Source organism: Manihot esculenta, chromosome 14, assembly GCF_001659605.2.
Source record: "Manihot esculenta cultivar AM560-2 chromosome 14, M.esculenta_v8, whole genome shotgun sequence".
NCBI lineage: Eukaryota > Viridiplantae > Streptophyta > Magnoliopsida > Malpighiales > Euphorbiaceae > Manihot > Manihot esculenta.
The window spans coordinates 5,594,508-5,876,226 of NC_035174.2; the positions used below are offsets into that span (position 1 = coordinate 5,594,508).

At 34.5% G+C, this 281,719-nt stretch overlaps 31 protein-coding genes, 2 long non-coding RNA genes and 1 pseudogene across 63 annotated transcripts in view; 17 read left to right on the plus strand and 17 right to left on the minus strand.

Annotated features, from left to right (window-relative positions):
• The first annotated feature begins 16,289 nt into the window (after positions 1–16,289).
• Positions 16,290–17,987, plus strand: LOC110631120 (transcription factor bHLH162). Its single transcript, XM_021778839.2, has 3 exons — positions 16,290–16,722; positions 17,247–17,573; positions 17,648–17,987. The coding sequence occupies exons 1-3, from the start codon at positions 16,591–16,593 to the stop codon at positions 17,726–17,728; spliced, it is 540 nt and encodes a 179-aa protein (XP_021634531.1). The 5' UTR covers positions 16,290–16,590; the 3' UTR covers positions 17,729–17,987.
• Positions 17,988–24,753: 6,766 nt separating this feature from the next.
• LOC110599939 (serine/threonine-protein kinase STY13) lies at positions 24,754–29,325 on the plus strand. Its single transcript, XM_021736578.2, has 6 exons — positions 24,754–25,369; positions 26,472–26,593; positions 27,538–27,734; positions 27,860–28,034; positions 28,494–28,628; positions 28,743–29,325. Exons 1-6 carry the CDS (start codon positions 25,066–25,068, stop codon positions 28,947–28,949), a joined length of 1,140 nt encoding a protein of 379 aa, XP_021592270.1. The 5' UTR covers positions 24,754–25,065; the 3' UTR covers positions 28,950–29,325.
• A 1,666-nt stretch (positions 29,326–30,991) lies between these two features.
• LOC110599850 (NEP1-interacting protein-like 2) lies at positions 30,992–31,438 on the plus strand. The gene has a single exon (XM_021736440.1). It carries the CDS (start codon positions 30,992–30,994, stop codon positions 31,436–31,438), a length of 447 nt encoding a protein of 148 aa, XP_021592132.1.
• Positions 31,439–32,913: 1,475 nt separating this feature from the next.
• Positions 32,914–34,456, minus strand: LOC110630862 (protein DELETION OF SUV3 SUPPRESSOR 1(I)). The gene is made up of 2 exons (XM_021778487.2): positions 34,225–34,456; positions 32,914–33,260 (listed from the first exon to the last, which is right to left on the minus strand). The coding sequence occupies exons 1-2, from the start codon at positions 34,313–34,315 to the stop codon at positions 33,124–33,126; spliced, it is 228 nt and encodes a 75-aa protein (XP_021634179.1). The 5' UTR covers positions 34,316–34,456; the 3' UTR covers positions 32,914–33,123.
• Positions 34,457–37,384: 2,928 nt separating this feature from the next.
• On the minus strand, positions 37,385–41,017 carry LOC110599857 (aldehyde dehydrogenase family 2 member B4, mitochondrial). The gene is made up of 11 exons (XM_021736446.2): positions 40,757–41,017; positions 40,040–40,174; positions 39,808–39,950; positions 39,556–39,709; positions 39,234–39,463; positions 38,948–39,037; positions 38,586–38,759; positions 38,365–38,502; positions 38,143–38,280; positions 37,992–38,053; positions 37,385–37,886 (listed from the first exon to the last, which is right to left on the minus strand). The coding sequence occupies exons 1-11, from the start codon at positions 40,836–40,838 to the stop codon at positions 37,613–37,615; spliced, it is 1,620 nt and encodes a 539-aa protein (XP_021592138.1). The 5' UTR covers positions 40,839–41,017; the 3' UTR covers positions 37,385–37,612.
• A 5,101-nt stretch (positions 41,018–46,118) lies between these two features.
• Positions 46,119–48,524, plus strand: LOC110600381 (spermidine synthase 1). Its single transcript, XM_021737227.2, has 9 exons — positions 46,119–46,457; positions 46,892–46,968; positions 47,071–47,193; positions 47,275–47,379; positions 47,481–47,553; positions 47,627–47,698; positions 47,798–47,996; positions 48,079–48,205; positions 48,312–48,524. Exons 1-9 carry the CDS (start codon positions 46,307–46,309, stop codon positions 48,375–48,377), a joined length of 993 nt encoding a protein of 330 aa, XP_021592919.1. The 5' UTR covers positions 46,119–46,306; the 3' UTR covers positions 48,378–48,524.
• Positions 48,525–53,400: 4,876 nt separating this feature from the next.
• LOC110599614 (probable alpha,alpha-trehalose-phosphate synthase [UDP-forming] 10) lies at positions 53,401–61,595 on the plus strand. Of its 3 annotated transcripts, none has more exons than XM_021736084.2 (5): positions 53,401–53,619; positions 53,841–53,910; positions 56,126–58,156; positions 58,383–58,656; positions 58,738–61,595. In XM_021736084.2, the coding sequence occupies exons 3-5, from the start codon at positions 56,169–56,171 to the stop codon at positions 59,059–59,061; spliced, it is 2,586 nt and encodes an 861-aa protein (XP_021591776.1). In that variant the 5' UTR covers positions 53,401–53,619; positions 53,841–53,910; positions 56,126–56,168; the 3' UTR covers positions 59,062–61,595. The 3 variants fall into 3 exon arrangements, with proteins under 3 accessions (XP_021591776.1, XP_021591773.1, XP_043806222.1); XM_021736081.2 differs by having other exon boundaries at positions 53,402–53,619; positions 56,040–58,156; XM_043950287.1 differs by having other exon boundaries at positions 53,402–53,910; positions 56,040–58,156.
• A 2,706-nt stretch (positions 61,596–64,301) lies between these two features.
• Positions 64,302–75,112, minus strand: LOC110599598 (RNA-dependent RNA polymerase 2). Of its 2 annotated transcripts, none has more exons than XM_021736049.2 (4): positions 74,415–75,112; positions 72,006–73,909; positions 65,398–65,548; positions 64,302–65,300 (listed from the first exon to the last, which is right to left on the minus strand). In XM_021736049.2, the coding sequence occupies exons 1-4, from the start codon at positions 74,952–74,954 to the stop codon at positions 64,533–64,535; spliced, it is 3,363 nt and encodes a 1,120-aa protein (XP_021591741.1). In that variant the 5' UTR covers positions 74,955–75,112; the 3' UTR covers positions 64,302–64,532. The 2 variants fall into 2 exon arrangements, with proteins under 2 accessions (XP_021591741.1, XP_043806719.1); XM_043950784.1 differs by having other exon boundaries at positions 72,006–73,904; positions 74,415–74,548.
• Positions 75,113–76,764: 1,652 nt separating this feature from the next.
• Positions 76,765–79,372, minus strand: LOC110599599 (RING-H2 finger protein ATL46). The gene has a single exon (XM_021736050.2). The coding sequence runs from the start codon at positions 78,554–78,556 to the stop codon at positions 77,453–77,455; it is 1,104 nt and encodes a 367-aa protein (XP_021591742.1). The 5' UTR covers positions 78,557–79,372; the 3' UTR covers positions 76,765–77,452.
• A 431-nt stretch (positions 79,373–79,803) lies between these two features.
• LOC110631128 (probable inactive receptor kinase At2g26730) lies at positions 79,804–82,944 on the minus strand. The gene is made up of 2 exons (XM_021778851.2): positions 81,113–82,944; positions 79,804–81,019 (listed from the first exon to the last, which is right to left on the minus strand). The coding sequence occupies exons 1-2, from the start codon at positions 82,524–82,526 to the stop codon at positions 80,439–80,441; spliced, it is 1,995 nt and encodes a 664-aa protein (XP_021634543.1). The 5' UTR covers positions 82,527–82,944; the 3' UTR covers positions 79,804–80,438.
• Positions 82,945–83,096: 152 nt separating this feature from the next.
• On the minus strand, positions 83,097–87,104 carry LOC110631129 (ubiquitin-conjugating enzyme E2-23 kDa). 5 transcript variants are annotated; one of them, XM_043950786.1, is made up of 9 exons: positions 86,936–87,104; positions 86,600–86,834; positions 86,395–86,494; positions 86,195–86,267; positions 85,221–85,300; positions 84,421–84,535; positions 84,104–84,156; positions 83,817–83,945; positions 83,097–83,499 (listed from the first exon to the last, which is right to left on the minus strand). In XM_043950786.1, the coding sequence occupies exons 4-9, from the start codon at positions 86,236–86,238 to the stop codon at positions 83,366–83,368; spliced, it is 555 nt and encodes a 184-aa protein (XP_043806721.1). In that variant the 5' UTR covers positions 86,239–86,267; positions 86,395–86,494; positions 86,600–86,834; positions 86,936–87,104; the 3' UTR covers positions 83,097–83,365. The 5 variants fall into 5 exon arrangements, with proteins under 5 accessions (XP_043806721.1, XP_043806720.1, XP_021634545.1 ...); XM_043950785.1 differs by having other exon boundaries at positions 86,195–86,270; XM_021778853.2 differs by lacking the exon at positions 86,600–86,834.
• A 3,258-nt stretch (positions 87,105–90,362) lies between these two features.
• On the plus strand, positions 90,363–92,998 carry LOC110600014 (RING-H2 finger protein ATL48). The gene is made up of 2 exons (XM_021736684.2): positions 90,363–90,617; positions 92,643–92,998. Exons 1-2 carry the CDS (start codon positions 90,542–90,544, stop codon positions 92,816–92,818), a joined length of 252 nt encoding a protein of 83 aa, XP_021592376.1. The 5' UTR covers positions 90,363–90,541; the 3' UTR covers positions 92,819–92,998.
• A 1,973-nt stretch (positions 92,999–94,971) lies between these two features.
• On the plus strand, positions 94,972–97,095 carry LOC110600013 (WAT1-related protein At5g40240). Its single transcript, XM_021736683.2, has 7 exons — positions 94,972–95,229; positions 95,337–95,399; positions 95,530–95,646; positions 95,830–96,058; positions 96,150–96,308; positions 96,406–96,557; positions 96,713–97,095. Exons 1-7 carry the CDS (start codon positions 95,039–95,041, stop codon positions 96,849–96,851), a joined length of 1,050 nt encoding a protein of 349 aa, XP_021592375.1. The 5' UTR covers positions 94,972–95,038; the 3' UTR covers positions 96,852–97,095.
• A 254-nt stretch (positions 97,096–97,349) lies between these two features.
• On the minus strand, positions 97,350–103,585 carry LOC110600012 (protease Do-like 9). 2 transcript variants are annotated; one of them, XM_021736681.2, is made up of 10 exons: positions 102,823–103,585; positions 101,155–101,354; positions 100,884–101,064; positions 99,167–99,358; positions 98,792–99,024; positions 98,162–98,263; positions 98,017–98,067; positions 97,839–97,943; positions 97,631–97,746; positions 97,350–97,527 (listed from the first exon to the last, which is right to left on the minus strand). In XM_021736681.2, the coding sequence occupies exons 1-9, from the start codon at positions 103,379–103,381 to the stop codon at positions 97,636–97,638; spliced, it is 1,734 nt and encodes a 577-aa protein (XP_021592373.1). In that variant the 5' UTR covers positions 103,382–103,585; the 3' UTR covers positions 97,350–97,527; positions 97,631–97,635. The 2 variants fall into 2 exon arrangements, with proteins under 2 accessions (XP_021592373.1, XP_021592372.1); XM_021736680.2 differs by having other exon boundaries at positions 97,350–97,746; positions 102,823–103,584.
• A 2,604-nt stretch (positions 103,586–106,189) lies between these two features.
• Positions 106,190–122,494, plus strand: LOC110600268 (rac-like GTP-binding protein 3). Of its 2 annotated transcripts, XM_021737080.2 has the most exons (8): positions 106,198–106,714; positions 107,132–107,219; positions 107,375–107,484; positions 107,561–107,624; positions 109,955–110,019; positions 110,107–110,172; positions 110,631–110,728; positions 122,139–122,494. In XM_021737080.2, the coding sequence occupies exons 1-8, from the start codon at positions 106,610–106,612 to the stop codon at positions 122,176–122,178; spliced, it is 636 nt and encodes a 211-aa protein (XP_021592772.1). In that variant the 5' UTR covers positions 106,198–106,609; the 3' UTR covers positions 122,179–122,494. The 2 variants fall into 2 exon arrangements, with proteins under 2 accessions (XP_021592773.1, XP_021592772.1); XM_021737081.2 differs by lacking the exon at positions 110,631–110,728 and having other exon boundaries at positions 106,190–106,714.
• A 1,162-nt stretch (positions 122,495–123,656) lies between these two features.
• On the minus strand, positions 123,657–130,548 carry LOC110600267. 2 transcript variants are annotated; one of them, XM_021737079.2, is made up of 5 exons: positions 130,084–130,225; positions 129,785–130,002; positions 128,778–129,149; positions 124,290–128,695; positions 123,657–124,080 (listed from the first exon to the last, which is right to left on the minus strand). In XM_021737079.2, the coding sequence occupies exon 4, from the start codon at positions 128,645–128,647 to the stop codon at positions 124,325–124,327; it is 4,323 nt and encodes a 1,440-aa protein (XP_021592771.1). In that variant the 5' UTR covers positions 128,648–128,695; positions 128,778–129,149; positions 129,785–130,002; positions 130,084–130,225; the 3' UTR covers positions 123,657–124,080; positions 124,290–124,324. The 2 variants fall into 2 exon arrangements, with proteins under 2 accessions (XP_021592771.1, XP_021592770.1); XM_021737078.2 differs by lacking the exon at positions 129,785–130,002 and having other exon boundaries at positions 130,084–130,548.
• Positions 130,549–132,042: 1,494 nt separating this feature from the next.
• Positions 132,043–142,118, minus strand: LOC110599722. Of its 4 annotated transcripts, none has more exons than XR_002485600.2 (5): positions 141,601–142,118; positions 138,295–138,666; positions 133,785–138,216; positions 133,254–133,599; positions 132,043–132,958 (listed from the first exon to the last, which is right to left on the minus strand). XR_002485600.2 is itself a non-coding variant. In XM_021736277.2 (5 exons), the coding sequence occupies exons 2-4, from the start codon at positions 140,975–140,977 to the stop codon at positions 133,834–133,836; spliced, it is 4,764 nt and encodes a 1,587-aa protein (XP_021591969.1). In that variant the 5' UTR covers positions 140,978–141,422; positions 141,601–141,742; the 3' UTR covers positions 133,057–133,599; positions 133,785–133,833. The 4 variants fall into 4 exon arrangements, 3 of the variants coding, with proteins under 3 accessions (XP_021591969.1, XP_021591967.1, XP_021591968.1); XM_021736277.2 differs by lacking the exon at positions 132,043–132,958 and adding an exon at positions 140,969–141,422 and having other exon boundaries at positions 133,057–133,599; positions 141,601–141,742; XM_021736275.2 differs by lacking the exon at positions 132,043–132,958 and having other exon boundaries at positions 133,057–133,599.
• Positions 142,119–145,759: 3,641 nt separating this feature from the next.
• Positions 145,760–154,628, minus strand: LOC110599832. The gene is made up of 5 exons (XM_021736414.2): positions 154,609–154,628; positions 154,124–154,526; positions 151,080–151,451; positions 146,562–151,002; positions 145,760–146,372 (listed from the first exon to the last, which is right to left on the minus strand). Exons 2-4 carry the CDS (start codon positions 154,256–154,258, stop codon positions 146,611–146,613), a joined length of 4,899 nt encoding a protein of 1,632 aa, XP_021592106.1. The 5' UTR covers positions 154,259–154,526; positions 154,609–154,628; the 3' UTR covers positions 145,760–146,372; positions 146,562–146,610.
• Positions 154,629–163,537: 8,909 nt separating this feature from the next.
• LOC110631175 lies at positions 163,538–171,794 on the minus strand. Of its 2 annotated transcripts, none has more exons than XM_021778911.2 (6): positions 171,209–171,794; positions 164,910–165,221; positions 164,695–164,821; positions 164,328–164,621; positions 164,115–164,219; positions 163,538–164,035 (listed from the first exon to the last, which is right to left on the minus strand). In XM_021778911.2, exons 1-6 carry the CDS (start codon positions 171,559–171,561, stop codon positions 163,562–163,564), a joined length of 1,665 nt encoding a protein of 554 aa, XP_021634603.2. In that variant the 5' UTR covers positions 171,562–171,794; the 3' UTR covers positions 163,538–163,561. The 2 variants fall into 2 exon arrangements, with proteins under 2 accessions (XP_021634603.2, XP_043806098.1); XM_043950163.1 differs by lacking the exon at positions 171,209–171,794 and adding an exon at positions 165,307–165,865.
• A 4,859-nt stretch (positions 171,795–176,653) lies between these two features.
• LOC122721769 lies at positions 176,654–178,299 on the plus strand. Its single transcript, XR_006348567.1, has 2 exons — positions 176,654–177,205; positions 177,315–178,299. It is a non-coding gene; the product is annotated as an uncharacterized LOC122721769 (long non-coding RNA).
• LOC110599610 lies at positions 177,814–186,649 on the minus strand. Of its 6 annotated transcripts, none has more exons than XR_006348566.1 (6): positions 186,176–186,649; positions 183,413–183,784; positions 178,895–183,335; positions 178,359–178,707; positions 178,184–178,261; positions 177,814–178,084 (listed from the first exon to the last, which is right to left on the minus strand). XR_006348566.1 is itself a non-coding variant. In XM_043950607.1 (5 exons), the coding sequence occupies exons 1-4, from the start codon at positions 186,308–186,310 to the stop codon at positions 178,944–178,946; spliced, it is 4,827 nt and encodes a 1,608-aa protein (XP_043806542.1). In that variant the 5' UTR covers positions 186,311–186,649; the 3' UTR covers positions 178,304–178,707; positions 178,895–178,943. The 6 variants fall into 6 exon arrangements, 2 of the variants coding, with proteins under 2 accessions (XP_043806542.1, XP_021591765.1); XR_006348564.1 differs by having other exon boundaries at positions 178,184–178,264; XR_006348565.1 differs by lacking the exon at positions 177,814–178,084 and having other exon boundaries at positions 178,138–178,261.
• A 3,942-nt stretch (positions 186,650–190,591) lies between these two features.
• LOC110599800 (nucleobase-ascorbate transporter 6) lies at positions 190,592–196,494 on the plus strand. 6 transcript variants are annotated; one of them, XM_021736373.2, is made up of 15 exons: positions 190,592–190,613; positions 191,285–191,442; positions 192,078–192,175; positions 192,276–192,452; positions 192,669–192,769; positions 193,035–193,110; positions 193,224–193,283; positions 193,388–193,572; positions 194,173–194,269; positions 195,047–195,133; positions 195,247–195,305; positions 195,391–195,482; positions 195,591–195,668; positions 195,780–195,940; positions 196,027–196,494. In XM_021736373.2, exons 2-15 carry the CDS (start codon positions 191,328–191,330, stop codon positions 196,243–196,245), a joined length of 1,605 nt encoding a protein of 534 aa, XP_021592065.1. In that variant the 5' UTR covers positions 190,592–190,613; positions 191,285–191,327; the 3' UTR covers positions 196,246–196,494. The 6 variants fall into 6 exon arrangements, with proteins under 6 accessions (XP_021592065.1, XP_021592061.1, XP_021592060.1 ...); XM_021736369.2 differs by lacking the exon at positions 190,592–190,613 and adding an exon at positions 190,625–190,763; XM_021736368.2 differs by lacking the exon at positions 190,592–190,613 and adding an exon at positions 190,784–190,946.
• Positions 196,495–200,637: 4,143 nt separating this feature from the next.
• LOC110599933 lies at positions 200,638–201,817 on the plus strand. The gene is made up of 3 exons (XM_021736559.2): positions 200,638–201,036; positions 201,137–201,231; positions 201,412–201,817. Exons 1-3 carry the CDS (start codon positions 200,745–200,747, stop codon positions 201,529–201,531), a joined length of 507 nt encoding a protein of 168 aa, XP_021592251.1. The 5' UTR covers positions 200,638–200,744; the 3' UTR covers positions 201,532–201,817.
• A 2,221-nt stretch (positions 201,818–204,038) lies between these two features.
• Positions 204,039–207,519, minus strand: LOC110599932 (LIM domain-containing protein WLIM1). Its single transcript, XM_021736558.2, has 5 exons — positions 207,155–207,519; positions 205,472–205,568; positions 205,336–205,376; positions 205,124–205,213; positions 204,039–204,527 (listed from the first exon to the last, which is right to left on the minus strand). Exons 1-5 carry the CDS (start codon positions 207,290–207,292, stop codon positions 204,318–204,320), a joined length of 576 nt encoding a protein of 191 aa, XP_021592250.1. The 5' UTR covers positions 207,293–207,519; the 3' UTR covers positions 204,039–204,317.
• A 2,537-nt stretch (positions 207,520–210,056) lies between these two features.
• On the minus strand, positions 210,057–212,306 carry LOC110599851. The gene is made up of 6 exons (XM_021736441.2): positions 212,294–212,306; positions 212,002–212,255; positions 211,834–211,899; positions 210,943–211,039; positions 210,667–210,723; positions 210,057–210,348 (listed from the first exon to the last, which is right to left on the minus strand). Exons 1-6 carry the CDS (start codon positions 212,304–212,306, stop codon positions 210,239–210,241), a joined length of 597 nt encoding a protein of 198 aa, XP_021592133.1. The 3' UTR covers positions 210,057–210,238.
• On the plus strand, positions 212,179–214,684 carry LOC110630839 (uncharacterized protein At5g50100, chloroplastic). Of its 2 annotated transcripts, XM_021778444.2 has the most exons (8): positions 212,179–212,475; positions 212,742–212,884; positions 212,966–213,073; positions 213,373–213,429; positions 213,821–213,886; positions 213,966–214,026; positions 214,140–214,183; positions 214,371–214,684. In XM_021778444.2, the coding sequence occupies exons 1-8, from the start codon at positions 212,316–212,318 to the stop codon at positions 214,407–214,409; spliced, it is 678 nt and encodes a 225-aa protein (XP_021634136.1). In that variant the 5' UTR covers positions 212,179–212,315; the 3' UTR covers positions 214,410–214,684. The 2 variants fall into 2 exon arrangements, with proteins under 2 accessions (XP_021634136.1, XP_021634137.1); XM_021778445.2 differs by lacking the exon at positions 213,373–213,429.
• Positions 214,685–215,294: 610 nt separating this feature from the next.
• Positions 215,295–220,186, minus strand: LOC110630838 (calmodulin-binding protein 60 A). 4 transcript variants are annotated; one of them, XM_021778438.2, is made up of 8 exons: positions 220,057–220,186; positions 219,584–219,738; positions 218,918–218,996; positions 218,438–218,490; positions 217,778–218,268; positions 217,155–217,315; positions 216,336–216,542; positions 215,295–216,246 (listed from the first exon to the last, which is right to left on the minus strand). In XM_021778438.2, exons 2-8 carry the CDS (start codon positions 219,670–219,672, stop codon positions 215,626–215,628), a joined length of 1,701 nt encoding a protein of 566 aa, XP_021634130.1. In that variant the 5' UTR covers positions 219,673–219,738; positions 220,057–220,186; the 3' UTR covers positions 215,295–215,625. The 4 variants fall into 4 exon arrangements, with proteins under 4 accessions (XP_021634130.1, XP_043806206.1, XP_021634135.1 ...); XM_043950271.1 differs by lacking the exon at positions 220,057–220,186 and adding an exon at positions 219,919–220,041; XM_021778443.2 differs by lacking the exon at positions 219,584–219,738 and having other exon boundaries at positions 220,057–220,101.
• A 5,131-nt stretch (positions 220,187–225,317) lies between these two features.
• On the minus strand, positions 225,318–226,406 carry LOC110600280 (snakin-2). Of its 2 annotated transcripts, none has more exons than XM_021737096.2 (4): positions 226,062–226,406; positions 225,937–225,983; positions 225,788–225,834; positions 225,318–225,717 (listed from the first exon to the last, which is right to left on the minus strand). In XM_021737096.2, exons 1-4 carry the CDS (start codon positions 226,113–226,115, stop codon positions 225,533–225,535), a joined length of 333 nt encoding a protein of 110 aa, XP_021592788.1. In that variant the 5' UTR covers positions 226,116–226,406; the 3' UTR covers positions 225,318–225,532. The 2 variants fall into 2 exon arrangements, with proteins under 2 accessions (XP_021592788.1, XP_021592789.1); XM_021737097.2 differs by having other exon boundaries at positions 225,788–225,830; positions 225,936–225,983; positions 226,062–226,386.
• Positions 226,407–231,956: 5,550 nt separating this feature from the next.
• LOC110630660 (peroxidase 65) lies at positions 231,957–233,223 on the plus strand. Its single transcript, XM_021778178.2, has one exon. The coding sequence runs from the start codon at positions 232,059–232,061 to the stop codon at positions 233,055–233,057; it is 999 nt and encodes a 332-aa protein (XP_021633870.1). The 5' UTR covers positions 231,957–232,058; the 3' UTR covers positions 233,058–233,223.
• Positions 233,224–240,356: 7,133 nt separating this feature from the next.
• LOC110600605 lies at positions 240,357–241,001 on the plus strand. Its single transcript, XR_002485701.2, has 2 exons — positions 240,357–240,400; positions 240,497–241,001. It is a non-coding gene; the product is annotated as an uncharacterized LOC110600605 (long non-coding RNA).
• Positions 241,002–245,557: 4,556 nt separating this feature from the next.
• On the minus strand, positions 245,558–246,929 carry LOC110631319 (protein JINGUBANG). The gene has a single exon (XM_021779094.2). It carries the CDS (start codon positions 246,817–246,819, stop codon positions 245,632–245,634), a length of 1,188 nt encoding a protein of 395 aa, XP_021634786.1. The 5' UTR covers positions 246,820–246,929; the 3' UTR covers positions 245,558–245,631.
• A 4,102-nt stretch (positions 246,930–251,031) lies between these two features.
• LOC110630861 (alpha-N-acetylglucosaminidase) lies at positions 251,032–264,124 on the plus strand. Its single transcript, XM_021778486.2, has 19 exons — positions 251,032–251,473; positions 251,570–251,646; positions 251,824–252,035; positions 252,190–252,311; positions 253,054–253,139; positions 253,434–253,528; positions 253,826–253,907; positions 254,232–254,338; positions 254,446–254,476; positions 254,660–254,777; positions 254,894–254,941; positions 255,743–255,852; positions 256,034–256,136; positions 256,380–256,478; positions 262,267–262,377; positions 262,819–263,051; positions 263,176–263,413; positions 263,494–263,572; positions 263,731–264,124. The coding sequence occupies exons 1-19, from the start codon at positions 251,252–251,254 to the stop codon at positions 263,985–263,987; spliced, it is 2,430 nt and encodes an 809-aa protein (XP_021634178.1). The 5' UTR covers positions 251,032–251,251; the 3' UTR covers positions 263,988–264,124.
• Positions 264,125–267,323: 3,199 nt separating this feature from the next.
• On the plus strand, positions 267,324–280,220 carry LOC110599852 (annotated as a pseudogene).
• A 633-nt stretch (positions 280,221–280,853) lies between these two features.
• The window catches only part of LOC110631414 (mannose-1-phosphate guanyltransferase alpha), a 6,327-nt gene continuing 5,461 nt past the window's right edge, over positions 280,854–281,719 (plus strand). For both annotated transcript variants that reach the window (XR_002490511.2, XM_021779240.2), the window contains exon 1: positions 280,854–281,606. Coding sequence is in view for 1 of the 2 variants with exons in the window: in XM_021779240.2 (XP_021634932.1) it covers positions 281,549–281,606 (58 nt within the window). In the remaining variant the exon portion in view is untranslated. The remainder of the gene's footprint in view (positions 281,607–281,719) is intronic.

The following is a 281,719-nucleotide window of genomic DNA, read 5'->3' on the forward strand; positions in this document are numbered from 1 at the left end:
TCCCCTAACCCTAGGTTTGCAGGGTCAAAGATAGCTCGAGAAAGTCCGCATAGTAGCTGGTATAGTCTAATGTAATGGAATAGTTGTGGACATGTATTGTATGATGGATTAGAATTGTGCTTTACCCTAGTTTTTATCCTTGTAATCCCTGTTAACATGATCCTTATGTAAAAGTTTTAATTATGAGTTATGTTGAACCAAACTTGAGGCATGTGATGTTTACCATACTAGAGCATTTGATGAGAGTTCTAGTGTTGGGTTTTATGTTTCAATTTCTTATACATGTACATGTTGAGTCATGGTTCATGGAATGTTTATGTTTATGTTGTCTTGTGTGATCATGTATGGGATTTTATCAGGTATACAGGATGTATAATAAGCTTGCTACAGGTTTCGGCAACCTTAAGTCGATCTGAACCCTAGCGCCGGTAGCGGTATGGTTTTCGGGTCGTTACATTTGAGATCCAGAGAATAGGGTTTACAGTGGTTGTGTAAGCTTGTCCCGAGTGGAGGATGTCCCGAGTGGAGGATGTCCCTCCCCTTTTATCATTTTTCCCTTTGTCTACTATAGATGCCTAACGACCTCTCTACTACAGTACTGCCTGTCTCTGTCGGACATATCTGTACGTACAAATGGCGTCAAATATCAACTCCATGTCAGGCGGCCATTTAATTTCTCCCGACGTGCATGCGGGTAGAGCTGCGAGGTGACTGGACCTACTGTCCTTCCTCATGTCACGTCATTGGGGCGAGCTCATGGTTTGAGGTACCTGGACTTGTGAGTGACCCGACCTGCTTTCTGAGATCTAGGCCGAAGGGGTCGGTCTGGCCTGATAAGGAAGTTTCATGGGTTTTGGGCCAATACTGTCTTCGTAGGCTTGATCCCTTCTTAAACGTGAAATGTGTGAAACCCGACGATTATCATATATTAAAAAAATACAAGTAAAAGATTATTGACAATCACCCCGAATTGGGGATGAGAGTAAACCTATCATCAGGCAAAGATAAGAAGTGTTATTACTCGAAGGACTAGGAGAGTCACTATTATCAGAAAAAAACAACATATTAAGGATAAGTTTTAAGAGACAAAAATCTAAGAGATTTTTTTTTTAATCCCTCGTATGAATAATTTTATAAAAAAAAATTCAAATAAATTTTTATAAAAGTACTCATAATTTCATTTCTATATATAATAAAAAAAATTTAAATTTTTTTATTTCAAATAAAAATTTTACAATTAAAAAATTTTAATTAAATTAAATTATTAAAAAAAATTATTTCAAACAAAGGGTAAAATATTAGAGAAAGAGATATTCACATTTAGTGCTCATATAAAAAAGATGTTAAAACCATGAGATAAAAAAAGTTTCACAATCAAAAATAACCTAGCGAAAATTTAGTTAATACTCATGCATCAGATAAAATGATAGAACAATTTCCTATCAATATAATTTTATTATCATATTTTCCCTCTCTCATAAATTTTTCATCTTTTTTTTAATTAATTTTATATAATTTTATTTTATTTAAAAAATTTTCTTAAAATATTTCTTAATATTTAATAAAACTTAATATATTTGAAAGGAGTATAATTGAAAAGTTAATAAAAAAATATATTTTTAAATATGTTTAAAAAAATAAAAAAATTAAAACTTATAAAATAAATAAATAAATAAATAAATATATATATATATATATATATATATATATATATATATATATATATATATATATATATATATATATATATATATATATATAAATTAGAGCATATCGCTTTTTTTCAAGGCATGACATATCTAAGTGAATATAATGTAAATTTTTGAATAATTCATTTTTTAATATGTAAAGGAATTTATTTTTAATTTTTTATGAAATTTATTTTGAATTATGTTCATAGCTGAAACTATCACTCCGTAGCGGTTTTTATTTTTAAATTTTAAATAGCTATTCACACTTTATTATTATTATTATTATTATTATACTTCAAGAATTTTTTTTAGCATAATTACCTATTTTTTTATTATTGAATTAATATGTTACTATTATAGTATATTTATTTTAAAAAATTGGGAGCCAGAATCTCATTTTTACTCCTAATATTAGTTACTATAGTGTTTTTTTTATTATTTTAAAAATAAAAAATAATATAAAAAATATAATACAAGTTAAATTACTATCAAATTTCTAATTTTTTAAAATTATTAATTAATTTTTATTTTAAAATCATTGAATTAAAAAGTTAATTTTTTTATCATTCTATTAAAAAAAAATCCATTAGTCACTTTCAATATTTATATTATTCAATTTCTACAATTTTAATTATATATATTATTTAAATATTTATATTATTTAATCTACTTAAATAATAAAATTAAAATAATTTTTTTAAAAAAATTAAAGAGTTAAATGTTATATAATATAAAAATATTTAATTAAATAGATTTTAAATAAAAATAAATTAATAATTTTTAAAAAAATTAAAGTATCGAAAAATAATTCTCCCTATGCAATCTTGCTAAAAAACCAAATTATGCAAGCCGACAAAATTAGGGCCGTAAATGAGCCAAACTATTCGTGAGCTACTCGAGACTCGACTCGATAAAAGCTCGACCGAGTTCGGCTCGTTTTTTAAACGAGTCAAGCTCGAGCTCAATTTTGAGACTCGTCACTTAAACGAGCTGAGCTTGAGCTCCATAGTATTCGGCTCGTTAAGACTCGCGAGCTGGCTCGTTTTTAGGCTCGCGAGCTGGCTCGTTGAGAAGGCTCGTGAGCAGGCTCGTTGAGAAGGCTCACGAGCAGGCTCGTTAAATAGGCTTGTGAGTAATATTGTTTAAATAAATTGGTGAACTAATTCTGTAATACCCGGCTCGTTCAGACATCGGAATTCTTACCGTCCGGTGGAATTCGAGGTTGTCGGAGCCTTCCCTAAGGGTAAAACAAAGGTTTTAAGATGGTTTTAAGTGGTTTAAAGGTTTTATGTTAGAAAGGATATGAGTTTTGAAGAGAAAAGACTAAGGAGGCAAAATGCAGGTTCGGCCGCCGAAGGTAATGTTCGGCCGCCGAAAGTGCCTTAGGTTTGGCTTCCGAACTCCAAGTTAGGCCGCCGAACGTTGCATGGTTTCGCATGCAGGTTAGGCTGCCGAAGGAGGGGCGGTTGACCACCTATAAAGGGCTCCTTGCTCTGGAAAAAGAGGAGGTTTCTCTCTCTTTTTGGGCTAAGGTGAGTTCATGCTTTCCTTGGGTTGATTTCATGGTTTCTCTTCAAATCTTTCAAGGTTTTCATGAGGTTTCTCCTTGAATTCAAGAGTTGTGAGCTTGGAGCAAGGAGGTGGAGCTTGGAGACTTTTGGAGCTCGGATCTCCATATCTTCAAGTTTGGGATCACACCAGCCTTTGTTCTTCAAGAGGTATGTGTTGATCCTTATGTTTTCTGATGTATTAAGCAAGTTTTATGGAGGGAGAAGGGAGTTATGCATGAGTTTTTGCATGAGTTGTGCATGTGAGGGTCTAGGGACCCTTTGTGCCTTTGTATGTTGTTTGAGTTGTTTTTGGGGTTTTGAGCTTGTTCTAAGCCCCTATGTGTTAGTAGAAGTGTTTATGCATGTTGAGTGAGGTTTGGGGGAAGTTGAGTATGAGGTGAGCAAGGTTCTGCCTAACTGGAGAACCCAGCTTCGGCCGCCGAAAGAGGATTCGGCCGCCGAACGTGTTGAGGAGGTGGTTTCGGCTGCCTAATCCTGCCCCCGAAGGATTGGACTTTCGTCTCTGGAGGGAAGGTTCGGCCGCCGAAGGTGCCGCCGAAGGTTAGAGACTTTCGTCTCTGGAGTGTGGTTTGGCCCCCGAACCATGCCCCCGAAAGGGTTTGGCCGCCGAAAGAGGAGATTCGGCCGCCGAAAGTATGTGAGTTTCGTCTCTGGAGAGGACATTCGGCCGCCGAACCTGCCGCCGAAAGTGCCCTGTCCAGCCTTCTTTTGCATGTTTTCTGAGATTGTGTTAAGAGCTTTTAGAGGGGTTTTGGGAAGTTTTCTAGAGTTGGTAAAGAGTATAGTTGACACCTCATTCGAGTCCATTTGTGTAGGATTGGACCCGAGAGATCGAGGAGGTCAGCAGAGTTAGAGGTTGCAGAGTCAGTTCAGTATCTGCCAGAGGAGCAGAGGTGAGTAGAACTAAACTTAATTTTAGTAAAAGATACAGACTGTATGAGCATAGTTCATGCATCATGGATGCTATGATTTATATTAGGGTGATTTGCATTAGAATCACGAAGTTGTTGCATTGCATATTATGTGATCAGAGATTAGGTGGACCCAGGCGACCTCAATAGCCTAAGCTTCGGCTCCTGTCATTGTGTCAGGTCAGTTGGGCAATTACTTGTTGGAATGCCCTGTGTAGCTCCTTTGGGGGGCCAGTGTTGACAGAGGGTATTTTTGGGGTCATGTCTACCTTAGTGGGGATTGGACCAAGGCGACTTCAATAGCCCGTCGAGGGAGTTTTGGGGTCATGTCTAATCCAAGATTTATTGAGATATTTGTGTTGTGATGCATTTTCATATATAGTGCGTATGAATGAACTGTTTTTTCAGTGTTTCTACTCACTGGGCTTTAGAAGCTCATCCCTTTCCCTTAATCCCAGTTTTGCAGGTTCAGAGTAGCTGGGAAGGGTAGAAGCATCAGAGTTGCTAAAGGATTGCATATGTAATAGCATAGTGTGGACATGATGTATATCACATGATGTATGTCACATGATGTATGTCAAATGATGTATGTAAAGAGATGTAATAGATAGTCAGTTGAGTTGTGTATGAGATAGAATGTGCTTTTGCCTATAGTGTATGTTTAATCCTTGGTATATACATGTATCCTGTTTTTAAAGTTTCTTGATGAGAAATGAGTCAGACCAGACTTACTATATGTTGTGTTTCGAAAACCCAGTGACATATAGTAGATACAGAGGAAAGACCAGGTTTGATTCCTGTGATCCACAGAGTAGACCACTAGAGAAGACCAGGTTTGATTCCTGTGACTCTATGGTAACCAAGTTAACTTATGATATGCTGACCCTTACAGAGTGGGTTCTATGCTGCAGTGCGCATAGTGCATGGAGGTTACTTGGTAGAGCGTCGCTGGTTAGCCCCTGAGGGGTAGTTCAGACTAGTATGTCTGAGCTTTTGGTTCATATGATTGGACCTCCAGAGAGTGTTTTACAGGTTAAGTCTGGTTGTGTTACAGACAAGTTGTAACAGTTATAGTCCAGTCGGATCATGTATGGGATTTTAACAGATACACAGAGTTCAGGATAGGCTTACTACGGGTCTAGGCGGCCTTAAGTCGATCTGGATCCTAGTGCCGAGCAGTTTGGGCCGTTACAAAGAGGGTACCGGTTTCCGGGCTGTTACAGATGGTATCAGAGCATAGGGCCTCTAGAGTACGGTGTGCTGAGCTAAGATGCTCAGGGATTAGAGAGATCTCACATCGGAAAGAGGTTGTCTTAGAGGGCAAGCACAATAAGATAAGATCATGTCCACTAGGATAGGATGTTGAGTCCTGTCTATATGATGATGTGTAATGCCATGTGAGATACATGTGCATTGATGATATGAGATATCTGATGTTATGGATGCCTGTTGGGAAGATCCTCTAGCCCTCAGTATGCATGAGATGAGATGTATGAGATAGAACAGACCAGGTGTGGCTTAGTCGCCACTGGCACAGAGTAAGAGCAGTTCAGGCGAGACTGTAGTGCCCCTGGCATAGTTAGACATAACGATGAGATGGATATGTAGAGGGCTATTGGTGACCAGTTCATCCATGAGATGAGATGCTTTGCATGTGTATGGGGTTCATGTGTTATCACATGGATCATATCATGATGATATGCCCATATGATGTTATGTTTATGTGGTGCCATGGTTGAGGTGGACTCGTGTGTAACTGCATGGGCCAGATGCTGCTATGGTTTCTGTGTGTGTGCTCTTTTTCCGCAGGCAGAATGAGAGGTACTCGTTGATCCATGAGATTGACAGGAGTTTCTCTTGAGAGGAAAGGTATAGATACTTTCCCCTTGTTCTGCCAAGAGTGCAATAGTGTAGCATCAGCCGAGAGGGTACATCAAAGGACCTAGGAGGTCTTTGATGCAGTCAGAGGAGGACTGGACCCTAGAGGATGTCAGTTGATGAGCAAGGTTAGCAGAGAGAGATGTTCAGAGAAGAGATAGTAGCTAGAGGTTAGTGTGCCAGAGAGGGTACTGAGAGAGGTGCTAGGAGATGCTATGGTCTCGGGTTTTATAACCCCAGGTATAGTGAGAGTGATCTCTCATCTCTAAGTGCAACCCCTAAGAGAAGAGAAGAGTAAGAGTAAGAGTAAAGTAAGAGCAGGAAAGGAAGAGAAGAAAAAGAAGAGTAAGTTCAGGAGAGGTTAGAGTCCGGTCTGGGATTAGACCAGTAGTCGAGGCAGAGGAAGGGGGTCAGCCTCTTATCCCTCAGGTTTCCATAGAGAAGGTCCGTCAGCTTCGGCTAGGATCTTCACCCAGGCTCAACAGGAGGCAGTCGCATCAAACACAGTGGTGCCAGGTATGCTCACTCTAGAGTGTTTTGATGGGCATGTTTTTGTGAACCCTATTGTTTTTCTACTCCTGTTGCTGTGAGAGCCAGATAGGATGGGTTTGATGACTTCTAGGCTTAGAGTGAGAGTTACCTCTTTGGGTTAGCCGACCCGAGTATGATCCATCAGAGGCGGGGCATGTAGCGAGTGGATGCCTTCCAGCTGACCTTTTGGTTCTAGATTGGACTGGTCGATGTCATTCTAGTGATGGAGTGGCTAGCTACTCGTAGTGCTACCGAGTCAGTAGAGCCAAGGTAGTTAGGCTCACAGTTTAGGATAGACTAGAGGTAGTCCCTAGGAGGGACAGAGTAGATTGCCTAGAGGTTTGATGTCAGCCCTACAGGCTCAGAGTTTGCTCAGGAGAGGTCGTTAGAGGGTTCTAGCTCCTGTGAGAGAGTTTAGTAGTTGGGTTAGGGAACCAGCCTCTGTGTCTGTGGTTGAGAGAGTTCTTAGACGTCTGCCCAGACGAGCTGTCAGGTTTATCATCTGTCAGGGAGATAGAGTTGGGATAGGAATGGTGTCTGGACCCAGAACCATTTCTTTCTTTCCCTACATGATGGCACCTGCAGAGTTGAGCGAGTAGTAGAGAGCAGTTGTGAGACTTGGTAGATAAGGGTTTTATCCGACCTAGTACCTCACTCTGGAATGATCCAGAATAGTTGCGGGAAACGAAGGATGAATCCTTGAGGCTTGTAGCGACTGTAAGCAGTTGGACAAGGTCACTACCAGGGACAGGTATTCCCATTCAGGATTGATGATCTATTGGATCAGCTAGCAGGAGCTGGTCGTGTTTCCTAGATAGATCTGAGATCCGGGTACTACCTGTAGTGAGTTCAAGTTAGTATGAGTTAGTCGTGAGAAGTCAGAAGAGGAGCAGCTAGTTTAGTACAGATGAAGAGAGAAGGGCAAGGATCAGAGTGTGCAGCGAAAGCTGTTGCTGTGTAAGAGACGTTGTGGTAGTACTGGAGGTGTCTCCTAGAGAGGGGGAGATCTCCGGAGATCTCACCTGCTTAGCTCAGTTGTGTTTACTGTGCTAGGAAGACCGAAAGTTTTCACTCCAGTAATACCGAGTCTCTTTTCTGTATGCATGTTTTAGAGCAAGAACATTCGGGGACGAATGTTTTTGTAAGGGGGGTAGATTGTAATACCCGGCTCGTTCAGACATCGGAATTCTTACCGTCCGGTGGAATTCGAGGTTGTCGGAGCCTTCCCTAAGGGTAAAACAAAGGTTTTAAGATGGTTTTAAGTGGTTTAAAGGTTTTATGTTAGAAAGGATATGAGTTTTGAAGAGAAAAGACTAAGGAGGCAAAATGCAGGTTCGGCCGCCGAAGGTAATGTTCGGCCGCCGAAAGTGCCTTAGGTTTGGCTTCCGAACTCCAAGTTAGGCCGCCGAACGTTGCATGGTTTCGCATGCAGGTTAGGCTGCCGAAGGAGGGGCGGTTGACCACCTATAAAGGGCTCCTTGCTCTGGAAAAAGAGGAGGTTTCTCTCTCTTTTTGGGCTAAGGTGAGTTCATGCTTTCCTTGGGTTGATTTCATGGTTTCTCTTCAAATCTTTCAAGGTTTTCATGAGGTTTCTCCTTGAATTCAAGAGTTGTGAGCTTGGAGCAAGGAGGTGGAGCTTGGAGACTTTTGGAGCTCGGATCTCCATATCTTCAAGTTTGGGATCACACCAGCCTTTGTTCTTCAAGAGGTATGTGTTGATCCTTATGTTTTCTGATGTATTAAGCAAGTTTTATGGAGGGAGAAGGGAGTTATGCATGAGTTTTTGCATGAGTTGTGCATGTGAGGGTCTAGGGACCCTTTGTGCCTTTGTATGTTGTTTGAGTTGTTTTTGGGGTTTTGAGCTTGTTCTAAGCCCCTATGTGTTAGTAGAAGTGTTTATGCATGTTGAGTGAGGTTTGGGGGAAGTTGAGTATGAGGTGAGCAAGGTTCTGCCTAACTGGAGAACCCAGCTTCGGCCGCCGAAAGAGGATTCGGCCGCCGAACGTGTTGAGGAGGTGGTTTCGGCTGCCTAATCCTGCCCCCGAAGGATTGGACTTTCGTCTCTGGAGGGAAGGTTCGGCCGCCGAAGGTGCCGCCGAAGGTTAGAGACTTTCGTCTCTGGAGTGTGGTTTGGCCCCCGAACCATGCCCCCGAAAGGGTTCGGCCGCCGAAAGAGGAGATTCGGCCGCCGAAAGTATGTGAGTTTCGTCTCTGGAGAGGACATTCGGCCGCCGAACCTGCCGCCGAAAGTGCCCTGTCCAGCCTTCTTTTGCATGTTTTCTGAGATTGTGTTAAGAGCTTTTAGAGGGGTTTTGGGAAGTTTTCTAGAGTTGGTAAAGAGTATAGTTGACACCTCATTCGAGTCCATTTGTGTAGGATTGGACCCGAGAGATCGAGGAGGTCAGCAGAGTTAGAGGTTGCAGAGTCAGTTCAGTATCTGCCAGAGGAGCAGAGGTGAGTAGAACTAAACTTAATTTTAGTAAAAGATACAGACTGTATGAGCATAGTTCATGCATCATGGATGCTATGATTTATATTAGGGTGATTTGCATTAGAATCACGAAGTTGTTGCATTGCATATTATGTGATCAGAGATTAGGTGGACCCAGGCGACCTCAATAGCCTAAGCTTCGGCTCCTGTCATTGTGTCAGGTCAGTTGGGCAATTACTTGTTGGAATGCCCTGTGTAGCTCCTTTGGGGGGCCAGTGTTGACAGAGGGTATTTTTGGGGTCATGTCTACCTTAGTGGGGATTGGACCAAGGCGACTTCAATAGCCCGTCGAGGGAGTTTTGGGGTCATGTCTAATCCAAGATTTATTGAGATATTTGTGTTGTGATGCATTTTCATATATAGTGCGTATGAATGAACTGTTTTCAGTGTTTCTACTCACTGGGCTTTAGAAGCTCATCCCTTTCCCTTAATCCCAGTTTTGCAGGTTCAGAGTAGCTGGGAAGGGTAGAAGCATCAGAGTTGCTAAAGGATTGCATATGTAATAGCATAGTGTGGACATGATGTATATCACATGATGTATGTCACATGATGTATGTCAAATGATGTATGTAAAGAGATGTAATAGATAGTCAGTTGAGTTGTATATGAGATAGAATGTGCTTTTGCCTATAGTGTATGTTTAATCCTTGGTATATACATGTATCCTGTTTTTAAAGTTTCTTGATGAGAAATGAGTCAGACCAGACTTACTATATGTTGTGTTTCGAAAACCCAGTGACATATAGTAGATACAGAGGAAAGACCAGGTTTGATTCCTGTGATCCACAGAGTAGACCACTAGAGAAGACCAGGTTTGATTCCTGTGACTCTATGGTAACCAAGTTAACTTATGATATGCTGACCCTTACAGAGTGGGTTCTATGCTGCAGTGCGCATAGTGCATGGAGGTTACTTGGTAGAGCGTCGCTGGTTAGCCCCTGAGGGGTAGTTCAGACTAGTATGTCTGAGCTTTTGGTTCATATGATTGGACCTCCAGAGAGTGTTTTACAGGTTAAGTCTGGTTGTGTTACAGACAAGTTGTAACAGTTATAGTCCAGTCGGATCATGTATGGGATTTTAACAGATACACAGAGTTCAGGATAGGCTTACTACGGGTCTAGGCGGCCTTAAGTCGATCTGGATCCTAGTGCCGAGCAGTTTGGGCCGTTACAAAGAGGGTACCGGTTTCCGGGCTGTTACAAATTCGTTAAATAAATTTATGAACAAGTTCATATATTATTAAAAAAATAAAAATAACTATAAAGTTATAAAATTTAAACTATTATAAATACTTGAAAATTATAGTATTGAAAATTATAAATAATTAAGATTAATTATTATAATTAATATTCTTTAAAATTAAATTATAAAAATCTTTTGTATATAATTATTATAATAAGATTTCATAAAATTAATGTATAATCATAAATAATTAATATTAATTATTATAATAATTATTCTTTAAAATTATAGTACTACATGATAAATTGAGTTGTAAAAATTATATACATTTTAAAATTAAAGTATAATTATAAAAATTTTTTTGTATATAATTAAGCATACAATATAAAAGATGATAATAATTATCAAAGTATATTAATAATAATTAATTAAGGTTATATGGATATTGAAGTTGAAATTCAAGTTAACTAATTGAACAAGTATGAAGATGATTATGAAGATAATTAAATTATATTAGCTTGTTTCAACTGTTGGAAGTTGGAATCAACTTTTGGAAGTTGGAATCAACTTTATTCGTTTGATATTAAATTTTGTGTGTAATCTAATTTTATTATGTTGTTGAATTTATATTTATTTGTATTATTTTAGTTATAAATTATGTTACGTAATTTTTTTTTATGTACACTCTTTTTTTTATATTATTTAAATTAATGATGATTAAAAACTGATTAAAGTGTAATTATTAATTCGAGCTCGAGCCTGAACTTGAGCTCAAATCAAACTTTTTAATTTTGAGCTCGGTCTCGAGTTTTTTTAACGAGTTTCTTAATTGAGCTTTTCGAGTTCGAGCTCGAGTTTTATTAACGAGTTTCTTAATCGAGTTTTTCGAATTCGAGCTCGAATTAGGCTCGTTATTAAATCGAACGAGTCTTTCACGAGTCGAGCTCGAATCGAGCTCTATTATAATATTTAATTCTCGAGCCGAGCTCGAATCAAATATTAGAGCTCGAGTCGAGCTCGAGCTCGAGCTCAAACTTTCAAACTTTTTTAATAAACGAGCTTAAACTTTACAAAATTCGACTTGGCTCGACTCGATTATACCCCTAGATAAAATAGCTGCTCGAGAACTTCTTCATGGCATGTGCTCTTCACGCTTAGTCTTCACCGCCAATCCCACAAGTCTATGTTTTTGGGTCATTACTTTTTATTTAAAAAACAGAAAAAAAGAATTCTTAAATTTTAGCTTGAAATCTCACAATCCATTATTATATAATTATTATTTTTACGGTAAAAAAAAATATTTTCCACGTCAACTAAATTAAGGAAAAAATTTTCATAATGCACGTTGTTATTATCAACTAGGAATTTAGATATCCCATTGAATAATTATGGTTGGAAATTGATATAAGAGATTGAAATACTCTTTAGTTTTAATTTGAAATCATAATTAAACGTAAGCATGATCTGATTAACGTGAGCAAGAAACTTTGACTGTCGGAATAAAATTGAGACACATATAGAGTTAAAAGAAGTCAAAACAATCACGTGGAATCTAAATTAAAGCACAAGTTCAATGTGCAATTGCCTCTCCAATTGGGTTTGGGTTTGGATTTGATGCTGACGCCGATTCTTTTTTCCAAGTCGTCTACTAGCTATGACTAGGATTTTTCCATCATATTCATATATAAAGCAATCAATATGCCATGTATATATATTCCATTGTATCCAATAAGGGAAGGAAAAGACAATGGTTCCACTGTCTTGGTGTGTCACTTGGCTTAAAAGCCTCCAGAGACTTAGCTAGGTAGCTAATGTGCATCACACCCAAATAATTTGAACATTGAATTCCACTTCCAGGCCCAGCCACACCGTGATCAAATAATAAATGGTGCTAGAGCTGGGACCATCATCATCATCAGCTCAACTTGACGACCGAGTTTTCCAGTTGCTTGGTGTCATGAAAATGGTAAATAATTATAAAATTAAAAGGAGAGAAGGGCTTAGAAGCAGTGGAATCAATCGCTTTCTTTAGCTTTCCAGCAGTCAGTTGTCAGTATGGAGCTGAATTGTGATGGTCTTCTCCTTATAATAAGAAATTTTAAATAGCAATAGAGGGGCCCTTTTATTTCAGAAAGAAAATAATTGTGCTAATTTGTCAAATACCTAGATGCATGGATCGGTTGTTGGAGAAGGAGTGACCCAGATCAAAGAAACTAAATTAACAACATGTTGGTCAGTCAACTATAGATGCTCTCGGGAGGTGTGTTTTCACAGCTGAGTCAATATAATTGAATTTTTCAGGTTGCGTTTCTCGTTGTGCTCATTTCGGCTTGTATATTTAATTTATGTGTTGCCTTCACGGTCTGTTGTCCCCATAATTAATCATCTCTTTCAATTTGCCCTCACCTCCACCTATTTTCCTGTAATAAACATATTTTTTAAAAAAATTAAATAATTTTAATAAAATTAATAAATAATTTTTATATTTTTAAAATTAAACACTTAAATTTTTTTATTTTATTTAAATGTATAATCCTTTTATTTTTTGCTCGTTGAGTTGCCTATTAAAAAAAATTCTCTTCCTAAAATATGCTTCTACTTAAAAAAATATATATTAAAATACATCAATTCTTAAAAATCAAGTTAGAATTTTTTTTTAAAAGCATTTTCAATTTTCTTTAATATTAAAATTTAACTAATTTTAAACACTAAAATCCTTTAATTTCTTGACGTTAAAAACATATTGATCCATAAAAATAAAATTTAAAATTTTCTCAAATTTATTGTAATAAACATATTTTTAAAAAATTAAATTATTAAGATAAATCAACTAATAAATTTTATTTTAATTTCTAATTTTTAACATAATTAAAAAATTAATTTTTATATTTTTAAAACTGAACACTAAAATAAAAATATTTATTCCATTCAAATATACAATTCTTCATTTTTTATTTTGTGAATTATCTATTAAAAAATTCTCTTCCTAAAATACCCTTTTCTTTTTGAAGAAAAAATTTTATATTTAAAACAAAATTAAAATTTTTTTTCAAAATTTATATCATTTTCAATTTTCTTTGATATTAAAATTTAACTAGTTTGAAACACCAGAGTGTTTTAAAAACCAGAGTCTTTTAATTTCTTCAAGTTAAAAATACATCAGTTTATGAAAATAAAATTTAAAATTTTCTTAAATTTGTTGCAATTTTCATTTTCATTTACTTCAAAATTTAAGTAATTTTAAGCGATCAAACCTTTCTATTTTTATACATTAAAGCACATCAGTCCCTTTTCTTTAGATTTCGTGCTATTTTCAATTTTCTTGGTAGAAAATTCAACTATACAATATTTAATTCCTTCCCATTTTATACACTAAAACATCTATCATTGTCCAAAATAATTTAAAATTTTCTGATTTATTATTATTTTCTGATTTTTTGAGTATAAAATTCAACAAATTATACACACTTAAAACTCATATTTTATATATTAAAACACATCAATTTCTAATAATAAAATTTACATTTTTTTCATACTTTTTGCCCTTTTCAATTTCTCTTATCTTTCACAGGTATAACAACCATTCAAAAATTAACACTTTTATTCATTCAAAATTTTCATATAACTAAATTATTTGTATTACTACTATAAACAATAAAAATATACAAATTAAAAATAAAATTTTTAAATTTCTTAATATAAATTAAAAAATTTTCAATTTTTTTTAAAATAATTTTATAATCTTACGTTACTTTCTTCGCATCATAAAATGCCATATAACCATTTGAAATAGACGTTTTGATAATAAGTATGCTAAATTGTAGTAAGAAAAATATATTTTATTAGATTTAATTAATTATTTAATTTTAAATTTATGAAAAAATAAATAAAATAACTGTGTATTCTGATAAAATTAAAATAAAGAAATTTAAGTATGACCAATACGTTAATTATAATATAATCTAAAAATAAAAGTGTAATTTACCTACATCAATCAATTAGAGAAAAAATATGAGAGATTTCATTTATTGTATTTGTATTATGTCCCGCATTTAATTGGATGGATGGTGATATTGTTTTTGTCATTGAGCTTTGACAATTCAACTGTATTCACTGTGAAATGACAAAGATATGCGAGTGGTTGAAGCAAAAATAAAATTGAATCTAGTAGATTAAACTAAGCAGAGGCTCTAGAAGATGATGAAATTAATAAAATGGATGGTTGGTTGCGTGTGGTCTGTGGAGACTAGATGGGTTTGTGTGCTGTTGGAGGGTGGTCGTTTTCTAGTTAAATACGTTGTCTGTATTTCAGCATAACAGCTAATTATGGTGCACAAGTTCCAGTTAATCACTTGATTGCTGCATCAAGATTATACGTATCTGGTCAACCAAATCATATACTGGTTTCTCAACTGTGGATCCCATTGGCCAATTCCTGTCTTTAGTTACCTTTCCTGCAGGTAATAAGACCCAGAGGAAGACAATCAACACACGCTCTCCCTGATCATTGATTCAAAAATAATCATTTTTCATCGTTTAGTTATAATGTTAAAATAAGCAAATTCTATCATTTTTTTTAATATTAAATTAACCCGTATAATATTTAAATTAATTTTTAATTAATTAATAATTTCATTAAATAGGTAAATTTAATTAATTAACTGTTTAAAAAAAAATTCAAACTTCATTAATAATAGTAAACGAATTATTTAATCTCATAATTTCAAATAAATTTTAAATTGATTAACCTTAAATTAAAAAAGCGTACTTAATTTCTAAGAGTCATAACAAAATTAGAGAAAAATAAAAGAAGGAGAAGAAGGATTCAGCTAAAAGGAATAAAAAAAAATTATAGAGATAATGAGAAGAAATATCATTCTACTCCTTTCTTACAAATAAAACTTTAATTACTAAAAAAATTATTTTTAAAAATAAATTTCTAATTTGCACTCAAATGGTAATTGATTATGGAACAAATAATAGAGTCAATTTTTAACAAATTCACTACTAATATGATTTGTTCATCAGTTATCCTTTGTGCTCTCATACTTGAACAAATAACATAAAAATTTTTCAGATAGCGATATAAATGTTCGTTCTCTAACTCTTGAAATTTTGATAATATATAAATTATACATGTTTACAATTTCAGAAGTCCATTCAACATAGGTATGTGATGCAAAGAGTTTACTTTCGACTGTAGCTTCAGCCATCATTTCTTTTTCGTTGGGCTTAATTATGTGTTCGATAGTCTTGAAGATGTGGAGTCTTCGAATTAACCTGTTTTTGCAATTTAGTTATTTTTTTCAAACTGTTTTGCAGTATTTTTTGAATATTAAACTTAATCAAACCCTAATTTATTTGTGGAAGGGATGCGTTGACTTACCATGTTTGGCAATGTGTAATATGGCTGCAGCCTGGCTTGATATAATATTTAGATATAAAAATCAAAATATTATAATCATTGTATTGTCATTTATCTTTTATGTTCTAACAGAGTACGGAAAGAGAGAGAGTGAGCGAGAAAAGAGAGATACAGAGAAAGAGAGCCTGCGTGGATTGTGTTTCTCTGTAGTTGGGCTGATTAGCTTTTGCAGAGAATGTCTGTTTAATTTTATATTTTTTTTATTCTGTATTTTTTTAACTGTTGGTGTGATTTGTTATGTTTTGTATTGTTTGAGTTTCTCTTGATTTTCTGTCTGCTTTCCATAATCATTATTATTATTTTTAAATAAAAATTATGAAAGTAAAACGTGAGATCTCTTAAATTTATTTATATGTATTTATTATCAGATTATATTTTATGTGTTAAAATCATTATTCTTAAATAGTTTATAATATTTTATTAAAAATTAACTTCAAAATATCCTTTTTATAAAAACAAGTTTTAAAATTTAAATCTTCGTTCGTAATGAAGATTGTAAATTTTCAAATGGTAAATTTTAAATTAAAAGAAAAAAAATCAAATGATTGTTTAAAACTAAAAAGTCCAGAAACAACCTTGTATATATATTTTTGGTCCAACTTCCTCTTCTAATCTTTGACAGTAGACTGTATATGTTTTCTGGGTCATGCTCTATCTTTCTCTCCCTCCCTCTATATAAATATGTCTGCGTAGAAGAACCCACTTTCACTTTGAACTCTTAAAGCAATTCCAAACCTGTTTTGCTCTCCTTTCCTCTCTCTCTCTCTCTCCTTCTAAACTTCTTTTTTTTTGCATGTTTTCTTCTGTTAATTAGTATTTCAAGTCTTTAATTTCTTGCGTTAATCTGGGTGTGAAACATACCGTTGTGTGAAAGGAAGAAAACGAAGAACGTTTCTGACAGCACAGGAAGATGAAGAAAAGCATCAGTGAGTCATCGAGACCTGATCGAAAGACTGTAGAGAGGAATCGAAGAATTCACATGAAGGGTTTATGCTTCAAACTGGCTTCTCTCATCCCTTCTCATCACTTTAAACATTCTAAGGTAATCATTTGATTTAATAATCTGTTTCTGAAGCTACTGCTACAAACAGACATTTGATTTAATCATTTGACTTATCAAAAACTTATTTCATGGAGAGGATCAAAACAAACATTAATTTGACATCACAGATATGTCTGAAATTTAGCAGCAAAGTTTCAGCAACGTGGGGATCACTTCTGAGATAAAATTTTTTTTTTTTCGATTAAAGATCACCATACATCCATTTTCAATTTAATTTCTTCTCTCTCTTTTTTTTTTTAAATAAAAAAACTTGTAGAAAGAAACAGATTGCTTCCAACTGTACCTGTCCATTGAAATTTATTGCTGAACAGGAATAATTTAGTGTTCATCTCTACCTGTCCAATCCAATGCCTAGCTTAATATCCATCTCAATTAGTATAATATTTACTGATAGCAAAGAATCTTGAAAATTATGGAAAAAAAAACATATTCTTAATTTGATCTTAACTTGACATTCAAAAAGAGAAAAAAAAAAGAATTATTGTTAATGATTTTTTATGCAGGACATGCTATCTCAGCAAGGTCAACTAGACCACGCTGCGGCTTACATAAAGCACCTGAAAGAAAGAATAGAGAAATTAAAGAAGATAAAGGAACAGGCAATGGTGATCTCAGGAGCTAATAATAATAAAATAATGATGGGATTGAGATTGCCAATTGTTGAACTTCGAGACTTGGGTTCAAGCATAGAAGTGGTTTTGATTAGTGGGTTGAAGAAGAACTTCATGATGTACGAAGTTATTACCATTATTGAAGAAGAAGGAGCTGAGGTTGTCAGCGTCAGCTTTTCAACAGTGGGTGATAAAGTGTTCCATACAATCCATGCTCAGGTGATTACTCTTGAATGAATCTTCAATAAATTTTAATTAACTTGCTTGATGATTAATTAAGCGGATTTTTTCAGGTCAAAATCTGTAGAGTTGGTGTGGAGACTTCAAGGGTATGTCAGAGATTGCAGGAATTGATTGACTGGAGTTGCATATGAAATCTTTCAGAATACAGAAACATGAACAGCTCCCAAGAATCAAGATCTAATCCAACTGTCCAATACTTTTTTCCTCTCAGAAAACTGAGTATTAATCAGAGAAATTTTATGATACAACCTTTATATATTAAATATGGTGAATCTGTTATACATATAACAGTTGTATTGTAATTTCTCGTTCGCAATATTGTTAGTCTAATGTAGGAATAATTTTCCTTGTTTAGTATATGTAATTGGCACTTCATGTTTTCCCCCTTCAGTTCTTTCTTACCGGTGTTTTTATTCTTACATGTCAATGTCTCTCTTTGCTTGGTTTCTTAACTATGGCGTACTCAAAAGGGGCCACCACCCATGAGCAATCACTCTCAAGTATGCACAAGTCTCCATTGAACCTTTCTCCATAAAATTAATCTTCCGAAAATGACCAAACCTTTCTCAAAGCTAGAAACCAAACATTCCACCATCAGCCATTGCATGCCTATTTTAAAAGCTGGATCAGCATTCAATTTGCACCAATTCGGCCGCCGAAGAATCCAAACCTCTCCTTGATATTGGCTAATATGCCTGTCAGGACCCATAGAAACCAGCTGATTGTAAACTCACATAATTTTTAATATATTGATAATAACATTTAAAACTCTAAACCTCCTCATAAACCAGCTGATAATAATTTTTAATTGATCTAAGTTAGGGATGGCAACGGATCGGGTATTTTCTGGTATTCGATCCGACCTAACCCTAATAGAATGGATTTGAGTAGTTATAATCAGGTTTGGGACGGGTTCGAATTTTAAAAATAATACCCGTTGCGGGTTCGGATCGGATTCGAGTTTTATGTACAGGGTACCCACCACTCAAACCCGTTTATATAAATAATTAATTTAATATAAAAAATATATTTTACAATAATATTTATAAATTTTTTTATATATTTTTATTTAAAAATTTAAATTTAAATATTTTTTAAAAATATTAGATTTTTTAAATAAAAATTATTAATGAGAAATATTTTTTATATAAATTATTAATTAAAATATATAAGATTAAAGGGGTTCGGATTTTATTTGGATAATAATAATCGGGTTTGGTACGGATTCAGATAGTTTAAATTAATTTTTAATCGGGTTCGGAACGGATTCGGATATTACTAATATAGATCGGGTTCGAAACGGATTCGGATATTACTAATATAAATCAGGTTCGGGTTCGGATAGTTTAATTTTCACGGCTACCCTAACTGTTTACGTCCCTAATCTAAGTTAGAACTTGAAAATAATATCATGTTACTAATATAAATCGGGTTCAGGTTTGGATAGTTTAATTTTCGGGGGTACCCTACCCATTTACATCCCTAATCTAAGTTAGAACTTGAAAACAATATTATGTATACTTTTGGATTAAATGATGAATTAATAATAGAAGGTATTATATAATTTTATTGTAAATGTAAAATATATATTTAAAATTATATAATAATTAATAAATATAAATTAAAATCACATGTCACTTGACTTTAAATCTGTCTTGACTCATAATTACTCAAACTATTTGAGTTTGAAATCTATTCAATTAAAATAAAAATAAATTCACATTAAAAAAATTGTTTGAATTAATAACTTGTACTTAAAGTCTGACTTTATTTATTACATAATTTCTTGATTTTAATTTTATTAAAATTAAATCTATTAAATTTCATTTTAACACTCTATCAATCTTATCTTAAATTGATTATTAAATCAAATATTTAACAATTTGTACATTAAAAATATATTTTTTCATAATATTATCCTTGAAAAAATATTTAAAAATGTATTTTTATAAAAAAATTGATAATTTCATTACTGAGTAATAGAAAATAATACCTTATAATTTCTTTTTCAATATAGAGAAACAGTAGAAGTATAGACGCTTTTATTGAGAGTTAGTCTAGGCGAAAAAAAAAAAATTTTTTTAAAGTCAAATTTAATAAATAAATAAATTCGTTTTTTAAAAGAAATTACTTGATCTTTTTAAATTTTATTTTTCTATTTTTAGTATATAAATATTGAAATCTAATTGAATTATCATTCGTGTCTTAAAATTATGAATATACTATATATAAAATCCAGAATCGAAGGGAGTTCAATTAAACTATAGTGGGGACTGAAATTGTTAGAAGTCAAGTGAGAAGAAATTAGGTTAAGAATTAATGAAACGCGTTAGCTAATTAAAGCTCGAACAATTTTGTCAAATAGAAAACTGTTAATTGCATGCAAGTGCATGTTGCACCTGTGACTTGAAATGGTCTCCATCCACGAAGCTGCTGCTGCTGCTGCTTCAGCTTTAATTTCCTCCTACAAAAAAATCCACAAATGTTGTTTTATATGTGCAAATTGATTCGACTTATAAATTTTTATTCTTGTGAATTTTTTTTAATCGCTCATGGCGAACATGTATAATGAATATAGATAATAGGCAAAGCACGTTAATAAAAATCAGAAAGAATAAAAGTATTTAGTATTAATAAGGGAAGTAAATTGAAAATAAAGTGAAGTACATAGAAGTCGAACACAACACGAAAACAGCTCGTTCAGCATAATTAACATGCTAGTCAAATGATGAAAGAATATGGACAGAATAGTGGGTGTCAAAGTCGGAGTTTCCAAAATCATTGCAAGCAGTTGATTACGGTAAGAGACAGAGACTATGTTTTGCTCCATACACACAGCTTCGTACCTCAATTATTCAGTGTGTGGAGCAGTGGCAACGTAAAGCAGGGCAGTCCTCTCTCTCTCTCTCTCTCTGGTTTAGAGGGAGAGTCTTTTCCTCATATTTTTTTTTTCTCTGGAGCTCAATCTCCTTATTTCTGCCATACCATCGGTCCTCTCTGGTTTAGAGTGGATTTCTTTTCATCTCGGAGTGATTTTTTTTCTTCTATTTTACTTTTAATTTTTGTTATTTTATTTATTTTATTTTTGGAGTTGTAGATCTGAAAATTTAGAGTGTGAATTTTCTTAAATTTATTTTTTCTTGATTTTTTTTCTCTTTGGTTAGTGTTTTTGTGTGATTACATGCTGGTGGTTATTCTTCATCCGTTCGCAACGGTTCTCTTCTCCAGCTTGCTTTGAAAGTGAATGTCCTTCTCTTAAGATTGGTTGTTTCTCATCTTAGAGCCGACGATGGATTGTTGGATGGTGGCTCACGGAGCTTAACCTTGGAAGGCGCGATTAAGACGCCAAAGAGCACACCGTCCTCATCTTTGTTGCGACGTTTTCGGTCCCTTCTCCAAATCTAGGCTTTAAGATCTCTTGGTGATGAGGAGGACAATGTCGTTCATGAAGTAGTCTCCCTTTTGCTGGCATTTTTTTTACTAGAGGATGCTATCCGTGACTCTGATGGTGGTAGCTTGACTCGATTGTGGAGGTTGTCCTTCTCTCTTTCTATTAGCATCTGGTTATCATCGTCTATCTCAGATCTAATGATGCATGTGCCTGAATATTGTCTCATCTTCTCCTGGAAGGCTTTAGTTTTCTTCTCTTTGGTTACTTGTTGACCCTTTGTCTGTCAGTTTGTGATTTCATGCTTTGGCTACTGTAGTAGGTATCAACACCTTATAATCCTAATCATGTGGGTAGCAGATACCGGAGTATTGGAGTTTTCTGATAAAGAGAAACGATGGACTTTGAAATTCTTCCGGATCTAGGCATTGGGTCATTTGATTTTTAGATTTTATGTTTATATTTTGTTGATTTCTCCACTTTATTGGATCTAAAAGCCTTATCATGTATCATGGGTCTTGAGCCTTCTACATTAATATTGATATCTTTTACTTCTTAAAAAAAGGTGGGCTGACAAAGTTGCCGCTAATCTTAAATTTTTATTTTTTTTAAAAATGAAAATAAATTAAATGTAATTTTATTTTTAATGTTTTCTTCTATTTAACTCTCTCATTATTAAAAAAAAAATAAAAAAATTATTTTATTTTATTGATTTAATTAAATAAAAATATATAAAATAAGTTTAAATTTAATAAATTACAATTATATTTTTATTACATCTAATTTTAGTTAAATTGTATTAAATTTAAACTTATTAAATATATACTTTATCTCAATTAATAATAAATAATGCATTATTTAATATTTTAACCATCCAAATGTAAATGTTGTGTTATCACTTTTTTAAGTATAAATTATGTCACGTTCGCTTTTTTTTAAATATAAATGTTGCATCTGATATTACTGTGTAATGGTATTTTTTTTTTCCTTTAGTATATTAAGTATGTAAAATTTTATGAAATTGAATATACAATACGATGAAATATTTTACTGTTGAATGATGAAAAAGTAAATATTTTAAATTACTGTGGTATTTGAGAGATTTTCCTTCAGAGGGGCTTAAGCAAGCATTCGAAGCTGAGCTACGTCGAGCCCAATCGGAGTCTATTTTTGTTTTAGAACAAGTGAATTTTGGTGATCAACTGATGGCCCATACTCAATAATCTATAAGATTTGTAGATAGGTTTGTGAAATCGGTCGGTTCAATTTTAAATTGAATCGAATAAAAAAAATTAAAAATTAAATTTTAAAAAAATTAAAAAATAAATAAATAAATTATTAAAATATGATCAAACTGAATCAAATCGATAAAAATCAATTTGGTTTGATTTAATTATATTAAAATCAAAATTTATAAATTTAATATGTTTGAGTTGTTGTCTGGATTGGATAAGAGAGAAAAAAGGTTAGAGTTTAGACTGTTGACTGAATTGAATAAGGATTAATATAATAATATATAGTTTAGTGAATTATTTAATATATTTAAATTAAATTAAATTAAAAATTAAATAATTTAAAAAATATTAATTAAATTAAATAATTTAAAGAAAAACTAATCAAATTAAAATGAACATTTCTATTAATTAAATCACTGAATCCAAATCCATCGCTTCAATTTAATTTTTCAATTGGAACCCGAAATATATGCTCTCTCCTATTTGCGGAGTGCTTGGAGCTTGAGGCTCAGAGAAGAGAGGCCTGCAACGTGGGTCTGCCTGACGTATAGCTCCTATAATCACAACGTAACCCTTCATTTATTGAGATTGCATCAATCACTCGTTTTGGACAATTATTGAGGAAAATGAGCATTTAAATATCAACTTATATTTCTTAATCAGCAATCACCACTTGTGAATCTCAAACACAGATTTCAAAACGACTTTGCTTGTCCTCAAATGAATCTTAGCTAGAGAGAGGGGTGCATTACTTTCTCGTATTTATTATGTAATGAAATTACTTTCAAATTCACAATTTTGATGATTAAATTTGAATGAAATGATAAGTTTCGCAGTATAACACAGAGATATAATTCAATTTAAATTTAATATTTTTTATGGTCTGATCTTTTTAAATTTTTATTTACATAATGATTTAGTCAATGATATATTCTAAGATAGACACATAAATATATTTTAAATTATACAAATATTTTTAAATATATTTATAAAATTAAATTTAAAAATTAAAAATTTTAGACGTTATGTATGGGCTCTCTTCATCCAATGGAGAGAGATTATTCTCTAAAAGTTTCAGTTCACTCCATTATTGTCACTTGGTTGACCTTCCTCTACTCCTTTTTGGCAGGGTAAGGCCTCACTTCCTCTATTTAACTGTAAGTCTCCACCTCCACTGTTAGGCGGAATTACAAATATAAGGTTCTAGTTCTTAACGTAGCGATGCTTGAAGAGGAAAATCTTTAGTTGCAACTTTTCTTTTCTTGATTATTTTTTGGTATTATGCAGTTCTTTTGCTAGTATATACACAAGTTTTCAAATTTTTAAATTTAGTTATACTCTCAATTTCCATCTAATAATAATAAAAAAGAGTGTTTAGATCATTAACAGTGAGATCTCTTAGCATTCTCAATATTATGACTTAAAGGGGATTCGAACCTCTATGCATTCATTCTGTTTCGAAGAGTAACTATAACAAATTCAGCGTTGATTGTCTCAGTGTTGATTTTATGTTGCTTGTGATGTATGACAAATGGTTCTTCAAAAGGTAAACTGCTTGTCTTGTTGTCAGTGTTGGATCATGATTTAGAGATTGAACATCGGAGAACAACACATTTGTGCACCTCTTTATTTTCTTTAGGCTGGCCGTTGGATGGTAGCTCGTGGAGTGACTCTCAAAGATGCGATTGGGATGTGAAAGAGTATACAGCCTTGGACTTTTGCGGGTTGTTGGGTCCATATGCTTATCTTTTCGTGGTTTTTGATGTGTCCTGCTTCAGCTTTTTGTATGTTATTTCTATTTGTATTGTGCTTGTTGCCTTTGCATCTCGACGCTCTTTTACCTCGACGGTGCTTCTACCTATAGGTTAGTGTTTTTTTGTGGGCTGGGGCTCGAGTTTTTGTTGGTCTGAGCTAGCTGCTAGTGGGTTCTTTCAAGACCATGAATATTATGTATATGGACCTTTGAATTCTTTGTCTGTAATGGGCTTAGACTTTTAGGTCAACAAAATTATCTTTGGAATTTTTTTTAAAAAAAAAAAGGTTGGAGCAGGAAATGATGGGTAGATCTAAAAATGGCAGGGATTATATACTGACAAAAGGCAAAATTAACCAGCAATCTGTCAAATCCATTCCTATATTACAATGTAGTTGTTTATTGATTAATCATTCGTCTGATAACAATGTAGGAGATCATACACTTCAAAATCCCTTTTTTTATAAACAAAATTTCAAAGTGATAAAAAAAAAAAAAGCAGTGTTCTCAGCTAATGAGACGTTGCCAAACCAAAGAGATCACAATCTCAGGTTAAACCAAAATCATCATCAACCCATTTTAAAGCATCATTTCAATTTCCAGTTCCACAGATAGAGCGAGGTGACTGAGATTTCATGAACTTCTCGGGGAGCTAAATGGTATAAATAAAAGGACTTAAAAGTAATAATAAACATTAAGAAGCTTTGAAGTGGTAATTTTATTTTAGAAGAAAGCGAGAGTAATAAATAAGGAGGAAGGAGACAGAGGAGAAAGAAAAGTAAAGGGAGGGAAAGGAAAGGAAAGGAAAGGAAAGGAAAGGAAAGGGAGAGGAGACCAGACCAACAAAAGAGTGGGTCAGAGTTCAGAAACAGCTACACGTTGTGAAGAGGAGGCAATTGCATGTGCCCACATGACCAATTGCAGCTGGAGAGATGAGATGAACAATTCCACTCTCGCCCTCCCTAAATACACTAATCAACTTCTCCTCTTCCTTTTGCCTTCGCTGCATCTTCTTCTTCCCTCTCTTTTTCTGCTCCTACAACATCTGGATACTGAATATCTTTCTATGCCCACGAATAATTTTAGCCAATAATGAAGGAAAACAGTGATGGGTTTGTCAGAGCGGATCAGATTGATCTCAAAAGCCTTGATGAGCAACTCGAGAGGCATCTCAATAAGGTATGGACTATGGACAAGAACAAGAGACCCGATGATAGTAATATCGCTCCACTGCCTACTGCTGCTGTCAACGCCACCAAGACTAGTGCAGCTACGTTCAAGAAGGACAGGCAGGAATGGGAGATCGACCCTTCTAAGCTCATCATCAAGAGTGTTATTGCACGTGGTACCTTCGGCACCGTTCACCGTGGCATCTACGATGGTCAGGATGTTGCTGGTCAGTCTCTTTTTATTATTTTAGCTCTTTTCTTTTTCTTAATGAATTTTGTGTTGGGGATTTGGCGTCTAATTATGGATTCACCAATTTCCCTCATTTCTCGCTCCTGGTGTTCTTCCATAATTTCTATAGTTCGAATCTGTCAAATTAATATTTATATTTGTACTGTTTTCAGGTTTGTATTGATGGAGTTTATGACTATCCATTTGCCTTTTTCTGAAAAAAAAAAAGGCCTTTTTATGGATGCTCTGTGCTGTTCGCCATTGAGAACATCTAATGCTATGTTCTTGCAACATTAAGTGTTGTGTGTTTCTCTAATGGAGAAAACAGATTTTAACCTTTAATTTAATTTGGTCGGTTCAAAATTTGATCAGTTGGACCACTTGAGTTTTTTTTTTTTTTTTCTTCTTCTTCTTCTTTCGAAGGACCACTTTGAGATTCATTTTTATTGTTTCGTGCCTTTTGGTAATTCAACTATGCAAGTGATACTGTGTACTCATTTTTGCTAGTTTTGTGCTTGTTTGTTATTCAAAAACTGGAACAATGAAAAGTTGTAGAAAAATTCTGGATTTTTATTGCAATAACTTTTCTGAGGATATTGGTCGTTGAGCATAAGTAAATGTACTCTTATGTAATCCGTGACTCTTACACGGGTTTGGGTTGAAATTGCTGACTGCACCAATAACTTCAACTTGGCTGATGATACTGTTTTTCTAAACTTTCATGTGATACCAGCTGCTACTTAATGTCATGTCAATGAAGATTTAAATAATAATAATAATAATAATAGTAAAATTAGGTCTGGTAGCAGGAAATCAAGATCCCAATGTGTCATTGTTTAATCACTGATTGTAAATCTTTTTTACTAAATCTCAGTCTTTCTCCTTTTAAGGGCCTATTGGGATACATATGCATTTATGATGAATGTGAATTTGGATGTATTTTGGGTAAAAATTGCACACAACACTAAGTCCTGTCAAATTGTATAGACCTTTCAGTTGTTTCGTTTTAAAGAGACAAGAGTAGGTTGGTTCTGAAACAAGTGACGCTTGTATGATTTAATTCCGGTTGGCTAACATCAGTTGTCTTTTTTGATCCTTAGTTAAGCTGCTTGACTGGGGTGAAGAGGGTCACAGGACAGAAGCTGAGATTGCGTCGCTAAGGGCAGCTTTTTCCCAAGAAGTTGCTGTATGGCATAAACTTGATCATCCTAATGTTACTAAGGTCACTTTTCTCACAATTGCAATTTCTCTTCCAATTTTGTAGTGACAAAGTTTGGTGATCATAAATATGTTTACACTCATATTGAGTTATTAGCAATTACCAACTTTGAAATCAGTTAAACTTTGCTCCTTCTCTCATTCTCTCTCTCTCTCTCTCTCTCTCTAAGGTTCTTGCAGTTAGGAGGCCTGTAAGCTAGCCTTATGCTTAGGTTTAGCATGTGATCATTGTGGAATTTTTTTAGTTTGTCTGTATTTTTTCCTTATTGAAGCTGGGGAATTTCCTTATTGATCATTATGGAATCACAGATTACCATTCCACAGAATTTGGTATTTAAGGATATAGGGCAATTCTACTTCTTTGCCCGAATGTTGCTATTTAATTAAGTATTCAGGTGCAAGCCTTTATATGAAGTACTTGCTTCGTGAAGAGTGATAGTGAATTGGTAATTCCTCCTCAAACTATGAAAATCTGTAGGATTCTCAGGTTCTTAAAAATTACAACTACTTCCAGCATTTCAACAGCATCAATAGTTTTGCTTTCATTTGTTAGTTCTACTCATCTCTACAATTGATGCAGGTTCTGGGATTATCCTTTCCTAATTCATGAAGGAGAATTTGAAAAAGAAAAAAATGCCATAATTTTGTCTCCCTTATATTTTTATTTTTGCCATTTTCAATACATTTCATTCCATTATTTGTTGGGCTGCTTTTCTCCCTTGTCTAGGTTCACCTTTATGGCATTGCAAGAATCCAACACTTTAATCAAGATTGAAGAGGGAATGCAAAATAGACGGAATATTGAATACCTATGATGCTGGATGACTGTTGATCCTGGCTTGAGTTTTCCAGATAAAATAGTAGCATACTAGCATATAGCAATTACTTGAAAAGAGTGGCCAGGGTTCTGAATGATTACTTCTGTACTGATTCTTATTTTTCTCTCAGTTTATAGGGGCAACAATGGGCTCGTCAGAGTTGCAGATACAAACTGAAAATGGCCACATTGGCATGCCAAGTAATATATGTTGTGTTGTTGTGGAATATCTTGCTGGAGGTGCTTTAAAATCATACCTTATAAAGAACAGACGAAGGAAGCTAGCTTTTAAAGTTGTTGTGGAGTTGGCACTTGATCTTGCCAGAGGGTATGAAGCACTTCAACCCTTTGTTTAATGTTTTTCATTCTATCTGCATGATATGTAGAATTTGGTAGTTTAGAATTATTTCTTGGCTAACCAAGCATTGAATCCAAATTGACTGTGAATTGCAGATTGAGTTACCTTCACTCTCAGAAGATTGTTCACAGAGATGTAAAGACAGAAAACATGTTATTGGACAAGACACGCACTGTAAAAATTGCTGACTTTGGAGTCGCACGTGTTGAGGCTTCAAATCCTAATGATATGACAGGGGAGACAGGAACACTTGGATACATGGCTCCTGAGGTATAGAATTTTATTTATTTTTCTTGGTTGGATTATGCTGTTTTTTTTATATTTCACTGAAATCAAATCAATATTAGTGTTTTTCATGCATGGAAGGGTGTATATTCTGATTGCAATGCCTATTGCCTCCCATGGTGCAAAGACCCTGTTGCAAATCTCTACTTTTCTGCTGCTGCATTTTTCCTTTCTGTGTTCAATAATAAAGATGGATGGATTTGGCTTTTATGGAATGATGATTACTTTAGCTTGCATTTTTGCCCTTGTCTTCCCCTTCTTTCTTAGGGTGTGGCTGGGCAGGGTGGTACAGGAAGCGGTTGGAGTTGTTTTGAACTTGTGCTTTGTTACTTTACCTCAAAATCATTGAGAATCTCTCTCTTTATAGTACTGAGATACATATTTGGCAAAACCATGCTTGAATTGAGTAAATGATTATTGCCTTGTATTATGCATGGGTTACAGGTTCTCAATGGCAATCCTTATAATAGGAAGTGTGATGTGTACAGTTTTGGTATCTGTTTATGGGAGATATATTGCTGTGACATGCCATATCCTGACCTTAGTTTCTCCGAAGTGACTTCTGCTGTGGTCCGTCAGGTATTTTGATATTCCAATAATTTATTCTGGCATTACCATAGGTTTTACGTAAAAAAAAGCAGCTAGAGTAAATACATGATCAACTTCACAATTTTCTTTTCCCATATAATGCAGAATTTGAGACCAGAGATACCAAGGTGCTGCCCAAGCTCTCTAGCGAATGTAATGAAACGATGTTGGGATGCTAACCCTGACAAGCGCCCTGAAATGGATGAGGTCGTCTCCATGTTGGAGGCAGTTGACATATCCAAAGGTGGAGGTATGATACCTCCTGATCAACAGGGTGGTTGTCTCTGCTTCCGCAGGTATCGAGGACCTTGAAGAATTACTTCCTTTGGTCAGACAAACGACTTGAATGTGATTGTTTTAAGCTATGTCTATCGAGTCTGTGATTAACATTGAAGGTGAAGGAAATTTGAGATATAAAATGGGGAAGAATGGGTGGTGGTGGTGGTGGATATAGGAGGGGAAATCTTGTGTTTCCCATTATTGGATGATGTAAATGTGTTGTTTGTAACTCTTTCTGAAATATTTTTTTTGGGGGGGTTTTCGAGATATGTGTATTTATATGGTCTACCAGTCTCGTCAACTGGCAAGGCCACCTCATATGGGGTCACCCTTTCTATATGCTATTAGTGGAAATATTGTTAACATTATGAAGGTAATTTAATAGTATTACCAACATTCACTTGGTGTATTTCCTGTGTTTATTTTGGCAAAGTACTAGTGATTGGAAGGACTGCTGTGGCAAATGAAATAGGAACATGAAGCAATGTCGTTTTCAGGTGAGAGACAGAGAGAAATGACTGTTGAATTGTGCTTGTAGACTTTTTTCAAAATGTTTTGCACGATGCTGTTAATTTAACAACAGGCTGTAGGCTTGAGAGTATGATTTAAGGGCCATTGGGTCGATCTGGCCCAGGAATTCAAGGCCTATGAAACCGACCATATTTTCATACGTCTTTATCCTTTCAAGCTTCATCTCTTTTACATTTTCTATTTTGGAGCAACTCTAAGAAATTTAAAGAATAAAATATATATTCTCCAGTCTCATAATTTTTTTTTAATAAATATTAAATTTTAAAAAATATTTTAATAATTAATGATTTTGTGTTGGAGATGAGTTGGATAAAAACGCAAAGCAGGAAGAGAAACTTGTTATGGCTTATGGGTTAATCAATCCCATTATATTAATAGATGGTAGCTACACAATCATTTGGTTGACAGTTTAAGATTGGGAGTTGGGTATTGGGATGCCAATTTTTGTCATTTTCTTTTCAATCTTCTGCAGGAATCTAAATTATGGAGATTTTATATTTAACCAAATTGCATGTGCTGTGGATACCAACAAAATTGAACAACCTTCTCCACACTTGAATATAAAACCCCAACCTTGAATATTAGCTGCTAGCTTCCCATGATCTTGGCCGTCCAATATATGAATTGATGGTCCAGATTTTGAGGCTGCTAGGTGAAACTTTGTTAGATTTTCCCTTTTTTAATTTTTCCCTTTATATAATCCCTCTTGATTCTTGCGGTTACAAATTCAGCTGGAAATTGACGTCTTTGTTTAATATAAGAACGAAAACAATGAATGAATGATGTCGAATTGTCATCTTTTCTTTTGTATAATAATAATGACAAATAAACAAAAAAAAAAATTTTAATGCCAAATTTCATAGTGAAATCACATGCTCATCAAACCTATTCAAAATTCACTTGATCAATCTCCTCTCTCTCCCATTCTCAGTCTAATCAAGCAAGATTTTGATATGAGTCTCACACAATTCCAAGTGATTTTATGTATTAAGATAATCGGAACCCACTTCAATTTTTCAGTCTGCTGGATAAGATATTAAAGATAACGCCTGCCAAAACAGGAAAGGTTTTGTTCTCATTCATCCTCTCGTCTGCTGGGAATTGGTACAAGTAACTTTGTAATGAAATGGAGTATTATAAGTCAGCTGATGTAGATTCTCCCTCAAATTAGCAACAGAAGAAAACAAGACCTGCCTACCTGTAACAGAATACCATTTTCAGCTTCTGTTTCCTCACAATATAACACATGTAAGTATCATTCTTCACCGAAGATGGCTTCTGTTTCAACTTTCTCTGGGTGATCTTGAAAGAAGAGAAAAAGAAAATTCATATGAAACCAGTTACTTTGTTCAGTGATAGTGCTATATTGTGAGGAAATATTTTAGTAATCTGCTGCCACATGTGATAGTGCTGTTATTGGAAAGAAGATTAAGAAAGTTCTGGTCTTTGGTTTTGTATGGCATGAAAACACCAAAATTTGAGTGCTGCAAGGAAATCCCTTTCTGGGTTGTTTAGATTTCTAATATCATATGAATATTATGGTAATGGAGATCATCATCTCTGCAATACTACTTTTTGCGGGTATTGCTGTTTTGGTACTGATTCATGTCTGTACAGTCGGAAGAGCTTTCAGAAGATCATATGAGAATGGTCAGGACATAGTTGAAGCAGGTTTTAACACCAGCAGGAATGGAACTAAAAAGATTTCAAATGATGATTTGAAGGATCTTCCATGCTATGATTACAAGGCAGCAGATATGAGAGAGAATGGCCTTGTGGCTTGTGTTGTTTGCTTAGAGAACTTCAATGTGGGTGATAAATGCAGATCACTGCCAAACTGCAATCACAGCTTCCATACCCAGTGCATAGATTCATGGTTAGTGAAGACTCCTGTTTGTCCAATTTGTCGAACCAGCGTTAATCCCCAGGAGATTGGTGGCATTTTGAGCCAAGAAAGTAGTGTTTCGATTACTGTTGGAGTTGAATTGTAGCAGCAATTATTTGGGACTGGCTTAAACTCCAATATGTCTATCCATCAAATCAGCTTCTAGTTCTCGTGGTAAAAATTTCGTATTCTCAGGCTTCATTGTCCTCAGGCATGCAAGTAAAGCAACAAGTACACTCATTTTGCAACAAATTCAGATCAATTTCTGGCTCTGCTAGATGTGATGTGATAATTTTTTTTTGGGGTGGGGGGGTGGGGGGAGATGTTGGTGTGGGTTTGAGTAGCATACTAAAAGAACAGGTTGGTTGAAAACGTGGTTCAATTTTAGGGTTGTGGATGTGTCTTTTCTTTATCAGCAGTTACACTTGTGCATGATATGACCATCTTAGTCTTATTGCAGGTAAAGTTGCAGGGTCAAATAATTTGCAGTTCAAATGCCGGGTGTCAACTGTCAAGTGTCAACTCTTATTGATATCTCATAATTTCTTTTGAACTGTACAAGGGATACATATCTTTACCAGGTCCCTTTACTCTTTTTGCTTATAAAACAGAAAAAGGAAAGTGAACAACTTTTTAATAAAGAAACTTCCCTCTCACATGGTTAGACAATAAAGGAACTGGGGGGGATTGGAGTTGGACAACTCCAATGTTGAGAAACGCGAGTTTTGTACCATCCAGATTCCAGGGCGGATTTTGTTATCTTCTTCCTTTTGGATATTAGTCTGTTTTGTGATGTTATCGTTGTTGGCGGTGCAGTCATTGCTCTTGTTGGCGATTTTTCCTAGAGAAGTCCACCAGCTTTAGTTTAGTTTATTTATGCTGAAGACGAAACTAAGAGACGCATTCTCCTAATTAAGCGGAACAACGGCAGTGAACCACGCATAAACGATTTAGTTGAGGCTTGAGAGAAGGAGAAATCTCAGTTTATGAATTTCCTTATCCACTGAAAATTAATGGAGATGTTAGTCATTGAGACCACATTCGAAGCAATATTTAAGCCGGTAAATTTGGTTCACCTATTGAGAAAGACTCTGGGAAGTGAAAGTGAATAGAACTTACAAGGTAACTAGAAAGAGAAAAGACAACATAATTTCGACATGAATTTAACTCTGTTGTCATCTAGGGGTAGCTCCTGTGTTTCAATCATTAACAAAAGGGGATACGAGTATTAAAATGAGACCTAGTTGCAATACAAGATAATTGAAAACATATGATACAATCACAGCTACTCAAATTTAACTAATATATATGTCATCCAATTAGAATGACTTCTAAACTATGTTTTGCTATCTCAGAAACTAAATATGAATTGAAAAGTTGAATACACAATCACAAAAACTATGAACAACTTTCAATTGCCGGTTCCAAGTACACATATCATTCCATCCAACGACAAAAAAGAGGCAATGGATCTAGAATCATGATATTGGCTCGAGCAGAATACCGTCAAAATAATAGTTTGTCGTTCACAAACATACTAACAAATGGAGATATATAGCATGGTCCAATGAGGCAAGCTACTTGAGAAAGAAACCTTAGCATTAAATCAAAGTTGTACACAAATAAAAAGGTCTAAATTCCGGATCTTAAAATTTGAACTGAGCTTCTGATTTTAATAGTTCACATATTCTTCTCCATGCTAATCATATGGAAAGACCAACTTGAGTTCAAAAAACTAACTGATACTCCATTACAAATGATGGTACTGAGAGACATCAACATATTAGGAACTTAGTTTTTCTCGGTGTTCTTCTCCAGTTCCCTCCTCAGCTGCAATGAGAAGTCATCATTGACATCATCATCATCCCAATCATCTTCCCACTGTTGTGTTACTGTGACCTCCTTGCCTTCCTCCTTGTCCTCCCACTCTGTCATTGTTATTATCATTAGAAATTATAGTAGTCCATAAAGCACCCACAAAAAGTGCAACACAATATGAAAAACTACAAAAAAGGATGTCCCCAGGCATGAGACTCCCCACTCTGTGAACCAGAAAGGGCCAGAAAACTTCAAATCCTCGTGATGATCAGAAACAGAACCAAGATAAAGTTATAAAATCAAACAAAAAATATAAGAAAAGAACAATAGCTTGTCAAAATACACAGAATTATTTTAAGTCCATGACTCTGCTACATAATTCATATGCTCTGTTATAGAGTTATCTTTTTCTCCACCTAGAATATTTGGTTTTTAACTATTCATATATAAACAGTCGATCTGTATAAATTTCACTAGCGGTATTCACAAAATTATAAATTAAACACATTCACATGCAGGCTAAAGGATTTATCTAGCTTTCAAGATTCAAGAGGTGCAGCAGAAGCTCCCAACCAACTTCTTGTACTATTTATGCAAAAATTAGCAAGAGAACAGCCTTATTTAAGAAAATCATCATCTGTAAATACCCATTGCTAGAGTTCTGACCCATACTGAATTGGTTACAGGATTAAAATTGTTTGCACACCTTCAAAGTTAGCCACATGAATTGATTAACACCTTATTCATCAAGTCCAAGTACTTAGCTAGTTGAAGAAAGAGAACTGTTATGTAAAGAGTAAAATATCTTCTATGAATATTATGTTTCTGTCTCAATACATCATTCCATCAAGAAAGGATAATCAGTTCACTAAGTTACCTCAGTCCTAATCGGATTAACATTTTTAGAACTCAAAATTCAGTAGGTTTTGCCCATCATCCTCTGTATTAATACCGGTATAAATATTTTTCTCAAACTAAAACTGAATCCCGATAAACTGGCAAACCATGCTATTCAAGACATCCTTCTAACAACTATATATATATATATAAGAAGAACTGCAAACACGATTTTACCTTCATTGATCTCAAACTCTTCAAATTCATCGTCATCCTCGAAGAGGTCCATCTTAACGTCTTCGGTTGCAGCTTTCTGTTCAGTCGCCATTTTTCAGTGCTCGAAACAAGATCCTTTTGATCCGAAATTTCAATTTACTAGTCCAAAGGAGATCTGGGCGAAACCCTAACCTCGCAGTATTGGGGATTTTGTGGACTTAAAAAGCCTAAGGGGGGACAATTCTGGAATTGTGTCGTATTTTGATTGTATGATTATACACATACCATAACTTTTGGACGGAAATTTTATTATTTAATTCTATAAAAAAAATTAATTAATTAATTAATTTTAAAAATATATTACAATGATTATAAAATATTAAAAATTTATTAATCAATAATATCATTAATTTTAATTATTAAATATGTTAATATTTAATTTTTTTTAATATAAAAATTTTATTAATTTTTTACTTTTTTTAGAAGCATTAATTTTTTACTTTTATGAAAATATTTATTAGTTACATGTTTTATATCTAAAATATTTTAAAATTTTTTATTATATTTAGCCGTTGAAATTAATAAAAAAATTAATTAATAATTTTTTTAAAATTTTAAAATATTTATTATTTTTTAAAATTATAAAATTAATTAATATGTTTTTTAATAATATAATAATTTTCTCATTAAATTAAAGAAAATATATTCGCACGATCCGCAAACGTGTAATTAATGAATAAAGGGATAATAATCGTCGTTACTTATAATTTATTTTAATTAATTAAAATATTTTAATAATTTTAAAATATTTTTATATTTTTATTTTATTAATTAAAAAATATTTATTAATTTTTATCTATTTTTATTATTAAATTTATTTTAAATAACTAAAATGCTTAATAGTTTTAAAATTACAATAAAATACTTTTATATTTTTATTTTATTAACTAAAAATAATATTTTTTATTTTTTATTATTTTTATTGTTAATTTATTAGTTAAAATTAAAAAAAAAAAAATTTACACTCAGATTACCCTCCAATTGACCTCGTCAAATTAAATTTGTCACTCGCTCGGTTTACACTCAGCTCTACATATTTTTTTAAAAAATAAAATGTTTAACTAGTAAAACTAATGATTAAGAAGAGAGTAATGAATTTATTTAATATAAATTTAATTTAGTCATATAATTTTTTTTTCAATTTTAATCAATCAATTAATAATAAAAATAAATAAAAATTAACCACTATCCTTTTTAATTAATAAAATAAAAATATTATGGCATTTTAATATAATTTTAAAATTAAAAACATTTTAATTAATTAGACTAATATAAATTTCAGGAATATAATATTAATTTTTTTTAATTTTAATTAAATAGACTAATGAAAAAATGAATAAAAATTAATAGATAGCCTCCTTAGTTGAAGAGTATTGTAACATAATTTAAAAAATTTATAGAAATATTTTAATTAATTAAAATAAATTAAAGAAACGTAATTATTTTCATAAATAAATGATATGAAATATTTTTCTAAACCTATTTTTGAATAAGTAATATTGTTGCTTGAAAGATAAGAGGGCTAAATTTTTTTCTAAAAAAATTATAATACATAATATTTTTTTATACAACTCCATAAAATTTTTTTCACACTTTATATTCATAAATTTAATATGGTGGTAAGTATTTTACTTTTTTAATTTTTAATTTCTATTTAAAAAAAAATTTCTCGCTTTATTTAAATACACTCTAAAAGTTTATAATTCAATTCGCATATATAAAAGTAAAACGATGTTTTTTCAAAAAAATATTATTTTAAATTGAAAAATAATTAAGAATTTTACTTATCAAAGTAAATTTTTAATATTTAATTAATATATATATTTATAATAATTTTCAATAATAAGAAGTAAGATTTTTTTGACCCGCATATGAATTACAAAGCCAAGAGGGCAAAGATATGAGCTGGTGAGAAAAGACAGCCAAAAGTTCCAAATTAAACTTAATACGAAATTAAATCATATAACAACATAGGGTAAAAAAATTAAATTTTTCTTTAAATTATATAATAAAAATAAAAAATATTAAAATTTAATTTTCAATTTAAAAGATAAAAAAATGTTCAAACAAAATCAAAGTAAAGTATTACTCGAGTTTTTAAATTTTAATAAATGATAATTTTATCCATTTCAAACAAAAATAAATGATGATTTTATTTATTTTTTTAATAATAATTTAAAAATAAATTTAAATAAATAAAATAAAATTTAATATTTTCACCTCTCTTTAGTTGGAAGGCAAATTTGACATTTCAGCCTCTAGGAAACCTAAATAGAAGACGAGGCAAAGCTTCATTGTTGCTCCACCAACCAACGCTGTCCCATCGCTCTGTAACAGGCATGACTGCCAAAAGGGATTCAGCTCTCTCCTTGACAATGCTCAATATGGGTCAACTCAAGTGGCTCCAAAAAACTTCAAACTTTAACCCTCTTCTATCAAGCTCCGGGAGTGATGGTGCAGGCCTCCACGGCCTATCATTGTCGTATAATATATCCTTGGACAAACTATTCGACATGGGAAATGGCTGTAAATTTGTAGGAGGTGCCGCCACCAAACATGCAAGCAATAGGCTCTACACCCACAGTATCAGCAATGGAGAGCACCAACAAGAGAAAAGCTCTTTTCTGAAATCAGAAATAGATACCTCACCATGCAAAACCAAATCTAAGGCCAAATTACACAAAGACAAATTTCTATAACCTGCCTAGGATGGTAATAGAAGACCAAACCTAGGCAGCTGCAAAAACAGAATAGAAAAGTAGCAGCTAAAACCCTCATCTATCCAGAGAGCAACGGAAACCACTGAAGAAACTAGTTTGGCTTGATCGAGAGAAAAGCGAAGCCACTGAAAGATAGGAGACTTGAGAGAAACTTCTCTCTCTAGAAAGAAGAGGGAGATCGCAAAGCATATTATGTGACATTTACAAAACAGTTAAAAATATGTTAATTGTAAAAAAGATGAAATCTACACTCTGATCTTTAATCTTTATCTAACTTATTGAACTTTAAGGCCTATTGGCATACTGAGGCGGTGTTGGATAGCTCATGATTTGAGAGTCCTCTGCTGATGAGGCTGAAACTCATATATGGTCTTCTGGACCCATCTCATTAAACACACATATACCCCAAAATATTGAATTGGAAAATTTAAAGTAATCAGCTTCTCCAGACCCCAAATACAGCAACACAAGGCACCACTTGTTTCTCAAAGAGAGAGCAATTTGTAAGTCACACAAATGTTTTACAAGATCTTTTTTAAGCTCTGATGCACGATCTCACAGCAAATGTTTTACGCTTGTACTTCTTTTTAAAAGGAAAGATAAGGCTGGAGATGGAAACGTATCGTAGCTTATAACCAGGCTGGATTCTTTAATGGAGTAACCACTGCTTTCACTTGTAAGTAGTTGTTAAGGCTGTAGATTCCCTTCTCCCTCCCTATACCACTCATCTTGTAGCCACCAAAAGGAATTGCCGCATCAAACACATCAAAGCAGTTCACCCACACTGTTCCTGCCCTCAGTGCTCTAGACAAGGTGTTGGCAGTGTCAATGTTCTTGGTGAAAACTCCTGCAGCCAGACCGTATCTTGTAGTATTTGCCCTTTGTATTACTTCATCAAGATTCCTGGCAGACACGAAGGAAATTGTTATTCTCACCAATATCATAGTTTTCTCAGTCACTATGGTGCATTTAGCGATCTAATTGAAGTTTCTGCAAGTTATGACTCACTTGAACTTCAAGATTGATTGCACTGGGCCAAAGATCTCATCCTTTGCTATCAGCATATCATCCTGTTTGAAAAGAATGTTAATACGATATTGCAAAACCAGAAAAAGGTAAGAGTGAGAAAGAGACAGGAGTTGAGTAGATAATTAAATACCTGAACATTTGAGAAAACAGTGGGCTGGATAAAGTAGCCCTTGGAGCCAAACCTGTCCCCTCCACATTCAAGGGTAGCATTGCTTTCAATGCCCGATCTTATATACCTAAGGACCTTCTGAAATTGTTCCGAGTCGATCTGGGAATTTTACAAGGTGCAATCAAAATTTGCATGACAACGATTCACATATCATATGTGCAAGTAGATTTATAATCCAATTACCTGTGGACCTTGTTCAACACCTTTCTTGAAGGGATCACCAACAACACGTCTCTTGGCGCGTGCCTTTGATTTCTCTATAAATTCATCGTATACACGCTCATGTACATATGTACGAGATCCAGCACAGCAACATTGACCCTGTAGATAATAAGCACACACTAAAAGATGCTTTCACAGGCATTGTGCTCAGACTCTGTCTGTGGGTAAATTTGTAGGCAAACCTGATTAAAGAACAATGCAAAGTGCGCAAGCTCCACAGCCTTATCAACATCAGCATCCTCACAAACTATGAAAGGTGATTTCCCTCCAAGCTCTAGTGTAACTGGCTTAAGATTACTTCTTGCAGCCAATTCAAGTACAACCTTACCAGTTTCAGTTGATCCTGTGAAAGCAATCTGCACATGAAGTAGTGACATCATTGACTACTGTCAGTCCACAAGTTTGCCCAATCTTAGTACTGGAGTCCATATAGTATGGTGTTTGATCAATAACAATTGAGTATAGAACAGAGAATCATAGGGTATACTCAAATTCTCCAAAAAGCTGGCAAAAAATTAAGCAGGAAATAGACTCGGTGAAATACCTTGTCTACATCCATGTGGCTGGCTAGAGCTGCACCGGCTGTTGGACCGTAGCCCGAAATTACATTCAGAACACCTGGAGGAAGACCAGCCTGACAAAGGATGCAAATTAGGTGTCTACATAATGAAAGATATGTACAATTGTTACCATTTTAACTACAGTATGAAGCTGTTAAGATAAAAATTGGACAGTTGATTTAACCATTTTCTGTCCTACTTTGGTGCATAATGCTGCGTGGGCTTCATTTTAGGGGAAGCATACAAGTATGCATAATTTTCAGACCCTACCTCATGGAAGAGCTTGGCCGCATAAAGAGCAGTGAGAGGTGTCTGTTCAGCTGTCTTGAGTACAATAGTATTGCCACAAGCTAATGCAGGACCAACTTTCCAAGCAAACATGATTAGAGGAAAGTTCCATGGAATTATCTGCCCTGCAACTCCAATTGGTTCGTGCAATACTTGAATATGGTGATTACTGTCTCCTGGAACTGTTAGCCCGTGGATCTTATCTGCCCAACCTGGACAAATTAAGAAGACAATCATTAGAATTTATAATACAATAAATAAATAAAAACAAGACTTGCCACTGCAAGAATTTTATGAATCCCACCAGCATAGTAATGAAACAGGCGAGACAGCATTGGTAACTCAGATTTAGCAGACTGTTCATATGGCTTCCCATTATTCCATGTCTCTAAAGCTGCAAGTTCATCATTGTGCTTCTCAACCAAATCAGCAAAACGCAAGAGAATCCGCGATCTTTCCTGGAATCAAAATGGGAAAAAAAATCAACGGAAATAAATAAGAAGGCAGGAATCACAGATAGTGTATTGTGCTAGAGAAATAAGGTAAAAGTTCTGACATAAGGGGTCATTTTTGGCCATGGTCCCTCATCAAATGCTTTGCGAGCAGCAGCTACCGCCCTGTTTATATCTTCCGCATCACCTTCAGCTACGTGGGCAATCACTCCTTCAGTGCGAGGATCATATGTCGGAAATGTTTTCCCTACAATCAATCGTACAAGTATTGAACATTGCCACCCAAAGAAGCACTTCTAATGTTGCTTTTATGAACTGGGAAAAAAAAAAAGATACCAGATGCTGCGTCAACAAATTGCCCATTGATTAGATGTTGGGTGTAAATTGCTTGAACAGGTGGGGTGATTGGTTCCTCAACTGCTGCAGCGGTGCTATATCTGTAGATGCTTCTTCCCCTGCTACGATTTCTTCCTGAGGATCATATTCCAAAACCATATATTAATCTTTCTGGTTCCATCAAGATTAAACAAAATATACAGGATCTAAGGCCAAATAATTCTGCCATGGTTACATAAAGATTAGATCTTCAGTTTTTCAGCGTCCATGTTAATAACAGAAGATAAACTCTGGCCTCCGTTTTGGCGTTTCAAAAGTTTCTGAAAACAGAATTATGAAACAGAATCTCAAAGCTTTGTTCCATGCCCATACACATAGACAAACACATATAAATGCTTGGTTCAGAATCCATAGATGCCTGGGTCTTTATTCAACTAGCGAAAAAGATAAAAAAGAAACACACACATACATAATCCTAACGATATACTTGGGATGGCTTTCAACAATTTCCTTCTACTTTCCAGGAAATTTATAAAATCACTAACAGAACATAGAAGAACTTGGTTGACTTTCTGTCAGCGAAAGAAAGTAGAGTAAAGAAACTCCGAAAACAGTGAAGTGAAACTAGATGAAAAGTTAAAGAGAGAAAAAGCATTCGTGTTTCGTCATCGTCTACAACAATCTAAAAAGGAAATAACAGAGAAGGGGAGTGGTCACCTAGAGAGAGAAGCAAAGAAGCAGCAGAAGAAGAAGAGGAAAGTGAACGGGCGATCAAGGAAGATGTCCTGCGAGCTGCCATGGCCTGTGTCGAAGACGGTCTCTTTACTTCTCCCTCTACTTATGTTGCTGTTCTTTTTCTAGTTCTGATGCAGGGGAAACAAACAGAATGTTATCCTTGGAAAAATTTTGCCCAAGAAAAAAGGATGAACACTTCCTTTTCTCTCTCTCCCTTAAAAATCCGTTTGTCAGTATCTGACAATGCCACGAACGTTTACAAAGTTGAGGATTAAATCAAAGGAAATAGATTAGTGGACTGTCTTTGGGGAAAAAATTCTCTTTTTTTTTAAAAATCGCAGTAATTTATCTTTTTTTTTAAATTTAATCCTCAACTTTGTAAACATTCAAAATATTATCTTGCTATTTTAATTTTCAGAGTGTGTCAAATTTGATATAATTAATGGTGGCTTCCTTAAATTTTTTTTTTTTACTAATGCATTAAGAACTGTATTTAATATGGCCCTAAGATAAAGAGTACAAAAATACATTTAAAAATACAAATTAACCTCACTCATACTATTCATTTCTTTCAAATTTGCAATAAACTACTAATTCTTGTTTCTTTTTAGTTAGACGGTCAAAAAAAAGTATAAAATGTAATATTCCATATAAATAAAAGAATCTCTACTGGACACAACCCTCCAAACCTCAAAACTCCAAAATCGAGAACAACTACTTTAAAAATATCAGAACCTTGTAAGTATATTATTATTATTATTTTTTTATTATATGATTCGGTAGTCTCTTAATCATACAAAGGGAGGGTTGTTGATATGTCAATCTGAGCCAACAACTGGAACATTGAGTGAGGTTTAGGTAAGGTCAACATCCTACCTAAAGCTATAATGCATGGCTGAATTACAGGAAAAAAATTTATTATTTTCACGTAGAAATAATTTCTCTGTAATGACTAAAATAAACATGAGATGATAGTCTGATTGATTTTTTCTGATTTTGAGGTGTAAGGAGTAAAAAGTTTTAAATTTTATTTTATCCACTCATCCATCTTAAGTTTTATGATAATAACAAATCTACATTTCAATAGGTGTAAGGAGTAATGCATTACGCCATATGTAATACCTCGAACTATGAATTTTTTTATATAACTCGAAAATTATTTTTTAAAAAATTAAATTTACAAAATTTAAAATTTTACTTCCTTAAAAACTTTTTATTATTTCATTCGCATAAATTAATCAGTCGAAATAATTTCATTTTGTCTCACGCTATACTAAGGATATACCTATGGAAATTGGTCCTATGTATCATTTTGATTGAATTTATTTATGAGATATTAACAACAATTAATATCCTTGATAAGAGAAAAAGTCATCAAAAATTTTGTCAACATATACTTTAAACAGACACATTAAATAGATAATATATAAAAATGAATATAATTTTAGGGTGAAAATAAAAAATCTAAAGAACTTAAATAATTGTTAACTTTTTTTTTTTAATGATAAAAAATTCATTAATTAAACTAGTTAAGGCCTACAGATGATCAAGTTATATAAGACTTTAGGGTCTAAAAAAAATTCAACAAAAGAAATCTAAACCCTAAAATTAAACTTCACCTTGTTCTAATCCTACTCAATGTAAAAGACTCATTTGATATTGGGAACGGTGTCACCTAACAAATAAGTTCTGTGGTCATGGCTGGAAAACTCCTACAACAGTAGTCATAAACCATAACCAGACTTATTGAAACTCAAGAAAAAAAAAATATATGCAATTCCAAAAAAATAGATTTACTTCTATAGCGAGCTAAGAACCACCGGATTGAAGAGTACTAATAACAAGTAAGGGAAGCATTAAATTGCGATGTTGCATCAAAAGCAAATCAAACATCCTCAGATCAATGTAAGTACCAACAAAAGGAGAAGACAAAGTATTGATCTATTCGCACATTTCGAGATTATTTTTGTTGAGTCACTACCATTAATCTATCGTTGAATGTAATCAAATATACAACAAGTAAATATAAAAAGGAAAAAAAAAATTTCTCTCGTTCTCTACAACTTTGTCAAATAAGAGAACCAGCAATAAAAGAAAAAAAAAATAAAAAATAGAGAAACTCAAAAACTCCCTTCACGCTCTCTCTGTCTGAATAGGACAAAGAGAAGCCAACGAGTCGGCAGATGGATGAATTTTAAAAAAAAAATGAAAAAGGAAATGGAGAGAAAATCTTTCTCCAGAGGCCCTAGACCTGTGTGGCCATTGATAGTTGCCAAAAATGTAGAAACCATAAAGCACAATGATGTCTCGAAGCATATGATGTGAGACCACAAATTCGACAAGTAGCTATCATTAGCAACCCACAAAAATATTATTATATGGACAAAACATGATGAAACAATTTGCTTGACAGGAATTGCATACGCTAAATTATTTTTAATTAATTTATAAGTATAAACTTTTAGAATATATTTTCATCTCTCCATACCTTTATCAATATACCTCTCCTTCAGCTACATGGGCAATCACTCCCTCGGTACGAGGATCATATGTCGGAAATAACAGAATGTCGTGGTTGCATAAACATTAGATCTTCAGGAGACAAGCTTTGGCCTCCCAAAGTTGTTGAAAACAGAATTATTGAACAGAATCTCAAAGCTCTCAAAAGCTTTTGTCTCTCGTCAATGCTCGAGTCTTTATCAAAGTAAATAAAAAGAAATACTTATATGCATACACTTCAGGATATCCTTTGGATGGCTTTCAAGCATTTCATTCTACTTTCCTGGAAATTTGTAAGTTCACCAGCAGCATACATAAGAACTTGGTTGACTTTCTGTCGGAGACAGACACACAGAAGTTCCGAAAACAGTGAACTGAAACCAAATGGAAGTAAAATTTTTCATCAATCTTCAATATATATAAGATTTTTCTAATTATTTATTTCATTATATTTTAAAAAATTGAATATAATATCTAAATTTAATATTATTAAAATTATTAATTTTGCTAATTATCCTATATATATAATAAGTTCATTCTTGAAACTATAATAGTTACTTTATCATTTTATAAATTTAAATTTTTATCTAATAATTTAATACTATTACAATTTTTTTATTATTTTAATATTCTTAACTAAAAATTTAAATATTTATTCACTAACTTTAAATTAATTAAGATAATAAAAAATGTTTTTCACTTTAAAATTTAAGTATAATAATTAATAAAGACTTATTATCTAATAATTTTATAGTATCAAAATTATTTTTATATTTATGTAATATTTAATTTAAATATAATAATTGATAATTAAAAGAATTACTTATTATCTAATAATTTTATTTCATCAAAATTATTGTTTATATTTTTTAGAATTATTTAATATTTAAATGTATTATTTTAATAATTTATCTCAAAATTTTACTTTTTATTATTTATGTATATTCTAAAATTTAAATTTTATTAATTTTAAATTAATGTAAATGATAACATCACTATCTACTTTAAAATTATCATCAAAATTTTTATTTTACATTTTTTCAAAACTATTTTAATATTTAAATGTCTTATTTATTAATTTTATCTAAAAACTTATATTTTTCATATATATTAAAATTCAATTTTTAATTTTAAATTAATTTAAATAATAAAATTATTATCTATTTTAAAAATTAAATAACTGAAAAATTCAAGAACATTTTGAAAATCCTAATATATATACCTCTACTCTCTTCCACTTTTACATATAGTAGAGAAATATTTATCACCATCAATTGATTTGTATTTTTAGATAATTTATTTTTTTTAAAACATCCATAAAATACAACTGATATTTTATTTTATAATTTTTGTCCATTTTACTTTATAACATATATTAAAATATATAATTTTTTATTTAATTATATTCATTTAAATACATTAAATTTTATTAAATAATATTTTAAAATTTTTTAAAATAAAATAAAATTATAATAATTAATTTATATGTTAATATAATTTAAAAAATAAATAATAATTTTAAAATAATTAAAAAAATAAATAAAAATTATAAAATGGAAATATAACTTTTCAAAAAGGAAGGTGGTAAGGCAAAATCATATATTAAAAAGAAAAAGTAAAGGAGCAGCGAATTATTAGTTTGACAATGGAGTTTGTAAACTCTAAATCCTTCAGATTGGGCTTTGAGTTCAAATCCAACTTCGACAACAACTTCTTCTTGCAGCCCACTACAACAACAGAATTCAAATACAAACCCTAAAGAGGTAAGCCCAGAAATCAAATCACTACAAACTAGAAACCAATCCATTCCCCACCCAAGGATATCTAGATAATAGACAATAACTTGTGGATTGATTTTGCTGGTCTCCTCTCGTTTTCATGTCGGCATATACCGTAAGATACATATTGGAGGAAATCGTGGATAAAAAAAACTATAGAAGAATACTGCGTTCCGGGACTCAAATTGGTAAAAGAAATGATTGAAAATCCAGTTGCAGGAATATTATGGAAAGTGAAAAGTGATGTTTTATCTGATTGGGTAATGAATATTTTGAAAACCTTTTCACTGCTAATACATACATACCATACAATGAAAAGGGATAACATGTCTGCATTATGTCAGTCTGATGCCATACACATATAAGAAAATGGTGAGCATGGATGGATGGAGTTGGTGGGTTTTAACACTTCAAGTCTGTAATCAATGTATAAATACAAATCATATCATGGTGGCTGCTGCTAGTGGAACCCACATTACTTTTTTCATTTTGGTCTTAATTTAACAGTTGAGATAGGTGGATGGAGATGGAAAAGTGTGAAAATTAAAGATGGATATACCTTCCGTGGGGTTAAAGTGTTGGCCTTTTTCCCAATGCTGAATATCCATTTCAATTATTACGCATTGTTAAGTATTTTGACCACCTTATGTTTAATCATAATCTACTTGCATGCTTCCAATTGCTAATAAATTAAAATAAATAAATGAATCCTTCTTTCTCAAGCATGGTATTTATAGTGCATGATTCACATTATGGTTATCAAAATGTAATATCTTGATTTTATTAATTAAATTTGTAACCTTTTTCGAACTTGATTATTAAGGAAAAAAACATATGAATTCTCTGCTCAGTACTTATATTCGTCAGGTGAATTCTAAAAGCGGGCATGAGAAGAGAAATAAATATGCAGAAATGTGTGAAAGGGAAAGTCAGGAGCTAATAGATATTGTATTAAATAACTAGAGTCAAAGGAAATAATCCATGAAATTAAAAATATCATTTTGGAGTCATCTGGGGAATCTGGAATCATGCATATCTAATCTGGATTCTAGACCTAAAAAGATGAGGACCCGCCAAGCATTCAACTATGGAGACAAAACCTGACAAATGATCATTCAGGGGCCAGCTTTCATTTTTCTACTCGTGGTTTAATTGGTCATTGTTTCCTATTTATTGACACATGCATTAAGCTTTGTCCTTCATATTCTCTTATCAGCTCCTGTGGTGGTGAATATCTAATCAACGACAGAAATCAATGGCTGCTCAGAATGGTTTTGCTTCTGCAGAATCTGAAGAGATAAATCAGACCACTCATCTCTTTTCTCCTCCATATGCTATTGAAATGGAGAATCATAAATCTCTTAACATTCCAGGATGGTATGCTGATGTTCCCTACGGATGGCCAGGTACCATATATATGCAGATGGTTTTTGCTTTCTTCATATCTAGTTTGAGTTTTCAGATGATATAAATTTTTGTTTTCAGAAAGTCCATTTCTTTTGCTGATTTCTGCGATGGGTTTCCTGTCTTTTTGGCTTTAGCAATGTTAAAATCTTGTTTAAGCTAGAAAGCTAACTTTTGTTTTTGTTGTGAAAACTTTTACCATTACAGTAAAGTGATACTCGAAAACTGGAGGGTAAATTGTCGGTCTTATTATGATCATATATGTAAATATTTGGTGGTGGTCTCTTGTATCTACGATATTGATTGACTTCACTCACAAGACAATATGATTATTAGTTCCATCAATCACAGTTGTTTTCTTGCTGCTCCATCAAAATTATTAGCTAGGAAGCTTAATCCATAAACTCCCACTTACGAAACATTAATTATTTGACAGGAGAGGCACACTTGTTCAAGGTGGAAAAGGTCCTCTTTCATGGCAAGTCAGAATACCAGGATCTTTTTATATTTCAGGTAAAAAGTGAGACCAATTAATTGATGTTTGCTTCTGCTTGTTTTCCACAATAATTATGTATGCATACAATGTTTCTTTTTTTTCCTTGTTTATGATTGCAGTCATCAGCGCATGGCAAGATTGTGATCTTGAATGGTGCTATTCAACTTACAGAGAAGGATGAGTTTGTCTACCAAGAAATGCTCACCCACCTTCCCCTTTGCTCCATTCCAAACCCAAAGAAGGTCTTTTTTTTTTTCTTTACGGAGAGGCTTTTAGATTGTGATAGAGTCTATTTATTCAAAACCACGTATCATATTCTTCAGGTATTGCTAATTGGAGGGGGTGATGGTGGGATTTTGAAAGAAATATCTCGTCATTCCTCGGTTGATCGTATTGATATTTGTGAAATTGACAAAATGGTGATTGATGTAAGTGAATTGATTAAACGTCTAAAACAGTTAAATTATACTTTTAGCACATTTTCTCAGTACTTGAAATTTAGTGCTTCTGAAAATGGATATTGTTTCAGGCGTATAAACGGTTCTTTCCGGATATAGCAATCGGATACAAAGATCCCCGAGTCAACCTGCACATAGGAAACGGTATAATAACTTAGATTCTTTCATGGAAACAATAATGTACTTAGCTTTTGCTTTGTCTCCTTAAAAACTGCAGGAGTTGAATTCCTGAAAACTGTTCCTCAGGGTACTTACGATGCAATCCTATTGGACGCGTTCCAATGCATGGGTATTTCTCTTCCTGTCACCTTAATTATATTTCATTCACTATAATAACAGGATATGTACCTGTACTTAAGAAATTTCACGTGCATTGAATATCATACAGGGCCTGAAGAAGAAGAAGTAGGGGATAAATGGTTCCTAGAATCGGTTGCAAGGGCGCTTCGGCCAGGAGGGGTCATGTGTTGCCCAGCGGACAGCTTGTGGCACGCAGAATTTTCACTTTCAGATTATATAGCAAGATGCCGCAAGGCATTCAAAGGCTCTGTTAACTACGCCTGGTGCACAACTCCTGCATATGCCAGGCATGAGCCCTTAATTATTTTCATTTTTTTTGTATGCGTATGATTCTGGAGTTCATGAATACTGAGTAGGGTTTCATTTCAGTGGGATGATAGGTTTCATGCTTTGCTCCACCGAGGGACCACCGGTCGACTTCAAACACCCTGTAAATATACTGAATCCTGAGAATTATGGTGTAGCCAAAGGACCTCCCCTGTTTTATAATTCAGAGGTGTCTCCTTCTTAAACCAACATATCCTGAAACTGACCATGTTTCTGTCACTGATTATGATTTTATCCAAGAGGATCTTATTCCTTTGGTTTTGTTACTATTGCAGATCCATACTGCTGCATTCTGTCTACCATCTTTTGCAAAGAAGAAGATGTTCGGCTCCAAAATCTGATTAACAAGAGGAATGAGATTCAGCCATAGCTAGCTAGTTACCTTATTTTCATTTACTATAAACTCGTTTAAAAATCTAATTAACAAGAGTAATGCGAACATTTGAGAGAGAAAAAAAATGCAAACAACCATAGAAAAGTTTCTTTCCTGTTTCTCTTTTCTTAATAGTGTTGCTTGTAACAAGCTGTCAAAAGTACTTTTTGATTACAAAGGAAGACAGAAGCCTAAAAGAAATCTACATTGGAAACTCTAATCGATGGTACGTTACAGAAAAGCCCAACTACAAAAGGATCCCATGAAGCCCATCTCACGAGAAAACGAAGAATCTGCTAAAACCCAGTCCACGGACAATGATAGAGAAGTGTGATAAATACAACTCCATGAATAAAAAGATTTTAAGTCTCGCATTTATTTATTTATTTTTATTTGGTTATGAAAAAATAAAAATAAAAAAAAAAGAAAGAGAGAAGGGTGAAAGAAAGAAATGTCAAATGCCGTGGGGGGGAATTGGTAAAAAGAGGAGGCGTGGCAGAAATGGAAATAAGAAGAATATAGGTGGAGAAATGCGTGTTGCGTTTCCAAATATATATATTAAAAGAAGAGTTAGGATAAGCTTTACCAACATTCCATATTTGTGCTAAATTTATAATAAATCTATTTTCAGGATTGGGAAATGTGATGGGACCCATCAAATGAGGCCTTTTAATGGATAAGGACTGCATACCCAATCTCACACGCCGTGTAACACGCTTACTGGATAACGTATCTTCGTGGGTCCCTCTGTTTACTAATATTATTTTTTTATTTTAAAATATCACGCCGCTTTTTTTTTTGAAATATAATATTGAATTATTTTTCAATAACATATGAGTGAATTTGAAACAAAATACATAATAAAATTAAAAGAAACACAAGAACTAACAGCTTTAAATTATTTTATCAAAATAGACATTAATGCATAAAGACAAATAAAAAACGGATAGGAAAGACCAAAAGTGCAACCAAAACTTTAAATTATTTTTGTAAATTTAGTCTAAGGATTACGATAAAGAAAAACCCAAAGTCAAAAAAAAAAAAAAGGTGTGAGAATCCATAAACCCACCCCACCAAAATGTCTAATCTCTGCAGCATGTAATCCAACCACGCAGCAAAGCATGTTCTCCCACTTGCGACCGCCGTGCCAGGAGGATTAGGAGCTGGATTATCTAAATCTTCCTTTCTTTTTTTTTTTTTTCCAATTATCACACTGATTCATGAGTAGTTCACTTTTTAAAATATAATTTAGTTATTTTCTTATAAAAAAAATTAACTTTACATAAAATTAATAAAAAATATTTATTAAACATAAAATTTTAATATTTTATATAATGCTACATTTTATATGATTTTACAGACCATATGAAGCAAATTGTAATATTTTATATAATGCTACATTTTATGTGATTTTACATATCATACGAAGCAAATTATGAGTTTTTCTTGCAAGATAAAATTATATAATAAAAATATGATAAGTGAAAAATATGATTTAATTTAAGAAAATAAAATTTTAAATACCATAATTTTTAGTTTATCATTAAAATTTATTTTTTTTATAAGGCGAGTATCGATATGAAATAACTGTTATCAAATATAATTCAACATACTTTAATTATATTCGTAACTGTAAGATTATCAATGTATTAGTTTGTGATATTTATTATTAAGACTCCCCTTCCTTTGACAGAGTGAGTATTGACATAAAATAATCATTATCAAATAAATTTAACATATTTTCATTACACTTATAATCATAAGATTATTAATATATTAGTTGATATTTTTTATCAAATAATTTACTATATTATTATTAAAATTATAAAAAAATATTATATTTATTTTCATTTCTTATAATAAAAAATATTATATTTATCTTATTTTTTATCTCATAAAAAAAATCACTATATTAAATATATAATGTTCTCTTATATTATTATTGAGTTTTAAATATTATACTCATTTTTTTTATTTACTGATTTCAGTATTAAAATGACTACTATGAATACCTATCATCTCACATTATCTTTTTTACCGAATTAATTAATTATAGCAGTACATATCTATTTCAAACACATAATTAATTTAAGTTTAGCAACGTGATTATATGAATTTAAAATTTATTAATTAAATTATTTTCAATTGGAATCTTTTCTTTAAAACATGTATTAATAAAAATATAGAAACGAGTTTTAAATTAAAATTATTAGACATCTAAACCAAGATGCATGCAATGGCACATAATGGGGGTGGGGCTCATAGAGTTGGGCGGTTGATGGGTACGAGAAAGAAGAGAGAGAGATAGGATAAGGAAGTTTGGTGACGCTCCGTTTTTAAGATTTCGTTCTCCGCAAATCCAGGAAGGCCCTCCTTTCCAACATATTTACATTATTACATTTCTTTTTTTCTTTCTTCAAATAAATAAATAAAATTGTTTATCCAAAATTTTAATTTAAATGAAACTATGGAGAAAAAAAAAAAAGCAACAGGATTAAATTTAAAGGAAAAAAGAGGGAGAGAAGGGAAGGTTAAAATGGTAAAAGGAAGAGGAGACGTCGCAATAAAATAAGGTTGGAGTGTTGTAATGTTATTGAAAATGCATGACAGGTGGGAAATGGCGAGGTCGAGCAGCCGCATCAGCGCATCAGCATGCCTTTCAGCCTCTCTTTTTGCCCTAATATGATTTGAGAAAGTTAATTGGCTCTGCAGATACGCGTCGTTTCATTTAACCCAACTCAGCCCAGCTGTTAATCATTAAATTATGACCATACTAAAATATTATCTTTGTGCAACATTTATTCCAATCATTAAAGAAAAAAAATTATAAATGTTAATATTACTATTTTGAAATGTTAATTTAAAAATAGTATTACATATACTAAGCAACTTTTTAGCTTTTAACCCATGAAAGTCAATTTTATTTATATACAGAAATATTGTGATTCCTACATTATTTATTTTTTTAAGCATTTATTAATATAAAAATAAATATAATTTATTAAATTGTTTTATATTATACATTAGGTCAAATTAGGACAAAATTAAACACTTCTTTAATATGCAATGACTAGGATTTTTATTTTTTATTTAAAAAAAAAAAAGAAAGATAGGATGAAGGAGGTGGGCCAAGTCCATGTTTATCCAAATGAAGAGAGAGAGAGATATCCATCAGAATTTAGAACAATAAAATATGGCAGCGGCAGTGGCAGTGGCACACCCCCTTTCATAATTGTCCCATTTATTCATCCTACAGGATAATGTTTTTTATTCTTACCTTTTGCTACCTAAACTGTTAGGTTTCAGCTTCCTCATTTTATCCACTCTTCTTCTGCTTCTTTTCCTTATTATTTTAAAAAAAATTACTATTTAATTTTATTAATATTTTAATAGATAATTTACGGTGAATTCTTTCAATTTTTTAATAATAAATTAATTTTATACATATAAATTTTTTTATATTTAATTAAAATTAAAATTTGATTTTATATTATATATTATAGTTGAAATCTGCCTAAATTAATTTGTATAAGTATAACTTATAGAATATCAATTTTTATATTTAAAAATTAAAATTATTTATAATGATAATAAATAAAAAATGGTAATGAATGAAAACAATAAATTCACCAATTTTTAGTTATTAAATTAATAATTTTTTATTATTAAAATAATAAATAAGAATAATTTTTTTATTAAAAAAATTAGTCATCTAATAAGATATTTTAATCATTAAAAGAATAAAACTCTAATCAACACTAAACTAACAACAATTTATACTTTTTATTAAAGAAATGACTATTATGTCATTTATAAAATAAATTTATATATTAATTTATTATTAAAAATTTAATAAAAAATTATTTTATGGGTTTTATTAAACTTTTCGAATAAATTATTTAATTTTAACTATAAAAAATATATTAAAATATTATAATTTTTTTAAAAATTCATTAATTATTTTATTTATTAATTTGAACTAGTAAATCTTTACTTTTTAATTAATAAGATATGAGAAGAGCCATTAGTGACAGATTATTTTAATTTTAAAAAATAAATTAAAATGTCTTTAAAATTTAAAAAAAAATTATTAATTAATCTTTTTATATTAAAAATATTTTAAATTTTATTTAAATATTTAATAATTAAAATTAATAATTTTTTAAAATAAAAAATTAACTAATAATTATTTATATAATACAAAAACTAAATTATATATTTTTTTAATTATCGTCCTCGCAATTTCTACATGCATTACTTCCTCCACCCCGTTCTGCCACACGTCCATGAAGAAAATTCAAAATTCAAAATTAATTCGACGTGATTTCCATTTAGAAAACGAATTTTCTATATTTTTTCCATGACATGCCTATTTACCAACTTTGAATATAAAGAAATTGAAACAAATTTCAAGGCCCAAGACTTTTCCATTATTATTAATATATAAATCTTCAAGCAAGATAATTTCATTTATTCAAATATTTTATTAATTAATTTTAATTAACACTTATGTAAAAATAAATCTACTCTATCTTTAAAATGTTAATAATTAAAATAATAAATTTTACTTTTAATGTATATTAAATAAAATATATTAATGAGCTATAAATAATTATTTTTTAAAGAATAAATAGAGCCTAAAATAAAGAATATTTTATTATTGTTGATGTTATTTAATTAAAGAGAGAAAATATAAAAGAAGAATAAAAGAAAGGGCAGTTCCGTAATAAAAGGGAAAATACGAGGGCATTGAGAGAAGACAGCTCCAGAGAAGAGAAGACTATAACGTAAGACCAACCACAGTTACAATCTAACTGTATTCGCAGTGTCTCTTTCTCTCTCTAATATGAAATCTGATAAAATATTAAAAAATAAAAATTATAAATAAGATATTTTTTTGACTTTTATATTCTAAATTTTAATCCATTTCAGCTTCTTTTGCTGAATCATCCAAAACCCAAACGGAAACTTATATAAATTGATATTTCTTCCCTTATTATTATTATTTTTTTACATTCTCTTCTAAATATTTTCTTTCATTTTTTTTTTCTTGATTTCTAGTCGGTTTCAAAACCATAAATAAACTCTCAAAATCTCACCGGTTTCGAACCTAACACCTGCCCTTCTCATCCTCTATCAATCTTCTTTGTTTTCTGAATCCACTGTTAACAAATAACATTCTTTCTTTGACGATACTTGCTTCTATTCTCGTAAGTCTTTTCATATTATCCATTCTTTTCTTTTCATTTTATTTTATTTTCTTTTACATAGACGTTCCTGAGGTTTGTTTGGCTGCCGGGGAACTGGGAGATAAGTATTGGCCTCATGAGCTCTTCGGATTGGAAGTTTTCTGGGTTTTTCTCACCAACCAAAAATACTTCATTTTTGTTTTTGTTTTCATCGGTTTTTGTTTTTTTGATGATTTTCGCAGGATATATTGGTTCCAGTTTTACTGAACAGCTAGTGAGAAGCTTTGTTTTTTGTTTTTAATTTTCTTTCAGGTAATTTTTCTTTTTTCTGGTTCTTTTCCATGTTGGGTGATGTGTGTGAATGAGAATTTTGAGATCTAAAGGATTGCATATATCTGTAAAATTTTTTCTTTTTTTCTTCTTTTCACCCTAAATTTAATTACTATAAATCATTATTTTCCATGAACAGTGATCGTCATCTCTATTTGTCTCTGTCTATACTGTAATAGCCTTTATGTTCAAGGAACTCACTTGTCTTCTAAGCAACTCCAACTCATCTTCTTTCATCAACCTCTATCTTGTTCTGTTCCTCTTTTAACTATACCCGTCACATCTCCAGAGTTTTTCCTGCCATTTTTCATTTTCTTTCATCAAGAATCTTTCTTTACGTTTTCATTTTTGAGTTCAGATAGTTGATACGTATGAGGTGCAACTCAAATTTGGATGGAACCCCATTAATTCTGATGGACAATGTTAGAGTGACATTTCTTTCAATTCCTATTCTTGGAGTTAATCTTTTAGTAGGAAAGAAATTTCAGGATAAGACATTTTCGCATGATGTATCTATATGTATGTATATATATATATATGGAGTTGTATTGTGGTCCTTACTGTCGAAATCAAATTGTAGCTGCTACAGATAATGCCCAGCACAGCTGTAGAATCTGGAAATTAAAGAAACATATGTCAATAAATGCATTGAAAATAATCTTTCTCCTTATTTGTTTATCAGTCTGATAGAAATTTATGAATTCAGCAATTATCATCATAAAGGATATACTTGGTAGCTGTGTCTTTTGAATTACTGAATATTTCACTTTTATTGACATTGGCTATCTGACAATTCAATCTACTGAATAATGATGAGATTGTGATTTTTTTGTCAATCTATTTGCATGCCAAAAATATAGAAGATCTTCAAAAATTTATAGAAAATAAATTCTTCTCATCCATCTGGTATTTCCCCTGTTTTTGCTTATAATTGGCTAGATTGTGAGGATTTCAATAAAAATAAGATAAGGATGAACTCCATTATTGTCCATTTTAACTTATCAAAAAATGTAATCCTTTGGCCATAATTATTTTGGAAGACAGGTCATGTTATTTAATGAATTTGCTGGATTCTAATAATACAAAAGGCATGTGTAAGAAGATTATTGTGCCTCAATAGAATTCGTTGTACCTTCCATATTGATGAACAGAATATTTTCCGTTTCCACTTTGCTGGTTTTATAAAGTTGAATTCAACCTTTAGTGAACGGATACTTTTTTTCTGTTTGCATAAGCCTAAGAATAAGAGAAATCAATTGCGCAAAATCTGTTTCCTGCTTTTGAGCTAATGGAGAACGGTATGTACATGAATCATTGGTGTGCTTTCCATTTTCGTTTTCTTTGTTCTTTCCTTTGATCAGTAGATTAATGTTATGAACTGATTTTAGTACCGGTTAAGTCGATAACTCGATATCTATGAGATTGAGATTGGGTAAAGATGAATTGCTTGTGGGATTGGGTTGGAATATGTGGCCAATACCTACTCGGTTTTATTCAACCAGTCACCTCTAATCGGATGATTATTCCGCTGTCCTGAATTTCTTATTATGAGTTATGACGGTGTATGTACTCGACAGGAAAACCTAAGTACAGCCCTCTTTAACCCGGTCTTTTCAAACATTTATTGTTTATGAACACCTAAAGTTCTCATCTTAGTTTTGGTTCTGAATCTTTGCTATTCCTGCATGTTAATTTAGATTGTTGTAGGCTCAATTACTTGGTGCATAACACATTTATTATGTTTAACCATTAGGTGCAAGCATATGCGATACTAAAAATTGCACTGTTGTGAAGATGTGGCATCATGGATCCAAAAATTGGGTAGCAAAAGTATTTAAAATATTTGCTATTTGTACTCCTGAAACATGTGAAATTCTGTGTTTGTGTTGAAAATGTTGACAAAAAGGGGAATAAGAAGTTGTTGTCCAGAGAGGGGAAGAAGCATAGGATGTTGTATATAACCCGGCGTTTCCATTTTTATATGATGTAGCCGGAAATGGTATATTTATACTGTGCTTGGTCACTTTTTGTATGTCTTCTTAGCTGAATGTTTGGCATTTTTTTTTTCATATCTCATTGTAGTTAGCAAGTGTTTTCCCCCATTCCTGCAGGTATTTAAATCTCTGTACTTTGTATTAGCTCTTCAAGATCTTGTTTGGAAGAAAGGCAAAGCACTGATTGTGTAATATCTCCATAGCTCCAAATAAGCACCCGGAAACATTAAAATAAAGCTGGCAACAATGATGTCAAGATCTTGCATAAATTTGTTGGACTTAGCATCTGGAGATATGTTGAATCTCCCTCGAACTCCCAGATCTCTCCCAAGAGTGATGACTGTACCAGGAATCTTTTCTGACACAGATGGCGATGGAAGCAATGATGGAGATTCAGATGCTCCATCATCTGGATGCGGCAAGAAGCAAATTATAGTGGCAAATTTTCTTCCTCTACATGCTCAAAAGGATTTAAATTCGAGCAAATGGTCATTCAGCTTTGATGAGGATTCAATTTTGTTACAAATGAAGGACGGATTCTCAATTAATACAGAGGTTGTTTATGTGGGATCCCTGAAGGTTGATGTAGATACAAGTGAACAAGAAGAAGTTTCCCAGAAACTGCTGGAGGAATTTAACTGTGTGCCCACATTTCTTCCGCCTGATCTACACAAAAAGTTCTACCATGGATTCTGTAAGCACCAATTATGGCCCCTTTTCCATTATATGCTGCCAATGTTCCCTGATCATGGCGAGCGTTTTGACAAATTGCTTTGGCAGGCCTATGTCTCGGCTAATAAAGTTTTTGCAGATAAGGTTATGGAAGTGATCAATCCTGAAGAAGATTATGTTTGGGTTCATGACTATCACCTAATGGTGCTCCCTACTTTCTTGAGGAAGCGTTTCTATCGAATTAAGCTTGGCTTCTTTCTTCACAGTCCATTTCCCTCATCAGAAATTTACCGAAATCTGCCAGTCAGAGATGAAATACTGAAAGCGCTACTTAATGCAGATTTAATTGGTTTTCATACATTTGATTATGCTCGTCACTTTCTGTCCTGTTGTAGCCGAATGTTGGGCCTAGACTATGAATCAAAACGGGGTCATATTGGACTCGAGTATTTTGGCCGCACAGTATACATCAAAATTTTGCCTGTGGGAGTGCATATGGGCCGACTAGAATCTGCTCTGAATCACCCCTCTTCTTCCATCAAGGTTAAAGAAATTAAAAAACAGTTTGAGGGGAAAAGGATTATTGTTGGAGCTGATGACATGGACATTTTCAAGGGCATTAGTCTGAAATTGTTAGCCATGGAACATCTTTTACAGCAAAATCCAGAGTTGCGGGGAAAAGTTGTCATGGTTCAAATTGTAAATCCTGCAAGGAGCTCGGGAAAAGATGTACAAGAAGCAAAAAAGGAGACATACTCGATTACCAAAAGGATAAACAGGATTTTTGGTTTTCCAGGATATGAACCTGTGGTCCTGATTGATCGTCATGTGCCTTTTTATGAGAAAACAGCTTACTATGCATTGGCTGAATGTTGTATTGTAAATGCAGTGAGGGATGGAATGAACCTGATCCCATATAAGTACATTGTGTGTAGGCAGGGGACTCCTAAGATGGATGAAGCTCTGGGAATCAATCATCAATTGCCTCATTCAAGTACAATTGTTGTTTCAGAGTTCATTGGTTGCTCGCCATCTCTAAGTGGTGCAATAAGAGTAAATCCATGGGACGTTGAAGCTGTGGCAGATGCTTTAAATCTGGCCCTCACCATGCCCGACTTAGAGAAGCAGTTGAGACATGAGAAGCACTATCGTTATATTAGCTCTCATGATGTGGCTTACTGGGCCCGCAGTTTTATGCAGGACTTAGAGCGAGCGTGCAAAGATCATTACAGCAAACGTTGCTGGGGTATTGGTTTTGGTCTGAATTTTAGGATTTTGTCACTTTCACCAAGCTTTAGGAAGCTTTCAAATGAACATATTGTCTCTGCATACAAGAAGACATATAGAAGGGTGATATTTTTGGATTATGATGGAACAGTGGTGCCTCAAACTTCCATTGTTAAAACTCCCAGTTCTGAAGTTATATCAGTCTTGAACAACCTTTGTAGTGACCCTAAGAACACTGTGTTTATTGTTAGTGGAAGGGGGAAAGATCCTCTGAGTGATTGGTTTGCTCAATGTGAGAATCTGGGTATAGCAGCGGAGCATGGATACTTAATGAGGTACTTTATTGGGATTAATATGTTATTTTTTAGATCCTAAATTTACTAAGAAGTCGCCAAATTCACAAAATTATTTCAGTAAAGTAGCTTCCTGCCTGGTTCAATTTATATTTGCTCAACAATAATTTGAGTTCTCTGCATGTATTAGATGAAAACTTTTACTTTAATGTCATTTGCAACATGCAGCAATCCATTACGTTATTAAGGTTAATTTGTCTTCTTGTAGGTGGAATAAGACGTCCAGTTGGGAAACCAGTTCGTTGGTGGCAGATTTTGATTGGAAAAGAATTGCTGTACCTGTGATAAAATTGTATACAGAAGCAACTGATGGTTCCTATATAGAGACCAAGGAGAGTGCCTTGGTTTGGCATCATCAGTATGCTGATCCAGATTTTGGATCTTGCCAGGCCAAAGAACTGTTGGATCACCTCGAAAATGTCCTTGCAAATGAGCCGGTAGTTGTGAAGAGGGGTCAGCATATAGTTGAAGTAAAGCCACAGGTACGCGTGCTTTTCATCTCTAGTTTTTCCAATCTGGCCTTCTTGTGGCAGAAGGTCTAATATCAGGCAATTGATGTGCAGGGAGTTACTAAAGGTCTTGTTGCAGAGAGAGTTCTTTCTGCAATGATTAATAATGGGAAATCCCCAGATTTTGTGATGTGCATTGGGGATGATAGATCTGATGAAGACATGTTTGAAAGCATATCAAGAACAGCTTCTAGTTTGTCATTTTGTTCAGCTCCAGAGATCTTTGCATGCACTGTTGGCCAAAAACCAAGCAAAGCTAGATACTACTTAGATGACACTGTTGATGTACTAGCATTGCTTCAAGGTTTGGCTAATGCTTCGAGTTCGAAGTTGAGGGTTAGCACAGAAGTACAAGTTTCTTTTGACAACTTGGTTTGATATGTTATAAGACATTGTCCTTTTAGCGGATGGATACTGCGCAAAGAGGTGCAACGACCGAAAATGCATTACTTCTTGATACAATTCAGAGGTTTCTCATGACGTAGCTGTTAAAACTTAGTCATCACATACAGTGGCCTGACACCAATGCCACCATTGGGCTTTTTGTGGGAGAGATTAGACTGGCATACCTTTTTTTTTTTTTTTTCTTTTCCTTAACTTATATATTTTTTGTTTCTTTTTTTCCATAGAATGCAGGGCTGGGGGCTGGTGTATGTATGTTGTGGTTCGGAAAGAAAAAGATTGTGCAGTTCTCTGATTTAGAGTTCATACCAGTGGGGAGACCTTTCTTGTTTACATGAACTGGTTTTGCTTTATACATGATAGGCATTCTTTACTGTTCATTTTATGGAGAATGCTTGCTACTGTGTCACTTACAGGTTACAGCCGTCTACATTGGGCCGACTTTAATGTGGTCTGAATATATTTTGGATTTAGTTCTACGTACAACTAACTGGGGAACAAGATAGTTAGAAAAGCAGTTAGTAGTTAAGAATTAGATGCAACAAAAGAAACAGTATCTATGCTGAACATGTGTACATGTGCAGACATCAATTGAATAATAGATTAACAGAATTCTCTTTCCTATCATACGAGGTTGTGGCTATGCCATAACAGATTTTGGCAGGACATGTTATTTTATGAGTGGATGCTCCGCATGAAGGCATATGCTAATTACTTTCCCATAATAATTCATCAGATGATAAACCTTAATTGATGTGATTTATTTGCCTTGTCAGCGACATCAGTGAAAGTATTGAATATAACAAATGGGGCACACCATCATATTTTTTCTTTTTTTTAAAAAAAAAAATCTATATTATGATACGAACCAATCAGCTACGCAAATGGAATCCCCATTAGTTGGTTATTTTCTTCAATATCCTAAAACACTTTTAATTTGTTTGTATCTGATAAACAAGTCCAATGGATTATCTTTAAGGGCTTACATCACCTAATTGATTAGTGCCGTCTGTGTTAGCACATCCATAATTCCACTAATGTTATTTTCAATTAGGTAATCACTGCCTTCTTCATTTCCCCATTTTTCCTTTTAATTTTTTAGGTAAACCTATAATTAATTATAGCCCTTGTTCCGTAAGGGTCACCTAACTCAATTATTAAAAAAAAAAAAAGATTCTTTTTCTAATTACAATGATACAGTAAAATTCATGTTTAATATCCATTATTGATTAAAATCATAATTTTGATTTGAAGTAAAGGACATTGAATTAATTAGTCTATCTTCTTAATTAACAACTCAATCTGACAGGTTGGCAGATTCTTCCTCGCGTAATTTCCTTGTAAGCGAGACCCCACCATCTTTCCTGGTGATGGGACCCAATAAAAATCCCACCTAATATAGCTCGCGAAGCACCCGATAACCACCAACCTCATTCAGTAATGAAATCTTGACTAACCCCTGACTTCCATTTTATCACTAAAAAGGAAAAACTCTCCCACTCCGTAACCGGCACTTCCCCTTCCCCGTTTACTTTCCGTTACAATTCATCTTCTCCGCCGATATAAAGTCTCCGCAGACACAAGTCTCTCTCGCTAACTAGGGTTGAATAATTCAATTGTGCTTCTGTTGATTTTATGGGAGCAGAAGATCCAGAGATGGCCCATATAGGCCCAGACTCCATCCCTCCACAATCATCCAATTCTCTCCTCGCAAACACTCGCTGCTGCTTCTGTTTCCCCTGCTTCGGCTCTCGACGTTCTTCCTCCGTCAGGTTGGCCTGGTGGGAACGGGTCCGATCCTCCAGAGGTCATAGCGATGACGATAATCCCTGGTGGGCTCCGGGTGTTAGGGCTATCAAGAAGATCCGAGAATGGTCGGAGATCGTTGCTGGACCCAGATGGAAGACTTTTATCCGGAGATTCAATAGAAACAGAGGGAGTGGCAACAGCAGACACGGCAAGTTCCAGTACGATCCTTTGAGTTACGCTTTGAACTTCGATGAGGGGCCCGGACAGAACAGTAATTTCGATGAGGAAGACGACTACGGCGGTTTTCGCGATTTCTCTTCCAGATACGCCTCTGTTTCCGGCTCCGGTAAGCCGTTGGCAATGGACGCGTCCAGTAACAAGGACGTGGCGCTGATCGCGGTCGCGTGAGGGGAAAAGCAAAGGAAAAACGCAAAATTACAAGATGCGCCGTGGTTTCTAGCCTGCGCCGAGATGCGTTGGATAACAGCTGTAGTGTTGACTTGGTGACGTAACGTGGCGGCGGTGGTGATGCTCCTTCAACAGTCCATTCTTTATGAGTTTTGTTTGGTTGAATAATAATATAATTAGACATATAATTTGGATGATTGACGCAGCTATGGTCTGTACTTTACGTTTTCTATTTTGGGATTGTATTTGATGTTAGCGTGTAAAGACGGAGAGGATGATGAGGATGTAGAGAAAGGTGTAGTTAATGGATTGTTCGTTGGGTGTATATTATTATAAAATTTGATTTGATTTTATATATTTTTGTTTATATGTTTTATTTATTTATATATATATAATATAGTTTAATATTTAAAATAATATAATTAATGTAATGACAAACTTTTATTTTTTCTCTTCAGAGAAGGAATAATTAAAATCTAAAATAGTATGAAGTTGCTTATAATGAACGATACTCCTAGAGAGAAACTAATAGAATTAGTCAAACCTTATCTCATCACGGAGAGAACTCTCCCTTTTTCTTATGCTTTTTAGGGTTAATTTTCATCTTAGTTCTTCCTTGTCCTCTCCCTCTCCCTCTCAATTCGATGTGAGTTTTATTCTGTTTTATATTGGGTTGGTATATATAATTTTGATGGTTTAACTTTCTTTGCAGGTTTGTGCTAAAACTGAGAGTTTTTGCTTAATGCCTACAATGTTGCTCGTTTGTCTTCCATGTCAAAAATTATTTTTTCAGTTCTAGTCATAATTATGGATATTTGTGTTTTGGGAGGCTTCAAGGGGATTAGAGAATGATATCGTTTTCCCTTAATAGCTATACGAGAATGAGAAGTCAAGAGTTGTTCTAGCTCCTTTGAAGATTGATAATGGGTTATAGTAGCTGACTCTGCTCTTTCTTTCATTTGGGTTTTGTCGGAGTGCATGTCTCTTCTCTCCTTAGACATGTGCAATGATGGTTTCCTGGTGACGAGCATATGCGGTTTGTGGAGAACGAAGGAAGTTAGATGGCACTGTGAATTTGTGGAACTGGATCCCATAACCAGATTGGGGCTTTGAGTCAGATCTTGTTGAATTTAGGGTTTGTTTATGTAATGGGTCAAAAGCCTAGTTTCTTTGGACCTATTTGATTGCTAATTCCTTAAATTTTTTGGCTTAGCCCCTATGATATACATCAGCTCACTCCTCCCATCCTTGGTAATGATATTATTTTATCCCTTGGCGAAAAAAATTAATTCCATGGGTAAAATAAGAAATATAAGTTTCATCTGCAACTCTAGCAACTAGCAAGGTATCCAGTTCTCGCATTCCGTGTCTCATTTTTGTGGCTATTTTATTCAACTAATAGTAAACTTAAGCCTAAAAAATATTCTATTAATAGATGAGTTAATGATAAAAAACAATGATGTATTTTTTATTTTGTTATAATTATATTTTATATTTTTTTTATCAATTAAATGTTAATTTTTTAAAATTATTTAAATTATATTTTGATATTATTTATACTGTTAAAAATTAATAAAATTATCGGGATTTGCTATATCAATGTAATTTTAATAAATTTTAAAATAAAATTGATAATAATTTAAAATTTTAGAATAAAATTATAATAAAATTAAAAATATAATTTTTTATAATTATTTATTTTATTAATAATTTTTTAAAGAATGGAGAAATAGAGAATAAATTTATAATTTCAAACAAATTGCATATACTTTAAGTTATTTAATCAAGTCAAATTAGACAATTAAATATTTAATTTATATATTATTAATTTTTTAAAATTTATTATAATTAAAAAAAATGGTAGATTAATATTATAAGAGTTAAAAGAATAATTTAAAAAAATTTAAAAATTTAAAAATTTATTTTATTATTTTATATATTTTTAAATTGAATTATATTTAATATTATTTAAATTATTTTTTAAAATTTCATAATTAATATATTTAATAAAATTACCTTTTTAACTATCGTCCTAAAAGTAATGTTAAATAGTAATTAATACGGATTAAAGAAAAATAGGTTGATAATGTTTTTAATTAAAATAAAATTAAAATAAATTATTATTATAAAATTATTGATAAAAAATTGAATAATAATATAAACAATAATTTTTAAATATATTTAATAATAAAAAATTGTAACTTAATAATTTTATAAGTTTCTAACGGTAAAAGTACTATAAATGTATAATATTAAAGGACAGAATTTAGTTGATAAAAAATAAAAATATTCTATAAAATTACAATAAAAATAAAATATGAAATTTTTTTTGTGATTAATTTTAAATTTTATTGATGTGGCATAGTAATACATGTTAAGGAAGCCGTAGCGTGTGATGTGTTAATTCTATTAGTTTTTTAACATACAAGTAATAATTTAAATGCATTTAAAATAATTTTGAAAAGTTAGAATTTAATTAGTAAAAAAATAAGCACAAATACAATTATAATAAAATAAAAAATATATAATTTTTTAACAATTAACTCTTAATATATTGGTATACCTATGATTTGGAAGAGTAGTTACCTTATTGTCAAATTTCTATATTTATTATAATTTACAGCCTTATAATGCAATTAATATTACAGGTTAAAAACATCAATTCTTTTTAATAAAATATTAATACTGCCAAGAAAAAAAGAAACTTTTTTTTAAAAAATCCAATAAAATATTTTCTATATAATCGCATCTGGTTATATATTTATAACTTATTGATCAGACTAATTTTAATTAATGTTAAACATGTTTACTAAGCGGTAAAATATTTCCTTCTAAAATTTAAAGATATTTTACAGTTAAAAATCAAAATCACACTAAAATCACACTAATTAAGGAAGAAATAAATTTCTTATATTACATGTGAAAATTAACTTATTAAATAAAGAGAGAGATCGCACTCCGAGACTTAGCCTCTTGGAAAGTACATCCTTGTAACCTTGTGAGGTTAAAGGTTCGACTCCTCCGCCCCTATTTAAAAAAAAAAAATAAAGAGGGAGATCGATTGAAAACTAACGAAGCAATTAAAAATGGAGCGAAGACTGCTTAGCAGTCAACATTGGTAGGCATACGTACACTGTTCAACAATCTTAACTTAGTTATCTGTAATGCATGCTCGCAATCACCTAATGATCAAAAGTTGATATGCTTTGCCTTGTTAAGTGATCCAACTTGGCAAATCACAATCAAAGACCTGAAGAGTGTCCTATATACATGATACACAGCAACCTGATTCATGCAGGATCTCTTTTGCTATTTGCAGACTTAATGTTCAGTAAGATGTCACCTACAATCCATGGAAAACTTAAACAATTCACGCCTTCTTGGAAATAACTTGGATGATAAGTTACATGATACCATGCTGAGGCCAGGGGTTGGTGTTCTTTTGGCTGGCAGCTGCTCTCAAACCATTCTTTAACCTCATTCTGTAGGCTCTTCAGGGACAGCATAATTCGATCCTTCATATCTCCATATCTCCTGTTGTCTCGCTGCAAATACATTGCCTTCTTTCTCAGATTACCTGTCAGTATCTCATCTTCATACGTTGCCTCGTAATATTTCATCAAGCCACTTAGTTTCTCTACATAAATGTCTCTGTGACTCAACGCCATGTCAATGAACTCTTCGAATCCTTTCACTTCAAGATCACGATCATAAGTTGCTTCAGCTATCTTCTCTGACCACACAAACTTTGATCCTTCTCGTGAAGTGGAACCAACAATTCCTCGGTAGAGTTTTCCCAACACTCCATTAGAAATATATGTTGTTTTGTCTGTCCTCTCCATGAAATCTGGAAATTCCTTTGGTTTCAAAAACCTAGGCATCTCAGCTGGTGCACCAGTTTTTGCAAAGTCAACTGCCATGGAGTGAAGTGCTGCCAACTGCAGGCATTTATCACTTCGAGCTTTATCTGGTTCACGATCAGCATGGACCAAATGGGCAGTGGAGATGGCACCCAAAGTATCGTTAATCATGTAATCAACGAAAAACTTTTGAATTTCCTGCCAATTTCAGTGAAACAGGGAATGAAAAACAGAATTAGGAATTAGATATAACTGGGAACTCATTTTCAATTCCATAATGTAAAGCGTAAAGTACCTCTAGTGTCACATTATGATCCATTATTCGAGGCCTCCGTCCTAGGTAATCCATGGGGCTCACAGTTTGACTCGGGATGAGACCTTTGTCCCAGCTTATGAAAAATAGGTCCCCATCAAGATCACCACCAGAGCATTCATTCGGATGAGGCCTGTGGATAATATTTCTTAGCCTTCCTGAATAACTATCAGTATACTGATATTCCTCCCAATTACATATTGATTTAATGGGCAACAGAAGGTATATTATTGCACATAATTGAAATAAATACCAATGCACAGATGTGATAGAACGTAGACAAAAGATGTCAACGTGTAAGCTGCCAAACAGAGCTTTCTTTCGGAAGGATGTTAAATATTATATTTAGTATAATTAAAGGGTAAACCACAATTTAGTTCCAGCAGTATAATGAAACCTACGTATTAATTCCTGAATTTTCAAAAGCCAACAATTTATTCTTTACAATTTTTTTAAAAAACCAAAAAATTGGTCTCTACCATGAAATACATAGTTAAATCACCACTGTTGTATTTATGATTTATAGTAACTAAATTGTGAATGAAACTGTACCGTAGCAGCTTGCCAAACGAAACTGAAGAAGGAAATAAGGGAGAAAAAGAAGAAGAATTATGAGTAGAGAATGAGAAGAAATAGATGAGACAAAGAAATTAGCGAGGCAAGGAGAATAGCATTTTGTATTAATGTGTTTGGATATCTCTCTACAATGAGTCACGCGCGACTCACGCATATATACTGTTTCTTCTAACAGAAAACCCAGCTGTATAACAGCCATCCAGCTGTCTAACTACTTTATGATTCTATACCCAAACTACCGTTATTTCTAATTACATATTTTCCTCCTTTACATTTCTCTTCCTTCTCTTATATACGTAACAATATCCCCCTTCATGAGAACCTTATTGCCCCCAAGAAGGTGTAAAGTCAGGGAATTGAGATGAGATAAAAGTTCGGTCCTCCCAAGTGGTCTCTTCAAGAGGAAGGTTGACCCATTTGATAAGGTCTTGTTGAACTCTCTGACCATTCCTCAAGATAGTTTTGGTTTGAAGAATACTCTTTGGAGCTACCACAAAATTATCAGTAGACATAATTGGCAAATCTGGCATTTGTGAAATATTAGCTCCCGTTGTCTTCTTTAAAAGAGAGACATGAAAAACTAGGTGAATATGAGTAGTAGGAGGTAGTTGCAACTTATAAGCAACCTGCCTAATCTTCGCAATAATTTGAAAAGGACCATAGTACTTAGCGGAAAGTTTTAAGGACCTCCTGACAGCTAAGAGGGTTTGCCTATAAAGTTGCAGCTTAAGAAACACCTAGTCTCCAATTTCAAATGCTCTCTCTGATCTTTGATTATCTGTTTGCTGCTTCATTCTAACTTGAGCAGCTTGCAGATGATCTTTAAGCAACTGTCATATACCGTCTCTTCTGGAAAAACTCTGAAATAATAGCCACTGACGTCTCAGTAGTAGGTAAAAATGTCAATGGGGTTGGTGAATAGCCGTAAAGGGCCTCAAAGGGAGACATGCCTATTGCACTATGGTGGTTGGCGTTATACCACCATTCTGCCAGGAACAACCATTTACTCCAGTAAAAGTCATTCTCCGTAAGTCGGTCTCCAAGCATTAATTCAGCCTTTCAGATTGACCATCACTCTGTGAGTGATAAGCAAAGCTATAACACAGAGAAGTGCCCATCAATCTAAATAACTCCTTTCAGAAAATGCTGGTAAAGACTTTGTCTTTGTTCGTAACTATAGAGAGAGGGACTCCATGCAACATAATAATGGAGATTAGGAAAACTTTAGCAACCTTAGCAGCAGAGAAAGGATGAGTTAAAGAGAGGAAATGGGCATACTTGGAAAATCTGCAAATGACCACCAATATAGTATTTTTCCCCCAAATTTAGGTAACTGCTCAATAAAATCCATAGTAATGTGCTGCCATGCTTGAAGGACACAAGCAGAGGTTGCAACAATCCAGGGGATGCACAATGCTCATGATTGCATCAGACACAAATATCACAGATTTTGATCCAATCTAATGCAGCTTTAAACATGCCGAGCCAATAAAAATATCATTTAAGATTGCATAGGTTGCTTGAACTCTCGAATGGCTCCCAAGATAAGAGTGTCATTATATAAAGCAAGCAATTGATTCTAGAGAGTACCTGAACAGCCCACATATAGCTGCTCCTTATGATATAATAGCCCTTTCTTAAGACAATACCCCGTATGACCTTGATTATCCACAACCAATTGAGAGAAAACACTATGAGCAAAAGTATCTTCTTCATAGCAGGCTAGTAATGAGGAAATCCAGGTGGACTGTAATTAAGTAGCTTGCATAGCGAAACATTCCTCCTCATGGGGCCTTCTTAAAAGAGCATCTACTACTTTATTCTCAATACCCTTCTTATAGAGAATTCTATAATTTAGACCAAACAACTTGGAAATTCCTTTCATTTGAAGGTTGGTGTGCAGCTGTTGCTCTAGTAAATGTTTGATACTCATGATCAGTTTTGATATAAAACAATCTCTGTTCTAAGTAGTGCCTCCATTTAGTTACAGCAAAAGTAATTGCTAATAGCTCTTTCTCATAAACTGATAACCCTTGTCCCTTTTCCCCAAATGCTTTAAAGATATATGCAATAGGATGACCATTCTGCTGCAACACAGCTCCCATCCCCATATTACATGCATCCATTTCTACTATAAAAGGTCGATTAAAATCTGGAAGGGCTAAGACTAATGCTTGAGTCATGGCTGTTCTCGATGCTTCAAAAGCAGCTCGTAGAATTTCACCCCATTGGAAGGGGTCTTTTTTAAACAAATCAGTAAGAGGTCTACAAATAACACCATAATAATGCACAAACTTTCTATAATAACAAGTTAGCCCCAAAAAATTTCTGAGTTGTTCTTTCAGAGACTGAGGTACAGGCCATCTACTCATGACCTTGATCTTAGCAGGGTCAGTGGCTACTCTTTCCCCAAAAATAATATGGCCTAGGTATTCAATTTCTGATTTCCAAAAGAACATTTACTGAAGTTGGCAAACAATTGATGCTTAGCCAAAACTTCAAAAACAGTAGCTAGGTGCTGCATGGGCTGCTGCTAATTGGAACTATAAACTAGTATGTCATAAAAAAAAACTAGTACAAATTTTCTGAGATAAGGCTGAAACAGACTGTTCAAGGGCTTGGAAGGTGGTAGGGACATTTGAGAGCCCAAATGGCATCACTTTAAACTCAAAATGGCCATGGTGAGTTCTAAAAGCAGTTTTGGGTATGTCCGGAGGGTCCATTTTGATTTGATGATACCCTGCTTTAAGATCAATTTTAGAGAAAACAGTTGACCCATGCAGCTCATCCAAAAGCTTATCTATGATGGGGATAGGAAATTTATCTTTGACAGTAAGGCTGTTTAATTTTCTGTAGTCCACACATAACCTCTAGGAGCCTTTTTTTTTTCTTAACCAATATCACTGCAAAGGCAAATGGGCTGGTGCTAGGCTGTATTAGAGAAGCCTCCAACATTTCAGTGACAAATTTTTCAATTTCATTCTTTTGAAAATGGGGATATCTATAGGATTTTATGCTGAAAGGTTGGGCAGTAGGTATCAAAGGAATAGAATGGTTATAGTTTCAAAAAGGAGGTAAGGAAGTAGGATTTTGAAAAATACTATGGTATTTGTCTAACAAAAGTTTCTGCAACTGCCAGTGGTTGATTAGCCTCCACAGAAAAGGCTTGATTCTCCTCAGTGGTTGAGACATCAATACAAAGCAGAGGAGATTGGAAATCCCTTCCTTCTTTTGCATCAAGGGTTTGGAGCTACTGCCCTGATGCCTTGCAAAACCACTTCCCTCCCCTGCTGCATAATAGTTACTCTGGCATTATGGAAATCAAACAAAACAGGATCAAACACCACCAGCATCCAATTTACTCCCAAGATAATATCAAAGCTCCCCATCTCCAAAATTCTGAAATCAAATGTGAATTTATGATGCTGAACCCACCATGTAAATCCAGGACAGACATGAATACTAATCAGCTTTCTACCATCGGCCACAGTAACAGTCATATCAGGAACCTCTATTAGTGGCAGTTTCAGCTCAGCTGCCACTTTTGCATCCATAAAACTATATGTACCGCCACTATCTATAAGAATTACTCGTTGTCTATTCAGATATTTTTCCAACACCCTAATAGTAGCAGCTCCTTCACTACCCTCTATAGCATTTAAGGACAGTTTCTCCTAAATTCTTTTCTTCCTCTCATTCCATCACATCATGCCACTCTTCATCTCCCTCTCTTGCATCTTCCTCTTCACTTTGCACGGCCATAAGTGTTTTCAGTCTGCATTGATGCCCCAGAAAACACCTTTCCCCACATTTATAATAGGGTTTTGACTTTTGATGGTCTCACACCTCCTTGATTTGGAACTAAGGTGATTTTGTTTGGTGTTTGGCTGCTGCTGGATTGAGATTTGGTGGCTATGGAAGGTGTTTTGGAATGAATTGTAGTTTCATGGAAGGTGTTTTGGAATGAATTGTAGTTTCTACATTGGGTGGTTTTATTGGGTAAGAAGAAGCCTGGGCTGTTTGGCTGAATCTGTATGGAGAAGGATTTTGGATATAGTTGTTTGGTTTGGAATAAGACTAATTGGTTTTAGGAAAATAAGTGGTTTTCTTAGCACACCCTAAGAGTTGCTCTTGAAATCTAGCAATTTCAAAGGCATGTGCCAGATCTGTGGGCTTCAACATTTCAACCATTAGCCTAATTTCATCTTTCAAGCCTCCAATAAATCCACAAAGGAAATAGCCTTCCCCCCAAACTGAGGCATTACTCTTCCATTCTAATTCTCATATCTTCAAATTTATCTTGGTATTCCTCTACACTCCCTTCTTGCCTCATCGTAAATTCTTCGGCTATGTCTTCTATGCCTCGATCCCCAAACCTTACAATTCCCTCTTAAAGTCCTCCCAAGAGTGAGAACCTTTACCCTTAATCCAATTGTCGTACCAAGAATCGGCTCTATCAATTAAGAATAATCCAATTGTGGTACCAAGAATCAGCTCTTTCAATCAAGAATAAGCTGGCAATTCCCACTTTCTCTTGATTTGGAACTTTGTAAACCTCAAAATATTTGATGCATTTTCTCACCCACACTCTGGGTTCCTTCCCCTCAAAGGCTATTAACTCAATTTTAGGGGGATATTTATGCAGACCCCAGGCTCCATTACTGACCCAAACACTCGTCCAATACTAGCACTGCCTGATCTTGAAACCTATTTCTGATTCACATTCTCTCTGGGTATGGGTAAAATCCCTCTGCCCCCGATTCTCTCCGTGTCAACCCTAGCCACACTCTCCTCATTAACTACCCCTTTACCCTTATCGTTCATAATTCCACAGTGAGGAGGGATCGAAATTCCTCCATAATCGAATTTTTTGTTTCAACAGCATTCTGTTTCATCTCTTCTATCAGCAATTCTATATTCCTCCTAGATTCTTCTTGCATAACCCTAATTTGTTCCTCCAATCCATCCAATCTAACAGCCTCGGCACCCACAACCACAGATCTGGTCATCTTACAACTCAAAATTGCTGACTGCCCAATACGAAACACAGCCCTGATACCAACTATACCGTAGCAGCTTGCCAAACGTTACTGAAGAAGGAAATAAGGGAGAGAGAAGAATAATTATGAGTAGAGAAGGAGAAGAAATAGGTGAGACACAGAAATTAGAGGGGCAAGGAGAATAGCATTCTGTATTAATGTGTTTGGATACCTCTCTACAATGAATCACACACGCATGTACTGTTTCTTCTAACAGAAAACCCAGCTGTATAACAACCATCCAACTGTCTAACTACTTTATGATTCTATACCCAAATTACCCTTATTTCTAATTACATATTTCCCTCCTTTACATTTCTCTTCCTTCTCCTATAATACATAACAGAAATGCGAACAGTTTTTCTTTTTGTTCAAGAAACAAGGATATTAAGGTGGCTAAGTTTTTCTTTTTTCTCTTGGAGAACGAACATTAGGTTATAAATGTGAACATGATTTTGACAGTGGAGAGGTAGTCATTTCTGTGAAAAACAGATCCCTAGTTTGATTGTGGGTTTAATTTCAAAGGGTAAGAGATTAACATTGCCATATAAGGACGTTCCATGATCTTTCAGAGAAGTTTTGGGTATATGCATTGATGATGAAGATCTCTTAGATCTGCAGTTTAGATAGCTTGAGAAAGACTCATACAAATGAGTTAAACGGAAGTGATCTTTACCATGTCAAGATTTAAAGTGTTGTGTTAGTATTCTTCTCGTTTTTCTTTTCTTTTTTATTTAAAAAAAAAATCAACATATTGAAAATTGGTAAGCCAATTTTGGTTTTCAAAGAAAGCGTAAAAAACTAAGAACTCCTAAACCTAATGGCACCTAATAGGCCCATAGATAGAATCACATACACATATTTTTGGTAATGATAAATGATAAACAGAGCAGTCCCATAGTTTGTCTTTAAACAATGCATGCTGGAAGAAGAAAATCAACAAAGTCCAAAAATGTTAGTGAAAAGTAATCGTACCTTTCTCCCTTCTGAGGAAAAAGAATGCAGTCAACCAAACCCTGCTCTTCCAGTTCCACTTCATAGACAGCATCAAGCACTCTGACATCTCCTGGATGGAGACAAGGATTTTTAGTGACAACCACCTTTCCTGTTACTATAGATGTCTTTTCATCTACCCTCCGGAAGTAGCTCTGATCTATGTTCTGCAGCTCTGCTTTGGTCATTGTTATGCAGACATAAACTTGGCCATAGTCTAGAAGTCCACTTTCATCCAAGCAACCAATAAGGATACGGCCTTTTGGAACAAAAATCCGACACCTACTTCTTAGTTCCACCAATAGGTTTTCATGATAAGCTTGAAGCATCATTGAGAGGTAAGGCTCCACATTGGGCTCATAACCTTGAAGCAACATCTTTACCAGAAGATTCTTGGAGTCAGCCCAAGATAAATTCTCCAATGCATCCAAAGCTGCCTCTCTGTTACTTAGCATTCTGCCAAGGAGACGCAATTGTTGCTGTTGCAAACCCTCAAATGTTTCATCCTTCACTCCCAAAGTAGACAAGAGGGATATTATCTCTCGATTTAAATAACAAGGCATAGATTCACTCCATTTAGTGACATTAAGCATCCTGTTTTCTGATTCAAACTTAAGCATACTGCCACGCAAAGACAGCTTCCTGCAGGAATCACGATCAACAGCAATTACACCTTTATAGCCACCATATCGAATTTGAAATGCTGACGGAGTTTGATTCAATCCACATTTTTGAGCAACCTGCCTAGCAAAAGAAAGTGAAATTTTGCCTATACCATCAGAGAAGCAGTAGCCAATGCCATCAGAATTAACTTCAATGTCAGGAATAATCTCTACATCTTGTGCAGGAACAACAAAAGTTTGCCTAGAAGCACTGAACAGTTGACCCATCCTAGCTGCACATTTGGAAATACTACGGATCTTATTAAAGCAACCCATCCATTCCCTAATATCTTCTGCCTTCACATCATCATTAGAAGCAAACATCCAAACAGAATTTGATCGCAGTTGACTCGCTGAGAAAGCCAGAAATTCAAACCTTTTAGCACCAATCACAATTCCATCTCGAAGAACAGACAACATCCTGTGATATATTTCAGTTCTAAAAGGCTTTGCAAAAATGCCTTGCTGGATACTTGTGGAAATAGCATTTGCAGGCAGCTTACTCCAATCTTCTTCAACAAAAGTAATTCTCATAAAGTCTGAAGCATATGATGCAAAGTTTTTTACAACATAGTTGGAGGCTTCAAGCTCAGGACCCAAGCAGTAAATTTTTGACGGTGTAATTAAGGCCCTATGACAAATTGTTATATTATGATCTGTAAAGTTTTTGCGTGATGATATGAAAGGCTTTTTAAGGTTTCTTCCTGGAACATGTAATTGTTTCTTTATAAAAGACAGTGGATCATAACAAGTGAAAGTCAACTTGTGCAGCTTCTGAAGAATTATCATAGCAGTGTCTATGGTCAAACTACCAAGAATATTAATTAGATCAGTGTCTACTGAAGCAAGACTAATTTTATGAGTATGCACAAGAGAATTTAACTGGAAAAGAATCTCATATGCTAACTTAGAGTCGGATCCACATTTGGCAAGTGGAACTATTTCAGATGTAGAATGGAATTCTTCCCCATCTTCCAAAACTATATCTTTTCTATCTTCAATATAATATGGGAAACTTGTAAAAATATCTGAAGCCTCTAATCCTTCTTCAATTTCCCAACAAAATGAAGTTGCTTGTCCAATTGATTTCACAGATGAAAAGTCTGCAGTGCGAACCCAAACAAAGTCAAAATCTTCCTTGCACATATGGTATCTATCAGCACTAAATTTGGAAGCTATATGAGGTCCAGAAATTCTTTTATATATCTTTGGTCCATACCTGAGCTGAAAGCACAAAACTTGAGGTCAAATAGTTACCCAGAAAAACACAGAAATAAAAGCTGAAATAGTACTAAAGCCTGAAGTGAAGGCAGTAACCCCTAATTAAACTAGTGCAATCAGAACAAAACGGAGGTTCTCCAGAACTCATAAATTTCAACCCAGCAACATCAAACATGAAAAGAAGGTTATGGATTCAAGGGATTACCGTCTCCAAGTTTCCATTCCCTAAACTGCAAACTATGTAGCAAGAAAACCAGCACATAAAGAATTCTCGAAATTTTTATAGGAACACCACATAGAAGAAAATAATTCAACCCTTCATTGTAAAAGTTGATACACGGAATAATATGATAATAGTATTGATCACACAATAATAAATCAACATCGATTTTGATGAATAACATTCGTTATAATGTCGGAAGCAAAAGCCATTGCCTTTCAACGTCCACTCTTTCAAAACCAAACAATCAGCCAAACCATAAGAAGTAAAATCCCATCAAAGCCATACCTTCAAAAGAATTGCATCCACTTTCTCACCTCCCAAACAGCATCCAACGGCCTCCAGAACATCATCAAACCTTACATCCAGTTTATAACATTCATCATTTACCCACACCCAAAATTCCACTCTCCTCCTTTCAGGCATAAGCCAACCCCTGACACCATCCCAGCTCTCCAACACACACAAGCAACGCTCTTCTTTCATAAAACCCGCATACAGAACACAGTTCTCGAGTCTATGTTGGGGCTTGATAGGCCTGGGAATGATGTCGTCATAGGTTTCAGAGACCATGAGGTATTGAGATTTGAGAAAGAGCTTGTTCTGAATAGAAAGGGACTGAGTCTTCTCTTTAAACTCGAGGGAAGTGAACTGAACACGGCCAAAACCACGGGATTTCCAGTTCTTGCGCTCTGTGGATATTTCAATAGCGAAGACGGAGTCTGGACCTAGTTGGGTTTCGAGATACTGTAGAAGGTCTTTGGCTATGACGGATTGCGGGATATTTGAGAGACGTACGGTGGGTCTCTCAACCACCTCTGCTCCCATTCTGCAGAGCGAGATGGGGCTTCGGAAACTGAGTTGTTTTATTCGTCGCTAGCAACAAGCAAAAGCGAGAGCGAGGAGCCGAGGAAACACCGAAAAAGAGAGAAAAGCCTCTGACTTGAGTACTGACACTGACCGACCAAAGGGCAATTCACAGTGTAACTAAGACTGTTCCTGAAATTTAATGTTATCAATAATCAGTCTTTATATTTATAAAATTAAATATTTAAATTTTATATAATTAATCTGTTTATTCTAACTATAATTTTATTAATTAATTGATTAAATAAAAATAAATATTTAAAATAACACTTAATTTTTAATAGAAAATTAAAGAATTCGGACTAATATTTAAGACTAGGAAGCCCAGCAAAATCAATCAGCAAATAGTTAAAATATTTTAATGGATGAAAATTAAAAAATAAAACGTGTTATCAATTAATTTAATAAAATATTATAAATAAAAGTTAATGGAAATTTAAGTTTTTTTTAAATAAAAAATTAAAATATTTAAATTATAATAGATGAGGATTAATCTATTAATTATGATAAAATTTAATAATTCAAATATAATTTATTTATTTTAAAAAAAATAAAAATATTCTTATAAAGATAAGTAAAGAAATCTCTTATTTAAATAAATTAATTATAAAAGAATTTATGTATTTGAATTATAAAAATTAATTTATTAATTATGCTGAAATTTAAAGGTTAAAATATAATTTATTTTAAAAATATCAAAATATGAATAAGTAGAGCCATTTAATTTTTTTTGATGTAAATACTATTATAATTATAATTATAATTAATAACAGTATATTAATCAAATTAAAATAATTTATAACTCTGAATCGATTAGAAAATTTAATTCTATTTTATATTATTTTTAATTTAATTTTTAATTTTTAAAAATTTTAATAATTTCAATTTAATTTGATTATAATTATAAAAAATAAATAAAATTAAATTAAACTAATTAGTTAATAATATTATAGTATTTTAATAATATAAAAAGATGATATTTTAATAATGAAATATTTAAATTAAAATTTAAATATTAAAATTAATATATAAAAATAAAAAAATATATTAAAAAAATTAAAAGAATCAACCAACTAAATCAGCCAAATTAAATTAATTCAATTTGAATCAATTTCTCTATTTTTATAAATTTAAATTTAAATTTTTAATTTATTTAATTAAATTTGATTTTGAATGAAATGGTACAATCAAATTATAATATTATATTTTATATTCATATAAATTAAATTTAAATAAAATTTTCCAGTTCAAAAAAAATTTTAAATAAAATTTTCTATTAATCAATACTTAGGTATTTGTAAGTAATACATGATTTTAAATAAAATAATTTCTAAAAATTAACATATTAGGAAAAGAAAACCTCTAATTTGGGAAACCGTTTGTTTTCATATGGAATCCTTTATACATTAAATACGGCATTATTCAAATGTATTCTGATTTTTAAAATAACTTTATCTCTGATGGTAAAATTGATGACTCTATTCTGACTTTTTTTTCTTTTAATATAGCATTCTAATAAATCTATGGAAATTAAATACAACACATAATAGAAAGAATAGATTTAAGTAAATATGTTTTACTTAAATTTAAAAATTATAAGACAAAAAATATTATATAATTCTTTTTTAAAAATAGAGATTGAGAATTGAAATAGCAGAATCTTATATTTATTTTATTATTAAATTAAGTCTATGAGGCATGTCACGATGAATTTGAATCACTTTTGATTATTTTATAGTTTATTTTATAAATTGGTATAAATGCTTAAAAGCCGAAAGCTAGAATACACTAAAGACCCCTTAAACAAGAATATGAACAATGTCAGCTCAAGAAGGCCCACATAGAGGCCCAAGAACAAACACATCCACCCTAGGCATGAAGGCTTGCTGACGCCACCGCCATTGCCAAATCACCATCCTCAGTCCTCGTAGTAGCATGAAAGAAAGAAATATTGCATTCTCGAGAGCCATACAAAGCCGAACACATCAAAGACCAAAAGCTCTTAAAAACAGCCAACAGACATGAAGCTTCAATGCCAGCAGGAGGTAACCCACGAATGCCCCAAATCGAGGTTAGAAGAGAGGAAGATGGAGGATCTAGTTTCTTAATCTCTTTTAACCATGATGATTGATGAGGCTGGACCAATCAATCAATGGTAAGGGGGCAATGGATTTGGCTGTTGATCTACATTTGTATCAGCTCCTACAATTCCCAATGTTCGTAAACACGCTAGCTATTCATTTAATTTGCACAAGGAATTGCACGTATGGAAGCGTATGCTTTAAATAATTTGCTCAAGTGTGAATCTTTATCAACAGTAAAGCAGTAACCAGAAGATATAGAAGAACATAAAAACATATTTACAGGCCCTGCCAAGTGAATCATCAATTGATAAGAACCAAAACAGTATGGTTAATACATCTCTTTTTGTTGCAGGCTTTGTCATTGCTTTTGGCAAATTAACTTACAGGAAGAGAAGACATATCCATCTGTGTTCTTGAACAAGTTGGAAATCTGTTGTTCTTCGACCATAGCCAAATCTTGGATACTGAGAAGCTATCCCCTCTTGTCCTTCCTCTGATTTTCTTGTCTTCCACATCCCCGTCAATTAAAGGACACTCGTTGTCTCCTCTGCCATTAGCTATGTCAAGAGACAAGGCCACTTGCAGATTTGAATCATCTACCACATATTGAACTGTGCCCATTGAGTAACATCTTCTAGCGTCCAAATTACATCTGCTAGTCTCTCCTTGTCCTGTCCAGCTAGGTTCTCCCTCGTTCAGGCTTCTAAACTTGCCAAGTCTCACAGAGAATACCCTCTTTTCACCTACATTTTCCTCCATATTACCTGGTTTTGGACCGTTGGAAGATCCATTTTCTCCATCGCTGGAGAACCCATTTGAGACTTCCATCAAAAATTCAAAATTGGACAACGGATTTTCCATGGGAAGACTGGAGCTCAAAAGGGTCCCTCTACAAAGAGGGCAAGTAGAGTTTGATAGAAGCCACGTATCAATACAGTCAATGTGAAAGGCATGGCTACACATGGGAAGCAACCTGAGTTTGTCCTTGTCTGTGAATTCACACAAACAAACTGCACAATCAAATGGCTCCTTCAAACCCATGATATCTTTATGGTAGAACACTGGTAGGGCGTCAACGAAAGCTTGGTCTAGACCCGAGTCATGCTGCCGGAAGAGTTGTTGAAGCTGTCTTTGCAGAGAATGAGACCTGGAGGTCTCTGGGATTCTATTGGAATGATAGATTGGAGAAAAATGTGATCTTTTCATGAAAAATCTAACAAGCAAATGGAGAACACCAGAAACAAAGAAGACAGCAGCTAGAATTATTATAACCAAAAGAAGTACAGGACTTATTCTATTAAAAGATGATGAAGGACTTGATTGTTTTTCATAGCTGAAACTACTGTTGTAAGGAGTTGAGGTTGAAGTGGGGGGTGATAGAAGAGGAGGGTTTATAGAAAAACCATCTTTTTGCTTGATTTCAAATAGAGCTCTACCCATTCTAGCAGATGGGCGTGTTAAAAAACAACTCTTTGACATGGCTTTAGCTTCAGACACTATAGTCCTTTATAGGAAGTCCATGCCTTCAAAAAGACATTCTTGCTTGAATTGAGGTTATGCAAGAGAAAACAGGACTAGCAAGCTAAGAATATATTCTAAATGAGGAATTGAGCGTGCAGTGAGGAAATTCTCGACTCTCAAATGGGAATAGAGTGGTAAAGAAAACTCCCTTTTTGAATCTCGCTGTTTTCACTTGAAAGCTGAAAGCTTTTACGTGCAAGATAATCTTATTTTAGGCGAATTTAAGGAGAGTAAGATTGCAAGGGCCGAGCCTACTTCCTTTCTTTTCTTTTCGAGGTATTTCTTTTTTTTTTTTTTCCCTCTTTTATAATATAAACGCAAATGCACACGAATTGCAACCAGAGGATTCAAGTCAAATGTAGTCGGTTGGTCATTTGGTAATGTTGTGGCCTCCTTAGTGAACTTCCTTGCGCCCGAAAGCCATTCCTCGTGGAAGCTTTTACTTATTTGCTATATGGGTGAAGAGAGAAACAAGTAGCTAAGGCTAGGAAGGAGTGGGGAAGGAGCGTGGAAGTGTTGGCCCATGTCGATGATCACAAAAGACTCCATTTTTGTTTTAATGTATTGACTCCCTCTTAACAAAATCATTAAGGACATGGAGACTCACTTTAGGCCTAATCTTGTCCCACTCATTCATGGTTCAAATGCATATAATTAAAGAATTAAACAAATATGAGGGTTCCAAAAGAAGGAATGGGAAATTATTGATACCTCAATGTGTCCACCACCACTCAATCTTGTATGGCTTCTTTTTTCATCAGGATTAATCGAAATAATTACCTTTCAATGGTGGTCTTCGGTATCATTGCCTGTTAATCACGGGAAATCCCCACCAATCTTGGCAACATCAACAACTACTACTTATGACTGTCGAAATCTTTATTTTATTAATTTATTGTTTAACAAATCCCACATAAACAAGTCAGTCACCTAATTATGCTTACTTCCACTAGAGAACTTTCCACTAATGTGACTAACCCAAGTTGGCTAATTTGACTTTGCTGTCAAGTATCCAAATATTTATTTTAAAAGAGAAGTCTAAAAATGTGGACAAAACCTAATGGTAGGTCACATGAACTTTTCATTGGAAGCATGGGCTAACAGCCCTGTTAATTGTGCCCACTCTAGCAGGTGATAGTGACGAACCATATTTTGCTGTGGTTTGATAAATTTTTTTTTTTTTTTTTTTTGTGTGTGATGATTGCTTTGTGTCCAATCAAAGAAGTAAATCTGGAAGTTTTGTTTGATTATATGCATGTTGAAGGTTCTTACTTAGACACAGTGATTGAAATCTTGGCTTCCTTGTGGATTACAAGATTGGAGTCTTGTAATTATTTTTTTTTTGTCTTTTGGCTCTGGTCATTCACGAGCAAATGGCAGACCTATTCAGAACAGCAATACAGCCCCTTGGTGTTACATGTCAACTGCAGAGATTCAAAAGACTAGTGTGTCTTATTGCATTCTGCAGCATCCTTGCTCAAGTGAGGTATCCTGCAGCCAGTTGTTATTTCAGACAATAATGTAGCTTGACTATTTTTTTTTTCTCTTTACTTGTTCTTTATTACTTATGATTTTTCTATCAAAGTAATTAAGGTGAAAAGTTCAACCAAGTTAATCTGGAACCAATGCAGGATTAATTTTCATTTAGTGTTTGCATCTATTAAGATAAACTTGGAGAGTACGATGATTAAAAAGATAAAAGTATAATAATCAAAATTGCAAATTTTGAAGCTAAGAATTATTTCCAACATATTTTAAAACAACTCTTGATTCAGACATGCAAGAATTACAAGCAAAATTTCCACATTTCTGTAGCAAATATGTCCAGGGGAATGTCTATTCACGGTTCTGAGCTTATGGATCTCCCTTCTTCATCATTTATTGTGTTTATCATTACAGCAATTTGAGTTATGTCTGGCCTTTCATTTGGAGAAGGTTGTATGCACTTCAATGCTACCTGTAATAAGTTCACCATCCTCTCTTCGCTTGCACCTTCTGAGATCAAGGCCTTGTCAAAAACTTCAACAGTCCATTCTTCTCTAACCACTGAGTGCACCCACCTTGCCAAATCAAACCCATTATTTTGGACTAGCTTCCCCGTCAGAAGCTCAAGGAGAATCACACCAAAGGCATAGACATCAACCTTGAAGGTGCTGTATATGTTGTCTCTACTCGGATCATTGTGTTTGTAACTGTCAGTTTGAGAAACGTTTGACTGATCTTGATTTTCAACCACCATTAGGCCATATTCACTGACGCAGGGCTCCATATTCCTATTAAATAAAATGTTTGTTGATTTCAAGTTCCCATGAGCAATCCCATCTTCGCGAAATTCCTGGTGCATAAATGCTAAGGTCTCAGCAATACTAGTTGCAATACTGAGTCTGCTTCCCCAGTCAAATGCTTGCCCAGTTTGGGATCCTGAAATAAACAATTAGAAGAAAGATTCTCGTCAATGTCATTTTGCAATCCTGAATTCCTGATACTAACAATATAGAGAAGATATACACATACCATGGAGAAGTTTGAAGAGACTGCCATTTGGCTGATATTCGTACACCAAAAGTTTCTCTTGCTCCGAGCAGTAAAATGCAATTGGTGGCAACACTCTTGAATGCTTCACTCGGTCTATCCTCTCCATTCGCTTCTTGAAATCTTCACTGGAAATGCCCCAGTATTTGATCCTCTTCACAGTCAAAATCACCCCATCATTAAGCAATACCTTGTATAGGCTTCCATGCTTTCCTCTCCCAAGCAACTCAGCAGGAGCTCGAAGCAAGTCATCGAACCTCAACTCGTCCACTAGAGGACTTGTAAGAACCACAAGTGATGATGAAGCCATTCCACTATCAGCTGATGTAATTGAATACTCTGATCTATTTCCAGGGTTCTTGATTTCAGCTGAAGAAACGCTATGTTTGCTGCTAGAATCTGTTATCACCTTAGATTCGATCTTTTCTGAATTATGCTTGTGCTTACTAATCAATTTTAGAGAAACTAATAACACCACGACCAGTGCAAGTAGTATATAGCCTGAGTAGATAAGGAACCCCCTTTTTGATGAATGCTTTGACTCTGTTTTTGGTGGTGGAGGAGGTGATGGCGGACATGCATTGGGTAGTGGTGTTCCGCATAATTCAGGATTGCCTGAAAAGCTGTCAATAGCGAACTTGCCTTTGACATCAGGAATCGGTCCGCTAAAATTATTGTTGGAGACATTGAAGAACTCAAGATTGGAGAAATCAAAATCTGGTATTGGCCCGCTAAGTTGATTATTTTCTGCAAGGAATGACATCAAGCCTGAAATCCGAGATAGACCAGAAACCTGACCAGAGAAGCCATTGGTGGATATGTCAAGCCGTTTCAAGTTACTCAGCCGCGAAAGAGAGTCGGGAACATCTCCAGATAACTTGTTCCCACTTAGATACAAGTGTGTGAGGTGTTTGCAGTTTCCTATCTCTTCAGGGATCAAGCCATAAATGCTATTCCGATTCAGGCTCAAAACAGTAAGAGACTTGGCCGAACACACAGAAAGGGCATCAAAGTTTCCAGTGAAATTGAACCCGTCAAGAACTATTTTCTTTACTCTCTGTGATTTTTCGTCACATTTCACGCCCTCCCATTTGTCATTGCAAGGATCAGAAATATTGTTCCAACCCCATTTGAGGTCATGTTGCATATTTCCTCCAGAAAGTTTGTCCATGAACTGTACCAGCGACCTCCTCACATTGTCTTCTTCCGAATTTGACGCTGGAAAGACGAGAATTATGAAAACGGGGAGCACCCAGATGGGAATTCGATTCATTTTTGGAAAAACTAACTGATTTCCGTGAAAATGATACCACAATATGGTTTCCTTCTTTATGGGGGTGGGGGTTGGCTGGTTTGGAGCTGTAAAACAAGGAGAAGTTAACAAAGATGATGTCATTTGCTTAACCAGTTTTTGAGTGCCAATTGGCTGAATTTACAAAGACAAGTGTGCAATATCATAGCTGCGGCTGCTAACAAGGACTCCCGCAAATCTGCCAAAAGGCCCAAAACAACATGTTCAAATTAGGGGCCGGCAGCATTGAATAAGTCGTGATATAGAATTGGCATGTCTTTCTCAGGTTGGCTTTTCACTAAACAACAAAGTTTGATGATTAACGATAAACTAATCATTGCATTATTCTGTATGGTGCAGTAATTAACTTTCTCATTGATCTTGCCTCTCCATGGAAATTGTTTTAACAGATCATCACATTAAACTTTGTATAAACAGTTTAGATAAGAGGACCAGTTAGAGGGTAGAGACAAATACGTGGCCCTTTCGTGTAAACTGGCACTTCCTTCTTGATGCTATCAGTTGCTTCTTGACCGTTTCCATTGAAATTGTTGAAGTCTTCAACAGCTTTCACATAATAAGAATGCACAAAATCCACACATCATTGTAGATTTACCCACCCAAACGGTAAAACGGGGAAAGGCATATGCATAAGTTGAACGAAAAGGGATAATCTAGCAGAAGTGTCTGATTCTTTCTGTCCATTTCCAGAAGAGTATCCATACAATCAAATGAATAATACACTTCAACAATCCCACTGTTCCTATACAGGGAAAAATTTGCCTACATCATTTATCCTTTTACAAGCCAATGAAAGGTGGCTGCAGAACTATATTTTTGAAGATGTAAACATGTAAATTATGCTATAGCGTTCCTCGCCCTGTTATTGTGGGGTTTGGGGTGTTTAATCCAAGTTCCAGCACAGTAAAGCTCCCGCAAACCCTTTATGGGTCTACATGTCCAGCAATATCATTGTCGCTTGATCCACTTTCTTCCTCACTGATGTCCTCCTCGCCACTTTGCTCTTCAGCTTTGTAGTTCATAATATTTTCCCTTTTGGCATATCGTTCACAGTACTCTGTCTTCCCCAAAAAGAAGAAAGAAAAAAGGAATGAAACTTTACATCTCCATTTCTTAATTGACCAACCATGAGATGAATGGCTTGAAAAATGAAAATCACGACAACATCAAATATTTTTACTTTCGATACTTCTTCCTAATAAAAGTTTAGATACATTACAAGTTCAAATAGAGACAAATGCACATCCTATAAGTTCCTATCTAGTTGAACTTTGTGCTTAAAGTTTATGTATATCCAGTAGATTTCATTGTTTGATTCCTGGTAGTTATATAAATAGAAAGAAAATAAAGACACATGAATTTGCATAAATTCACCTTTCACTTTTTTATCATACTTTTCTCGATCCTTCATCATCAATGATGCGGCATCACCATTGAGTGGATCTGCAGGATTAGGATAAAGCAACAGCTGTGGTAGGAAAACCTCAAAAACATTCAAAAGATCTGCATTCATGACAGTGATCATATATTTGAGAAATCCTAAGGAAAATCCACTACAAGAGAAACAATCAAACAAAAATAAGAAATGCACAAGAATGCATGGTGTAAAAATGATTCATTAATAGTAACAGCTTTATAGGCATGTGATAATTGGTAATTACCAAACATTGGACTCCATGACTGGTTGATAACATCCAAGCATACAGAACCAGAACTGCAGCCAAAAAAAGAACAAGAGGGTGAAGGTCAGCTGTATCATAGCAAAACTAGAGGGACAACGATTAAAGCATCAAGCAGGTCAGTTGTATTGCCATTGCTAACCAACATTACAGAGCGTGAAACAAAAATTTTCGACTTGGAAGACTAAATATCCATACTGTATGACTAACTGCCACTATAATAATGGTGATTAAAGCTTCCTAGCAGAGGACTTTAGCTAAGCATAATAAGAAGTGTTTCAAAACTAGAAGTTGCTTACAGTTCATCAACATTTGGGTGGAATATTTTGTTCACAAACCCAATAGAAGGAGACTTGTATGGATATGCATCAGGAAGCTCAACCCGTATTTTCCAGATCCCACCTTCATAAAGGCCTGCAAGCATTATAATCAGGTAAACAAATAAAAAAGGAAACTTCAAGCAACCAACTACAATTATTAAAGAGAAAAGGCTATTAGAGAAATGACATGGTAAAAAAATGAACAAAGAGAAAAATGCTAAAACTTGAAATGCCAATGAATATGGCAAAAAAACCAATCATAGAAAAATGCAAACAAAAAACCCTAAACTCTACCTCTCTAGGAAGCAACCAACCCTGTGCAACCATATATTTGAAGATGCATAACCTAGACTTCGACCACATAATCTTTATGAACAATTCATATTCGCACATTTAAATATAGAGAAATATTTCAAGATACATAGATAACCCATACTATTGAAGGCAGTAATCATGGAAAGTAGGTGGATTTAAACAAGCTAAAAAATAAAAGCCTCATGAACACAAGTGGAAAATGGTTGCTAGCCTGGAATCATTGAAAAGATTAAGCTTTCCGGATAAATAAAGTTAACACATTGCAATATTCCAAATTCATTCACTTATTTAACAACAGCATATATGGACGTTCACATTCCCATATGCATGCACAAAGAATGAGGATCATGCCAATCAGTAATAGTGTGAAACCCATTATATAAGAAGCACAGAGGAATATGACAAACAATGCTATCAAATGGAGAAAAAGGGTGGGGACTAGCACCCAGGAGAAGAGACAGTACTTTCTTTAGGACCATGAAAATCCACATTAAATTCATTCAGCCCATCATTTATTGTCTCCACATTGTAATCGCTCATCATCCTGGACAGATTGAACGTAACAGGTAAGAATTTCTATAGAGAAGATCACTACCAAGTCAATCATACAATATTGCAGTCACAAAATCTGGTGAACGCACATTATTCTTCAGGAGCAGGACACTGTCAACCACAAGGACTGAAACAACTTTATGCCAGCAAGAAATATAGAAATAGATCATCTAAGGTTCAGGACACTCACCAAAACTAGAACCTGGGAGTGCAATAAAAAACTTCTCACTTAAATCTTCTATAATACTCCAGCAAAAGCTTGCCAGAGCCTGAATTCAAGCTTCGCAACCAATCAAAACTATTTCCAATACTCCATTATTCGTAACCATCATTCTCCCTATTGCTTTTTGCAGCTGGTCATAAAACTATTTATATCCTCCATTATTTTGAAGCAAGATGCTCCCAATAAACTTTTGCAGCCAATAATAAAACTGTTCCTACACTTACTCCACTACTGTTAACTATGATGCTCCCTATGCTTCTGTGTCCTGCCAGATTTTAACAGTTTCACTCCATTTATAAAACACAACAGTGAAAGCTAATTTTATTAAATCAAAACTAGATTAAGTTAGTTTTATAATCAGTCAACACTATTGCTACTCTCCAAGTAAGGCATTCACCTCGCGTGTTGTTTGAGTCACTGTTATTACTTCACCACGGAATAACTTCATGCCCTCTCATGTAAATCTAAAGGTTAATTCATAATGGTCAATGAAAGCATATTCCATTCTTTCAATAAGTCAAAATCACAGTCATTTGTCCCAATGATATGAGATGTAAAAGAGATTGCCACAAAATAATAATCATAAATAAACAATTTTTTTTTTTAAAAAAAAAGCAGTCAATCATCTAATAAATTTTGCAAAAACAAGCGTGAGAAACTTACAACTTCATTACATCCATTTCCCTCCTCTTGCTAGGAGAAGACATTTTATCCTTTTACACTATAATTCTTGAACCTACTGCAGAAACATCAAAAAAATCTGCTTTAAATTTCTGAGTAGCAAAACCATAGAAATTTACTCTACTTCTTAATATGTACACAGAAAACAATAGTTGGATGTGCAAAATATAAGGAGAACATACCGTCTCTCGCAAAGATGTTGCGATGCGAAATGGTTAAAAAGAGAACTAGACCACCGGGAGCCTACTTAAAGTGAAAATAAGAAACGAGGGACCAGCAAATCTGTTGATGAAAAGAACAAGTTCCAGTAAATCAATTCATCGAATGACATAGGTAAACACGCCATTATTGCTAAGAACACAAGTTTCGGATTCACAAATCACCAACCCTCTCTCTTCAAGGTTCAATCATTCCTTACATTTCTAGAACAGCCAAATGGGCCTACCCACATTAAAAGGATTATGGAATAGATACTACGAAATGCATTCATCAGAGTGATGCGGCTTTCTGATCCATAATGTAACCGTTTAATCAACCATTGAATGCGCCAAAACATCAAACACGTAACATCATGACAAAAAAATTCCAACTAATGACAATAGATTCCAAGGTTTGTTCAATCCTGTTCCACGTGATTTCACATTTTTAACGCAAAACCAATAAATGGAAAGGCATCAATGGTTATATTTGATTGGGAACAATAAAGATGAAAATTTGTCTTACATTTGCTGCTTAATTTTCCGAGAAAACAATACTTAGTGGAGCGATGTGCGATTTCTAATCGTGGAATGACGAGAACCAAGCAGAAATTAGGGAGATTAAGAGAAGAAACGAAAAAGGAGAGAGTTGCAGAATAGTCGACGAAGCGACAGAGAAATAAAGGGGAGGTTAAATGTCGAAATTCTGGCAAAATATAAAAAGAAACAAATTTAAAAAAAAGTTAGAATGTCGACACAAGACATCCACGTGTTCAGTTTGATATCACATGTGGCATACAAATTTCGATGTGGTACAAGCATGCATCATGGCAATTTCCATCTCTCCAGACTGCAATTGAATTTGTTTCCCTAGTATGCTATGAACTTATCATAGATTTCATGATTATGTAAACGAGTAATCCAATTGTACATATATGCGTGTGTGTATGTATATAAAAAACTTATTTAAACTTGATATGTGTGATTCAAAATACAAAAAATGTAATGAATTTCATAAAAAAAACTCAGTAAAATTTATTTATTTATTTCTTAAATCCATCATAAAAAATTACTTATATATATACATATAAGAAAATTGGTCTATTTATATAAAAAATTAAAAATTTTCACTATTTTATAATTTAATCTAAAATTTTAAAAATTAATAAAATTATTTAAAATTATAAATTTTATTATAATTATATTCAAATTTAAAATTTAAATCAGAAAGAATATATTTTATTGACGTGAAATTTTTTATTATATTCACATGTTATATAAATAAATATTCTTAATAAAAAAATTTTAAATTTTTAACTATTTTATAATGTAATTTAAAATATTAAAAATTAATATAATTTAAATCAAAATCTTTAAATTTATTTATCTTCATCACCATTTAATATGATATAAAAAATTATAACTTTAATTTTCTTTTATTTATTATTAGTTTCAACAAATATTATCATAAATATCATATTTATTATTTTTTTATTTTTTAAATTCCTTGTTAAGTTTAGTTTTGTTCTGTTAATCATTAGTTTCAACAAAAATTATAATAAATATAATATTTATTAATTTTTTATTTTTTAAATACCGTATTAGGCACCTATCATAATAAATTTAACTATATTTATTATAAAAATTATGGTAATATAATAAAAAATAAAAATTATAGTCTTATTATTTACCGTTGTGTTATTAATTTTTTCTTACGGTCTAATAATATAAACCAACACTTACAAAGATACAAGTAGAGATATTATATTAAAGGTAGATATAATTAAAATTCAAAAGAATTAGAGAATCAAAACTAAAAAATAGAAAGAAGTTTTATTATATTTTCTTGCACAAAACATATAAAAATGAAATATAATAATAGAATTTTAGAAATTTAGTAATAAAAAAAAATAAAATTTAAAGATATTGAGTTAAATTATATCAATTTTTAAAATTTTGAATTAAATTATAAAATAATTAAAAATTTTAATTTATATACATATGAGTATAAAAAAATAATCTATATTATTTTGCCCACTATTCCTAATTTAAATTTTAAGATTGGATATAACTATAACAAAATTTATAATTTTAAATAATTTTATCAATTTTTAAAGTTTTAAATTAAATTATAAAATAGAGAAAAATTTTAGATTTTGATTACAAATAGCCCAATTTAATTATATATATAAGATAAATTTTTTTCTTTATTTGAATATTTAATTTCACCTCAGATTTAAAAATGTCATCTTGTATTTTACACAATTAAATTTTTCAAGAAAAAGAAATATTAATGGATATAGAGAGAGATAAAAAGACAAAGCACATGGAGTCAATCTTTAAGGTTTTCGTAATTTTGCTAGTCAGTAAAAGAGGAGGCCATGACCTCGGCCGCTCACTTTATCTTGATTGTGTATAGTTTTGGTGGTGTGTTGGATTTTACATTTGTTGAGGTCTAATTTGCTTCTTCTGTTAGGTCGTTTGGGTGTGAATATGCAGGTGCTTAGAATCATGCTATAGTCGATTTCGACCGAATGTGGTTGAGGGCTAATGGACTCGATGCTAGAATATTTTAGATTCAACCACGATGATTTTATATTAAACTGAGAATGTTACGACTCGACTTTCTTTTATAGTAGTTGCCGACAATGAGTTCTTATGCTATGCTGCATCTAGGTTTCTATTTTATTCTATTACTGTAAATTTAGAGCGAGTGCTGATTTTTGCTTGGATGCCTTGGTTGCTTTCTGAGTTTTTTCTTGTTTGCCTTTTTTAGCCTTTTGTGGGCTTATGATAGTTTTCCAGTTAGACTTTCAAGGCAATGCTATTTACATGTTAAAAAAATACATTATTTTAAAATTATTAAAATATTTATTGGAAATTATTTAATAAAAAAAATTATAATGATAATATTACCTTTTAGAAGGAAAACTATGATCCAACCATTGGCCTTAGCAGAACTAAGTAGATCCACTCTTTCTAAATAAATTTCTCATTTTTTAATAACAATCAATTTGAGTATCTAGAATAATATAAATAATACTTATTACGTTAGATTTTTTCTTATAAAAAATAAAATTTAATATCTTATTTAATTAAAAAATATCAATTCACTCGTTTAGATTCTTATAAAAAAAAAAAGTATAAACAACAAGAGTGTCGAAGGATAAAGCTTCCTCTGTTTGTCGGCGGTGGAATTCTGACTATGGCCAAGGCGAAGAGTTTCTTTTTGTATAATTTTATTTTTATTGTGCTATTTTGAATTGGTGTGTATGGTTTCTGTTCTGATTATATACTGCTCTCTATTTTAATAACATTTTAACCGATTATTGATTTAAATTATGAAAATCAAAATATTACTCGACACCGAAATACAAAATGCCTACGTAAGGTTGTTTCATAGCTATATAAAATTGAAAACACCGTGACTTTAGTTCTTTATCTTTACTTCAGTCGAGGAAGCTGGCCGGAATAAGTTGGATATGTCTTGAATTTCTGCTTATTTTTCACTCCACTCTTTTGGGTTGTGGTTTGTTTGACTTCTGGTGTTGGATTGTGATTTTGCTATCTACTCTTGGTATTTAGTACCTGTGTCTTTGCATGCATGGTCATCGGCGGCAAAATTATTTGTTTGCATTTGATTGCTTTTCTGTCAGTGCCGTTTAAGCGGACAGGCGATGGTGGATCTCTGAAAGCCTATTCGGATTGGTTGTGTTTTTCTAGGCTTTTAGTTGCTCTGGGGTAGTTTTTGGTTTTTCTATTGTCTGGACCGAATTGGGCCCTGTAATCTTGTGCTCGTTTGGGCTTTCAAGGTAAAATATTTGTATGGTAAAAGAAAATTGAGATTTATTTACATTTTTAACAAAAAATTGCTTTGATCGAGTGTATATAAATGTAAGATATAAAATTATAATAATTTGTTGAAAAATTAATTAAATTTCACATATTTATATTTTGGGATTATGTGGTTCCGGTCAGTGCTAGTCTGCTCTGCTAGACTTTTTAGCCGACATAAATCTAAGATCGGGCGGTCCAAAACTTTGCTATTTCTCGGCTCTGTTTTACCATCTTGTAGGTTCTGCTTCTCTCTTACCATCTATAATTTTCTCACAGTGCAACTTCGATAGAGAAGATGGGCACTACCGAACCCAATTTGGAACAATTTTTTGAAGAGAAGAAACGCGTCAGGAATCCTCTGGTGCCAGTTGGTAACGCAATTCCATTTTTCACCCTTTAATTTTTCTTTTTGGTGGTTCTTTTTTCTTTTCTATTGCTTGCATATTTGAATTTTGTTGATGTGTACTGTGATGGCGAAGAATCTGATCAATTTTAAGGGTTTGTTTATAGGGGGTCATATTTATCTGGGAACTCTTCTTGTAAATAAAATGGTTTGTTGTTGTTATTGGTGGTCAGTTGGAAAAATTTTGAGGGTTATGTGGTTCATTTGAAGCTCGTTGTGCATTTTGTGGCGATATCAGTCATAAATATGCAAGTGCGTTTCGATTGGTTACTGAAAATGGTTCTTTTTCTTTGTTCGAGGAAATAAGTACATTCAGAGGTCATTCAACTGGGATCTGAAAATAGACTAGTTGAGTTATGCAAGGCTCCATGTTGAAAATGATTGATGAATTAACTGCATTATCAATTGCCAGAGAAATTGATCAACATATAATTTATGTCTAATAATTTTCATTGATGAAATCAGGACTCCTTGCTTCCCTTGCAGTTGAATCACTTTGGGAGTTGTTTCCTTTTGTTCGTGAAGGAAATGTGTGTTTATTTTGTTTTTTGAAGTTCAGATCAGTGTCAGTAACATCATTATGAACATCTTAATTATTGGATGCCTTGGAGGTCTCAAAGTGATGTAGACGACAGCTGAATAGGTTTCTAAAATGGTATTAAGGACTGAGGGCACAAAGGAAGGACGACCTGTGTTAGGTTCTAGTGATTGTCTCTAGGCTGTAATTTGTAGCCCAAGAGAGTATTACATTTATATTGTAGTTGTAGATCTGCACCATAAACAGTGTCCCTGAACCGTGTTTAGGGGACATGCGAGTAATCTGATGCTAATTGATGGGAGGTTACTTCAGTTTTGAATTCTGATCAGTCAGTAATGTCTAGAAAAAGAAAATGAAGTCGAATATGGACATAAAATCAAAGAGAACACGCAATTCGAGCCATCTAGATTTTGATATTAAAAAACATCGGAAGGAAAAAGACTTGATGGTAATTTACCAAGAATTTAAAAGATCTTATGTTACCCTATGCTGAATTTGGAGCACAATTTTAGGATACTCTGTTGCTTAAGTTTGTCTTGCTGTGCGGCTGTGCCTCTGTAGCTCATAGTTACTGCAATAACTCGTTTGAGTGCACATACTTCGGAATGAATTGAATTACCTTATGTCTTAAAGGTCTAAATTTTATTATGAGATAAGATTATATAAACAGATGTATGAAATGCAGATGTGAGAATGAATTTTGTCACGACAATTTTGAATTGGCCTTTTCCTTATAGAAGAAAATGGACTTTTCTGCTTCTTTAGCCTCATGTTGTTATGGAGTGAACCATTTTCCTTGGTTCATTTTCAGGTTTTTTTTTTGGGCGATGAAAATGCATTGGAGTGAGCCGTTGAGGCATGGAGACATACTATTGACTTGTCTTGAGTAATTAAGCCAAATATTTTATGTGGAAAAAAAAAAAGAGCGGAAACTTGTTGCATACTCATATGTAAGCGGTTGGTCCTGATAGGTTATCTAGGTGGATAATAGAAGAGTATAAGATGCATTGTCATCAGTTGCAAATGTGATCTTGATGTTAAACTTGCTTGGTACCTCCTTTTTGTTGGCTAATCATAAAATGGCTCAAGAGAGGTTAGCAAGTCATGTCCAAAACTCTTGGATCCTTGAAATAGATTTTTTTTTTTTTTTTTTTTTTAATATTATCAAGCAGCCTAGTTCACCAAATGGTCAAGTATTATGGGGAGCGCATTTCTTTTTCCAAGTCATGTAAACCTGGAATATCTGAGAAGCCCGAGTTATCAAGTGTGTGTGTGTTAGGGTTTCTTTCTTCTTGTTTTCATGATGTTGTGACTGGCAATTTTATGGCCTATTCTTTTCCAAATTGCTTCATGACATCTAATCTTCCTCATGATAAAGCTATCATTAGTATGTGTGATATCTTAGAATGCTTGTGCATTTAGCCGCATTTTGGCTTATATATGTAAATATTGCAGGTGCACTTATGACAGCAGGAGTGCTCACAGCTGGCTTAATAAGTTTCAGGCAAGGAAATTCTCAGTTGGGTCAGCTTTTAATGAGAGCTAGGGTGGTGGTCCAAGGTGCTACAGTAGCTCTTATGGTTGGCACTGCCTACTACTATGGGGAGAACCCCTGGAAGAAGTCAAGTTAGGGTCTATAAACCATGTTTGGACTCCGGAACTTGGTATAGTTCCACTACAAATGGCTTCTTGTGGTGGAAGCCATCTTCATTGTTAACAGAAAGAAGTATTGTCTTGGCAAATTTCCGTAGATGCAACCATATTATTATTTATTATTCTCAATAAAAGAACAGTCAACAGAATTTGTAAGAATATTAAACTGAGCGATCTCCTTTTGCATCATTAGGCATTCTCTTCATTTCATCTTGCAGAACAATCTTTCATTATTTTCTAGCATCAATCTTCACCATGGCATAATGGAGTCCTTATCAATTCATTCTCTTGGTACTCTTTTCTTGCTTTCTCATATTTATGTTTTTTCATTCGATCTCTTTTTCGCATAGCATACGCTAAACTTAAGTGTCGATATTTTCTTGAACTATTAGAAGCAGGCCGACAGTTTGTAGGCTGCATTACTTCTGCTGAAAAAAAAAAAAAAAAAAAAAAACAAGTATATCAAGTTATTTATTTCTTTATTGTTTTGTTTTTAATTTGTTCCTAAAATCAATAACTTGTATTTATGAAGAAGTTAATTAATAAACAAATATATCAAAAAGAAAAGTGACCTGAAAGTGAATTATAATTTGAAACGAATAAAAAATTCAATTTAAATTAGATTTCTGTAAATTTTTTGATGAAATATATATATGACTTATTTTACATGGCAAAAAATAATAATAAAATTCATTTACATAAAATAAAAAAAAAAAATCCTTTTAGCACTTAGATAAATTTATAAAGCATGAGTCTTTTCACTTTTTTTCTTTTTAATTTTTTCTTCTTAAAAAATTACCTTATAATACATCTTTAGAATGAAATGAATACACAACTTTACCACACAACACCTCTCTCTCTATATAATTTTAATTCTATATTTAAATATAAAAATAAATTGAAAAGAATATTATTTTATTTCTTTATATAAATAATTTTTTAGACTAAATTCAATAATTCACGTTGAATTAATTATTCACATTTTTAAATTAATTTGATTTCGAATATTAGGAAAAAATAATTTAAATAAATAATTTAAATGGTTTCCCAAAGTTAATATCACTTTTATTTATTAGTTTAAAATAATACTTTTTAAGTAATATAGTATTATTTCTGATGATCTGAGATTCAGAAAATAGAGTTTACAAAAGGTTGAATAAGCTCAAGTGAGGGGAAGGGGCTCTTCCCCTTTTATTCCCTTTCTTTTGTCCGTTAGCGATGTCTAACGGTCTCTCAGTTACAGTCTCTGTCATACAGGTCCGTATATACAAAAGTGTCAGACGTCCTATCCACGCCAGACAACCATTTAATTCTCTCCGGCGCGTGTGTAGACAGTGCTGCAAGGTGACTGGGCCTACTATCCTTTTTCCTGTCACGCTTCATGGCCGAGCTTGATGTGAAAGGACTGAAACCCACGGGAGGTCCGACCTCAAGGCTGGACGGTCCAGGCCGGCTCGTTGAAAAGGGTCCATGACCTTTGGATCAGGGTCGGTATTCTGGATTAGGCCTTATACCGGGTGATGAAGCCCAATAATCATCAATTTCTTTAATAAAATATTAAGTAATATAAATAAGTATGGATGATAGTTGAATTTCATTTTGCTTCTCAGATTTTTTAACTTAAACTATTATGTGATTGTTTAAGAAATTTTTTATAATAGTGATAAAATAAACTGCAAATTAAAATTATAATGGACCTAGAGCAAAAAAATTAATAAAAACTTCATGTTAAACTTATTCCATTTTAAAAATAATTGATAGCATTACTTATTTCAATTATTAAGTTTAAAATTTTAGATCATGTACATATTAACAAATAATTTGGTTTCAAAAAAAATGTTAACAAATAATTAACTATACAATTAAATAAATATTCATTTGAATTTAAATACAATATTTATTTTTCACTTATTGCAAACTATATATAACCAATAATATTACAATTATATATATATATGTTTGATTTTTGTATATATGATAAAAGGTTTTGGTTCGAAAATATTATAATTATCTATTTTTATTAATAAATATGTTAGTAATTATAATGTCATAAAATTATCTTTCGTCACACTCACACAATCAACGGTCGCACGTATGCTACCGAATACCTTGGACAGTACTATCTACTTCATTGCACCAATAATGTCTTTGGTTCCATCCTGGTCCTCTCATTTCCAGCATTCAGGAGAAGCAGAGAGATGGGGTTCCAGTCTTGCTTGTTGAGATTGCTGCCATTCGCAGCCATGGTGATGCTGGAATTCGTTGATACGGGCTTGAACGTAATTAGTAAAGCAGCTATGTCCAAGGGAATGAGCCACTTTGTTTTTGTTGTCTACTCAAATGCTCTTGCCACTCTCATCATGTTCCTTTCTTCTTTCTTCTTCTACAGGTTATTAAGAACAGCAGCAACAGCAAAACCCATCTTTCTTTTTTCCTCTTTTTCTTCTTCAGTTATCAATTTTGACTTCTTTAACCTTTACCTTTCAATGTGTGTAGGACGAAAAGACCACCACTTACCTACTCCCTCCTCTGCAAATTCTTCCTCCTCAGCCTTGTTGGGTAAGTAATTTCATCGAGCAGCTTCTCTTCTTTTCTTTTCTTAAAAAAAAAAAAAGAAAAAGAAAAAGATTTTAGAAGTGTGTTTGTTGTTGGAGGAAATTTAATTTCGATACTTGTTGGGGTTTCGTAGAATTACCGTGATGCAGAATTGTGTGTTCACTGGTGTAAACTACAGTTCTCCTACCCTTGCTTCTGCAACAGTCCAACTAGTCCCTGCCTTTACCTTCTTGCTTGCAGTTATCTTAAGGTTCTTTCTTTTCCATTTCCCACTTCTCACACTGCAGACTCTGGAAAATAAGAAGAAATGAGAAATCTTGACTTTTTAATCCGTTAACTTCACCTCATGTTGAATTTTGGAGCTAAACTTGTAACACAAGCTCTAGAAGGGAAGTGACTGTCTCTTTTACTCCTTTTTTGGACTCAATTTTAGGATGGAGAAGTTAGATTTGAGAAGCTCAATAAGCCGGATCAAAATTATGGGCACAGTAGTATCAATTACAGGAGCAATGATTATAATCTTTTACAAAGGTCCTCCAATAGGTACCACAACCTTCCCATCAAATCCAGATCCTGTATTGACAGCAAAAAAATCCTGGGTCATAGGTGGATTCTTCCTTGCAACTGCGAGTTTCTCTCTCTCAATATTTACTACGTTTCAGGTGATATGATATTTTGGTAAACATTTTGTTATGATATATATGTAAGCATTGTACCAATACAACTTCTTGTACTTTTGGACTGCACTTCAAGGCAGCAATTCTGGAAGGGTACCCATCAGAGATGACCATAGTCTCCTTCTATTGCCTATTTGGAACTATCCAATGTGCAATAGTTTCCTTGATTGCAGAGAAGAACCCAAATGCTTGGAAACTGAAACCTGATATTGAGCTCGTATCTGTCATCTACTCCGTAAGCATACAAGAACTGCTCAATGCAAATTTCTTTAATCGTCTTTTCCCAAGTAGATCATCTAATCGTATTTAGCATTTATTTTTCCCCCTTTTAGGCTGTGTTTGGAAATGTGGTGACATACAGTGTAATGACATGGTGCATACATAAGAAAGGACCTGTTTTTGTGGCCATGTTCAAACCCCTGGGGATAGCCATTGCTGCCTTTCTTAGTGTCATCTTTCTCGGCGATACACTTCATGTTGGAAGGTAATAATCTCGCGGGTGTCATGTCCCGTTGCTCTCTGATACTCCCATGTTTATTCTTCCTCCAAATAGGAGTGTAGATAAAGGGGTTGAGCCTTGATTATTTGCACACATGAGAGGCATTCAAATGAATCTGACTAATTCATGTTCTTGTGCAGTATTATTGGGGCGATCATAATAGTTGCAGGTTTCTATGGAGCATTATGGGCAAAATCCCAGGAAAAAGAACAAAGTGAAATAAAACAAATCAACGAACCCCAGAGTACCCCACTCTTGGGGAGTCACACGGATGTGTAAACAGATGCACCAACATGGTAATAACGGTTGGTCTATATGTGAAAATGTGAAGCCAGAATATTGGTTTCAGTTTGAGTTTGTGGGCAAAGCTTGTGACTTTATTTTAGAGTTGCCCAACGAAAACCATGTAGACTACCAGAGCTTTATCAAATGGCATCCCGATTAAGCTCTTCAATAAATGTATAATATACTTTTCCAGTGAGTTCAAGGAGATGAAAATAAGATCAGCCATTACATTCCTCTTGGTTTGTCTTGCCCATGAAGGAATTTTTGGCGTAAGATTGGTTTTGCCATTAACTGCCTAAAATGGAGGGGGGAAAGTATAAGCTGCACCGGTTCTGCCTTCAAGTTGCAGCTGGCTGATACCTAGTTCCAGAGGCTAATTTCAGAGACAAAATGATTCCACAAACGTAGAAATAGCACTCCTTTAGTGCCCCTCAATGAAATCAAGTTGTGAACCAGCAGATTACAGTTATATAGTCTCCAACAGGCTAGAACTTTGGAATCAATGAGGTTGTATTAATTTTCTGTTCATTGAAAAAGCTACAAATGATCAAATACCAACCCAGTTCCAAAAATTTATCCATGATAAATGGAGAAAAAAATCACCATCACTGACATTCCCGGATGGTCAACATCTAAATGGGCATCAGATATTACAAATGATCATATGAACCTGCCAAGTTCATCGTCCACCATCAAGGAATCTACAAATTTTTCTTCTTCCTAATATTGAAGAGAAAATTTGGTAACTAGGCTATGAGAATATTGCAATGTACCTATACTAGGACACAATCCATGGCTTAAGATCATCTGACATTGCTGAAGGTATGCAATGTGTAGCAAGAATATCAACAGTAGCTGCCTTTGCTGCCTTTGTCCGGAGGACCACTATCTGCACGCAACACAAAACAAAAATTTTTAAAATATCAGGGCCAATTACACAACCAAAACACTTGTGAGGCACATGGGAGAGGGTGAGAAGACCTGCTCATATTCCAATTCAAATTTCAAAAATTCATCATCACAGCTCTCTACCATGTTAGCCAAGCTCTTCAGATTCTTCACGGGCTTGCCATTGAAAGCAAGAACCTGCACATGCAGTAGAAGTCATCAATACCAGATGGGTTAAGACAAATCAAACATTGTAGATTGCATCTGTTACCTGAGTGTTAACAATGTCCTCATATCCAATGTTAATATCAGCCACAAGCACCTTTCAGAAAGTTGCCAAGGAATGATAAGTTGAGCAGGATTGTCCAAAGTAAAATACCACTCATATGAGAGAGTGAGAAAGGGAGAGAGTAAACCTGAGACACCACCACAAGTTGCTCTTCTGGAGATTGAGGCATTGAATGCAAAAGTTTGTCCAAAAGCTTCACAGGAGCTTCAAATTCATAATCCTTGCCATACTGGACAAACAGTCAAAAAGAAAAACAAAATAAGACATTACTAAAGTTACACAAAAATCTGATATAACTGCAAATGGCAAGAAATGAACATATTAGCATCTTCAGATCTTCCACGAGGAAAAAAAGAAAGCAGATAACAAAATTTGATCACTTCTGTCACCAGTTCAACAAAAAGGATCTGGAATCCAGTTTCCCTTACAGCCTTACAGAAAACAAGATTATACAGGATTATGTTATCACACTTCAACCCGCATGCACATGCACAGCAAAACAAGCATGGAATTTCATGGACCCTGTCTCTAATACATAACAGCAACAAATATAAAAAAATTAGACAGCAGCTGAGTACCCAACAAGCCTCCTTGCACAGGAAGAATGTCCCACTTCAGATAACCTCAAAAGGAGATTGTATTTCAGCGTCCTTAAGCTTAACTTCTATGAACTAGAAGAGATTGTAGCCAAAACCAGGTCGTTCAACGTAAACTAACCCACACCCCGAACCAAAAATGTTGAAATGAATTTACATACCTCAGAACGGAGATAAGGAACAGAAACAGTTGAGAACACAAATCCTGCAATTATATAATATGATGGAGGTCTGCCTTTGACATGTGGTGGAATGAGCCTCCGGTGAGTTGAAAGTTTGATGTCAAAATTTAGAATATTGGAGTCGCGGAGAACTTTAATTTTTGCACTATCCCCAGTATACTTTTGGGAGATAAGGTAGCTGAAACCTATGCGCTCTCCATGCCGAAAGGGAACTGAAAATCAAGAAAAGGAAATAAAGTGCTGAGTCACAAACAATACAGTATGACTACCTAAAGTTAATAAGCATATTAGCATACATATGTATCCAAATAGGCTTAAGGGGCCTTATGTGAAAAATAAGGAATGGACACATACCTGTCCCATCATTGGCAATATCTACCCCATCAAAACTGAGAATAATATCTGACGGCTTCAAAACTTCAGATTCTGGAGCAGTGGGGTCAATTCTTCTGATACGAACACCCTTCTGATCAGGTTTCATACCCATAGCCATCCGTAAATCTGGATTTTCCATTTTCTGCCATTCAATCCCAAGAAATGGGAATCCTAGCATGCGACAGATGGCCATTGATTTTAATCAAGAGCAGTGAAGCATGTCATACAATTAACAGGTATTTGTAATTCAATTTCACAGTATCCACAAATCTACAGAAGACAGACACATACAGCATCAACATGGCCACTTTTTCTATCTACAGACCAAATAACATTAATGTGTCCTGGGAAATTTTTTGAGTGTAATGAATAAAGAGTGATCTATAAGAAACTCAACACATGACAACATTTTAAATCTTTAAAGTGATATAAATGTCGAATATCTACCAAATCCCCCCTCTCCATTTTATTCCACTTCCAATTATAACTCATTTCTCTCCCTTTCTCAAACGAAACCCTCGATTGAGCTAAAGGCAAGCAAATACCTTGGCACCCTCAAAGCAACTGGCATCCTCTGATGAAGAACTATCCAACAGCCCCAATTAGTCCAAAGAGGAACAAAACGATGAGGAGAAGCTTGAAGCCTCAGCTCAATCTGCTAATTCTGATGCTGACAAAGCCACCAACACTAAGATTTTATTTTTTAGACTATGCTGATTATTAGCAGTTCACTTTGTTTCAGGTGATTTTTTTGTGGAAATATTTTGGTTTTGGTCAGGGAAAAAGGCTTGATGATGTAGTTTGAGGTTTGGCCTAGCATTTGCTAGAGTAGAGATAAAATTGAAGAGTATGGATGGATCAGTTTTTATTTCTAAAATCATTTGTAGAGGATGGGAGTTGTGCTTGAGTGAACCAGGAATAGTTGAATCAGTTTTGAAAAATATAGAGGTACCAGACAACGAAGTTTTGGAGGTTCTTTCCCCCTCCCCTCCTCCCTCCCTCTTCAATTAGACTAAAAGGCACATCAATTATTTAACGTCAGCTAATAATGACCTTCTCGATCTATCAAGAGTGTGTTTTCACTGGCCATGTTGACTGCAATTCTGTGCTTAATATATGCAAAAAAAGAAATACATGTACCTACTAGGTCATAATGGAAGTCTTGGATGCCATTGGAATTTTGAGCCAAAGAGGCAATTTATGTATTTGACCTTCAGCTATTAGAAGAAGGGGTTTTTTGCGCGCGGGGGAGGGGGGGGGGCGGGGGGTTTAATTTTACATGGACTGAAGAGGCAAGAGATGATATAGCATCACAATAGCTGATGGAAATGATGGCCCTAAATATAGTTGAATGGAGGGAAAAGGACCCTTGTATGCTAAGAAGTAGTTCAGTTAGGAAAATTTGTATGAAGGATTTAAACTACAAATGCACTAAGGTGTACCAACCTGTGAAAAAATGGATAGTTGAAAACAAAAGATACCCCTATACTAGATGTAGGAAGCATCAAAAGATGTATAATACACAAGACAAAGAATCAATTACGTATAGTACAACATATATATTTACATATATGAACAATGTACCAAAAAAAGCAAAATAGAGATCCTCTAAGTGTGAAAAGAAAGGCTATTGCTTGCTTAATAGCTCTCCTATCCTCCACATGGTTCAAAGAATGTATGGTTGTAGCTAACTTACCTGTATATGCTCCTTTCTTCTCATAATCTTGGATAAAATGGGTGATGACTGGTGTTGGTATGACATACCCTATATTTTCAACGTCTTCATGTTTAAGGGACTGAAATGCAATGCCCACACAATGTCCTTTGTCATTAAAAGCAGGCCCACCAGAATTTCCTGAGTTTATAGCAGCATCTATCTGCAAAGAGAAAATTACAGAGGCGCACAAGGGCTGTAGTTAGATTTACCAGCATTCACAATGACAAAGCTAATTTTGTAATAATATAACCTGCAAACCCAAAAGCTCGGTGGACCCATGAACATAAGACAGGATCTCTATCCGCGATACAACACCACTAGTCACAGAAATTGTGTCTCCTCCAATTGGGTAACCCACAACAGTCACAGCATCTTGAAGGGCAGGCAATTCTCCAAATTCAACAGGTGATACACCTTTCCAAAACTCATCATCATTGACTGTTAGCAAAGCTGCAAAATCACAGAAATCAGAACTCGAATAAACAAATAATCTCATATCCACATTGGAAAACACAATTAATAACACTTAATATTATACTCACTCTGTCTCGTAAAGATAGGCTTGTTTTACTTTATATCCATCTTAAATTATAGGCTACTTTCCCTATTGAGATAGTAATTCTTTTATTAGCTTCCTAATGCGCCCATATTTAATATGTGTTAAATTTGGGTCAGGCCTAACTCACCCCAAAAGCTAGCTCAAAGGGGAGGAGTGCCTATAACCCATATAAGGGGCACATTACCCTTTCCATAACCGATGTGGGATTCAACACACCCCTCACGCCCAGATTTTTACTGATGCGCGGCACATTTATGGGGCGCCCAACGTCGGGTGGGGAGGCTCTGATACCATGTTAAATTTAGGTCAGGCCTAACTCACCCAAAAGCTAGCTCAAGGAGGAGGATTGCCTATGGCCCATATAAGGAGCACATTACCCCTTTCCACAATCGATGTGGGATTCAACACATCCCCTCACGCCCATAATTCCTACTGGTGCATGGCATATTTATGGGGCGTCCAACATCGGATGGGAAGGCTCTGATACCATGTTAAATTTGAGCCAGGCCTAACTCACCTCAAAAGCTAGCTAAGGGGAGGAGTGTCTATAACCCATATAAGGGGCACATTGCCCCTTTCCACAAATGCCATGCACCAGTAGGAATTATGGGCGTGAGGGGGTGTGTTGAATCCCACGTCGGTTGTGGAAAGGGGTAATGTGCCCCTTATATGGGCCATAGGCAATCCTCGTCCTTGAGCTAGCTTTTGGGGTGAGTTAGGCCTGGCCCAAATTTAACAATATGCATTGAAAAATTAAAATTTATTAGTTTCAAGAACAAATTAATAATTGATAATATGAGAGGAGGGTATATTATACAAAAAGTATAAAATTTATTGCTTATGACTATATTAACTACATTTTCTTAATCTTGAAAAAACAAACAAGCCTATCTTTTTGGAATGGAGGGAGTACTAAATAGCAGACTACGTCATTTCCCACCTCAACTTGCTACTTCAACCTCTGGACATTTCTCATTTCTAGAGTTCAACTTCAAAACTATTCTGAGTTTGTTACTCCTATTCTCTCATTGCAGGATTACTTCTCCTAAATGATATTCATCCCATTTTTAGACTTAAAATCTTAGCGCTTCACTTCTTATAAACTCGCAAGTCAGGTTTTTTAGTCATCATATCCATTTCATTCTACATTCATATAACTAAAAACATCTTTTACATGGAAGAGATTCTTATGCAGATTGAACCTCGTGCACAGCATTGACTATGACAAATATATCTCAAGATGATTGGCACTAGCAAACGCGTCAAGTAGATATCTTTTTCAAATGTATAGCATACTATAAGATGTAGTCATCATAAGTCCCATATCAACACTAAAAACTAGTAAATTTTCTGTCTTACCAATATCACACTCCGTCCCAATAGCGAGTACGGTAGCCAAATACTTAGTGTCAGAGCCTCGTTTCTTGAGCTTAACCTGGGTATAATGCTCCACGGAATGGGCATTAGTCAAAATCCTCCTGCCTCCGATCACAAACCCACTACTACTCGAGCTATACTGCCTCTTTCTCTGCCACGGGAGCGAGAAATTTGGCTCCGTGTGCACGCAGAACACTTTAACGACAGCATCCATCGCTGGTACTACCCTCGCCACACCACCTACAGGCTGAGGAAGCCCCACCTCTCCATTGATTAATGATGGTGGAGGCTTCTGGGGCTTTTCTGGAGAGTATTTGGGGCGCTTCTTAGGACGACCTCGTCGTCGCTCGCCACCATGGTGGTGATGGTTGTTGGTGGTGGAGGTGGGGGTGGTGGGATTAATGATTTCAACATTGCTGACAGAGAAAATATCGTCATCAGTGGTATTAGCAGCCATGGGATCTAGAGGTTGAGCTGTAGTGGTGATGGGGGTGGGATTTTTGGGTTTCCGTCCTCGTCTTTTGTGCTTGGAACTGCCCATGAAAAAATCGTCTCAAGCTTTGTTAAGGATTTGGTTGTTTGGGTTAAAGTTTTGTATCGTTATGAATCTCCAATTTTTCGCCTCCTATTAATTAAAAAGAAAAATCTAGGGTTTGGAAATGGCAATTTGAAGGAAAACGAAGAGTAAGAGGAGGAAGGAAACTACTCTTAGTTCTCCTGTTTCATACTTCATGTCAGCATTGCTTGGACAATTTACAATTTACAATTTACAATTTCCACTACTTTACAAAAATAAAATAAAATAAAATAAAAAAATAACAGATTATTTTATTCTGAACCTCTTCTATTTTTTTACATGAAAAAAAAAAGTGAATATTTCAATCCATTTCACAGTTTATTTTCATTTCTAGATTAAAAGGATTGCAAAAATCATGTAAATACTTAAATAATATATCATACGGAATATAATTTGTATAATTCTTTTTATAATAATGAATATATATAAATGAGTTGTATTGGATAAATTATTAAAATAATTTATGATATTATATTTTTATCTTTTTATTAAAAAAAATTACATATAAATTTAATGAAAATTACAATTATGAGTGAAATAACCTGGTTCAAACTAATCCAAATAAATTTTGGATTTATAATTTTTATCAGCTGCCACAATTCCACAAGCAGGCAGCCGATTGTACTTGAATATTTCATAAAAATTATCATAGTTTTTTTTAGGATATTGATGGATAGCTTTGCTTATGATTTAAAATTTTTATGTAAAATTATAGAATTATAATGAAAATATAACACCAGTTTTCCTTTTTTGAAAAAATTGGGTAAAAAAAAAAAAATAAGGAAATGGTAAAACTGTCCATTTAAATTTCATGCATAACAAAACCATTATGGCCATAAACAAAGGGCCAGCCCAAAAGTTGCAAAAATTGTTTAGATACAAAACCCAAAGGCCAACCCATATCATGTTCCCACTTTAACCAATCCTCATTACTGTAGACACCAAAAATATATAAGAAATATGACTTACAGGGGAAAAAAAAAGGTTTAGGCTTGGAAAATCATCCTCAAGGCATACTTATGCTTTGCTTGGTAGCTAACACAAGATGTATAATGCAAGTTACACGTGGTGTGTGCAACTTAGCAGTATGATTGATTCCATTAAGAACACATCATTAAAAAATGGAAAAGCCAAAAAGAATTGGAACTCCAAACCCAAATATTAAAGCATAAGCATTCCTCCAAACTCTTATTGCTTCTCATAATATTAAAAAAAAGTGTTAATCCAATATAAAATACACAATTTTGTATTATATGAATATTTTAAGGAAAAAATAAAAAGAATGGACAGATTGATTATGACAACCAAAACATAAGAGACAGAGATGCAATAATAATTCATTTTATAGTCAAAATTTAAATAAATTATTACAAAATTTTGTATGACTTTTTTTTTACATTTTTTTACAGTCAAAATTATAAATTAAAAAAAATCAAACAATAGAAAATGACAAAAAAATCAAATTTTCCAAAATATTTCACTTCGAAATGGGTTTTTTAGTAGTTGTGATAATCTATGAACTTTTGAGCTATGTTACTTAACCTTTACTTATTATTTCCACCAACCCTTTTGGATTATGCAATATTCCAGTTGCCTCCATAGCCAAATTTCTTGCTTTAAACTGCCATTTGTGCTCTCAAATTTCTCCCAGAATAGTTCAACATCCCCAACAATAGCTATATCCTTTTTTCTTTTAATTCTAATTTTTTTAAATAAAATTTATGAATTAATCGCATTAAAAAAATAATTTAATTAATTATACGACCAACCGAATAATTAATTAGTGAGTACGAGCATGAAAATATAGCTCTTTACACTAAGTCACATTTTGGCAACCACTTTGAGATTTGAGGTCATGAGGCAATCTCCAATCTACATTATTGTTTAATGCAGTAGGTATCCTTTCAATGATTCTTAATTGTGGTCCTTTTCATTTATGATAAAATTGCACAATCCATAATTTCTTTTAAAAAAATATATTTAATTTAGATACACACATCCAGTTGATAGTTCAACATCTTTTTTTTTTAATATTTATATAATTTCGCCTATTATTTGATTAATTAAAATTTTAAATTGAGTTTCAGTGCATATTCTAAAATATTTATTTATTGCAAAATGATAAATTCTAGACAATGTATTGCTTTATATAATCATTAAACTACTCAGCAATGTTTAATTGTTTTGTTGATTGATATTGAACAGTTGGTACAACTATATAAATAATTTTGAGCTAAGATATCATGTTTTTGGAGAAAAAGAAAAGAAAAGGAAAAAAAATTATAAATATATTGTTAAATATGCATTATATATATATATTTTTTTAAAAAATTTATGGATAATTAATTAGAATGTAATTAAATTATAAATTTTATTATAAATTTAAATATATGACTAACAAATAATTCAAACAGCATTTATAGATTTAATCTGATGGTAAATGCATCTGAATAAATTTAAGAGATATCAAATTTTATTATTTTAATTTTATTTAAAAAAAATAAATAAATAATCCAAACGATAAAATTTTAAATTAAAATTTTATTTTTTTTAAATTAGTCAAACAAAAAATTTATATTTTATATTTTAAATCCAATATTAAAGCACCTGCATTCTCTAGGTGGATTTCAATTCTAAGTCGATTTCAATTCAAAGGTTTTAAACGCTAAAAAAAAATTTACTATTTAATTTTATAGATATTTCATTATTAATAAACCAATATCTCAATTTTAAAAAAATTCTGATAGATAGACGATACAGAAGTAGGTACAATTTTCACTTCACAGATGCAGAGATGTGAGAAGCCCTTCAATTCTGGAACTAGAAACCAATAAATGCACAAAAGCTGTCTACTTCAAATTGAAAAAAGAAAAGAAATTGGAAAAGGACAGGAAGAACCAACCAAAATTCCTAAATCAAAACAAAAATAATGAGAAAACCACGAAAAGCAGAGGAGAGAAATTTGGATACAGTATAAGTGAACGAGGGAGAATCATGTGATCCACCTCCTCATCCTCTCTCAACTAAAACACCCATAATAAATTTCACCACCGAGAAGCCAACCCTTTTGTCTTTCCCCCTTAATCCTTTTTTTTTCCTGTTAGTAATCTTCCACTCATAGATTTCTCCTTTGGAAGTGCTTTTTCTTCTGGGTTTTTTTCGTTTGTGGTTTTCTTTTTTACATGGTCATCAATGGCTTCAAGTGCTTCTAGGTTCATAAAGTGTGTGACTGTGGGAGATGGAGCTGTAGGCAAGACCTGCATGCTTATTTGCTACACGAGTAACAAGTTTCCTACTGTATGTTTTATTTTTGTTCCATCAAATCATCTCTTTAAATGGCTTTTCACATCTGATTTATGAATTTTATTTCTCCCTCTCATGGGTGATCTTCTGTGTTTATTACTTCTATTGTATTATTGCATCTGGGTTTTGCAGCTTTTCATATTTTCTCAACACCAATTCATCTCTTCTATTTTAGTCTCTCGCAAACCCTTTGGCTTCCATAAAGTCGTCTTTCTGAATTTTCCAATTTTAAACGATCGCCTGGGTTTCGCATGTTCCATTCCTCATTCAAATGTTGCTTCTGCTGCTTGGTTGTTTCATGCAGATAAACAAGCATAATGTTTTTTTTTATGTTTTTCAGATTTATATTTTAGAAATAAATGTTAATTACTCTATGCTTTGTACAATCATATTACTTTTTATGTTCATCAGGATTACATACCCACTGTGTTTGATAACTTCAGTGCAAACGTGGTAGTTGAAGGAACCACTGTCAACTTAGGACTCTGGGATACAGCTGGTATGGTTTATCTGTCTCTCTATGCATATTCTTTGTTCCTTTTTTTTTTTTTTTTGCCTCAACTGAGGATGAGAATTTGTAATTTGGGTTGCTTAAACGGCTTTGTCAAAATAGGCAGCTTTTATGATGCATATTTTTTTTTATGACTTTTATAGGACAAGAAGATTATAATAGATTAAGGCCCTTGAGCTACAGAGGGGCTGATGTTTTCGTGTTAGCTTTCTCTCTAGTTAGTCGGGCAAGCTATGAAAATGTACTTAAAAAGGTCTGCACATTTTACCTCTTTTAATCTTCATATGATTCTGTTTATTTTCTTCCTCCTAACACCATTGCTTGTTCAGTGGGTTCCTGAGCTTCAGCACTATGCTCCAGGAGTCCCTGTAGTACTTGCTGGCACCAAATTGGGTAAGTTTAATGGCATTCATCATTTTCTCCCCCAATAAATGCTGTGAAGTTCACTCGGACAATTTAAGTTGCCATCTTTGAACTTTAGTCCTTGTTACAATGCGATTCCAGATCGTTAATTTGTATAGGACTCTAAAGACTTCGATTTGGTTAACAGTAAAGCCACCCTTAGTAAATCTCTCCCTATTTCCCTCTCTCAGTCTCTATTTCACTCTTTCTCAGCAAGATTCAACAATAAAATTACCATGCAAATAAAAAATCAATGGCAGAAATCCAATAATCAACAAGAAACCTAGGATTCAAACAAAATAGAAATGACATTATCCATAAATCATGAAGCAGGGTCAACTGAGAAATCAAGCCAAATAAACAAATCAATCAACAAACACCAAATGAAAAAAAAAATCAACAGTAGAAAAATAAAAAGACATACAACAGAAATAAACAAATTCAAGCACAAATCGATAAGAGGACAAAGTAGCAGAAGAGAGGATAGCTGACACCATTGCCTTAACCACCATTTCGGTCAGTGACAAATTCTAGGGGAGTACCATGGAGCTCCTCATTTGTGTGGATCCAAGGGGATAATGTTTGAACCAAGCTTTCGATTTATTTCTCCAAGAGAGATTCAGGTGAAACGGAGTGCAACTGGGAGCTGTTAGGGATCACACAAGCTTGGGGATGGGTCCCTAGAGCTTCATCGGTGCTAGGTAGAGGGAGAAACTGGGGGGGGGGGGATGGGTCCTAGAGCTTCAATGGTGCTAGGTAGAGAGAAAACTGGGAGGGGGGGGGTCAAGTTCTCCCTCCTCTCTTTTTCACTATTGTGAGTTAAGGTTGGGGTGCTTTTGGGGACAGCAAATCTTGAGGGAGACCAATAATAGGTGGTGGAGAGTTGGCCAGAGATGGCCTATGCTGGAAAGCTTCTGAGAGAGAGAGAGAGAGGGTGATGAGAGAGAATGTGGAAAAGGGAGAGATGAGTTATGAGCAATGAGAGAGGATGTCCGCCATGTCATGTTTATTTAGTTTGAATGTGCCATGTAAGCACTTGAAGCAGGTAAAGTGACTGCTGTTAACCAAATCAAAGTTTAGGGAGTTATAAGATAGACACTGAAATTCAGGGACAATGCTGTTGGATGGGCTAAATTTAAGGGATAAATTAGTAAAATTAATCCTCTTCCTTCTCACAGCAGTGTTTATTGTTCTCTTCCTGCTTGTTTACTTGTATTTTATATGATCTTGTTAAGTTCAGTACATTTGAGATTAAGGCTCAGTTGTTAAGCATGGTAAATCTTGGTTACACCCGTTAATTTCTGCTTCCTAGTCAGTACCACATTGTTCAGTAAGGGAAGGGAAGGGAAACCCTTGGTGAACACTCTGAATACAACAAAGGTGAAACAAATACGAATGCTTTCACTCATTTGCTGTCAGTAAAAGTATGTTAAGACATGTACTCAACTACTCAATTCATATTTCAAAATAGAAAGCTATTGTCAAACCTCCTTTGACAAATCCATGAGTTGATATCAACTATAAACATGCTTTCTGTACTCATTTTTTCCTTTACAATGGCATATGTCATTCTCTTTAATGTGGTAGGTACTAGGGAGTTGACACATGAAGATTAGTTTACTGCATGCAATGAAATCCTTTGGCAGAAATCTTGATAACTTGGATGTAGCTTTTAGACAGTCAGGAATTTAAAGTGATAGAATTACTAGTATATTTATAATCTACTTGCCAATTCACATTTCCTTGCAAATAATAGTGAAATGAGGGGTCACAGACTCAGGTCATATCTCTTATCTAGTTTGTAATCAATAGGGCCATCCAGTGCAAGGTGGTGTCGTAGTTATCAGGTTTATGTTTTCAACATTGAAAAATTAAGATACAAATTTAGGGAAAAAAATTGAACATTAATAGCAAGATATATTAAGACATTAGGGCCATTTATATTTTTTATCCTTGTTTTTGCATCAAAGGTTCGTTCAAAATCCACAGTATATAGGACAAGGTAGATAATTATTTTGAAGTTTTGTATTTTCATAGGTTAGCCATCAGAATCAAAAGAATGTGGTCAAACATGCTGAGTTGAATGTCATGCAAAGTAGGGTTGGCATGACACTGAAAAATGTGAAAGTGAAGAGGTTCTTTTGGAAAAAGGGTGGTTGAGATTAGCCAAGGCAGCGCTACACTTGCAAGTGCTGAAAACTAAAGGGAGTTTTGTGTTTGCACCAGTTAGCAGAATTAGATAGCAATAATTTTCAGGAATTAGCCATGTGAAGCATTTTAGAGTTCTGAAAATAATACATGCTTCAAAAATGGACGTGCAGATCTTCGTGAGGATAAGCACTATTTGGCTGATCATCCTGGATTGGTACCTGTGACCACTTCGCAGGTGCAGTTTAATATAAAAGATTGGTTCATTTTTTTTTTTGTAATCACGCAATCAGAGTGTTTTTAATAATATTTCTTTGCTAATCAGGGTGAGGAACTCCGGAAACAGATTGGTGCAGCGTATTATATTGAATGCAGCTCAAAAACTCAACAGGTAATATGGCAAGACAGTCGCCTGTTGAATAATTTGTGTCCATGGTAATTAAAATGAATACAAAGTAATCTTAGTCTTGGTGGATTGCTATTCTCAAGAGAAGTGGTGAAACTTCCCAAAGTTACTCCCTGTGATCATAAACTGTAGATTTGTAGTGGTACTGAGACTGGTCCCCTTGTAAGATTTCTGGTCACCTGGACCCTGCCTCATGTTATAGATGCTTAGTAACGTTGATGTTTCTTCATGAAAATTCTATCCAGATGCTCTGTGCTCTTTGGCATACAGTCCACTATGAACATTTAACATGTATAAATTGGATGCTCTCTCATATGGGTTTTGTGGTACATTACTAGATAACAATCCTGTCTGTTCCTCTGTTTTGTCTGTCACTGTCAAGACAAGTTTTTTTTTTTTTGGATCTTCTGTGATTTTTTTTTCTTTTTCCGGTGCTATTTCAGAATGTCAAAGCTGTCTTTGATTCAGCAATCAGAGTAGTTATCAAACCAGCACAGAAACAAAAAGAGAAGAAGAAAAAGCCAAATCGAGGATGCTTTTTGTCAGTAACTTTGTTCCTTGCACTTCTAAGAGTTACTTGTTTTATATTTGAGTGCCTAATATGTGAAGACCTCTGGCATTATATCCTCCTGCACGTGAATGGTCTAATATCGCTTGTTTCACTTCTGCAAGAGTTTTCTCTTAAATATTTTCTTTACATTAAGTAACTAGCTGTTTTCTCTTAGTAAAGGGGAAAGTATTTTCCTTGTGTCTTTCTTAAATATTTCCCTTCTATGATTCCTAGTGATTCTGCAATTACGTCTAAGTGGAAATTTTGGAATTTGTACTAATTTGTAGTTTAGCCATATTCAAATGGTAATTTAAACCAAGCAAACTGGAAAAAAGCAGCCATAAAGCTTATTTATGGATTGAGGCTTAGTTGAGTTATGTCTAGGTCAGAACCTGGCAGGAATCAGTTGGGCCTAAGAGTAAAAGAAAGGCATAGTGACCATTTAGCTGAAATAGTGAGTGGTTGTCTTTAGACGTGCTAGCTATACCTCAGAGGCCTAAGCTTTTGTTAAGAGGAGTGAATGCACTGCAGAACATCCCTTTAGAAGGTGGAAGTAACCAGCTTAATTACCTAGACAGGAAACGATATGATCAGATGAAAGAGTATTTTCAAAATAATAGATATGCAGAGGTTCCCAGGAGATTTCGTTGGTATATTATGATCTCAGACATAAATTTGATAGGATGCTGTCACATATAGAAAGAATAAGTAGAAAAGATAGGCTTTTGGAGGGAAAAGTTGTAATTGCTGTAACTGTTGTCAGTTGTAACTGAATCAGGAATTTGGAAGGAAATAAATGTTAGTTAGAAGGTAGTTACTCATATACATGTATAAAGGAGAGAGCTCTTACCTGTAAATGGCATTCAAGAATAATCAATAATATCTCTCCCTATCTTCTAATCTCCCTCTCTGTTCTCACCTCCCTTCTCTAATTCTGTCCTCATCTCCTTTCTGAATTCTCTTCTCATCTGAATCTGTTCCCTTCTTATCCCCAATTCTTCTTCCTTTTTTCATCCCAATTCTATTCTTAGCCTTGTGCTAATAATTGGTATCAGAGTAAGGTTTAAAGCTTCCTGAAATTCCAGGTTCCTTCCAATGCTATTTCTCTATTCTTCTGCTTCTCCTCTTTGAATTTCTTCTTCCTTCTTCCCTTATATTTCTTCCCCTCCTTCCTTTGTTCTTCTCCCCTTTTTTCCTTGGGCTTTCTTTCCTTCTTTTACCTGAAATTTCTCCATTTTTCTTTCCCCTCTTGCCTTCTCCCTTGACAAATCTTGTTTCTCCTTCTTCTTTGTTTCTTTGTTTCTTACTTTCTTGAATTAGATTCCCTTCTGTTTGTTTCTGGTTATTCCTTTTGTTCTTTTCTTTAAGCTTTCACTTTGTTCATTTCAAGTAACATGTTTCTTGAAGTTCTTGAAATTTCCATCTAGGGTTTTTATTGAAATCAGAATTCTTTTTCTACAATCTTGAGGTTCTCATTTCTTTCCCTATTTTTCTTGGACACAAAATATAATCAGTCCATGGAACAAGAGGATTGGCAAATAAAGATCTTACAAAGGCTTCTTGAATGTGTTGAGAGATTGCAAGAAGAGTTGCCCAGGAAACCAGATCATGAATTGAGAAAATTTGAGAAGCCTGATGTTAGTGAACACAAAACTGATGAAGATTTCCTTCTTGGAAATTCTTACAAGCCAAATGAAGACCAAGTTGGTGATGGTTCCTGTTATAGGTTATATAGGTTATAGGAAGTAAATATTGATAGATGTGTTAGTTGCTTAATCTTAGGGATTGTATAATTATAGGCTTGATTTTCCTTTTTACTTAGATATCGTTTCTCATATATAAATAGGTTGTAATCTCTATTGTGATAGATAATAACAAATATTATCATTCTACATGGTATCAGAGCCATTCTCGTAGAGATTTTTTTTCTTCTCTCTCGTCAAGTTTAAAAATTTTTTTGGAGACTTAGGACTCTGTTCATTTGAGTTATCCATAAAGGGTAACGTTTGGATCTCACCATCGCTGGAGTCACCACACTGACCCCTTGTCAGATTTGAGGTTTGTTTGCCGTTCGGGTGTTGGGTGGAGGTATTTTTTGTACTGTTCATATTTGTCATATTCGGGTACTGTTCATCGGCACTGTTCACAGGTACTGTTTATCGGCACTGTTCACTGTACTGTTCATCGGCATTGTTCACGGGTACTGTTCACCCGTACTGTTCTTCTGATCCTTTGTTATTTTGATTGTTTTGGGTTGGTTGTCCTGATGGCTGAAGTTAAAACCACACTGATGTGATTTCTGTGATGACTAAAATCATGGAACACAAATTTAATGGATCTAATTTTTTAGATTAGAGTAAGACTATCCCTTATAATATTTTATTTCCCACAAAATCTTTGTTTCGTATTGAGCCACGTATCTTTGGGTGTACTTGTTTTGTTCGTGATGTTCGTCCACAGGTTACTAAATTGGATCCCAAATCACTCAAATGTGTCTTCCTTGGCTACTCTCGACGTAAAAAAGGGTATCGTTGTTTTTCTCCTGATCTGAATCGGTATCTTGTGTCTGCAGATGTAACATTCTTTGAGTCCACTCCGTGTTTTTCGCCATCATCTGTTTATAACACCCAAGGTGAAGAAGATGACCTTGTGTTATACATTGTTCGCTCTCCGTCTCCTCAGACTACTCCCACACCTTTCGCTCATGTGCCAGGTCACCCTCCCATCTTTCATGTGTATTCTAGACGCTTGGAGGACTCTGACTCCGCTCCGCTACCCGCTTCTTTGTCGACAGATCCTGCTCCCAATGATCCTTCACTGTTTGATTTGGATTTGCCCATTGCTCTTGGCAAAGGTAAACATACTTGCACTTATTCTATTTCAGCTTGTATCTCTTATGATCAATTATCCTCTTCTTCCCGTTGTTTTGCCACTGCTTTAGATTCTATTTCAGTTCCCAAAACTGTTATTGAGACTTTGTCCCATCTTGGTTGGCGTGCTGCAATGGAAGAGGAAATGATGGCCCTTGACACTAATGGTACTTGGGAGTTGATGTCCTTGCCCCCAGGAAAGCGGGCTATTCGGTGCAAATGGGTGTTTGCAATGAAAGTAAATCTTGATGGATTTGTTGCTCGCCTCAAGGCCTGTTTAGTGGCCAAAGGTTATGCACAAACTTATGGAGTTGACTATTCTGATACATTTTCCCCAGTTGCCAAGCTCGCATCTGTTCGATTGTTTATTTCCTTAGCAGCTACATATGATTGACCTTTGCATCAACTGAATATTAAAAATGCTTTTCTTCATGGTGATCTTCAGGAGGAGGTCTATATTGAGCAACCACCTGGTTTTGTTGCTCAGGCGAAGTCAGGCAAGGTTTGTAGACTTCGAAAATCCCTTTATGGCTTGAAACAGAGTCCTCGGGCATGGTTTGGCAGGTTTAGTGAGGTGGTCCAACAGTTTGGAATGAAGATGAGTAAGTGTGATCACTCAGTGTTCTATAGAAATTCTGATAGTGGAGTAATTCTACTTGTAGTATATGTGGATGATATAATTTATTAAACCACAGTTTCATACAAAAGATTTGGGTTCATTGAAATATTTCTTGGGAATCGAAGTTATGCAGTGTAAGAAAGGCATCTTCTTATCTCAAAGAAAATATGTTCTTGATTTGTTAGCAGAAACAAGAAAATTGGGTGCTAAGCCTTGTAGTGCCCCAATGACCCCTAACCTTCAACTTACCACAGAAGACAGTGAGCCATTTGCAGATCCTGAAAGGTATAGAAGATTAGTTGGCAAGCTGAATTATTTGACGGTGACTCGTCCTGATATTGCATATTCAGTGAGTGTAGTAAGTCAGTTTATGTCATCTCCTACTGTTGCCCAGTGGCATGCTTTGGGACAGATTCTCTGTTACCTTAAAGGGGCTCCAGGGCGAGGACTATTCTATGGTAACCATGGGCACTCAAATATTGAATGCTTTTCTGATGTTGATAGGGCAGGCTCGAAGGTTGATAGGAGGTCAACTACTGGGTATTGTATTTTTGTGGGAGGTAACTTGGTCTCATGGAAAAGTAAGAAGCAAAATGCGGTCTCCCGTTCTAGTGCTGAATCTGAATATCGACAAAAGATAATATCAACAGGACATATCCGAACTGGAGAACAATTAGGAGATATCTTCACTAAAGCTCTAAATGGAACTCGAGTTGAGTATATATGTAACAAGTTGGGCATGATTAACATTTATGCTCCAACTTGAGGGGGAGTGTTATAGGTTATAGGAAGTAAATATGTTAATATAGGAAGTAAATATTGATAGATGGGTTAGTTGCTTATAGGCTTGATTTTCCTTTCTACTTAGATACCGTCTCTCATGTATAAATAGGTTGTAATCTCTATTGCGATAGACAACAACAAATATTATCATTCTACAGTTCCAATAAGAATGACAAGGTTAATATTGAGATAGGTCGCGATTTTCTTTTCCTTAATGACATGTTTAGTTCTCATAGGAGTGAAATTCAGCAGAAATTTGGAAATGATGTTAATGGTTCAAATACCGAGAACAATAAGAGTTTCAAAATAGGTCAAAAAGAGGTTGACAATGTGGGTAGTGAAGAAGACGAAGAGTTTGATATTATTAGTGTTATAGACGCTTTTATCGACAAGACTTATCATCGACAGCAGCAAGTAGATCGCAGCTCAAACACTTAATCGTTCTTTCTAAAAAAGACTAGTTTTAAATAAGGATGAGTTTTATTAAATTAAGAATATGCTGTCATAGTGCTATTTTATTCTGATAGGGATTTTGCTATTTTATTTTAAGTAAGATTTCTGATTTACTTAGATTTTGCTATTTTATTTTAAGTAAGACTTCTGATTTACTTAGGACTATTTGCAGTAGGACTCTATTTGTAATCTTTATTTATATAGAGGTGAATTTTATGAATAAAGCAAGCATATTCTGAGATACAAATCGAGATTAGAGGCTCTTTCTTTAACGAGTCTTGAGGTAACGGGGCTTCCTCCAACGAGCTCCATCACAATAATCATAGGTTCAAGAAAGCGCTGCTGCAGCTGAAGATTCGGCAGTTCATCGACCCGTGACAAGATCCTTCACCAGAGAACTCAACAATTTGGTATCAAAGCAAAGTGCCATGGGAGAATCAAGGTATGATCTGCGAGCATTACTCCAGGAAATTCAGGCCTAGAATGAAGCTCGTGTGGCACTATCAGAATTCCACCTGGAAGCACAAATTGAGGCTTTGTCGCGACAAATACAGGAGCTGGTGGGGAACTTGAACCCAACCTGAGGCAAGAAACTTGAGGTAGGGATCAGCAGTAGTAACAACAATCACTCGAAAAGTCATTCCGAGCCAACAGATGGTCGTCATGTTGCTAGAATGGTGCCAAGATATTCCAAGCTAGATTTTCTAGTGTTTGATGGTTGTGACGATCATTTAAACTGGTTGCACAGGTGCAAACAATTTTTTGCTAATCAACGGACGCTGGAGGAGGACAAGGTGGGGTTGGCAGAGCATTCCATCTGTTAGAAGAAGCTCAATTATGGTTCTACAAATTTAATCAGGAGGAACCTGAAATATCCTGGGCAACTTTTAAGAGTTATTGCAACCTGAGATTTGGACCACCCCTCCAAGGAAATTCCTTGGGAGAGTTGGTCAACCTGAAACAAACCGTAAGTGTAGAAGAATATCAAAAGCAATTCCAATACCTCTTAGCACAAGCTAATACGGTTCGGGCAGACCAACAACTTGATATTTTTACTACTGGGTTAATCGAAAGTATATGATTAGATGTCCAAATGCAGAATCCTCCCAATTTGGTCACAGCTATCAATCTTGCTCAATCCTTTGAAAGGAAACATCATCTGAGTAGGAATGTAGGCTACCAAAAAAATATCTAGTTACCTATGCAAGCTCCTTTCACCAGCAAGGCACTGTCAGGGATGGCAGCGGGCTCCACTACTATTTCCAGAAGTAGTAGCAATGCAACCCCGTTTATAAAAAAAATTATCCAGGAGTGAAATAGCAGATAGGAGGGCAGAAGGATTGTGTTACAATTGCGATGAATTGTATAGTCCCAAACATCAATGCAAAAAACATTTTTTGGTTAGAGCTGGACGATACACATGTGGCATCTGAAGAATAAGAAGAAGGATTTGAGGACAATCCGGCAATTTCGTTGCATGCAATCATAGGCCTGCAGAATCCCAGAAACATATACAGGGCTGTCCAATGAACGTGTTGGTGGACTCGGGCAGCACAAATAATTTTCTTAGCTAAGTAGCAGTTCAACGCTTGAAAATAACAATTGATCAGCATAATGGTTTATAAGTGACAATAGCAAATGGCCAGAAAATTCCTAGCATGGGGAGAAGCAAGGAAAAACTATCAACCGCAGGTGTATTTTTTCTAATTGATTTTTACATTATACCCCTAGATGGTTTTGATATTGTTTTGGGTGTTCAATAACTACTCACATTAGGCAAGATAGAGTGGGATTTCAATACTCTAACCATGACTTTTCAGCGTGGAAACCAATGCATCACCTCCACTTTGATCCTCTACTACAGGATCACTCGATTAGATCCACCACTGACCGACAACCATTACTAGAGGAATTCTCAGTCCTTTTGCAAGAACCCATAGGATTGCCGCCTATCAAGAAATGTGACCATCACATCTGTTTACTTTCAGGTTCTTCGCCGGTAGTGGTTCGACCATACCGCTATTCTTATCGTAAAAAAGATGAAATTGGGAAACAGTGTGATGAGATGTTGTGCCAAGGAATTATCTGTCCAAGCCACTCTCATTTTTCTTCAACAGTATTGTTGGTTAAAAAACAGGATGAGTCATGGTGATTTTGTATGGACTACTGTGAGCTGAATGCTAAAATAGGGAAGGATAAATAATAGTGAAGGATAAATTTTCTATTCCAATTGTGGATGAATTACTTGTTGAACTCCACGGAGCTCAGTATTTACTTAGTTGGAGTTATGATCTGGCTATCATCAAGTCTAGAAGAAAAAAGAAGACCTGGAGAAAACACCATTTCGAACTCATCATGGGCACTTTTGAGTTTTTAGTCATGCCCTTTGGCCTCACTAGTGCTCCCTCAACATTTCAAGCATTAATGAATGAGGTATTTCAACCTTAACTTCAGAAATTTCTTCTGGTTTTCTTTGATAACATTCTGATTTACAGCAAAACATGGGAGGAACAGTTGCATCACATATAGTTAGTATTTTAGTTACTTCGTTCCCATTGCTTGTCCTTAAAACAATCAAAGTGCTCATTCGGAGAACAATAAGTTTCCTATTTGGACCACATCATTACTGCTACAGGTGTATCCGCGGACGTCACCAAGATTCAAGCCATAACAAAATGGCCTCTCCCACATTCTATCATGGCTCCACGCGGGTTCCTCGAGTTGACTGGCTATTATGGGAAATTCATTCGAGATTATGGTACCATTGTCGCTCCACTCACACAACTTATCAAGAAAAATAGCTTCAGCTAGAATAATAAGGCAGTAGCTTCTTTTGCAAAATTGAAACAGGCCCTGATGCAAGCCCCAATACTCTGCTTGCCAAACTTTGAAAAGGAATTTGAAGTGGAATGTGACGCATCTGAAATTGGAATTGGCGCATTTTTTGCACTAAGAGCAGCATCCTATTGCCTTTTTCAGTAGAAAATTAGTCGTTCGACATCACAAATTAGCTGCCTATGAACGTGAATTGATCGGTCTGACTAAGGCCATTCAACATTGGCGGCCTTATCTTTGGGGAAGGTCTTTTGCCATCTGAATGGATCATTACAGTCTCAAGTATCTCTTGGAGCAACATCTAGCCACATCTCCCTAACAACACTGGCTTAGCAAATTGATGGGCTTTACTTTTCGAGTAGAGTACAAGATGGGCAAGCATAATGTAGTGGCAGATGCACTTTCTCGCCGACATGAAAAGGAAGGACAATTGATGGCATTTTCTTCTCCCACCGTTATGATATTTGAAGCCATTCAACAAGATGTTGCAAATTCCATAAAGTTATCTCAGTTGCAATAATAAATTTCAGATGGGCAAATGGATATCGCGTGGACAATACGCAATAGGTTGCTTCTCTATCATAATAGGATCTACCTTCTTCCGGATTCACCATTAATCCCTACGATAATCAGTGCTGTCCACGATGGCACTCATGAAGGTGTTCATAAAACACTTCATCGCATTTGCAGTTATTTCTTCTGGACAGTTATGAAGTCAGCAATTAGGGAATTTGTTGCTTCTTGTTCTATTTGTCAAAAGAATAGAGCATCAAACTTGCATCCTGCAGGGTTATTTCAGCCCCTTGCACTTCCATATGAGATATGGTCCGATATATTGATGGATTTTATTGAAGGTTTGCCGAAAGTGAAGGGTAAGATTGTTTTGTTGGTTGTAGTGGACCGCTTTTTTAAATATGCACATTTCCTACCACTTACACACTCTTATACAGCAGTGACAGTTGCTCATGTTTTCTTTTTCAATATTGTTAAACTACCTGTTGTGTCCGAGTCAATTATTAGCGATCGGGACGTTATCTTCACCGGTAATTTTGAAAGGAGTTATTTCGTTTGGTGGAAACCAAATTGGCCTTTTCTTCGGCTTACCACCTTCAATTGGATGGACAAACCGAAGTGGTGAATCGTACCCTTGAAATGTACTTGAGATGCTTTGTCGTTGACAAACCCAAAAGTTGGGTGGATTGGGTAGCATGGGCAGAATTTTGTTATAATACTTCCTTCCATACAGCAATCAAAATCACGTCATTCCATGTTGTTTATGGCAGAGAACCACCTCAATTATTATCCTACGATCCAGGTTTTGCTCGTGTGGAGGCTGTCGATGTGGCATTAAAAGAAAAGGATCAAGTAGTAGAAGAAGTCAAATTTCGCCTACACCAAGCTCAAGCGCGCATGAAGCAATACTATGATAAAGGGCACATAGATATTTCTTTTGAGAAGGATGATTGGGTTTGGCTTCGTTTGCATCCCTGTTGCCATTTTACTATTACAAAACAGTAAGGAAACAAGTTGCTGCAGGAGTTTTATGGCCCATTTCAAGTGTTGCAAAAAATAGAAAATGTAGCCTATCAATTGGCTTTGCCTTCCTCTAGCAAGATCCATAATGTCTTCCATGTTTTTTTGCTAAAGTCTTTCAAAGGCATTCCGCCAACGACAATGCCTGCATTACCACCTATGACAGGTGGTCGTGCACTTCCCATACCAGCACACATTATCCAGGCACGTCTCAACCGAGGGATTTAGGAAGTCTTGATTCAATGGACTGGTTTAGCAGCTTTCGATTCCACGTGGGAGACTTTGGATGACTTTCAACAGGCTTATCCACACTACCAGCTTGCGGACAAGTTGATTTCCAAGGGAGGGAGTGATGTTATAGACGCTTTTATCGGCAAGATTTATCATCGACAACAATAAATAGATTGCAGCTCAAACACTTAATCGTCCTTTCTAGAAAAGACTAGTTTTTTTAGATAAGGATGAGTTTTATTAGATTAATAATATGTTGTCATAGTGCTATTTTATTCTGATAGGAATCTTGTAATTTTATTTTGAGTAGAACTTCTAATTTACTTGGATTTTGCTATTTTATTTTAAGTAGGACTTATGATTTACTTAGGACGATTTGCAATAGGACTATTTGTAATCTCTATTTATTGAAATGAATTTTATGAATAAAGCAAGCATATTTTGAGATATAAATCGAGATTAGAGGCTCTCTTTAACGAGTCTTGAGGTAACGAGGCTCCCTCCAATAGCTCCATCACAACAATCATAGGTTCAACAAAGCGAGGAAGAAATAGAAATAAGGGAAAGGCTGCTGCAGCTGAAGATTTGGCAGTTCATCAATCTATGACAAGATCCTTAACTGGAAAACTCAAAAATTAGTGTTGGAGAGGAGCTTGTCTCGTATCAATCAGATTCAATTCAAATTAAAGAACTGGCTTCTAACAATCGAGAAGACATTGAAGAAAAAAATTCAAAATCTTGAGCATCTCAATGTTGTGAAGACAGACCAACAATTTTGTCATGGCATTCAATATATAACTAAGCAGGATGAGATTCTTGTTGCTGGAGTTCAACGGATAAAGAAGAACCTTACTGGATTACCCTTTCACTTCACGGAGAATTACTATTGTAATAAGGTAGCCATGATGGATATTGCAATTTCTTGGAGTGATAAGGATAATTTGAGCTTATTAATTCAAGAGGATTTTGATTGTGATTTCCATTCTTGTGAGTTCCTAATTTCAATGAAGGATAAATGGGAGAAATCAATAATGCTAAAGAAGAAATTAATCTTGAAAGGATCTACATCTGTAATTCTAGAAGATTTGTTTGAAAGATGGAGAAGGCAGCGAAAGAAAGGGTTTCAATCCTTAACAATTGGGTATCAGCTGCTAGAACAAGATGCAACTGGGAGGATCAGTCTTTTATGAAATTAATTTGTTAGCAGAAGATGCTATTTTGAATTCTCACATAATTTCGGCTAATGAGAGGTGCTTGAAATTCCTTTCAATTTCCAGCATTCACACATTCTTGGGGACAAGAATGTGCTTAAGGGGAAGGTATTGCCACAGATAGAAAGAATAAGTAGTAAGACAGGCTTTTGGAGGGAAAAGTTGTAATTGCTGTAATTGTTGTCAGTTGTAACTGAATGAGGAATTTGGAAGGAAATAAATGTTTTAGAAGGTAGTTACTCATGTACATGTATAAAGGAGAGAGCTCTTACTTATAAATGGCATTCAAGAATAATCAATAATATCTCCCTCTCTATTCTCACCTCCTTTCTCTATTTCTTTCCTCATCTCCTTTCTGAATTCTCTTCTCATATGAATCTGTTCCCTTCTTATCCCCAATTCTTCTTCCTTTTCTCATCTCCATTTCTATTCTTAGCCTTGTGCTAACAGATGCTTGGGGCCTAGGGGTTTGAACTCTGCATTCTAGGTGACAATTATCTGATTAGACTAGTCCTCCGATGCTTCCATTAATAGTCTGATAAAAGACGAGATATAGGAAAGTAGAAGAACATCCTCACTGTCCTGTTTCAAAATATTGTCTCCTTGCTCTGACATGGTTTGTGTAAGGAATGCCAGATTTAGTAGTGTCTCCGGAGGAGCTATATGAAATCCGTTCATTTTTCTGGTTATATTCCTTGCATCTCATCATTTTGGCGATTTTCCTGTTAGCTTTTTCATACCATTACTTCCAATATCTGCACGCACGCTCACCCACCAATTGGGCCAATTAACTATCAAAATTTATAGTGTAATATCTCATAATAACTCACTATTCGGTTTTCTCATGTCATGCTTTTAAATTGCAGAGATATCTTTCGTGGGAGGAGACTTTTGTGTCTCACATGAAGTACATCCTCATCAGTGAATTTTCATTTGCATGTTTTTACTGTTGCTAATGTATTGCCGGGCGATTGTTCAGGCTATCAAGTTCATGTTTGATTTTGAAAGCAATGTTTTCTCTTTATTGCAGTACAGCTTTCTTTGAATGTCACTCGCTCAGTGGCAGTTAATATTTTTTAATCTTATGTTCGACTAACAGTGGGAACAACATTATTTATTTCTACTATCCTTGTATACTAATTGTATGTATTGATTCTCGAAGCTCGGCAGAACTTTTATATGTATATGGCTTATAACTAGAAAGAAAATCGCTCTCCTTTTCTCTTCTTGCAAGTTGATTTGATATTTTCACTTTGCTGATTCTCAACCGCTTGATGTTCTGCTGTTTTCTGATTTTCTGTACAACCATACGCTTAGATTGAAGGAAGTTTGAGCAGATACGAGATCATTGCGCAGGTTCATGTGCGACATCTTTTCCATCTCAATACTAGAAAGCTTCTTTTTCCATCCCTTTTCTTTCCTATTAAAAGAATTTATCAATTTTTTCAACGATTCAATCTCAAGACTGGGAGTATCAGCATGAAATGCAAGGGAGATCAAAATGACATTTCCTATGAATGCTGTGTTTAATAATGTGATTCCTGAACCTCTTCGTATCATTGATAGAGCCCATAATGTCTTTGAGCAGATGCAACCCTTAGCTTCTCAAGGACAACATTCTGGGAAACTTCCCCTTCTCTCTTCTGCTCAAGATAGATGAATCCCACCTCCTTATTACAGAAATTCTGAGGGGCTTTTGGTTGATGGTTGTTGCTGAATTTCTCTTTGCTTGGTTCCCTTTTGCAGCTGAAACCTTCGCCTTATTTTCTGCTTTGCCTGTTAGTATTTCCTTTTTCCCCGTTAAATTAATTGTCGTGTGGATTGGGTGGCAATGAAAGCGGAGGGAGCTGTCCCCAGGATGTCTTCAATCCCCCATCCCAGTTGGAAGCCCTCCTCCTTAGACATAGGTTTTAATTTGCTAATCTGTGAATGAAAGATATATCTTTGGTTTAAAAGGAAAAAAAAAGGGGAAGTCACATTAGATCAAATTCAGGAGTGCAGTTCCAACGTATTTATTGACAAGTTCCATTCAAAATCATATATCCATGGAGCACATTCCCTTGACCACTTAATCAAATCATGCAAATAACCGCTAGTTTTAAAACACAACAGCATTTGTTGTACAACTGCCAAACAATTGGACCGCAGGGGGAGGGGCTATTTCAATTTTCATAATTACAAAGCTTGGTTAGTCGAATGTTTTCAAGTGAACATCAATATCACTCTAGGCTGAAAGTTTCACAGTTATAATCTACACAGGGTTAATCGATCAAATAAAATATGCTAAGAATAGAACCGCAACAATTGCTTCTAAAGCATATGCCAGAACAAGCAAAGCAAAAGTACCAAAATTCTGATCACTCTGCTTCTCTCTGTGACTAAAATGAAAGAGGAAAAAAGAGAGAAAGATAAAATTAACCACAAAGCACATACAAAAGGGCTGTTGTTTAAAGCAGTCAACTAACCCAACCTCCACTGTCGGAATGGTTGGAAAAGGAAGGATAGTTTTCGCCCAACAGTATATATTGTGATGCACTGAACAACAGTATGGTGACCAATTTTGAATGTCTGGGCAACAAAGACTGCATCCTTTCCAACAGTTAAAATATCTACAAAGAGAAAAGTGAACTGCAGTCACCCAGTACAAATTCAAGGAAATACCAACTGGAAGCCCTGAATAGATTCCTTTTTGGTACAACTGGCACAGTGTAAGGTGGGGGTCGGAGACTGATCAAACATCAAATAACTCACTTACCACCCATCCTTAAGGACAAGTTTGATACCATCCAGAGAGTGCATGCATCCAAACTGAAACAAAATAAAACTAATCAATTGAGTAACAGGACGTATATCTCATGCTCTACAGATTGTATCAAATTAAAGAATATATAAATTAATGGAAAAGCAAAGCCATATGAAATAATAGTTCACACTAAACTCAAGGTTAAATAAGAAGAAGAAGAAGAAGAAGAAGAAGAAGAAAACACACATTACATAAATACATGCTAAAAACTTACGGATTTCAGGGATGACCGGAATGTGCAGTTCATCATTATTGCCATGATGATTGCTTATAACTTTCCCACCCTCCATCTGGCTCCTTCCGCTTCAATACACTGCCTCCTGCAACTTGAAACATCCTTGATTGCTCTTCAGCAAGCGCCTGTGAACTGGCTACAGACAATTGTCTTGATGCAAGTGAAGATGTTTCATCTCTCCCTTCCATATCTGGACCTAGAGGCCCAGCATTGAGGTCTAGCCCATGCCTTCCCCATTTCCTGCTACTCTCTGTGCTTCCATTATTGTTATTATCCAGGAGGCTAACGACAAAAGGCCTTGGATAATGAGATGGGACTGCCCCAGCAGGTGCTAATACTTGAGAATGCATTGCAGGAAAGCAAAGCCTTCCACCAGATGATGAATCAGTATAAGTTGATGAACCACCAGAAAAAGTTGCTGAGGATAGAGGAAAGTTGGTTCCAAATGGAAAGACAGGATACTGAAAAGGTGCAGATGGAAAAGCCACAGCTGGAGAAGATGACAAGACTGACCCCCTATAGATATCAGCACTAAATGGAGCACTGCCAGTAGGCGGCGCCAACATTCTTTGAGGACCACTAGGTGTGACCACTGGAAAAGGCTGCTCTCCTCTATCAGGCAAGATAGACTGGATTGTGACAGCTGAATATGGATTACCTTGCGGAAACCATGAAGACAAGTTCCCCATCTCTGTGTTGTTCATTCGAAGGCCAGAAAGAGATGGTGCACAGTTCCTGCTTTGCTGGCTAAATGATGGTTCCACGCTCATCTCATCAACAAGAGGCCCATCATTCAAATCAAAGTCCCTACGGACACTCAACTCCCCATTAAGAATACCACCTGAAGATGATTTGATTGACTGAAGCTGCACATCCAGCCTATGACCATTGCTTATTAAATGATTACCAGTATCAGCAGGCTCATCCACTCTATTCAAATCAAGATCAAGTCCTCCAGAGTTACGAACAGAAGCGGAACACCATGTTTCATCATGTGAAAAATCATGATTACTGGCCATGTCAGCTATAGAGCTTGTACAATGTGCAGTACTTCGAGAAGCCATATCGTCAAGGATTCTTTCATCAGGAATATTCAAGTCGATATCTAAAGGACGACGACTGGGCTTGGCAGCTGGTGCATCAGGAAGAGATGCACTAGTCGTACTTACCATCTCCAGTGCTTTTCTAGGTTCAGCTGGCCGAAATGCACTTGTGGCTGCTGATCCCTTCCAACCAAGCTCTCCCTTATTCCTTAGTAAATCATCTGGGGGAATAAAAGGCCCTTTTGCAGCAGAAGCTACTGTAATAGAAGAAGGTAGACCACTGGAAACAGGTAAAGGCAAAGGGTTAACTAATTGAACAGCATTAGAACATTCAGGTGCCCCCGAGTTATTTGGTCCCCCATCACCACTAAAGCCTTCATTAAGATCAAATTCCACTTTTGCTTCCATATCTGACTCCCCTGCAGCAGATGAAGGAACAGCATCTGCAGTGGCAGATGTACATTCCTCAGTTTCATCAACTTCAGTGCCAGTCAACTTTGATCCTCTAGACCTTGCTTGTAGTTCAGGTTCTTGTACAACTGTCAGTGACAACTGGTGAGAAGGCAATGGGCTGCCACTGTGTTGTTCATTACTCTGATTACCTTCTAGACTCTCCACACAACCACCCTTCTGATCACTGATAGCAGAACCAACATTCCCTTCTTCAGTTTTTGGTTTTCCAGTAGACAGACTCCTTGTGTCTGTTTCATCAGCTTTTTCCGCCTTTGCTTCACCAACATTTCCAGAAACAATGTCCTTATTAGAATCTGAAGGATGCTGCATATCCCCAGCACTTCCTTCTGTATTGGAATGCATCATTGCAGGTGGTTTCTCCTCTTCTTGACCAGAAATGTTCAACTCATTATTCCTGTTCTCACTATCAACTTCCAAAGATGGATAAGGAGATGATCCTACAACAGCTTCACTCCCAACCACTCCTGAAACATTGAATTTATCCTCTAATTCAAAAGGATTGCACAAGCCTTCTTTAGTATCAGAGACCCCACCAGCACTTGATGTGCCACATGCCTTTTCCTCCCGTGTGTCTATCCCATCATCATTGGATGTCTTCTCTGCCATGCTTGCAGGGGGCACAGCTGATGAAGTGCCTATTAATGATTCTTCTGATTTCACTTTGCCTTCTAGGCACGGTTTGGCAATTTGCTGCAAATTCATACTGGAAGAATTTAAGTGTCCATTGACATCCCCTGTCAGTTTTGATTCTGACAGCAAAGAAGGTTTAACTTCCATGTTCTTAGCCAGTGAATTACTGGTGATGATACTCTGTTTCTCATGTTCATCATCAACAACCTGCACTTGGTCTGACATAAGCTTATCACCTGGATATGATTTTATTTTTGAATCGGTGCTTGTGCAAGAGTGCTCAGCAACAGTTATATTTCTTTGTGGAGAAGGCAACGGTGAAGCCACATCTGATTTGGACATCTCACCAGTAGCCACACTAGCAAGTAAGTTCATTCCAACATCATCCCCAATGAACAATGATGCATTTGTTTCCGAGTACTTGACACAACTCTCAATAAAAGCATTTATTGAGCTGAAAGAAGCTTCGTGCAATTTCCCAGATTTACGTTCATTTCCAGATGATGAGGAAGCAGCTTTAGAGACTTCAGCCAATTTCCTAGCATCATTACTGGTTCGACAGTTATCTACATCAGGAACAGCAGAAGGAGAGCCATCTCCCTCGTCAGACCCAGTAAGGACCTCTTTGAAATCATTGCTTTGCCATGACTCAGTGTTGACATCAGCAATAGTATTAGCTCGATGAGCATCACTCTTTTCCTTCACATTACGATCAAACTGGTCATGCTTCTCAGAAAGCACAGGAGAAGAAACCCTGCTATTCATTACTGAAGGGTCCTCAAATGATCCTCCACTGGCAGTTCTCGCAGGACTACGACCTCTATTGGACAGTTTAACGATCAATTTGTGATTATTCCCCTCTACCACGGGGACATCAACCATCTTCTCACATGTCAAATTGGGCTGTGGCAGTTTTTCTGAACCTGGACTTTTGTGCAAGGAAGAATTCCTGCTTGACCCAGTTTCCTTTTGCACTCCAGATGAAGTTGGACCAGGAAAGCCATTCATCGATTTACGATGGCGAGAAGAACCACCAATGATCTTATTTGCAGACACTGAAACAGCAGTAGAGCTCCTTGCGTCCTCCTTCACTGAATGCCCCCCTGCTTTGGCATGGTCACTGGAACAAGATTGACTATTGTTGTGGGACTGACTAGAACTGCTGCTTTTCTCATCTCCAGTAGCTGTTAATGGAGGATCAGAGCCACCACTGCCTCCAGTATTTCTTGTTTGTCCCTCTCTTAAGTTATTACCCACTGATGCGGGAGATGGTGATGATTTTACAGAACCTGGAGATGCAGATGCTGACTTGGTTGTAGTCTCCCCTAGGACAAGTTTGACTGGAGCATTTTTTGATGCAGGAATTTGGGCAGCTGAACTCTTCATTGCAATCTCAGAGGATGCACCTAAATGTCTGCTCCCACCATGTGAAACTTCTGGAAGACGAGATCTCGCAGCCCATGAGACAGCCTGGTTAGAACCAGACTTTGCATCCATTTCAGCCTCAACACGTTTCTTCCATGTATCAACTAGAGTTCTTGCTTTCTTCTGAATTTCCAAGTTCTTATGTGTTCGCAGATGATTCACTGACTTGCCAATATTACACATTTGTAAAGCATGAAGATTTACAGGGAGTTTGTCAAGAGCCCGAAGTAAAACTAAGAGAAAGACCTCAGTAGATTTATCACTATCCTTGGGACTACTACCATCACCAATCTTTCCTTTATGCACCTCTTGCAACCATTCATCCAATACAGGCAAGCCCCTAAGCTGCACAAATTGATTGAGGCAATCAAACTTTTCTGTCGCTGCTATCACACCAGCCAGTACAGATCGGCCAACCAAGTCTATCCTTTTCTCATTTTTCTCAGGCAACATGAGCTGCACCAATTTCTTAACACCCTCAAAATCTACAAGCCCCCCTTTTTCTGTAAATTTAGAAATCTCAGATCTCCAAATGCTTTCCGAACTAGAGTAACCAGGATCACCATCATCCATCTTTGAAGATCGTTCTCGTTTAATAGGCTCAGGGCCTTGATCTCCTCGCTCCCTTTTCTTTCCCTTAACTTGAGAAGGAAAGGATGAAGCACTGTTGTGTACACTATCTGAACCAGGTTTTAACTGTGATGTCGACATCGGCCCATTCATTGGCTTTGGGGAACGCCCCCCTGACTGTACTGTTGCATGCATTTCTATGCTTGTCCTATACAATAGCTGATCTACTTCTTCTTGTCGTTCCTGTGGAAAAGAAATATAAACTACCATAAAGTAATTGGTAATCCCAGAGGGGGAAAATGCACAAAGGGCATGTAAAACTTACATTAATATAATCTTGATCAGTTAGCCACCATAAACACTTGTTTGTAATGTCGTAAACTCGCCGGCACACAAAAGAGCAAATTCCTGATGGAAGTTCAACACCTTTAGCAAGGAATGCAACTTTACACGGATGGAGTAATGATGCAGCTGGAATCTCATCCTTGTGAAAGGAATAAAATATTTCGTTTGGCGCAGCTTCCAATAGGATGCCCTTGCCAAGCTTTACTTCAGAAGGTCGATAAAGCCAATTCACACACAACTTTAACTCATTCTCTTTCCCAGCAGTAAACCACCGAATTATTCCAATGAAAGGTAGGGAGTCCTGGGATGGTTTGAAAAGAGCACAATCCCCAACAGTGATCTTGCGTCCGTCCTGTTGAAGAAAAAAACAGGGAAATTCAGTGGATTATCACACAACTTAACTGAAGAGAGAATTAAATATAACTGCCTTTCCAAATCAGTAGAACACAGTAAATAGTTCTCAATGAAGTATAAAATAATAGAGACAGTGGTTTCTGAAATAAAAATCTATACATCTCAGTCAGTCTTATACATCAATAAACTCATTAGTTCACCATTATACTCGATACCATGATCAACTAGTTAAAAGTTGCATATAGCAGCCTCAACCCATGGAGCCATCTTTGTATGAGATCAACAGTAATACAGAGACTTCTGAACCCAGAATATTATGAATAAACAAAATTATTTACTGACCAATACAATGAATTTCTTAGTACTGCAAAGCAGTTTTGCACCCATCAAAATTTCATTTAATAGAAGCAAGGAAAACATCATTAACAACTTCATATTGGCGATTGATCACTTGTCTATTTCCCAGATCACCTCATCAAGGGAATGAGGAGCAACGCCTAAAGTTTATAAGAAAAGTCAATTGTGATGCCAATCAAAACACGTAAAAACTCAAATTTAGAATTTACTTCAAATCCTATATGAAACAAGTCATCAAGCACAATTCTCCAAAATCAGATTCACTCTTAAACTCACACAAATCGAGCCATTCGTCTCCCCAATTCTCCATCTACACAAGCCAAACAACACCAGGTGTTTTACAATAAAAATTCATCCAGTTCACATCTAACGACACCGTAAACAAACGAATTGTTCTTCAGTCGCTTAACTCCCTCAAAAGCAAATCATATCTGCTACCGGCTCATACAACCCAAAATCCACACCGTCAACACCTCCCGAAATCCCTTCATTGACTGAAGCAAAACATAAACCAAAGTAACGGGAAAATTGGGTAAGAAAATTAAGAGGAAAACTAAAAGAAAAAAAAAAAGCACCTTGCAAAACGAATTAGCAGGAGACAGCGATGAAGAAGGCGAGGAAACATCACCAGCTACAACCGAATTACAACGGTTGGGTCCTGTCCACATGTGCCGGCCCCTGTTCCTTCCCTCACAAGCCCGCCCATGCATAGCCTTGCATTTTCGCCCACGAGTACCATCAATTCCCTCTCCTTGATTCCAAAACCCACTCCCCACTCTACGTCCCTACATCAATTTTAACCCCTAGATCCACCTAAAAGCCCTATCTTCCACCATTCACCACCAGAACCAAAACCCCAAATACAGCTTCCCCAATCGAATTCCTCTCCAAAGGCGTCCGATTTCCAAATAAATGGATCCAACTACAGCTTCGATCGTTGGAATTGAGAAGAATTAAAGCAGCCCTTTCGATCTAGAGAAAGGAAAGGTCGAGAATCGGAGAGAGAGAAATGGAAGAAAAGAGAGAGACGGCAAAATGAAAAGGTGTACTTGGGTACTTGGTAGCGCGGGGACGGGCAGATCGGGCTGACCGGGCAACCTGGTGATAACCTTACAGGGCGGTGAGTTAGGTGACAAAATGAGTAGAGATCATGTCAGAATATGACTGGACTAGATTGGGTGATAGAAATGTTGACTGACCCATAAAGGCAGTGGTTGACTTTGATTTTTGTTACGTGGGGAATTAGTTCTTAGGTTTTGGTGTGTTTGTTGTGGGGTTTAGAGCGGGAGAATGATTGGGTGACAGGGGAGTGTATGTAGGATGTGAGGGGTAAATAGGTAAATTACAAAGGATGGAGAGTTTTGGGTTTCGTAGTCACATGATGGATAAGTTAAGGTTGTCCTGACTTGTTCCAACACACACATTAGTAAAGCAAGAAAGGGCTGATGTAAATGTTCTGTTTCTGGCAAAGAAAATGATTTTCCTGGCTCTTTGCGCCTTTTCTTTGCTGTTTTTTTCCTCGCTTCCCTTTTTTATTTTTATGATAATATGAAATAAATTATATTCATATTACTTAATTTCTATTTCACTTTTTTCATCTTAAAAGGTTTTTTATTTTTATTTTTTCTCTTTCTCTATTGAGTTCTCGGCTTCTTTTTGCCCTTTTTTAATAAGTTTGTCATCTCTTAATTTTCATCTTCACTTCTATGCAAACTGAGCCTCCAATATCTAGTTCACCTCTAAGAGCAAGAAGAGGTGGAATGGCAGACCAAGCAGATTCCATATCTTTATTAGAAAAAAAGGTGGAATGATCCTAAAATACACAATCTATCACTTGGATTTAAAATTTACAACTCCTTTTAATTACAGGGAATTCGTTATCAACATTTTTTAGTCATTTCATAAAATTGTATTATAAAGTATAAGCAAAACTTGGAAAACTTTTGCACATTTTGTATGGGATAAAATGTTTAAAATATATGTTCCATGGCAGTTCTTGTGTTTCATACCAAGAGCCATTTTTATGTGTAAATTATATTTCATATTTTGCAGTAATCGGCATGAAATATTTATGTTAACTATTAAAATAAGAGGCAAAGCATAGTATCGCTTGATTGGGCTTTCTCCATTTTTTAAAATTTTGGGAGTAGAAGAAATTTTGAATTCAGATCTCTACATCTACCTTTAAAAAATTTAAAAAGTCTATATATACATCCAAGGTAAGAAGAAAATAAGTTACCTCATCCTTGTAGCCTACAGCTATAATCACACCCCTATAATCAACAATACTTATCTGTCAAAAGTTTAACACTTTAAAAACCAGCAAATTGGAAAACTAATTAAAAATTGCAGCACACAATGCCTAGGAATTGAAAGGAAGGCTCAGAAGGAAGGGAAGCCTTTGATCTTGTTGTAGAAAAATCTAGAATGGGACACATGAACACACGAACTCCCTTTTCTTTTTTGAGAATATGTCTCCACTCCACTGTGGCTGACGGTAGACAGCTAAGAGTTGGACTTGCATGGGGGGGGGGGGACTTGCAATAGAAACAAGCTCCTTGAATACTAGAAACGTGCCATATAGAGAAGGGACTGGAGGGCTATTTACGTCATTATCTCAATGAGATTTTGAGATTCTGAAGAAGATGATTTTGGATACTTACTGGTCAGTCGCAATCTTAACCCTTTCTTCGCATCTCTAACTCTGTGAGCATGGAAAGAGATGGGAAGGGAGTGCATATATCCAAACTGGACAGTCAAGCAGGCTGTCCTCCGATAGCCCACTTTATCTCCTTACCGCTACCAGCAAAAATAAGCAATTTCTCGAGTTGCATAAGCATATTTGATCTCAGAGCCACTCAAAACTCCTACTTTCACATATGATAGCAATTATACAATAACCTATTCGAATTGCCAAAAGAGTGTTAAGAGAAAGCATATAAGAGAAAGGGATCAGTTTGTTATTGTGATCCAACACGCCGCACATCACAAAAAATGTGTTTGAAGCAAAATACCCTTGCAGACTTCGTCTAAAATGCCATATCCATCGACCATAAGTGTGCAACAACCACCAAGACAAGGTTGGCATTTAAGATCACTGGAGCAACCCAGTAAACCCCAAAAAATTTGCTTTTATAATAAACAAGAGCAACAGATTTTTTTTTTTCCTCACACAACAAAATATAGCATGCAACGAAGAACGCTGAGGAAGTCCAAGGTAATCACTAAAACACATTGGAACGTTTACATGATAATTTTATTCTTTTCTTCAATTCCCTTTCAGCAAAAGAATCAAGCTTCCAAATAGTCGAGAATTTGAGGAACAAGGGAATGCATAGGGGTCTCAAAAACAATTCTGATGGAGAGAAATAAGAACCACCAAACCAATCTCATGGCATCTGTTCTTATTACTCGCCCAACACTGACTTCAACACCATCACACAAATGAACCTGCGGCATTCAGAATATATCTTGCAAAATCATAAGAACGGACATGGATCATGAATCATCAAAAACCAACAAAAAGAACCATAATTACCCATACTAAGTTGACAGGCACTAACTTTCCATTTTTTCTAGATATAATTAAACTCTAGATCAGATCACCAGTAATTTGAATCATCCTACAAGATGTCCAGCTGCTACTGTATATAAGTGACAAAAAGAAACAGGGAAAATGGGGAAGGTAGATAAATTAACATCAACGCACGTATAAAAGAGCTTCAGCATGAAGAAGTTCACTAACCCATCCTTCATTCTTGGAAAGGTTGGAAAAGGGAGGATGGCTTTGGGCCCAACAATATAAATGTTGATGCACTGAACAACAGTATAGGCACCAATTCCACATGTCTGGGCAACAAATACCGCATGCTCCTTTCCAACAGTTAACATATCTACAAAGGGGAAAGTGAACAGCTGCCACCCAAGACATATTCAAGGAAATACCAGCTTGCAGACCCGAGACAGATTCCTTCATGATGCAAAGGCGGGGGGTCATAGACAGAACGGCATCAAATAACTTACCACGCATCCTTGAAGAGCAAGAGTTAGATGACAACCTCTGGAAGTTAACCAGCATCAATCCAAGAACACTGAAATAAAAAATAATGATGATAATGAAATAATAAAAAAATGTTACTTTCAAGTTTAACCCATGCACCAAAATTTAAAATCCATTCATCAAACCTCAAGTCAAATAGATTGGGGAACAACGGGGACGCAAAGCAAAACATGTCACATAATTTGAAGGTAGGCAAATGGAAAAATAAATACATACTGAAAACTTATGGGCCTCATGGATTACTGGTTTGTACAACTGGGCATCTCTACTGCCATGAGGATTGCTTACAACCTTCCCACCTACCCTCTGGCTCCTTCCTCTTCAATATGCCACTGCCTGCCACTTGAAACATCCTTGACTGCTCCTCTGTAATGGCCTGTGAACTGGCAACAGACAATTTCTTTGATGCAACAGCAGCTGGCTCATCTCTCCCTTCCAAGTCTGGGCCCAAAGGCCCGGAATTCAGGTCAAGACCTTGCCTTCCCCATTTCCTACTACTCTTAGAACAACTAATATTGCTATTATCCTGAACGCTAACAACAAAAGGCCTAGGGTAATGAGATGGGACTGCACCAGCAGGAGCTAATACTTGAGAATGCACCATGGGAAAGCATAGTCTCCCACCAGATGATGAGTCCACATACGTTGTTGAACCGACCGAAAATGTCGCTGATGGTAGAGGAAAATTGGTCCCAAAAGGAAAGACTGGATACTGAAATGGTGGAGATGGAAAGGGAACTGCTGGAGCAGATGATGCCACTGGCCCCCGGTAGACATCAGGACTAAATGGTGTGCTGCAAGTAGAGGGAGCCAGCATCCTTTGAGGCCCACCGGGGGTGACCATTGAAAATGACTGCTCTCCTCTATAGGGCAACATAGATTGAATGGCAACAGCTGGATAGGGACTCCCTTGAGGAAACCATGAAGAGAAGTTACCCATTTCAGAATTGTTTAGCATAAGGCCAGAAACAGACGGTTGTGAAGATGCATTAGTCCTGGTGGTCTGGCCAAATGGAGATGGTTCAGCAATCCCCTCATCCGCAAGAGGCCCATCATTCAAATCAAAATCCCTGCATACACTTGACTCACCATTAAGCACAGCAAATGATAATGATTTTACTGCCTGAACAGGCACATCCATCCTATGAGTATTACTTGTTAAATGATTACCCATATCACTAGGATCCTCCACTCTATTCAAATCAAGATCAAGTCCTCCACAGCCCCGAACAGCAGCAGAACCCATTATTTCATCATGTAATGAATAATGATTATTTGAAATATCAAATAGAGCAACTGAGCCCCGAGCAGAACCTCCAGAAGCCAAATCCTCAAGGATTCTTTCATCTGGAATGTTCAAGTCAAAATCCAATGGTGGACGACTAGCCTTGGCCACAGCTGCATCAGGAAAAAAGATATTAACCGTACCTACTGGCATCTCCAAAGCTTTTCTTGGTTCAGCTGGCCGAAAGGCACTTGTGGCTGCTGATCCCTTCCAACTGAGTTCCCCCCTATTCTTCAGTAAGTCCTCCGCAGGAACAAAGGGCTTTTTTGCAGCAGAAGCCACTGTAATTGAAGCGGGTAAGCCACTGGAACCAGAAGAAACAGGTAAAGGTGAAGGGCTAATCAATTGAATACCAATAGAACATTCAAGTGGTCTTAGGTTATTTGGTTCCCCATATCCCCCATCATCATTATTGAAGTCATCATTGAGATCAAATTCCACTTTCGCTTCAATATCTGCCCCCACTACACCACATAGTGAAGCAGCATCTGCAGAATTAGATGTACTTTCCTCAGCTTCATCAGCATCAGTGGCAGTCAATCTCAATCCTCTACACCCTGCTTCTTGTTCTGGTTCTTGCACAAATGCAGACGACACCTTGCTCAGAGCTTGGCCACTGCTATGTTGTTCTTTAACTTGATTATCTTCTAGACTCTCCACTTTCTCAACCTTGTAATCTGTAACAGCTGAACCAAAATTATTTTCTTTTGTATTATTTCGTCTTTCAGCATGCAGACTCCTGCCATCCATATCATCAGTCTTTTCAGCCTTCACCTCCCCAATAGCAGTTTCAGAAAAATTATCTTTACCAGAACCAGTAGGATGCAACACATCCCCCAAAGTTCCTTCTGCAAACTGAGAGCGCATGACAGCAGTATGTTTTTGCTCCGCTTTCACAGTAAGGTTAAAGTCTTTGTTCATATTTTTCCTGTTGTCACCATCTCTCTCCATCAATGGGCAAGGCAATGATCCTTCAACAGTTTCATTCCTACCTTCTAATCTTGAAACACCAACCCTATCCTCACTTTGAGTAAAACTATGAAACTTATCTTTTGTATCAGATATTTCATCTGTCTTTTCCTCCCATGTTGCTCTGTCAGCATTAGCAGATGGTTTATCTACCTTGCTTGCAGAGAACAGGGTCACTGAAGTGGCTAGTGTTTCCTCTGATTTCACATTGTTTTGTAGGAAAGCTTCTGTGATTTTCTGCGCATCCATATTGGAAGAATTTGAATGGCCATCATGCACCTCCGCTGGTTTTTCTTTCGACAATGATACAATTTTATGCTCTGGGCTCCTGGTCAGTGAAGTATGAGTTACCCGCTTCTCAGGTTCATCATCAGTGCCATTACCATCAACTATCGATCTCCGATCATCATCTGAAGATGACTTTAATCTTGAATCAATGCTTGTGCAAGAGTACTCAACAGCAGTGATGTTTCTTTGTGGAGAACTATTGGGGGAAGCCATATCTGATTTTGATATTTCCCCAGCAGCCACGCTAGCTAGCAGGTTCATTCCCACATCATCCCTAGCTGACATCCAGGCATTTACTTCAGAGTACTTTTCACAACTTTCAATCAAAGCATTTATCGAGTTGAAAGACGCCTCAAGCAGCTTCCCTGATTTATGTTCATTTCCAGATGATGAGGAAGCAGCTTTTGCAACATCTGCTAATTTCCTAATGTCTTCAACAGACCTACATTTCTCTTCTTCAGGAACAGTGGCAGGGGACCCATCCCCCTCATCAGATCCAGTAAGCACCTCTTTGAAATCATTGCTTTGCCATGACTCATTATTTACATCAGACATGAGATTAGCCTGATAAGCATCATTCTTTTTCTTCAAGTTACAGTCAGACTGGTCATGCTTCTCTGAAAGTAGTGGAGAAGACACTCTACTATTCATCACTGAAGGGTCTCCAAGAGATCCTCCACTGGCACTTTGTGCAGGACTACGACCTCTGTCGGGGATTTCAACAATCAATTTGTGATTATTACCATCTGTCAAGGAAACATCAACCACCTTCTCACATGTCAAACTGGAGTGAGATAACTTTTCAGCACCCTGGCTTCTATGCAAGGAAGAATTCCTACTTGACCCAGTCTCCCTTTGGATCCCAGATAATGTTGGACCCTGGACGCCATTGATTGATTTAAGATGTCGGGAAGAAGCACCAATGACCTTACTTGCAGTCATTGAAATAGTAGCAGAACTCCTTGCGCCCTCCTTTCCAGAAACCCCACCAGTTTTGGCATGATCGCTGGAACAAGATTGACTAGTATTGTGGGACTGACTAGAGCTGCTGCTTTTCTCCTCCCTTGCGGTTACAATAGGAAGTTCAATGGTATTGCGGGTCTGTCCTCCTTTTAAGCTGTTACCTGCTGACGCAGAAGATGGCACTGATTTCATGGGCCCTGGAGAGCCAGAAGCAGACTTGATTGTGGTTTCCCCTTGTACAAGCTTGACTGGAGCAATTTTTGAAGCTGAATGTTGCGTAGCTGAACTCTTAATTGCCACCTCAAAAGATGCACCAGAATGTCTGTTCTCACCATGCGAAACATCTGGAGGTCGCGGTCTTCCAGCCCATGAGACAGCCTGGTTAGAAACAGACTTTGCATCCATTTCAGCCTCAACACGTTTCTTCCACGTGTCAACCAAACTCCTTGCTTTCTTCTGAATTTCCAAGCTCTTATGTGTTCTCAAATGATTCACTGACTTGCCAATGTTACACATTTGCAAAGCATGAAGATTTACAGGGAGTTTGTCAAGCGCACGGAGTAAAATGAACAGAAATTCCTCAACAGATTTATCGCTATCCTTGTGGCTGTTACCATCACCAATCTTCCCCTTATGCACCTCCTGCAGCCACTCGTCAAATACAGGCAAACCCTTGAACTGCACAAACCGATTAAGGCAATCAAACTTATCTGTGGCCGCTATAACACCAGCCAGTATTGAGCGACCCACCAAGTCTATCTTTTTCTCATTTCTCTCAGGAACCATGAGTTGCACCAATTTTTCAACACTTTCAGAGTCAACAAGCCCCCCCTTTTCAGTAAATTTTGCAATCTCAGTTTTCCAAATGCTTTCTGGTCTGCAGTGACCAGAATCACTATCATCCAGCTTTGAAAAACGTTCTCGTTTAACCGGTTCAGAACCCTGATCAACTCGTTCCCTTTTCTTTCCATTAACTTGTGAAGGAAAGGATGAGGCACTATTTTGTACACTATCTGAGCTGGGTTTCAACTGTGAAGTCGATGTTGGACCATTCATTGGTTTTGGTGAACGCCCACCTTGGGACACTGATGCATGCATTTCTATTCGAGTTATACACAATAGCTGATCTACTTCTTGTCGTTCCTGTTCAAAAAAAGAATAGTAACAACCACAAATTGACAATTGTCCAGAGCAAAAAGAATGAATGAGTCCAGAACTTACATTAATGTAATCTTTGTTGGTTAGCCACCATAAACACTTGTTTGTAATGTCATACACTCGCCGGCACACAAATGAGCAAATTCCTGATGGAAGTTCAGCACCTTTTGGAAGGAATGTGACTTTGCACGGATGCAGTGGTGATGCAGCAGGAATATCATCCTTATGAAAGGAATAGAATATTTTGTTTGGCGCAGCTTCCAAAAGGATGCCTTTGCCTAGCTTTAATTCAGCAGGTCGATAAAGCCAATTCACACCTAACTTTAACTCGTTGTCTTTACCGGTAGTCACCCAACGAATTATTCCAATGAAAGGAGGGGACTCTTTAGATGGTTTGAAAAGAGCACAATGTCCAACACTGATTCTGCGTCCTTCCTGTTAAGAGGGAAAAATAGAAAGGAAAGGATAGAGAATAAATTTATCGGAAAATGAAACATAGCTAAATAGAACAGCAGTTCCAAATCTTGAAGATGTAATGGGCTCCAGAAAATGCAGTACAAGCTTTACATACAAAAATTACCAGAAATAATTCATGATCAATATTAACCATCACAACGCAACCTCATTACAATACACATTGAAGTACCATTATATCAACAGCATACCAAAATCTCTGGATTCAGAAGTTGCTATTGTAATTTCAAGAAGCGGCCCTCTTTATCAGTTTGATTAATCACAGAGTACTAACAGAATCATCAAATGTAATTCAATTATAATAGCGAACAAATAACAGACAAAGATTGCCAAAAAGACAAAAAGGATTTTTTGAGTGACCGACTCCCATAGACAGAATTTTTAGAACAAGAAGCAATTACAATCAACTAAAGGAACTAGCTTAGGTCACATGGCTTTCATTATTCAATTGATACGATATTTATTTTCAAGAAAACAGCTTCCAAGAGAAAGCTCCTAAGCATACAACCATATAGTATAGGTTATTTTTTAACTGTCGTAGGAACAATGCGCAAGCAAAAATTCCATGTTAAACAAGTAACAAAATCTTAGGATCAAAACTCTTGAAAAAGTTAAACTCCAATCTCCTAAACATCATCAATCACAATTTCACACATGTGAACCTCTTAGACACTGCTAAAAACATGAAGCTTTATCTTCCTTGGGATGCCTTTGATAGTAACTCTGTTTTCACTTTACTCTCCCAAGTCCTAACCATATAATACGAATCTTCACCATAGTTAACTTGAATGTGGTACTCTTAAATTGTGGTATTGATACGCAGTACTCAATCAGTTAGTACACTACTTTGATTCATGGTACTCCAACTCAATTCGCGGATATTAACTACATTTACTCAGTACACAACTAATATTTATGTGGTATTTCTTAATTTTATTTGTCATAATACGTTTATAGTAAATATTTATTTCACATTAATTAATATGATAAATTTTTTTTAACATAAATAAATTTTATTTAAAATTTAAAAGTCATTTTATTATCACTATTATTTTAAACAATTAAAAAAATAATTGGTTAACAATGTATGTTTTTTTATTTTTCAGTCAACTAGTCAAATGAATTTTACACTCCCAAAATTAAGATTCAATTTCACACATCATCGTCACCTTTTCTTTGCTGGAACCCTATCCCCTAGCTGTCACACAAATTGGAATGTGCAGCCCATAAAGCAATACCCAAGGGAGAGGGCAAATCTAGTAACTATAATTTTCACTACTCAGGAAAGACTGGTTTGAAAAGCAAAAATTACATGTTAAAAAAAAGGTAACATAGAATTCACATTTCAATATGCAGAAGCAAATTAAATTATTATCAAACTTTTTATAAAAAAAAAAAAGGCTTATGATGCATATCTCCATCTAAAATACAAGAAGATGATTTTATAACAGTTTTATCATGAAATGAAAAGTTGAAACATTTATCCATCTGGAACCCCCCATGCCCCCTCTCTTGCTTGACACAATGATATACATAAAGCTGTATTTTAAGGAAAACATTGTCAGGAAACATTCTGCATTTTTTTTTATATTTGGCGAACAAAGGAAAACTGACTGAAACATTTTCCTTGTCTATGGATACAGTAAGCATTTCAATGGAAAAAAGTTCTCCCTGTTTAAAAATAAGGAAGTTCTTCTACAATCCTTACAATTTGTACAAATAGAAGGAATAAGAATCCATGACAAAATCAGAGGAACATATAAACAACTCCACTGAATACAGATATTGGCTTTTTTAGAGTAATTTTCCTCCAACCAAAGTATTTAAAAATGTACGGAAAATGCGAAGATACCGACTGGATTAGTATTATAACCAAACTAAAAAATGTATTTTTCTTCTAAAATATTTTATAAAAAATATATATATATAATTTCATCAAAGAAATTACTTTCTATTGAACAACCCAGCCACAAATAAGCTTCTAGGACATTCCCTCACATCCTATGCTTTTTCGAGAATTGAAACATCAATATTTCTGCAACACTTTGTATCCATCTTATTGTAGGATTTATTCAAAAAAAAAAAAGATCTTAATCCTAGTAAAGGACTAAGCACTACAAAATGCCATGATACACATGACCTAAGAACAATATGCATCTCTAATAAAACAAGTTTGGAGAAAAACCATATAACGGGAGGGATGATTATCCAAATCACAGTTTTCCCAAACTTCAAATGCAAATTACAGCTCCAATTTACGTACTTTACACATTCATCAGGACTCGATGAAAAAATCAGCCCATCGATCAAAATTCAGATAAACCATAGCAAAAGAATACATCATTAATAACTGGAAGCAAATGAATCTAGCGGCAATAGCAGCTCTTCATTTTTCATCGTCCATTCTCCCATGCAACGCCACAAAAGGAAAGAGACGCCAACAGACATAGAATACTATTGAACACCAGAAGAGCCTCAACTACAACATCAAGCAAAACACGCCACTTCATCATTTCAGCCCATTCTTTAAAGTTCCATATATCAAACAAGTTACCAGACAGGCAGACACAATTCACCAAAATTAAATTTGCTGTCTCAAACTCTCCCAAATCATACCCGTCAACTTCCCAGAATTTCCATCAATGAAGGCCAAACAACACACAACTGCAAAAATATTCGAACCACATCCACATTAACCACGTACTCGACCCCTTTTTCTGCAATCACACACATCTGTAAAAGACCAATTCATGTATCCCTTCCCGAATGCCCAAGCCAATCCACTCCACCAAAACCCCCCAAAAATCCCGTCATCAATCAAACTTAAAAATCGAAACTAAAAGCAACCCCGGCAAAAGGGAAAGGAGATAACAAAGTACATGAAAGGAAAAATACCTTGCAAAATGAATTGGCAGGGAAAAACGAAGAAGAAGACGAGGAAACATCACCAGCTACAACCGAATTGCTACGAGTGGGCCCTTTCCACATGTGCCGACCCCTTTCCCTTTCCTCACCTGCCCGCCCATGCATAGCCTTGCATTTTCCCCCTGAGTAACATCAATCCCCTCTCCTTAATTCAGAAAGCGAATCCTGCTCCACTTCCTTATATCAATTCACCAGTTTCAAACCCTAAATCCACCTCCAAATCTAGCCTTATGCCATTCTCACCAGAATCGAAACCCTAATATTCAATTCCCCGATCGAATTCAATCCTGCGTCAGAAAAAAAAATTCAATCACGCGACCTCTTCTTTTTCGGATGAATCGATCCCACTGGAGCTATCCGTAGAATTGAGGAGATATCGATCTAGAGAGTGAAAACTGAAAAATCTTAGAGAGAGAAATATACATAGGAAGAAAGAAATCGTTAGAAAGAGGGACGGCAAAAAGAGAAAAATAAATGAATTACACTTTAGCGTAATTTTTGTCAGCTAAGCATTTTATAAATTATATTTTAGTTTTTAAAATTTAATATAATTAATATGTTAATTTTTATATTTTTTAAATTAAATTTTTAAGTTTTTTATATTCAATCATTTAAAATTATAATTTTTTTATTTATGAAAATATTAATTTAAAATTAATAAATGATCAAAATTTTAAAAGTATAATTTTTTAAATTTATAATATATTTAAAAATTATTTAATATCACTTAAAATCTTTTTGAAAAAATTTTAAATTATTAAATATTAAAATATTTTAATAAATAAAAATTATGTTAAATTTTAGTTAAATATGATAATTTAAATAAAAGTTAGAGATTTGAGTTTTTTTTTAATGAAAAAAAATAATTAAAATATTTAAAATTTAATGAATGAAACAAAATCAATAAAACTCTAATTCATTAATATCTTTAATTTAAAAAGAAAATAATAAAAATATTTTTATATTTTTAATTGAAAGAAATATATAAAAAAATTAAAATTTAAATATTTAATTTAAAAAATATAAAGAATGATCTATTAATTATAAAAAAATTTTAAGAATTAATGTATAATTTATTTATTTAATGAGTGTATGATAATAATTGTTTTTGAAAAAAAAAAAGTTAATTTTGATATGTAAAAATAATTTAAAAATATTATAAATTATAACAACTTATTCAGTAATAAAATATGTGAAATACAAAAAATGATGTAAAAGTAAAAAAGGCATTTTCAATGTATGAATATAATGACAATTTTAGTGATAAGTCTTCAACTCTTTTTTAAATAAAAACTAATTAATAAATTTAAATGTTAAACCTAAAATCTTATTTGTACTAATATGTTCCCATATTATTACTCTATTTCAACTTTGTGGACATTTCCATACCCATAATTAGTAATAGAAAAAAAAAGTCTAATTAAATTTTTATACTTTTATTCAATAATTAAATAATGTCAATTCAATTTTTTAAATCAATTTTCAACTCATATTATATATAAAATTCATTTTTAAATAATATAAAATAAAAAATACATAAAAAAATTAAATAATTTTTAAAATTATGAAAATAAAATTTTATTAAAAACAATATTAGATTATATTAGAACTTATTTGGCTGTTAATAAAATTATAGAAGTTTAATTGAAAAAAAAAATAAATTGGGTGTTATTTGGTCATTGAATTAAAAATAGCTTTTTATTTATTTTTATTTATTTCTTAAAAATTATTTTCTAAAAAACGTTTGTATAGCAAGAAGTTTATAAATTTTTATTTAAAAACTATGTAAAAAATTAATTTTTAAGATATGTTATTTAATAATGAAATAAAAATAAATTATAAATTATTTTTATAAACTATATGATTTATAATAAAAAAATTATAATAAATTTATTAGTTAGTCTATTAATTTTAAAAAATATATTATAATATTTCTAAAATTTTAAAAAGTATTAATTAAAGTCTCCATTAATTTTAGACATTATATGTTGAAAAATACTTAAAATACTCACAATATAAATAGATTAATTAATAGATACTTTTACGAAATAGATTAATTAACAGATACTTTTATGAAATTAAAAAATTAAAAATTAATTAATTAATTTTTGTATACTATAAATACTAAAATATATAATAATTAAAATTAAAAATTAATTAATAAAAAAATTTTTAAAATTTTAAAAATATTTTAATATATTTTTTAAATTTAAGGCATCAATTAATAAATTTTTTAAATTATATAAATTAACTTATCTTATAATAATAAAGTAAATTAATTATTTAAATAAATATGTATTTAAAGAGAAGAAATGGAATTAATTAATAGAAATAAAATCTTGATATTATTTAATGATAATCTGATTAAAGCTTGAAAAAAAATAATAGTTTGATGCAATTTATAATAAGAAATTAAATACTTGTAGTTTTTAGTTTTAAATTTTTTTAATTTAAAAAACATTTTTTAGTAAGTAATAAAAATAAAAATTACAAACACTAACAATCGATTATCAAATAAAAAATGAAAAAAAGGAAAATCACAACCCAAATTTCCCATCAGTAAGAATATCATCTTAGTGGGTGGGGTGGACACTTAGTAATATTCGTTTGAAATTAAAATTAATTAATTAACAATTTGATTTTATATTTTTTATAGTTTGATTCAATTTTAAGTTTTAAAAATTTTAATTATTTTAATTCAATTTAATTTTTTAAAAAAATAATAAAAACAAACCAAACTGATTATTTATAATATAAAAATTAAAATTAACTAAAATTGAAATATTTTAATTAAATTTTAAAATATTAAAAATAAAATATAAATAATAAAAAAATCTAACTAATCTAACTAAATCAAATCAAATTAAACTAAACCAATTTTAAATTTGATTTTAAACCCATCCAACCAAATGTTAACTGCTACTTACCTGTAGGCAAATATGAATTCTTCTGGATTATTTGACACAACTTCCTTGTAATTCACCTTTCTTATAATCAATAAATGAGCATTTATCGCGGTGTCAAGGTATGCAAGGGCGACCCCTAACGCCACCTTTTGTGCTTAGCCGTAACATCCGCTAAAAGGTAATTTAAACAGACTAATCTCCTCATTGTTGAAAAAAAAAAACGAGTTTCTTAATATTACGAGTGCATATATCCAAACTGGACAGTCAAGCAAGCTCTCCTCCAAGAGCCCTCTTTATCTCCTTAACAGTTATCACTACTAGGAGTGTTCCTTTCTTATTGTTATTTTCGGGAAAATATATAATCTGAATAAACATCACAAATTATGAAAAATAAATACACACAAATACATACATATTTAATCAGCTACTGGAAAACTACATTGTTTTGTCGCTCAAAAGCAAAGTCGCTTAATAAGGTACATACATATGGTAGCAAGAAGGAATCACACTAGAGTTGCACAAGCATCTTTGATGTCAGAGTCACTCAAAACTACTTCTCCTTTCACATATGATAGCATAACCTATTCGAATTGCAAAAAAGTGTTCAGAGAGAGCAGATAAGACAAAGTGATCAGTTTGTTATTGTGATCTAACACGCCACACATCACACACACGCACAAAAAAAAAGCGTTCAAGCAAAATACCATTACACGCTTGTACCTACCATGCCATATCTATCAACCATTCAACCATATGTATGCAACAACACCAAGACAAGGTTGGCATTTAAGATCGCTGGAGCAACAAAGTAACCGGCCCCCCCCCCACCCCCCCTCCTTTTTGCTCCTATAATAAACAAGAGCATTAGAAATATTTCTCTCTCACCCAGCCAATCTGGCATGCAAAAGACAATGCTTAAGCAGTCAAAGGTAATCACTAAAACATGTCGGATTCCAAAGTACAAAAGAATGTCTACATGACTTTTTTTTTTTTTTTCAATTCCCTTCCAGCAAAAGAATTAAGCTTCCAAATAGTCAAAAAATTTGAGGAACAAGGGAATGCATAGGGGTCCCACAAATAATTCTGCTGAAGAGAGCAATAAGAACCACCAAATCAAACTAACTCATCACTTCAGTTCTTATTACTCGCCCAAAACAGACTTCAACACCACCACACAAATGAATCTGCACTCTGCAGCATTCAGAATATATCTTGGAAAAATGTAAGAGCAACTGTGGATCATGAATCATCAAAAATCAATACAAAGAACAATGGTTCCTAGTATTAAGTTGACAGGCACAAACCTTCAAAATTTCCAGATACAAATTAAACTCTAGATCAGATGACCTGTCATCTGAATCATGCTACATGATCTCCAATTGCTACTGTATATAAGTGACCAAAAGAAACAGGGAAAAGGGGGAAAGGTAGATAAATTAACATCAATGCACATACAAAGAGCTTCAGTTTGAAGAAGTTTCACTAACCCATCCTTCATTCTTGGAGAGGTTTGAAAAGGAAGGATGGTTTTGGTCCAACAGTATAAAATGTTGACGCACTGGACAACAGCATAGGCATCGATTCCAGATGTCTGGGCAAAATATACTGCATGCTGCTTTCCAACAGTTAACGTATCTACAAAGGGGAAAGAGAACAGCTGCCACCCAAGACATGTTCAAGGAAATACCAGCTTGCAGACCCCAGACAGATTCCTTCATGATGCAAAGGCAGGGTTCATAGACATAGTGGCATCAAATAACTCACTTACCACCCATCCTTGAAGAGCAACAGGTAGATGATGACCTCTGGAAGTTAGCCAGCATCAATCCAAGAACACTGAAATAAAAAAATAATAACAATAAAAAAATAATAAAAAAATGTGACTTCCAAGTTTAACTCATGCACCAAAAGCTAAAATCCATCCATAAAAATCTCAAGTCAAATAGATGGACAAAGACAATGGGGATCCAGATCAACTCGTTTCACATAATTTGAAGGCAGCCAAATGGAAAAATAAATACATACTGAAAACTTATGAGCCTCATGGATTACTGGATTGTGCGACTGGGCATCTCTACTGCCATGATGATTGCTTATAACCTTCCCAGCCCTCTGGCTCTTTCCTCTTCAATATGCCACTGCTTGCCACTTGAAACATTCTCGAATGCTCCTCTGCAATGGCCTGTGAACTGGCAACGGACAATTGCCTTGATGCAAGGGAACCTGTCTCATCTCTCCCTTCCAAGTCTGGGCCCAAAGGCCCTGCATTGAGGTCAAGACCTTGCCTTCCCCATTTCCTACTACTCTCAGAGCCACTGATATTGCCACTATCCTGGAGGCTAACAACAAAAGGCCTTGGGTAATGAGACGGAACTGCACCAGCAGGAGCTAACACTTGAGAATGCACCGCGGGAAAACAAAGTCGCCCACCAGATGATGAATCCAGATATGTTGTTGAACCAACTGAAAGGGTTGCTGATGGCAGAGGAAAATTGGTCCCAAAAGGAAAGACTGGATATTGAAATGGTGGAGCTGGAAAGGGAACTGCTGGAGCAGATGATAAAACTGGCCCCCTGTAGACATCAGGATTAAATGGTGTGCTGCCAGTAGGGGGACCCAACATCCGTTGAGGCCCACCTGGGGTGACCATTGCAAATGACTGCTCTCCTCTATCAGGCAACATAGATTGAATGGCAATAGCTGCATAGGGATTCCCTTGAGGAAGCCATGAAGAGAAGTTACCCATTTCAGTGTTGTTTAGCCTAAGGCCAGAAACAGATGGTTGTGAAGATGCATTATTCCTGGTGGTCTGGCCAAATGGAGATGGTTCAGCACTCCCCTCATCTGCAAGAGGCCCATCATTCAAATCAAAATCCCTGCGTATACTTGACTCACCATTAAGAACTGCAACTGATGATGATTTTACTGCCTGAAGACGCCCATCCATCCTACAAGTATTACTTCTAAAATGATTGCCCATATCACTTGAATCCTCCACTCTATTCAAATCAAGGTCAAGTCCTCCAGAGCTCCGAACAGCAGCAGAACCCATTAATTGATCATGAGCTGGATTATGATTATTTGAAAGATCAAACACAGCAACTGAGCCCCGAGCAGAACCTCGAGATGCCAAATCCTCAAGGACTCTTTCATCTGGAACATTCAAGTCAAAATCCAATGGTGGACGACTGGGCTTGACCACAGCTGCATCAGGAAAAGAGATATTAATTGTACCTACTGGCATCTCCAAAGTTTTTCTTGGCTCAGCTGGCCGAAAGGCACTTGTGGCTGCTGATCCCTTCCAACCGAGTTCACCCCTATTCTTCAGTAAGTCCTCTGGAGGAATAAAGGGCCTTTTGGCAGCAGAAGCCACAGTAATTGAAGCAGGTAAACCACTAGAGGAGGAAGAAACAGGAAAAGGCAAAGGGCTAACCAATTGAATACCAGAAGAATATTCAGTTGTCCTCGAGTTATTTGGTTCCCCATATCTCCCATCATCAGTATTGAAGCCTTCATTTAGATCAAATTCCAGTTTCGCTTCAATATTTGCCACCCGTACAGCACATAGTGAAGCAGCATCTGCAGCACCAGATGTACTTTCCTCAGCTTCATCAGCATCAGTGCCAGTCAACTTCAACCTTCGACACTCTGCTTCTTGTTCTGGTTTTTGCACAAATGTGGGTGACGCGTTGCTCAGAGCTTGGGCACTGCTAAGTTGTTCTTTAGGTTTATTATCTTCTACACTCCCTTCCAGATTCTCAACCTTGCGATCAGAAACATTTGAAACAAAATTATTTTCTTGTGTATTATTTCCCCTTTCAGCAGGCTGACTCCTGCCATCCCTTTCACCAGCCTTTTCAGTCTTCACCTCCCAAACAGCAGTTTCAGAAAAATTATCTTTACCAAAACCAGTAGGATGATGCACATCCCCCACAGTTCCTTCTGCAAACTCAGAGCACATGACAGCAGGAGGTTTTTGCTCTGCTTTCACAGTAAGGTTAACCTCTTTGTTCATATTTTTCCTGTTGTCACCATCTATCTCCATTGATGGGCCAGCCAATGATCCTTCAACAGATTCTGTCCTACCTTCCAATCTTGAAACATCAACCCTACTCTCACTTTGAATACAACTATGCAACTTATCTTTTGTATAAGATATGTCATCTGCCTTTTCCTCCCATGTTTCTTTGTCAGAATTAGTTGTTTTATCTACCGAGCTTGAAGAGAGCAGAGTCACCGAAGTGGCTAGTGTTTCCTCTGATTTCACATTGTTTTGTAGGCAAGGTTCTGTGACTTTCTGCACATCCATATTGGAAGAATTTGAATGCCCATTACGCACCTCTGCTGGTTTTTCTTCCGACAAGGATACAATTTTATCCTCCGTGCTCTTGGTCAGTGAAGTATCAGTACCCCGCTTCTCGTGTTCATCATCACCGCCATCAACTGTCTGTCTCATATCATCACCTGAAGATGACTTAAGTCTTGAATCAATGCTTGTGCAAGAGTGTTCAACAGCCGTGATGTTTCTTTGTGGAGAATTATCTGGAGAACCCATATCTGATTTTGATATTTCCCCGGCAGCCACACTAGCAAGCAGGTTCATTCCAGCATCATCCCCAGCAGACATGGAGGCATTTACTTCAGAGTACTTCTCACAACTTTCAATCAAAGCATTTATTGAGCTGAAAGAAGCTTCATGCAACTTCCCATATTTATGTTCATTTCCAGATGATGAGGAAGCAGGTTTTGGAACATCTACTAATTTCCTAGTGTCTTCAACAGTCCTACAGTTCTCTTCTTCAGGAACAGTGGCAGGGGACCCATCCCCCTCATCAGATCCAGTAAGCACCTCTTTGAAATCATTGCTTTGCCATGACTCATTATTTACATCAGGCATAATACTAGCCCGACAACAATCATTCTTTTCCTTCAAGTTACGATCAAACTGCTCATGCTTCTCTGAAAGGAGCGGAGAAGAAGCTCTACTATTCATGACTGAAGGGTCTTCAAGAGATCCCCCACTGGCACATAGTGCAGGACTACAACCTCTATTGGGGATTTTAACAACCAATTTATGATTATTACCCTCTGTCAAGGGAACATCAACTGCCTTCTCAAATGTCAAACTGGACTGAGATAACTTTTCAGCAGCCTGGCTTCTATGCAACGAAGAATTCCTACTTGAACTAGTCTCCCTTTGGGTCCCAGATAATGTTGAACCTTGGATGCCATTGATTGATTTACGATGTCGAGAAGAAGCACCAATGACCTTATTTGCAGTCATCGAAACAGCAGTAGAACTCCTCGCATCCTCCTTTCCAGAGACCCCTCCAGTTTTGGCATGATCGCTGGAACAAGATTGACTATTGTTGTGGGACTGACTAGAACTGCTGCTTTTCTCCTCCCTTAGAGCTACAATAGGATGGTCAGAGGCACTACTGACACCAATATTGTGGGTCTGTCCTTCGTTTAAGCAGTTACCAGCTGATGCAGAAGACGGCACAGATTTCATGGATCCTGGAGAGCCAGATGCAGACTTAGTTGCAGTTTCCACCTGTAAGAGCTTGCCTGGAGCATTTTTTGAGGCTGAAAGTTGTGTAGCTGAACTCTTAATTGCCACCTCAGAAGATGTACCAGAATGTCTGTTCCCACCATGTGAAACATCTGGAGGTCGCGGTCTTCCAGCCCATGAGACAGCCTGGTTAGAACCAGACTTTGCATCCATTTCAGCCTCAACACGTTTCTTCCACGTGTCAACCAAACTCCTTGCTTTCTTTTGAATTTCCAAGTTCTTGTGTGTTCTCAAATGATTCACTGACTTCCCAATGTTACACATTTGCAAAGCATGAAGATTTACAGGGAGTTTGTCAAGCGCACCGAGTAAAATGAACAGAAATTCCTCAACGGATTTATCGCTATCCTTGTGGCTGCTACCATCACCAATCTTCCCTTTGTGTACCTCCTGCAGCCACTCATCAAATACAGGCAAACCCTTGACCTGCACAAACCGATTAAGGCAATCAAACTTATCTGTGGCTGCTATAACACCAGCCAGTATTGACCGGCCCACCAAGTCTATCTTTTTCTCATTTCTCTCAGGAACCATGAGTTGCACCAATTTTTCAACACCTTCAGAGTCAACAAGCCCCCCTTTTTCAGTAAATTTTGCAATCTCAGTTTTCCAAATGCTTTCTGGTCTGCAGTGACCAGAATCACCATAATCCAGCTTTGAACAACGTTCTCGTTTAACAGGCTCAGAACCTTGATCAATTCGTTCCCTTTTCTTTCCCTTAACTTGAGAAGGAGTAGATGACACACTATTTTGTACACTATCTGAGCTGGGTTTCAACTGTGAAGTGGATGTTGGACCATTCGTTGGTTTTGGTGAATGCCCACCTTGGGACACTGTCGCATGCATTTCTATGTGAGTTTTACACAATAGCTGATCTACTTCTTCTTGCCGTTCCTGTTCAAAAACGAATATTAACAGTCACACAATGTCAATTATCCACAGCAAAACACATGAATGCGTCCAGAACTTACATTAATGTAATCTTGGTCGGTAAGCCACCACAAACACTTGTTTGTAATGTCATAAACTCTCCGGCACACAAATGAACAAATTCCTGATGGAAGTTCAGCACCTTTAGGAAGGAAAGCAACTCTACACGGATGAAGTAGTGATGCAGCAGGAATCTCATCCTTATGAAAGGAATAGAATATTTCGTTTGGCTCAGCTTCCAAAAGGATGCCTTTGCCAAGCTTTAATTCAGAAGGTCGATAAAGCCAATTCACACCTAACTTTAACTCGTCTTCTTCACCAGTAGTGGCCCAACGAATTATTCCAATGAAAGGAGGGGAATCTTGGGGTGGTTTGAAAAGAGCACAATCTCCAACATTGATCCTGCGTCCATCCTGTTAAGATTGAAAAATAGAAAGGAAAGACTAGCAAATAAATTTATCTGAAAATGAAAAGTAGCTAAACAGAGCAGCAGTTCCAAATCTTTAAAATTTAATAAGCTCCAGAAAATGCAGTACAAGCTTTACACAAAATCACCAGAAATAATTCAAGGTATCTTAACCCTCACAACAAACACTCATTATAATGCATATTACAGTACCATAACAAAATCTCTGGATTCAAAGGTTGCTATTTCTAATTTCAGAAGTGGACCTCTTTCTCAGTTTTCATTAGCCACGAAGTCCTAAATGAATCTTGAAATATTATCCAATTACATTAGTGACCAAATAAGAAAAGACAAATTACCAAAGAGACAAAAAGAATTTTTTGAGTGACTGACTCCCATAGACAGAATTTTTAGAACAAGAAGCAATTACAATTAACTAAAAGAACCAGCTTAGGTCACATGGGTTCCATTATTCACTTAATAAGATATTTATTTTCAAGAAAATGGATTCCAAAAATAGAACTGCAAGTCCCTCCGAAAACAACAACTCAAGAGAAAGCTCCTAAGCATACAACCAGAATGTATAGATTACCCTTTAACTATCCTTGGAACAATGCACAAGCAAAAATTCCATGTTAAATAACAGCAACGAAATCTTAGGATCAAGCCTCTTCAAAAAGATAAACTAAGGAACCTGGATAAATTCCAACCTCCTAAACAGCATCAATCACAATTTCACACATGTCAAACTGTTAAGACACTCCTAAAAACACGATGTTTTATTTTCCTTGCAATGCCTCTGAGAGTAACTTTGTTTTCACTTTACTCTCCTAACCATAGAATAGGAATCTTCACCATAGTTACCTAGAATGTGAAACTCTTAAACTGTGGTATAGATATGCAGTACTCAATATGCAGGAGCAGGTTAGTTAGTACACTACTTTGATTCATGGTACACTTAGTAGGTGCTACAACTTAATTTGCAGACATGAATTACATTACTCGTACGTATCTCATATTCAAGTGGTATTTCTGAATTTATTTTCCATACTACATAAATCGATAGATATTGGTTTAACATTAATTAATATGATAAACTTTTTAACATAATATACATTTTATTTAAAATTTAAGTCATTTTATTATTGTAAACAATTAAGAAATACTATGTAGAAAACTATTTTACAGTCAACTAGTCAAATGAATTTTACTGTCCCAAAACTAAGATTCCGCAGCTGCAGTGATACCTAACCCCAATTTCACACATCATCATCATCTTTGCTTTGCTGGAACCTTATTTTAGCAATCCAGCTTGTACCCTCTAGCTATCACGCAAATTGGAAATGTGCAACCCATATAGCAATACCCAAGGTTTTCACTATTAACATACAAACAACTAGTGAGACGGTTGTATTTGGCGAACAAAGGAAAACTGGTCACAGAACATTTTCCTTGTCAATGGATAAAGTAAGCATTTCAGCGGAAAAAGTTCTCCCAGTTTAAAAATAAAGAAGCTATTAACATACAAACAACTCTCACTGACTACAGATATTTTCTTTTTTAGAGTAATTATCCTCCGATTAAAGTATTTAATGGAAATGCAAAGACATTGTAGGAGGAAATATTCTCATTGTCATCTTCATCAAACAAGACTTGATTAGTATTACAACCAAACAGCATAACATATTTTTCTTCTAAAATATTTTCTAATATATATATAATTTCATCAAGGAAATTACTTTCTATTTAAGAAACCAGCCACAAATAAGCTTTATAGGACATCCCCTCACATCCTATGATTTTCAAGAATTGCAACATCAATATTTCTGCAACACTTCGTATCCATCTTATTTTAGGATTTATTCAAAAAAAATTATCTTAATCCAAGCAAAGGACTAAGCACTACAAAATGCCATGATATACTTGACCTAGGAACAACATGGATCTCTAATAAAACAAGTTTGGAGGAAAACCATATAATGGGAGGGATGATTATCCAAATCACAATTTCCCCAAACTTTAAATGCAAATTTCAGCTCCAATTTATATACTTTTCACATTCATCTGGACTCAATGAAAAAAATCCGCCAATCGATGAAATTACAGTTTAACCATAGCAAAAGAACACATCGTTAATAACTAGAAGCCAATGAATCTAGCAGGCGATTGCAGCTGTTCATTTTTCATCGTCCATTCTCCCATGCAACCCCACAAAAGGAGTGAGATGGCAACAGATATCGTTTCTAAAGAACACCAGAAGGACCCCAACTCCAACATCAAGCAATACACGCCACTCCATCATTTCAGTCCATTCTTTAAAGTTCCATATATCAAACAAGTTAACAGGCATAATTCACCAAAATTAAATTTGCTGTCTCAAAGTCTCCCAAATCATGCCCGTCAACTTCCCCAAATTTCCATCAATGCAGGCCAAACAACACACAATTACAAAAATATTCGACCCGTTTTCGCATTAACCATGCATACTCGATCCCTTTTCGGCAATCACACAAATCTGTGAAAGATCAATTCATGTACACCTTCGCAAACGCCGAACCCAATCTACCCCTTCAAAACCCCCCCCCAAAATCACGACATCAACCAAACCTAAAAATCAAAATTAAAAGCAACCCCAGCAAAGGGGAAGAAAAATAATAAAGAACATGGAAGGAAAAATACCTTGCAAAATGAATTAGCCGGGAAAACCGAAGAAGAAGACGAGGAAACATCACAAGCTACAACCGAATTGCTATGAGTGAGTCCTTTCCACATGTGCCGACCCGTTTTTCTTTCCTCACCTGCCCGCCCATGCATAGCCTTGCATTTTCCCCCTCGAGTAACATCAATCCCGTCTCCTTAATTCAGAAACCGAATCCTGCTCCACTTCCTTATATCAATTCACCAATTTCAAACCCTTGATCCACCTCCAAATCCATCCTTATACCATTCTCTCCAGAATCGAAACCCTAATCTTCAATTTCCCGAACGAATTCAATCCTGCGACCTCTTCTTCGTCAGATGAATAGATCCCACTGGAGCTCCAATCCGTCGAATTGAGGAGATGTCGATCTACAGAACGAAACTGAAGAATATTTAAGAGAGAAAAATATAGAGAAAGAAAGAAATCGAAGAAAGAGAGACGGCAAAAATAAAAGTTTCGGTACTTGGTAGAGCAGGGGCGGGCAAGGTGGGGGCTGATCGGGCAGCTCGGGCAGGTGGAGGAAAGCGTTACCTGCGATTTTCCCTTTTTTTTTTTTTTTTCAAGTTTACTTTTAGAATTTTTTGGTAGGGGGAACTTTAAAGTAAATTCAGTTTTAATAATTATCATAATACAAATTAAAATAATAATCGAATTTGTTGAAAATAATTATAAAAATTACTTTTTGCAAAGCAATGAGTGCATTATTAAATTTGTTTGTGAAAATGTTAATTTTCAAGTATAAAAAAATTTAAAAATATTATTAATTGTAGTAAAAAAAATAATATAAACTAATAACAACTTTTTAAATTTAAACTAATAACAATTTAGTTGGTAATAAAAGATGTGAAATATAACAAATAATGTGAAGATAAAAAGAGTTTTAAAAATGTATGAATATTATAATGGTTTTAAATAACCTAAATATCACACAATTGTTTTAGCAGTTTTTTAAATATATTAATTAATTTCGGCAAAAGATTGAAATATTAAATCTGGAATCTTATATATAGCATAATATATAAGATTTAAAAAGATAACAACCACTTAAAAAAATTATAATAATAAGCATTTTCAATTAGTGTTAGTTTATTTGTTCTTATTTCATTTTTAAGATATAATAAGTAAAAAAATTATTGAATTTGAGTTTTTTTTTATTTATTGATTAATTTTAAATAAAAAAATAAAAATATTATATGTTATCTTGTAATCTATTAATTATTATTTACAATTTATGTCTTTGAACCACAATTGTTAGATTTATCTGTTGCAGCATCAAAGTTAATTTTAATAGAACCTGCAGGGGGCGGAGTCCATGGAACTGAGCGAGGTGGAGCAGTGAGACTTATAGGTGGGACTCCTATTACTGTTTGAAATTCATCCAAATATGCTTGTGCAAGATGGAGAACCTGGTGAGGAGTCTGGAAAGAATTCTTGAAAGTTGCATGATTCTGACTTTTCCATATAAACCAGGGGATAAAGACCACTAAAAGAGTGAGATGTTCACTCCACTGGAATGGTCTGCCTTCCTCATCTATAACAATAGCTGCAACTGAATCATAGCCATTTTTGAAATCAATTACACCATCAAAATTGATTTTTACCATTCCCGGAGGAGGCATCGTCTAAGAAGGAGATTAAGTATTTTCAAGATCATGAAGGCCCTGAATAGAAGAATTAGTTGACATGAAATCATCAAAATAATCTAAAACTATAGAAATAACCTGAGTGGGGTGTGTATGTTGCTTCCTTAACAACAAACTATTGCAATTCTTCCAAATTCTCCATAAAAGGAAAACCATCAAAAGAATAAGATTATTATCCTACTAATTAGTATTGCTCCGCATAAACTGTAAATAAGAGGGATCTTAGAATTCTCTTGTGGAGATGCTCTATTGTCAGTAGTTTGTCTTGCAAAAAATTTCCACAAGAAGATGTGCAATTCAGGTGGAAATTTAAGTTTCCATATGAATTTCCGTAATTCTTTATTACTGCTTGATCTGGTCCTGCTTTCGTTTCACTTTTAGTATAGCGTTGCAGGTGGCATGTAAGGTGATAGCTTGATTTAACTGAATAGATTTCTGATATTGTATAATGCTAAGCTAGATAGTCTTCTCTATGGAAGAGGCTAACATGAATGCTCAAATTATTAGATATCTCTTCCTCTTGACACGCTTCTTTTAATTTATTTAAATCTCAAGAGGAGGAGCGATAGTTGATCAGCTGCTTAACCAAACTATGTTTGAGCGACCTTTCTCTTGCACGCCAATTTTAGTTTGGGCTGAAGCAATTTGGTGTTTGAGGTCTCCTGGAGTATTCAAACTGAAAAACAAAGCTGATTTATCAAATTCATACTTCAACCGCTAGCCATCACATAAGTATGCAAAATGTTGGACTTTGTGAACTTTGACAAAAGTAGCTTTTAAAAAAATGATGGAGTCGTCTGCAAAAAGAAGATGCTTAATAGCATATCCTCTTTTGGATATGGATGTGCCTTTCTGATATAATGAGACATGCCCTCTGCACAGAAAAGAAAGAGACATAGCGAGAGGGTGTCACCCTGCTTTAAGCCTCTAAATAACTTAATAAGTCCGATTGGTGATAATAATAAGAAATAGAAGGAACGCACTCCATAATCCGGTTAGTCCAAGTCTGATGAAAACCAAAACAGTTTAGCATATGTTTAAGATTAGACCATTCTATGTACTTATATGCTTTACTGATATTAAATTTTAAAGCAAAACTATAATTTTTGTTCTTTCTCAAAATCTTCAAATAATGCATGATTTCATAGCAAATAAGGATGTTATATGAGTCTATTACTAATGAAAGCATTCTATTCTTCACTAATAATATCATGCATAAATGGCTGCACTCTATGAGTAAGGACTTTAGCAATAATCTTATAGAAAATTATGCATAAACCTATTGGTCTAAGGTCTTTTGTATTGTAAACCTATTTTACTTTAAGAATCATGGAGATTATTACATGATTAAACCTCTTAAGCATCTTTCCTCCTTTGAAAGTCAAGATTGCTTCACAGATGCAATTATGTGTGTAAATCTCTGAAAAAATAGCTTAGTTATGCCATCATCTTCTGAAGCTCTGATGGGATGTATGGATAATCCTACCTTTTTTATTTCTACTCTACTGGCTAGACTAATGAACTTTTCATTCATTACGCCTGTAACTTTAGTAGTGAACCCCTTCGTGACTTGCTAAAAAAAAGGATTAGAAGAGGGGTAATATGCTTAAAATAATCAATGGCAACATTAGAAATATTATTAAGAGAGATGCTATCTGCCATGACTATCTCTCTGTTTATAAATGTGATTTCTCCTTCTTCTTTGCAAAACTTTAGCATGGAAAAAGGAGGCATTTTTATCCCCCTTCTATCATGCCTTCTGCACCAAACAAGCACTTCTTTGTTTAATTCTTGCATCAACATAGTTTCAATGTTTATGATCTCTACCTCATCCTAGGATGGCCGATTTTCACTTGATGCAACTGCGACTGAAGAAAATTGATTCTAGCTTTGGAATTTGTGTTGTTCAGCTTCCTTCAATTTACTAGATTATGCTTACAGATTTTCAACTTGGTGAATGTTTGTAACAAACTAAAGCCATCTATTCCTTGATTCCATGATGAAGCAACAATTTGGTCCACCTCTGTGCACTTTGCCCACTGAGCATCAAAGACAAATCTAAATTTTGGAATAAGATGATTATGTTCTAAAGGTAAAAGGATGGGCCTATGGTCGGATCCAATGTCCTCTGGACATTGAATAAAAGAGTTTGAGTAGCACTGAAGCCATAAAGATGTGCAAACTCCTCTATCAATATGCTCTTAAATATGATGTTGATTGTCCCTACAAATATCCCAAGTAAAAGGGGGTCTTATGAAGCCCAAATCAAGAACACCCATCTTATTTAAGAAGGATAAAAAAGATTGAATCTTTGCACTAACATAAGTACATCCCCCTCCTTTTTCTTTGATAATACGCACATTTGTGTAGCTTTAATATTTTAAAATACTTAGTTAATGAGTTTGATTCTATTTAAAACAGGTTAATTTGTTTGAATTTTGATATCTTGGTAGATTAAACTAGGATTAAAAAATAATAAGAGAAAAATCATATTTGGACTCTACATTCTAAAATCAGAAGAGTCATGGACGTAACCAAGTAGTTCACAAAAGGATAAGGAAGCAGAGTCATACTTGAACTCCAACTCCCAAATATACTTTATTATGGACTATGTTATGAACATAACATAATTGATGAAGAAGAATCAAAATCTTATTCTAAATTCAAGACACACACAGATAATCCTCGTCTGTCAAGATACATCAGACTCGATATTGATTTTGGCTACTAATATTTAGGTTGAGTTAGGATTTTTAGTCCTATATAAAGATGACATTCTGATGTACATAATCATCTCTCATTCTGAATTAGCTTTAGGAGGCTGAAAACATTTTTCTTCTTGTTGTGTTTCAGTCATACAAGTGTGGCTAAATTCTTCTTTTCAGTTAAAGAATAATTGAGGTTTCAGTTTATCTAATTGTGAGATCTATGTGATTCTATTGCTTTCTTAAATGTTCTTAATATTTATATTGTTCCCATGTCTATTGCTTATTATATTCTGTTGATTGTTGCATTAAGGCACCATTGCTCAACTGATAGGATGATTTGTTGCTATTCAGATTGATTATATCTGTAATTGTTTAGTTGAACTGAAATAAGTAGTGAATTAGATTGCATAAGACCTTCCTAAGAAATAGTATAATCTAACTTAAATTAACTGAGCGTCTCGCATTTATTAGTTAGAATAAGGTCCTTATTATTCTTAATGCTATAATTGGGTTAAATTTTAGGAGCGTCTCCTATGGTTATCCAAGAACTAGAACAAGCTAACGAATGTAACTTAGCTAGTTTAAAATCTAAGAAATGATTGGATATCTAAAATGTCTTCGATATCTATAACTAGTTTATCAGTAAATAATTTGAAATTATTTTTACATTTGTGATCAACCAATAAAATTGAAACTAAAATTATTCATTTGACTGAGTAATTCTCATCTTGATTATCTCTCTTAAATTTAACTGTTTGTTTCTTTGAATTAGTTTTATTTATTTTCATTTCTCAACATTCAAAATCCTCTTATTTTATTTTTATTGTTATTTGTTTGTTCATTTAATAGAATTAATTTACTTTCAGTCTATGTGAAATCGATCCTTCTTATCATTATCACAAATTTTGTTTTAAGCAGGAACTTATTTTTTGTGGTTTCTACGCCTATTAAATTTTGATGCCATTGCCGAGGACTGATTTAAATTATTTTATTAATTCTTCTAAATGACGCGTTCTAATCCTATAGGTAGACTCAAAATCAATCCAGAAATCAAAAAAACTGCAAGGAAGCTGAGGGGTAAAAAAAAACAAACAGTGAAATAGAGAAATTTCGTCTTCCAACATTGAAGAGCAAGAATAGGTCGTTGTTGAGGAACACATTGCTATCAAAAAATAGGTTGTGAGCATGGAGGAAACAACATCTGCTCGAACGATTCTTCTGGCAAATCTGACATAAAAGAAAAGATGGCTAAAGAGCAAGCAATACAAGATGATGACAATATTGATGATCCTCACCTTTACATCACCTATCCTATACTAAATGTACCACTATAGTTAAAATAAGGATTAATTCATCTCATCCTACCTTTAGGAAATGTGAAAAGGAAGATCCTCATAAACACTTGAAAGAATTTAATGTGGTATGCTCCAGCATGAGACCACAAGGAATTTTAGAAGAGCAAATCAACCTTTCATTTCTACCTAGTTGAAAATGCAAAAAATTGGTTGTATTATCTACCCCCAGGTTTAGTCACCACATGGAGAGAGAAAGTGAAATTATTTTTTAGACCATTTTTTTCCGCTTCTAGAGCATCTGAAATTAGAAGGGAATTTGGAAATCAAGCAAAAGGGCACAAAAACTCTCCATGACTATTTGGAGAGATTTACATGTCTATGTGCAAGCTGTCTTAGACATGACATTATAGATAAACAACTCATACTCTATTTTTATGAGGGACTCACAACCATGAAAAGACGCATGATGGACGCTGCAAGTGGAGGAGCGATATGTAAGAGAACACCCTGAGAGGTTAGGGAGTTAATATCCACTATGACAGCAAACTCATAGCAATTTGGACCCTACAAGTGTAATACCCGGCTAAATCTCTGGCGTCAGAATTCTAACCTTCCTACGGAATCCCTGTTGGAATCCGGAATTCCCGAAGCTGGAATCTCCTTAGAAGGGTAAAATAAGGTTTTTATAAAATGAATTTGAAAATTTTAAGGTTTTGAGTTAAAAAGAAGAAAGAAAAGAGTTTTGAAGGAAAACCCCAGGTTCGGCCGCCGAACCTTCAAGTTCGGCCGCCGAACCTTCAAGTTCGGCCGCCAAAGGTGGTGCCGCCGCAGGACCTTCCCTTTCGGCCCCCGAAGGTGGTTTATCCAGTCACCTATAAGAGGCCTTCAGCCTAAAAATGAGAGAGCTTTCTCTCCATTTTCAGGCAGAGGTGAGTCATTGCCCTTCCTTTGATGCTCCTATTATTTTTTCCTTCAAATCTTTCAGAAAATTCATGAGTTTTCTCTTGTTTTTGAAGATTTGAGCTTGAATCCAAGTTTTTAAACCTTGGAGACCTCCGGAGACCGTTTTACCTCATCTCCAAGTTGGGATTGCCGTCACCCTTAGATCTCCAAGAGGTAAGTTTAAATCTTTGCCTTTCCTATGTTTTAATCAAGATTTAAGAAAGGGTTAAGGGTTAATAATGCATGAAATGATTAGATCTAAAATTTTAGGGTTTGAGTTGGGTTATTAATGAATGTTTACTCTTGTGTTGTTTTTGTTGTTGCTTGTTAGGGATTAGGTTAGTTTTTATATCCCTTATGCATGATTGAGTGAGTATGTATGTTTTTGAGTTGTTGGGTGTGAGGATCGAAGAGTTGGGTGGCTGTGTACATAGGACATAATCGGGTTCTACCTTGCTGGAGAACCCAGGTTCGACCGCTGAACCTACTTGTGAAGGCAGACTTTTGGCTGCCTAACCTGCCCCCGAAAGCATGGACTTTTGAATCTGTGAAGGGGTTTAGGCCGTCGAACCTACCCCCGAAGGTTGCTGACTTTCGGATCTGTGAAGAGTTTAGGCCGCCGAACCTGCCTCCGAAAGTCCCTGACTTTCGAATCTATGAGGGACCTTCGGCCGCAGAACCTGTCGCCGAAAGTCCCCTGCCCAACCTTCCTCTGATTGTTTTGTGTACATGTTTTGGTATGTTTTAGGGGGTCTTTGGGGAGTTGTTTAGAGTCATGTAATGGTTATGTTTGATCTCTCATTTGAGTCCATCTGTGTAGGATCGGACCTGAGAGACCGTAGAGGCCTGCAGTGAGATAACTGTGCTAGTTTTAGGCAAGCGTCAGCTAGAAGTGAGTAGAACTGAACTAATCTATTGTTTTTAAAGTAACCAAACTTTTAAGCATGTTCATGCATCACGAATGCCATGTTTATATATTAGGATATTTGCAATAGAATTCATGAATATGATGCATTGCATAATTTACTGTTGATGTGGATGGATATTGGATGACCCACTAGCCCTCGAGTATGATATGATATGATATGGAAGTCCAGGTGAGGGCCATTCTACGCCCTTGGCAATATGTAAGAGAAAGTCTAGGTCGAGGCCCATTCTACGCCCCTGACATTATGGATATGTTATGTTATGTTATGTTTAAGAGGAAGTCTTGAGGAGCTCCGTCGGGCACTATTGGAATATGTAGAGGGTTACTGGTGACAAGTCCATCTTGATGTGAATTGTTTGTGTTGTGACGCATTTCATATGAGCATATATTTATTTAATTATTTTTATGTTCTGCTCACTAGGCTCTTGTAACTTATCCCTTTTCCCTAACCCCAGGTTTGCAGGGCTCGAGAAAGTCGGCATAGTTGCTGGTATAGTCTAATGTAATAGAATAGTGTGGACATGTAAATTTTAATGGATTAGAATTGTGCTTTGCCCTAGTTTTTATCTTTGAAATCCCTGTTAACATGATCCTTATGTAAAAGTTTTAAATTACGAGTTATGTTTGAACCAAGCATGAGGCATGTGATGTTTGCCATACTAGAGCATTTGATAAGGGCTCTAGTATGGGTTTTATGTTTTCAGTTTTGATACATGCACAGGTCGAGCCATTGTTCATGAAATGTTTAAGTTTTTGTGATAATGTATGATCATGTATGAGATTTTATCAGATACACAGGATGTATAGTAGGCTTGCTACGGGTTCCGACGACCTTAAGTCGATCTGAACCCTAGCGCCGGTAGTGGTCCGGTTTCCAGATTGTTACAATAAGACTCTCATAGTAGAGTTTATGAGGTAAGTAATTCTTCTGTTGAATCTAAACTTTCTCATCTAATCACTTTGGTTGAAAACCTTGTTATAGAGAAGGCACAACAAGTCAAGGCTTATAGAATTTGCACTAATATGGGTAATCCCATTGATATGTGCCCTTCACTTCAAGAAAACGACCAACATGTGGATGTTGTAAATGGGTTCCTAAGTCCTCCATAAAGGAAGTACCATCCTTTCTCAAAGACGTATAATCCAAGATGGAGAAACCACCCGAATTTTAGCTATAAGCAACAAAATTATTAAAGCTATCAGTCTAAACAAATTCACTACAAAAATTTACCGGATTAGTAACGGAAATTTCCGTTACTAATTATTAAAAATCCGTTACTAAAACTATTTAGTAACGGATTTGTAACGGAAATTTTCCGTTACAGTGAACCTCGTTGCTAATGCATTAGTAACGGATTTTCTAGTCCGTTACTAAATTAGTAACGGATTAGTAACGGAAATTCCGTTACTAAATTTAGTTTCCTTTTAGTTGGTTTTAGTAACGGATTTTTTTAGTAACGGATTTTTCCGTTACTAATCCGTTACTAATTATGAAAACTTAATAACAGATTTTTCCGTTACTAATCCGTTACTATTTTTATGAAAACTTAATAACAGATTGTTCCGTTACTAATCCGTTACTAAATATGAAAACTCAGTAACAGATTTTTCCGTTACTATTTATAAATGATAATAAAATATTATAAATTATATAATCTAATCCAACAAACCTGTAAATACACTCACATATTACAACTAACCTGTAAATACACTCACATATTACAACTCATCTCAATAACAAAATGTAAAAACCAAATGTCATGAATGAACTCAAATCCAATATCATATATTATGTAAATCAAATTAAACATATATCCAAACATCAAGCTGTTCAATTTTAAACTAAAAAAATTAACAAATTATTTATTATCCTAGTACATATGTGTAATGAAAAAAGAAACTATAATTGTGTAGTGTTCTCGTTCTCGTCCTCGTCCTCATCATTAGTTTCATCTGCTTGTTCAGGAGGCTGTGCAGGCTGTGCAGAAGTTCCCTCACCGGGAGCTGAAGGCTGGTTGCCTTGTCTTTCACTCACAAGCTGCATAAGTAAATCCTTCACCTGTGAGAGCTCAGAGGTAATCCGTACATTTTGCTCAATCAATGCTTGTTCATTATCCTCACGCTCCTGTAGCTTGCGTCTGAGATCAGCCATTTCATCTTGAAGATCCTGATTTTGCTGAGCTGATGTGAAGGATGTATTAGCAGAAGTCTTGTTTGGGAAGAAAACTGAAGCCTGTGATCCAAGACCATACACCCTTCTTTTTTTCTCTCCACCTACTGCCTCAAAGTATAACTGAGCCTCATCAATGCGGGATGCCTGACTACTGTCATTATCTGTCTGTGATGCTTGCTCTTTCAAAGTCAGAAAGCGATCCTTCAAAAAAAATACCATGTGATATAACAGTATAAACTACAAATCAAATAATTTACTATAAATTAATTTAATTTCTCACATGAATGGACTTTGAGCGTGCATCAACAAACTCTGAGGAACCCTTCTTCTTATGCGTAGCCTCAAATAACTCATGAGATAGAGGATCTCTGCCTAGTCTTTCGCGCTGCAAGTAAAATATAAATAGTAATAACATGCTTCAATATAAATTCACAATAAATTAGATAAATTTAAAGTATTTGAAAAAATTTAAGTGAGAATGAATATTACGTACCATCTGTTGTTGATGCCTATACTGAGATATGGATCCTCCACAATGTCTTGATGGGCCAGCGCCTTGCCCACCTGTTTCACTCTTTCTGTTATTTGAGAATTTTTTGCATTTCTCTTTATACTCAGTTGCTCCCCAAGCGGATTGCCATGCATCCATTACTCCTTCTGTCAGTGATAGTCTCTTCTCCTTCCCATTCCTTACGCTACACATAAGGCTACGATATCGCTCGGCAGCTTTCTTCCTCCAAGCTATCTTCATCAGTTGTTCTATTGCCTCCTCCCATAAGAAGTGTTTCTGTAATTACACACATTTAGCTACAAATAATGCACAGTAAAAATAATGACATGTACAATATAATTTGTATTACCTTAAATTCTTGCCAATAGAATTCTTTAACCTCTTCTGGTACATTCTTCCAACAAAAGCCATCTGCTACTAACTTTTCCTTGAAGATCAAGGTAATCCGCCTAGCAATCGGATCAGAAGGCTGCATGCTGTAAAAGAATAATTGACAAAAAAATTATTTTGAAATAAGCAAAAAAATTAAATGCATAGTTAAAATTACTTATAAATTTTACTCACACTGAATTTACTAAGTGAATATGTGGTCTGAGCCCTGTAGGTGCACAACTACCAGAAGCAGATGCAGATGTAGCCGTAGATGCAATAGGTGGCAAACCTATGGGTGCTGAGGCAGTAGCAGATGTGTGCACTGAAGCAGGAGTGGATGATGCAGCACCCGGTGTGGATCTCTCACCCTGGTCTGGTCTAGGAATCAAAGCATTGTGTTGTACCAAATCTTGATTGACATTTTCTGATTCAGTTGTGTGGACACTACCCCTGCCATGGTCTCCTCGACCCCGTGATGAAGATCCGCGTCCTCGTCCTCTCATCCTGTACAAATTTACATTATAAAAATCAAGATGTAGTTAACATATTTAATAACTAAAAGTAAAAATAGATATCAATTATGTTATACCTTCTATTCACTATCTACATCTAAGTCATCATCATCATCATCATTTGTTTCTGTTGCTATTATAGTTTCATCTTCATCATTTTCTTCACCATCATCAATTTCAATAACATCCCCAGTTGGATCATTTAATTGTTGTGTTGAATCATCAATTTCTCTAATTATGGCAGTGTGTTCCATTTCCTCTTGTTGAAATGGTTCATCAGCAGGTTGTGTATTTTCTTGTGTTGGAAGTTGAATTACAGAACGTGCTTTGACTTTTATAGCAGCCCACCATTCAATTTTATCTCGCTTTAGGCTAGGATACGGAGTATATATCACTTGTATTGCTTGTACTCCCAGCACAAAAGGCTCATATCTATTAAAAGATCGTTTATGATTCACATCGACAAGTTTATATTTACTATGGATCTTTGTGCCTACATTTGGAGTGGGGTCAAACCAATTGCATTTGAAAAGTACAACTCGCTTGATTGGAAGACCTGGATACTCCAAACGTATAACTTCAAGCAATTGTCCATAGTAATCGCTTTCTTCGCTGCTGTAATTTGACCCCTTAATACATACCCCACTGTTCATTGTTGCTCTACTTGCACAGTATGACTTCGATTGAAACTTATATCCATTCACCATATATCCATTGTATGATGTCACACTTCGTAATGGACCCATTGCAAGCGATATGATAAACTTATTGGATATGTTATTGCACGAATCATGAGCAAAATTGTTGAACCATATAGAGAATTCACTCTCCAATTTGATGTCAATCTGAGAATCATTGACCAACGGATCATTTGAGCGCAATTGATCAATGTAAATGCTGGAAAAACCTCAACTCCATTAGAAAAAGTAATTTAAGAACATAATATATAAATTACTTATTTACGATAACTTACTCAATATAGGGTTTCACTTCTGGACAATTTAATAATATGTACACTTGTGCTGCTTTATACTCATCCTCCATAAGATATCTGGTTGTCCCTTTTCCTATTGGTCGACCGGACTGCATGAAGATTGATAGATTGTCTTCATAATTTTCAGTACTTTCTGAAATATCAACATTCCTTGGCACTTTTCGATGTCTAGTTTGGACATACGATTCAAAGTAATGTGCACAAAATGAAGTTGCTTCTTCTACTAGGTACGCATTACATATTGATCCCTCGACTCTAGCTTTATTTCTGACATTATTCTTAAGCCGTCGCAGATATCTATAAAATATATGACCAACATTAGTAAACATTATTAAATAACTTAATTAAAGTGAAGTTAAAAGAACTTACCGTTCAAAAGGATACATCCATCGATATTGCAATGGACCTGCCAGCCATGCTTCATATGCTAGATGGACAGGGAGGTGTTCCATACAATCAAAGAAGCTTGGAGGGAAAACACGCTCAAGCTTGCATATGATTAAAGGAATTTCACCATGCAACCGCAACATATCACTCTCACTTATAGTGGTAGATGTTAACTCCTTAAAAAAATTACTCAACTCTGTTAAGGGTTGCCACACATTTGACGGAAGCAACTCACGAAATGCAATTGGCATAATCCGCTGCATGAAGACATGACAATCATGACTCTTCATACCAAACATCTTCAGCTTCTTCATATCAATACATCGCCCCATATTGGAAACATATCCATCGGGAAACTTGAGATTTTTCAACCAATCACATAATACTTGCTTACTTTGCTTATCTAGAGTATAACAAGCTTTGGGATATCTCCCAGTGACTTCATCCATTTCCAACTCTGGCCGATCACAGATCACATTTAGGTCTGCCCTTGACTTGGCATTATCCTTTGTCTTTCCCTCAATACTCATTACAGTGTTGATTATATTTTCAAAAAAAATTTTCTCAATGTGCATTACATCAAGATTGTGTCGAATCAAATTTGTTTTCCAATACAGTAAATCCCACAAGATGCTTCTTTTTCGCCAACCGCATTGCTTTGATAGACGGGAATTTATTTCAAATGCATCCTCATCTATAACCCTCTTAAACCCCAATTCATCAATCTGTTTCAGTATTTCTTCACCGGAAATAGGTGGTTTAGCTTTCTTAGTAACAGATACATTCTTCCTAAAAGCTGTTTTGTTTCTTCTAAAAGAATGGCTAGGAGGTAAAAATTTGCGATGATTATCAAACCATGATTGCTTACCTCCTCTTGTCAATGTGAATGCATCACTATCTTCCATGCAATAAGGACAAGCAGTCCGTCCTGCAGTGCTCCATCCAGATAACATTGCATAAGCAGGAAAATCACTTATAGTCCACATTAAAGCAGCTCGCAAGTTGAAATTTTCTTTATTGAATGCATCATATGTTTCAACTCCATTCTCCCATAAATCTTTCAACTCAGTTACTAGGGGTTGCAAATACACATCCAACTTATCTTTTGGATTTCTAGGCCCTGGGACAAGTATTGTGAGAAACATATACTCACCTTTCATGCATAACCATGGGGGTAAATTGTAAGGTGTCAATATGACAGGCCATGATGAATATTGCTGACCAGATTGTCCAAAGGGTTGAAAACCATCGGTACACAGTCCAAGACGGACATTACGTTTCTCAGCACTGAAATGAGGCCAATTATCATTAAAAGCTTTCCATGCATGCGAATCAGTTGGATGATGCATTAAATCATCATTAGTCCCATGATTGGCATGCCAAGTCATATCCTTAGCTGTAGCATTAGATGCGTACAACCTTTGTAGTCTAGGTGTGATTGGCATGTAATACATTTTACTATAAGCAACTTGAGTTTTACTAGAGCTCTGGCTAACTTGCAATCGTTTGTACCTCGGATGATCACACACCTTGCACCTGAGCAATTCATTATCCTCACCCCAATAAATCATACAACCATTTAAGCAAGTATGAATCTTCTGAATTGGTAATCCCAAGCCTTCAAGCAATTTCTTTGTAGAGTAGAAATTATCAGTAAACAAATTATCAGCAGGTAAAATTTCTTTGATGAATTGGCAAATATTGTCAAAACAACGTTCGGACAAATGATGTTCAGATTTGATATTCAATATCCTTGCCACAGCTGACAGTTGTGAATGATTTTCACAACCTGGCCACAATTCCTGATTAACAGCGGCCAACATGTCATACAATCTCTGAGTAGATTGATTTGGAGGCTCATTACTAATTGATGGGGAGAAACTCGGTCCTGCTGCATCTACAACTAGTTGTTCATAAGCATTAGAGAACTCAGTATGTTGATATTCCACATTGCAAGTGTTGTAAGTCGAATCATTACTTCTCCCGTGGACCTCATTGTAGGTTTGCATTTCTCCATGCAAATACCATACATAATAGTCCCTAACAAACCCATATTTCATCAGATGAAACCTAACTGTACTCTCATCTTCAAAACTGCGATTTTGGCACTTAAATCGATTACATGGACACCTAATAAGTTCTCCATTCAAACAGTCTGGAAACTGTTTGGCAGCTGATATGAATTCATTTAATCCTTCAAGGAATAAAGGATTTAGTAGACCATCTTTTAGTCTTGCATACATCCAACCTCTATCAGAATGCATATTGTACCTATTATACCTAGAATGTATAACAATAAATGAAGAGTTGGTCAGAAGGATGTCCTCATCTAAAAAAAAATAAATTGATATGTAGTTGTGTTTAAATAAGAGTAATATGGTTATTATGAGCAACTAAGCCCCAAGGTATGATTAACTCCTAAAGCAATAAATAATAAAACACTTCCAACAAAAAAATATTAATAAATAAAGTAATGGTTATGTAAATAAAGCAACTAAGTCCCAAGTCAAAGGAAAGTCCACAGGAATCATAAGGAGAGAAAAGAAAGCAAAATAAGCCACAGACTACCATGAATGATACTAAAAATAATCTCCAATCTAATCTCCAAAAGTAGTATTAATTTAATTTAATTAATTTTAAGTATTAATTTAATTTTAATTTAATTAATTTTAATTTAATTTGAAGTATTAATTTTAAGTATTAATTTAATTAATTTAATTAATTTTAAGTATAAATTTTAAGTATTAATTTAATTTTAATTTAATTAATTTTAAGTATTAAAATTAATTAATTTAATTTTAATTTAATTTTAAAATTAATTAATTTAATTTTCATTTAATTTTAAAATTAATTAATTTAATTTAATTTTAATTTAATTTTAAAATTAATTTAAGTATTAAAATTAATTAATTTAATTTAATTTTAATTAATTTAATTTTAAAATTAATTACTTTCATTTAATTTTAAGTATTAAAATTAATTAATTTAATTTAATTTTAATTTAATTAATTTTAAGTATTAATTTTAAGTATTAATTTAAGCCACAGACTATAAGCCACAGTTATTTTATGACTCAAACCACAATTCAGATTGCCTAAAAAAATTTCTTCTAAAGCAATAAATAATAAAACACTTCCAACAAAAAAATATTAATAAATAAAGTAATGGTTATGTAAATTAAAAATAGATGCTTTCACCTCTTCTTCTGATATTGGTTTACACAAGTCATTGTTGATGTCATCACTCACCACATTTGGAATTAAATTTAGCATAGCTTCAGGAATACTAACTTGCACTGCTTGAAACAGGTTAGAGAAGAAGTGAGTTACCCAATGTCTTATGGCCCCATTATCTTCTTGCCAAAAACCTTCTTCATTTTTTATTTTCACCAGTTGATTCATCTAGCGTCTCTAAACTGTTGTTGAATGGAAGAATTGAGTGTTCTTATCTCCATAGAAGATCCAACTAATTCTTGACTTTTAGAACCAATATATTTCCTCAAGCTGCCACAGCTCTTTTAATTCTTTTTGGACTAGTTCAATCTCTGTTTTTGAATTAATTCTTTTTGGACTAGTTCAATCTCTGTTTTTGAACTATCATGAGAAATAGAGGATTGCAATTCATCCAGCCAAAACTCAAGTTTACCAGAAAAATACCACTGGGCTAGCAGAAAACAAATACTAAATTAACAGTCTACTGCAGGAGGATTCTTCTTAATTATGTAACCACTTTCATCAAGACTATTAACATGCTTTCAATATTATCCACTGCTCATTAGCCAAAGTACAAATGAAAATTTTTATCAGTCTATTTATCACTTGACTATTCATTAAAATTACCTAACCAGTTGGTTAAATGGAAGAAATCTTAAGATATAAACCTTATCGGAATTCAGCTATCGACTAAAAGGTTTAGATTCTCTTGTGCTATCCATATCCTCAGGGAGGAAATCATGTTTACACAGAAGCAAATGGCTGGGAGTTTGGCTTAATAATTCCGCATTGCATTTGGATGCAGGAAGTCAGAGACCCTCCAAATAGGGTATGGGAGAATGTCCACTATCTCAAATTGTTTCTTTACAAGTATGGTTAGGTGTTGCAGTTAGCCCAATTGTAACCAAAAATTTTAAAAAATAAAAAGTAATTTTTCCGTTTCTTTTTCAGTTTTATTGGAAAAAAACATTGAATACAACCAAATTTTTGAAAGGAGAAAAAAAAAACAAAAACAAGAGTCTGAGACAAGCCTCCATCAAAGAGCCTTGAAGTTTTCTCTACACCAACTCCAACTCTTCTTACCAAATTTGAAAAGGAGAATCAGATCAAAGCTTCAGATCAATCCAGCAAACAAAATTATGGTTAAAATATCGCATAAGAAATTTCAAATTTAATTATGCAGAAACACAATAAGCAGCCCATCTACCCATGTTAAATCTTATTAGAACTTCACACCTTAATCTTTTTTCTCTTTGTATTTATTCGTTTATTCTGAGCTTATCCTTCTACTTGATGACACCAAGGATAAATTTCCAAAAAAAAAGAGAGAAGGGATGAACATCACAGTACGCAGCAGATACCAACAAAATCAGCTAAGTAATTTACCTTGGCAATAGCAATTGACAGTCGGTGAAGGCGGCAACGGTGAAGGCGGCAACGGTGAAGGCGGCAACAGTGAAGGCGGCAACTGTGATCGAAGGCGGCAACAGTGATCGAAGGCGGCAACAGTTATCGAAGGCGGCAACGGTGATCGAAGGCGGCAACGGTGATCGAAGGCGGCAACAGTGATCGAAGGCGGCAACGGTGATCGAAGGCGGCAACTGTGAAGGCGATGATAGCTGAAGGGCAGAGATTTTGGAGAACTTCGTGCAAGTGAGGGAAATAAGGGAAAGTAAACTGAGAAAGGGAAATTTCGGGCTTTCTAATGTTAGGGATTTTAAATTTAGTAACGGACACATCCGTTACTAAATTTAACTTCTGTAACGGATAACATATCCGTTACTAAATGACCGATTACAGAACCATTTAGTCACGGATGTGTTCATCCGTTACTAATTTTGGGTAAATTTAACCAATTCTGTAACGGATATAAATCCGTTACAGAATTTAGTAACGGATTTATAACGGATGAGCTAATCCGTTACTATTATTGTGTTTAATATAATATCCGTTATTAATCCGTTACTGATTAGTAACAGAATTTTTCCGTTACTATTTTCCGTTACTAATCCGATAAATTTTTGTAGTGATTTAGCAGCAACAAGTATCTTCATCAAACTCAAGTATGTCTTTAGAAGATATTGTTAAAAGTTTGGCAACTAATACTCAACGACTTCAACATGAAACCCAGATAAGTATTGGCAATCTATAAATACAAGTGAGTCAATTGGCAATATCAATGAACATATTGAAAAATCAAGGCCAGCTACCTTTTCAAACCATAATGAATCCTAAGCAGAATGTAAGTGCCATTACACTCAGAATCAGAAAAGAGTTGTAGGACAATCCTCATTAGGTAGGTCGTGGGCACGATCGCAATGCAGACTTGGATACTAAGATGACAGTACTTAAACCAGATGATAAATTAGCTCCAGTACCTGTACAATCCGAACCTTTGATCATTAAACCTCATTTTCCTGAGAGATTAGCCAAGTTTAAATGAGAGAAAGAAGAGAAGGAGATTCTAGAGATATTTCGTAAAATAGAAGTCAATATACCTTTACTTGATGAATAGGTACATCGCTATGTAAAATTCTTAAAGGAATTATGCACCAATAAAATAAAGCTGATAAGCTACCAAAAGGTTTGTATGGAGGAAAGTTGTTGTTTTTCAAAGTAAAACGCCTACCAAATGCAAAGACCAAGATATGTTTGCTATCCCTATCAAAATTGACAAAGTAGGGGTGAAGAAGGCAATGTGTGACTTAGGTGCATCTACAAATGTAATGTCATTGTCTATTTATCATTCTTTAAATGTTGATATTTTGAAAGAAACTAGTGTGGTGATACTATTGGCTGATAGATCAATTATATACCTTGTGGGAGTCTTAGAGGATGTGCTTGAACAAATTGGTAGTTTAGTATTCCTTGCTGATTTTTATATAGTACATATGGATGATGATAGATTTTCTAATATATCTGACCTCCTGTTAGGTAGACCTTTCTTGACAACTGCTAGAGCAAAAATAGATGTTTTTGATAGCACACTTACTAAGGATTTTATGGAAAAATTATAGAATTTAATGTGTATGACAGCATGAAATATCCAAATGTAATGTCTATAATCGAATCTATAATCCAGCAAGTATTTGAGTTGTAAGGTGAGGATGAGTTAAGAACTGTCATGTGTGAGCACTTGAATAAAACTAAATTGGTAGTCATAAATACTGATTTCATTCTAAAAGAAAGGCTCGAGAATATTGTCTATGAACTTAGCTAATAAAGTCAAATGTAATGTCTCTATTTTAGAATTACCTACTACTCATCCTAAACTTCTACCACCTGTTGTGCAGGCTCCACAGCTGGAGTTGAAACCATTGCCTATTGAACTCAATTATGCATATATTGGAATCATTACCAGTAATTATCTCCAGCAAGCTGACACCATATGAGGAAGAGGAGCTGATCTGAGTCTTGAAAGAAAACAAAGGTGCAATCGGCTGAACTATAGCTGATATAAAAGGAATCAGTCCTTCCACATGTATACATAAAATTTTATTAGAAGAAGACATCAAGCCAACAAGGGAGGCTCAACGCCGTTTGAATCCTCTAATGATGGAAGTGGTCAAAAAGAAAATTCTGAAATTACTTGATGAAAGTGTGATCTATCCCATTTCCAACAGTAAATGGGTGACCCAGTCCAAGTTGTCCCTACGCATTATTGTGGTGAAGAATGAAGAAGAAAAATTAGTACCCACCTATGCTCAAAACGGATGGAGGATTTGTATAGATTATTGCAAATTAAAAGCATCTACTAAAAAAGATCATTTTCCACTTCCATTTATTGATCGGATGCTTGAACTTCTAGCTGGAAAATCTCATTATTGTTATCTTGATGGATATTCATGTTTTCACTAAATTCTTGTGGCACTTGAAGGTTAAGAGAATATTGCATTCACCTGTCCATTTAGCACCTTCGCTTATCGACGAATGCCATTTAAGCTTTTCAATGCACTGACTATATTTTAGTGATGTTTGGTTAGTATATTTTCAGATTTTGTAGAAGATATCATAGAAGTCTTCGTAGATGATTTCACCGCATATGGTGACTCATTTGTTGAATGCTTACCTAACCTTAAAAAAGTTCTTAAGTGGTATTTTGGAATCCAATTTGATGTTAAATATGAGAAATGCCATTTTATGGTAGACCAAGGGCTAATCTTGGGACACATTGTGTCAAAAAGTAGAATTGAGGTTGATAAATGTAAGATAGATGTTATTAAGTTATTGCCTTACCCTGTTAATGTGTGAAAAATGCATTGCTTCCTTGGACATGCAAGTTTCTATCTACAATTTATCAAGAATTTCTCAAAAATAGCTCAGCCACTCTGCAGATTATTGCAAAGGATATTGAGTTTACTTTTGATGATTCTTGCAAAAAGGCATTTGATGCACTCAGGGAGATATTAATTATTGCACTAGTAATACAACCCCTTGCTTGGAGTCAACCTTTTAAAATTACATGTGATGCTAGCAACCAGGCTGTGGCCACGGTATTAGGACATAAGAAAGAAAAATATCCTCACGTCATCTACTATACGTCCAGAACACTTGATAATGCGCAGTGCAATTACTCAACCACAAAAAAAGAACTTCTAGCTATAATTTTATGCTTTAAAAAAATTTCGTTCATATTTACTTGGCACTAAAGTAATTATTTGTTCTGACCATACAACTTTAAAATATCTTTTCAAGAAAAAAGATGCAAAGCATAAACTAATTCGGTGGATCCTTTTACTCCAAGAGTTTGATGTAAAAATTCGAGACAAGAAGGGGTCTGAGAATTTAGTTGCTCATCATCTTAGCCAACTGCCATTATTGGTTGAAGAACCTGCACCACTCAAAGATAAATTCCCAGATGAACATCTATTTTCTACTTTCAGATCAAGTTTCTTGCTATGCAAATAAATTCAATTATTTGATCTCTAAATCCTTACCTGATGATTTGACTAGAACTAAACGAGAAAATATCAAACAAGATTCCAAGTATTATACTTAAGTTGAACCTTATTTTTGGTGCATATGCTCAGACCATATTATTAGAACATGTGTTTTGGGTAATGAAATCAGTTCCATTATGAGCTTTTGTCATGCCCACGCATGTGAAGGTCACTTCGGTCCAAAGAGAACCACTCGTAAAATACTTGATAGTGGATTTTATTGACCTCGTATATATCATGATTCCTATGTATTCTATAAATCTTAACTATCAAAAATCTAAAAATTTAAGTCGTCGAGTTCAAATGCCCTGATAACCTATCCTTGTCTATGAATTTTTGATGTTTAGGGTATGTATTTTATGGGACCATTTCCATCTTCTTTTGGTCATACATATATACTCTTAGTTGTGGATTATGTTTCTAAGTGGGTAGAAGCAAAAGCTACCCATACTAATGATGCTAAGGTTGTTGTGGATTTTGTCAAGTCATATATCTTTAACAAGTATGGAGTTCCAAAGGCCATAATCAGTAACTGTGGAATTAATTTTTGCAATAAGATAGTTGCAGCACTTTTCAAGAAGTATGGTGTCCATTATCGAACTTCCACAACATATCATCCAAAAATGGTCAAACAGAAGTGTCCAATAGAGAGATTAAGTCCATTATTTAAAAAAACAGTCAGCCTCAATTGTAGAGATTGGAGTCTTAGGTTTAAGAATGTCTTATACGCATATCGGACAGCTTTTAAAACACCCATAGGTATATTCCTTTACCGCCTCATCTATGGCAAGTCTTGCCACTTATATGTGGAGATTGAGCACAAGGCTTTTTTAGCAGTAAAACAATGCAATATGAGTATGGATGAATGAAGCTGGTGTACATCATAAGTTGTAATTGCAAGTGCTGAAAGAAATTTGGAATGATACTTATGATAATTTCATAATTTACAAAGCAAGAATAAAGACATTGCATGATCAATTAATTTCTATAAAATAATTTTTTATTGGTCAAAAAGTTTTGCTCCATGATCCTAGATTGAAATTATTTCTTAATAAATTACACACCAGATAGATTGGCCTTTTTATTGTCACTAATATTTTTTTCTATAGTACTGTAAAAACAAGGAGTATGAACATCAACAAGTCATTTAAGGTCAATAGCCATCACCTCAAGCCTTTTTATGAAAATTTTCCTCCAAAGCAAGTTGAGAAAATTAGTCTCAGTGACTTCTCTCTACTTCATTTATTAGCTTGCAAGAAAGTCAAGTCTAACTACGATTATAAATTAAAACTACTCCTACCAATTTTTAGTTAGATTTTATTTCCTTTATTCTTTAATTTATTTTTTTTTAGTTGCCGGAGGCCAAGCTTGAGAATAGCAGCTATATTTGCTATTAACAGGGAATATTTGCCAATTTTTTTGGATTCTGACTTTCTGCTATCAATTCCCCTTCTTCACCTCCATAGGAACTAGGTGCGGTTCATCATGATCTGAGGCTCTTGCTTAATTCTCATCCCAAAATCTCAATTGTTCATATAGCTAGAACTGCAAATTGCTTTGTAGACTGGAAAATATGATAAGATAGAGTTAATATGTTAAGATAGGACTGTTTTCAAATCCTCCTCCACAATTATTAAGTTTCCTTTGTAATGACTTTTTTTAAATCATGATCAATGATTTGCCCTTTTCTAATAAAAAAAAAAGGACCGAGCAAACGTGAGTTTTAAGATGAGGATGGAACACGTCAATAGCAAGCATCACTAGTTGATCCAACGTCATGAGTTTCTGATGCCCCGAGTCTCAAGGAGATATTTGGATTGGCGCACATATTTTGGATAGTCTTTTTTCTCATATCCCACTTGCTCCTCTTGCTTTTAAAACTTTTATTCGGGCCCGATATTATAAGAAGAGATGGGTTGGGCTTGATGATTCTTTTCCTTGGTCTGTCGGGTTTATTTCAACATGCATAGCAAGTGGAGTCGTTTTTAGGACCATCCCCTTCAATCTGGTTTGATGTGTCAGAGCTAGAGTCAGGAGATTGGTAGAGGTGAGCATCTGATTTTTTCGAAGGCAGGTCTGTAGCTTTGTCCATTGTATTTCTTGGTGTAATCTCTAGACTCAAAGATTCATGGAGATGGAAAGTATATAAATCAGGTGGCTCAAAGGTCGTTGCTTTTCCTTGTATGGTTTTGGGATCGTCAATGTTATGCCTCTGGGTCTCATCGGCGTCTTGATCATAGTTTTGGCCAGCGATGTTTGTGTCTTCTTTATCCAACAAATGGTCTTTTGGTGGTGAAGATTGCAATGGAAAAGCCTTCAGCTAGAAACCGTACTTTGATCTTCTGCCTTGTTACGCTGATGAGGATGATTGAGTTTCCTGTATCTTGCAATCCCGATTAATTGACCTATCCTGCCACAACCCACAAGAGAGAAAAAGTATTAGGTAAACTTTCATATTTCAAAATTACCCCTTGTAGTTCTCCATTGGGTTTTTGATCCTGGAAACTCGTTTTGAAAGGTTCATTAATTGGCAAATTAACTATGATACGCAGCCAAATCTAAAGTACCTTCGAGTGTTAGATCCGTCTCTAAGAATTGACCCAGCATATTGCCGATAATCTGAGCATTCCTAGGATTCAATTGATTTGGGGGATGCCATGAGCCTGCGACCAAAAAGGCAAGTGACTTGAGTGCAATCTGTTAAAGGATTGGAGGTGGACAACTAAGAATTGGAGCTTTTTAGATTCAGAGAATATAATTTTCGATACTTACTGGTCAATCGTAATCTTAACCCTTTCTTTTGCGCCTCTGACTGTGAGAATGGGATGGGATGGGTGGGAGTTATATGTCCAAACTAGACAGTCAAGCAGGCGATCTTCTGAGACCCTCTTTATCTCCTTATCACTACCAACGACATTCCTTTTTTATATTTTTGATATTTCAAGGTATTAGAAATTTTTGCTCTTATAACAAGAAAGAGCATTAGGATTTTTTTTTTTTTCTCACACAACCCATCTAGCATGCAAAAATGAATGCTGAAGCAGTCCCAGGTAATCACTATAACACGTCGGATTTAAAAATATAAAACAATGTTTACATGATATTTATATTCTTGTGTTCAATTTCCTTTCAGCAAAAGAATTAAGCTTCCAAATGGTCAAGATTTGGAGGAACAAGGGAATGCACAAGGGTCTCAAAAATATTTCTGAAGGAGAGAGCAATAAGCACCACCAAATCAATCTCATCACGTTCGATCTTATTACTCGCCCAACACAGACTTCAACACCCCCACACAATTGAACCAGCGGCGTTGAGAATATATCTTGCAAAAACGCAAGAGCGGACATGGATCATGAATCATCAAAAATCAATACAAAGAACAAAAGTAATAGTTCCCCATATTAAGTTGACAGGCACTAACCTTCAAATTTTTCCAGATACAATTAAACTCTACATCAGATCACCTGTCATTTGAATCATCCTACATAACGTCCAGTTCCTACTGTATACAAGTGAAGGGGGGGGGGGGGGGGGAGGTAGATAAATTAACATCAATGCACATACAAAAGAGCTTCAGTTTGAAGAAGTTCACTAACCAATCCTTCATTCTTGGAAAGGTTGGAAAAGGAAGGATGGTTTTGGGTCCAACAGTATAAAAAATGTCGATACACTGAACAACAGCATAGGCACGCTTCCAGCTGTCCAGGCAACAAATATTGCATGCTGCTTTCCAACAGTTAACATATCTACACAGGGGAAAGTGAACAGCTGCCACCCAAGACATATTCAAGGAAATACCAGCTAGCAGACCCCACACAGATTCCTTCATGATGCAAAGGCGGGGATCATAGAAAATGGCATCAAATAACTCACTAACCACCCATCCTTGAAGAGCAAGAGTTAGTTGATGACCTCTGGAAGTTAGCCAGCATCAATCCAAGAACACTGAAATAAAAAAATAATCATAATAAAGAAATAATTAAAAAATGTGACTTTCAAGTTTAACTCATGCACCAAAGTTAAAATCCATTCATCAGATCTCAAGTCAAATAGATGGAGGAAAGACAACGGGGACGCAGAGCAACACGTTTCACATAATTTGAAGGCAGGCAAATGGAAAATAAATACATACTGAGAATTTATGGGCCTCATGGATTACTGGAGTGCGTGACTAGGCATCTCTACTGCCATGAGGATTGCTTATAACCTTCCCAGCTACTCTCTGGCTCCTTCCTCTTAAGTATGCCACCGCCTGCCACCTGAAACATCCTTGACTGCTCCTCTGCAATGGCCTGTGAACTGGCAACGGACAATTGCCTTGACGAAAGAGAACCTGTCTCATCTCTCCCTTCCAAGTCTGGGCCCAAAGGCCCTGCATTGAGGTCAAGACCTTGCCTTCCCCATTTCCAACTACTCTCAGAGCCACCAATATTGCTATTATCCTGGAGGCTAACAACAAAAGGCCTTGGGTAATGGGACGGGACTGCACCAGCAGGAGGTAATACTTGAGAATGCACTGTGGGAAAACAGAGTCTCCCACCAGGTGATGAATCCAGAAATGTTGTTGAACCGACTGAAAATGTCGCTGATGGTAGAGGAAAATTTGTCCCAAAAGGAAAGACTGGATATTGAAATGGTGTAGCTGGAAAGGGAACTGCTGGAGCAGATGATAACACTGGCCCCCTGTAGGCATCAGGATTAAATGGCGTGCTGCCAGTAGGGGTTGCCAACATCCTTTGAGGCCCGCCAGGTATGACAATTGGAAAGGACTGCTCTCCTCTATCAGGCAACATAGAATGAATGGCAACAGCTGGATAGGCATTCCCTTGAGGAAAAAATGAAGAGAAGTTACCCATTTCCGCATGGTTTAGCCTAAGGCTAGAAACAGATGGTTGTGAAGATGCATTATTCCTGGCAGTCTGGCCAACTGAAGATGGTTCAGCATTCCCCTCATCTGCAAGAGGCCCATCATTCAAATCAAAATCCATGCGTACACTCGACTCACCATTAAGAACAGCAACTGATGATGATTTTACTGCCTGAAGACGCACATCCTTCCTACAAGTATTACTTGTTAAATGATTGCCGATATCACTTGTATCCTCCACTCTATTCAAATCAAGGTCAAGTCCTCCAGAGCCCCGAACAGCAGCAGAACCCATTATTTGATCATGTGATGGATTGTGGTTATTTGAGAGATCAAATACAGCAATTGAGCCCCGAGCAGAACCTCGAGAAGCCAAATCCTCAAGGATTCTTTCATCTGGAACGTTCAAGTCAATATCCAACGGTGGTCGACTGGGCTTGACCACAGCTGCATCAGGAACAGAGATATTAACTGTACCCACTGGCATCTCCAAAGCTTTTCTTGGTTCAGCTGGACGAAAGGCACTTGTGGCTGCTGTTCCCTTCCAACCAAGTTCTCCCCTATTCTTCAGTAAATCCTCTGGAGGAATAAAGGGCCTTTTTGCAGCAGAAGCCACTGTAATTGAAGCAGGTAAGCCACTAGAACAGGAAGAAACAGGTAAAGGCAAAGGGCTAATCAATTGAATACCAGTAGAACATTCAGGTGGTCTCGAGTTATTTGGTTCCCCATATCTCCCATCATCAGTATTGAAGCCTTCATTTAGATCAAATTCCACTTTCGCTACAATATCTGCCCCCCCTACAGCACATAGTGAAGCAGCATCTGCAGCACCCGATTTACTTTCCTCAGCTACATCAGCACCAGTGGCAGTCAACTTTGATCTTCTACACCCTGCTTCTTGTCCTGGTTCTTGCAAAAATGCAGGTGACGCCTTGCTCAGAGCATGGGCACCGCTAAGTTGTTCTTTAGCATGATTATCTTCCAGACTCTGCTCCAAATTCTCAACCTTGTGATCAGTAAAATCTGAGCCAAAATTATTTTCTTGTGTATTATTTCCTCTTTCAGCATGCTGACTCCTGCTATCCATTTCATCAGCCTTTTCAGCCTTCACCTCCCCAACAGCAGTTTCAGAAAAATTATCTTTACCAGAACCAGTAGGATCCAGCACATCCCCCACAGTTCCTTCTGCAAACTCAGAGCGCACAACAGCAGGAGATTTTTGCTCCGCTTTCACGGTAATGTTAAACTGTTTGTTCATGTTTTTCCTGTTGCCACCTTCTATCTCCATTGATGGGCAAGGCAATGATCCTTCAATAGGTTCTGTCCTACCTTCTAAACTTGACACGTCAACCCTATCCACACTTCGAATACAACTGTGCAACTTATCTTTTGTATCAGATATGTCATCTGCCTTCTCCTCCCATGTTTCTTTGTCAGCATTAGTTGATGTTTTGTCTACCATGCTTGAAGAGAGCAGAGTCACAGAAGTGGCTAGTGTTTCCTCTGATTTCACATTGTTTTGTAGGCAAGGTTCCATGATTTTCTGCACATCCATATTGGAAGAATTTGAATGTCCATTTTGCACATCTACTGTTTTATCTTCCGACAATGATACAATTTTATCCTCCATGCTCTTGCTCCGTGAAGTATCAGTAACCCGCTTCTCGGTTTCATCATCAGTGCCATCAACTGTTTGTCTCCAATCATCACCTGAAGCTGACTTCAGTCTAGAATCAATGCTTGTGCAAGAGTGTTCAACAGCAGTGATGTTTCTTTGTGGAGAATTATTTGGAGAAGCCATATCTGATTTTGATATTTCCCCAGCAGCAACGCTAGCAAGCAAGTTCATACCAACATCATCGCCAGCCAACATGGAGGCATTTACTTCAGAGTACTTTTCACAACTTTCAATTAAAGCATTTATCGAGCTCAAAGAAGGATCATGCAACTTCCCTGATTTTTGTTCATTTCCAGATGATGAGGAAGCAGCTTTTGGAACATCAGCTAATTTCCCAGTGTCTTCAACAGTCCTACAGTTTTCAGGAACAGTGGCAGGGGACCCATCCCCCTCATCAGATCCAGTAAGCACCTCTTTGAAATCATTGCTTTGCCATGACTCATTATTTACATTGGACATAGTATTAGCCCGATAACCATCATTCTTTTCCTTCAAGGTACGATCAAACTGGTCATGCTTCTCTGAAAGGACCGGAGAAGAAGCTCTACTATTCATGACTGAAGGGTCTTCAAGAGATCCACCGCTGGCACTTGGTGCAGGACTATGACCTCTGTTGGGGATTTTAACAATCAATTTATGATTATTACCCTCTGCCAAGGGAACATCAACTGCCTTCTCAAATGTCAAACTGGACTGAGATAACTTTTCAGCACACTGGCTTCTATGCAAGGAAGAATTCCTACTTGACCCAGTCTCCCTTTGGATCCCAGATAATGTTGGACCTTGGACGCCATTGATTGACTTACGATGCCGAGGAGAAGCACCAATGACCTTATTTGCAGTCATTGAAACAGCAGTACCACTCCTCGCATCCTCCTTTCCAGAAACTCCCCCAGTTTTGACATGATCACTGGAACAAGATTGACTATTGTTGTGGGACTGACTAGAACTGCTGCTTTTCTCCTCCCTTACAGCTACAGTAGGAAGATCAGAGGCAACACCGACACCAATATTGCAGGTCTGTCCTTCTTTTAAGCTGTTACCTGCTGATGCAGAAGATGGAAAAGATTTCATGGGTCCTGGAGAGCCAGATGCACACTTGGTTGTAGTTTCCCCCTGTACAAGCTTGACTGCAGCATTTTTTGAAGCTGAAAGTTGTGTAGCTGAACTCTTAATTGCCACCTCTGAAGATGAACCAGAATTTTTGTTCCCACCATGTGAAACATCTAGAGGTCGCGGTCTCCCAGCCCATGAGACAGCCTGGTTAGAACCAGACTTTGCATCCATTTCAGCTTCAACACGTTTCTTCCACGTGTCAACCAAACTCCTTGCTTTCTTTTGAATTTCCAAGTTCTTATGTGTTCTCAGATGATTCACTGACTTCCCAATGTTACACATTTGCAAAGCATGGAGATTTACAGGGAGTTTGTCAAGCGCACGAAGTAAAATGAACAGAAATTCCTCAACAGATTTGTCGCTCTCCTTGTGGCTGCTACCATCACCAATCTTCCCTTTGTGCACCTCCTGCAGCCACTCATCAAATACAGGCAAACCCTTGAACTGCACAAACCGATTAAGGCAATCAAACTTATCGGTGGCTGCTATAACACCAGCCAGTATTGACCTGCCCACCAAGTCTATCTTTTTCTCATTTCTCTCAGGAACCATGAGTTGCACCAATTTTTCAACACCTTCAGAGTCAACAAGCCCCCCCTTTTCAGTAAATTTTGCAATCTCAGTTTTCCAAATGCTTTCTGGTCTGCAGTGACCAGAATCAACATCATCAGGCTTTGAACAACGTTCTCGTTTAACGGGCTCAGAACTCTGATCAACTCGTTCCCTTTTCTTTCCCTTAATTTGAGAAGGAACGGATGAGGCACTATTTTGTACACTATCTGAGCTGGGTTTCAACTGTGAAGTCGATGTTGGTCCGTTCGTTGGTTTTGGTGAATGCCCACCTTGGGACGCTGTTTCATGCATTTCTATGTGAGTTTTACACAATAGCTGATCTACTTCTTCTTGCCGTTCCTGTTCAAAAAAGAATATTAACAACCACAAATTGTCAATTATTCACAGCAAAACACACGAATGCATCCAGAACTTACATTAATGTAATCTTGGTCGGTTAGCCACCATAAACACTTGTTATTAATGTCATAAACTCGCCGGCACACAAATGAGCAAATTCCTGATGGAAGTTCAGCACCTTTTGGAAGGAAAGTGACTTTGCACGGATGCAGTAGTGATGCAGCAGGAATCTCATCCTTATGAAAGGAATAGAATATTTCGTTTGGCGCAGCTTCCAAAAGGATGCCTTTGCCAAGCTTTATTTCAGCAGGTCGATAAAGCCAATTCACACCTAACTTTAACTTGTTGTCTTTTCCAGTAGTCACCCAACGAATTATTCCAATGAAAGGAGGGGAATCTTGGGGTGGTTTGAAAAGAGCACAATCTCCAACATTGATCCTGCGCCCATCCTGTTTAAGAGGGAAAAATAGAAAGGAAAGACTAGCAAATAAATTTATCTGAAAATGAAAAAATAGCTAAATAGAACAGCATATCCAAATCTTAAAAATTTAATAAGCTCAAGAAAATGCAGTACAAGTTTAACAAAAAACATCAGAAATAATTCAAAGTCAATCTTAACCATCACAACACAACCTCATTATACTTCATATTAAAGTACCATTAAAGCAACACCATACCAAAGTCAGCTAAATGAACCAGCTTACGTCTCATGGCTTTCATTATTCACATAATAAGATATTTATTTTGAAGAAACTGGATTCCAAAAATGCAACTGCAAGTCCCTCCCAACCCAACAATTCAAGAGAAAGCTCCCAAGAATACCACCATACAGCATAGATTATTCTTTAACTATCCTTGGAACAATGCACAAGCAAAAATTCATGTTAATTAACAGTAATAAAATCTTAGGATCAAACCTCCAAAAAGATAAACTAAGGGACCTGGATAAACTCCAATCTCCTAAACAGCATCAATCACAATTTGACATGTGTCAAACTCTTATTAGACACTCCTAAAAACATTAAGCTTTATCTTCCTTGGAATGCCTTTGAGAGTAACTTTGTTTTCATTTTACTCTCCTAATCACAGAATGAAATCTTCACCATAGTTACCTAGAATGTGGAACTCTTAAATTGTGGTATGGATATGCAGTACTCAATATGTAGGGGTAGGTTAAGTTAGTAACAACTCTGATTCATGGCACACTTAGTCGGTACTCCAACTCAATAGGAAGACATGAATTACATTTACTCAAACTTAACTCATATTTACGTGGTATTTCTTAATTTTATTTGTCATACTACATTTTTAGATAAATACGGGGTTTAACATTAATTAATAATATAAATTTTCTAACATAATATACATTTTATTTAAAATTTACAAGTCATTTTATTATTATTACTTTAAACAATTAAGATATAATAATGTACATTTTCTATGTTCCAGTCAACCATTAAATGAACTTTAATCTCCCCAAACTAAGATTCCACTGCTGCAGTGATACCTAACCCCAATTTCACACATCCTCATCATGATCACCAGCTTGTATCCCCTAGCTGTCACTATTATTTTCACTATTTAGCAAAGACTACAGTTTGAAAAGGAAAATTATTAGTTAAAACAAAGTTATCATAGAATTCACATTTCAATATGCAGAAGCAAAATAAATTACTATGATCATTTAAAAAAAAAAAAAAACTTGTAATTCATGTCTCTGTCTAAAGTACAACAAGATGATTCCATAACTGATTTATCATGAAATGAAAAGTTGTAAACATTTAGCCATCTGGAAACCCACCCCCCTTCTTTTGTTTGCCACAATGATATACATCACTATTATTTTAAGGAAAACATTGTAAGGAAAGATTTCTGCATTTTCTTTTGTATTTGGAGAACAAAGGAAAACTGATTGTGGAACATTTTCTGGAGAAAAAACCATTAAATGGAAGGGATGATTATCCAAATCACAATTTTCTTAAACTTTAACCTTTCATTTGGCAAAATTAATTTTGTAAAAAGAAAATTAAATGAATTCTTGCAAAATCATGCAAGATTTCAAATTCTTTTAAATTGAAAATTTTTTAAGTTAAAAATAATTGAATTCTTTCTTTCCAAACAAATGAATTGCTATAAAAGAAATCGAATTAAATTCTTGCAAAATTCTTGATTCCAACTGAAGGGTAAATGCAAATTTCAGCTCCAATTTATGCACTTATTGCATCCATCAGGACTCAGATGAAAAAATCAGCCCATCGATCAAAATACAGTTTAATCATCGCAAAAGAATACATCATTCGAAACTAGAAGCAAATGAATCTAGCAGGCGATTGCCGCTGTTCATTTTTCATCGTCCATTCTCCCATGCAACCCCACAAAAGGAATGAGACGCCAACAGATATAGAATCCTAAAGAAACCAGAAGAACCCCAACACCAACATCAAGCAAAACACGCCACTCCGTCATTTCAGCCCATTCTTCAAAGTTCCATATATGAATCAAGATACCAGACACATCTGACCAAAATTAAATTTGCTGTCTCAAACTCTCCCAAATCATGGCCGCCAACTTCCCCAAATTTAAATCAATGCAGGCCAAACAGCACAAAATTACAAAAATATTCGACCCATTTCCACATTAACCACAAACACTCGACCCCTTCTTCGGCAATCACACAAATCTGCAAAAGACCTATTCATATATACCATCTCGAACGCCGATGCCAATCAACTCCATCAAAACCCCCCAATATCCCGTCATCAGAACAACCTAAAAATCAAACTAAAAGCATGCCCAGCAAAAGGGAAAAAAAAAAATAAAGTACATGAAAGGAAAAATACCTTGCAAAATGAATTAGCCGGGAAAACAGAAGAAGAAGACGAGGAAACATCACCAGCTACAACCGAATTGCTACGAGTGGGTCCTGTCCACATGTGCCGACCCCTTTTCCTTTCCTCACCTGCCAGCCCATGCATAGCCTTGCATTTTCCCCCTCGAGTAACATCAATCCCGTCTCCTTATTCAGAAACCGAATCCTGCTCCACTTCCTTATATCAATTCACCAATTTCAAACACTAGATCCACCTCCAAATCCAACCTTATACCATTCTCACCAGAATCGAAACCCTAATCTTCAATTCCCCCGATCGAATTCAATCCTACGACGTCTTCTTTTTCAGATGAATCGATCCCATTGGAGCTCTAATCCGTCCAATTGAGGAGATGTCGATCTACAGAGTGAAAACTGAAGAATCTTAGAGAGAGAAAGATATAAAGGAAGAGAGAAATCGAAGAAAGAGAGACGGCAAATGGAAAAGTCGTTTCGCTACTTGGTAGCACAGAAGCGGGCAGGGTGGGGGCTGATCGGGCAGCACGGGCAGCTGGATGAAAGCGTTACCTGCGATTTTCCTTTCCTTTTTTTTTTTTTTTTTTTTCTTGAGTGGTGCGATTTTCCTTTTTTAATCGGAAGTTAACTTTCAGAATTTTTTGTTAGGGGGAGCTTTAAAGTAATTTTGGTTTTAATTAATTCAAATTACTTCATTTGATTAAAATATTAACTTTTTTCTAATCAGTCGAATTTTGTTCAAACTACGAAAATTACGTATTGCAAAGCTATTAAAATAACATAAATGAATGCATTATTAATTTTTTCTGTGAAAAAGTTAATTTTCATATGTAAAAATAATTTAGTTAAAAATATAATATAAACTCCTAACAACTTATTTAGCAATAAAAGTTGTGAAATATAAAAAAAAATGATGAGAAAATAAGAAGGGTTTTTTTCAATGTATGAATATAATAATGATTTTTCTGTATGAAATATTTGTTAAATTTAACTAAATACATTTATTATTGAGTTAAATTTTGTGAGTACCACTTTAGCATCAATAGTGTAGTTAAATATTGGCTTAATGCTTCTTCTTTGAAGAAGTGGGTTTAAAGAAATGAGGGGGAAAATGAATGGAGACTATGAGCCCAGTGAAACTGCAAAACTGTAGTGGTTGGGAGATAGATTGGATACCCAAATATCAATAGAAAATGGCTCATGCCCACAAAGTCCCCTTTATTCTCCTCTGAACTGAGCTAATCTTAGGAAATCTCAGAGTCATGAGAAAGAAATCAACCAAGGAGAGAAGCCCAATCAGTGAAATGATGATGGGCCAGTGTGAGTTAGGCATGATTTCATTTGGACCATATTTTTCCATATGATGGGATATGGAGTTTAGTTAGGCTAAGCCCACTGCTTCAAACATTAATTTTTAACTTACTGCAATCACTAGTAAAAAAATGTAAAACTTTAGCCTAATTATCCTTTATTCGCCTTAAGAAGCGAATGAGTTATCGAGATTGAAAAAATAAAAAAGTTTTGAAACAATAGAATAACTTAATAATTTATGTATAAAAAAATAAATATATCTTTAAATTAATTCATTTAAAATTTAAAATTTATTTAATTGGAGTAATTCAATTACAGAATTTTAAAATTTCAATAAGTATTAAAATTATATCTATTTAATTGTTATTTTTGTTTAACTTTCTAAAAAATTAAAAATATTTATTTTTTATTCTAATTTAATTAAATTATTTAATGAAAAATGAATTTATCATGAAATAAGCTATTTAAATAAAATATGATCTTATATAAGAGTTATTTTTTTTTACCATATTTTTTTCTGATATTTAAAGTTTTTACTTTAGTAGGGTATTATACAGAGAAGAGGAAAGGTGAGGCCCAATCTTGAAATTTCAAAATTGAACATGAATTTTTTTATCATAATTAGGAAGTTGGCTTTGAAAATCTAAATTGTAATTGTTGTTTTGTTCGGTGTCTTTCCTTTTCTCTTGTCGAAGGTTGCTGCATCGCTATACGAATTTTGGTTGTGATCGCATTGTTGCTCACGGATCGGCATCGAAACACTAAATTGCTCCTTAAAGATGGCTCTTTAGTTATACAAGACTTGATCGACTCTTTTTGGCTATTTTGACACTAAATATAAAGTCCTGAATTGCTGTGGTTTGTTGGTCGCTATACCAGTTTTGGTTGTGATCGCATTTTGTATGTATGGATGTTCAGCGTGCTCATTTTTATCAAATAGTAATTTAGTTTCTTTTTAGTGTATATGTTGACAGAGTCGCGGTATAATCCAAGCGGCTCTTATTTTTCATCAGAGCTAAATTCTTTTTTGATGGGTTTAAGTTTTGAGTTAATTCGGCATGTTTTGGTCACGGACTACATGACGTGTTGGTGAATTGGTCTATTTAGTGAATTTTATTGAATTTTAAACTTATTTTTAATTTTGATCTCAGTTCGAATGTAAAAAATTGAGTGATTGATCAGTTTTTTTTTATATTTGGGTAAGAGAATATCTTTAAAATGGAGAAATGAGAAGAGAGGCACAAAATAAGAAGAGCAAGGGCATTAAAGCAGCCATATAGTGTTCCTGAACCAGGAGAATGAAACTGGGTGACGTTTGGTATTTGGTAAGGGATCCCTTCTTAAACAAGTTAAAAAAGCAACACCCACGTTCTGTGTCTTGTTTTCTTCTCCATGCACTTTATTTATTATTAATTATTAATTTTTATCTCCAATCCCACCAATTTCTATGATTACCCATTTCTCTTTCCACCGCTTTCATCATTTTTTATCCCATGATTTTGCCACATTATTACTCTTTTTCTTATTCTCAAATCCCCTGATTAGGGTTAGGCGTTGGATATATGAAATAGGTTTGTTATTTTTTATTTCAGAAATAAATATTTAAGAAAAAAGGGAAATCGAATTGTATATCTTATTTAAGCTTCCCATCAATTTGATTTTCCCTTTGTTTTCACCTTTTTATATATTGACAAAGGTGCCCATGGACTAATTAATATAAGTCCAACCAATCAAAATGTAGCATAATTGAAACTATCATGTGAGTTGAGATACGACATTTTACGAGTTTCAATAAAATAAATTAATTTTTTTTTTCTTTTATCAACATTCTCGGGTCTTCCCACTATATCTTGCCGGTATTTATGTAGAGACAAAAGAAAATCACATCTTCTTTTTCATGTTGGTGGTGGTGGTTCCTCACTATTGAATTCAAATTTCAAAATTTAACGTATTTGCTGTATTTAGTCTGGTAATTTTGTTATCGGTACGTTTAAATATTAAATACATAATATAAAATTATAATACAATTCATATAAAATTTTTTAATTAATTCTATTATCGGTATGGGTTTAATTAATTTTTTAAATAAAATTTATGGATTAAAATATATATTAGGCATAATTTAATGAGTTTTTGATGAATGAGTAGGTATTGTAGGATTACCTCACGTGTTATAACTTTAATGATGCTGCTAATTTATTTAAGTTATTTGTCCACAATTTTCAAATTAAAAAAAAAACATTGATGATGTGTTTAATTTTTAAATTAATAAATTATCACAAATTTATGTTAAAATTAACCACTGTTATTATTATTTTTTAATTTAACTTGAACTTAACACTTACCTAATTTTTGAATATATTGTTAATTAGATATCTAAATCTCCAGTCAAATGATGTTTTGGTTTTGAAAAATAAATAAATAATTTTTTTACAATTCTCAATATTCATTTGTATGAACATTCCGATTCATTTATAAAATTTCTATAATTAAAAAGGGATTTGTTCAATAATTGATAAAAAATGGAGAGTAGATTTACAAATTGATAATTAATTTATTAAAAATTGTTTTAATCTAAATTAAATAAAATAAATTCTATTAGCTGTGTCCGGGTCTACATGCACATGGATTGGGGAAAAAAGGAATCCGTGATTGAGGATAAAGATGGGGAATGTGTCGGCCGTGCTTTTTTGACCCTTCACTCGCTCTTGGTTTTTAAGGGCACCCCTAATTCCTTCATCTGCCGCGCCACCTCCGCATGTGACGTCATCAAATTAACTTAAATCCCCAAACTACCCCGCATTATTCCCAATAATTTCAATGTCCTCACATGGGCAGGGCTCTTACTTTTGAAGGCCAATTCCGTCTTTTTATGAAAATAACGTGTTGATCTATCAAAACTAGGTGCATTCTTCTCGGGAAGAATGATTTCTAGGAACTAGTATATACGACATCGTATATAAAACTGTTACCTGAATTTTCTTTTTTTTCCGAACTGATACCTGAATTGAATCCACTACAGTCCTGCCTTTTAACTGTATCCCTCCTTTTTTACTGCTCTCTCTACTTTTTGCTTGCACAAATGGAAGGAGGAACACATGCTGATTAGTGATTACTGGCAGGTGAGTAAAATGGCATTAAATAATGTTAAGCCTCTGGACGTTAAGCCTCTTTTTAGAGAGACAGTAGAGTGAAAAAAGAAATTTGCTTTTCCTCGCAAAATTCCACTGCCTTTTATGCCATTAAACCTTCGCTTGCATATAAAAACTTGGGTATTTCTAACTACTGTTCTTTTCTGCTTTTACATATACCACCTTGAAACTTTTGTGGGTTTTCTTTTTGTTCTTCTGCTCATCTCCCTCTTTCCCTTTGGGATGGTGGCGTGCATAATTTTTATTTGACTTTAAATGCTTCACACTTATTTTTTTACTTTGAAGATTGCTATTGTTTAAAAGGTACTTTTTTCTTTTGTTTCAATTATATAGGCCATTCTTTTCACCTACATGCTATTGTTAAACTTTCATTTTCCGTTTCTCTGCTATGGCTCCGTCTCTTTTTCTATACTAATACACATCTGGTTAGTTTACTCTTTTGGCTTTTGGTCCTTGCATTATTGAAGCTTTTCTCTCTGGTTTCTTGTCACTTCAGTGAGTTTCTGTGAGATTTGGGATCTGGGTTATGTTTAGCTTTGGGTATTTGTGCTGCTTTTTAGTACATTCAACTGAATCCTGAGTACTTCCTTTTTTTCCTTTCTGTTTGTTTTTTTTTCATTATTTTACTTTTCTTGAGACAGAGAGAGCGAGAGAGGAAGATTTTTAGAGTGAGAGGGCAGATTCATGGCTGGAGGTGGAGGAGGAGGTGGTGGAGGAAAGGCAGAGGAGCCGCAGCCACACCCGCCAAAGGAGCAGCTTCCGAACATTTCTTATTGCATAACAAGTCCTCCCCGATGGCGTGAGTATATTTTGATAATTTCTCATTGTCTGCTCTCTTCTATTTGATGGTGCTTAGATTCTAAATCCAATCTTGAATTCTTAAAGTAAGTGGTGTGTGAATCTATCTGGGTATGTGTTAGTTAAGGTTTTTGCATTTGTTAATGGTTTTTTAAGGATACGCATCTTGTTTTAGTTGAAAGTTGCCTTTTGAGCTCTCTTTATGGTTGGTATCCCTTTTCAAAAGGTTAAATGTCTTTCCGTAGAAATAAACCCTACTGTTTGAAGATTCTGGTAGTATTTCAAAAGGAAAAAGAATAAAGGTGACAGAGGAGAACAAAAGCAATCCAACTGCTTTTAGTTAATTAACCTACTTAATTGTAAGAATAATTAAAATTTTATTAATTTTGTTTTTGAAGTTCGTTGTTTGGAGCAGAGGATCTAGTTTTCTGTCGGTGATAATTTCAACTATATGCTTAATTTGTTTTTTCTTATGAATAGTTTTCTTTTTAAATATGTTGTCTTTTTTCCCACGGCGCAAATAGAACTACACGAATTTCTGATCAACTTAACAAACTGTGAATTAGTGGTCTGTGTGAGTATGCATTTTGTTGAACTTGAGAACTTTCAGAACATTAAAAATTGTATACGATGCAGCTGAGGCTATCCTGCTTGGTTTCCAACACTACCTTGTGATGCTTGGGACAACTGTTCTTATTCCCACTGCCCTTGTTCCCCAAATGGGAGGTGGAAATGTAAGACTCGAGGGTGAAAATAGCTTAACTTCTTCATTGCTTTCTTACATAGCTGGAACTCCAACCTTACAATTTTAAGTGGCATTTGCCAATTTCGCAGAAGGAGAAGGCCGACGTGATCCAGACACTACTATTTGTTGCTGGTTTGAACACATTGCTTCAGAGTCTGTTTGGAACTCGATTGCCTGCTGTCATTGGAGGCTCCTATACCTTTGTCCCAACTACTATTTCTATTATCCTTGCTGGTCGATTTAGTGATAATCTTGACCCTGTTGAGGTTTTATGATCTAACTCTTATGCATTGTATAAGTTATGTTTGTTTTCTTTGGAATATTAAATTCTCTTGACAATTTGGTAAGGCACAATTAGTGCCCAAAATACTATCTTTTAAATACAATCCCATATAAAGAATGCATCTAAATACCACACTATCCTTATGGATATTTGTCCTAGATTTTTTTCAACTCTATAAAAATGTTTGATTCCAATACAGCGATTTAAGAAGATAATGCGTGCAATACAAGGTTCGCTTATTGTTGCATCAACTCTTCAAATTGTTCTTGGCTTCAGTGGCCTCTGGCGTAATGTTACCAGGTTAGCTCAGAACATGAACTAATAATGATCATAATTTCAGTGTTCCTTGAACAGTTTGTATGGCTATCTTATCTTTCATATCGTCTAATTTTATTTATTTACATGTATAAGATTTTGTTCAATAACTTTTATAATCCAAGGACGCTTGTACTTTTGTGTTTTGCATCTCACTAATGCATTTAGTATGTAATTAATTAGAGTCTACCTCAGATAGATTCTGTTTAAAACTGTTCACTCTCTCTATCTTTCTGTCTCTAAATCCCAGGTTCTTAAGTCCACTTTCAGCTGTTCCTTTGGTAGCTCTCGTTGGTTTTGGGCTGTATGAGCTTGGTTTTCCTGGGGTACGTTTCTTTTTGCTGCATGTGCATGTGCATGTGCAGGGAAAGCAATGATATACATCATGTTACAAATAGACAGTGTTATTTTGAATACTGATTTTTGCATCGGATGTTAGGTTGCCAAATGTGTAGAGATTGGGTTGCCAGAGCTGATCATATTAGTATTTGTTTCACAGGTATATCTGTGGATGCATTATTATACAGTATTATCCTTTTCTCTATCTTAAACCTGTGAAATAATGGCTGTAGTTCAGTGCAATAATATATTTTTCTTCTGCAGTATATGCCCCATGTGATAAAGTCTGGAAGAGATGTTTTTGATCGTTTTGCTGTAATATTCTCAGTGGTAATTGTATGGATTTATGCTCACCTTCTTACTGTGGGTGGGGCCTACAATGGTGCAGCACCGAAGACGCAAAATACTTGTCGTACAGATCGTTCAGGACTCATAGATGCTGCTCCATGGTATGTTTCTACTGTATTCTTAAAAGGATGTGTCTAGGCATTTATTATTTGACACATTCCATTGCTGGATCCTATAAGAGAGGCCTTGATTCGCATATAGATACAGACTAACTTGTGCATTAACCTTTAAAAACTGAGATCCATGTTAAAGCAAGAAGTGTAAGCACACCTTTCTTAACAAATTTGGCATAATTTGGATATTTAATAGCTACCAGTCTGATTACAACTTGCACATGACTCTGCCATTCAATCTGGAAACTAAGGCTGAGTAGCAGTCTTCTGGCTAATTGTTTCCTCTTTGTAAAGAGCTTGATCATTCTCTGTCAATGAGAACAAGCTTGATTTGGAAAAGCAAGCTAGATCGCCCATATTTGGATATTCAACCTAGTTCCTCCATCAGCATTGATTTGTCCCAGATTAGTAGTGGAGTTTGTGATGCACTAAGATTTGATCCCATCTTATCTAACTCACTATTTTCCTTGGGAAGATGCTCTAATTGCCACCTTGATATTAAGAGTTTGATTATAGCTGAAGATGGGTCTGGTTGAGTTGTATCTTCAATTATGCTTAGCATTTCTGATTGGAATTGTGAGTTTTCAGGATAAGAGTTCCTTATCCATTTCAATGGGGAGCACCTTCATTTGATGCTGGCGAAGCCTTTGCCATGATGATGGCTTCCTTTGTTGCTCTTGTTGAGGTTTGATATTTCTACCTTGTTTTATTTTCCCCATCTATTTTGCAACTGTTTTACAAAGACTCAGAATAGGAGCACGCACACACCTTCATCGTAGTCATTGTTTGTGCTGGTATGTTCCCCATATGATTACTCTATTTCAGCTGTGTGGAGATGTTCCATGCCCATCCTCAGTAATAGAGAAAAAGAAGTACTAAATTTTCCATTACTAAAAATATCATCTTAGTCTGTGGGTGGACACTTAGTAATTGGTTGGGCTACCTATAGGCAAAGATTCTTAATTGAAATTAAGATTTTTGTGATGGCGGTCTACAAGGGAGTGAAGGCACAGCTCAGGATCTCTGTAGGCCTACGGTAGTCAACTGGGCCAAGCCCTTACTGGTGGCCAACTAGTTATTCCCCCCTAAAGAACCTTGGGAACAACTTGGCTTGTGGCAGGAGGAGACATCAATATGTCTCAGATGACACACCCCCTAAATAAATAATCTAAAGGGAATTTCAGATATCTGACACGGCCTTTAGCTTACTAATATTTTACACTAATTTATCTCTATATTATTTTTCGAAAACTCTACTGTTGGAAAATTATAGTTTTGATCCTTGGAATTCTAGGATCCTAACACTTCAAACACTGTTCTTTTAATGGTTTATTTTGTTTTCTCTCATTCTGGGTCTCTGGTGCAGTTTAAATATGAATTCTTTTAGATTATTTGACAACATTGCTTGCTTACAATGTTAATATCTTGAAATTCACCTTTCTTATAATCAATGAATGAGCAGTCCACTGGTGCATTTATTGCGGTGTCGAGGTATGCAAGTGCGACCCCAATGCCACCTTCTGTGCTTAGCCGTGGCATTGGCTGGCAGGTAATTTAAATAGACTGATCTCTTAATTGTTGAAAATAAAAAACCGAGTTTCTTATTATACAAGGCTGTTTTGTTCACCAATGTTAATTTATAATGTTTTATTTCTGCTTCAGGGAGTTGCCATTTTGCTTTCTGGGTTGTTTGGAACTGTGAATGGATCCTCAGTTTCTGTGTAAGACACCGGGAAAACCCTACATCATATGAATGTTGTATGCATATTTAAAACAAGTTCTATGAACCTTAATTTATTTTTGCAGAGAGAACGCTGGCCTTTTGGCTTTGACACGAGTTGGTAGCCGAAGGGTTGTCCAAATATCTGCTGGATTCATGATTTTCTTCTCTATCCTCGGTAAGAAGTAGATTTATGAGAGTTGCTCATAGCTTTCAGGTTGGTGAGCAACTCATCTTTCCTTGTGAGTACATTGTTCGTAGCGTCACTCAACTTTTCATGTTTCAGGTAAATTTGGAGCTGTCTTTGCTTCTATACCAGCACCAATTATTGCTGCTTTGTATTGCCTTTTCTTTGCCTATGTGGGTACGTATATGTGATATTATGAGGTTGATCGTGAAAAGCTGATACTGATCTCTTATTTATTGTGATCATTCATTTTATTACATATCAATTCTTCTGATTATTCATTTGCAGGTGTTGGAGGTCTTAGCTTTCTTCAGTTTTGCAACCTCAACAGCTTCCGCACAAAGTTCATTTTAGGCTTCTCTATTTTCTTAGGCTTGTCAGTGCCACAATACTTCAACGAATATACTGCAATTAATGGCTATGGTCCTGTCCACACTGGAGAAAGATGGGTATGCATGAAACCTTCAGTTTCTGATATTTCTTTGTGAAACTTGCATCTGAGACTGATAAATATCATGTTTTGTTTACATTGCAGTTCAACGATATTGTAAATGTTCCTTTCTCATCAGAAGCATTCGTCGCGGGGTGTGTGGCATATTTCCTGGACAACACCCTGCATCGAAAAGATAGTGCAATCAGGAAAGACAGGGGTAAGCATTGGTGGGACAAGTTCCGGTCATTCAAGGGTGATACAAGGAGTGAAGAGTTTTATTCCCTGCCTTTCAATCTGAACAAATACTTCCCATCTGTGTGATTTAATCAGCATCAAGATTATTATGAATTCTATCTTGTCCAAATATGTGTTCTCAATAGGTCTGCGGGATCACATTGCAATGTAATATTGTCCTTATTTTTCTGAGTGAATCTTATCACGCTATATAACAGTATAAGATAGTATCTTCCTTTATAGAACAACTTAAGATTATTGAATTTGTTTTTGTTGTAAATCCAACGAGGACATGGACTTGAAGCAGCTATGAAGAATGCATCTTGTTCAGTAGTATGCTTTAGAAGCCCTGTTATTTTAGCATCTGTAGCTTGCATTAACTTGCATTCTTGAATTATTACCCATCACCATTTAAACTAATCTGGGGTGCAGTTCAAAATGACCGTTCTGAGGTTCAGCACTCCACAATTGCATGTGAACTTCCACAGCTGACAAGGAGCCCTGAGTTCCCATTTGAAATGAGTTGTATATGGTGACAGAGCTGCCAATCCTGTCTCCACTTGTAAAATTCCAAGTGGCCCCATGCACACATCACAACAAAGACCCACGGGTGTACAGGGAAGTAAAATAGTAAATATTTACTATTTCCTAAAAGTGACAGAATTGCCAGTCTCTCTGACTGGATTCCTTCTCTTTTCTTCTGTCTTATCTATATTCCCCAACTCTCATGCTTCCCTTCTCTACTCTGATTTATCGTCTTCAATTTCCTGAGATATTTTTTTTTTATCATGCAAATTATATTGCATTAAAATGCTCAGAAACAGGCTTCAGGTGCAATGGATAGACTCTAAAGAAGTGACAAGCCGATAGCCCACACAAACCAAAGGAGCCCAAATCCGAAAATTTTATCTATAATCCAATCCGAAAACACAAGAATTCCGCAGCTGACCCACATTGCTTAATCATATCATGAGATTATTGTTTAAGGGTCTTTTTAGCATTACTGTTCAAACTGCTGTCGAGAAAAATATTTTATTAAAAATATTATTTAAAAATAATTAAAAATTATTTTTAACATAATTTAATCATAAAAATATCAAAATAATAAAACAGTTTTTTCTGATTTTTTTTCAACGGTATCTAAAATAATAATTTTTTTAAAAAAGTATTTTTTTTATACTCTAAACTCAATGCTAAACACCAAGACGTAACAAGTCATTCTAGAAGTAACTTTTGTTATAATTAGGGGAGAAAAAATAAAGCAACCACAACTAACAAGTAGGTCTTTGGCTCTAAAAGTTCTAAATCTGTCTTTTGAGGTATACCAAGCTACCGTCTATCATAGGAAGTAGCTAAAACATATGGAATGGAAGGCATAATCCTCTAATGCAAGACTGTTAAGGTGGGACAGACACAACGCAAGTATTCTAAGATTCTGCAAAAAAGTAGAGATATAATAAATATAAGAGTTAACGGCAAATAAGAACTGTAATTTTAATTTTGTTGTAATTACATCATATATTTTTCTTTATTAATTAAAATCTAATCTTTTAAAATTGTTCTAATAGTATTATACTGTTATTTTGCCGCTAGAAACTAATGAAATTACTACGTCAATCGCCATGTCAATGCCATGTTAATAAATTTTATTGGCTTTTATTATTTTTGGATTGGATGCCTCATTTGAGTTTAGTGACTCTGTATGCCTATGGTTATGAGAGAGGAGGTGTTCATGGTCCTTTGGAATATTTGGATACACGGTAACAATGTGGTATGGAGACAGCAGTTTCAGAGCCCACACTAAGAGGTCGACATATTGATATTAATGAGGTATGTCCAGTTTGTGGCTTTGCAAATGAAATTGATGTACATATTCTCTATAATTGTATATTTGCTAAGTCTTGTTGGCTTTTATCATTTATGGGTTGGATACCTCATTCGAGTTTAGTGACTCTGTTGCAAAGAGTTGTTTTTTCAATGCCTATGGTTCTGAGAAAGGAGGTGCTCATGGTCTTTTGGAGTTCGAGTTACTGTTGCAAAGCATTGTTTTTTCAATGCCTATAATTTTGAGAGAGGAGATGCTCATAGTCCTTTGGAACACCGTAAAGATGTGGTATGGAGGCAGCAGTTTCAGAGCCCATCTATGGTGGTTAATAGAGCTAGAGTTTGTTTGCGTGATTGACAGGTTGCAAAGGCTAGGAGAGGTCTGCGTTTTTTAAACCTCCTCTTTCTGGTCAATATAAATGTAATGTGGATGTTTCTGTTCAGATTAAAAAAATAATTATAGGTAGGCTTTCTGTATTATAAATGTATGGTTGTACAGATTCTGCAGACTTAGTTGAGATCTTCTTTTGCCCAAATTCAGAAGTACAACAAGTGTATCATTTATGGTGGGCATAGTGTATCAAATTTTAGAATATTCCATGTGCTTGTTCAAGCAAGTTTGGAGATATGAAGGAAGTATAATTTAGCATGTGAATAGATTGGTTGGTTTATGGTAAAATGGTCCAACAAATTTAGCTTGATTTTTAATTACATTTATTCATCCACATTAAGAAGGAAATAAACAACAATATCAGACAATTGAAGCTAATAAGATTCTTTCCACCTATGAGCTAATTACATTGGTTTAGGTTGAAGGGTGTAACTCACTGACTCAGTGATTATTAATAACAGAAAAAGAATACCCAATTGCTAATTTAAACAAGATTTATAGATTTGCTGAACATAATTAACTATGATGTTGATGTAATTAGAAAAAGAAAATAGTAATAAAAAACACATGCAGGCATGAAAATTTGAGGACAAAATCTCAGTGACTAGTGTGGCCACCACTGATCTAATGTTTTGCTACCATTTTCTGCAACCAGGCATCATGTTCTCCCAAGAATTACAATCATGATGTTGAAGCAAAAGTGGAAATTAGAAATCATTGCCTCAGCTGCATGTGTAGGTCAAATCATGCACTGCTTAGCTCAAAAGCTTGAGAGAATAGTAAAAATCTTGCAGTTAAATTGCGAAACTATTGCTTGTAAATCATATGAAACACAGCATTGCAGATCTTACATATTATAAAAAGGATCTATGTAATAGTTTTTTGGATTATTTATGCCATCAATACTCCAATTGCTTGGACAATTAATAGTGACATTCAACTTTAAGAAAGGAAATGAATGATAAGATTCTGATTTAAATTCAGATAACTATTAGAGCAACATTTCTTATCAATCTTTTCTTTTCTTTCCTTTTCTTTTCTTTTCTTTTTTTAAAAAAAAAATAAAAAATTTAATGGGTATGTAAAGGCACTGAGTGGGGGAGACTTAGGATGTGACTATACTCTTTTGGGGTATTCTTGCCCATGTGAACATATATAGGTCAACAAGTTTCTGAATTATATAACAATCAGCCAATAATTTTTTATTTTAATTAAAATTACGAGATTTTTCATTAGTCTGAGTATTTATACATTTTGAGGTGGATAATAATTTTCATAATTTATAAATATTCTGAGATACTAGAAATGAAATAGAGGAATTAGAGATAAATTAAAATATTTATATTAACTTTTTTTTTTTAAAAAAAGGCAATTCAAAATTATATTTTATATTAAAGGTCTCATTATAGTTGAATGGATGATGAGGTATGGAATGATGTCCTGAAAGAAATTATTTTTATTTTATTTTTCCCAGTTCTAAATTTTAAAAGAAATGCTTTATATTTTTTTATGGCAATTCTTCCTCATAGGATACCAAAAGGAAAACTGATAAAGGAAAGGAGAGGAAACCTTTTCTTTGTGCTCTTTCGAAGTTCTATAGCTTTGGGCATTGGCAAAAAGCTGGGATCGCTTCTCACGCGCGACACCCACTCATTATTCAGATGGAAACGGAATAAATAACTGCCCCCTTCGCCTGCGGCCCACAACCACCCCCGTGAGGCGGTGCTGTTGGTGGTGGTAGGCTCCAGTGGGACCCCCATCAAACACGCACGTATGCAAAGCAGAATAAGAAGAAGCTGCTTCAACTTCCTTTTTCACTAACTTTCACGCCTGTGGCTTTGTTGCCCAAAGCTGGTCCTAAACCTGCTCACGCTCTCAATTGGTACGTCATTCACACGCAAAACCTTACATTTATTTATTCATTCTCTCTTTTTCTTTTAATTAAAATCAGAAATTCAAAATCTAACCTAGCATTTACTCATTAAATTCAAAATCTAAATTTTGGCTTTTAGAAAGGAGAATCTAATGTAACCGTGGATTACTATAGAGCATCTCTACGATGTCTTTTTAAGGTCCAAAATCACATGTGGCCCAACTTTCTTTGTCTCTTCAACTCCTAACCAATCCCAGCTCACCACATAATTACATCTGAGACCACAATATCTCAATTATGTTAATTCCTCCTCCACCTTAAACCTTTGAAAACTACTAAACTGCCCTTAATTACCATGATATAACACTTTCTGATTTGCTTTGCCTACCACATCCATTTGTAAACAACTGGTGGATTATTACTATAAAGACACTGCTGCTAGCTTCAACTTGCCCTCTCTCTCCCTGCTTCCTCCTCTTCTTCTTGAAGAAAAGGCAAATGGGGAATTGTCAAGCTGTAGATGCCGCAACTCTAGCAATACAGTACCCCAGTGGGAAAGTAGAAAAGCTGTATTGGCCTGTGAGTGCTGCTGAGGTTATGAAGATGAACCCTGGTCACTATGTGGCTCTTCTCCTCTCCACCACCTTGTATCCGACGCATAAAAATGGTGAATGCCCCAACCCCACCAACAACAACAGCAACAACTCTGTTCGGATAACAAGAATTAAGCTTCTTAAGCCTACTGATACTCTTGTTCTTGGTCATGTTTATAGACTCATCACTACTCAAGGTTTATTGATTTCGTCCTTTCTTTGGCTTTGCTTTGTCTTGAGAGTTTAACTTGATTTAACTCTAATTTGTTTTGTGGGTTCCTTTGTTCTCCCCTTCAGAAGTTATGAAGGGACTGGTGGCTAAGAAAGAAGCAAAGCAGAAGAAAGACCAGTCAGCAGAGATGCAGTACATAGGGCTGGAGAAGGATCATCAGGTGAATCCTTTATATAATTATCCTGTTCTGAATTATGATTTTCCATAAATTTTCCTTTTTTTTTTCCCAGAAGAACACAAAATGATATCTTTATTATGCTGATAAAGGCACATATAGAAATGATATCAATTATAATGCATGAAAATTAACTAAGCTTTGCATGATACTGAACATGTTCAGGTGACCAAAAATGAAAGAACCAGAACAAGAACAGCAACGGCTACCAACTCTGCCAGCGCCGCAGCCAGATCAAGAACATGGCAACCCTCACTTCAAAGCATCTCAGAGGCTAGCAGCTAGTCATGTTTATCATCTTCCTGCCATGCTTACATGAAGAACAGATCAGGTCATCTGCACACAATCCAGCCCTTTATTCTGAACCTGCCAAATTTAGAATATACAGATCTTCCATGAAGGCAGCTGGGTAGATTTATAGCAGAGGGAAATGAATCTCTGGTCCCTTTATGTGCATATTTGGGTAATTCAAAGTTGTGTAGCAAAAAGGGTATATGAAACATAATGTTTAGTAGATGTTCTTTTGAAATGAAGTAAAGACTTCTGCTGAAATTGGAGGTGATTCCTTTAACAGCTGTGTTCTTGATAATTTATAGCCAAGAACAGAAACAAAAGATTTTATTTTTCTAGATGAGATTCAAAGAAAAAACAAAGAAAATTTCAGATATCCTGGATCAAAATTTAGAATCTCAGTCTCTAATTGATGTCATTAAAATTTCTCAAAATTAAAAAAAAAAAGAAAAAGAGAAAAGAGAAAGGAAAGCCCAAATATAAATATATATGTTTGGCTATGATATCTTACGTCAGACGTGATGGAAACAAAGATATTTCCGGCAATTGCCTGGCCAGCTAGTTGCCAAGGAACAAGAATGGTCTGGAGAGAAGCTGAATATTTAATACCCAGGTGGTTCAGATTCACATCTAGATTACTAAAACGCTAATAACAAATGGGTTAAAATAATAAATGGATTTGATATTCATTTAAAGATTGAGGTTGAACCGACAATAATATATATCCCATGTTCTATATCTGTTCTTCTGAACTACATTAACACTAAAATGTTAGAGATTAGTGTGTAAAAGAATTCTCTTAATACAAGTTAACACCTAGTCATTATTAGCTGATCCTTCTTCCCAGATGAAGAACTGGGATGGATGTTTAGGGAAATTGATAAGGGTATAGAGAAGAGCTTTAGAATAATTTAATCAGTATTTGACCTAACAAGATTCAAGCAGAAAGATCACAAAGATATACCTACGATGATTATTGGATCTGTACATTTTTGACTTTGAAACAATCATTACATCGATAATTTTCAGTGCATTAAAAGAAGTGGGACTCTTTCTTAATGCTAAAACATTACATCATTTGTTGCATTTCTCTCTTCTCTTTACATATTCAACATGCAATACAGACCAGATAATTGCTACAAAAGCAAAAGATTTTCCCTTTTTCTTTCATTTAATAGCCTAATGGTATGCATAATAATTCTTTCATAGCAACATTTGAAGTAGGACAAGGACAACTCCAACCAACTCTCCATTACCGCATTCTCTAAGTATATGGCTATGTTTGAAAATATTAACTGTTTTAGCAGCGAATAGCTGTTTTTATAATAATTAGCTAATAAATAATAGTGTTTTGACTGAGCTAAAAATAATAACATTCCTTTTAAAATTGATGCCAAATAGAGCTTATATGCTGGTTCTGAAAGGAGACATAAGAAGGAAAATATTTCTACACGGTTTATTATAGAGAAATTAGGAAATATTTTGTAATAATATTACTTGTTTGTCTGCAAGTTGCAAGGGTACCTGAAAGAACTTAGAAATCTTCTACGTGTGGGGCCATCAACTATTGTTTGCCAATATCTACCAAATCTATAGCACTATACAGAATTTGTCTCCACTTAGAACAATCATTGAATATTAGAATCAGATTAATGAGTTGTGAAGCAATGAATAGAGAATGTAGGCCATAGCATACCTGATTGAGCTTGCTGGGTCATTAATATCTTCCTCACAGGCTCAGCCTCCCAATTAATAGTTGAGAATAACACCTACCAAAACAGATGTACCATAATTGACTCTTATTGCTACTCTCATGGTAGCTCAAGTTTCTTAGTCCAAGCAGTTATATGCCAATTTTTGTTCACAACTATTCTCTTTTGGAGAATACAGGCTGAACTTTCACAGCCCTTTAGAGATGATGCTGGTGATTGGAACTAGAGCCACGCTTCTGATAATTAGCCATAACTTTTTGCAAGGAACAGGTTCCTTCTTTGAAAGCATGAAAATGAGATCATCTCTAGCTCTTATTTCCATGCTATAACTTGTGAATAAGAGATCTTTGTATTCTCTTTTAGCTGAATCTCTAAAATTGACACTAGATTCCAAATCTGGCCTCATACTCATCCTATAGCAGACCAAGCTGACGATGTAAAAAATGGCTGTATTGTCCACAAGGATAAGGATAGAAATTTAGAAACCTAAATGGGTTGTTTATCTCCTTTCTTGTACTATATATCGCATGTTCTAGTGGCTATTATCGTAAAGGACTCATGTTTTTCAATAACAAGATCAGAAAGGTGAGCTTTTGTTTAACAAAGCATGTTTCCTTGGGTTGTTTGATCAAAATATGGAGACAGCTTTAATTCGATCAAACCCACAAAGAAAATTGGATTCAAAATCTTTCATCTCTGAGACATGAACTCGTTATCCTAATAAAGGCATTTGCTTTGGCATGCTACAGAAAGTTTGTTGATGAAGAAGGAGAATGGAGGCACCAATCATAAAAAATTAAAGCATGTCAAATCTTTACTTCAAAACAAATATATAAGTCTTATGCTTTAAGTTTATGGTTTATTGAAAGTGCTGTAACACCAAAAAGTCTACTTAAACATTCAAAACTCACACTCAAAAAAGGTTATCAACAAGCTGGAACTCCGCAACTGAACATCTTTTTCCTCATATAACATACTATAGCAATAACCTTTAAAGCGTACTTTGACAATTGCATCAAACTCCTTGAGGGATCACACATTTCCAAGTTTTGTGAAAAATTTACATTCTCACTCTGCTGCTGCAGTCTCAGTCACCGGTTTAGCCTGGTCTTGCCTGTCAAGTTGGCTGAAATTTCCCTTCTCCTTAAAGAGTTGGTTGTGGTGGTGCCTACAATAGAGACGATGCTCGTGGGCTACATAGTTCGATGGGCTGATTACACAGCCTCCATGGGTGCACCTGAAACAGGCCTTGTGATAAGATGAACCATCGACTGCCACCTGAAAGAAGCAGAGAGCTGGAGTAAGACAACCACGCAAAACATCCTACTTCTATTTTTCCAAGAATTCAGAATTATGTCTATGTGTCTTGGAACATCAAAAACATGAAGGAAAAAGTTTGCTAGGACCAGAATTTTTTCCGGATCAGGTTTTGTGTTCAAGTTTCATTATGTATAATAAAGGAGAAGCATATGACTCAAAGAGATTGACGTACAAGTATCAAGCTCATAGGCCAACACAAAGTTTTGCCTCATTTGTTCAAGCTTTAATCAAACTTTTTCAAAATTGAGTTTCTATACTGTGCTTACAGAATTCATCCATATGCAGGATTGAGTTTTTATAATATTCATCTCCATTTGCATTAATTGTGCTCAAAGAACAAGTAAACAATCTACTCCATTCATTTGAACAGATTATTTACTCTCTAATTTTGACATACGTGGACCAGATCCAGTCCCTGTTTGCATGAAACAACAAAATGGCTCTTTTCATGCGGCCAGAATCATCAAATTATTATGAAAAAAAAATTGTTCAATTATGAGTTTGAACTGTATAGCACACAATACGACCCCTACCACATTAACTTGCCACATTACCTTTTCAAGTGGATATACGGTTTTCTTGCAAGCAACACATTTGTCCTGAGTTCCAGCAAACAGGCTTGAAACTTTGCTGTTGCTATTGACCTGCACACATGATTTCATGTACAATGTTTATCATCTTGAGAATCATTTTAGACCTCAACTAATTAATTGTGAAATATTTCTACATTATAATTAATACAATTGAGAAAGTTAAGATATAATACCTGATCGGCAGATCTGTCAACTCTAACAGTTTTTGGAGTGCCTAGAGAAGAGAAAAGGAGAAAACTAGTACATAAAAAGATGAAAAGAAGACATTAGAACATCTATGCATTAGAACACTTAATAACCATTAATCACCTTCAAAGCTTTTATCCAAGCTTCCAGTCATCTTAAACAGTTGATCAAAGTGAGGCTTGCAGTACAAAACACCTTCAAAGGAGGAGTAATTACTCAGCTGAAAAAGCATAGAAGAAAGGATCAAGATCCCATACAGAACATCAAACAGAACATAAAGGTCATAGTCCATTGTATGCATACAGACATGGGCACCAAGTTCTAGGTGCAACTTAATCATATTTTAAAGCCAAGCAGAGATGGAGGATTCCCAAATATGTCCAGCATCTTGAGATTACCAGTATAACTTCAAACTCAATTCCATTCAAGTTTTAACAATATTAGGTATCTGCAATCCTAAGGCATTACCAGTTTAAGATTCTTCAATCACCAACTGTGGCTACTCTATGTGATCAATCCCCATCACCAACATAAAATTTAGATTATTGACGCACAACAGTAATAAATTTTTGGTGAAAAAGTTGATAGATTATGAAAACAATCAACACATTAAAGTTGGAATCATAAATGATGCCAAGGTTTGAGAAGGAAATAAACCCAAATTTTGATGATTTTAAGATTGACAATATTGTTGGAGAAATTAGCAAGGGCGAAGATCAACACGTATCATGTTCCCAAGGCAAAATCATGCAGCTAATTAAAAAAGAAACAAAACATGAATTTTCTTTCTCCAAATTAATTGACAGCACTTGGTATGGGGTAGAAAGAAGGGAGGTGGGGGAATTGCCAGTAATGTTTTCTATGTGACGCTCCAGCCTTGCAGATCACCGTACCAATAACATTCACACAAAACAGATGTCAACTAAAACAAATTGCTTCAGCAACTACACTATAAATGTCCATTGGATTGCAGAGTTTTCCCTTGATATTCTAACCAAGTTCTAACATTGAGATACACATGCATCAAATATATTCCCCCCATTATGCTTAAATTTTGATACGTTTAAAGACAGTTTTTGTTCCGTGGATTCAAAATACATTAAATCCCCTTCTTCTAATCTCTCTCTTCCCAACTACCCACTGGGGACCAGCAAAAGTAAACAGAAGACGTTGCTTCTCAACTTTTCAAAGTGTATGTTTGAGTGGTTGCCTGTGGGACGCACCCCTATACTGCTTAAAATCAGAATTTACTGATGAATTTATAGACCAAGTAGATGAAGCTAACATATCACTTTCCAACCAGTACAGAAAGCATTGATATGGAAACAACCATCCAGCTGAGTTGGTCATGTGATGAGAAAGAACCAAACCCTATAAACAAAAATCCAATTAAAGAAACCCTTTTTTAAGTACTCAAGTAATACATAATCAATCGAAAATCAGAAGGTTTCGCGCATAGATCAGCGCGATTAACTAGTATCATCTACCAACAGACTCATTAACACATCTAATCCATGATATACATGAAGAAACCAGCGTCATAAAGTCCTTTTAATTATATACCGTTCAACAAACTCATGAATCATGATCATCATCCAAAATCACACAAATGACTAAACTTAAAGGAGAGTATACGCATCGTTGAACATTATCAACAGCAAAGACATGAACATAGCATATCAAAATGATGAAATTCAAGAGAAAGTTTCCATCTTTGATTCTTTCTCTGATTTGAGCACGAGTTCTTCTACATGTATGTCTGAAGGAACTACACATAGGTGAGAAGAAAAAAAGGTGGGTTCTGACCTTAAGGGTACCCTTGCAGTGGTGGCACCTGAAACAAGCCTTGTGATAGACTTTGTTGTCGGCGGTAAGCTGATCCACCAAGTATACAGTCTTCTCACATGCCTTACACTTCTGGGTTGTCCCTCCAAATGTTGCCATATTTGATGAACCTGTCTCCTTAGCTTCTCTTCCTCTATGTATCTTCCACACCCAAGTGGATATCAACTGAATTGGGAGAAACTCTGTAGCGTCTTTTTTCAGATGATTGCCGATAAAGAGAAGACTTTCAAAATTCTCAGATTCACAGCTGAGAGATAAATATTAAATACACATCTCTTTTTTTTTTTTTTTTCTGGAAGAACCTCACTGTCTGGATAGACTTTCAAATTTTGTACATAATAGAAACATACGTGGCATTTTTGTAATTTTATGAGGCAAAAATTTAGTAAATTACTTTACTAATGTCTGGCAGAGCACGTGTCACTCTCCTATTGGGGAAGCAGACAGTAAATTTCAACCTCCTTCAGGCGCAAATTACCTAATGCACCTACATTCAGACATGAGCGTCAAATTTTACAAGAGGCGCGTGTTATTTAATCCTTGTAAAAGATTCAATTTCAACGCCCCCATAATGATATAGATTTTTTCCTTTTAGTTATTATTAATTTGGTTCACATTTATAATAAAAAAATTTTAATTTTAGATCATAATATTAAAAGCGAAAATAAAAAATTAAAGGGAAAATTTTTGATTTTTTTTTTAAAATTATACATTTGTCTTACTATAATTTTTGCCATTTTTCTTGCTTTAATTTTATATCTTTAAATTTATCAGTAAAAATTAAAACGGTGGGTTTAAAATTGGAAGTATAGAAATAGAGGAGATAGATAATAGTGACATATGATTCTCCACCTTCATTTTTCTTCTTCTTTTTTCTTTTTTTTTTTTTTAAAGAAAAAAAGCTCCCTTCTCCTCTGATTTCTTTTGGGTTTATTATAGATTCCGGCTGGATGGTTATTGGTTTCCATGTGTCACGCGTTTATTAGTCAATTAGAAAATAAATTTATTTCATTCATAGGTTGGTACAATAAATAATTCTGTATTTAAATTCAGGTCTCCACTGCCTAAACTAACTTTCCTATTTAAGTTATTTATTTATTTTTAAATAAATTACAATGATATTCATGAAATTTAATTTATCTAATTAAAATATATATTTATTTTTAATATTACATTAAAATATTTTCATAATTTTATTTTATTAATCACTAAAAATATTCGTCTAAATTATTTAGACTTAAACACTTGAGATAACAATATTATTGACTCTAAATAATGAAGGAAAAAGAGATTGATTGCATATTGATAGGAAAAGAATGATGTGATTAAAATTATGTCTGGTGCAAAATTTAAGAATTTATTTGGAATGAGAGCAATAGTCTTTTTGATATTCTCTAATAATAAATTAATTGGATATTTTTAATAATTAATGGAATAAAAATATGAAAATATTTCAATTAAATAAATTAAATCTCATAGATATATATGATAATAATTTACCCTAAAAAAAATTAAGTATATTTTGCTAATTGCAGTTTTTTTTTCATATTATTTCATCATTGCAAAAGTCATCCGATTGACATTTTATTATTTTTTATTTTTGCTTTTGGCATAAAAGAATGAAATTAATTAACAAAAATAGGTTGGACTGGATTATTATAATGACAGACCAAAACTTATAAATATTTTGCAATTAGAATTTTGTTTTAAAAAAAATTATTTTTGAAAAACTTCTCAATCATCAATCATCTTTGGAGCCTACCAACAACCGAAAGCTGGACGCCGTCCATATTCCTCTCCTTTCCCACCTAATTTAATTTAAGAACGTTCAAAGACGAGGCAGGAAATGGGCATGGCAATGCGGGGCCAGCCTGGATTTCTGGTTGGAATTTTATTCTAATTTTTTCAATATAATTATAAATATTATTCCCGCAATTTCAAAACTATTATTCATCTTTTCTTTTTAAATTATCTTAAAATCGTTGTATTTTTTATATAAATTCATTATCATTGAAAATCAAACGTTGTTATATTTTAACCTTTTCATAATTTAGTATCGACATCCAGTAGGAATAATTGAAAAAACAAAAATAATTTATTTCAGAAACAATAATTTTAAAATTTTTTCTCGAAAAATGACTTAATTTTTTAATTAAAAAAATTTCTAGTAATTTATTTTCTTGAGTGATTCAAATATAAAAAATACAAAAAAAATCTGAAAGTTATTTTAAACGAAATATATGAACGTTAAGCTCAATTCAAATTCAGATTTGAAATTTGATTTTTAATTTATTGATATCTAATTAATTCTGAGGAAAATTAAACGTTATTTATCTTGTTGACTAAGCTCATAAACTCATCGGTTTGAGTATGGACTTACTATTGAAGTAATTATTTTTTATTAATTATATTTAAAATTCATTTAACGTCACGATGATGAACCTAATAAATTATAATAATGACACAATTAATTAAATTACAATGGTTATGAATCACATATATTTTCCATAGTTATATATACATATTGTACTTTTTTAATTCAGTCAAATATTAATGTCTTGTTTGGAGCAATTTATTTTGGAAGAACAAAATTCAAATAAATCCGTACTTAATTATAAATGGTTCATTAAATTAAAAAATGAAAACAAACCCATTTTTAACGTTGTTTAGCTGATCTATAACAGTTAATTTTTAGCTGAATTTGTTACCTTTTTCTGTATAAAAGAGGACTATCAATAAAGGGGAGGGGACATAATTTTTCTCATCCAAACAAAAGCTTCTGTTAGCTTGTCTATCTTGGAGGCTCTAGTTTTCCTCGAATTAAACCTGGTACTTCTCTCAGTCTTTCTTTTATCTATCAAAATTGGTAAAGCAAGAAACATGCTTTTCACATAAATTTCCTTGTTCATAATCCAAGACCAGTAACCAGGTCTCAGGTTATAGGACACAGCAGAACAAGAATTCGTTTACAAGAAGCTGGGGATTATTCCACTTAAAAACAAACAAAATCATGAAACATCCAATGTTGTCATCAGCAATAACTGCTCATTCAAGCACTTCCCTCTTCTGCTTTTCTATCCACCAAGCACGTTCCTCTTCTTCATTTCTATCTACCACCCGCATTAAAACAACTGCACAAACTTGAAGGCACAAGGCTGCGGTAGACACGCAATGTAAGAGTACTCACAGACATAAAAGGCAAACAAAATCTAACATCACTGTGTAAACATATATATATAAACTTCAAAGACAAGTCAAAGTAAAAAAGTGGATGTTATGAGACACACATGCGGTTAATTTATCACAAAGCCATTCATGATATGAGAAGGCGGCATAACATTTGAGCAGTCAACACAATAGAAAATGTTGTTGCTAATGGCTGCTCAAACGAAATTTCACAATCAGGAAAGGTGGTTTTTGTGTTCTTACTACCATGACCGACATAAAAAGCTTTCAATGGGAACAAATGTTACCCTTGTAGGGAGGATATGGAGCTTGCATATGCAGTGCAGTCAAGTCTTCGCAAACATCTAAAGAGGAGGAAATAAAACCTTCTTATAGCAATTCATACTTCAACAAGCAGGCAAACCTTTTTAAATTTGCTCAGCCCTACGGGTGATATTTGCTAAATATAAAGGCACATTCAATGGCAAAGGTGTCTTATACAGCTGCAAATAAGCAAGGTGCAGAAAGTGGACAAGAAAAAGAACATGCATGTGATTAGGGCATCAAAAGGACATGTAACCTACCAAATCCAATTATAAGACCGTCTGGAACTCTTTTAACCCTCCCCACACTCTTCTTATGGGATTTGAATCGCTTGAGGGCTGGGTCTTCTGCCAAAAGCTGCAATATGTAGATTTAGAACCACAGAGCTCATGAATTAAAAACACCCCAAGTGACACTATGCCAAGTTGAGTTTACACATTAATTTGCACAACAACAAAATAATGCAGGTACGGTTGGACATTTATAGGTTAAAATACGAAAAGTTCCTTCACAAAAGTCATATAGTTTAGAGTCTTCAGACAGCTTGTGCTTAGCTAGCATTATCTTCATGCAGAAACCCCACTTAAATGACTTTCTAAGAGTGAGAAAGGAATAGATACCATGTCTTAAAACAAAAAGAAAATGAAGCCATGTTATTTCATCAAAGCATAGAATGCAAGTGATGACTCAAAAAGCTCCAATAAGACCAGGAAATCCCAGTTCCACCATCCCAGCTGTGCCCTCAGGTGCCACTATTTTGTCCCTTAACACAAAAAAAAAGGTCGTTAATCATACGCGAAACCAAAAGATATCCAAAGCATGTCACTGGACCAAGTTGGTATTCAGATGATGGATCAACAATCAAGCCAGCACAATCGAAATTCAAGAACTCTTATTATCTAAAAGATTATACATTATACTAGACTGAAATGTCGCAAGCGATTTACTCGAAGGGAAAATCTTGATATCCATAAGACATTACAGCGGAAAGACCCTTTCTTTGAAGATACTTAAATAGTCATAAAAATGAAGAATAAAACATCTTTTCACCCCAAAAAAAGGGTTTTCAAAAACCTAAGCAATTAAGCAATAGCAAGTCATGACTGAGAAAAAGAAACTGTGAGGGAGAGATTGAGAAAGGAGAAACACACAGCTTTTTCGCGAGGCCCGGGTTCGACGTCGAATCCAGGACGCGAAAGAGAGAGTGCGTCCTGAGCCTTACGAATTACGAAAGAGAAGAAACGGTAAGAGGAATAGCTAAATCAAATACAAATCAATCAGAAAAACATCGATCAGATATAATCATAAGAACAAATTACCTGAGAGTGAGACCGAAAACGAGAAGAGATGGTGGAATTATTGAGCAAGAATGCCTTTTTTTTTTTTCCTTCTTCACGAGAAAAAATGATGGGGAGCGTGATCAGAATGGCTGACCCACCAGGAAATCTCTCCTTAAAAATTGAAATAATGGATTTTGCAGTGGTGCCCCTGTATACTTTCCTCTTTCTTTTCTTCTTCGTATAAAAATGTGATTTTGGTGAAGCCCCGTCTGCCACGTATCTGAAGCAGTTGCCTTAAAACAGTTTCATTCTACGAGCTCAAACCAAAAGCTTGGAAACCACATGAGAAGAAAATGGCGTTGAGAGGAGCTGCCGTTGCATGCATTAGTGCAAGAAAATTTAATCATCCATCATCTATTCTTTCAATTCCTCGCTATCTCAGCCTCAGGTTTCATCATTCCTCTTCACCTCCTCTCCAGGGAAGATTTACATCATATCCCACTTTGAAAACTGGTGATCAATCACCCTCTGTGATTGACTTTCTCTTTAATTTCATCTTTTATATGTGATTTCATTTCATTTATTGATGGGCTCTTTTCTATTAGAAAAAAAAAAATATTAGTTTACATGCTCATTAGAAAGAACTTTGAGTTTGGTTGGTTTTTGGGACTGTTTCAGAACCTCTTTAATATATGACGTCAAAAGAATCGTTGTAAGAAAGTTTTTTCGATTGTTGCAGTTGCTCTATTGTCATGTAAATGTAGATGGTCTCTTTCCAGGATTCAGGGATTCAATTCGTGCAATACATGAGGCAACCGTGGATCCTATAACCACCAAGAAACAAGATGAGAAGGAAGAATCGCAGCAGAACTGGAAAATTAAAATGCTATACGATGGAGATTGCCCTCTTTGCATGCGCGAGGTCTGCACTTAGCTCTCATTCCTGCTATTTTATTTCTTTCTTTGTTTCCTTATTTGTTTATTAGCTTAATTATATTGACAGGTCAATATGCTTAGGGAGAGGAATAAAAGCTATGGCACTATAAAGTTTGTTGATATAAGTGCAGAGGATTACTCAGCAGAGGACAATCAAGGCCTAGATTACAAAACGGTAAGTAACTCGACCATGAATCTGCTCATGCTCACATGCGATCTGTATCAAAAGGAGATGATGATAGGATTAAAAAAAAATAAAGATAGAAACCAAGTCCATTATGGGTACTTATCTTAAAAAACCTACTCATTGAATCTGATTATTACTTGATACTGTTTTATTGGCTAGATTTTTTCGGTTTTCCTCTAAGTCGTGATGCTTGACTAACTGCACATTGTTTTGATGCTTAGCAAACTTTAGAGCAGCATTTTGTTATGTGTGCCTGGTGACAGTGACGAGTGTAGTTCATTTTGTAGGTTATGGGAAGAATTCATGCAGTCCTTTCTGATGGAACTGTGGTCACAGATGTTGAAGTATGCCTCCATTCTTAGCCTTTGTCCATCAAGTCTGCTTTCAGATTAGTAGTCCTGTTGCTATGTCCTCCTTAATGTGTCCTACTAATTGTTTCCATGAATCTTGCTGCTATAAGGTTTAGGATTTTGTGAAGTTAGTGGATGATCAAGTAAACTGTAAAAGCTAAATATCAGCTACTGATATTTGAGCTTGAACTCTAGCTCAAGTTCTCCATGAACTGATTAAAAAAAAACTTCTTGATGTCACTATTGCTGTTCTATAGAAGAGGTTCAGTTATAGATTTAGTGACATTATCAGAACAACATGATTTTGCTCTTATTAATCTATAGATTGCGAAACCCATATAAGTTGAGCTATTTCCAAAACAATTGATGTTATTGACAACTTCAGGCATTTAGAAGATTATATGAAGAAGTTGGTCTTGGATGGGTGTATGCCATTACTAAATATGAACCTGTAAGTCTCATATAATCATCTGTTGATTCCTTTTCTTCTCAATAATGTTTTATTATTGACAACATCATGCTATTTTTAGGTTGCATCAATAGCTGATGCTGTATATGGTGTTTGGGCTAAATATCGTCTTCAAATTACTGGTAACAGCAGTATTTGCTTCTTGACTTGATTCATGGCTACTAGAATTCTGTTATTTCTTTTTCTCAGTGGAAGACTTCAGTTGTTTAATGTCAATGGCATTTTTTGGTCTTAGGCCGACCACCTCTAGAAGAAGTATTGGAAGCAAGAAAAAAGAAGGTAATAAGCAAGTGCACTGGATAGAATTCTCCAACATCTTAAATGTTAGCATTTGTTTTCTTATCTCTATGTAGTTTTCAGTTTTTATGAGATTAATCAGAAAATCAAAATAACAGTCACTCTCTTAAGCAAGTGCACTGGAAGTTATTTGGTGTTGGTTTACACACGGCTTTCTGTTTTCTTGCAGGGTGAAATATGCAATGATGACAGTGCTTGTAAGATGTGAACTCCCTTCAAAGAACCAGATATTAGGATTTTTTAACAGAATCTCTATAGTTTGATCAACTTTTAATTACATCATGTTCTGAACTTGGTCTTGAGCTCATATCCAGAAGCTGCCACAACTAAAGAAAAAGGTGTCTTCCTTTCTGATAGTGGTGGATATTCTCGATAATATATCCTACTAGTAGTGATGTAATACGATATGTTACACAAATGCTACTGTAAATCTCAGACTTGTATATCGTTCTTATACCAAAAGTGGCTCCATGATTTGACTCATAGTTCTCATCTCTTTTCCCATCACCCACTGTTATTCATTGTCTCGGCTCATATGCCACCGCCTACTTCCTTTCGGTTTTCTTCTCCAATATTTGCATTTGAGGCTAGCTTTCCTTCTTGTGACTTCCAGTGGTTTTTTTTATTCGGTTTGAATGTAGTTGGGTGCTTCGTGTATTTCAGTTTGTTTTGAATCTTCTTTTTTGTTAATTGTTTCTGTTAAATTTGGTTGTCCAGTCTAGCCAGCCATTCAGGCAATGGTCAGGTACGCCCCTACATCTGAGGATTTCTTGAAGCCTCCTCCATCAAAACCATCAGAGATGGGCTCGATTAAAACTTAAAATTCTCTATGACAAATTGATGATGAAAATAAATGTTGTTATACAAAGAGTCACTATTAACAACATCCTTTCTGCGTTGAGAATTTTGGGTGGCGAAACCCATTATCCCTACCTGCCAAAAGATGGATAAAAGCAAACTGATAGTTGTGGCCTTATCTGAAATGAAAATTTCAAGATGCCACAAAAATTTCACCTCAGCATGCCATGAATGGTGCTAATGAGCAGTTCAACGTAACAAATAGCATACAGTGCTCATCACAGATGGATGGATATTGAAAAAATATTCAATTGCTTTTATTGCAGAAATGCACAAGTACAAAATGATAATAACATGAAAGCTACATAATTTGAAGCATAACTGTTTTTTGCAGCTTTAACTCTTGTATTCAGGCTTGAACTTGAGCAACGCATTGCATCTACCTATGTACAGTCTAATGTCAAAAGAAAAGATTAAACTCCACGGCATGGCCAGGACATATAAATCAGATGTATCTACAACTTCTGACGCCCACTTGACTTGAAAACTGCACACAAAATTTTTACTCAGGCAGCACTGTCTGATACTATATTCGGCCATTTGATGGTAACTTTTTCTGTATTCAACTAATATCTATGAAATTCTCTAACACGAGTCTTTTTTGAAGCCACATGTCTCCTAATAGAGAACCATTTCAACACACTAGAGATCTTTGTCCATCTTCTCTGAGCCTTATCAACTGCAACAGCTGTAGAACGCGTCAATAGGAAGCCATCCAGAGCACTTTGTAAATCAGCTGGGGGTTCCAGACTAAGATTTTGAGACTGCAGATCTGTATCAAAAAACCGCAGATGATCCTCATCACAGAAAGCTTGAGTCATGGCATCAGTGTCACATAAGAGAGGGTTGGAGACTTGGCCTGGGAAACTCAGTGTCTGATCATATCTAAGACCCATATTTTCAATACTGTGCAAAGAATAATCATCCAAGCTACTCACACCCCCAACAGAATACATAGATGAAATGATATCTGGAGAAGCAGCATTTGGCTGTGGATAATCAAATCCACCCATCTTGTGTGAAGCCAAAACCTTGCTTCCATTAGAATTCTCTGTCCTGGGCGAATGTGAGGGGTAAGGAATGTTGGACAAGTGGGAAGAGCCATCCACAAGAGAAGCTTCATCATCAAAAGAGATAACATCCTCAGGGTGTTCAAATGCAGCAATTACCAAAGTTTGAGCATCAACCTGATGGCAAAATTGACCCTGAGAAGCCCAAAAAATAGAAAAACAAGTACTAAATAAAATAAAAGTTGAGGTTAAAAGAGTTGGCGTACCTTCTCAGTTTCAGACAGCTTATCTACAGGAACATACTGGCAATCAGAAAGGAGCCCCATAACTTGTCCCACAACATTGAAGACCACACCACTTTTCGGTTGAGAACCAGGAGTGCAGTATAAATACATTTTCTTATCCAGCACACATGTCCGTGCATGTTCTACAGTTACCTCCCACATCTTAGCGGACATACCTGTGCCAAGAACCTGCACATACCCATTAAAATCTTCATCTTAAGAAATCACAGTAGCTAAACTTATTCAAGAAAGACGCAAAACCTTAATGAGGCATGGACACAAAACATGGCAAACTGAGGTCAAGTTTATTTCAGTTCTCAGTTTCTGGTTCTCAATTTTCATCCTTGGAGAAGTGCCTAGCAGCCAAGGACAATGATAAAATATTTCCACCTTACATGGGCTTGAGGTGTCGGCCACGGTGAAATTTAAAGCATACATGCTTATTGGTATTGATCAGTTATACAAAAATAAGGTGCTGACATCAATCAAGATACTGCTTTCAACTTAGTCACTAACAAAACAATCTCAATTTCCTTTATAAGTTTCTTAAGTTGAGAAGGCGTTCCAGTTATGAATAGGCAAGGTTTTTCTTTAACCAATTTCTGACTTTCAAGAAGACATTTTATTATTTTCCAATTTAAAAATAAAATATTACGAGGTCATAAATGCAGGATTCTGAAAAGTAAATAACTTACGAAAACTGTGCTAGGTCCCCAATAATTTGAATGGAAGATAATAAAAAGCATCACAAAGGTATAATTTACAAATTACAACTTATGAGATAAAAGCAATAAATCTTACGTGGCGAAGCCTTTGAGGATCTATAAAGAGCTGAGTCAGGAAATCTTTCACAGTGTTGATATTTTCCCTACTCAATCGCTTATGGAAAGCCCCATCTTTTCCAATCTTTTCTAATCTCCATACCTCATCAAACAGCGATGGAGGGTGGTGCTTCTTGTACACTGCAACCAAAAACAAATGGTGAAAACAAAATTCACTTCTATCTAATTCTCATGATTACTAAACTAAAACCTTTTCTCCTCATAACTTTTGGACTTCCCAGAATGCATCAGTTCATACAGTTTACCTGACAGCCAACATCAGTATCTCAATGTTATCAATTCAGAAAGTCTAAATAAGACATCCACCTCCCTGGCTGAGGGAGGCACTTTTTGTAAAAGTCACATTTATAGCCATATCTCATAAGCATGCTCATCAAATAATTTTCAATAGTTTCATCGGAGTCAATTTCTAAGATATTTAGTCACAGAATGATTCCGACTGACCATTCTACAGAATAGTTTTTTTTTCCCCAATGAGTTTCAATTTTCACTTTTATTTTGCAAGTAAAAACTAAAGTGCTTTAGATTCTGTGATATTTATACCCTTACTAATCAAATATGAATGCATGAATCAGTACTCACATTCTCCTCGGTGATCCCTGACAATAAAAGATTCTGTCTTTGCCTCCCTCACATTAATTCCATCAAAATTATCCACAAATCTTGCCCCAAGCCTGAACCTACGGCTTCTAGTCCAGCTCGAATTATCTGTAAATGAAATTTCACCCACTATACCAATGCCCTCACTTAGATTCAGAAAAACATCTCCTGTAAGAAGGGGCTTCTTTCCTTCTCTCTCTCTGACAATGTTATTCTTGAACTCATCATGCGCCCAATTGTCACCCTCATCACCATCAAAATCACCTTCAAGAACCACAATTTCCACCTTGGCAGAAGCTTCAGGGCCAGAATTAACTATTTCCCCAGTAAGAATATCAATTAAAGCTACTTTTATGGCAGAATATTCTTCTCCTTCAATTCGAGCACCAGTGAACACTGGAAGAGAGAGGTTGTTTGAGAATTGCAGTTTTAAGCTTCTTAATTCAGAATAATCTTTTTCTTCTCCATTATTTCTGTGCACACAAAAAGAAAAGAAGGGAAAAAGAATTGCTTATAAGACTGTAGCGCCAGGGATTAAGAGACATTACTAGCTTCTAAGAGCACACATTTCTCGCTACTTCTTCCTAGTGCCCTCACATGGATGGATAAAGTTTTCAAAACCTTCAGAAAATTGATTCTTACCGTTTAAAGTTGGCCAAATGTTTTTTAAGAGCTAATTCAATTTCTTCTTTGACCTGTAAATGCAAAATATGGAAGACTGGTCATCAATATACAATCAAAAGGATTCCATGTATTATTCACAAAGAGCAACAGTAAAAGGGAGGTCATCAAGTTAACTAAACTATAGGATTTGCAAGCATTCCTGTTATCTACAATTGCTAAAGCAAATTGAACAAAAGATTGACAAACTCTTAATTAAATATGAATTCCATGAAATTGATGATGCCCATGACACTCATGAAATAACTTGAAGTGTATGTTTCAAATTTCAGTTTACTTTTCATTGCAACTCTATTTTAACCTAGAGTTCCAGGTGGCTTAAAACCTCACTTAGTGAAAAAGACACCAGCCCATCATGCAAAAAGAAATATGCTCAATTGCCAACATATCCCTTTCCAAAGGAAATTGTGGATTAATAAATTATCATGGGAACACACATACCACCCTGCGAATCAATGGCTCCAAAACTGGTTCCAACAAATGGTGGGCTGATTGCATCTTAATCACCTCCTGAACCACACTTAACATTAAAAAGAAGTAAATTAGTTGCTGAAAGAGCAAGTCAAGAAAACCATTACAAGCAAAATTTTTAATAGCCATTAAGATCCAAAGAAAAGGTATTGACAAGAATGATCTTTTGTAAAGAAACGTTTGTTAATTACCAAAAATTATCAACAGAAATACATTCACGTTCCACTACAAAAAGCACAGTTCACACCAATTTTCATGAAGTTGATACACAAAGTAGAAAATTCATTAATTGAACTCACAAGCACCATTCCCCCGTGCAATTTAGAGATCCTAATGTCTCTTTAACAGAACAACCAAAATCAATTTCTCTAAATAACATGCTTAAAGAAAATCAGTAATCAAGTCCATCCAAAATTTAAATTTTTCTCATAAAATTTCAACGATACTCATCATGGGCAAAGCACACTTGCAAGCAATTTCAACTAAGGTGGCAAGGTTTTGACTTGTGTTTCAACTTTCATCATAGAACACAAACTTAGTAATTACAATCTCAATCAAGTTTAGAAACTGAACAAAACCCAATTCGTCTCATTCATAAAATCACAATCCAACAAATTAAGAAAAAAAAAAACTCACTTCTTCAAATTAAACCTCCTCCTCTTCTCCTCAGTATTATTCCCTTCCGGACGAGACTTGGGCTCCTCAGGCTGCCTCTTCTGCGACATTATGACAACCCAAAACAAAACCAAACCCGACCCCCAACAACATCAACAGCAAAACACTATCTGTTGCTGGTAGGCAATAAAAAGAAACAGCGATCATCAACGAGGCCAACAACAGAAAGAGACAAAGAGACCAACATGCGGCACGCAGGAAGAAGAATAAAAGAGGAAGAAGGCAATCAATTATCTATGTGCAGATAGAACGAAAACGGGTATTTTATATGAAGGCAATAATTGCTACTTAATTACCTGCATCCAACAACAACCAAAAAAAAAAAAAAAGTTCTGGTGTTGTGCTTCTGATTTGAAGCTGATGTGGGTCTGTCATGCATGTATATATACATGTATGGATGCATGTGTGTATGTATATGTATGAGGTATGTGTACCTAGTTGCTGCTATCCGTTATCTGGGTTTGGCGGCATCTGCTTTGGCTCTTCGCTCATCTTCGAGGCTCGTCCTTCTGCAGTGAAATCGTTTACAGTAAAGTAAACTGATTACTCCGTTTCGATAAGACAGAGACGGAGAGGAGGCATCTGTGTGGCCCACACAAAGCGCGTTATCAGTGGGTCCGTACATTCCTACGCGGTTTTCGGGTTAAGAATGACTTTTTTTTTTTTTTTAAATTAATAATAATTTTTTTAGATGAACTAGCATTTAAAAGATATTAAAATAATTTATTTATTTATGAGTTAGAAAATCTTTTGGTTCATAATAAATTAGATTTCATAAATCTAAGAAATTTTTAAATTAGGATTTTTTAGAGTTTAAATTAGGACTTTTTAGAGTTTAAATATGGATTTAACTAATATTAATTTTAAAATGTAAATCAATAACGAATTTGACATGTAAACCAATTTTAAGATTTAACTACAATTACAATAAAATTTAAAAAAATGTGGTCTAAAATTAAAAATATTAGTTATAATTATAATTAACGTAAAATTTTAAATTTTTATATTCAATTATATAAATAATTTAAAAGTTAATAAAAAATTTATTATATAAAATTAAAATTTTTAATTATAACATAACTAGTAAAATTTGAGTATTATATTTGGAATGGACATTTATAATTTAAGAAAAATTTCTGTTTACCTACACTGACGTATCATGTAATTGCAATAAATATTTTATATAAAATTCAGTCGTGCTGATTTGATTGATAACGACAACTTCTTTTTTTTCCGTGAGATCGTACAGTCAGTACTTAAATTAAGAATTACTTATTCTTTTAAAAAAAATTATTATTTAGTATTTAAATATAAAAATATTTTTTTAATTTTAAAAAAAATATATTAAAATAATAAAAAATAAAAAATTTATTAAAAAATTTAATCAATTAAATTAAATTAAATTAAATCGAATAAATTAATTTAATTCAATTTAATTTTTATTAAAAATTAATTTAATTTAATTTTTATAAATATTAAAATTTTATAAATTAGATTCCTGAATTTTGAATCGAATCAACATGATACTCATTTTTAATTAAAATATTAATAATATGTTAAAAAATATATTAATTATTTTTTATTAATTTTAATTATTAAATATTAAAATTAATTATTTTAATTTTTATAAAATTAAATTACTGACTATTAAATTTTTTTCTATTATCAAAATTAAATAATAAAATATTTAATATTTCAAATTAAAAAAATTAATTAATAATTTTTTAAATTAATTAATGATTTTTTTAAATTAGGAAATGTTGGTCCACTCCCAATCAATAAGTATACAGCCACGTGTAAAATCAACATTTTAAAACGATAAATCAGTTTATAACTATTTAAAAGTTGCTTGCTGCTTACATGTGCTTACGTCATGATGTGGGTAATCAACGATTAGTATTTTTTAAGGATATTATTAGTATAAAATAGTTATAATCCAGTATCTAGAATTCATTACAATAAAAGACTGTGTTTTATACTCTATTTTGAAAATTAAATTAAAAATATATATTTTAATATCAAATTACACATTTTTATTTTAAAATTATCCATTCCTTTAAAAAAAATCAATCCATTTCACACAGCCCCTCAAACGAAGCCCATCTTTCAAAGCCCAAACCAAGCAAATAACTGACAATTTGCTGAACACTTCGGCACATTATCTTACTTTAGTTCAGAAACTGAAATTATTTGATAAACAAAAATTTAAAATTTCAGTATCTAATTTCTCTATTCAAAAATTAAAAAAAAAAAAACATTTAATTTAATAACATGTGTATTGAGTATGAATTACAATTGAAGCTAAAGCAATCATTATCAGAATATCCAAACCTCACTTCCAGGAATCTTCCTTTGTCTTCATTCCTAAAAATTTTTTCCAACATTATAAATTGCAAGTAAACAATGGAGAAAGCAACCCTCTTCTCCAAATTCCATAACTATCCATGTAATTTTCACATGGGATGATAAGTAAAGTAAAGAGATGATAGTAGCAGTGGAGATAGGAAGGATCTCAATGTCCTGTAACAGTTTTCTACGTCAATTATTGGAAAACAACAACAATTTTACATTGGCAAACTACTTTCCAGGAACGTTCTTCCATTTAGAATTATGTTTTTCCATGCACAAACAAGAACACGTGATTCTAATAATATTATAGTGTTTGATTATGCAATAGGCAAATATTTTAATATCATTTTTCTAAAATTTATTTTTATATATTTTTTTTAATAGAGATTTAAGGTGAATCTATTGATAGAGTGATATGCTTTTTGACTATTTATATATAATATTATAGTGTTTGATTATGCAATCCAATTAAAATTTGACATTAAATGGATTTGATATGATTAAATCTAAGCTCGGGAACATTTTTTTTAATCTATAGTCATGATCTATTAAATAAAACAAAGAATAAAAATGGTAAAATCAACATGCATAAAAGATAATATAAATATTTTTTTTAAAAAAATAGCTTTTAATATAGTTAATTTAATCAAAAAATATATGGTAATTTGAGTTTAATTTCAAATCGAATTAAATTAAATAAATCGAAAATTAAAATGTTAATACTTGATTGAAATAATTATAAATTTTTTTTATATATTATAAAAAATAATTTATTCATTAATTAGTTCTTATTAATTTTTTTAATTAAAATTGAAATAATTAAAATTTTAAAAAAATTAAATAAAATTAAAAATTAAAAAATTAAAATTAAAATTTTAAATTAATTTAATTTAATAAAATTTTTAATTCAAACGAAATATAACTCACCGATAATTAAATTAATATATTAATAAAAATAAAATAAATTAACATAAATAGACAATAGAGAAATATAAGTACACAATAATTACCGGAACTGTTGAGAGTAATAACATATGTATGTATTTCCAATATTTTTGTGTTTAGTCATTTATCTAGTTTATGTACAAGTATGTAACAATTTTGATTTAAAAAATATTATTTTGAAAAATTTTAAATCAACGTAAAATTAGAAGTAAACCAAATCTAACTATTTAAAAAAATTAAAATTAAAATTAAACCGATCGTCCAAAGCCTAAATAGTTAAATTTTGATGTTCGTACTTTTTAAATTTATCCTGTAAAAAAAAATCGATTTAATTTAATTGAATTTATTCTATTAATTTTATTTGAAAAAAAATTATTACAATAAACAATCACGTGTGTGGTCAGGCAATGACGAGCGGTGACCAAATGAGTTGGGCGGTCCGTAAAAGTTTGTGGAATATAAAGTTCATTATGCAGATTAATACGTCAAGTGGGTCCATGTGTTTGAAACTCCCTCCGCCCTCCCAAATTTCAGTTTGCCTCCATTTCATGTCATGAGATTTTTTTTTGCCTTCACTTGTCTCTAGAAATCCCTTGAGTTTGAAACATATAATTTTTTATTCGAATGGGATAAAAATATTGTCTATAATTAATGTGATAGCATTATCGTAGAGATGAATATTCGTATAGTAATTTTTATTACTGAATATTTTTTTATATAGTTTCATTTATAAAAAAATATATAAGCCTAAATAAATAAGTATTATTAAATAGGATTTAAAGATATATAAAAAAAAATACACCTTAAAACCTTAATTTGAATTAAGAAAATTTGATCTAGTTGAGGATTTAAATTCTAAATAGTTAAAATTTATTCGGTGTTACTTCTAGTAACATATTAGATAGTCCAAAAAGAATCATATGAAATAAAAAGATACTTCAGTAAAGCATAAAAAAAATTATTAAACACATATTAGAGTATTGTCGAAAATCATCAAAGAGAAATTCAAATTCATCAATCGTTCTAGGAGATATAAGAACTAACCACAAGAACACAGATCCAGCAACACTAGAGAGAAGCCATCGTAGAGAAATGAGAATTCAACCTTCAGATTGATAAAATTACTACACCCATAGTTAAAAGAGATAATATGCAATCCATTAAAAGTTAGAAGAAGAGACGATTAATGACAAGCTCTAAACAAATAGATCAAGACTAAAACTGAGTAGTAGCTTATTATTTAGATTATGGTGACTACATCACCTAAAACTACGAGAAGTAACATACAATCCAACTAAAAAACTGATCCGTTGCCTCTCCTTACTCACTGAACAAAAATCATCGAATTATCATGAGTTGAGAGCCGACAACCTAAAATAAAGAAGACAAAATCAATAATAGGAGGAGAAAAAAAAAAAGTCTAACTAAGAGTCCTCCACCTTAAACACCAATAAAAACAAGAAAAAAAAAGAGATATATACACCCACCCAATCGTGGAGAGGATAAATTCACGATCATACATGGAATATTTTCCCATCTAGAGAGACAGAGAAGCCTCCCAAGAGGCACAGTTTCAAGGAGAATGACAGATTCTCTCTACCAAATTAATTCATACATTTTAGTATAAACAATAATTTTCTTAAACATATTTTAATGTGAAGTTAAATGAATAAATAATTTGAATTAATAATATAAAGAAATTTTTACTTTAGACGAATTGAACGTAATTTCTGAGCAAGCTTTATTATTTTAGACTCATCTTGATAAAGTGTGTAGTTAAATTTAAACTATCAAATTTTCATTTAGAACTATTTTGAAAAATAATTACTACAACTTTTTTTTAAACTTTTTTTTCCAGCTTAATTATTTTTACCTTTTTTTTTAAACAACCTCCTTTCAAAAAAATAACTGTAAATTTCCACTAATATTTAATTAATTACAAAATCGGAATCAAATTCCTTTTTAAAGTGCCTGTTTTGCTTATATAAATGTGAAAATGAAATCAAAATTATGTTGTCGTTACTGAAAATTTATATATATTAAATAATATTTTAATTTGAAAATAACAACTCATTGTTCAAGTAAAATAAAAATATATATAGAAGCTAACATTATTATCACTCTAATATTTTAAAATTAAGTAAATAATAATTTAGTTTCTATATTTTAATGAAACTTATAGTCTAATTTTTATATTTTTGAATAAAAATATTTACAGAATTCTCATTTTCTTGATATGATAAAGATAATAAAAAATTTAAAATATCAATTAAATTAAATTTAAATTGATTAATATGCGTTTTAAAAGTGATGCAATTATGCATTCACAGATTTAATCTAGTCTAATGATAAATATACCTAAATAGATTTAAAAAATTTTAGATTTTGCTATCCGATCATATTTAAAAAGAAAAAGTGATGCAATTATGATAGATTTAATAAGAAAGAGAGCTAAAGAGTCAAAACACATTATCAGAAAGCCCATCAGCCCAACTCATCTGCGCTGGAGCTGAAAGTTGCAGAGAATCCTAAAAGATAAACAGCAGATAGCCCAATCCACCATTAAATATTTTACATGTACTGTCGCACACTCCAAAGGAAGAGAAGCTATGCAGCCTAAGGGCACTTGGTCTTGTTTCCATGGGTGATCATCTGTGTGTAGCATTTTCCACAAACTTCTCTGTTCCCTGAAGTCCCTGGTGGCACACACTTGCACCTCACACAGCACGTGCCACATGCCCTGGTGCACAATTTAGGTCTTGAGTGAAGGCTGCATCTCCGCTTGCATAGCCCTCCACAATCTGGTTGATTAGTCAAATTAGACACCCAACTGGCCAACAAATACAGGTAAAATAAGGTTAATACACCCACCTATTCCTTGCATGAGCCTCCTGTTTCCACCTCTAACACCAATCTGCGGGAAAAGAAAATTAAACGCATATACGCATCAGCAATCGAAACATGCAAGCATTTTGGAAATGAAAGAAAACACAAAACTGCAAATATGTAGATATGTTGCCTGGGTAGTGTGAGCCACTTCTGGGTCTGTCTTGAGATCAGATGAAACCTGCAAGCATGCAATATTCAAGAAACCTTGTAAGGCATGCAGTGTGTATAGCAAGAAGAACCTGAAACCAGCCTTTACCTCTGCAAGGCAGAATAGAAAAACGGCCAATACAAGAAACAATCTGATTCCCATGGCTGCTGCCTGCTAGTGGAGAAAACGAATCGAAGGAGCGGTGTGGTTATCGCAGTTCGTGCACTTTATAAAACCACTGAAGAACTACTTATCGAATAGAAAAGACGCAATAATGGTCTCTAATAAGGGGAGAGAGAGAAATTAATAATCTGAACAGACGAACCCGAGCAGATTCCCATGGTGTGATGGTACTGAATTTGAAAAGCAAAAGTGAAATGAGAAAAAATGTCCAACTTGAATTGATGATGCTTTAAATCATTACACAAGACAGCTGGTTTATGGTTATAACTTGTAAGAACTGGTACAGCTTTCATGGAAATGGTCCTGCCATCACCAAACTAGAGTACTATATATGATTTTGATCACGGTGGATCCCATTGAACATATATAAAAGACCTATTATCAAATTCACAGATCACCACAAATTGCAGAGGCAGAAACTGAAACTGGCCCACATTAGTTGTTTTGGCTCGTGAAATAAAATTGCATTAATATTTATCCCAGAAAATTAATGTGATATAAAATTTATTAGTTGATTTATTAATTTTATAAAAATATCTATTAATTAGTTTCTCATCAATATTAAAACATTTTAAACTGTTTTACATGTTTTTCAAAATTTTATAAATATTTTAATATAATTTTTAAATTCAAAAGACTGATTAATGTACATTGAATCAAATAATAATTTTTCCATAGTTATTAACATCTTTATTATTATTGAAGCAACTGAAACTTGTAGTGGTAATGATTTGAACTGGGTGAGCAATCCAGGCTGGACTTGGGTGTGGAAACCATCTCTTGATGCACCTGGCTTGCACCTTGCATTTGGTATTCCCTTGGTCCCAGTGTCGCCCAAAAATGACAAAGTACGACTCGCCTTATTGTGTTTAGGCATCAGTCTCGGCGAGGCCATGCTTATAATGTATGTGTAAAAAGGCTGTCTCCAAATCACACATCAATCTCCTTAATTACATAGTCTAATTAACACACATACATTTACATTTATTATCATTTTTTAATCGCTTAATGCATTAATGAGTCTACCCAATAAAGCCTAGAGTCCCAAACCAACCCTATCCAGAAACCAAGTTAATAGAAATCAAACCGACCAAATACATTTAGAATCAAACCACACAGCTCACCCTAGGAAAAGGTAGGAGGCACATTATAACCTCTAGAAAGTAAGCTTCTTTATCCAAGACCACCAACGTTGAGAGCAGGAATATATAGAAGCCACAAGAATTTGTTGTCATCCTCATAGCTCAATTATCAAGAAACCATGAAGAAAGAGACTCCATGCTTCAAAACCACTGACGACCATACTCCAAGAGGTGACGGGACCTAGCTCAGTACATCTTAGTCTATTTTAGCCTTTGTGTATACTGCATGAATATCGCGCGGTGATAACACTTAAGGTGTCGACATCCATGCAAGCAAGATCTTCCCTCGAGCAGAAGCAAACCCACCCACAGATGCAAACAGAGACTCACTAAAGATACATCTTCAAGCACATCTCTTCATGAAACTCTCACTTTAGGCCCATATATATTCAACAATTGCAACCTATAAAAAGAAAAGAGTAAACTTTAGTTCCTCTGATTTATTTAAATGCCTATTTTAATTTAATACTTCACATTTAAAAAAATTGGAACTTAGTTTCTACTGTTAGAATTAATTTTAATTTTTCGTTAATTTTCATGAGAAAAATTAAAATACCCTTAATCGTAGCGCCTATGTAGAGAAAAAATTAGAGAAATTAAACTATTAAATTATTGAATATTATAGAGTTGAGTTTATAATCAATAGCGGCGGTGTGACCCAATTAATGCCCAAACCCGGCGGTGAGACACATTGACGCGTGTTGTCACTATACGATAGACACTATCCGAGCCGGTTGTTCTTGCCGACAAAACCAACCAAAATGAATTTCAATTTCTTTTTTTGTAATTCCGACGATCGCGTGGGTAGCTATGTGACTCAATTAATGCCCAAGTTCAACCAAGTCCAATAATGGGCCATGTCGACACTTGCTATCACCGCATGATGATCGACATCATGACCTGGTTGAGCAATTAATACTCTAATAGAAGAAATTTTAGCTACAAGAGTAAATGTGTCTAAATAATCTATATTTTATTTTTGAGAAAAACTTTTTACTACTACCCTTACTTTATATTTTTTAATTGACCCATCTGGGTTATATTTTCTTTTAAAAATCCATTTACAACCAATAGGTTTAGCTCATTGAGGCAAGTCTACTAAAATCCATGTATCATTTTGAATAATAGAATCAATTTTAGTTTTAATTGCTTCTTTCCAAAAAAGAGTTTCGGAAGATTTAATAGTTTCAGAAAAATTTAAAGGCTTATTATCAACAAGATAAATATAAAAGTCATTTCCAAAAGAAGTCTCTTTTCTTTGTCTTTTACTTCTTAAATCTTCATTATTATTTTTAAAATTATTTTCATGAATTTCTTCACTAAGTGTATGGAAAATTTTCTCATTTTTTAAAAAGAAAAATATATTAAAAAAATTCAGCATTTCTTGTCTCAATTATAGCGTTACAGTCAAGCACATCACTTTTCAAAATAGGAAATCTATATGTAGCACTATATTCAACGTAACCTATAAACATGTAATTAGAAATTTTTGAACCTATTTTTTATTTTTTAGGATCAGAAAGTATTATTTTAGCAAGACATTCCCACACTTTTAAATATTTTAAATTAGGTGTATAACCTTTCCAAAATTCATAGGGTATTTTATCAGTTTTCTTATAAGGTATCATATATAAGCAGATAATAAAGTTTCCCTCAAAAGTTATTAGGAGAGGAGGAACTTATTAATATCATCATTTCTTTTAATATTTTATTTTTTCTTTCCACTACTCTATTGGATTCAGGTGAATAAGGTGGAGTAAATTCATGAATTATTCCTTTTTTTTTTCACAAAAGTTATTAAATAAGATATATTTTCCACCTCTATCTGATCTAATCTTTTTTATTTTTTTCTATTTAATTGATTTTCTACTTCAGATTTATATAATTGAAACATATCAAATGCTTCATCTTTATTTATAAGTAAATATATTTTAGCATATCTAGAATAGTTATCAATAAAGGTTACATAATATTTTTTACCATCTCTGGTCATAATTTGTTTTAAATCCCCTAAGTCTGTGTGTATTAAACTAAGTAATTCAGATTCTCTATGTGTAGTTGAACATGATTTTTTGGTTAATTTAGATTCTACATAAATCTCACATTTATTTAAACATGTATTATCAGTGCCAGATATTATACCGAGATATTGCATTTTTTTAATATAAAAAGCACTAACATATCCTAATTTAGTATGTCAGAAATCAAAAGAATCAAGAAAATAAGCAGAAGAAGATGCATTTTCATTTATTATTACAGAAATATTGAGAATAAATAGTCTCTGATTACAATAATCTTTTCCAATAAAAATATCATTTTTAGTCGGTACAATTTTGTCTGACTCAAAACATACCTTAATTCCAGTATTTTCCAATAGAGTTACAGAAATTAAATTAGCTCTTATATTAGGTATATAAAGTACTTCATTAAATGCCAAGGTCTTGCCAGATGTAAGTTTGAGAATAACTTTCCCTTTACCAAGTACACTTATAGTCCTAAAATCACTTAAATACACATGTTCTTCTCATTCTTCCACTGTAGAGTAGGAAGTAAACACATTTTTGTTTGTACAGATATGCCTAGTAGCACCAGAGTCTATTACCAATTCTTGCACATTAGCTACAAGAAAAGTTTGAGAAATGACCGCAGTAATAATGTCCTTTATTTTTAAATGTGAGATTATTAAAGTTAGGTTTGTAATCAGGTTTCTTAATTTCATACCTGTTATTTGTGCACTTTTCCTTGTACAATATTTACTCTTGTAGCCAACTCTTTACCTTTTGCAGTTTTAAGTTCCCTCATGTTTGTATCTTCAACCTTCGATATGTCAAGAAAAAGTTTGGCGTATGTTATAGCAGGCAAAAGAGGCCCACCATTTGCAACAGTAGAAAGTGTGGCGACAGGAAGTACAACTGAAGCAGAGACACTGATAATGTCATTGGAAGCAGATCGATAGTGCAGAAGCAGAGACAGTTACACCATTTGGTTCCATTTGTATAAAGTTTATTAAATCCTTAAGATTGTTGTAAAAATAGGATAAAATAATGAAATCTAAGTCGTGTTGAACACTGTGCTTAAGGATTTATTTTGTAATCTCCCAGGATTAAACAGGTTCTTCTGGAATTTAATTTCAAGGATTAGGACAATAAAAATTTATCTATAATTTATAACCTAGCAAAAAATACAGAGAAAAGAAAGAATAAAATAGAAAAATGGGAGTCACTTTTTTGTAAAGATAGAAGCTATTTATAGTGGAAAAAATGACCGTTATAAACGGTTATAAAAATCTAATAAAATTATAATGGTCAGATTTAAATATTAGATTTAAATCTCATAAATAAAATATTTAATGACTAAAATTTCAACTATCATAAAATTTTTAATGACTATAAAATTTTTAACGATTATAAAATCTTCGACTACCATAAAATTTTTTTAAATTTAAACTAATTTTACAACATATTTACCAAGGTGAATGCCGGGCTGAATGTTCTTATTGGCGGAACCAACCAAAATGGCTTCAATTTCCTTCTTTGCAATTCCGACGATCGCATGAGTGGTGGTGTCGGGATGAGCCATGGATGAGTACAAGTGTTGCGCGTCCCTCTAGTGTCTGATAGTAATCGGTTTGTATTGAAGGGTTTGTCGAGGGACGAGCTACGGGCACATGGCGATACGACTGCCAAGAAAAATTATAAAGACTTTATTATAAATTTAATTAAACTTCAAGATTTTTTTTAGAATGAAAATATATGTTAAAAGGTTTTTTAATCATTTTTATTAAAATAAATAGCGATTTAAATGAGTTTTGATGGTAGAAAATAATTTATTATTTTTTTAAATGTTAAAGATTAAATTATAAATTTTTAAAAATATAAAAATTAAAATAAATATTTTATTTAATCAGATAAATCAGATGGACTAAACAGCCGTGTATCTAAAAGAAAAAACACAACACCCACGTCTGCAGACAGTGGGGGAAGTCATCGCCGGATGGGAGACAAAACCCAAAAAATAAACATCTAGAGTAGCTTCACCTGCCCAGATCGGAAAAAACAAGCTCAATATCGTAGAAAACAAAAACATAATTTTATCTTTTTTTTTTCATCAAATTAGGAACATAAAATTTCATTATATACATAAGAAATATTATAGACGATAGAACAAATCTGAGTTTTTCTATATAGTAATATATATTTTTTCCTCCTATTGAGTATATATTAAATTTGTTAAAGAAATTATTTTTTTTTTAAACATACCCTTTATGAAAAAAATTTATCTCAATTTAAATTATTATAAACTCAAAATACGTATAAGTAAATCATTTATATACATTTTGGGTTCATAATAGATAGGTGCAATTAAGAATTTCAGGTTGATTGTGATAATAAGTAATATATAATTATCATAGGCAATATCAAAGTATCATTTTTTAATTTTCAGTGATATCTAATTTTTTTATAATGTAATTTAAAATTTTAAAAATTAAAAAATCAGTAATATAAAAAAAACCATTTATAAAATCATTAAATCTATATTTATCCCTTAACTGTTTCTATACTAATAATAAAAAGCCCATATAAAAATAGCATAAATTGACCTAAAACCAACCACTCTCGCCCACTATATATGATCAATTTCTTGAGTCTCTGTCTCATTATCAGTTTCCACTTTCGCAGATCCTCTTCTGGGGAGATCTTGAGAAAGGAAGGAACAAGGTTGAACTCCATCGCCCCTTCCTCCCCTCTCCTTCCTCTCCCCCTTTTCTTTCTTCACATCCATGGATTCCCCTTTTCCTTTTCTTTCTCTTCTTCTCCTCCTCCTCCTCTTCCCATCCTTTCCTCTCTCTGAGTCCAAGCTTTCTGTCGACTACTACAAGACCTCCTGCCCTGACTTCCAAGATATCATTCGCGACACTGTCACCGACAAGCAAATCACCAGCCCCACCACTGCCGCTGCCACTTTACGTCTCTTTTTCCACGACTGCATGGTCGATGGCTGTGATGCATCTATTCTCATTTCATCTAATTCTTTCAATAAGGCTGAACGAGATGCTGAAGTCAACCTTAACCTCCCTGGGGACGCTTTCGACGTGGTGACTAGAGCCAAGACAGCTCTCGAGCTCTCATGCCCTAAAATTGTCTCATGTGCTGACGTCGTCGCTCAAGTCACTCGTGACCTAATTATCATGGTTGGAGGACCATTTTATCCCGTCCGTCTAGGGCGAAAGGACGGGTTAATCTCTATGGCGTCTCATGTAGAAAAGAGTCTCCCTAGGGTTAACATGACAATGGATGAGATGATTGATCTGTTTAAGTTGAATGGATTCAACGTCAGGGAGATGGTTGCGTTGATGGGTAGTCACACCATTGGATTCTCTCACTGCAAGGAGTTCGCTGATAGGCTTTACAATTTCAGCAACAGCAACCCAACAGATCCAGGTTACAACCCAACGTACGCAAGTGCATTGAAGACTTTATGTGCTAATTACACCAAAGATACAACCATGTCCGCCTTCAACGACGTGCTCACACCCGGCAAGTTCGACAACATGTATTACCAGAACTTGCCCAGAGGGCTAGGGCTGTTAAGAACCGATAGTATGCTGGTTAAGGACCCTAGGACCAAGCCCTTTGCAGAGCTTTACGCAAAGGACCAGGCAGTGTTCTTCATGGATTTTTCTCATGCAATGGAGAAGCTTAGCATTCTTGATATCAAGACTGGGAGAAAGGGAGAGGTGAGGAACCGGTGCGATCAATTCAACTCAATTAAGACTTAGAATGTGATACATGAAACGTGGGTTTCTTATTTTTTTAGTGTGAAGCATAAGAATGAGAACGAAAATGAAATTTTTCATCCATTCACAGATAAAAAGAAAATTTGTGCTTGCTTCTTCTTCTTTCTCTCTCTTTCTCTCTGTCTCTGTTATTGGTTGGTTGATCTGTTGCAGCATGGCATGTGAGGATGTGGATTATGGTTAACTATCTGTGTGTTTGTTTATCCTTTATTAATATATGTAAGAAAGACTAATTATGCCGCATATATTAATTAGAATTAAAATAATCCAATATATAATTTTTTAATTTTATATTAAAATAATGAAATTACAAATTTTAAAATTAAAAAAATAATTAAATCATAAAATTTTATAGTACTTTCCTCTATAAATCAAAAGAAATGAGAGTTCTCGACTTTTTAATTTTTATTTAAAAAAAAAAAATGGGTGTTGATTGAGACGAGACGATTGACTACTAATAAGACTTGCCTAATGTCTTCTTTCGAAAGCCCAGTTCAGATGTTATTAATACTTGGGCTTTCTAAAGCTTTACATTTGCTGAATCAAAATTAGGATGCCGCTGTTTGAGCGGTTCATTAGTCTAATTAATTTTATTTTAAATTATATTTTTATGATTATATGTTGATATATAATTAAAACAGTAGAATTAATTTAAATGTGAGTTTATATTTAAGAATTTAGAATTTTAATTATATTTATCTAGTTCACCTTGAATATTTTAAATATTTAATCCAGTTGAATTCAATTTAAAAAACAAATTTTAGATTTCGTTTTTGAACCAAAGTTGGAGTTTAGAATCTGACCTAAGATTAAGCTCAACGGCACATTAATTCAGTACATCCTCGTATTGGACAGGATAGTTGAAAAGTAACCCATATCTTGGGGAACAAATCAGTAGAGCCTGGAAACTTCAAGCTGTACAAAATGTTTTCTTGGTAGGGCATGTCTCAAATGTACCCCGTATACAGCTATAGACATTAAAAGGAATCAGAAATTAAAGCTCCTTAATTTGCTGAATTGCTCTTGCACTGGATCTGAATTTAAATTATTGGCATAAGGTGACCGTAGTTGATTCTTTTGAACCAAAGAGTAAATTCTCCTGGAGCTGATCAGATCACTCAGAAAGGTGATGTACATGCTCTCTCTCTCGGGTCCCCTTGGATACTGTAACTGCTGACCCAAAAACAAATAAAAGACTAGATATATATAAGAAATATTATATTGATGCAAAATGATTTTACCATTCATGATCGACTTTGTTTCATATATGATTTTACCTTCACATCAATTCGCAGTACCCTGCTCTCCATAACGTTTTGGTTTGGAAATACAAATGGGGTTAATTTGTCAATACGAGAGGCTAGCTAGTCTTTCCTATTGGAAGGTAAACCTATAATATTGTATTTTGTCAAAATACTCAGATTCCAACCTCTATAAACAAGGCTCAGCATGCCACTTTTTTTGACATTGAAGGCATCCCACAGCATGCGCAATTTATACATAAACATGTGTCGTCGTCAAAAGGGGGCAAAAGAAAGGACTTTTTTTCATGGGTGTCTGCTGTAATTGCAAATCAAACAATCAGTTTCCCCCATTTCGTTAAAATCAAATATGCATGCTTTGAAGCCAAAGCTTCAGATGTACCATCAGGTACAATGTGATCCAATCCAACTCTAAGTCTAGGTCGCAGTTTTGACATTTGCTTACCAAGCACGAGAAACCTGCCTTTTGAATTAGTCCTTTTTATAATCTTTCTCTTTTGTTTTCACAACTCTGATAGCAGCCAAGAATTAACATTTTATACTATTAATCGTTAATTCTAGTTGGTCTCTACATAATCTTTAAAGGGTGTGAAGAATTCATCATTTTCTTTCTTTTTTTCTTTCCCAAGGGGACCATTTTCATACTTGCCAAACAAGCTGATGATGAAGTTGAGTTTCCAAGGACAAATATGCATGCCGCAGCGCTGGCTACTCACACATATGTACAGACATGAATATCAATGACGCAAACATGTATGTACTTGGTAAAAGATTAGTAGAAAGAGAAGTATTCAAATCTAGATAATCTCTATTGCATGGAAACAGAAAACCCTAGTTTCATCATTATAGATATGTACCTGGAACGGATATGTAATGAAGCTTAGACCCTTTTATCATTAAGAATGGAAACTTTCTGGCCTGTTTATGATTACCAATGGTCTCAGCAATACCAGAAAGTAATCCACAAGAAGCTAATTATTACATGTAGAGAATATGAATAAAGAGCAATAAATTCTTCATCCTCGTGGGACCAAGAATAATCAAACATCTATGTTTATAAGCATTCAACAAGATTAGATATATAGCTAAAGAGAGATCTAGAGAGAGATGTTATGAAAATGATGTATTGGAATAGAAACACACTTACATAAAAACATCTTCTTGTTTAAAGAAGTAAAATAATCTAAACAACTTAACTAAGTAGCAGCAGCTTGAAGGTCTTGAAACAGATTAAAAGCAAAATGATCAAAAAGGAAACCCCTTGTAGCCAAATACCTTTTTCTAATTATTCTTGTTGTGGATTTGCTTGATGCAGCAAATGATCGGACCGAGACGCTTGATTCCCCCAGTAGTTAGGATCCTTGGATGAACAAAAGACCCTTTTACTTCAAGTGATGAAAAACGCTAGGTTTTTTTCTCGCGAGTGAAACCCTTTATTCTTTTTCTCCTTCTTCTTCTTCTCTTGTGTGACTTTTCTTGTTTTGCTTGTGGGAAGTGAAGAAGTTGGATTGTGAAAAAAGAGCAGGATTTAGTGGAGGTGAGGGGGTAATGATGATGGTGGTGAATAGTCTGTGGGAAGAGGTAGGCGAAGGAGGAGGGCATGATGATTGCTGTTGGGTGATGCTGCTGAAAGGTTGAAGAAAAATCCAAGGTATTGCGTGCCATTTTCTCAGAGACACGCACAGAGAGAGAGAAAGAGAAAGAGAGATCTGAAGAGAATTATCACGAAACCCTTGGTGGTAGCTTTTTCATCTCCCAGCTCTTATTCTGAAAGAAAATGAAAGGACCCATTTTTAACTTTTCCGGAAAAGAGTAATCAGATGCATCACTTACTCTCATTCTTGACTGCAACTCCCAATTGCAAAGACATAAACAGTCACTTTGACAAATTTCCACTGATGAGAAAGTACAAGTCTTCTTATAAATAAATTAGAACACAATTAACATTTATTAATTAATGATTAGACCGAGTCATTAGGCACAGGCACAGGCACAGGCCAGGAGTTGAAAATACAGAAGAATAAAATTCCAAATTTCTTGATTAAAAAACGATAATACTCTACAGTAAAAGGCTGTTTGTGACTGTATATGAATAGAGTAGGAAATGGTAACAGAAAGCTTTATTGGGTTTAGGTAAAGAAACGAATTTTGACAGAAGCAGCAGGGATTATATAACTATTGTATGAAAGATAAGGTATAAAATAAAAATAATGAGAGTGGAAATGGAATCATGGAACTCAGGAATGACAGAGCTGACAGGGTGAGAGAGAGAGAGAGAGAGAGAGATTGTGGTATTTCGAGGGAGAAAGTGTGGGGCTTGTGGATCGTGTACATTACTGGGAATCGTTTTCCCTGGAAAAGAAGCCTGGTAAAAAAATATAGGAAAGAGGACAAAATTGTATGTAGCTGTTTCCTAGATGCTATAATCTTTCTATCAATCATTTTTTTTACCAGCTTCTTATGACATTTTCTCTTTTAATTTGCTTTTGGTGGTATCCAAGTAATTAAGGGTTTTAAAGGAGCAATGTTTCTTCTTTTTTTTTTTTTAAAAAAAATCAAATGATAATAATAATATTTAATTCAGAAAAAAATTTAACAAGTTAATTAGATTAAATTACAACTTGATCTTTCCCTACATACACCCAATTTATCCAAATTTCATGCAATCTTTGGCAATAAAAATAAAGATCACCTTGATCAATCGTCTTGATTGATCTAATGGGTCTACCAGATTTCAAGAGTCGTCCAAGATCATAAAAAGCTATACCCTAATTTCGAGAATAGAATGACATTATTCTTCCTACTTATTTTAGGGGGCAAAAATTAACTATTAAAACCACTTGCTTCATGAGGCCATCACTTTATGTTTGACCCTCATAAAGTCACCCATATGCACCAGCATTTTCTTCCACTTTCTCCTTATATTACTAGTGGAGGAAATTTTTTCAAAAAAAAAAAAGAAAAGTATACAGTTATATGGAAAAGTTGAAGCTCTAGAACAAAGTTAAGGAAAAAAAAAAAACAAAGAAAGAAAATTTCAGGATATCCGAACTTTTAGCACCAAACAAAGTATATAGTCTTTATCTATGCTTGTTAAGTCATATATCATGCCACCAAATTCATTTCCACAGTATTTGCTACTTCAATGTTTCACTACAAAACAAAGTCTCCCCTTGTCTAAATGCACAAGACTTGTCAAATTATGAGGTAAGTGGGTACTACAAAAACATTAAATTTTTAATAAAGAAAATAATATTATTATCATATATGAACATGTACTTCCAAAAAAAAAATTAAACATAAAAATAATGATGATATGATCATATAACTGAGCCTACTGTATAAATAGTAGAAGATGGGGACTCAACCAGACAGCGATCGAGTTATATTGTCCAGATTTTGGACCCACAGGTGATGGTGGCTCCTATGAAGCAACAGTGGAAAGTGTTTTTTATATTGCTGTTGATTGTCCTGTGCCTTGTTTGGTTAAAAAAAATTTGCTTATTATCATCATTGCAAGTTAGAAAGCAAAGGTCGACACCTATCATCTCTTCACTCTAATGTGGATCTTTACTTTATTCTTTTGAAATTTGTTGCTTAGGGTTTCTTTACTGTGTTAGTTTCAGTGGTTGATAGGTTTGTAGTTTGATAGATTTATATTAAAGTGGGTATTTAGATCTTTTGATTTCAAATTTTTTTCTTAATCTAAACTCATTTGTTGTAATTTGCCCATTTAGGCCTTAAGATGCAATTGTGTCCTTTGTTTTTATTGGTTATTTTCAGTAAGGGGAACTATTGATGTTTTAATAAAGTTATCCTTTCAGTTTTTAAGACATCAAATTATAATAGTGTATCAAATTAAATTAATTAAAATATTATTATTATTATAAAATAAAAATTATATATTATACCAGTAATTATGTTTTTTTTTTAAAATAAAAACGTAAATTTCATTAAAATTTAATAACGATGAATTTAGAAATACAATTAGGAGGTGAGGAAAAAACCTCAATCAAGTCCGGAATATCATGACTAACTCGAGTAAGCGCATGAGCTACACCATTAGCAAATCTACGAACAAAATTAATAGAAGTAGAAATTATCTCCAAGATAAGTGACTTACAATAAAAACAAGACTACCAAATGATGACGAATTCTTATAATTGGGATCAGCTATAGCTCGAACCAAAAGTACAGTGTTTGATTCCACAATAACCGAGAACCAACCACCATCCTTGAACCAGTTTAAAACTTTTCTAAAAGTCATGATCTTAGCCGTAGAAATATCAAAATTACCAAGAATTCGTTAGTTGATGTGCTGCAATAAACTCACCATTCTATCCCTTTAAAACACAACCCATTCCCATAGCTTAATGTAGAAATAATGCAGCATCAACATTTAGCTTAAAATTTACAATAGGTGGCTTTTTCCATTAGAGGCAAACCGGAGCATTAACAACTAACTCCCTGCAACTTTTAGCCGCGTTCCAATCTTGAAGAAGAGACTTTGCACGCCTAATCACAACATGAGGTGGATACCTTTTCTGCTTCCATACCATAACATTTCTATTCTCCCATTAAACCCAAACTACCATAACCACCATGTGTAAATTAGAAACAAAAACTGAATTGCATACCTGAATAAACCAATCACTAAACGACTGCATGTGGGGGAAGAGCCAACTAGATTCAGTCATCATCCAACAATCACGAGCAAAAGGGCGAGTAACCAGAGCATGTATTATCGTTTCACTTTGACTAGAGCAAACAGGACAAGACTCACTGACTTGGACATTCTTATGAATTAAATTAACCAAGCATGGAATAGTATTAAGGCAAGCCCGCCATACTAGATTCAAAACTTTTGGTGGAGCCCGAATATGCCAGAGTTTCTTCCATATTGATCTAACCACAACTGAGCAACTCAAGTAAGTAGTCTGTGTCAAGAATCTATAAGCACTTTGAACAGAATTGAATCCATATTTCTTAAATTTCCATACCCAATTATCTGCTTGCCTAGTGATACTCAAAAAGATATATAATATATTATGAGCATCAACCTAATTAAATATAGACAGAATCAAATCTCTTTTCCAGCATTCCTGTTGAATGAGATCAAAAACTAAAAACACATCACAATCTATCTGTTGAGGAGTAGAAATCTTACCATTCAAATTTAATGACACCTATGGATCCTCCCAAATTGAAATGCTTCTACCATGTCCAATTCTTTTGAGAGAACCTAACGCAATCAACTTCTTACTCTCCCACAAACTTCTTCACAAGTAGCTTCGATTACTCCCAATCTCCGAATCTAAAAAAGAGCCAAACGGAAAATACTTAGGTCTTGAGAGTTCTTGCCACCAATGAATTATCTCTAGTGAAAATTGCCCATGCATACTTCCCTAACATAGATAAATTGAGCTCATGCAATTTCCTAAATTTTAACCCACCATTAAACTTCGATTTCGCCATCCGTTTTCAGCTTACCCAATGCATACCTTGTTCGTGAGAGTTCCCTCTCCCCCACCAAAATCAAGACATAAGTCGCTGCAATTCATAACAAATTATTTGCGGCACCAAAAATAAATTCATAGCATACGTTGGAAGTGTCTGGAGAACAGTTTTTAACATCACTTCTTTCCCCGCCCTAGATAGACATCTCCACTTCCAAGAGTTGAGTTTCTGCCACATTCTATCCTTCATAAACTGAAACACCTCACGCTTATTAATCTCTATTCGCGTTGGCAAACCCAAATATACTGCCAAGTCTTTTTGTTCCATCACCTCAATATAGAACATACGTCCTGTCGCACAATATAGAACATACGTCCTGTCGCACATCAAGAAGTATATTAGGTGTGAGAAGCACAAATAATTATGTTTTAATTGTTATATATATTGAATAATGAATTGATACTTTTTTTTTTTTGGAATCAAATGAATTGATACTTTTATAAGTATTTTATTAATATAATAAATTTATATAGTCTTATTAAATGGGCCTTAAGAGAGAAAGGGAGAACAAGAGCACGCGGGCGCGGGAAAAGAAGTCACGGCCAGGTTCTACAGGAGTGTTTCCTTTCATTTCTCTATCGCGACTTTCGTCAAATACCTTCCGATCTCATAACCTAATACGTTTTACCTTTCTCCTCGTAGAATCAACGATAAACGATAATTACAACATCAATTCATATCTCTCTTGTTTCTTGAACCTGAGTTCCAGCCAAAAGACCATATTCACCATGACATCGAGGCTTTTCTCGACTGGAACCAAGGTAGCTTCTCGCTCTCTCCCACAGAAACAACGCACTTAGTTCTTTCTTTGTTATTTTGTGCAGGATTTATAATAGCGGCAATGTCACTGAAAATGAATTTTACTTCGGTCACTGATGCGAATGAAGTCATGAAAAGGCACGTAGGGACTAACTTGCAATGCTTTGGAGGTTTTTTTTGGGTCAAAGACGACTTTGGAGGTTCATCCCCAATAATAAGGGGATAAAAGATTGCGTTGTGGTATTTTCTAGTTACTCATTTCCTACAGCTTGCCGTAGGACGTGGTTAGGCAGAATGATTGCTCTATATGCAATTCTTTGAAGGAAACAACTCTTACTGTTGATTTTCTCCATATCTTTAGCATAATGTCATCCTGAAGTTCGAGTTAGTGGGTTGTAGCTGCAAAGGGCCATGATTCCCTAGTATGTATATGATTTCCAGATTGGAACTTCCAACCTCATTGCTGTATTTACCGAAAATAGTTTCTTTTATTGCAAATAACACCACAATTATGCATACAAAACACCATTTAGCTATAATCATACCCAATTATTAGTTGCTGTCTTTATGTCTAATTTGCAGTGTGAACCAGTGATTTTTTCCCCTCTTTGACAGAGGATAGTTAGAAATTGATGATTAGCGTTGGTCATTCTTTTGGATAGTCTCATAGAAAGATGGAATTATTTAGAAGCATTTATAGTTGATCAGGGGTTTCTATTTTAGGAGTTGATGAACCAAAGTATTAGTATCCACCAAAGAATTCACAAGTAAAAGATGTCAACCTAACACAAAGAAAGTGCAGTAAAGGTTTATCCACCATTATACAAAATGCTAGAATATAAACTGTCGTAGAGTGAAATTCATTTAATAGTTAGGGTGAATAATTGTTTAGACCTTGAAGTTGACCGTATTAACTAGTCAATCCCGTAATTCAATAACCCTAAGTTCTCATCCAAAATTAACAAACCTGTAACAACAATATCATTTCAAAGCAGAAAAAGTGTGAAATCAAATCCATTTCAATCAACATTGATCAGTGCTTAATCACTAAGATAGATCAAAATGTGTTGAAGAATGAAATGCCAAAGGCCAAACCATAAAAAGGCTCATATTTCAATAAAGATCAATTGATCCCTCATGACCCTTCTCCCCTCCCCTCCCCTCAACTTAGGAATTTTATGTACAAAGCCATACCCAATCACCCACACATCACTAAAGTTGTGCGAATGGAAGGCCATTGCTGCTGCTGCCACTGCACAAAGCTCAAACACCTCAACCGATAGCCTCCAATCAACTGATGGTTCATCTCACCATGTTTGAGGAGCTGGAAATTTGTCTAAGGGATGTTGCTATGGTAGTTTGTGAAATTCTGGTGTTGTGATGGGTATAGAGAATAGCTTCTTGCACTATAATTAATTGTGCAATATCGTGAATTCTCAAAACTTATAGCATTGGATCAAGGTCATTGTTCTGTCCTAGTTAAAGATTATGCCTTAACCCGAAAACTGAAAAATTGAGCAGAAAACATAAAGAGAAGTAGATGGATGTCTCATATTGCATGGAAAACCTGATTTATCATTTTGTATTTTGTTTGATCAAAGGTGCTGTCCATAAATGGAATTATCAAACTTTCCTGGAACATGAACTCAGACTTTGCCTGGAACATCAACTCAGATTTTTCTTTTGGTCATGACTAGACCTATTTTACTTATTTCTTTACTTATAGCAGAAAAACCTGAACTGGAAGTGATATTATTACGCCATTACCATGTGCAGGGGTTGTGCACTGGGTGCTCCTTTTTTTTATTGCCATATGCAGGGGAATATAATGTTTGCTAGTTAATTCCATTTGTTTGCATAAAAGAAGAGAATAACTTGGTCATTTAACATTTTGGATTTTTGGAACAAGTGATTCATTAATTTATAAATGTGTTTCTGGATTATATTCAATTTTATGCAACTATTTTTGTGAATTGTTTCTTTATGAAGTGAAAACCAAAGGCAAAGAGAGCTTCCCTGTGCTTATATAATTTAAAAGCCATTTGCTTTCAGCAGTACAGAGTAATAAACCATACAAGCTGTAAATATTTGAGCTAGATCTTAAGCAGGGGAAAACAAAGCACTTCAGGGAAGAATGTAAGAATCTTAGTGAGTATTTGGATTAAAAAATAAGTATCGCTTTTTCAGTTGGTAAGAGATTCATATGTAATTCGTGGATGTGTATGCTAAGTAAAAAATTGACTCGCAAACATTAACACATTTGATTCTCTGGTTTTAGTATATATCAGATTGCTACTTAATGAGACAAAAATAGACATATGTATATGTAGCCGTACAAATACCATGCATTCTGAAACAATTATGGATTTGTCATTTACTTTACATTTTTACTTTGCATCGTAAACTAGATATAACACTAAATAAGTTATAACAATGTTAAGAGAAGGTTAAAGTTTTATAATAGCGAAATGGTTCCTTTTTTAAAAAAAAATAACTGCAGCGAAATGCTCTCCCATCATGGTTCTGGGACACATCATACATGTTTGTCACTGAACGGTATTGCCATTGATTGGAACTTTCAAATGTCTTAGTTGCGTTGTTATATCCTTAAATTCAGAGCTAATGTCATTGTTTGTGTACGTTAGGTGGTTTACTTTCTTGTAATTACTTCACAATTAGGTTAAACATTTTCAAGCATTTGTTAATATGTCTTCTCTCTCACGTGGCAGGGGCATATGCACACACGATAGCATTTCTTGGGGAGGTAGAATTTTGTAGCAGATAAAGCGGAATGATTATTTTTATTATCTTTTACAGCTCTACACCCTATTAAATGAATCTTGTATCCTAATGTTTTACGCCTGGTATAAGAGAGTAGGTTTTGATTGAACCAGAGGAAAGAGTAGGTTAGAATAATGGTGGCATGAAAAAAACGACATTTACCTAATTTCTCCACTCGTCATTAGTTGAGTAGGTCAAAGTGCTGAAGTGTCTGAGTTGAAGGTAGATTCCTAAAATATCAAGCTGCCACGTTGATGCTTGTGAAATTTGTGAGTTAATATATAAAGAAAGCAACTTCTGACGTAAATATTTTATCTTTCGTGCTTTCTTGTACTTGGGGTCTGTTTCATTTTCACAGTAACGTAGGCTGATATGTTTGTTTGGTTGAAAGGTAGCATATACTTGCTCTTTTCTGGGCATGCTTGTTTCTTTACATATATATTATTATATATATTGCTCTGGTTTTGTCTCATTCATTCCCTTTATTTAATTTTATCTATTAATCATTTCTTCTTTCACCAAACAATGTATTGGAGAAAATACTTTCAGTTGAATAATATATCAATACATCCATTTTTCACTCTCAATATATTGCTTGCGAATATTGAAGTTGAGAATAATTGGCAATAATTAGAGGGTTTCTAAAGTTCTTTGCTTCTTAGGTGCATTTCATTCTAGTTCTTGACAACTAATGAAAGGAAATGAGAAATCATCATCATTCATCAAGGCAAATGCTGGCAGAGTTTATATTATACTGCACAAAAGCTTTTTTCTCCTGTTTGGGAGTAGCAAAAGTAGCCAACAGGATATCCTCTGCTTTATGTTTTCTCATTATTTTAGTAGGTTATATTTTGCTTGAATCCCGCTTTCTGTTGGCTTAGGGGAAGTTGATTATAATTGCTTTTGGCTGTGCTTTTTTAAATTAAGCATTCGCTAAAGAAATCAATTTTTAAGAAAATAGTTTATTTTTATTATTTGACTCTAATATTAAAATTATTAATATATATATAATTTCGAGTGGTGTTAATACAAGTGCCAAAGTCTAAAAAACCTTTTTTTTTTTAAAGAATAGGTATTTCTTAAAAAATTATTTAATTTTTTGTTAATTAATCTTTCTAAATGTTGTAATGCTCCGTGGAAGAGCCTAAAAACTAGAAATTTGCATTTTTTGGGTGCAATAAATGTGTTGGCAATTTTAGAATTAGAGTAAAATTATATTATAAGCTATTGTAGTATCACATGGGGTCCCACAAACCAACTATAATTCTTTTACTTAAATTTGGGAACACCTTTCTTGGGGACCAGAGTGGTTGTATAATATATATATGCAGAAAGAAACTACACTCAGATTAATTTTTTTATATGCACCAAATACTAATTTCTGTTTTGTTTAATTTTATTCTAATTACATTAGCAAATGACTGACTTTAAAAGAGAAAATAATTCATTATAAAAAGATGCAATAAGTTGAAATATAATAATTAGAAAAAGTAAGATATTTTGGAATTTGTTGAGGGAAAATTTTATATAAATCGTATTGAAATTCTCGGGAGTGGAAGACCCACGGAGGGTAATGCTCAAAAGGTCGAGAAGGGATGATACCCTTCTTAGCTTTCAAAGAAGCTTCCATGGCACTATCTTCGAATACCATTCGTTTAAAGACTAAACAAAATGGCAAGTTGCGACTCTTTTTAATAAAACAAAGTAAATTAGTTTAGATTTTTATATGTAAGCTTATTACCATTTTTCAGTAGGTAAACGGTTGTTTTGCATTCCAGAAAATTAAAAAGTTCTATTTGATGCTTTCCCAATTCTCTCTTAAATAAGAAGGAAAAAAAAAACAAAGGCAATTAATATATCTAAATCTATGGAAAAGACGTTTTAATTTATAATAATATGTTGTTCAATTATTGAGATTTAAATATTCCACAACTTCGTTTTTAATTACTTGTTAATAGCTTTACGGGTCATAAAGTTGTTACGAGCAAGTCATTCTTAATGGATTGAATTACATTTAAAAGCCAAAATCCAATTAAATAAAATGAAGTCCTTGAGAGTAAAATGTCGTTGTGGATGATTAGTCCAACATCTTGCACAGTAATCTTTAAACAACTAGAAAAGGCCTTAAACAGGGGAGAAACAGAAAATTAACAAAGATGAAAGTAAAAAATAAAAAGGCAGGGAACTGCAATTTCCTTTCAAATCATTTGTTAAGTACAGAATTTGTCATAGTTCTGCTAGAGATGAATAGGGACATTAAGCCGCCACACCTTCATATCACAATCCAAACTCCCACTGTAAATAAGGTACGATGTATGAGAATGGTTGTGCTCGTCAATTGTTGCTGTCAAGCACTTGACAGGCCCTTTATGCCCTTCCAATACTGCCAAACATGAATAATTCCTTTCAACACATTTCCAAACTCTTATGGTTTTGTCTGCAGAACCACTACACACCAAATCACACACAACTACTAAGCACAATATGGACTGTGTATGTCCTCTTAGAGCACCCATAACTACCATGCCACCGTCGCCGCCATCCTTCTCCCACACCAGTATGGACCGATCGCAGGAACCGGAGTATAGAACAGACCCATCGGTGCCTAGTGCCAGGGCGTTAATCCCTGAGTTGTGTCTCTCTAACGTATCCACTAGGGAATGCTTCTTCTCCCCTGAACTTTTCCTCCACACCTTGATTTTCTTGTCTGCTGATCCTGTATATACATCGCCATCACTTGAAGCTGCCACTGCGTTTATGGCATCATCGTGTGCACTGAATACTGACTCCAAACATTTGAAGTCACTTGTCCTCCATATCTTCAGTGTCCTATCCCATGAAACGGAATACAGAAGGGACTCGTCCTTTGACAAGGCAAGTGCAGAGACTGTATCGACGTGATGAACCCATGTGCATGTTTTGTGTCTTCTAATCTGAACCTGGTTCTTTGGTAATAGAATCTTTAAGGCTCGGTCACCAAGTGTGGGTAGCGTGGCTAAATGGGTATATTTTTGTTGATCAGGTTCTTGGTTGCTGATTTTCCATACTCGGATTTTGTGGTCTTGATGAGCGCTAAAGAGTTTATCAGCTAAAACTACAAGAGATTTCACTGCACCTTTCCCCACAGCTACTACGTTGTTGCATAGGCTTTCATGATCTAGTTCTGAGTCCAGCTGGTTTCGTTTCCAAAATCGGATTTCTTTGTCTGAGGAGCCACCATAGAGGAACTTTCCAGCTAGGGTGAGCGAGGATATATAACTCTGGTGACCCTTGAGAGTGGCGAGGCAGTGGTGGTCGATGCCGGAGAGGAATTTCTGGTGATGGGGTTGTGAGGAAAGTGAAGGAACCGACCGAAGACTAGGCTGTGAGCAAAGAGATTCAGAATCATACGCCGAGTGGGAGTGGCATTGCATGATTCCCAACATCTCTTGAGATAGAATAAAAAAAATGGGAAAAGAGAATGAGAGAAAAGATGGCGAAGTGAGTTAATTATATGGAGAATGAATGGCAATAGTGGGCTTAAACCTTGAATTCGGGTAGGTTTTTAAATTAATGAAAGGTTAAAGTTCGAAAATTTTGAATTAGTGTTTCAAAAAAAAAGAAAAAAAATATTTTTAATTAATCATTTTATTAATTAAAAATATTTTTCTTATTACAATCTCTATACTTCCACTTCTTTCCGGACAATAATAAAGGGGATGTTTTGCAAAAAGTGAAGCAGGAACGGCCCACTTAGACCTTTCTAATGTCTGAGTGGAGTGAAAGAAATGGTTCAGCAAAGTCTGAAGAGACTTATTTATTATTTCATTGTTTATTTGTTTCTCCTCCCTCTTTCTATTGTGCAGGCGAAACAGAGAAAATCTGATGTTTGTAAGGAAAGATCTGTTGGAAAATGATTCATCTATCCATCAAGAACAGAAAAATTCGATAAAAAAAAAAAGAACAGAAAAAACAAAACATAAAAGTAGGGTGATGTAAGTTTCATCCTGAATTCTTCAATACTGAGCTGAGCTCAGCAGTTTTGATCCACCGCCATTATAATAATCCTCCGTGGACTGTCGCAAGCATCCACATGGTTGCTTCCATCTTGCTTTCTCCCGGATAAGTCATCGACTTCATGTTTTAGATAGATCTTCATTATCTAAAAAGCTCCTTTTTTTTTACAAGGTCATTATCACTTCTTATCTATTTGCAAATCGAGTTAAAAATATTTTTGAGTTCAACTCATTTGAAGGAGACTCCTTTGCTTTATGCACAGCAAGGGATAAGATAAAAGTGTTGAAGGTTGATTTAAAATTATCACATAATTAATATTAATTTAATTTAATTTTTGTTAATTGTTTTTTTCATATATTTTAGATTTTATTTTCTTATAAGTTATTGAGTTAAATCACGTTTACTGTAATGACATTATTTTCTCATTTCTGTTATTAATATTTTATTAGTTTATTTATAATACTTATTTAAAAAATATTAAATTATTGTATTAAATCTAAAGTATATAAACCGTATAATTCTATTAGTGACAAAGTAATATAGACAATGTACAAATTAAAATTTCAGTTCAAATACAGCAATCTACTTTTTTAGTATATAAGCTACTTCTCCAATTTCAACAAATTCATCTTCATTTGAAAATGAAATTCCTTCGAGAAAATTCAGATCATTGGCTGAAATTTATGAGATTTTACAATTATTTTTTGTAACTGATTCAACAACTTTTAAAGAAGTAACGAAGAAATAAGAGTGGCGTGATACTATGAAAGATGAAATACAACAATTCAAAGGAATGAAACTTTAAAATTTGTGAATCTTTCTAAATATAAGAAATCTATTAGAGTTAAATGGGTTTTGGAATAAAGTTTCAATCAAAAGGTGACTTTCAAAAACAAAAAGCTCAACTTGTGGTGAAAGGCTATTCACTGCAATAAGGTGTGGATTATTATAATACATTTACTCCTGTTTCATGGTTTGAAATCTATAAAGTTCAAGAAGAAAAATATGTAACTACAACTTCATCAGTATGTCAAGAAATTTAGTTAAGAAGAATTCTTATAGTATAAATGATCAAGTGGCAGATATTCTCACAAAATCACTTTCTCAAAACAAATATGTCTATTTCAGAAATCAACTGGAAATATACAATTTTAAATTAAGAGTGTGTTGAAGATTAATTTAAAATTAGCACATAGTTAAGGTTAGTCTAATTTAATCTTTGTTAATTATTTTCTGTTCAAATTTTTTAAATTCTATTTCCTTGTCTGAGTCAAATCACGTTTACTGTACTAATATTATCTTTTCATTTCTATTATTAATATTTTATTAGTTTGTTTGTAATCCTTATTTAAAAGACACTGAGTTATTAAGTTAGCATTGCAATATACTAAAATATAAAGTAAATTAAATTATTAGATATATTGTAATTTTTGAATGAAATCGTTAGTTTTTAAAATTTAATTGGTTAATTTCAATTAATTATATTTTTTAACTATTTAGTATGTTATTTACTTTTAATATCATTTAAATTTAAATAATTAGTTTTATGCTCTCTTTTTATCATCATTCCCCAATAAAAAGGATAACTTGAATCTCAAAAGCAGACATGGATGAGAAGGCAAGGTATACATGTGTCATCATATTATGGATGGTAATGGGTGCCAGGAGGTAATGGGTGGCCATGAAATAAAATTAAAATTGCATAATTCGTGTGATAAGATGATGATGTTTGATGAAACTCCTAAGTGCATAGCTTGTTTTTGGAGTGGACGACAATTCCATGCTGCTTCTCTATGAGTATGTCTTGCACTATAATTCTCACCATCCATCTGTCACACTCTAGTTTTGACATGATTATCGAGCTTTTTAAGATTTGAACTGATTAATCAACTGGTCTAAACAGCAACCTGCGCATTGGTCCCATTAACAGAACAAAGAAATTGATGACATCTGGTTGGACATGCATGAGGGTTAATGAACTTGCTATTAAGGTCTCAACCACTAAATTCAGATACCCTTTTCAAAGTTTCAATCGTGGCACCAATCTCCAGATGGAGAGAAATTAAAAGGAGAGAAGGTTCACAGATCCATACAGTAGCTGGAATCTGAGCATGTGGGTTTAGGTCTGGTTTCATACAACTGCTAACTGGTCCTTTTCTCTTCACACTTCCTATGTCTCCCTAATTTTGATAATGGCTTAAATGCCTTGAACCCTTTTGGGTTATTTTGTTGACCCTTCTGCTTCTCTGATCCTGAGATGACAACACTCAAATGCACCTAAGTGGGACCATTGATTGCAATCCTTGGACCCAGCAACAGTGAAGTTTTGCTTGGATTTATAGTATCCACAGTGTCTCATGTTCTCGATGCCTGACTGTGACTTTTCCTTTGACCTAAATGGTTGGTCTCAGGTAGGTAAATTTATCTTCATCAAAAACTGATTTTAGCAAAAGGTGTATCTAATAGGTAGGCATAAAGCAAGGGTTATTATCCTTATCCAGCCCCAGTTTTCTTTCAGGTAATTGATACTGCTTACGTAAAAAGATTGCTTATTTTATAGAATATGCAAAAGTAATTTACTTTTATTTTTTTCCCCTCATTATGCTTAAATCAATTTCCATATTACTTTCTGGAGAAGAGATTGTCAAATCAATTTCCATCTATATATATTTTTTATGGTAAATTTTCTTTTATTAGATTTATTGGTGACATGCCTCAAATGGTAGTAAACAATTAATGTTTGACCCACAAACAATTAATGGTATAAATATTTTCTAAAGAAATAATTTATTTTTTATTATTTAATTGATTTTATAATACAATTATTGTAATAATCATTGATCATGATATATAAATTTTATTTAAGCTCATTGTTATCTTGTTATAGTGATTTGAACTAATTAGCTTTTGAAGGTGACGAAGGGACCAACAAATCTCAAGACAAGGAATAGAAAGAAACCTACTCGAATGAAAGCAACATGTATAAAAGCAAAGCTAGCTATATATAGTGTGGTGGGGATATTCAAAATCTAGCTCATCTTTCTCTTTTGATATGTATTTTACAGGTAGCCATGTCTATTCCTTACATTACAATATAGGCCACTGGTTCAACTTGCTCTACCCTATACATATATTTTTTGTCTACTTGTCCTATTATTACGTACACGACTGTTGGATTTGTAAGCTTTATTGACGTGGGTGTGGTCTTCGCTCTTCTGTCTCTTCTATGGATGATGTTGAAAACCCTAGAGGACTAGCTAGATGTGGCTTTTGCAAAATTAAGGGTTATGTTCTTTAATGCATGTGAACCCATGAATCATCTCAATCACTGTTTCTCAAAAATATCTCCAATTTTAGAAACAGGGTTTTTTTTTTTTTTTTATTTATTTAAAAAAAGTCAGGCCAAACACACAGATAGGGAATGATAGCCCAAAAGCTCCAATTTTTATATGTAGCCCAAAATCTCAAAACATAGCCCAAAAGCTCAGGCTCGGCCCAGCATCTATTAAAGCGCGGGACCAATTGCCAACTGCCAACAACCGCAACAGACAAAACGACGTCGACGTCAAATTTCAAATTAAAGAAACAAATCAATAAAAAACGTTATTCCAAAAATAAAAAAATAAAAAACGTTATTTAAAAAAAAAAAAAATTCAATAAAAAACGTTGTTTCCATTTTTCCCTCTTTCTTTACTACTAGTGTGCAGAGCCCTCTCTCCCGCCGGCCATCGAAATTTTGTCCCATGCTCTCATCAGTGGAATGTCCTTACCTCATCAATACCCTCCATAGTTCACCAATCTCCTTCTCTTCAACTGTTCTAGGGTTTCTCACTCTCTCTCACTTCGTCTTCATCGCTCTCCATGGGTTCTCTCTTTCCCGCCATTTCTATCGTTTTCCTCGTCTTCTCTATTTTCTCAGCTGTTCACTCATCGACGATCGGCGTCGATTACATTTCGCGCCTTCTGGGAATTCAGGAGCGCGAGAGAGCTCCTCCCTCAGTCCAACTAGCCGCAGCTCGTGGTGTTCTTCGAAGGCTGCTCCCGTCTCATTCTTCCGCATTTGAATTTCGAATTGTCTCCAAGGTACTCCTACTGGTCAATCTATATATGCATAATTTTGATCAAGTTTGAGTTTTTGCATTGTTTGAATTTACCGCCAAGTGTATTTTGCTTTCTTAGGAGCAATGTGGCGGGGAGTCTTGCTTTATTATAAAAAATCATCCTTCTTATACTAGACCTGGAACTCCAGAAATTATGTATGTGAATTCTTCTTCTTCTCTCAATCTGTGCTAATGCGTTAATGGTGGCCGCTTTCTATGCATTGAACATAGATGGAATTTCTAGTCCATATATGATTAAGCGCATGGAATTCCTTGAAAGGCCATAAATTACCCATGAAATATATGACTGATTTTATTTTGGGTGGTATTTAGAATTTCTGGGGTCACTGGAGTGGAAGTCTTAGCTGGTCTGCATTGGTATTTGAAGTACTGGTGTGGTTCACATATATCTTGGGAAAAAACTGGTGGTGCGCAACTAAATTCAATACCTGACTTAGGCTTTCTTCCCCGTGTTCAAGTTTCTGGTATCTCGGTTCAGAGACCCATTCCTTGGAATTATTACCAGAATGCTGTTACATCTAGTTGTAAGTTGCTGCCTTAGTAAAGATTGCTATTTTATAGTCTACTTAATATTGAATTACCAGTTTTACATTCAGTGCCTACGTCTTTGAACTTTTGACTTTATAGATGATAGATGTTAAATAAATTTAATCCATATATACGTTTTGCTTTTGGAAGATACTTTTGCATGGTGGGACTGGGAAAGATGGGAAAAGGAAATCGATTGGATGGCTCTCCATGGTATCAATTTACCATTAGCATTTACGGGGCAAGAGGCTATTTGGCAAAAAGTTTTCAAGGTGCCCTTTCCTCCTGTTGATCTCTATATTTTTCAGTTTTAGCTCCAAAAATTTGAACTTTCACTGTTATAATGAACTTTTAATTTGATTGGCTTTACTTCGTTACAAACTTGAGCACACTGAAGTTGTAGGATATAAGAAAGCAAGGACCTACGTAAATGACAATGTGGAAGTATCATCTAGTCATCCAGAGGCAGTTCAGTTGCATTATTTGAAGTGTTAACTGGATTTTTGGAGACAATGTGTGGACTTAGTATATTTGCATATTGTTAGTCTATGGGAAAAATTAATAATAAGTTTCGTATTGCTGATTTATCATGGTTTATCTGTCTGCAACTATAATAGCAATTTATCACAATAGCAATGGATGAGTCTTTATCTTCATAAGATGAATTCGGTTATTTTTCTTTTATCTTCTTATGTTTCCCTTGCTAAATGTAGCAAGTTATATGGTCAAAACAGCGTACATTACTTGCTGATTCTGATATGCACTAAAATAAGTGCAAGTTGCATAATTTGGCGAAGATTGTTGTTGCAAAGTTTTTTGTTGATTAGTTATATCCTCTAAGTGTTTTTATGTTAAGGTACTATATATTAATTATCTTTTTCTATATTGTTGTTTGTATATTAGTTCAAGATAGCATATCATGTCATTATAGTTGGCTGTGGTAGCTACTAAGAAGTCATAGTTTTGCACCATTTTGATTTTGTTCTTCTAGTGATCTACCATTTACTTTAGCAGAAATTTAACATAAGCAAGGTGGAATTAGATGATTTCTTTGGAGGGCCTGCATTTCTCGCGTGGTCACGTATGGGAAATTTGCACAGGTAAGCTTTCTTTATTGTCAGAAGAATCTTATTTGGACTGAGAGCTTTTGTGGAACGGCAGAGTGATACTTCTGTTATACGGCCCAAAGGTTTGTGAAATTTGATACTTATGTTGGCATATTATTCTTTAAAGCTCCTTAAGCTTAGGTTACTCAAATATCATATGACTGATCGTTCATGGTGCTTTGAGCAACAATTCAAACCAAAATTTTCTCAAGGGAATTCCTCTAATTATAATGTCTAAAATAAATATTTTTACCTTGAAAAGTTTGTTCTGAACTTCTGATGATACAGATGGGGAGGCCCACTACCACAAAGCTGGTTAGATCAACAATTAATCCTGCAAAAGAAAATTCTCACAAGAATGTATGAACTTGGAATGAACCCAGGTAGAAATCTCTTGGGAATTTCATTTTTTGGCTAAATTTCACATTATTCTGTGGTTGTGCTGTTTGATGTAATTTTTTGTTGGATTGATAATTATTTCTAGTTATTCAAAATTCCCTTCCTAGTCTTTTTACTAGAATTATGCGCTTAAATGGATTTCTTATTGCCACTCAAAAGAAGGCTCCTATTAAAAAAGAGGGACAACCTGAAAAAACATCTCATGTATCTGCTGAATATTTGCTCTACTTTTTAACTTTTATTGACATAATTCTTGTAATGCTTGTGAATCTGCTGTTCAGTACTTCCAGCCTTCTCTGGAAATGTTCCTGCAGCATTAGCAAACATATTTCCATCAGCAAAGATAACACGCTTAGGAAATTGGTAAATATTGTCTTGCCCCTAATTTGACATATTAACTGTATTTTCTTATTCATGGTCATGAAATGCAATAACTGCATTCTTTCTGAAAAATGTTAATTAATATCCACGTGTATGTGTTGCAAATATTACTGATAATTTTATTCTCTTAAATTTTGATTTTGAATGTAAAGCTAGTGAATCCAATCTTGTATGCAAATATAAAGCAAATCATGAATTTGAACTGCAATGGCAAGAGGGATTGCATACCAAGACATGATCATTTGGGATGTGGGACTTCTGAATGCTCAAGACTTCATAAACATAATGTTCTATACCCTGCCTCAGGTTTTCCGTTAAGAGCGATCTTAGATGGTGCTGCACCTATCTTCTTGATGCAACAGATCCATTGTTCATTGAGATTGGAAGAGCATTCATTGAGCAGCAAATAAAAGGTATGCTTATCTTGATCCCAATGTTTGTTTAAAAAATATACTACCCCATCCTGAACAAATTTGCTAGTGTTCTGATGTTTTTGTATTGGAATTACTTTTTGAGTCAGAATATGGAAGGATAAGCCACATATACAATTGGTATGACATTATCTGCCTTTCCTCTCTTACAATGGCTTTGCAATATACAACTTATATGTCCTGTAAACTAATAAGTTTTTTTGCAAGAATTAGTTAATCACTATTGTCTTTGTTTTGTTTCGTTTTTTAAATACAGTTTTTGTTCTTAAGATTTCTGTCTGATGATTTGTTGAATCTTTTCAGTGATACTTTTGATGAGAATACTCCACCTGTTGATGACCCAGATTACATATCTGCGTTAGGTGCAGCAGTCTTTAAGGGAATGCAAAGTGGTGATAATGATGCAGTCTGGTTGATGCAGGTGAAGGAATAATGCGTTATCTATTCAATCATGCGGTTCATCTTTTAAAGTTGTTAAAACTATATATATGAAATTCATTTGGCTTTGGAATTCTATTTTTCACCTTTTTCCTACAGGGCTGGCTGTTCTCATATGATCCTTTCTGGAGACCTCTGCAAATGAAGGTATATTTAATGATATTGCAGTTCTGGTGTGCTGTCTTATTCATATGTCTTTAACTCATAACCATTTTATCCTTCTTTCCTTCATTTTTGAATCACCCTGTAAATTCAATGATGACATGACAGTTAACATGAAATTTTAACATGGGACAAAACCCATCAAATTTTTGCTTCCTTTTTAATTTTTCTAATTTCCAATAACATGAACCATAGAAAAAATATTGAAAGGGGGGGGGGGGGCAGAAAAGTACGAAACACAAAAGGGAAGAAAAGGTGTTAAATGAGAGAGCATCATAGTTTCTCTTTCTCACATATTATCTAACAAGTGCAAGCTGATCACGTAGAATATGCAATATAACAATGTGACTTAGATCATGATGCTTGACTAGCTACACTGGGTTGCCTCTTGAAGAGCCTCAAGGGTAGTGCTCCCTGTTACTCTGTTAATTCACCTCATTCAAGAGAAGTTCTCTTTTCCATTTTATGATTGTTGCGCTCTTTAAACCATTTAGCAATTAGAACAAGGATTTCTTGAAGCTCTATGATCATATGACAATTTCTTGGAGATGTGTGGTTCACTGGCTTGCCATAAATCTATTACAATTTTTCACTTTAATTTTTGTAGTTTTTCCCCACATCCAATTTGTGTTGTTTCCTATCCATAATTCTCTTTTTTGTTTTCTCTTTTAATCTAAATTGTTTCTCACTTACATTATTTCCTATTTTTATCTTGAGATTCAGGGGGGTACAACGGGTTTCTGTTATTGATTGGGTGTTGGTTGACGTGAATGATGGCTTTTGCAGGCACTGTTACATTCTGTTCCTCTAGGGAGGCTGGTGGTCCTTGATCTATTTGCTGAAGTGAAACCTATATGGATTACATCAGAGCAGTTCTATGGTGTCCCTTACATCTGGTAGATTATTGTTCTTCTTTCTTTTTTTGTTTTCTGCAGCTCATGATATTCACAATTGTTGGTTGATGTGCTTTGCTTGCATCATCTATATGTGTTTCTAGGTTTGTATGTATGTGTCATTCTAACTAATGAAGTTGCTTTATTTATTATTATTTGGCTTTGCTGGTTGTTTGCTCCACAGGTGTATGCTACACAACTTTGCAGGAAATATAGAGATGTATGGAATTTTAGACTCCATAGCTTCTGGGCCAGTTGAAGCCCGTGCAAGTGAAAACTCAACAATGGTAATTTATTACTAATCTGTCTTGATTCAATTAGGTTCTAAGTGAGTTTGAGATGGTTTTGTGGCCTCTCCATGCTATATAACCCTGCTGTGTAAGTTTGTGACTGCTTACTCGTGCTATCAAAATCTCTCGTCCTCCCATTAAATAATTAATCGGTTAAAGTACTCCTACTGGCCTTTATTACTAATTATCTTACATTTTATGTGATTATTTTTCTTATTCCATTTGTTTCCTTCTGTGAAGGTTGGTGTTGGAATGTCAATGGAAGGTATAGAACAGAATCCTGTTATCTATGACCTCATGTCTGAAATGGCATTTCAACGTAAAAAAGTTGATGTCAAGGTAATGTCATGCTTTTTCTTAGAGCCCACTATTCATTTATATCTACATTATATGAATGCAATTAAGGCACCTAAAGGAAAGCCTTTATTGAGAAAGCATCTTTCTATTTAGTACTTGGAGGTTATTATCTGATCCCATGTGTTTGTAAACTGTCATTTGCTATTTTCTCAGTATACACTTTAGGATTTAATTTTTAGACTTGGACCATGAATTTTACAAATGCTTTCTGAAAATAAGTTTTCTGAGCATTTCTTTTTTTTTTTAGATGTTAGAGTGTGAACATAATATGTATATAATTAAAGGAGATAACATAATTATAGACTAATTGATACTAATTGATTGATATAAGATTATTAGAAGTTGCTTTAACAAGGTTTTATAATCTGTATATAAACACACTTATTTCAATAGAAAAGACACACAATATTGTCCAGTTATTCCTTATTTTGTTACATGGTATCAGAGCCTCTTGGCTTGTTCTAGCTTTGAGTTTTTCGGATTTGTTCTAAAAATTTTTTCTAGGTCTCCTTAGAGAAGGAGGCTATTTTGTTTGAATCACCTCTTCCAGTTCGTCTCACCACCATCCCAGGAAGAAAAGCAAGAGGATTTCCAGCCAATCCTCGAAAGCCAGTGACCGGTTGGCAAGTGAGTGGGTCTCATGCGCCGTTTGTTGTTTCTGCATATTTCACGTGCCGGCGAGTGGAGGCGCGTGGGATGTCCGTTGGACCTGCCGTTTCATCTCCGGCATTGCCTTGACTTTTCCGGCCATCCTCCGGTACCTTTTCTGTCATCGAGCTTTTTTGATTACACGATCTTTCTTTCGTGTAGTACAATACCTTTCTATTCTGTTTTTGGTATTGTGCTTGCTATTGTTTGGGTTTGTATTTTTTGGTTCCTATTTGAAGGCAAGTGTTGTGCCTTATTTGGGTCTGAACATTTGATCCTTTATGTGGTATTCTTCTTGTTGTGAATCTTAACATGGATACAAGTAGTAAGTCCACTCCTATAGCTACTATTGCTGAGTCAGGTAAAACTTGTCTTATCTCCTCTTCACACGAATGGATAATTAGTTTTGGTGTCACAGATTACATGACAGGTAATCCTCATATTTTCGCCAGTTTTCGATCTCATAAAACATCATTTCTTGTTACCATAGCTGATGGGTCAACCTATAATATTGAGGGGTCTGGGATTGTTAAACCTCCTTCTCCTGTTACCCTATTTACCTAATTTTATTTTTAATTTAATTTCTGTGAGTAAACTTATCAAAGACCTAAATTGTTGTCTCTTTTCTTTTCCTGATCATTGTCTCATTTAGGATCTTGTGATGAAGCAGATTATTAATAAAGGACATGTCTCTGGAGTCTCTACATTTCGAATGCATGGATGCCTCAGTCTGTTGCTTGCTCTAGTGTTATGTCTCTGTTCGAAGCACATTGTTGGTTGGGCATCCTTCTTTATCAGTTTAAAGAAGCTATATCCTCAATTTCATGAGGTATCTTCACCGAAGTGTGAGTCATGTCATTTCACCAAATATCATTAAAGCTCTTTAAGTCCCAGAGTCAATAAACGAGCCAAGTCTTCTTTTGAATTAGTTTATTCAGATGTTTAGGGACCATATTCGGTTGGATCTAAAACTGAATTCAGATATTTTGTCATTTTGATGATTTCTCTAGAATGACTTGAATTTATTTTATGAAGTATCGCTCGGAAGTGTTTTCTCATTTCTCTGTCTTTTGTGCTGAAATCAAGACTCAATTTAAAGTTTCTGTGCAAATTTTGGCGAAGCGACAATGCTAAAGAATAAATGTCAGAATTATTCTAGACTTATATAACTCAACATGGTATTTGTAGAATGATAATAATTGTTGTCATATTTCACAATAGAGATTACGACCTATTTATATATGAGAGACGGTATCTAAACAGGAAGAAAAATCAAGTCTATTATTATACAATCCTAAGATTAAGCAACTGATCCATCTATCAATATTTACTTTCTATATTAACATATTTACTTCCTATAACCTATAACAGTATTCTTCACAAATCATCATATGTTGATACACTTGCACAAAATGGGGTAGCTGAAAAGAAGAATCGACATTTCCTTGAGACTGCTCGAGCTCTGTTGTTTCAAATGCAAATTCCTAAACAATTCCGAGCTGATGCTGTCTCTACTGCATACTTCCTCATTAACCGCATGCCTTCCACAATATTCAATGGTAATACTCCTTATAATGTCCTCTTTCCTAAGAAACTATTATTTCCTCTGAAACCACATATGTTCGGTAGCACTTGCTATGTTCGGGATGTCAGACCTTACGTGACTAAACTTGATCTTAAAACTTTGAAGTGTGTTTTTTTGGGATGTTCTCGTCTTCTTCAATGGTTGGCTCACGAGTTTGGACGTACACTTGTCATCATCGCATAGGCAATGCAATTCTATAGAGTGATTCTCTCTTACTCACTAAGACTATGATCCAATGAGTGTGAGCTCTATGAGTTTTTATTTGTTTTATCTCACATAAAAGAACAAGAAATAATATGTTGTGAGATCAAGAGCACTACCTCCTCCATTTACTTCTCCTATAGTTACCATGCATGCCCAAAATTGGCAAGAACCGTGACATAAACTAATTTTCCGTGGGGGTATCGGTGTTACTCTCCAGACCTTAATAAATATCTAGTCTCAACAGATGTAGCATTTTCCAAGCAAATTCATTTTTATCCTATTACACAAACCTCTACTGGTCAAGAGGAGCACGATGAGTGGCTCATCTATACAATCATGTCTGATGGTGGGAACTCTTCGAGTGTGCCTTCTACTGCACAATTTGATGGTAACATTCCTCCTAGTATTCTGTTTGTTGTTCAAGTTTACTCTCAAAAACCAGTACCTAATGATACATATCCTGCACTAGAATATTCTTCGTCATTGGATCCACTGCCGAGTGACCTTAATCTCCCTATTAGTCTTCGTAAAGGTAAACGACAGTGTAAGTCTACCTATTCTGTTACTGATTTTCTTTTTTATGATCACTTGTCTCTTTCTTTTGCCTCCTTAATTGTCTCTCTAGATTTCATTTCTTTACCTAAGACAGTTAAAGAGGCTCTGACCCATTCTGGATGGCGTGATGCAATATTTGAGGAGATCAAGACTCTAGATGAAAATCATAATTGGAAACTAGTTGATTTACCCTCTGGCAAGAAGGCTGTGGGCTATAAATGGGTGTTTGCCATCAAAGTCAATTCAGATGGTTCCATAGCGAGACTTAAGGCCCGTCTTGTCACTAAAGGCTACGCACAAATCTATGGCGTTGACTATTCTGACACTTTTTCTCCTGTGGTCAAAATGACCTCGGTTCGTTTGTTTATCTCCCTAGCTGCTTCTCAGCGTTGGCCTTTACACCAGTTAGATACCAAAAATGTTTTTTTACATGGTGACCTCTAAGAGGAGGTGTATATGGAGCAATCTTTGTTTCTTAGGGGGAGTATGGAAAAGTATGTCACTTGGAGAAATCTTTGTATAGTTTGAAGCAGAGCCCTCGTGCATGGTTTGGTAAGTTTAGTAAAGTTGTTTAAGAATTTGGGTTGAAAAAAGTAAGTGTGATCACTCAATCTTTTATAGAAATTCAAATACTGGTATTATTCTCTTTATTGTATATGTTGATGACATTGTCATTACAGGGAATGATAGTGCATGGATCTCTTCTCTCAAATCCTTTTTGCATGCCGGTTTTTATACCAAAGACTTGGGTCAGCTTGAGTATTTTTTGGGAGTCGAAGTCTTAAGGAGTAAAAAGGAAATTTTTCTGTCTCAAAGGAAGTATATCCTTGACTTACTTGAGGAAATTGAGAAGTTGGGAGCTAAATCTTGTAGCACACTAATGATTTCTAATATATGTCTCACAAAGAATGATGAAGACCCTTATGATGATCCAGAGAGATATAGGAGGTTATTTGAAAAGTTAAACCACCTCGTGGCGATAACTCGTTCAGATATTGCTTTTGCACTAAGGCGTTGTAAGCCAATTCATGTCTGTTCCTACGGTGAAACATTGGAATGCTCTAAAACAAATTCTATATTATCTAAAAGGGATCCTAGGACTCGGTATACTCTATACTGATTATGGGCATACTGCAGTTGAGTGTTTTCAGATGCTGATTAGGCGAGATCTAAAAGTGATAGAAGGTTGATTACAGGCTATTGTGTATTTGTTGGAGGAAATCTAGTGTCTTGGAAGAGTAAGCAGCAAAATGTGCTATCTAAATCCAGTGTCGAGTCAGAATAAAGGGCTATGGCTTAATCCACTTGTGAGATTTTATGGATAAATCACCTGCTGAAAAAAGTTGATTTAGATGTTGCTTTTATTGGAGGAAATCTAGTGTCTTAGAAGAGTAAGAAGTAAAATGTGGTATCCAGATCCAGTGCCGAGTCAAAATATAGGACTATGCCTCAATCCACTTGTGAGATTCTATGGATAAATCATCTGTCAAAAAAAGTTGGTTTGGATGTTGTCACCTGCGAAACTTTGGCGTGATAATCAGGCTGCTTTTCACATTGCTTCCAACTCAGTATACTACAAACGGACTAAACATATTGAAGGTGATTGTCATTTCATCCGTGAGAAAATTCAAGAAAATTTAATTTCCACTAGTTATTTGAAAACAGGAAAATAACTGGGTGATCTACTCTCTAAAGTATTAAATGGAGCTCAAATAGAATATTTTTATAGCAAGTTGGGCGTGATAAACATCTATATTCCAACCTGAAGGGGAGTGTTAGAGTGTTGAAGGGGAGTGTTAGAGTGTGAACATAATCATTGGCTAATTGATACTAATTGATTGATAGAGAATTTTTAGGAGTTGTCTTAATAAGGTCTTGTAATTTGTATATAAACACACTTACTTCAATAGAAAAGACATACAATATTGTCCAATTATTCCTTGTTTTGTTACAGGGGACAACTTGTTTGAGTTACAGCCAATGTGATCCTGTTATTATCTAAAATTTCCATAACCAGTTTATCTACTGCTGAATGTATCACCAAGAACCAGGATTTTAAAGGTCGCCTGTTGGAATTTGAATGTTGATTATCAAAATGACTGTTTGCTGTAACAGCCATTGCAGGCTATTTTTCATCTTTAAGCACAATGAATTGTTGACTTTGTTTATCATTTTACTGTTTTTCCTTTTCTCAGCAACCATCTACTGAAACCACACCCACCAAATCCTCCTGCTTTTCATTCTTTCTAACCGTAAACAACTTGCTTGATTTTTCCCTTACAAGGGTAACATGAAAAACCTTTTTCATTGTATTGATGTACTGTATACTTTTTAATAGGGTAGATATACTGTATATTAATTAAATTACTGGTTTAATGTACTTTCATAATATTGTAAAAATCTATAATGTAGCAGGCCAGCAGCTGATTCAGATTGATTCTGTAACTGGCGAACTGCAACCTATTCCATTACTTGAATTGTAATACTTAATTTCAGTAATTAGTCCAGTATAACTTCATTTAATTGACCTCTTTAGCATCTCTAAGTTCATTGAAAATGAAAATATGAAATTATGTCAATTCACCTTCTGAATATCTTCTTTAATGCTCTGTCAACAGTGCGATAATCATTATGTAGTCCTGCTGAAAACTGCAGCCTTTTAGGATTGTTTTTATCTTCTTTTCTCTTATTCTTTTTATCATTCCAGAAATGCAGGTTATAATGGATCAGTTGCTAGGGAAGTGAAATTGTACCTAACTCTTTCTTTTTTTCTCCTAGGCATGGATTGATCTATATTCAACAAGGCGTTATGGTCGATCAGATCCTTTAGTACAGGATGCCTGGAATATACTATATCATACAGTTTACAACTGCACTGATGGTGCCTATGTAAGTGCCCAAATTTTGGCCTTATTGTGGAAATCATGCAGATGTTGCCTTTTTATTTGTTCTTTGTGGAAATTCATTTTGTGATTTGGGAGATCATAGCTTCAGACCACATAAACGCCTCTTCTTTGCTAAGTTAGGGAAGGCTTGTTTACATCTGACTGTCTCTACAGCCAATGCTGAAACTCTTGTCCATTTAGGTGCCTTGACTTGACTTGACTTGTCTTGTCTTGTTTGTTTCCGTTAGGACATTTATACATTAGTTTTTTATTTAACAATTCTTTGCATTATTTATATAAAGTTATGTTGAGTTCCATCAATATCATGTTCAGCTGTGATGTGAGTTAAAACTGTATGTCTATTCACTCTACTTCTGAAGTTGTATTTAACTGTGAAAAATGTTATGTACCTTGAGTTAATATGATTCTGATGATGTGGGACCAGGATAAAAACAGGGATGTAATTGTAGCATTCCCTGATGTTGATCCTTTCTTCATCTTAGCATCGCATAAGAAGTATCACCACAATGGCAAACCAGTATCAAGAAGGGCAGTCCTGAAAGAAAATTCTGATTCATATGATCATCCTCACCTGTGGTATTCCACTTCTGAAGTTATACGTGCATTGGAATTTTTAATCAAAGGTGGGGAGGAATTATCAGGAAGCAGCACTTACAGGTTAATATTTTAGGCTTTAAAGCTCTTGCTATATGTGTTTGCAATTTGCATAGTTCATGAATAAGCATTCTTTTGATATGTTTGTGCATCCTTTGCTTGTACTCACTTTTGTACCTATCCTCAGCTATGACTTGGTTGACCTGACAAGACAAGCTTTGGCAAAATATGCAAATGAGCTGTTCTTGAAGATCATTGAATCCTATCAGTCCAATGATGTCAATGGAGTTGCTAACTTGAGCCAGAAGTTTCTGAATCTTGTTGAAGACATGGACACGCTCTTAGCATGCCATAAGGGTTTTCTTCTAGGACCTTGGTTAGAAAGTGCAAAGCAACTTGCCAAAGACAAAGAACAAGAAAGACAAGTGAGGAGCCTTGCTGACGAGCAACCTAAGTCAAGAATCGTTTTTGTTTTGTTTTCTAATTAATTTGTTCTCAAACGCAGTTTGAATGGAATGCAAGAACTCAAATAACAATGTGGTTTGACAACACAGAGGACAAGGCAAGCCTTCTGCGTGACTATGGTAAGAAGGCCAACGATTTTATTCATAAACCCTGTTGATTTCTAACTGTACTGATAAGAAAGTTGGGCACTGTATTGCACGCATTTTCTTCACTCCATCTGCATAGCCATTTCAGTACATTGCATGTGGTGTGATTCTTTTTATTCCTCTTCTTGTAGGGAACAAGTACTGGAGTGGTCTCCTAATAGATTACTATGGCCCCCGAGCAGCTATATATTTCAAATACTTAATCTCAAGTTTGGAAAATGGGCATGGTTTCCCGTTAAAAGAATGGAGGAGAGAGTGGATAAAGCTGACAAATAACTGGCAGAAAAGTCGGAATAACTTCCCAGTGGAGAGCAATGGAAATCCTCTGATTATTTCCCGGTGGCTTTACGAGAAGTACTTGCACAGCCCTGATACATATGATCAATAATTAAAAGCTGCCGCAGGCGTTAAACCTTGGACAAGGTCATAATCTTGCTTGCCCCTTCCTTTTTAAGTTCATTTGTGATGACTACTAATAAAATTAATTAATGCATGGAATGCAGAAACAATTTCTTTAAAATGAAATTACAGAAAAAGCTGCTCTAAAATAACAAGCCAAAGGAATTTGACAAAACTAAGTTTCTTGTCATGAAAATGGATATGAATGAATGAGTTACCAAGTCTACTTTATATTGTATGGATGTACATCAGTTTTACTTGAGGGCTACGGCATTGGATGATTCAAACCTGATTCTGACCTCACAGAAAGCATCTAGAATTCCACGTTTTCTTAAGCATTTCTTAGTACACTAGAATATTACCTCTGGCTTCTAGAAAAGGTGGGCGTAGGAATGAATACACGTATATGGGGAAAGGCAGCCTTGCCAAAAATTATATGAATATTTGGATGATTTCATGTATGCATGTTGCATATGATAATAACTTATTAGCAAATTAAGATAAATATAATTATAAAAATATATAATTACTTAATATTTTTTTTAGGATTTATTTTGTGTTTTAATTTTTATAGATTCTGGAATTGTCTATGATATAAAATTTCTTCAAGGCCAGTTTTGATTCGAAATGAGTGGTTAAATTCAATTTACGGATCGAATCGAAACTGGTCCAAGATGATTCAAAAACAATTTTTATTTTTTACTATTTTAATTTTAATTAAATTTAAATTATATACAGTTGATTCGATTTTGATTTTAAAAAAATTAAAATTAAAAATTTAAATAAAATATAAAACAATAAATAAGAGTTTTGAATATTGTTGTATACATATTTTATTAAATAAATAAATTATGCAAAATGAATTTATTTGCCTAATATAAAAAATAAAATAATATTACATATAATATAAAAAAATAAAAAAAATATTATATTTAAATGTAAATAATATTTTTATATGTAAAAAAATTATAATTTAATTATTTGATAATTTAATTTATTTATATTACTTTTAAGTAGCATAATTTTATAAAATTATTTATTTTAAAAATTAAAAATTAAATTAAAATTAAATTGTATTATCAATTTGAACTGAACGGTTTGAATGTAATTTTAATTCTAATTTAAAAGGAGACCGTGATTGCACCCCTTAATCTAAGATTTCTATCTAGTTTAGCAATCGGAATTGATTGGTCCGGATGATTTCAAATTTGACCAGTTCTATTCACTGTCTAAATTGAACCGTGGCCAGCGTTGGTGATATCCCGCGCTAACGAACCGAATTTATTAAAAACTGGAGGTGTGGCGCGTAAGGTGAAACGACTTGTTTTTTTATGAAGTAAGGTCAAACGATGGACTATTCATTGTTGAATGCTTCTAGAAAGGTTTCTTAATTTACCTTTATGCCCTTATATGCGCTGATATCACTGATTATGTTATGCTTTCAAGTATTTAGTAAAATAATTGTAATAAGGATTGTTATATATGAAAGGATGTAACGTTGTTATTAGTATTTAGTAAAATAGTATTATGATGATTTGTCAATTACGTTGTTATTAGTATTTAGTAAAAGTTTTAAAAGAGGAAATTAGAAATAATAATAATACCGTATTTCTATAATATTTTTCTATTATACTTTTATAATTTAAAATAAGTAAATTTTTATCTAGTACTTATATTTGACTACTAAAAATTAAATATTTCCTTAATCTATAAAGGTATCTTTACTTTTGTTTTTGCATTGTCTGAAAATATGGTTTAATGCTTTTTTAATATAAACTGTAATTTACTCTTTATTTTTTGAAGAGGTAAGTAATTTTATGCTTTTAATATATATAAGTGTGATTTACGATTTAGTCTCTGAGTATTGCCATTATTAATAAGTCAGTCCCTGTATTTTTAGAAACCTATTAAAATATCCTTATGTTTTATTTCCGTCAACGAAATAGTCATTCCGTCCTATTTTTCGTTAAAATTAGATAAAGGAGGAGAGAGAAAATTTTTAAAATCCAATTTTACCTTAAATAAAACTATTTATTTAGTCCTTGTATATTGTAATTATTAACAAGTTAGTCCTTACATTTTTAAAAATCTATTAAAATATTTTTATCTTTTTTCATATCCATTAAAACGTCCTTATTATTTTTTTCCATCAATGAAATAGTCCCTATTTTTTCTCACATCTATTAAAATATCCTTATCGTTTATTTAAGTCAACGAAATAGTCCCTCCTCATCGTTTTTCTTTCTGTCAATGAAATCGTCACTCCCTATATTTTTAGAAATATATTAAAACGTCCTTATTGTTTCTTTTTGTCAACGAAATAGTTCATATCTTTTCTCAGATCTATTAAAACATCCTTATTGTTTCTTTTTATCAACAAAATAGTCCCTATCTTTTCTTTCCTCTTCCTTCTCCTCCTCCTCCTCCTCCTTCGAAAAAGAAGAAGAAGAAGAAGAAGAAGAAGAAGGAGAAGAAGAAGAAGAAGGAGAAGAAGAAGAAAAAGGAGAGAAAGAAGAAAAAGAAGAAAAAGAAGAAAAAGAAGAAGAAGAAGGAGAAGAATGAGAAGAAGAAGAAGAAGATAAAGAAGAAAAAGAAGAAGAAGAAGGAGAAGAATGAGAAGAAGAAGAAGAAGATAAAGAAGAAAAAGAAGCAAAAGAAGAAAAAAGAGAAGAAGCAGAAGAAGGAGAAAAAACAGAAGAAGAAGAAGAAGAAGGAGAAGAAGCAGGAGAAGAAGCAGAAGAAGAAGAAGCAGAAGAAGAAGAAGCAAAAGGAAGAAGAATTGATGAAGAAGAAAAGGAAGGAGAGGAGAAAAATAATTGGGGGTAATTTAGTCTTTTACTATATTTTTAACGGCAAAAATAGACAGAAGGACTATTTCATTGACGGAGAGAAAATATAAGGACATTTTAATAGGTTTCTAAAAATATAGGGACTGACTTGTTAATAATGGTAATATCCAAGGACTAAATCGTAAATCACCCTATATATAATATATCAATAAATTTAGTTCTCTAATAGTAAATTTATCATTATTTTAAAATAGAAAATAAAATAAAGAAGAAAGTAAACGTCTGGAAGGATGGATGTAAGTATATTCATAATTGTGATGCATGCGCGTGACGTGTCACAACCATTGGTCCACAAAAACTCATTTCCAATCCCGACGTTTTTCGGGTTGGATCAGACCAGGTTCCTAACACGCAATAAATAGCAACGCCATGGCCAATAGATACTCCAAGAAAACCTTACATCGCCTAATCTCTCCGTCAACAAAACCTTCGCCTCTCCGTCGAGAAACACTGCCATAGCCTCCCCTCCTCGAAGAATGAACGGCAACAGCACCTATGAAACAGCGTGGGCTGATCAATGGGACAACGGCCCTGATCCTGTTTACAACCACCAGAACGGGAAGAGCAGCAGCAGCAGTTCAGCCGCCAAATACAAGCAAAAGGTCGGAGAAGCTTTGGGAAAGACCAAAGCTGTTGCTTCTACCGGTATGAAGAAGGTCAAAGAAGGATCCATCACCGGCTTCCATTGGATCAAAGACAAGTACCAGAAGACTACTCGGAAAAATTAAATACATATTCTATACATTTCATTTCTCTTCTTTCCATTCTTTTTCTTGTTGTTTGGCGTAGAATATCACACCAGCGTTTTTTTGTTTTTCCCTTTTTTCTTGTTTCTTGATTTCTAGATTTGTTGTGAATATATTGGGATATATCTTTTCAGTTTTGTTGATCTCTGGGTTTTGTAAATGTCTAGATAATTACGTTTCTTTTTCATACATCGACTCGATCCTTGCGATGGCAAAATTGGCGATAATATAGTTGAAAAAATACTGCAGAAGTTCGGTTTTATGACCTGCTATTCTATAGCAGGTCAGTGTAGACGCGGCCACCGGCCAGTATCAAAACCGGCGGTTCAACCTGAAATCAGATCGAATTTTTACGTTTCAAAACGAAAATAAAAATGAGAAATTTAAACAAATAGATATTACTGAATACATAATTAGAGACAATAAATTTTATCGAGAGAGAGAGAAGAAGAGAAAAGTTGCTGTTGATCGGTGTGGGGCTCCAACAGTCGGTTCCTCTGCTTTTGGGTGGAGGAGCTTGCCGTTGTTTGTCTGTACAGTTTTTGTTTAGCTTTCCTTGAATTTTTTATTTATTTCTTTGGTTGTTTATTTTGGAATGAGTTTGAGTGATTGTTCTTTGGTGTTGGAGAGGATATGTTCTAGATTGGTGATTGATTTGACACCAGATTTTGTTGGCTCCATTGACCCACGACCAAATGAAATTGAAATAGTCATAGCTGGTTATCTGTCCGATAGCTATTGGGCTCTTTGAGTTTTGGTGGCCTTTCGGATTCGTGGTTCTGGTCTTTTTTGTCTCTCTTTTAAATGACTTTTTCCTTTTTGCATGTATAATGAATGGCATCGAGATAGTGTTTCTTGATATTTTTCTTTTACCGGTGATTGGTTGTTTTGCGGTGACCTCTTTCTCTATACAAGTTTTTATATTTATGGACTGATGGGTATGGATTGGTTGATTGTTGAATTGTTCGAAATTTTAATGTTTTTTCGTTCTGTGTTGTTGTTTCTATTGTTGAATGGCTTTTTCTTTGCATACTCAGTAGATGGCACTGAAATTACTCTTTTTGAGGTTTCTTTTTGTTGGCGATCCACTGTTTTATAGTGGCTTCTTTTTCTAGACCAGTCTCTGTGTTTATGGATTGATGGCATGAGTTAGTTGTTTATTGGATTGTTGGACTATTAAATTGTTGAACTGTTAGACTTCTTACCGTGGGCTCTGAGTCATTTACCTTTTACTATTTCGTTAAAATCTTATACAGTTGCACATTGGACCTTTTACTGCAAATAGTAAAAAAAATATATAAAAAATAAATTATCAATAAATTGTGTAAATTTATATAATTTAAAAAATAAAATAATATCATATTTAAATACGGAGAATGATAAAATAAAGGTTAAGAAAAAAAAATAAAAAGAGATTTGAATTTAATTATTTGATAACTAAAATTGTATATATATCCTCATGAGATAGAGGATCCGAAACAATATTCATCAATGATCTCTGCTTTCTGATGTGCCCCTGCTTTATTTCTGAAACTATCTTCAGTGTTTATATTATCATTTTTTTTTTCTGTCACCATCCTCGTGCATAATTCAAGCTTCTAGACGACCCTATGACAAACATCTATCTAATATTGGACCGCTTATAACTAAATATTTATTGAAAATTTTATTATTTAATTTTTATATTATAAAAAATTTATTAATTAATTCTTTAATTTTAAAAATATATTAAAATATTTTTAAAATTTTGAAAAATCAATTAACTTTAACTATTATAATTTATTATTTAATCTCTATAATTTATAAAAAAATTTATTAATTAATTTTTAAATTTAGAAAATATCTATTAATTAATTTTTGAATTTTCATAACTTTGACATACCATGCAAGAGCCATGTTGCACTCTGAAACCAATATGCAAGAGCCACGTGCCTTCTCAATTACTACCAATATGCATGAGCCACATGGGGCTCTCAAAATGTTCCATATATCGGCTTCCTATTTGTTGGAATTTTTTATTTTTAATAAAGTTGGTATAATTTAGTTTGCTTCAACAATTCAATTCATGAAACAGATCCGTGTTGATAGATCTAATTTGATGTTTAATCCCGATCAATTCTAATTTAATTTACAATTTAAATTCGACCATAATCAGGCCTAAGTTCATATTATAGCATGTAGTATAATTAAAATATACTGATAAATTCTAAAACTTTTTCACAAAATCTAAGAGTTTTATAATAGTAAAAATCAATAACAACTAATTTGCAAATAATATCAATGGAGCTTTTAGGTTGAATTTTAGATAAATTTAAATTAATAACTAGAATTTGTAATAGATTTAAAATTATATTAAATATCGATTAATCATAAATTTATTTATGTAAATAATTATATGAAAAATATAGTCAGAATTAATTATATTAATATATAATGCATAGTTTTGTGACTGATTGGTATTTGGAAGATGTGCTTCATCGTTTTTGATCGGCGTTGTTTGTATGCCAGAAAATACCAAATTACATAGGTGTCTATGGAGATTTAACCTAACTTGGTTTCTATGGACACTAATATCCACGTGCAGCGCATGCAATTCCATGGCTGAAACGGACAGGTAAGCCTAACCCCTCCCTCTTTTATCATTTACATTTACACTTACCATACTAATTCACTAAAAATCGGAAAGTAACGTTAGGATGGTTAACGGATTAGGATGGTTAAGGATTGAATATTTTTGGATATCTATCGAATTGATTTTTAATTGATTAAATTTAAATAATTATAATAAAATTTAAAATAAATTTAATTTTAAAAAATTATATTCGCAGTTTTAAGTGAAATTTAAATTTTATATATAAAATATAACTATTCGAATATGTTTATATAAATAATTAATTTAATATAAAAATATATTTTATAATTATATTTATAAATTTTTATATATTTTTTTATTTAAAATTTAAATATTTTTTAAAAATATTAGATTTTTTTTAAAAAAATATTAATAAAAAATATTTTTTTATATAAATTATTAATTAAAAATATAAAATTAAATAGATTTAAATTTTATTCAAATAATTAAATTTGAGATGAATTTAAATAATTTAAATAAATTTTTAATTAAATTTAAAATAAATTTAAATATTACTGATATAAATTAAATTTAAATTTAAATAATTTAATTTTTGCGTCTGTCTACCTTATAACTCGTTTAAATCCCTCAATAACGTTTTTTAATGCCGGACCGGTGCTCCCGTTACTCTCTGGAAAAAAAAAAAAAAAAAAAAACTTAGAAACTAAAATCCCACACGTATATATATTTTATAAGAATTTGTTTCTTAATTTATTTTTATATTTTGATTTTATACAAAATAAAATTAGTCAAAGCTATTCTGATTACGTTAAAATTAAGTTTTTATGTGATAAAGAAACCAATTAACTAAATTATATCTCTGTTTAAAAGGACGTCAGGGTTTTATCCAATGGCATCTTTAATCAAATTAAAGTATATGAAAAACATAAACATCAAACATAAGTGTTTCTTATAAATATGCTTTTTTAAAAAAATGAAATTTAATCATAGATATTTATAGGGGTGTAAACGAACCGAACCGAGCCGAGTTTTGAAGAGTTCAAGTTTGATTCGTTAAAATTTTTTCGAACTCGAGTCGAATTCGAGTTTTACTCATATCGAACTCGAGCCGAGTATTAAGAAGCTCAAACTTGACTCGTTTAACAAACGAGCTTAGACGAGTCGATCTTTTATCGAGCTAAGTCGAGCTGAGTCTCGAATAGTTCACGAGTAATTTAATTTATTTACATGTATAATGAGTTTTAGCTTAAAACTAATAAGTTTAAAACTAAAATAATTTTAGTTAAATAAGTATATCTACAAATTAGCATGTAAACTTATAAATATGAGTTTTTAAATCTTAATGATCAAAATATATGCAAGTTTAAGAGTGTAACTAAACTATATAGAGTTAAATTTTAAAAAATTTAGATTTAACTCATTAAAATATATGCAGTGTTTGAGTTTATTTCTCTTATGATAGTAATTTCAGTTTGCTTAACGAGACTGTTCACGAGTCTATTCGGAAGCCTACAGAAACGAGCCGAGTTCACGAACCTTAACGAGTCGAATACTATGGAGTTCAAATTTGACTCGTTTATTAAACGAGCCTAAAAATTAAACTCGAGTTTGACTCGTTTAGAAATCAAATCGAACTCGATTGAATTTTTATCGAATCAAACCTTGAATAGCTCACTAAAGGTTTGATTCATTTACATTCTAGATATTTATATAAATTTATGATTAATTTATCAAATATGTTATATAATTACTTCAAAAAATTAAAGTAATTATAATTAATTCTTAATAATAATTGTTTTCACCCACCTTCCAAATGCATTAATAATTTGGACAGCACAGTCATCTCAATTCTTACATCAGCAGAGTGGACACAACTCAAACATTACTGAAATTGCGATCCCTGTACCTAATCGACAGCTTTTCATCAGCAGTGAATGGAGAGAGCCTGTTCTCAAGAAACGCATCCCAATTATCAACCCCTCTACGGAGGAAATCATCGGTTATTGCTTCCCCCCTCCTTCTCAACCCCCTTCTCTGTTAGCTAGTTCACTTATGAGTTCGATCACTTATTTTGTTTTGCTTTATCACTGATTATGTGGACTATTGATATATTCACCTGTTTGATGATTTTAGCTGATTGAAGAAATCCATGGCTTCAATATCTGATATTAGTTTTTATCGAAAAAATGGTTCAGGTGACATACCTGCAGCTACTGAGAAGATGTGGAGCTTGCGGTGGAAGCAGAATAAAGGCCGAGATTGGGCTTTCACTTCTGGTGCATTTCGTGCCAAGTATTTGCGTGCGATTGCTGCTAAGGTATAGTTAGATTTTACCATATGGCAGATCAACCCCATGCAATATATTTTTTGCGTGGTTCTATTATTTCTGTCTTGCTTAGCAGATAGCGGATTAACCAGTAGTAGCTGAAGCTGGTGTCTGGTAAATTATATCTAAAGATGTAAAATAACTAATAATAATATATATCAATTTATTTTGTTAATAAAATAAATATAAAAATATTAATTTATTTTACAACATATATAATAGTTAAAAACAAAATTTTAAAATATAATTATTTTTTATGCTTATACATAATTGTTATAATATAATAATATATATTATAAGTTTAAAAAAAATAAGTATTATAAATAGTTTAATTATTATTTATTATATTTTTAATTTATTTATTATGTCTTGCAATTTTAAATAATTTATAACTAATTTAATTTAAACATCTCCTTGGTTTAACCATACAACAGTTAAATCAAACATCTCCTTAGTCCCAAATTGTTTATTTAAGCAGTCGCAGAATCAGAAATTGATGTTGAGGGGGTGATCCTTTTTTTTCCTCTTCCGACAAATGATCAATAGCATCTTAAAAATCCTGAGAATCTTTTTTCATAAACTATGCATTAATAATTTTATTTTTACTGATGATGTTAATTTTATCCTCTTAAAAATTTTACTAGTTCACAATTCACACATACTCATAGCTACAAAAATAATAATTAAAATTTCATGAAGAGTTTTATAAATTCACAATTCACTTATGTATATAATTTTTTTTGTAAAAAAATACAGGGCATGTTTCATAAATTTTTTTATCCATCTATACTAAATATCAAAGCTTAATGTATCCTGTAAATCTAATCATCAATATGAATTATGAAACAATATGAAAAACGAAAAATTAGAAAAAGGGATAAAAGGCGTAATTAATTTAGTTGAGTAATAGTAGAGTGTGTAATTGTAAATATGCAACCAAAACAAAATTCTCTCTGATTCTACATTGGTTATGACTTGAGTTTAACATCTCTGAGTTTTTATTTTTTTTAAGTGTGTATTATATGAGCAATTCTTATTTTAATGGGTTGAAATTTTTGTAAGTTTGAGTTATGAAATCAATATAGAACATATTATGAAATAATTAGACTTGTATGTTAAGAAATAAAAATTTAGGTTAAGAACAGAAAAACTTGATCTAAGTTAGGGCGCAATATGAGTCTACAGAAGAGCACTTTAAGAGGGTATGAAAGAAATTTTGTTTTTTTGGATTGTGGCAGTATCCCCCTGCCATTGTATTTAAGTAATGATAGAAGTAAGAATGACTTCTGCAACGAGGTGTTTCATGGAGAAAACTTCTCCCTGTTTGATGATCTGTAAAGTCTATTGGTCACTCTTACATTTCATGTATCCAATTCTCTATCCTTGAATCTTTGTTTGCCTGCAGATAACCGAGCGGAAATCTGAACTAGCTAAACTAGAAGCGCTCGATTGTGGAAAGCCACTAGATGAAGCGGCATGGGATATAGCATGACTGTGACACTGGAATCATTACATTCAATACTGTGTAGCATTGGCTTACATGTGTTTTCATGTTTTCTAGGATGATGTTGCTGGATGTTTTGAGTACTATGCTGATCTTGCTGAAGGTTTAGATGCAAAACAAAATGCTCCCGTTGCTCTTCCTATGGAAGCATTCAAGAGTTGTGTTCTTAAAGAACCTATTGGCGTTGTTGCATTGATCACTCCATGGTACTTGCTACTTTTGTTTGACAAATGCTTATGCATTTTGATCTCTTTCTCTATTTTTTAATTTTAAAATTTTTTGTTGATAGATTTGCTTTCCCAGTGCGGTCAACTTCTTGTAACGTTGTCATCAATATGCTGAAAATAGCATCAATATCATTGAGCAATAGTAACAATGTGCTTGATTCTCATCTCCTAGGAACTTGGAAGAATGATTCCACATTTCTGTGGAGCTGTTTATTCACATTCATCACTATAAGTCTATAATATTTGCAAATTAAGACATAGCTTCAAAATTCTTCTTACATCATTGCTTCACAAATTTTTAGCCTTATAATGTATTTGGATGGAGTTAATGGAGGTCTTTTAAAGATAAGGTATGAAACCTTTCCAATCCACCAATATGGTGGGTTTAAAAAATTGGGTTTTTGGAGATTTTGAAATCTCCAAAAAATACCTCGAAAAACAAAAAACTCCCAAGTATCTTAAGTCCCTTGAAAAACCTTCCTCCCAAGCAAACCAAATACTTAAAAACCCATACCTTGCTTCTATTGTTAATTAGCTTTAGTACATCTTCAAAACAAAACCCCCTTTTTATTTTTGCTATTTACTTGCCTTAGTCATTATTAGGAAGATATTTGGTGTCAAATCCCTGTGGTTCGACCCTATTGCCACTATCTGCAAATTTATTTGTTGATTGATAATAGATTTATTTTTGACGGCTTCGACAACCGCTATCAATTTGCCCATTGCTCTTCGCAAAGGTAAACGTACTTGCACTTATCCTATTTCATCTTGTGTCTCTTATAATCAATTATCCTCATCTTCTCGTTGTTTTGTCACTGCTTTAGATTCTATTTCAATTTCCAAAACTGTTATTGAGGCTTTGTCCCATCCTGGTTGGCGTGCTGCAATGGAAGAGGAAATGATGGCCCTTGACACTAATGGTACTTGGGAGTTGATGTCCTTGCCCCCAGGAAAGCGGGCTATTGGGTGCAAATTGGTGTTTGCAGTGAAAGTAAACCCTGATGGATCTATTACTCGCCTCAAGGCCTGTTTAGTGGCCAAAGGTTATGCACAAACTTATGGAGTTGACTATTCTGATACATTCTCCCCAGTTGCCAAGCTCGCATCTGTCCGATTATTTATTTCCTTGGCAGCTACTCATGATTGGCCTTTGCATCAACTAGATATTAAAAATGCTTTTCTTCATGGTGATCTTCAAGAGGAAGTTTATATTGAGCAACCACCTGGTTTTGTTGCTCAGGGGGAGTCAGGTAAGGTTTGTAGACTTCGAAAATCCCTTTATGGCTTGAAACAGAGTCCTCGGGCATGGTTTGGCAGGTTTAGTAAGGTTGTCCAACAGTTTGGAATGACGATAAGTAAGTGTGATCACTCAGTGTTTTATAGAAATTCTGATAGTGTAGTAATTCTGCTTGTAGTATATGTGGATGATATGGTCATTACAGGAAGTGACATTGCTGGCATCACATCCCTAAAAAAATTTCTTAAAACACTGTTTCATACAAAGGATTTGGGTTCCTTGAAATATTTCTTGGGAATCGAAATTATGCGGTGTAAGAAAGGCATCTTCTTATTTCAAAGAAAATATGTTCTTGATTTGTTGGCAGAAACAGAAAAATTGGATGCTAAGCCTTGCAGTGCCCCAATGACTCCTAACCTTCAACTTACCACAGAAGACAGTGAGCCATTTGCAGATCCTGGAAGGTATAGAAGATTAGTTGGCAAGCTGAATTATTTGACGGTAACTCGTCCTGATATTGCATATTCAGTGAGTGTGGTAAGTCAGTTTATGTCCTCTCCTACTGTTGCCCAGTGGGATGCTCTGGGACAAATTCTTTGTTACCCTAAAGGAGCCCCAGGGCGAGACCTATTCTATGGTAACCATGGGCACAAATATTGAATGATTTTCTGATGCTGATTGGGCAGGCTCGAAAGTTGATAGGAGGTCAACTACTAGGTATTGTGTTTTTGTGGGAGGTAACTTGGTCTCATGGAAAAGTAAGAAGCAAAATGTGGTCTCCCGTTCTAGTGCTGAATCTGAATATCGAGCCATGGCACAAGCCATTTGTGAAATCTTGTGGGTACGTCAATTGTTGGAAGAAGTTGGGTTCACAAATTTGGTGCCTGCTAAGTTGTGGTGTGATAATCAAGCAGCTATCCACATTGCCTCCAATCCAGTATTTCACGAGAGGACTAAACATATCGAGATTGATTGTCATTTTGTTCGTGAAAAAGTCCAACAAAAGATAATATCAACAGGACATATCCGAACTGGAGAACAATTAGGAGATATTTTTACTAAAGCTCTAAATGGAACTCGAGTTGATTATATATGTAACAAGTTGGACATAATTAATATTTATGATCCAACTTGAGGGGGAGTGTTATAAGTTATAGAAAATAAATATGTTAATATAGGAAGTAAATATTGATAGATGGGTCAGTTGCTTAATCTTAGGGATTGTATAATCATAAGCTTGATTTTTCTTCCTATTTAGATACCGTCTATCATGTATAAATAAGTTGTAATCTCTATTGTGAAATACAACAAATATTATCTTTCTACAGCATCTGATAAAATACATCCCTATCATTGGGGAGAAATTCATATGTTTATTCAGGTAATGATATTAATACTAATTTATTTATTCTTTCATCTAACAGCTGTTGAATGGACTGCCTTTGGTTGCTTTTGGACAAATGGTCAGATATGCAGCGCAACATCTCGTCTTCTCGTGCATGTAAGTGTGAAAATGTCCTGGATTTATGTAGCACTGAATCAGATAAACAATGTGAAGTTCTGTGTGGTTGCATTAATCTTAAGGTGTTGTGTGTAATATTATAGAACTAAGGAATTTGCTAGTTTGTTGGATGCATCAAATTTTGATTTTTCACATGTAACATGAACATCACAGCATAGACACGAAGTGAAAAATTAGGTCCAATATATAAAGCAAATCAAATAAGGGAAAAACATAAATGCTAAATTATCTTTTACTTTATTCCTTTAAAAGGAATTACAAAGTCAACATCAGTTCAATCTTATTCGGGACCTATTTGGTTTAATTGTTGGATAGAATTACTGGCTAATAATTGATAGTTATTGTTGATAACTGATTGTAGTTGATATTTCAAAGGCGATTTGGTAAAAGCTTGTCTAATCATTATTGTTGATGTCTAAATTACTCATGGGGTATATATATATGGATCAACTTTATGTATTTTATTGTTGAAATAGACATATATTTATTGATTTAGTATACACTTTATACGAAAATTAAAAATATAGTTAGTGTACACCATATATATATATATATATATATATATATAAAAGAAAGAACATGACAACTAATTTAGTTATTATTATAATGTTACTGTATTTATGTATTATTTCTTATAATTATAAATAATGTATTGACATAAAAAATTGTTTGGAGATAAAAGTGTGATTAATAAATTTTTGTAACATTGTCTAAATAAAACAATAAAATAAAATCAGCTACTAGCTAATGAGAAAAGCTCAAATTCTAGAGGTTAAACTGAAAGTTGAACCTTTCTTGACATAGTGATACAAGTACTGCTGAAAGTTGAACCTTTCTTGACATACTGTTAATCAAGTACTGTAAGTAGTGTAGCCTGTAGGTGCATAAAACTTCATTTAGGTTTTTGTATTGTCGATCTTTAGGCTGTATCAATGTCCCACTGCTTTACTATTGAATCAGCACTCAACTAACTGAAGTTCCTGTTAAGGAGATCCATAATCACTGGTATTCTGAAAAGAATAATAAATTCATCTCCCTGGGCTACAAATATGTTAGCTAGCACATTTAACCACCAAAGTCCACAAGAAAAGAGTTGGACACATCCTATGATTCAAATAAGAATCTGCCAACAAAATGTGGAAACAGATCTAGCGAGTGAAAATGAACAGAAAAGGAAAAAGAAATTCTCTGGGAAAACCTTCCAACTCTGAAATGACAGCAAATGACTCATCTTAACACACATGAAACTTGTTGCAAATATCCTTTATCTTCGAAGTTTTTATTGGGAACTCCTCTGCTTCTTACAAAAGTTGTACTTTTAAAACATAGCAATAAATACTAGCCTGTACTGTGGTTATGGTGACAAGGAATTCACTAGGCAGGAGCAGAGCCAACTAAATTTTTATGGTAGATTTACAAAGAGTGGAGGGAAAAGTTAAGGAGTATCTGCTGCCATGAGTTTGTTAATTTAGCATATGCAACTTGAATTTGTAATTCTTTGATGCCATACCTCATGAAGATACATGCCCAATTCAATGTTTCAGGAAAACATTGCAACTGAATTGGTGGACAGGCTTGTTAAATTGTGCAAAAACATTAAAATATCAGATCCCTTAGAAGAAGGTTGCAGACTTGGCCCAGTTGTCAGCGGAGGGCAGGTAACCATTTGTTAAATCTACTCTTGAAAGATCCATGATAATTAAAATCCAAGTACCATTTGTACAAATAAGAATCACCTTTGACATTCTTACATGATTTCTTCTTCATATAGATAGATATATAGGATCTATGGGGCAATTACTTAACATGCATGTTGTGCAACAGCCCATATGGTCATGAAATCTATTTATTCAAACTTTTAACTCAGTCTAATGAATCAAAGATGGTACTTAACTTCTTACTCATTGTTGCAGTATGAGAAAATATTGAAATTTATCTTAACTGCTGAGAGTGAAGGTGCAACCATTTTGTTTGGTGGAGCTCGTCCAAAGGTATGTATAATTCCTGCTTTTCCATTGCTGGAGCTGTTCTGCATGCCAATCTGTGCGGTTATTGGAATTATTTGCCGATGAACTGCAGCATTTAAACAAGGGATTCTTTATTGAACCAACCATCATAACTGATGTAAATACGTCAATGCAAATTTGGAGAGAGGAAGTGTTTGGACCTGTTGTTAAAACATTTAGCACAGAAGATGAAGCCATTGAATTGGCAAATGACACTCAGTGAGTTAATTCTCATATCTCAATGATTATAATGGTTGTACCTGAATACTCTGTTTGGGTGTATCTCGGTCTGGTAGTTTTCCTTTGTTTCTTGGGCTGTTTTTCTCCACTTCCCTTCTCTTGCCTGCCTTCACGTTGTCCCTCATCCCTTTTTCTGACATTGTGTGGATGCTCCGCAGCTATGGCTTAGGTGCTGCTGTGATATCAAATGATCTGGAAAGGTGTGATCGTGTAAGCAAAGTGAGGCTTGAAGTAACAATGTGTCTTTAAAATAATCAAAATGCAATAGTTAAATGAGATTATTTAATTAATGAGTTGTTTTTTCCGTGTCCCTGCTGTTAAGGCTTTCCGGGCAGGTATTGTATAGGTTAATTGCTCACAGCCATGCTTCTGTCAAGCTCCATGGGGAGGCCTCAAGCGTAGTGGTTTTGGGCGTGAATTAGGAGCATGGTATGGCCTTAATTACCTAAATTGGATGTGCAAAAAAAAATATTCTCAACTAAGCCAAACATTTAGGACCAGAATAACACAAAATGATTTCTTTCCCCGTGTCTTTTGGCGTAAAATAGAGGGAATTGAGTTGTGCTGAGACCAAGTCTCCTACATATTCACTGTTTAGTTGTAGAGTAATTGAAACATGTCAGATTATAGTCTGAATGGAGAGCTAAATGCTGACTCTTTTTCCCCCTAATTTTTAATTTTTTACAGGGGACTTGAGAACTACTTGAGTGTGAAGCAGGTGACTCAAACATCTCTGATGAACCATTTGGTTGGTAGAGTCTCCTTCAAAGCTGTAAGAGATCCTTGTGAGAACTAAAAATCAACTGCAGATGTGCTAGAAGAACAACCGGAATAAAATGATACTGTGTACTAAACTGGACATGTAGAGTAAATTTTTAGAAAAACTTTGAAATGCTCACAAGTATACAACTAGCCTTTCTCTTGTAAGTACTATCATGTTTTCAGCAGAGTTCGTCGCCCAGTATTACTTCATGTGGTGGTGTGTCTCGCCCTTAATCCATAGCCCAGTTCATTGCCGTTAACCCAGTCTACATAAATGCTATAAATACATGGCATGGGGAGGTAGCTTCCACAATGAAGTGAACTAATTAGCTACAATGCCAAATAGAAATTACAGAGCAAGAGAGAAATGTGCTTTCTTCTTACTCACATTAGAATGAAACTCTATATGTGATTATGAATGGAAAAGATATGCTTCCCCCTGAGCAAATAATTTTATAGTGAGATGAAAATAAAGGAAGATAAACGATTATGTAGTGAAATAAAAAGAGCAAAATGTTAAAAGACAATTTTTTTTTTTTTGAACGATAAAATTATAAATTTTTTTCTTAAAAGAATTTCAACAACAATCTATAAAATATAGGAAGATTTTTGTAACTTTAAAAATTGTCCGTACACTTTTTGTCAAATTCAACTAAATATATACATGGGAACTAATTATTTCATCTCAACTAAATATAAAAATAATGAAAACTTTTTTATCTCTAATTTTTCTTTCTCATTTGTTTTATTTATTTTAGGGAGCCGGACAGCCGGTAGTTCCAAGATCCAACGATATTTTTTTTTTTTCCAAATCTTTTTACTTAAGATTGATTAGGAGTATTTCTAAAAACAAAAAAGATTGATTAGGAGTAAAGAATATCCTTGTGGGTTAAGATAAAATGGTCGATGGGGGTCACCGGTTGTCGGGACCCGCCAAAAGGTCCAACTGATTCTGGTACTGATGTCTGAAATCCCTCTCTCTCTCTCTCTCTCTCTCTCTCTCTCTCCTACCTAAAGTAACCAAACCAGCCACACGACTACGAGTTCGGGTCCCTTGGAAATAACAGAGAAACTTCTCTTCTCAAATAAATAAATAAAACTTCTCTACTCTGGCCGTATCAGCGTACTTATCGCTATCGAGTGGCTTCTGGTCTTCATCTCTGCAATACAATTTCCTTCATTTTCACTACCGACACCTTTAGTAGATCTTCAATATCCCCTTGTCTATTATCCCATTTGTTTGACCAACCCCTTCTCTAGCTCCCCCCTTCTCTCTCTCTCTCTCTCTCTCTCTCTCTCTCTCTCACACACACACACACACACACACAAAAAGAGAGTTAACTACTAGCCAAAAGTGCAGATGTTTGGATCTAAATTGAGCTAATTTGGCTTATAGTGAACAATGAATTGGACGGTAAGACATTATGTTGTACAACTGAGCGGTTAGTGCTTTGAACATTTGAGCCTCTGTTATTCATAAATAAAGGGACATTATTCGTAACTCGGGAATTGGAGATCTGGGTTTGTGTTCATTGGAGATGGGTAGTTCTGGAGAGAAGGTTGTAGCTGTGATCATGGTCGGTGGACCCACTAAAGGTATAGCTTTGCTCGAAATTCTTAGCTAAAATATGCTATTGTTGTTTAGAAATTCTCGGTTCTGCATTCCCGTTTCGGATCAAAAGTTGTTTAGCTTCTTCAACTTTGTTTCT

Coding starts and splice junctions, on each gene's coding strand:
- LOC110631120 (XM_021778839.2), top strand. CDS start 16,591: ATGAAGAAAAGCATCAGTGAGTCATCGAGACCTGATCGAAAGACTGTA. Junction 16,723..17,246: donor ATCACTTTAAACATTCTAAG/GTAATCATTTGA, acceptor TTTTTTATGCAG/GACATGCTATCTCAGCAAGG. Junction 17,574..17,647: donor TCCATACAATCCATGCTCAG/GTGATTACTCTT, acceptor GGATTTTTTCAG/GTCAAAATCTGTAGAGTTGG.
- LOC110599939 (XM_021736578.2), top strand. CDS start 25,066: ATGAAGGAAAACAGTGATGGGTTTGTCAGAGCGGATCAGATTGATCTC. Junction 28,035..28,493: donor TTGGATACATGGCTCCTGAG/GTATAGAATTTT, acceptor CATGGGTTACAG/GTTCTCAATGGCAATCCTTA. Junction 28,629..28,742: donor CTTCTGCTGTGGTCCGTCAG/GTATTTTGATAT, acceptor CATATAATGCAG/AATTTGAGACCAGAGATACC.
- LOC110599850 (XM_021736440.1), top strand. CDS start 30,992: ATGGAGATCATCATCTCTGCAATACTACTTTTTGCGGGTATTGCTGTT.
- LOC110630862 (XM_021778487.2), bottom strand. CDS start 34,315: ATGGCGACTGAACAGAAAGCTGCAACCGAAGACGTTAAGATGGACCTC. Junction 33,261..34,224: donor AGAGTTTGAGATCAATGAAG/GTAAAATCGTGT, acceptor TAACAATGACAG/AGTGGGAGGACAAGGAGGAA.
- LOC110599857 (XM_021736446.2), bottom strand. CDS start 40,838: ATGGCAGCTCGCAGGACATCTTCCTTGATCGCCCGTTCACTTTCCTCT. Junction 39,710..39,807: donor GGCCAAAAATGACCCCTTAT/GTCAGAACTTTT, acceptor TTTTGATTCCAG/GAAAGATCGCGGATTCTCTT. Junction 39,464..39,555: donor CCTGTTTCATTACTATGCTG/GTGGGATTCATA, acceptor TAATTTGTCCAG/GTTGGGCAGATAAGATCCAC.
- LOC110600381 (XM_021737227.2), top strand. CDS start 46,307: ATGGCTGCTCAGAATGGTTTTGCTTCTGCAGAATCTGAAGAGATAAAT. Junction 47,380..47,480: donor TTGACAAAATGGTGATTGAT/GTAAGTGAATTG, acceptor ATATTGTTTCAG/GCGTATAAACGGTTCTTTCC. Junction 48,206..48,311: donor CCCTGTTTTATAATTCAGAG/GTGTCTCCTTCT, acceptor TTACTATTGCAG/ATCCATACTGCTGCATTCTG.
- LOC110599614 (XM_021736084.2), top strand. CDS start 56,169: ATGATGTCAAGATCTTGCATAAATTTGTTGGACTTAGCATCTGGAGAT. Junction 58,157..58,382: donor GAGCATGGATACTTAATGAG/GTACTTTATTGG, acceptor GTCTTCTTGTAG/GTGGAATAAGACGTCCAGTT. Junction 58,657..58,737: donor TAGTTGAAGTAAAGCCACAG/GTACGCGTGCTT, acceptor ATTGATGTGCAG/GGAGTTACTAAAGGTCTTGT.
- LOC110599598 (XM_021736049.2), bottom strand. CDS start 74,954: ATGGGAGCAGAGGTGGTTGAGAGACCCACCGTACGTCTCTCAAATATC. Junction 73,910..74,414: donor TGGATGCAATTCTTTTGAAG/GTATGGCTTTGA, acceptor TTGTGCTTTCAG/CTCAGGTATGGACCAAAGAT. Junction 65,301..65,397: donor ATCATAATGTGACACTAGAG/GTACTTTACGCT, acceptor TGAAATTGGCAG/GAAATTCAAAAGTTTTTCGT.
- LOC110599599 (XM_021736050.2), bottom strand. CDS start 78,556: ATGTCAAAGAGTTGTTTTTTAACACGCCCATCTGCTAGAATGGGTAGA.
- LOC110631128 (XM_021778851.2), bottom strand. CDS start 82,526: ATGACATCATCTTTGTTAACTTCTCCTTGTTTTACAGCTCCAAACCAG. Junction 81,020..81,112: donor TCTCTTCAAACTTCTCCATG/GTATGTGTATAT, acceptor TGTTTATTTCAG/GATCCCAAACTGGGCAAGCA.
- LOC110631129 (XM_021778853.2), bottom strand. CDS start 86,238: ATGTCTTCTCCTAGCAAGAGGAGGGAAATGGATGTAATGAAGTT. Junction 83,946..84,103: donor GTCATGGAGTCCAATGTTTG/GTAATTACCAAT, acceptor TCATGAATGCAG/ATCTTTTGAATGTTTTTGAG. Junction 83,500..83,816: donor GTATGATAAAAAAGTGAAAG/GTGAATTTATGC, acceptor TGGGGAAGACAG/AGTACTGTGAACGATATGCC.
- LOC110600014 (XM_021736684.2), top strand. CDS start 90,542: ATGGGCACTACCGAACCCAATTTGGAACAATTTTTTGAAGAGAAGAAA. Junction 90,618..92,642: donor GAATCCTCTGGTGCCAGTTG/GTAACGCAATTC, acceptor TAAATATTGCAG/GTGCACTTATGACAGCAGGA.
- LOC110600013 (XM_021736683.2), top strand. CDS start 95,039: ATGGGGTTCCAGTCTTGCTTGTTGAGATTGCTGCCATTCGCAGCCATG. Junction 96,309..96,405: donor TCGTATCTGTCATCTACTCC/GTAAGCATACAA, acceptor TCCCCCTTTTAG/GCTGTGTTTGGAAATGTGGT. Junction 96,558..96,712: donor GATACACTTCATGTTGGAAG/GTAATAATCTCG, acceptor GTTCTTGTGCAG/TATTATTGGGGCGATCATAA.
- LOC110600012 (XM_021736681.2), bottom strand. CDS start 103,381: ATGGGCAGTTCCAAGCACAAAAGACGAGGACGGAAACCCAAAAATCCC. Junction 101,355..102,822: donor TGGGACGGAGTGTGATATTG/GTAAGACAGAAA, acceptor GTGATTTTGCAG/CTTTGCTAACAGTCAATGAT. Junction 99,359..100,883: donor GAAGAAAGGAGCATATACAG/GTAAGTTAGCTA, acceptor GTCGCATGCTAG/GATTCCCATTTCTTGGGATT.
- LOC110600268 (XM_021737080.2), top strand. CDS start 106,610: ATGGCTTCAAGTGCTTCTAGGTTCATAAAGTGTGTGACTGTGGGAGAT. Junction 107,485..107,560: donor ATGAAAATGTACTTAAAAAG/GTCTGCACATTT, acceptor TTGCTTGTTCAG/TGGGTTCCTGAGCTTCAGCA. Junction 110,173..110,630: donor GCAGCTCAAAAACTCAACAG/GTAATATGGCAA, acceptor GTGCTATTTCAG/AATGTCAAAGCTGTCTTTGA.
- LOC110600267 (XM_021737078.2), bottom strand. CDS start 130,218: ATGCATGGGCGGGCTTGTGAGGGAAGGAACAGGGGCCGGCACATGTGG. Junction 129,150..130,083: donor CTGCTAATTCGTTTTGCAAG/GTGCTTTTTTTT, acceptor TTTCTTCAACAG/GACGGACGCAAGATCACTGT. Junction 128,696..128,777: donor CTGATCAAGATTATATTAAT/GTAAGTTTTACA, acceptor TCTTTTCCACAG/GAACGACAAGAAGAAGTAGA.
- LOC110599722 (XM_021736275.2), bottom strand. CDS start 141,735: ATGCATGGGCGGGCAGGTGAGGAAAGGGAAAGGGGTCGGCACATGTGG. Junction 138,667..141,600: donor CTGCCAATTCATTTTGCAAG/GTATTTTTCCTT, acceptor CCCTCTTAACAG/GAAGGACGCAGAATCAGTGT. Junction 138,217..138,294: donor CCAACAAAGATTACATTAAT/GTAAGTTCTGGA, acceptor TTTTTTGAACAG/GAACGACAAGAAGTAGATCA.
- LOC110599832 (XM_021736414.2), bottom strand. CDS start 154,258: ATGCATGGGCGGGCAGGTGAGGAAAGAAAAACGGGTCGGCACATGTGG. Junction 151,452..154,123: donor CGGCTAATTCATTTTGCAAG/GTATTTTTCCTT, acceptor CAATCTTAACAG/GATGGACGCAGGATCAATGT. Junction 151,003..151,079: donor CCGACCAAGATTACATTAAT/GTAAGTTCTGGA, acceptor GTTTTTGAACAG/GAACGGCAAGAAGAAGTAGA.
- LOC110631175 (XM_021778911.2), bottom strand. CDS start 171,561: ATGTGTCCGTTACTAAATTTAAAATCCCTAACATTAGAAAGCCCGAAA. Junction 164,622..164,694: donor TCTATTGGCAAGAATTTAAG/GTAATACAAATT, acceptor GTGTAATTACAG/AAACACTTCTTATGGGAGGA. Junction 164,036..164,114: donor CACGCTCAAAGTCCATTCAT/GTGAGAAATTAA, acceptor TTTTTTTTGAAG/GATCGCTTTCTGACTTTGAA.
- LOC110599610 (XM_021736073.2), bottom strand. CDS start 186,310: ATGCATGGGCTGGCAGGTGAGGAAAGGAAAAGGGGTCGGCACATGTGG. Junction 183,785..186,175: donor CGGCTAATTCATTTTGCAAG/GTATTTTTCCTT, acceptor CCTCTTAAACAG/GATGGGCGCAGGATCAATGT. Junction 183,336..183,412: donor CCGACCAAGATTACATTAAT/GTAAGTTCTGGA, acceptor TTTTTTGAACAG/GAACGGCAAGAAGAAGTAGA.
- LOC110599800 (XM_021736373.2), top strand. CDS start 191,328: ATGGCTGGAGGTGGAGGAGGAGGTGGTGGAGGAAAGGCAGAGGAGCCG. Junction 195,669..195,779: donor CCTTTTCTTTGCCTATGTGG/GTACGTATATGT, acceptor ATTCATTTGCAG/GTGTTGGAGGTCTTAGCTTT. Junction 195,941..196,026: donor TCCACACTGGAGAAAGATGG/GTATGCATGAAA, acceptor TTTACATTGCAG/TTCAACGATATTGTAAATGT.
- LOC110599933 (XM_021736559.2), top strand. CDS start 200,745: ATGGGGAATTGTCAAGCTGTAGATGCCGCAACTCTAGCAATACAGTAC. Junction 201,037..201,136: donor TAGACTCATCACTACTCAAG/GTTTATTGATTT, acceptor TCTCCCCTTCAG/AAGTTATGAAGGGACTGGTG. Junction 201,232..201,411: donor GGCTGGAGAAGGATCATCAG/GTGAATCCTTTA, acceptor GAACATGTTCAG/GTGACCAAAAATGAAAGAAC.
- LOC110599932 (XM_021736558.2), bottom strand. CDS start 207,292: ATGGCAACATTTGGAGGGACAACCCAGAAGTGTAAGGCATGTGAGAAG. Junction 205,377..205,471: donor CTTGGATAAAAGCTTTGAAG/GTGATTAATGGT, acceptor TCTCTTCTCTAG/GCACTCCAAAAACTGTTAGA. Junction 205,214..205,335: donor TTGACAGATCTGCCGATCAG/GTATTATATCTT, acceptor TCATGTGTGCAG/GTCAATAGCAACAGCAAAGT.
- LOC110599851 (XM_021736441.2), bottom strand. Junction 211,040..211,833: donor CCGGGCCTCGCGAAAAAGCT/GTGTGTTTCTCC, acceptor TACATATTGCAG/CTTTTGGCAGAAGACCCAGC. Junction 210,724..210,942: donor CGGTCTTATAATTGGATTTG/GTAGGTTACATG, acceptor CCTCCTCTTTAG/ATGTTTGCGAAGACTTGACT.
- LOC110630839 (XM_021778444.2), top strand. CDS start 212,316: ATGGCGTTGAGAGGAGCTGCCGTTGCATGCATTAGTGCAAGAAAATTT. Junction 212,885..212,965: donor GCCCTCTTTGCATGCGCGAG/GTCTGCACTTAG, acceptor TTATATTGACAG/GTCAATATGCTTAGGGAGAG. Junction 214,027..214,139: donor ATATCGTCTTCAAATTACTG/GTAACAGCAGTA, acceptor TTTTGGTCTTAG/GCCGACCACCTCTAGAAGAA.
- LOC110630838 (XM_021778438.2), bottom strand. CDS start 219,672: ATGTCGCAGAAGAGGCAGCCTGAGGAGCCCAAGTCTCGTCCGGAAGGG. Junction 218,269..218,437: donor CATTTGGCCAACTTTAAACG/GTAAGAATCAAT, acceptor TTGTGTGCACAG/AAATAATGGAGAAGAAAAAG. Junction 216,543..217,154: donor ATCCTCAAAGGCTTCGCCAC/GTAAGATTTATT, acceptor GGGTATGTGCAG/GTTCTTGGCACAGGTATGTC.
- LOC110600280 (XM_021737096.2), bottom strand. CDS start 226,115: ATGGGAATCAGATTGTTTCTTGTATTGGCCGTTTTTCTATTCTGCCTT. Junction 225,835..225,936: donor GAAGTGGCTCACACTACCCA/GGCAACATATCT, acceptor TTTTCTTTTCCC/GCAGATTGGTGTTAGAGGTG. Junction 225,718..225,787: donor GAGGCTCATGCAAGGAATAG/GTGGGTGTATTA, acceptor CTAATCAACCAG/ATTGTGGAGGGCTATGCAAG.
- LOC110630660 (XM_021778178.2), top strand. CDS start 232,059: ATGGATTCCCCTTTTCCTTTTCTTTCTCTTCTTCTCCTCCTCCTCCTC.
- LOC110631319 (XM_021779094.2), bottom strand. CDS start 246,819: ATGTTGGGAATCATGCAATGCCACTCCCACTCGGCGTATGATTCTGAA.
- LOC110630861 (XM_021778486.2), top strand. CDS start 251,252: ATGGGTTCTCTCTTTCCCGCCATTTCTATCGTTTTCCTCGTCTTCTCT. Junction 254,942..255,742: donor GGAGACCTCTGCAAATGAAG/GTATATTTAATG, acceptor TGGCTTTTGCAG/GCACTGTTACATTCTGTTCC. Junction 255,853..256,033: donor TATGGTGTCCCTTACATCTG/GTAGATTATTGT, acceptor TTTGCTCCACAG/GTGTATGCTACACAACTTTG.